Here is a 288,358-nt window from a genome sequence, read left to right on the forward strand (position 1 = left end):
GCGGCAGCGAAGCCCTGCTCCTCCCCAGAAGGGGACGATTGCGGGCGTGAGCGCGATGCTCAAGTGTTTGTTGGTTGCGAGGTCTTCAGTCACAGTAACTGTGCCCGCAGAGCCCGGGCGCCAAACGCCGACCTCGATACCCAGCACCTCGACCCGCGAAAGTCGCCGCCGGCTGCGCGAGCGCCTCTGCGCCTGCGCGTCCATGGAAGCCCCGCCCCCTCCGGGCCGCCGGCGCGCGGGGCCGCGCCTCCTCATGGCGGCCGCCGCAGTGTGTGGTATTTAGCGGGAGCGCGCGGCGGGCTCGAGGACGCGCGAAACGGCGGCGGCGGCGGCGGCCAGGGGGGAGCCGGGGCGGCCGTTGCGGGGCGCACTCTCGAGCGGCAGCGGAGGCCCAGAGTGTCCCGTCGGTGTTGGCACGAGGAGGAAGCGGTGGCGCTGCCCGCGGTGGAGGGGGTTGGCGGCGGCGACAGAGCGCGTTTGAGCCAGGACCGGGGTCCGAGGCGCGCTCTCCGCCCACAGGTAAGTGGGGCCCGGCCTGGAGGGAGGAGCCGGTCGCCAGGGGCTCCGCGGGAGGAGGACTTCCAGGCCCGGTCACGGCGGCGGGCGGGAAGGTCGGCCGGGCCGGGTCGCGTCGCCGGGGAGGGGGTGCGGGCAGCCCCCGGAGCTGGGCGCCTTTGTCTCGGCCCGAGCCCGGCCGCCCGGCCGAGCGCCGCCCCCCGCCCCTCCCCTCCCCTGCCCGGCCCTGCCCGCCGAGGCGAGCCGGCTCGCCCCCGCCCCCGGCGCCCGGGGCCCGGCAGGCCCGCGCCGGGGGTCGGCCCCTCGCGGCCGGGCGAGGGCGGGGAAGGGCCTCCTCGCCGACCGGCCCGGCCCCCGCGCGCCTGGGAGGCGGGCCTGGCCGGGGGAGGCGCCCGGCGCTCCCTGCGCCCGGGTGCTTGCCTTTGTTGTGAAGGGTCCCGGGGTTTGCGGCCAACATGGCGGAGGTCAGCTGAGTGCGGGCCGTGGCCGGCCCTTCCCTCCGGCCCCTCCCCGCACCGGCCCGGGGGCAGGACGGGGCGACTCAGCCGTCCTTGGCCTCCCCTGCCTGCCCCCGACCCCAGGAGCGGTCGTCCCCGGTTGCGCTGCGTTCTTTCCCGCTCCGGCCTGCGCTTTCATTGTGCGGTGGGAAGAATGCAGCCTCCTCCCTTGTTTATGTCGTTAGAGAGGAGATCGCGTGAACGATTTGCCAGGGAATCTCCAGCTTTTTATTGCAAACCTTGGTTTTCCTAGGCTTCGTTTGTCGGGTAGTTTGGGGGGCCTTTCTGGACGCTCCCAGATTTATTATTTAGGAATGTGGATAATCTGGGCCACAGCGTTGCGTAGGTTTTTCATTTCCCGTTCCTGGAAAGATTCAGAATTTGCTGTGACATCCAGAGAAGTCCAGTTTGTGTGTTCGGAAAATCAGATGGTGTAGCTGATTTGTCAAAGTCGTAGAAGCCGTGAGCACGGATATAGGACAGGGATCGGACTGTTGAACATTTACCATTTCTTGATAAGGGGCTGTCAAGGGTAAATTGTTAACTCTTTGCAGCAGTTGAACGTTGGGAGCCCGGACTCTGAAGTCAGACTACCTGCTTTGGTTCCAGTCCTGCCCCACCGGTTTGTGACCTTGGGCAAGATACTTAACCTCTCTGTGCCTCTTTCTCTTTATCTGCCAAATACGGGTAATAACAGTACCTACCTCGTAGGATTGTTGGGAGAATTGATGAGATAGTAGGTGAAGGGCATAAGGCTTAGAGCAGTGGCAGGCCTATGATAAGTGCTCAGTAAATCTTTGCTGCCAAGGCTGTTGTTGTTTAATAACTAAATTTATGAGATTATTTTGGCATGTTGGCTATGTTGGAACTGCGTAGGTTTTCTTTTAGTGCATTTTGTTAGTTCCTAAAAATGAAAACAAGAGGTTTAAATGATAGATGTCCAGGCATTTGAAGATGATGGCGTTGGAAAATTTCTGTAGTAAGACATCTGGGTAAGTCTTGTGTGATGTAGAATTTAATCAAATTCATGGGTCAGTTTGCTTTTGAGGTCTTAACTTGGGAAGTGGAACAGTGAGTTTTTGATTATTAGGTGTCTGTGGTGTCACCATCTCATTTGGACATTACTGAAGAGCAGAGTGTAGTGTGGTGATAAATGTAATGGTCTGGTAATTTTGTTCGGGAGATACTGGCTTAAATTGCGGAGGAGAGGATTTTGGTTAGCTGTTAGAAGTTCATGACAAGTAGATTTTGACCTCAGATGGAGCGTACAAATTGTGTAATTTTTTGTTCTGGAAATTAAAATATACAAGAGACATATGTGATCTGGAATAATTAGTTGCAACCCTAAAGTTGGCTTTGCCAAAATATTTTCTTCAGCTCTGTTACAGAATTGCTTTGCATGACCCCTCTTGACACTTTGCAGCGTAATTGAACATTTAATAATATTTTAAGCTGAAGTACAGTAAATGATAGATGAGGAACTTTTCAGGATAACTGTTACACAAGCTACAAATTCAGAAATTTAATTCGATTTAGTGTAATGTGTTCTCTCTAAGCTTTGGGAAATTTTTACAAAATTGTTGTAGAGCAATATACTTTAATATCTATAATTAAAAAGAATGTTAGGCTACGATTAATCGAAGTTACAAAGGAAACATCTAGCTATGGCAACAATGACGTAATATGGAGAATAGGATTTTATTTTCAGCTTATACAGTGTTTAGAAAACAGGTCTTACATAAGGAGGGAAAACAAAGTGCAGTAACGTTGCAGAGCAACCACTTAAAATTGTATTTTGAGGGAATGGATTTACTTGGTTTCTAGAGATTGAAGTTTTTCTTGGCATAGATCTGTTTTACAGACTTCAGTTATAATTATGAAGTGTACGTCTTATGTTTTAAGTTTTGGTTATTTTTGCTCTAGACCTCACTACAAACAAAATCAATATATGAAAACCTCAGACTTCCTACCCACCCCTAAAGAAAAACCTAGGTATAAACTTTTCCTCCCTAAAAAAAAATCCTTAATGGTTTCTTTAAAAAAGATTTTTCTAATACATTTTGAGTCATTTGGTTTTCCATTGCTAGAGTTCCTAGAGTTTCTGCTGCAAAAGGGCAGGGATTGTGGTCTTTTATTCCTATATCCTCAGTGGCTGACACCCAGTACAGACTTGTTTCCTGACCTACTACTTCTATTAATATATTCTTATGACACTCAGATTTCTTTGCTTGTGAAACCTAGACCCGTGTATTCTCTTGCTCATAGGTCTCTCTTTTTTTTTTTTATGACTTCTTTTTAGAACAGCTTTAGGTTCACAGCAGAATTGAACAGAAAGTTCAGAGATTTCCCTTATACTCTGCCCTACTCTTGCATAACCTCCTCCATTATCAACATCTTTCACTACAGTGATACATTTGTTACAATTGATGTACCTACACCTTATCACTCAAAGGTTATGGTTTACATTATGGTTCACTCTTGGTGTTATGTATTACAAGTTTTGACAAATGATATGTATCCACCGTTAATAGTATCACAGAAAAAGTTTCACTGCTCTAAAAATCCTATGTGGTCTACCTGTTCATCCCTCCCTCTTCCATAACCTCTGGCAAGCACTGATCTTTTTACTGTTTCCATAGTTTTCCTTTACAGAGTGTTACATAATTGGAATCATAGAGTATGTACCTCTTTCACATTGGCTGCTAGTCATGTGCATTTAAATTTCCTTCATGTCTTTTTGTAGCTTGATAGCTTGGTTCTTTTTTCACGCTGAGTATTATTCCATTGTCTGAGTGTACCAGTTTATTTCTCTACTCACCTACCAGAAGACATCTTAGTTGCTGCCATGTCTTAGGAATTATGAATAAAACTGCTGTCAACATCTGTGTGCAGGTTTTTGTATGGACATAAGTTTTCAACTCCTTTGGGTATATAAATACCAGGGAGCATGATTTGCTGGATATGGTAAGAATATGTTTAGTTTCTTTTTTTCTTTGTCTATGCTGGGTCTTAGTTGCACCACGTGGGATCTTTAGTTGCAGCATGTGAACTCTTAGTTGCAGCCTGTGGGATCTAATTCTCTGACCAGGGATCGAACTCAGGCCCCCTGCATTGGGAGCTCAGCATTTTAGCCACTGGAACACTAGGGAAGTCCCTGTTTAGTTTTGTAGTAACTGCCAGAGTGCCTTTGAGGTGGCTGTACCATTTTGCATTCCCCCAGCAATGAATGAGAGTTCCTGTTGTACCAAGTGCCCGCTAGCATTTGGTGTTTTCAGTGTCCTGGATTTTGCCATTCTAAAAGATGTGTGGTAGTTTCTTATTTTTGTTTTAATTTGCATCTCCCTGATGACAAATGATGTGGAGCACCTTTTCATATGCTCCTTTACCATCTGTATATCTGATGAGGTGTCTGTTAAGGTCTTTTACCCATTTTTTTAATTGACATGTTTGTTTTCTTGTTGAGTTTGAAGAGTTGGGCTTTATTTTGGTTAACAGTCCTTTATCAGATATGTCTTTTGCAAATGTTTTCTCCCAATCTGCGGTTTATCTTCTCATTCTTTTAACCATGTCTTTCCCTGCATATAATTTTCCACTTCCACATACTAAGATGCTTCCATTTTATGTATCCTAAACTAAAATCTTTGTTTCCAACCATCCAAGGCTCTCATCTTCTGTATCATTTAGTCATAGAGCCCTGATTTTTCTACCTCTGGTTAATGCCAGAGATCTGGCATTGCTTCTCTCCCTCGTTTTCACGTGTGCATTCAGTCCTCTTCTGCTTTGTAAATATCTATTTGCTTTTGGTCTCTGCCTCGTCCCTTCAGCTTTCCTACTGCCATTTGAGGGAGCTTTCTAACATAGGTGACTTAAAGCCTTCAGTTTAAAGTCCCAAGTTCCTTGACACTATATAGATAGTAAGTCGACAGTCCCTCCTAAAGCTGGCTTTTGTTACTTTCCTGCCGTTTTCAACTACGTACTTGCAAGTGCCTCTGCACACCACATATTCTCTTCCAACTAACCTCTGTAATCTCAGCTTGGACATCACTTAACTGATGTGCTCTTCCTGGATGCCCCACCTTGAATTGGATGTCATCTCTCAGTGTTCCCATAGCACTTTCTGCTTGGCCCTACTACAAGATACATTCCCCTGAACTGTAATTTTTCTCTTCTACTTTGTCTTCCCAGATATAGACTGCAGTCTCTATGAGGACTTTGCCTTGATCACCCCTGTCTAGAGTTTATTACTGTTGCTGGCATGTAGTTGGTGCTCAGTGGATATTTATTGAATGGCTAATTCCTTCACACTGTTTTATTACGCTCTTCTGGCCTTATCCTCCAGCATTTCTAATTTGCCATACATGATGAAACTGTATTCTTTTTTGTTTCTTGAACATTCTCCATACTTAAACATATCTGTGCCTTTGCTCATGATTGTACTTAATTCCTCAGATAATCTGTCTGTGCTACTTTGGGCAGATGACTTAACCTCTCCAAGCCTTAGTTTCCATTAGCATGTGAACATCTACTAAGCATATTGCTGCCCCTTGATCCAATGTCCTACAGCTAGAGAGGCAGTGTAGCTGAGTGGTTAAGAGCCAGATCTGGATGTGTGTCTATCATCTGTTACTTACTGTTGTTTGTGACCTTAAGCTCTGCAAGAGCAGGGACAGTGCTTACTGTTGCATTTAAAAGCACGTTACTTAACAGAGAAAGTACTTAAATAATTTAAAAAATTAGTTGTTGAATAAGTTACTTAATTTCTCTATTACTACTTACATTCTGATAAGGGAAGAAAGGAGAATTATTGTGATATATACTATAAAGGAGTAGAGTAATGGTGGGAGGGAGTCTTGCTGTGAGAAATGGTGATATTTGCTGTTTAGTTTCTAAGTTGTGTCCAACTCTTGTGACCTCATGGATTGTAGCCTGAGAGGCTCCTCTATCCATGGGGTTTCACAGGCGAGAATAGTGGAGTGGGTTGCCATTTCCTTCTCCAGGGGATCTTCCTGACCCAGGGATCAAATCCGTGATTCCTGCATTGGCAGGTGGATTCTTGACTACTGAGCTACCTGGGAAGCCCTGCGTTGCTATTTAAGCTATGTTAAAAGGATAAGGAGTTCTTTGAAGGAGAGGAGGGAGAATATGAGGTTGAAGGAGCAGCAGAAGTAAAGACCTTGAGGCAAAAATGAACATGGACTGTTCCAGGAATTGAGAAAAGAAAGTATTGCTGGAACAAATGGATGAGGGGGAGAGATAGGCAAGGATCAGATCCTGCAGAATCAAAGTAAGGAATGTGAATTTTAAGGATACTGAGAAGCTATCAAAAGGTTTTAATTAAAGGAGTAATAATCTTCTTTTAAGATTGCTTTAGCTCTTTGGGGAGGGGGGGCTTCCCTGGTGGCTCAGGTGGTAAAGAATTTGCCTGCCAATGCAGGAGATGCAAGAGACGTGAGTTAGGTCCCTGGGTCAGAAAGGTTACTTGGAGAAGGAAATGGCAACCCACTCCAGTATTCTTGCCTGGAAAATTCCATGGATAGAGTAGCCTGTCTTAACTACAGTCCCTGCGGTTGCAAAGAGTTGAACACGACTGAGCACAAATGCCTAGCTCTTTGGAGAAGAGAAGGCCATTTCTTTGATCAGGCTTCCCTGGTGGTTCAGTAAAGAAATCTGCCTGCACTGCTGGAGACCCGGGTCAGATCCCTGGGTTGGGAAGATCCCCTGGAGAAGTAAGTGGCAACCCACTCCTGTATTCTTGCCTGGGAAATCCCATGGACAGGGGAGCCTGGTGGGCTGCAGTCCATGGGGTTGCAAAGAGTTGGACATGACTGCACAACTAACACATGTACTTTGATCAGGAAGCACAGTGGTTGATTATGACCTGGATTAAGGCGGTGGTGGCTGTGAATATGAAGAGAAGTGGATGGATTCGAGATGTATTTTGGGGACAGAATTAACAGGGCTTACTGATGGATTAGATATGAGAGGTGAGGGAAGGAAAGAATTAGGTGGTTTCTGGCTTGAGCAACTGTGAATCATAGTGCTATTTACAAAGAATGAAAGAACTAGGAGGGGGTTTGCAGATAACAATAAAACTCAAAAAACAGAAGGACAGCAAATAAACTCGAAGTTCTGTTATGTTGGATTTAAGGGATCTATGAGACATCCAGAGTGATCCAGTGAGGTAGAAGGAACATCACAGAAGCCAGATGGGAGATAATAGAGCGTGTTCAGGTGTTAGGGAATGGTCCAGTAGAAAGAGACAGATGCGGGAGAGAGGGGGAATAGAAGTGTGAAGTCTGAGGAGGTGAGAGGACATTGCCCAAAGGCCTGGGTCACTTCTTCCATTCCAAGAGGAGGGAAGGAAGTGGTAAGTCAGCTTTTGATGGCTTCTATTGTATGTTCTAAAGGAGGTATGAGTGAAGCCATCAGTTGAGTGTTTATATAGTTAGTGATTACTGCACGATGGCCGGTTGAAGACATTGTAGAGAGGGAGAAACTGAGCAGAGGGCAGGAGAGAAGATTCTGTGATATGTCACCAGCTATGATGCCTGGTACTTACTCTTCTCAGGAAATTGTAGAATACCTGGAGCCACAGTATTACTTTTTTCCCCACAATGTAAACTTTTTTGAAGATGTATAGGATAACTACATATAGAAATGTACTCAAGATTCTAAGGATACAGCTTAATGCATTTTGCACACCATTGTGACCAGCTCCCATGTATCCCGTTACTTTTATTTTTGTTGGGAGGGGGAATAAGTCTTCCAGAACTCTAGGCTGAAAGATACAGGTAATACAGTTCATTAGGATTCTCCAGGTTTGAACCACAGTGACCCAAATGATATTGGCAAAGACCTTTTATTAGGTTTGAGGTTGCCCAGTCATGTTGAACTTACTTGTGGCTTTTGTTTTTGCTTATTTTGAATAGCAGGGGAGTTGGGAGCACATGAAAGTAGAAAAAGAAATGGAGGAAAAATCTTTGGCAAATGAATCTATATTTATAAAGCTGGTATTACCAGTGAGAAATATTTTCTTAGAAAATGAAAAGAATTCAATGCCAGTCTTGAATTTTATAGGAAGTATTGTACTTGTTATATAGTTATTATTGTCATAATTGACAGGCTTACCTAGTAATGGTTGCTACAGTGAAATTAAGTGTGCTCTAAACTAACTTTTTTACTTCAGTTTTTGGTTTGACTAAATGAAATAATCTAATTGTTAAAAACTTGCTTTTTCCTGCCTTTGTGTTTTACCCTTTAGCTCTTTTGAGCTCAGCTAAAGTTGAGTTGTGGTTTTTTTTTGTTTTGTCAGGGTCCCTAATTTAGTTTTGTTGGGAACAGCTTTGGATATTTTGTTAATACAGATAGTTTCTGAGTTAATTTCTACAGACATTCTTTTGGTTTTGCTTGGAGAGGTGATCAGATAAATTTTGTCTTTTAGAATTAACTTTTAAAGTGCTAAGTTTAAGGTTTTGTGTGTTTTTTTTTTTATAAATACAAAGTAAAATATATGTACATGTATTTGAAATATGTAGGGTTTTTAAAATGTGAAGAGGCTGTTTTTTAAATAATTTTTCCCTATAAGGAAGTATTCATCTATTTGAGGCATTTTAAGAAAAAGAGAAAGCAGTGGGCAAAATCAACTCTTGATCTCTTAATATTTAAATTTCTGTATGAAATTACTAGCAGTTCGTTAGCAGGAAGGTGTGGGGACACAACATAGGCACTAAAATTTAATCCTTTTAAATCCCCAAAGTAATATATGTATGTTTTATGGAGCATTTGAGAAATATATACAGAAATGCAACTCCCACCTTCCTCATGATCATTCATAATGTGGTAATTGGAAAGTGTAACCATTGTAGACATTTTAGTGTAGTTTCTAGTCTGTGTGTGTTACACATTCTTTTAAGATAGCCATAGACATTTTAAAGTCAGTTTCTTTGATCTGACTTAATCATTGTAGATATTTTCCCTTTAAATGGTTACTACTTGTCAGTAACTATACATGTTTGAGGGGCTTCCTTGAACTGCATAATTCCAAATGATGAAATTGGTGTTTATACTCTGTGGTCTGTATGCTCTTCCATCTTGATATTTTGTGTATGTCTTTGTAGTTCAGTGGTCCCAGCTCTAGTCTTTGTGATTTCTGGTTCTGAACTTGACCTCCTTTCCCCCCTTCCTAATTCCTTACCTTAACTCTTTAAACCACGTTTGGCAATTTGAATGCCCTTCTAGTTTTCTGTCCCATTACATGGTATGTATGTTTTTTTTTTCTTCAGTCGCTCAGTCATGTCCGACTCTTTGCGACCCCATGAATTGCAGCATGCCAGGCCTCTCTGTCCATCACCAACTCCCGGAGTCTACCCAAACCTATGTTCATCGAGTCGGTGATGCCATCCAACCATCTCATCCTCTGTCGTCCCTTTCTCCTCCCGCCCCCAATCCTACCCAGCATTAGGGTCTTTTCCAATGAGTCAACCCTTCGCATGAGGTGCCCAAAGTATTGGAGTTTCAGCTTCAACATCAGACTTTCCAATGAACACCCAAGATTGATCTCTTTTAGGATGGATTGATTGGATCTCCTTGCAGTCCAAGGGACTCTCAAGAGTCTTCTCCAGCACCACAGTTCAAAAGCATCAATTCTTTGGCGCTCAGCTTTCTTCACCGTCCAACTCTCACATCCATACATGACCACTGGAAAAACCATAGCCTTGACTAGACGGACCTTTGTTGGCAAAGTAATGTCTCTGCTTTTAAATATGCTATCTAGGTTGGCCATAGCCTTCCTTCCAAGGAGTAAGCGTCTTTTAATTTCATGGCTGCAATCACCATCAGCATGCATACATATATAAAAAGACAGCTATCTCAATATTATTTTTTCTCTTAACATAAATGGGATTGTAACATAGTCTGTGGGCTTTTTTTTCTCTACCTGTTTAAACAATTTGATTCTTATATGTTAGTAGGTATGAATCTGTTTATTTAAAAGAAAAAAGGCAGCATGGTATTCTGTTGTATGGACCATCATTTAGTCACTTTCTTCATCTAGAGCAGTTTTCAGTTTATTTGCTCTTACAAATAGGGTTGCTGTAGGCATCCATATATATACACCTTTGCCAATGTGTAAGTCATAGGATAGACTCTTGAAAGAAAAACTACTGGGTCAGAGAGTATACAAACTTTAAATTTTGAAACAAACTGCCAGGTCTTCTTAGAAACCTTCATAGTGGACATTTCCAACAGTGTAGGGAAAGTATGTTTCCGCAGATCTTAGCCAATACTTGGAATCAAATCTTTGAAAACAAATTTATATTTTTAATTTCTTAAGTAATGCATGATGTTTGTGACAATTCATATCAAGTTTTTGAACTTCTTTTTCTGTAAGTCTAGAGTTTTACATGCCAAATAATTCAAAATGAAATATTCTGCTAGGCTTTTTTTTTTTTTAAAGAAAAACTACCTGCCATTCTTCTCCAGATGTCTTTTTCCAGAGGCAACTACTTTAACCTCTTTGACGTGATTATATTTTATTTACCTTCATTGTCTCTAGATAACATGCTTATGTTGTTACTTCAGGATTTCAGTTTTAGGCCTTACTCCTGTTGTGTATTTAACTACCTTTCCTGCCCCTATCACATGTACAGACCCTTACCATTCCTATACTCGCCTTATTTAGTAACATCATAATCTTCTGATTGCATTATTATGACTGTAAAAGTTACACAGTTTGAGCCATATAGTAAATGGTTACTTTTTCTTGGAACTATTTGTATAATTTTCCTTGTAGTTAATACTTGTCTTTTCTGCTCTGTTTTCTCTGTGCTTAATCATTTTCTTGTGGATTTGAGGCAGAGACCCAAAGGAGCAGCCTACCCTTAGGGAACGAGGAGACCAGTCAGCCAGTGAGGAAGAAAGAGGTGGAAATGAAGTCAAACAGTAATGGGGACATATCATTCTGCAGGGTCTTGTAGACTGTTGTAGGATTTCTTTTTCCTGGATATGGGAGATTTTAATGGATTTTTTTTTTTCTTATTGCTGTGCTCTGAATTGGTGGGTGGGGTGGAAGACAAGGATGGAAGCAGGAAGACTGGTTAGAAGGGTATTGCAGTAATCCAGTTGAAAGATAATGATATGGTAGTAGTAGAGGTGATGAGGAGTGGTTGGATTCTGGATTCATTTCTCGGGGATGTACAAGATTTCCTGGTGGTTTTACATGTGTAATATGTGGAGAAGAATCAAGGATGACTTCAAGACTTTTGGAACAAGTATCTGGAAGGATGAAGTTTCCATGAAGAGAGAGGAAGGCTATTGGTTGAGTATTCTGGGAGAAGATAAGGAGATCAGTTTTGACCACCCTCCTGTAGAAATGTCTGGAGCTTCCCTGGTGGCTTAGATGGTAAAGAATCCACCTGCAATGCAGGAGACCCAGGTTCAGCCCCTGGGTTGCGAAGATCCCCTGCAGGAGCGAATGGCAACCCACTCCAGTATTCTTGCCTGGAGAATCCCGTGAACTGAGGAGTCTGGCAGGCTACAGTCTGTGCGCTTGCGAAGAGTTGCACGTGACTGAGTGGCTATGCACGCAAGCTGTGGGAATGTCTAGGAGACAGCTGGGTGTACGCATCCGTAGTTTAAGACAAATCTGGGAGATTTTGTTTGTTTGTTTTTTAATCTGGACATAAAAATGTTGAGGTCCATAGCAATATCAGTGAAATTTTAAAAACACAAAAGTGAATGAGATTACCAAAGTGAAGAAAAGTGGACCATAGACAACTTCCAATATCAAGAGTTTGGGGAGAAGAGCAGGTATCAGTAAAGGAGACTGAGGAGCACCTGGTGAGACAGGAAAACTAAGAGTGTGTAGAGTCAGGGACAGTTTACACAGCGGGAACCAGTGATCTGATCAACTCCGTCTGATGTTGGTGACAGTTCAAAACTTGCAAATGAAATACAAACAAGACTGCAAAACCAGTAAAACTCAAATTACACTAATTTATGAAAGTATTGAATACTGCCTGCAAAATTGAAGTCTTGAAACAACATGAGTTATGGAATTGACTTAGGCTGTAGGTTCTTTTTGAGTTGAGCACACCAAAGTTATCCCGTATGTGTGGTCACCACATGATGTGTTTTCTTACCAATGTGTTAGTGCTTCAGTGAAAACCATGATGTCATCTGGGCTTCACTTCACACAAATGCATCACTTATATATTAGGTCCCCCTCTATTTTTCTCTTTAACTTCCCATAATTAGAGTACTGTAGTACCAGCTTGGAGCCAGTGTGACCATAACTGTAAACAGGAGCATTCAGTTACATGGCTAACAGGTGGATTCAGATGATTGAGAATGTGCTAATGCTGTTTTTAAAATAACTAAACCCAAGAGAATAAAACAGAAAAGTTTTTGTAGAGAAATGTGGTACCTACCCAGAGAATGGAATCTTAGTTTGATGAAATTTAGAGTCTAAGTTAATTCATGTGTTATATTCTTATTCAAAATAACAAATGATTTGGCTAGAGTTTGAGATGTGATGCTTGTGTGACCCCATGGACTGTAGCTCGCCAGGCTCCTCTGTCCATCCTTGTCTCCAGGAAAGAATACTGGAGTGGGTAGCCATTCCCTTCTCCAGGGGATCTTCCTGACCTATGGCTCAAACCCAGGTGCCCCACATTGCAGCCAGATTCTTACCATCTGAGCCACCAGGAAAGCCTCTTTAACTATTTCAAAGGAGTGTAATTTAGTTTGAATGAGGCTCCATGAATTTTTTAATATGGCATTTTCCTCTATATATTCCATTGTTTTATAAAAGTAGTAAAGAACTGTCAATCATATAACGTATTAAGACTCTACAGTGTGACTTTTTATCTCATTTAATTTCTTCATCTCTCAAGCTGTGTGTTCTTTTCTATTTAGATTAGTATCACCAACTCTTTGTAGGTTACTGCCAGTGTTGATCTGCTTTAAAGTTCTTGTTCTCTGTGTATTTACCTACCATTACTTGTCAAGAAGAAAGGGAAGGTGGATGGGTTGTATGTTACAGTGTAAAACTGGGTACAAGATACAGGGAAGAATTTTAAAAACATAGTTTAACATCAAGATGGAACAAAAGAGCAAAGATCTACTGGAATGTGTGACAGTTTTACATCCTGAGAGAATATGAAGCCCAATCAGATTGTTGTATTCAAACTTAGGTAACTAAATGATGAGAATTTGGCTGCTTTTATCTAGACACTGTGAGTCTTGGTGATATTGCAGAAGTGGTTGTGTTGTAATTATGACTGGTATGGTTTCAATAATTTCAAGTGAGTTCCCCAAAATTCTCTTTAGTGATATGTGGTATGACTTAAAAAGGTCGAGAGCCTATTTAATCTCTTCCCGCTTCTTTTATTCTTGCTATGCAGCGTGTGGAATCTTAGTTTGGTCTAGTTTCCTGACCAGGGACTGGCCCAAGATCCTTGTAGTGGAAGCTCGGAGTCTTAACCACTGGACTTCCAGAGAAGTACCCTGCTTCTTTAACTCTTATTTTTCTCCTCTTCTCTTCCTGATTCTTTGGTTTGACTTAATATCTAATGGCTTAATGACTGTTAGGTTATTCCACTTTAATACAAAAAATTTCAAAAACAGCTACTTGCTATGACTACAGGTTTAATTTAAAGAATTTAGGTGCGGGTTTTTTTTTTGGTCCGTTTTTATGAATATTGAAGATTAGTTGGATGTGAAGTTGAATATTCTGTGTACGAGTGAGAAGATCATACATATTTTTCTTAGGATTATTTGAAAGAAAATAAGATTCAGGGACAAAGCAGACAGTGTGGCTCTGTTCTTATTACTACTGAATTTTTCTGATCTTCAGTTTCCTCATGTACAAGATGGAGATACAGCCTTTATGAGTATAGACTGTATGAAGCTCCTGACATGATGCTTTACAGGTTGGTAGGTGGTCAGTTGGAAGCTTCTATCATAGCAGACTTTGTTATCTTTATCACATTTCAGACACAGTCCCAGGCTGAGGTTATGAAAATGATTACAATAGGCTGAAACAACAGTTTTCAGTAAAATCTCGGGTAATTTGGGTCTTTTTAATTTGGTGATTTGTTGCATAAGTGTGTTGTTGGTAATGTACCAAATGTTTCCATATACTTGATCTTAGTTAATGTTCAGAAGTCTGTTTTTGTTGTTTTTGTTTTAATATTTTTAAAAATTTATTTGTCTGTGCTGGGGCTTAGTTGCAGCATGTGAGATCTTTGATCTTCATGGCAGCATGAAGGTCTTCCGTTGCGACATGTGGCATCTAGTTTGACCCAAAGTCCATGGTTTACATTAATGGTTCACCCAGTGCTGTGGGCTTCCCTTATGACTCAATGGTAAAGAATCCACCTGGCAATGCAGAAGACTCCAGTACAGTCCCTGGGTTGGGAAGATCCCCTGGAGGAGGAAATGGCAACCCACTCCATTATTCTTGCCTCGGAAATCCCATGGACAGAGGAGCCTGGTGGGCTATTTAGTTCATGGAGTCACAAAAGAGTTGGACACGACTTAGTGGCTACACAAACAACTTAGTGCTATATGAGTTTTGACAAATGTACCCACAACTGGAGCATACAGGATCATTTCACTGCCCTCAAAATCCTTTGTGATCCACCTATTCATCCCCTCTCGCCCAGTCTCTGGCAAATACTGATTTTTTTTACTGCCTCCATACCTTTGCCTTTTCCAGCATGTTGTATAGTTGGAATCATACAACATGTAGCTTTTTCAGATTGGCTTTTTTCACTTAGCAGTACATATTTAGGGTTCCTTCATATCTTTTCGTGGCTTGATAGCTCATTTTCTAAAATTTCTGAGTTATATTCCATTGTATGAATGTACCACAGTTTATCCATTCACTATAGAAAGACATCTTAGTTGCTGCCGCATCTTGGGAATTATGAATAAAGCTGTTATAAACATCTGTTGATGAAGGTGAAAGAGGAGAGTGAAAAAGTTGGCTTAAAGCTCAACGTTCAGAAAACCTAAGATCATGGCATCTGGTCCCATCACTTCATGGGAAATAGATGGGGAAACAGTGTCAGACTTTATTTTTTTGGGCTCCAAAATCACTGCTGATGGTGATTGCAGCCATGAAATTAAAAGACGCTTACTCCTTGGAAGGAAGGTTATGGCCAACCTAGATAGCATGTTTAAAAGCAGAGACATTACTTTGCCAACAAAAGTCCGTCTAGTCAAGGCTATGGTTTTTCCAGTGGTCATGTATGGATGTGAGAGTTGGACGGTGAAGAAAGCTGAGCGCTGAAGAATTGATGCTTTTGAAGTGTGGTGTTGGAGAAGACTCTTGAGAGTCCCTTGGACTGCAAGGAGATCCAATCAATCCATCCTAAAAGAGATCAATCCTGGGTGTTCATTGGAAGGTCTGATGTTGAAGCTGAAACTCCAATACTTGGGGCACCTCATGCGAAGGGTTGACTCATTGGAAAAGACCCTAATGCTGGGTAGGATCGGGGGCAGGAGGAGAAGGGGACAACAGAGGATGAGATGGTTGGATGGCATCACTGACTCGATGAACATGGGTTTGGGTAGACTCCGGGAGTTGTTGATGGACAGAGAGGCCTGGCGTGCTGCAATTCATGGGGTCGCAAAGAGTCGGACACGACTGAGCGACTGAACTGAACTGAAACATCTGTGTGCAGGTTTTTGTGTGGACATAAGTTTTCAACTACTTTGGATAAATTTTGGGGATCATGATTGCTGAAGCGTATGGTATACGTGTAGTTTTGAATAAACTGCTAAACTGCCTTCCAAGTGGCTGTACCATTTTGCGTTCCCACCAGCAATGAATGTTGCTCCACATGCCCATCATCATTTGGTGTTATCAGTGTCCTGGATTTTGCCATTCTAAAAGGTGTGTGGTAGTATCTTATTTGTGTTTTAATTTGCATTTCCCTGGTGACAAATGATGTGGAGCACCTTTTCATATGCTTCTTTGCTATCTGTATATCTGATGAGGTGTCTGTTAAGGTCTTTTGCCCACTTTTTCTCCTTTTTCTTTTTTTAATTCATTTTTGGCTGTGCTGGATTTTCATTGCTTTGTGCGGGCTTTCTCTCATTGGGCTGAGTGGTGGCTGGTCTTTGCATGGCCTTCTCACTGGTGGCTGCTTTTGTTGCGGAGCTTGGGCTCTAGGCCCGGGGGCTTCAGTAGTTGCAGCACACCATTTCATTGGCATATTCGTTTTCTTGTTGAGTTCTGTGCAATATTTTGGATAACAGTCCTTTATCAGATATGTCTTTTGCAAACATTTTCTCCCAGTCAGTGGTTTGTCTTCTCATTCTCTTGACCATTATCGCAGAGCAGACATTTTTATTTTTTAAGTCCAGCTGATGAATCGATTCTTTCCGGGTTCATGCCTTTGATTTTTCTGGAAAGTCATTGCCAGACCCAAGGTCTTCCAGATTTTCTCCTGTGTTATCTTCTAGAATTTTTATAGTTTTATATTTTACTAGGTCTGTGATTCAAGTTAATTTGTGAAAGGTGTAAGATTTGTGTCTAAATTTCTTTTTTTGTTTCGCCTATGGATACCCAGCTGTTCCAACACCATTTGTTGAAATCTTCTCTTTTCTTCATTGTGTTGTTGCCTTTTGCTCCTTTGTCAAAGATAAGCATAGTGTTGTTGTAAAATATTGTTATTTAAAGTGAATTTTAAGACTCAATTGTGAATTCACGCTCTTTAAGGTTATTTCAAGCAACAGATATATTTTACCGAGGAGTCATTAGGGATGAGTGAGCTCTGGTTATACATGTGCTAATCCTTCATACTGTTGTACTTGATTTATTTATTCCTTCAGAAATATTTGAGTACCTGGTCTGGACTGGGTACTGTCCTAGGTGCTGGAGAGCTTCTGAATGAGAAGTTAATGGTCAGGGAACCTGGGAGTTCTCAAGACCCTTCGAGGGTCAAAGCTGTTTTTCATAATAATGAGACATGAAAGTAAAGTGAGGTTCCCAGAGGCTTCATGACATGTGGTGTCTTCACAGATTAATTGCAGAAAGTGAAAGTCACTCAGTCGTGTCCAACTCTTTGCGACCACATGGACTTTACAGTCCATGGAATTCTCCAGGCCAGAATACTAGAGTGGGTAGCCTTTCCCTTCTCTAGGGATCTTCCCAACCCAGGAATTGAACCCAGGTCTCCTGCATTGCAGGTGGATTCTTTACCAGCTGAGCCACAAGGGAAGCCCAAGAATACTGGAGTGGGTAGCCTATCCCTTCTCCAGCGATCTCCCCTACCCAGGAATCGAACTGGGGTCTCCTGCATTGCAACTGAGCAGATATGAAATATCCAACTTTGATTTTTCTTATTGTATCATATTAAAAAGATTTGCAAAAAACATAAAACATAGATGCTCTTCTCCCTATTATGGAAGATATTTTTCATAAACATTTAACATGTAGATTTTTACATGTTATATAAAAAAATGTGATGGTAATTTTAACATATATTTAAAGTTCTTAACTTGAATTTCTAATATTGTAAAAATTAATGCATATAAACCACATTGACAAAATGCTCTTTTGGGGGCCTCAATTTTTTAAAACTTTAAGACAGTAAAGACAAATTTTTTCTTATATGGCCAGATAGGTTTAAAGGGTTTTCAGTTCAGTTCAGTCGCTCAGTCGTGTCCAACTCTTTGCGACCCCATGAATTGCAGCATGCCAGGCCTCCCTGTCCATTACCAACTCCCGGAGTCTACCCAAACCTATGTCCATCAACTCAGTGATGCCATCCAACCATCTCATCCTCTGTTGTCCCCTTCTCCTCCTGCCCCCGATCCTACCCAGCATTAGGGTCTTTTCCAATGAGTCAACTCTTCGCATGAGGTGGCCAAAGTATTGGATGGAGTTTCAGCTTCAACATCAGTCCTTCCAGTGAACACCCAGGATTGATCTCGGTTAGGATGGATTGATTGGATCTGGTTGCAGTCCAAGGGACTCTCAAGAGTCTTCTCCAACACCACAGTTCAAAAGCATCAATTCTTCGGCGCTCAGCTTTCTTTATAGTCCAACTCTCACATCCATACATGACCACTGGAAAAACCATAGCCTTGACTAGACGGACCTTTGTTGGCAAAGTAATGTCTCTGCTTTTTAATATGCTGTCTAGGTTGGTCATAACTTTCCTTCCAAGGAGTAAGCGTCTTTTAGTTTCATAGCTGCAGTCAAATAGATGGGGAAACAGTGGAAACAGTTGAACCTTACTAAACTTAAATTCAGAAAAGGTTATTTTTTCAAGTTGAATTAGAAAATGTCCAAAGAATATCTGCTTTACAGGAATCTAGGAAATTATAACATTGCCCAGATTAGAACATTGACCTACTTTATATGACATTTAGCAAGTTCTTCTGTGTCATTTTTCTCTTCTGAAAATGAGAGAGTTGGTTAAGATCTTTTCCAAGTCTAAAATTTTTTCATAATGTCTGTTTGCCTAGTATGCCATTTACCACCCCTCCTAAGTCTTCCTTAGTCACATAACTCTTCAACTTCCTTTTTTTTTAAACTAGTTCTGTGATCTGAAATTTATTTTGAAATCCATTTTCTTTTCTATAACATGGGAGATAAATGCTTAACCTGGAAGCTCCTTGAGGACAATACCTGGTACATACGTATGCTTGTTAATGAACATCTGGGGCAGCTGTTTTACTGAGAATAGAAGAAAGTCCCTTTTCTGCCTCCTTATTTATTTAGTTTGCTGACCCTGGAACCATTTAGGTTATAGCAGTGAGAACAAAACCTCTAACCAAGAGTGAAGCTTCAATGAGGGACATGAAAATTAAACATGGAAACTTTAATAGAAAGGTTAAGGAAGTACAGTTCAGTTCAGTCGCTCAGTCGTGTCCGACTCTTTGTGACCCCATGGACTGCAGCACGCCAGGCCTCCCTGTCCATCACCAACTCCCGGAGTTTACCCAAACCCATGTCCATCGAGTCAGTGATGCCATCCAACCATCTCATCCTCTGTCGTCCCCTTCTCCTCCTGCCCCCAATCCTTCCCAGCATTAGGGTCTTTTCCATTGAGTCAACTCTTCGCATGAGGTGGCCAAAGTATTGGAGTTTCAGCTTCAACAGTACAAGAGCAGTGCGATCTGAATTTCTGTGGCCATTCCAACTTCAGGGAAAGGAAAGGGAAGCAGCTGTTCCTTCCATCATTCTCTGCTCCCTTGTTGGAGGTTGAGGGTATCTATATAATTAAATGCTTTGGCACATCAGAAGATAAGTAAGCTTAGCAAAACCAAATTTATGAATTAGAACTTGAGTTCTCTTGGAATGCAGTACAAGCAAGGATTGGAATGATGAGAAAAAATATATGACTTTTGAAGATAGATCCAGAAGAGTCAGTATAAGTATTATGTGAAGAAAAGAACTGAGTAATGGTAAGAGTTAAAAAAGAACAATTAGAGGAAAGGTCCACAAAGGTAAAAGGTTTGTCTTGAGATTGAAAATACTTGCTGTTTGGCTAGTGCTGATGACATATATCTAGATGTTCTGATGAAAATTTCTTCCAAAGATAGAGTCCTAGAAGCCACCTGTCAGGGTAGAAAAGTTTACCTGCAGAGGAATGAGAATAAAAGTGATGTTAGATTTTTGATCTGTGTAGTTACTTATCAGAAGACAGCAGGATTTATGTAATTCTTAGGGGTAAATGGTATGACTAAAATTCTAAGCTTGTGCAATTTATGCAAGAGCTTCAGATTGTTAAGATTGAGGTTTGACCTGCCTTGTTTGGGGAGATGTTTATAATTTCATTTTTGAGGTTAATGTAGATTCAGTGTGAAATAAAAATAATAAGGATAATAGTGAAGTAAAATTAGGATATAGAATCATGCTGTCCAGTGGGACTTTCTGCAGTGACGAGGATATGGTGATAACTATTTTGCATTCCCGTCAGCAGAGTTTAAGAGTTCCATCTCTTAGATATCTCACAGGCATCTCAGTTCTACTTTGCATTTCATCTCTTACCACAGTTTGGTATTTCGCATGGTGCCTAATGGGTTCTGATTAAGTACTTTTGTTTGTTTTGTTTGTTTTTTTACTAAGTATAGAAGCCTCAAAATACAGTGATTTAGGGAGTAAAAAGCAAATATACTTTGCTTTATACATTTAAGTTATGGTTTGCATTTTCCCCTACATTTACTGTCATCACCTTTGTTCAGACTTCTGGTTTTGCATCTTCTATCAGATCTTTTGTCCTGGACTTCCCCCACTTCAGATCGTTACTCTTACTGGATATATAACTCTTATTCTGTGGTGACAGCGTTTTCTGAATTATCAGAGCTTTTAGGAAAATACTATATACACTTTTTTAAAATTACCATTAGTTTGGTACAGTTCTGGAAACTAAAAATAGATTGCTTGATTTTTTTTTTTCCCCTTGGCATTATTGTGTTATAATGAAGTTTGGTTTTTAACTGAGTGTTCACAGCTGTTGAATTTTTCAGGAGCCTTGCCACAGTGTAATTGTGTGGTGGGCTCCATGAGGGGGCCTTATTTGCAGGTCATGGCAACCTTTGTCAACTGCAAGAAAGTGAAAAGCACAGCATTGTTGTGTGTTCATTAAAATGCCCAGGCACAAGGCTACAATTGATCAGAGAAATTTGTTCATTAGTCATTTATAATTTATAATAGGAAAAAAAGGTTCCCACATGAAATTGAGACTACAAGTTTGAATCTGTTTACTTCAGTCATAAGTTTGTTAATGTGGCATAGCAATGGTTAAATGCTCTAAAATTACAAAGGCAACATTAAAGGCTGATTCTAAAATGTTTTTATTTAAATTAAAGTCTATTTAAACTTTATACCAAACGGGGCCTGAGATGTAAGCTTTATTTTAGAAAGGGTAAGTAATAGTGGACTCTTGATAAATTTTGGAATTTTGCTAACTTTGGATTCTGTGGGCTTGTCTTAGTGTAATGTAGTTTTTGTAAAAATTTATCTCATAAAACCAATTTAAATAAATGTTCTACCTAGTCAAGAAATTCTACTATATTGTGCTAAAAATTAGTTAAAATGGTAGTTGCTCTTTGGTAGACATATTTGATAAACTTATTAAAGCTAAAGGCATCTTTTGGAGTGTACATCTGGAACCCACAAGTTCTAGGTCTCTAACTAGTTGATGACTTTAGGCCAGACAAGTTAACTTTTGGAGTTGTGTAAGTGAGCACTTACGTATTTTGGAATATGTACCACCTGTGATATATATAACTTACCCATCTTCCTGAATCCAGACAAAAGCCATGCAAGGCTAGTGTTGTCCCAGTTTTACAGCTGAGCAGGTGGTGAAGACTGAGTTTGAATTCAAGTGTAGATGACTCCAGAACACTTCCATTTTTACTGTCCGGACTCACTTATTCAGAGGTTTGTCCGCAGATTAATGATTTTTAGATGGTGTTGTAAGGATCTGGGTATAGGTTCTTTGTATATAGGTTCTTTTTGCATAGGTTCTTTGGAAGTTTGGGAAAACATTTTTTTGCTTGAGAAATATGTCATCCCATTTACTTGTTTTTACATTTTTGGACTCTGTCCTAAATCTATCTGAAGTTTTTCTACTCTAAAACATTTGAAGTCTCCAGCTCTAGAAACCTGAAACCTATCTAGAATGAATATGTATTAGAAAATTAAAAGATAGATTATTGTAATTTATATTTTCCAGTGAACAGACTATTTTCAATTATATTTCTGTTCCTAATGATGTTTTCTGTAGCCTAATACCAAAATGACATTGAAGTAATTGAACACACTATTAATAAGGTGAGAAGTGATTCGAGTTAAAATTTTATGCTGAAATGGCCAATTTACAGCACAGGGTTCGCGCCCCACTACCAGGTCTCGGTGCCTTTAAAGGCTGCACTAAGTATGATGTAATGACAGGTTAAACCTCTGAATGCCTGAGCTGACGCAATGCAGATTTGAGGCCCTGTACTTTATTGGGGCAAGGGTAATGCTTATTTAAAAACAAAACAAGCTACTCTGTTTAATGAGGCCGTTTAAGATGGTTTTCCTATAGTGGGAAGAGAATAAAATCTAAATTTGGAGGTTAAAGCAGGAGTTAAATATGGTTATGTGTGCTTACTACTCGCACTACAAAACCTTCTAGAAGGGAGAAGGAGTTTAAGGTGCTGATGGCGGTAAAAATGGAGAAGTGAGTTACAGTTGAGGAAATAAGGTAGTTAACGCCCGTTAAATAGTTACTGAACGTAGTAGGGAGAATGCTTTTACTTTATAAAAATCTAGCTTCCGCAGTGTTAACTGGCAGAGTATAGTGCAGAGATGTGTGCTTGTCTGGTCGCGTATTTCCCATATATTCTATGTAGACTTTGGGTTGAAACCATGCAAAATTGCCGATATCCGACTGGGCCTACAGAAATGGAGTGTTTAAGCCTTCTAGTAAGCTGATGGAAGTGCTGAGGCGTGCGCAGTATCGCCGGGGATTGAGGATCGCGGGGTTTTACGCCGGGTTTTAACGCCGGGTTTTACTTGGCTGGGTGCCTGGGTGGGAGTTGCGCGCTCCTTGCCCAGGAGCCGCTTGGGAGCTGCCCCAGACAGAGTGGGGCGGAGCCTTAAGCCCCGCCCCCGTACGCCGCCCCGCCTCTCGCCAGCCGCGGCAGCCGCCGCCCTGTGCAGAGAGAGCCTGCAGCCGCCTGGCACTGCGTTGGCGCAGGCTCTCCAGCTGCAGGCCGGATCCTGCAGTAGTAGCTTGAGCTGGCACCGAGAGCGCACGTAGTCGACCAGTCGCCTCTACGCACCCTTCAGCCCTGTTCTTCACCGAGCTGGCAGAAGCCTAGCTGATGAATTTGGGGAAGACAGACTTCCGAGACAGACGAAGGTTTAGGGCCCAGCAGAGGACAGCTCAGCAATGGCTCCCATTTTTGGAGACGCAGGCGAATTTGAGCTCATGGGGAGGTGTGGTCGACTCCTCTTGGAACAGGAAGGGGCATCAGTTCTCTTCTTCAGTAGCCGGTGCTTCTGAGGAGTGAATGGACTGTATGGAGTAGGGCATGTGCCTTCTTTTGAAAACTAGACCCGGGACATGTTTAGGAACAGAAGGTATCCAGGAGAGCCCTCTATTGCAGGTTGTCTTTGCTTCTGGGGGAAAGGCTATGAGCTATCCGACTTCTCATGACCGGGAAGTCTCCCTTACCTTTTCTGTACTCCTGGAGAGGCGTCTTGCTCACTTGTTTACCAGCATCTGGGACAAGGAAGAGAAAAGGTATTGCCATTAAGAGACTGTGTTGCTTAAACTGTGAAACGGGAGAGTTGTTTTGAGCCTCTGAAATGGATCAGGGAATTGCTGCAACAAAATTGAGCTGGCAGTGATGTTCTCAGTTTAAACCAAACTTCAGGTTATGTCATGACTGCAGAGCTATCCAGACACTTCAGTCCTTGGTTCCTACTGCACAGCTACTGTGGTGTGTTGGGATTCTTTTTCTGTGTGAAGATGTCCTGAGTTTCACCTTCCGAGCTTTGGAAAGTTTTAGCAGCTACTGTCCTGTAATACTTAAATTCACCAGAAATAGAAGCCATATTTTACTTGTTTTCACACTTTGAATAGGAATATTAAGTTGTGCTTTGTACGTTTGGAAAAGTAATAATGTATATTGAAATGTGAGTCTGGACTATTAATGATAAATGAATAACTTTTGCTAGGTCAAAAAATTAAACAGTAATATTTTTCTTGCTTAGTAGTTATATTATGTTGGATACAAACTGAGTTTAGTGACCAGCTGTTTTTGGTCCAGTGATTTGAAAGGCATCAGCTTAGATTTTGTGCCCAGGGAATCACTTCTCAGTTACTATGTTGCTGTCTTAAATGAGCCGCATGAAATGGACCACGAAGTAAGCATACATACTGGACACTTTGGCAGTGCTAAGCCATTGTTTTACTAGTGACCTAAAATAAAATGCATGGATCATCATATGCAGAAAAAAATCTCAGGGGTAAACTGAATTTCATGAGAGTTCCTTTGTAGTGTTTTTGTTGGGCCGAACACTTTGGTTATACAGGGCTTCAGTAATGAGAGTTGATTCCTGTTGTCTTAAATCCATGTGATGAGCCACGTTATGATAGAATTCTTGTGATACTTTTGTTTCCCCTTGAACTCTGGAATATTCCTTTGGTGACAGTGGAATTGATGTGTTTTGGGGTTTCCTGGGGGAGAGGTTTCACTCTCAGTCCTCATTGAAGGTGTCTGTCCCTGAGGGATCTGTATGTGCTTGTGCTCGGTCGATCAGTACATGGGGTCTGGCTCTTTGTGACTCCATGGACTGTAGCCCACCAGGCTCCTTGGTCCATGGGGATTTCCCAGGTAAGAATACTGGAGTGAGTTGCCATTTCCTCCTCCAGGGGATCTTTCCGACCCAGGAATCAAACCTGTGTCTTCTGCCTTGGCTGGCGGATTCTTTACCACCGGGCCACCTGGGACGCCGTATCTATGAGTAATAGAACCCAAATTGCATTTATGTGGTCTCATTGATAACCAGCATTATTTTTTTCAATGTTAAATTCTTTCTAACAGAATAACAATTATAATTTAGGAAACATTAACTTTTAGGAGTTGTTAAATTTTGATTTTGTGGAAATATGGCTTGTGGTTATTGAGTATATATTCTTAAGACATTAATGGACTGATTTTTTGTCATCCCCAAGAAAGCAGCCCACTATATGCTGGGGAAAAGTGCTTGTTTTATCTTGACAAGTTAGTTAAAACATTGTTGATCATTTCTTCCAGATGGCATTTATTTCTTAAATATTGTTTAGTACTGTGCTGATGAATGCTTCAGCAACACTGGTGAACTCTGAGTATAAGGAATTCTTTATCTGTTGACTCTGTCCCTCACCCCTAATGTTGTGTGAGTCTCTCTGATGCTTTTTATCTTCTTTATTTTTCCTGACTCTCCTTCCTCTTTGCAAATTATACCTGATTTATATTGTAGAATGGAAGTAGAACAGAATGATTTACTTCCAAATACCAGACTCACATCTTTTAGAGGGTGGCCCTCTATTTCTCCTGTATACTTCCTCACTTTTGAAGGGGGTCACAGATCAGTAGGAAACAAGATTAAGGTCTAGCTGGTGTTAACATTCCATGGAGATGGATGATGGGATGGCAGGAGACCTTCCCTTCCCCAAATAGATCTCTTGAGCAGATAATATTCACCATTAGGAAGAGTAATCAAAAGTCAGTACCCTGGTGATCCTTTGGATCATGTGTAACTCCCTGAGGCTGTCAACAGTGACTTAAGCATGGGGAAGAAACAGAATGAGTAGGGCGGTTGAACACAGAGAGGCAGGGGAAATTCCAGGCAAAACTGATTCCATTGAACTTAAACTGTTTATACAGTGGTCCTTAGTTGTTTAGGATCCAAGTTTCTATTTTAGCATTTATTCCATCTAGTCCATCCAAGGATGATTTTTTTAACAATTTTTTAGAAAAAGGGAATGTGCTCTGGAACATTGTGAAAACCGATTTTATCCAATGTACAGTGCACATATTTCGTGTGATCTGTGTTGTTTTAAACCCTGTTTGTTTTCCTTTATTTTGCTTGCAGTAAATTTTGCACTAAAGTATTTTTGGCAAGTAAATGTTATTTATATAAAACATGTTATAGTTGTAATTATTTTTCTCCTGCCTCCTTATACTTTTATTTGTGTTTTTTATTACAGAAATGAGCCGTCAGACTGCAACAGCATTACCTACCGGAACCTCAAAGTGTGCGCCGTCCCAGCGGGTGCCTGCCCTGACGGGCACAACTGCCTCCAACAATGACTTGGCGAGTCTCTTTGAGTGTCCGGTCTGCTTCGACTATGTGTTACCACCCATTCTTCAGTGCCAGAGCGGCCATCTTGTGTGTAGCAACTGTCGCCCAAAGCTCACATGTTGTCCAACTTGCCGGGGCCCATTGGGATCCATTCGCAACTTGGCTATGGAGAAAGTGGCCAATTCAGTACTTTTCCCTTGTAAATATGCCTCTTCTGGATGTGAAATAACTCTGCCACACACAGAAAAAGCAGACCACGAAGAGCTCTGTGAGTTTAGGCCTTATTCCTGTCCGTGCCCTGGTGCTTCCTGTAAATGGCAAGGCTCTCTGGATGCTGTCATGCCACATCTGATGCATCAGCATAAGTCCATCACAACCCTGCAGGGAGAGGACATAGTTTTCCTTGCTACAGACATTAATCTTCCTGGTGCTGTTGACTGGGTGATGATGCAGTCCTGTTTTGGCTTTCACTTCATGTTAGTCTTGGAGAAACAGGAAAAATACGATGGTCACCAGCAATTCTTTGCAATTGTACAGCTGATAGGAACACGCAAGCAAGCTGAAAATTTTGCTTATCGACTTGAGCTAAATGGTCATAGGCGGCGATTGACTTGGGAAGCCACTCCTCGATCTATTCATGAGGGAATTGCAACAGCCATTATGAATAGTGACTGCCTAGTCTTTGACACCAGCATTGCACAGCTCTTTGCAGAAAACGGCAATTTAGGCATCAATGTAACTATTTCCATGTGTTGAAATGGCAATCAAACATTTTCTGGCCAGTGTTTAAAACCATTGCATTCAATTTCACAGAGAATAAGGCACCTGTCTGCCTACCAACCAAAAACTTCTGGTAGGTGGAAGCTAGACATATGAAGGTAAATAAAAGGAAAGGCTGTTAAATACAGGAAACAGTTGCATGTAATAACACTAATATATTTAAAAATAAGTCAACAGTAAACCACTGAAAAATAAATATATATATATATATATATACACCCAAGATGGGCATCTTTTGTATTAAGAAAGGAAGCATTGTAAAATAATTCTGAATTTGTGTTTGTTGTAGATTGAGTGTACCGTTGAAAAATGCTGGGTTCTTGTTTTGTTTTTTGTGTGCCTGTGAGCGTGTGTGCGTGCGTGTGTGTGCGCGCGTGAGTGTGTTTGGATTTTTTTTTTCCCTTTAACTGACAAGCCATGTTGAGTGGTCTTGGACCACTGCTTTTCCCCTATGTGAGTCAATACATAGTGCTGCTGTGTGTGTATATTTTTTTTGTGTGTGTATTTGCTAATTTTTATTAATTCTAGTTTTTCATTAAATAAATTTGACTTTCTTTTCTGTAATTCAGGTTTTTCCTCACTTTTTTTTGTACCTTTTAAAGTTAGTGTCTTTTTGATATGCATAATTGTTGATGGTAAAATTTATACATGTGTTCAATACATATTTTCTTTTCCCCCTTTAATCAGTTCATTAGAAATATTTTAAATTCAACTATTTTGTGAAGATATGAGTTTCAGAAAGGAAAGATAACATCGGAAGAATTATCAGAAGCTATTTAAAGCAGCTATAAAATGGTCCCCCTCTCTTCTCCAGTTGAGTCATACCTTCAAACTTATTCTTTGTAAGGTTAGGGAGTACTGATTTTTTTTTTTTTAATACTGGGGAAAAAAAATCAGGCTCCCCTTCCCCCCACATATCTTGGACAAATCACATATGTTTAAAATTTGTTCTTGTATTTATTGGTTTTGCAAAAGAAGGCATCGTCTCACACAGTATTTGTAATTAAAAGCAAATCATTTGTTTAAAAAAAAGGCAGTTTGCAGAAAAATGTTTTTGGTCTTTTATAATTCTCATTAAAAGAATATCTGGCAAATTAAAAACTCTTATGTGTCTGCTTTAGCTCTTAAGTTTGAAGATACAGCAAAAGAATGGGTTATGGCCTCTGTTCGGCCTACAGTCTTGTTTTCTTCCTTTCTCTAGCTTTCATTTTGATTCTCATAACTCTGTTAGGAGGCCAATTAGTTAAAATACTGATCACTCCCACCCCCAACCCCCCACACCCCTTTAACCACGAAAAAACGAGTTACTGTTTTACAGCCTAGTGGTTAGAGCCTGGCTTCTGCAGCCAGACTTCAGGGACCTTCTATGCTACCTTTACTCACTAATCAGCTGTGTGATATTGGGCTCCCGTTTACTAGTGTGTAAAAAGGAAGAGAAGGGGACGACAGAGGATGAGATGGTTGAATGGCATCACTGACTTGGTGGACATGGGTTTGGGTAGACTCCGGGAGTTGGTGATGGACAAGGGAGGCCTGGCGTGCTGCAATTCATGGAGTCGCAGAGAGTCGGACCGACTGAGTGACTGAACTGAACTGAACTGAAAATGGGGTTAATTATGGTAGCTACCTTCAAGGGTTAAATGGGATGGATACAAGTTAGCAAGGACAGTGCTCTGCACATAATAAGCACCCAACAAATGTTAGATGCTATTATTATACCTGTAACTAGTACCATATAGTTAACTGTTGCTAGTTACCCTGAAGCACCTAGAAAGATTCTGAAATTGCCCTCTGGTTGGCTAGAGGTCATTTTATTTTGTGTGGGTTTTCTACCCTAAAGGTAGAAAGTCAATTAAAAAATAATTTGGACTCCCCCTCCCCCCACCCCTTACCCTACCACCAAAATTCTGGGTGTAACAGTTTACTTCTGTTAACCATTTTCAGGAAAGAAGTTTGTGTAGTTTCTTCCCTACATTAGCATTATTTTTTGAACTGATTGTAATGTGTGCTTGTAATAGCCGTTTTTGTTGTGAAAGGGAGCAGATCAACCACCAGTGTATACCCATCCAGGTCTATTCCTATTGGTATGAATGCTAGAAAAACAACTTTTCCTCCTCATTTAATATATTTTTGTGGCAGTATATCATTTTATATTTAAAATATTTTAAAATATTTTTATTGTAAAAGCAGTATATGTTTAATATATAGACTTTGGTACACACAAGAGTCTGTAGTTTTATCCATTCAGAGATGATTACAAACATTTTTATTTTCCTAGTTCTTTGTGTATTTACATGTCTACACATTTATTTTGAAATCATATAATTTGGGATCATGTAATTATGCAACTCTCTCACCCTCACACACATCCCATGATCATCTAAGCATTTCCTCACTTTAATAATCTTGGAAATACACCATTTTGGGTAACTTTTGTGAAGATTGACTATAATTTTAGCCAGGTCCCCAGCATTGGATATTTGCTTTGTCCAGTTTGTCCAGGTAATTTTTCTGGCTAATTCTAAATAGCCTGTGAACATTTCTAATATATTTTCTGGTTATGTTCTTTGGGGTTCTTTTTCTTAAATTTAAGGTCATGATACTGTTTTCATTGCTTTCGGAGAAGTTTCAGTGGAAACTTACGGTAGTAAAATGAAGGATTTTGCATCTCATTATAACCTCATGTTTTGCCTATTTATGCCTAAGGTAAATTGTGTGTCTGCTGGTAATAAGGTTATATTTGTTAACTGTATTTCTTCTTAGTAGTCTTTATATTCTTGGCCTATAGGGATAATGAGATCTAGAGCTGTATTTCTTGGTTCGAGATTTGATTTATGAGGTCTAACTCTTGTTCTTAAATCGTCTATATTATAATCAGTATCCTACTTCTACTGATGCCCCTACTCCTGGAATCTTGATGTTTTCTTTCAGGGGACTATATAGATTGAAGTGAAGTGAAGTGAAAGTCACTCAGTTGTGTCCGACTCTTTGCGACCCCATGGACTATGTATAGTCCATGGAATTTTCTAGGCCAGAATACTGGAGTGGGTGGCCTTTCCTTTCTCCAGGGGAACTTCCCAACCCAGGGATCGAACCCAGGTCTCCTGCGTTGCATGCGGATTCTTTCTTTACCAGCTGAGCCACCAGGGAAGCCCAGTAGAGTTAAGGGGAGGTGATATTCTTTGTTATTTTATATTCTTAAATATTCTTAAACATGAATTTATCCTGTTGAGTTGAATCATGGACTAGTTTAACATGTTAATGATTGTTGGAGAATTTTTTCTTCTGCTCTGATTTTTTTTTTTTAATCATATGCACAATACTACAAACTTTAAACTTAAGCTAATGGCTATAAATGTTTTGGCTCGCCGAAAATCTTAGTTGTGCCCGCCTTCCCTGCAGCTCAAGAGCTCTTTATATCCAGGAACATCTGCAAATGATTCTAGTAATGGTGGAATTTTATTTCATTCAGATTCTTGAGTAAAAGAACTGGTAAGTAACCCAACTGAAAAAACAAAACACTGAATCAAAACTTAAACATTCTGGGGGCCAGCCCGTGATCGGTGCCTTAGATCTAGACTAAGATCAGAACACACAGGGTGAAAGTGAGTGTGTGACTCACCAGCTAGTACTACAGTCATGTGGTCACACAAGGAAGGAACAGATAGAATGTTCCAAACATCGATAGATTGAACGCACTGCTAGGACCTTAGTCATTCTCTTCCCCACCTACCAGTGTGCATGTTCTCAACATAAAGGATGATTTGGTGGCTCACTGCTTACAATTTTAAGCTAGTTGCGTCGTTTACCAAAAGAAACTCAGTTTTATCTAAAAACAGGCATCCTCCAAATTCACCCACTAAAATGTAAACTGTGGGCTCTAGGTTCTAACTGCCTGGGTTTCAATCCTGACCTACTCCCTACTTACTGGCGTAACTTTGCTCCTAGTTCCACCTCTAGGTGTAATAAAAGGTGTAATGATGTCAGCCTCCTAGGAAAATGAGGATGGTTAAGTGTGCCGTAAAGTGCTTATCCTTATGTCTGGCATTATAGCCTCATTGTCTGCTAAAACAGACATTTTCCTTAACCTTGTACAGACTTAAGAATTTTCTTTGAAAATTACTTCTCAGGCTTTTCTAAATTTTGAAAAGAAGAAACAATGGTATGAAAGAATACTTGGTTTTATAATAAAGACACCTTTTGATAAATTTTGGTAAGTACTGTCATATCAAGATTAGGGTTTAGCCTAAAGGGTTTTATTTCCTATAGCCTAGAAATGTACTATGTTAGAATTCAATTTAATTAAAAAATTATGATTTTTTTATTACATTCAAGAATGTTATACACATTTTTTAGCTCATTGATAGTACAAATCATACCTAATGTGTTCCAAATAAGTGAATTTTCATATCAAATAAAGGTTTTCCTAGATTAAAAAACTTTTGATACAGCTGTTTTATAACATTTCAATAGTCATTAAATACATTTGCCTGTTTGTGTCTCCTCAGATCCGTTTAATACTTCTGGTTCTGTAAAATTTATTTTTTAGTAACAGTCTAGTTGTCATTGCTGTATCAACTAAGTGTTATTAAAGCAAAAAAGCATAGGATTGGATCATAAATCATCAAATTGGAATATGACTGTAAAACTTTGTAGCCTTGACATTTTAAGCGGCTGGATAAAATTTTCATGAAGATGGGCACTCAAATACAACTCATTTTTGCCAAAATAATTTTAGCTTGAACAAGTTAACACTTAATTAAAAAACAAAAATTCTTGACTTTTTTTACACCTAATAGTCCCAGATAAACTACAGATTTGGAAGAATTGGCAAAATTAACATTCTTCGTGGCTTAGTGTCAAGTCCCTTAATTATAGGAAGGTTTTTCTCATTTCAGTGGTCAGTGAAAAAAAAATAGCCCACTCTACCCTCAGCAGTTGGTTACCTCACAACATGGTAGACTTTGATAAGGTTTCTATGTGGGCCAGTCACCTAGACCAGGGAGCTCCTGATGGTAGACATCACTAGGGCACTGTTCAGATGACAGGAAGCAGAAAACCCCTGCATTTCAAGCAGCCTCTACAACTCAGATGGCACTGGAAATGGAAGTGAATTTACAACTCCATTCTTCTTGTGAAGATGATCTGTACTTTGACTAGAAAGCAAATCTTGACTAATGTCAAGGGAAGAAAAGGAAAGAAACCTTAATTTTTTTACCTCCCCTTATTTAGAAAAATTCAGATATGTTTAATGTCCTTTAAATACCACTCACATAGTCAGAAGACCTTAATTATGGTCCAAGATGAGTGTTGTTCAGTTGCCAACTTGTGTCCAACTCTTCATGACCCTGTGGACTGAAGCACACCAGGCTTCCCTGTCCCTCACCATCTCCCAGAGTTTGCCCAAGTTCATGTCCATTGAATCGGTGATGCCATCCAACCATCTGATCCTCTGTCGCCCTCTTCTCCTTCCGCCTTCAATCTTTCCCGGCATCAGAGTCTTCCAATGATGTGTAAATAGACGTTAAAAAGGATCACTCACTGTGATGGCATCTTCCACTGTATCTGCATATAGGTGATTAAAAGCTCTAAAGATGTCTGACATGGTTTGCAGTAAGGTTCAAAACAGAAGAGGCAGAGCAAAGTAAAAAACGTGTGCCTCAAGCAGTATAAAATTTATTGGTTTTCAAGGCACTTAAAAGTTTTATATAGTTTTAATACTTGAAAATTTTAAAAGCCCATGCATAAAAAGCATGAGAGCAATGGATAAGTACATTGATTAACAAGCCCTTGCCTGTAGGCCTGCTGAACTGGAATTTAAGTTAGTTAGCAGTTCTCAAAAAACCCAGCTGACATAAGGGGTCTCTGGGAAACACAAACATTGCTAGAAAGAAAATATCATTAGTCACTAAGGAAATGTAAATGAAAACCATGAGATGCTTCTTCATACCCTCAGGATGGTCATTACCAATAATGAAAACAGGACTTCCCTGGTAGTACAACAGATAAGAATCTGCCTGCCAATGCAGGGTTCGATCCCTGGTCTGAGACGATTCCACATGCTGCGGAGCATCTAAGCCTGTGCTGTAACTACTGAAGCCTGTGCGCGTAGAGCCTGTGCTTCACGTGAGAAGCCAGCACACTGCAACTAGACAAAGCCTGAGCACAGTGAAGATGACCCAGTGCAACCAAAAATAATTCTTAAAAAATAATGAAAATAAGTGCTGGCAAGATGTGGAGAAATAAGAACCTTTGTGTATTGCTGGTGGGGATGTCAAATGATGCAGCTGTGGTGGCAAATATGAGTTGGGGTTCCTCAAGCATAATTTCCAAAAGAATGTAAAACAGACTCAAAGAGACAAGTGCTGTGTACACTCGTTCAGAGCACAATAGCCTAGAGGCAGAAAAAAGATGAATGAATAAAATGTGGTATGTCCAACAATGGAATATTATTCAGTCTTAAAGATATGAAATTCTGATACATGCTACAACATGGATAATCTGATAATATGCTAAGTGAAATATGCCAGACACAAAAGGGTAGATATTTATCATATGATTCCACTTACATTAGGTACTTAGAATAGGCAAATTCAGAGACAAAATAGTGGTTACCAGGGCCTGGGGAATGAAGAGATGTGAAGTTACTTTTTTAATGGACACAGTTTCAGTTTAAGATGATGAAAAAGTTTTGGATGACAGTAGTGATGGTTGTACATTAGTGTAATTAACAACCAAGAATTATAGACTTTTAAGTTAAAATGGTAAATTATTCTGGCATAATTTTTAAAACGTAAAAGAGCTTAGATTTAAAACAAACCGAAAACAATGCTAGAGAAATGGAAGGTCATACTGTTAACTTTCATACACATACAGATTTTCTTGGTCAGCTCCTTTAGTAAGGAAAGGCATGCTCAAAGTCAGAGGGCGTGGAAGATGCCCTGCTGCTGTTAAAGGAGCAACACGAAGTTGCCTGCTCAGAACTTTTGAGGAAGAATACAGAGAACTCCCACTTTGTAAAGTATGCTATGTTGCACTGCTGGGTGGGACAAGGCAGAGTAATGTGGGTATGGATTAGCTCCCTCTGGTTGCTGAAAACAAATTAACATCATAGTTTCTTTTCCTGCCTTATAAGATGATTGAGCAGAAATAATACATTCATAGTAGTGATAAGATAGTCAATGAAATGTTTTCAAAATTCCTGATGCTTGAGACCACTGGCCATAGTCCCAGATCTGGACTTGTCTTCCCAGAACACCTTCAGATTTTTATTACCAGGTCTGAGCACAGTATTTGGGTAATTTGTATACCTTATTCTTATCCAGGGCTTCCCTAGTGGCTCAGATGGTAAAGAATCTGCCTCCAATGCAGGAGAAAGGAGTTCGATTCCTGAGTCAGGAGGATCCCCTGGAGAAGGGAATGGCAACTCACTCTAGTATTCTTGCCTGGAGCATCCCATGGACAGAGGAACCTGGCAGGCTAGTCCATGGGGTTGCAAAGAGTCAGACATGCTGAGCAACTAATACATTCTTATCCAAGAAATTTCAAAGTATCTTTACAAGTCTGTTGTCATATTTTGTAATAATAAGATTCTAAAATCCATTACTGGCTGAATGATTAGAAATTGCTCAACATTATTTTATGTTGCATTCTAGCTATCTTTACACTAAGACTGATGAGTACAATTATTTGCATTTTAAAGGTAAGGAAAACTAAGATACAGAAAGTTCAAATGCTAGTACGTAGAAGTTACCCATATCCTCAGTTCAGTTCAGTCGCTCAGTCTTGTCCAACTCTTTGAGACCCCCGTGGACTGCAGCACGCCAGGCTTCCCTGTCCATCACCAAATCCGGGACCTTGCTCTAACTCCTGTCCATCATGTCCGTGATGCCATCCAACCGTCTCATCCTCTGTCGTCCCCTTCTCCTCCTGCCTTCAGTCCTTCCCAGCATCAGGGTCTTTTCCACTATCTCCTGCCTGTCTTTTCCTGACTCCTGCCACCTCCCCTTCTGTTCCTTGTTTGCCTGTGCCAGTGCCCAATCCTGGTAGACTTCCTCTACTAGACTTGTCTTCTCCTATGACTCAGTCCAAGACCCGTATCTCAAAAGACCCACATCCTGGACTGAGTCACAGGAGAAGACAAGTCTACCAGGAGAAGTCTACCAGGACTGGGCACTGGCACAGGCAAACAAGGAACAGAAGGGGAGGTAGCAGGAGTTAGGACACCAAGCATAGGGACCATCCCCAGATGGACGGCTTCTGGATCTTTTTCCTAAGATCACAGACATTCCGAGTCGGTGTGTTTGTCATGTGAGCCAACACAGGCCACTCTGTTACTCCCCTTAGCAAGGAAGGGGCCTATATAGGGATGTGTAGACCTCATCACAGACTTTGCTTCACTTGAATACATTCCACGAGGACCAATAGTTGGCTATAGTTTCACTTTTGCTCAGTTCCCGTTCTGATTGCTTTGAGGGTCCAATAAAGTCCATAGGTGCATCTGCTAAGGTAATGGTCTATCCCAATGGTTCCTGACCTTGACTACACGCCAGAATCACCTGATGGCTTAGTACAGATTGGCTCCCATCCCCCAAGTTTGATTAAGAAGGTCTGCTGATGGGTTTTGTGAGTTCACATTTCTAACAAGTTCTCAGGTAATACAGTGGCTTCTGTTTCGAACCAGAAGAAAACCACTGTTCTGTAACTTGCCTGGGACAGTAATGAGCCCATTCAAGACAAGAGTTCAATTCCAATTTAATCAATTTATTAAATTAACATTTCTGTAATAAACACTAGCCACCACTTGAGTGAGGCTTGTTACTGCTGTGATTATGTTCACAAATTAGGGACATTTTGTTTTACCCCTATTGGTGCAAATAAAATCATGTCAGTACCTTTTGGCAATTTGTAACTTAGAATTCTGTTGTGATCTGGGCTACAATTTGCTATTTAGGAGACCAGGTCTGGTCTTGACAGTAAAGCCACCGTCAAAAGCTGCATTAAGAACTTCATCCAGGCAGCTTGCTGTGATGAAACTTAAATCCTGCCGGACATTGGCTGGGATTTCTTCAAGGTCTTTCTCATTCCTCTGGGGAATAATGACACGCTTCAGTCCCGCTCTGTGTGCTGCCAGCACTTTGTCTTTAATTCCACCCACCTGTAAGGAGAGAAGAACGTTAGTAAGGTTTATTTATGATCATCCTCGGGCCTTGAGATAAACCCTGACCCACCTTTCTTTCATTGCTATTTTAAAACATGCAAATCATCTTCCATTTCGTTAGAGCTTGAGCTGAGAAAGCCACTAAAAAGGTTAATAGTATACTCTTTACATTTCAATTAGCACCATACTAAATCCTATTAATGGAAAATTCTAAACTTTTTTTTTTGAAAATTCTAAATTTTTGACAGGTATGAGCACCTCTTCTGTCCATGATTCCCTTTTATATTTCTATTCCTTTCTCTACTCACATCAGTCTTGCTTATAGGTAGCTCAGGTATCTGAGGTCACCCCAGCTGTCTAGGGAGAGGCTCTAAAGTGAGGACCCAGGGCCTCCTGCCAACCAGGACCAATCTGCAGTCATGAGTGAACCGTGACGGAAGCAGATCCCCCTGCACCAGTCAACTTTCAGATGACAGACCGGGCTGGTATAGTGACCACATAGTGAGTCCCTGGACCACAAGAGCCCAACTAAGCCTCTCCTGAATTCCTGCCCCACAGAAACCAAGAGTAACTACTGTTTTGGGGTGGTGTGTATGCAGCAATAGATAGCACATATAGATAATCCCTGGAGGCAGCCCTTGGAAGCCGTCTCCCACCTGCTGCACTTCTGCCATCCTATCGCACTGTCCCTCTCTTTCCAGACTTTTTCTTTATGCTGCTGAACTACACTTTCAAGGTACCTTCGTCAGAAAGAGTGTGAGATGAAAAGATTCCCTGAATGTATGGCGATGTCTATTCTGTGTTTACATTTAACTGACAGTAAGGCTGTGTATGTAAGACTTGATTAAAAATTATTTTCTCTCAGGGTCTTGAAGGTGCTATATATCTAGTGTCATCAATGAGTAAGCTTTGTCCTTGGTGATCTGGAAAGTCATGAGGATGCAATCCTTTTTCTGAGTTGGTCCTTTCAAACTAAACACAGCCTTCAATTCTAGGAAATGCCCGGTTATTTCCTTGACAATTTGTTCTACTCCATTTTCTCAGTTTAGTTAGATGCTAGATCTGTCAAATTGTTTTTTTCTATTTTTTTCTGAATAGTTCTTTGAGCAATTCCTAAAACCGTCATTTTAAATTTAAGACCTTTGTCTTATCCTCTGTTCTTGAATTATGTTTTCTCTAGCCTTAGCAGGTCTTTTTCTTAAATGCTGCTGCTTTTCTCCATGTCTCACGTAATAGTTTAAAACTGAAGACCTCCTCAGAGTTGCTGTGGCTGTCCTCCCCTGGGGGTGGGAAAGCCTTTACCTGGGTGCATGTGCTCTGACTGCAGGGGACCTAGCAGAAGAGCCATTTGTTCTGCGGAGATTTCAATGAATGCCCTGGTTTTTGTTTCCCATCTCCTTCCTGTTCTCCTGGTCTGAACCTTATGGGTCTGAGCCAGCGCTTTTCACCAGGTTCCTGATGGGAAAAATGTCTCTACCTCCAATCCTGTTACATCAGTTGGGACACTTCTATCTTCTAGAAGTTGGCTGAACTATCAGCTGATGGCTCCCCACTTGTGTTTGACCATTAAAATTTATTCCTTCACTTAGCTTACCGTTTTGAACTAGGAAACTAAAGAGTTTATGGTTAGTAAAGCTCATTTCCTTTTAGTAGTATAGCTAGTGTTAACCACTAAGTCACTAGAAATGCAATAGTTCCAGGGCAATATGAAGAAAAGAGATCAACATTCCTTTTGAGTATAGAACATAAATACAGTTTAGGATATGACTTCCTGCTTGAATTAAATTTAAAAACCCAGAGAATTGAGAGCATTTTTAGTGATCTTAATTGGTGAGTCTATGACCTACTTTCACCATTACTTCATTAAAACAGAAGTGTTCTCAGAATAAAGAACATTTCTTTTTTTCTCAGTTTGCTATCAAACCTGCCAAAACTTTAATGTAGACTGGTACTGCTACCTAACGACTTAAAACTCTAAATGATCTCACAAGTTTTATGCATTTTTCAGTGTTTTTATAAGTAGCTACCATATAAGCTGGAGCCCCAAAGCCTCATATGTACAGAACTTTTTCAATATTTAGAAATTAAGAATGGTTAGTCTTTACTACAAACTTCCATTTTGTACTACTTCTTTTCTATAAATTTTTCTACCAATCTATCAATTACAGTAATCTAAGTTATCTATAGGAGGATGGGAGGTCTCACAGGAATTTCAAAGGCGAGAATTGGGCTTAAAGTTTAAAAACAGTTACCGTCCAGGACTGCCCTGATGGTCTAGTGGTTAAGAATCAGCCTTCCAATGCAGGGGACACAGGTTTGATCCTTGGTCAGGGAACTGAAATCCCACATGCCACACAGGGTGACTAAGCTTGCCACCACAACTACCAAGCCCATGCACTCCCCATGCTCCAAAAGAGCAGCCCGGGCGCTGCAGTGAAGACTCATGCAGCCAAAATAAAATACACAGCCACCATCCTATTTCACACATATGCTGTATATTTAACAATTCATTAACTAGAATAAAGCCTCAAATTTTCATCTGAACAGCTAATATTTCTGGTGACCAGACTGGCATTTTTTCCTGTCGGCAAGTTTTCTTTTTTAGCGGAAGGGAAAACATGGGGAAAATCGTCAGTTTTTCCTTTATTTGATCAAAATGTTAAAATCTGAATTGCAGATATAAAAAATATGTATTTAAAACTAAGCCATTCATAGGAAGAAGGCAAACTACTATTAATTTAGATTTTAAAATACTATTAATAAAAATTTTAAGTTAAAAAAATTAAAAACCATATAAATAGGCTTTTTCATACTTACTGGAAGAACAAGACCTCGTAGTGTGATTTCACCAGTCATGGCTACATCTGAACGCACCAGCCGCCCACTGAAAAGTGAGGCCAGACACGTTGCTATGGTGACTCCAGCAGATGGTCCATCTTTTGTGACAGCTCCAGCTGGGAAGTGCAGATGGATGTCTGTGTTCTCAAGAAGATCAAAACTTCCAGAAGCTTTAAGAAAGGAAAAAAAGATTTTGATGTAGAAAAATTAAACCTGTTTTCTCTTTCTCTGAAAAAAGAAAATCAAAGAGATAAAAATGAATGTTTGGGGGGTAAATAAATCCTTCAAAATATTAGTGGGCAGTGTAAAGTGGGGGTGTGGAAGAACAGCTTCATTCTATTCCAAGTAGAAGGAGAAACAAAACAAACTCTTGGAATCAGTTTCCAGCTCAGGTTCCAGTCAAACAGTCCTCAACTGGGAACTAGAATTTCCACCGCAGTTCAAAAGCAAAGGTCTGGGCTTTACGGTGTAAGTGATCACTGAAAGCTCTTCTTTATCTCTGTTTCAGAGCTGCGGGATGCCTCCTGGGTCATCATCCCAAGGCTCTTCTTTGCCCACTGCTTTGAGCACGCCCCCCACCCCCGCCCCCACCCCGGGGCAGGCCCCTCACTATTGGTCAGGTGGTATTTCTTGGCGTTGCTGCGGAGCCAGCTGATAGCGAGGTGGGCAGACTCTTTCATGACGTTCCCCAGTTGGCCGGTCAGAGTTAACTGGCCTTCGCCATCCATCCGACTTGCCTCCACGAACATGATTTCCCCGCCTAAGGGAGTCCAAGCCAAACCGATCGCCACTCCTGGTTGACTCAAACGCTCAGACACCTTGGGAGAAAGAAGGAAAATGAACAGTAGGTCAACAAGAGCCAAATGCTTTTCAGGCTGACCTAGTCACAGAGGCTGGCTCCCCCTCAGAGGACCTGAGCATACGCTGCACCTCAAAGAACTTATCGCTGCGCTCAATTTGGAGTCACACAGGCTTTCTACCAAGTCAGGAGGTTTGGCATTTATCAGAAACAGTTTTACCTTCAAGTATGTATGAATGACTTCGATGCTTAAGCACCACATGCCCTAATTTTCAAGGAACAAACACAATCGTTTTATTTACCTCAGTATTTTTATTAGGCTGCATATTTAAAAACACTCCAGTGCCAAACTTCATTTCAGGCAATCATGAAATTGCTACCGTCGTTTTAAACATGCTGTTGAGAAGTGTTAGCTCCAGAGGCCAAGCGTGAAGGTATTTATTAAAACTCCTGGACCGCACTTCTCCGCTACTCATCTTTACTTTTTCTTTATTGCTGCAGAGATGCTGTAAACTGCTGCTTCAGGATGTCCTGGATCCTCTCTGTGTGCTCGGAGGCCCACCATGCTGCCTCACTGCCTTCTTTTTTTTTTTTATCCCCAGAAGCTGTCCATATAAGTCTGAACAAACCCACGACATCGCAATCTATATTAGATCAACAAATTCGCTCAGTCCCCTCGCTAGTGTTAACAATAAGCCCTCACAGCCATCTTAAACTGATTGTGTCACTCACCAGAGATTACCAGCCAGACACATCCAAGTTATGAAAACATACACAAAGTAACAGCTGAAAAACAGTCATGTTAACTTTTACTGCACATGCTGAGCCTCCAAATTTCTTTTCCTATAGAAGCTATGCATGTTAGAGGAACTGGGCACAATGTATCAGCCCAGCACTAATGCAAACATGAGATTTTTCCACTGCGAGGTAACCTTCCCTCTAAGGTGCATCAGAGTCTATAGGATGAGTTTCCGGTTAAAGGGCTGGTTGGGGGATGCTCCCTCCTTTTCCAAGGGGCTTAGATGCCGAAAATCCTGATTTTAAATGGATGTGTGAAATCCTTTGAAGCTATCGGGCACTTTTTTTTAATAGTGAACATAAAAGCCTATTTTTAAAGTTGGTTTTAGGTTTAAAATTTTAATTTTCTATTTAATGGTAAGTTAGACACTGGGAAGGCCAGGCTGCAGTGACGGTTAAGTTGACGCTGCGCACCATGCATTTCACCTTTGCATCTGCCCTGTTCTGCACCTACTCAAGCAGAAAGATGCAAAAGAACAACGTGCAGAAGATCAGTACTATTTAAGGAAAACACAGAAACAACTATTTATAAAAGTGTTCACAAGGCCTGTTCTTGCTAATATAAAAGCAATTCTCTATACCTGAACGACATCTAGTAGGTGGGAACTTGCCAGGAGTTTCTGTTTTTACCGCATGGTTCTTTTCTAGGGCTGAGTGACGCGAACCAGCCCTAAACAATTATCCTCAATATACTTAATCCTGTGCTAATTTAACAGAAAAAGCCATACGGCACAACTGTTAGCTATTAACAAGAACAATCCCCCCTTTTTAAAATACCTAAATCCTCAAAACTCATTTTGTCAAAATAATGTACCCAAAGAATCAAGAGTAAGATTCATGCTGATTATCACATTGCTTCAAGAAACCAAGCCAGTTGCCAACACTCTCCATTTACTGGGGAGTCGTGCTGCTCTGGCTAGAAGTAACTGGAGCACAGTTCACCAAAAGGCAGGAGGGTAGATAAGTGCACGTGGCCAAACCAAAACCATCCAGGCTCATAATCACTTTATTCTAACTTGATGGCAAGTGTTCTAATACTAACCTGAAAATGGGACTAGTGACAAATCTGTGTAACTCAACAACAAACAGGGGTGGGAGAGCTGAGGGCAGGAGTTGCTATCAAACCTAGAATCTCGTGATCAGGCTAATAACAGTCATCTAAGACAGCCAAGAATCCAGGGGCTTCCCTGGTGGTCCAGTGGTTAAGAATCAGCCCTCCAATGCAGGGGACACAGGTTCGATCCCTGGCTGGGGAATCCCACATGCCGCAGTGCCACTGGGCCCTCGCGCCTAAACTAGAGAGAAGCCCAGGCACCACAATGAAGAGTGTAGCAATTAAAACTCCATGAAGCCCAAACCATATATATATAGTATTATATATTAAAAAAAAAAAGAGAGAGAATCTGTAACTCAAGAACTTGGAGTCATACTCTTCAAAGTCATTTGTTCTGAAATAAACAATTCTCTAACTACCAAGCATCCAATTTCTATGTATTTTTCCCTTAGAAATAGTGAGTACAAGTAAATATGAATTTAAAAGATGAGATATATGCTCTTTCTTGTTTCTGAATGCAGTTTCCCAGCCATCTTAAACTGTGTATAGAACAATTTGTATTTTATAGAATTCCCTAACGAGATTCAACAAAATAATTTCAAAACTATATCTATTGGTGCTTTGCTACCAGTTTCTAACTCCATTACAGGTCTGTGGAATCATCAATTATATTAGGTAAGACAGGCCTCAGCTTGATGCTTAAAACATTTTTCCCTCTAAATGTAAAAGCAGAACATGAGTATCTCAAGTTCATTTGTCATTCAATTTCCCTTCAAACTGGTGCTTCAGTTTCCTTTATCTGTTAACTAAAGCTTGTTCAAAGAAACAGTTTCTTCTGTAATAATTCTATCAATCATGTAAATATGCAAATTGAGGAAATGTTTAAAATATTTAATAAAGTTAATGATAGGATATGTCTTATAAAGTATGGTTGCATTCCTAACACTTCAGTGATAGCAGGGTTTAAGGAGCATTTGAGCATCTAATCACTGCCAATTTCACTGTTCTGTACTCTTGATTAACTGAATAGTGATATTTATTGATATCTGGCTGAAATAGTAAATACACACAACTCTTTGCGACCCTTCCAAGCCCAGACCAACACCTGCAGTTTTAATACCTCGTTAGTTACTACTGTGACCATTGGAGGGATGAAGTTTTTCCTTCATCCATCAGGGCTGTACTAGCATCTGGCGCCAGGCTCCATCACAGATCACAGGGATAGCAAGTCAAAACCTCAGGGCCGCGACAGACTACCTGCCACCACAACACATAAGGGGCCGCTACTGCCCCAGCACGGGGGATGCAACAAGAGGATCTAGCCAGCGTTTGTCTACAGAGAGCCCTGCAGAGGCGAGGGCCCGTCTCCGCGGAGCTGGGACAGAAAAAGGCCAGGATGCCTTTTCACAGCAGAGAGGCCAGCATGTACCAAGGACTCAAGACAGGATAATATCGTGGGCCTTCTCTCCAAAGACAAGCACGGTGCCTCACTAAATGCAAAACCTGTGCTGTCAGACGGCTGTGGTATGTGCGCAGGTTTGCCCCATGGTGATGGTTACACCACACGATGGGTTTCTTTTATAGCTCATGCGGCATATTTTATGCTCCTGCCAGGGCTGTCACCACAGCAGCTCTCCATCTGCCAACTTCTGTAAAGTCTTTGGAGGAATATCTGATTTTTCTAGTTGTAAATGTGTTTCAGCAACGTTTCGCTTGGAGGGGCCCTGGGGTCAGCCCCTGGAAGCAGTGTGACACAGCCCTGTCTGGCCCGACAACAGTGCTGCCCAGAGCCAGCGCTTTCAGATGCTTCCAGTAAGGCCTTTCCTGGGCACAACTGACTGGTGGCGGGCCAGGCAAGTGTAGTTAACAGGGGTGTGGGGCATGACAGGTCTGAATCAGAGGGATGGAGGAGGAATTTACTACCATGACTCTTTGGGCATTTCCTTAATGTTTACACACCCTGGTTATTCCTGGCTGCTGATTGTGTCTGTCAGCAAGGGAAGCACACGGATGGAATCTCCTGGAATTCACCTGTGGATGCATTCTATTCAGGATGCTTTTTTAAAATCTCCATGTCTAGTCTCTTCTTCTCTTTATTACTGCTTTTTCTAAGGGTAGTGACGTCTGGATAAGGGCTTTTCATACACCACAGAGGCTTTCATACTCATTATGAATGGAGTCACAAATACTCAGATGACAGATTGTCAGGATTAGTAGACTGGACAAAACACACTCGTGGCTTGGATGACTGGTTTTCTGAGGCTGAAAATCAAATGCATCCTGTAAACCCTAGAATTTATGTGTGCTTCTGACTGAGTCACCATATTTGCAATCTGTGGGATTAAGACTGCGATCCCCAGAGGTATATAGGAACTCTTCATATGTTGGGTTTTTTTTGGGGGGGAGGGGAGTATGAACTGCAGGATTGTATAATATTTATATAATGTATCTAATCTGTATGTATATCCAATATGCAGATATATACATATATGTGTGTGTGTGTGTGTGTGTATCTAATCATGTGGAGGCTTCTCTTGGCTTCACTGGGATGATAATGAAAGTAAGATTCTCATCTCACCCCAAAGAGGTTCACATAATCAATAAAAGTAATCATAACCAAGTTTACCAGTATTGATAGTAATCTCATAACTGACTAGCTCAGTAAGATTCAACAGCTGGGCCCCTTCTAAATCCTCCATATCTGGATCCAGGCCTGCCATGAGGAGGTGATCTGAGAAGCAGTCAGGGAGAAGGAAGCCTAGACTTCCTCGGGCGCCCGCACCTGCTTCACTCTCTCCCATTTTTAAAATCTCATAACACAGGGAGATCTTTTATTTTTTTTTAAGTGGATTTAACTGATCTTGTTATTGTATCTGAAAAAGTGACTAATGATACTGTTCCTAAATTTGAAATCTAGACGAAGTTTCTCATTTGTCCAGGAACTCCTTTTTCAACCTGCTAAGAGAATTCTAAAGGAATGTAACACAAGCAGAAGTGTGCCTTCCTGTCGTTCCTCCTCACTGTTAGTTTGCTAGGTCAGGAAAGTTTTTTGGTACTAACATATTTTTGCAGACTCATCTTCAATAAAAGTAAAGCACAGTAGCCATGAAATTAAAAGACGCTTGCTCCTTGGAAGAAAAGTTATGACCAACCTAGACAGCATATTAAAAAGCAGAGACATTACTTTGCCAACAAAGGTCCACCTAGTCAAGGCTATGGTTTTTCCAGTAGTCATGTATGGACCTGAGAGTTGGACTATAAAGAAAGCTGAGTGCCGAAGAATTGATGCTTTTGAACTGTGGTGTTGGAGAAGACTCTTGAGAGTCCCTTGGACTGCAAGGAGATCCAACCAGTCCATCCTAAAGGAGATCAGTCCTGAATATTCTTTGGAAGGACTGATGTTGAAGCTGAAACTCCCAATACGTTGGCCACCTGATGCACAGAACTGACTCACTGGAAAGGACCCTGATGCCGGGAAAGATTGAAGGCAGGAGAAGAAGGGGATGACAGTGAATGAGATGGTTGGATGGCATCACCAACTCGATGGACATGAGTTTGAGTAAACTCCGGGAGTTGGTGATGGACAGGGAGGTTTGGTGTGCTGCAGTCCATGGGGTCGCAAAGAGTCGGACACGACTGAGCAACTGAACTGAACTGAAAGCACAGTAAGGGATAGTCATGTTATTAAAGCAAATAATAATGAGGCTTACAATAAAAGTCACAGGAACTTTTAGTTTTGTGACTAGACATGGGTCTATGTGTTTTTAGGGTGCATGGTAGTTGCACAAACTAGCATTTGTTCATTTTTTTAGCATGTACTAGGCACTATGGTGGGCTTCCCAGGTGGCACAGTGGTAAAGAACCTGCCTGCCAATGCAGGAGACCCAGGCTCAATCCCTGGGTTGGGAAGATCCCCTGGAGAAGGAAATGGCAACCCATTCCAGTATTCTTGTCTGGGAAATCCCATGGACAGAGGAGCCTGATGGGCTACAGTCCATAGAGTCACAAAGAGTCGAACATGACAGCACAAATGCATCCACACAGGTACTATGGTGGGTACTTTATATACACTAACTCACCAACTTCTAAAAACCTACACATAATTACTCCCATGCATCAGATGACGCCAGCATAGTCCAGGGGGAGGGGTTCATCCCTGTGAGTGACAGGCCTCTTCCTCCTCCTAAGTCCTGTTTATGGTGGCTGGATTTCCCATCTTCATCTTCTGCTCACTTCCTTCTATACTCAAAACCACTCTTCTCCCCCCTGACCACCCTGAGCCCCGCCATCATCCTGGGTGTCTTCAGCAAGTACCTGAGACTCATGCAACCTGGTTTCTCTGTCTCTAAACACCCCCTTGCCCCCCCAAACATACTCCTCAACCTAACCCAGCCACCCTGTTCCCGGTTCTGACTGCCAACAGAAGCCATACAACCTCTGAAATCTGACTTCTACCACTCCCTTCCCTGACCACTCACTTTCTTAACCTTCCAGCTCACCTGTATTCAAGACCACCAACACTACCATCCTCACGTTATACACCAGCTCTGTCTCAGCTTCACCGCTCTCCTTGGGCACCTTTGTTCCAGCATTATCCTCTCTTCCTTGGCCCTTTCTCCATCATCCCTTGCACAGTGGATCTTCATCACAGATACTTCCTCCCATAGCACTTTCCCAGAGACTCTGCTCCCAGGGTACCACCTCTCTCTCCAGCAAACTCAGTCCAACTCTACGGAATTATTCTGATTAGCAAACAGGCTGCCATGTGTAACCCCCTCCCTCTGACCTCCATTGTCCCTTCCAGCCACCTCACTTGTGTGCGGTCCATCACAGTCAAACTGCAGAAAGAGTTCCCGGCAACCTCCTTCTACTCCCCCACCGTCCAGACCCTCTTCACACACTCCACCACTCCCTGTGAGCCTGCTCTGTCAAGGTCGCCCACACCCTCCACGCTGGCAGATCCAGGACACAGACAGCAAACACATCTGCACGTTCCCCCTTCCTCAGACAGTTTCCTTTTCAGTTTTCGTGGCAGCACGGCATCCTTGTCCTGCTCTTACCCAATGGCCTGCTCCTTCTGTTTCTGCTGTGAAGGTTCCTCTTCTCCTACGTGACCCTAACTGTTTAGGGCCTCTTCCCAGGCTCCCTGCTCTTCATGCCGTATCCTTTTCCTGGGACTTTAAAACTCCTCTCTTTTCTAACAACTCTGTAAAATTATACCTCCCAGTCCACAACAGAGCACTATAGTTGGTAAGAATAGAAGTGAAACTCTGAGGGAGAGCAGGTATGCCTTTATGTTACATTGCTGTACTTCAAGCAATTCTTTTGCAGCAGAGAGGAAGGGGCAGGAATCAACTTGGCTGCAGGGTGTTGTAGGCGAGTGGAAAGAATACTGGATTTGAGCTGGCTGACTGGCTTCACTAACTGCACCTTCTGTGACTTTGCATGATTCATTTAAGCTTTTTCCTGTGTGTAAAATGGACGACCCCGAGCACAAAGAAGGCCCTTGTGGATAATGAAGAAATGTTCCATAAATCTTTACTTCATAGATGCAAAAGTTGAGGCAGAGGGTGATGGTCATCAGACTATTAGAGGTAGAGAAAGAATCCCCCTGCACCAGCGTAAATTCTCTCAGCTGTGGAAAATGAACAAAATGTTCCAAACTCCCAGACACCGGACCTTCTATTCTAAGATGCTATTTATAGATGGGAAAATGGCTACAGGATTCATGTTGGTAAAAGTGTTCATATGTAATAGCTCAGATGCGACAAGAAAAATAAAATCATTTTTGTAATGATATCAAACAGAGCTGTTAAGCGGTGTTTATAAAATTTCTCTTTTCTGTCCTTTGGCTCTTTCTCTGCTAAAGCTCCAAGAATGTCAGCAATGCTTCCAAACCTAACAGGAGCAGATGTGGCTGGGAAAGAAGGGTCTATGCAACAGAAACAAGGATCTATCTTTTGTTTTTATTAACTGCTTTGGTGTAAATTCCCAAAGGATGACTGATACATACTGTCCTGAAAGCCAAGAGCAAAAAGGCCGCTGGACACACAGGAGCAGAACCTGTCTCCATTGTCACTCACAAAATCACTGGGTTCACTCGGAACAGGAAACAGCTTTCTCAACCAAGATAAGTTTTGCTCGAATTCTTTCAACACTTCAAAATTTAAATCCACAGTATCTTAAGAATTCAAATAAGCAAAACAATGTTTCTGATTCTACTGTTCAGGACCACATTTACTGCCAAGAGTAAATGTGTTGTATTCTTGTAGCTGATCACTTTGTAGAGGCTCATTAGCTAAATGACCAGCTCAGAGTTTAAACAAATCAACAAGATGGCTTTGGGAACTATTTCCCCTCAGTTTTAAGATTTGAGGAAAATCATATTTACTGGTAGTGGTTTTAAATGCTGAATGGGAGACTGTCTTCTGCTTAACTTACCAGATATACAGTCTGAAATTTTTTTCTCCTTTATACAGAAAATGTGATGGGAAAGCTTCTGAAGAAAGATGCTAATAAGTTCAGTAGTAACATACATATTTTTCTATTAACTACTTCATGAAAGCTTATATAAGCATCCTATGAAATACATCACAATACCTCAGTAATCACAGCTTCAAATACCTATTCCCACCCATCCTGCTCCCAGGCCTTTACGGCTTGGCATCCCGCTATGAGGGATGGTTAGGGGAGAGAAAACAACACAGAACTGGACTTGCATGTGGGTTTAACCTGAAAAGAACTAGTAATAACAATGGAAAAATAGATCCTGAAAGATGTCATCTGGTCTGCAATAGCGCAACCTGAAGCTAAAGCCAGGCTCATGTCCTTAGGTATTATGTACTAGGCTGTTGGCCTACTGCCTTCTGCCAAGCCTTTGATAGCAGAGAGGCTGCTGCTGCTGCTGCTAAGTCGCGTCAGCCGTATCCGACTCTGTGTGACCCCACAGACAGCAGCCTACCAGGCTCCGCCGTCCATGGGATTCTCCAGGCAGGAACACTGGAGTGGGTTGCCATTTCCTTCTCCAATGCATGAAGGTGAAAGTGAAGTCGCCCAGTCGTGTCTAACTCTTTGCAACACCATGGACTACAGCTCACCAGGCTCCTCCGTCCACAGGATTCTCCCAGCAAAAGTACTAGATTGGGTTGCCATTGCCTCCTCCAAGCACAGAGGAAGAATTCTTAATTAAAACACATAAATAGGAATACAGAATTTCTAAGGAAGAAAGTCAGAGACACTGTTCTTCAAATGGAACTGAATGGAAAGAATAAGATCAGACTGGGGTTTCTAAAGAGCACCCAGGCAAGGTCTCTGGGGCTCTGCAAAAGCCATATGTATTATCACGTTGTGTTGTGCTAAGTAGCTTCAGTCATGTCTGACTCTTTGCAACCCCACGGACTATAGCCTGCCAGGCTCCTCTGTCCATGGGATTCTCCAGGCAAGAATACTCGAGTGGGTTGCCACGCCCTCCTCCAGGAGATCTTCCCAACCCAGGGATCAAACCCACATCTCTTAGGTCTCCTGCACTGGTAGGCAAGTTCTTTACCACTAGTGCCACCTGGGCAGCCCTATCATCACATTAAGTACCAACATTTAATACTAGAGAGAAAACAAGTTTCCAATCTGAAGACGAAATTCAGCCTTACCAAATAGCCAAACCTATTTCTCCACCAATCTATTAGGGAAACCAACAGAGTAAACAGGTGGGTATCAATGAAGAAACGAGAATGCTCACCTCCATTTCATACATCGGGGGCCCGAGGATGTCTTTCAGAGCATGGAAGTCAATCAAAATTGGCATTTCAGGTGGGAGGGCCAAGTCAGAAGTATCACTGACAGGGTCGGATTTTGCATCTTCTAAGATGTGTTCTTTGCAACCTAAGGGAGAAAAATTTACTCAAGAACACTCAGAGATGTGCAGGATGAAAATTCATTATCAGTAAACATCAAACAGAAGCTCAGTGGATTTCTAGTAGTTCAGTCACCTTTATATATGTATTAAGGCACAAAAGTCCACCTTGTGTATCTGTGGAACACAATAGAAGAATTAGTCTTTCAAGAGCCCCCGAGGCTGACACAGTGCATTGCTCTGTTCACTTACTTTTACTTGTTTGTCCTCATCTCCCCCTGTTAAAGACTACGCCCCAGAAGAGCAGCAACCTTGCCTGTCTTCTTTTCAACCATTATATTAAGCTAAGAGCAATGCCTGGTACTACTCAACTGATGGCCTTTAGAGGCCAGATACTCAAGGGTCAGATGCATAGATCAATGTGTACAATTCTCTGTGAAATCCACACAATTTAAACTGTTCAAGTTCCTCTTCAGGGGAGTTCCATCAGGTGTCCCATTTCTATTGGGCAACAAGAACTTGGAAATGACAGAACCCATAAAGCAATGCCTCTTGCGTAAACATACAGCTCAACTCCAAGGTTATTATTTTCCAATAAAAACAAACATAATTGTCAGTGCCTGGTAAGAGAACATGAAGCCTGGCTTGAAACCCCTATAATAATGGACCATTTCCTTTACCTGCCTAAGAGCCCTGGCTGCTGACATCTTGTCAAAGGACTGACTCACTGTGGTTGGGATTAGACATCCAGGCGACAGGGGCCAGCTGCTCTAGCACTCCTTTTCTATTGGTCTTTGTAATTTCAATCTGAGTAAAGAAAAATGTTACTTACATCTATAGCCAGAAACCAGAAATGAGAAGGGGTTTAAAAGTGCAGGAAATATGCGGCTCCAGTCAGCTTCGTTCCCTGCTTTTCTTTTCCTTTAGTTCTGTCATAACCCTTCTAGCTCTTATTCTATCTCACACAGTGTTTTAAAACACCCTTCCTTCTGGAGATGATTACTGTATATGTTAACATACAATACATGATAATTATAGTCACCTAAACATTGTGTATTCATATGTATTTATTCTAGTTTTGCTATGATCCTTCTATTCTGATACCTCATGAATTTAAAAGTATTATTTTCCACTAACTCTTTTCTTTGCAAAAGTGATTACTGAATATGTTTAATAATATTAGACCTTAATTTTAGACTCCAGTGATAACTGGACACATCCTGGAGTGTCCCCAAAAGATCCCCATGTCTGTGTCTCTTATTCTGTCTCGCATATAGGGTTATCGTTACCATCTTTCAAATTCCATATATATGCATTAGTATACTGTATTGGTGTTTTTCTTTCTGGCTTACTTCACTCTGTATAATGGGCTCCAGTTTCATCCATCTCAATAGAACCGATTCAAATGTATTTTTTTTAATGGCTGAGTAATATTCCATTGTGTATATGTACCACACATGTATATTATCATATGTGAAACAGAACACCATTCCATGTTCGATGCATGAGACAAATGCTCAGGGCCGGGGCAATGGGATGACCCAGAGGGATGGGATGAGGAGGGAGGTGGGTGGGGGGTCCAGGAAGGGGAACACATGTAAACCCATGGCTGATTCATGTCAATGTATGGCAAAAACTATTACAATATTGTAAAGTAATTAGCCCCCAACTAAAATAAATAAATTTATTTAAAAAACAAAACAAAACAAACAAAAAAAAGATCCCCATGTCTCGCGGCCTTGTAACGTCAGGGTGAAGGCCTCTGTTGGCTTACTCTCCTGCTGGACCCTACAGGGCTCCTCTTCAGGACTGAATCATGAGTGAAAACAGACAACAGCTCAGACTTTTTCCTACTTGCTGGCTACTTGACTTTATGCAAAGAATTAAACCTCTCACTATCTATCTCTACAGGATTCTTGTGAGAATTAAAGGGAAAACTCTGTAGACCGCAAAGTGCAATGCACACACTGTATCCCAAGTGTGGGTCTCAACTTAGATAATCTCACAGTACTACTTCTGTAATGTCACTTGATCTTTGGCTCAATCAGATTCTGAGAATTCTTCCCTGATCTTTCCAACTTCTTACAGTGCTTACTTATCAGTTTCACAAAATCGAGCAATTCCTGGGTTACTCGGTGGCACGTGGGAGATTTTCTGCCTGCTGCTCTGTCTGCAGCAATGTCAATGATCGAGGGTGGGAAGGCACTTAAATCAACAGTTTAGCTACACATAGATCTCAGAGTGGAACAGAAAGCAGGTGTCATTGCTTAATTAAAATTAATAGACAGAAAAAAAAAGCACTACTGTCTAAGGTTACTGTACACTAAAAATGAAGGGCTCTGAAACTCTAGCTGATGCCCAGAAGAGGTTGCAAGTTTCTTTAGCCTGTTGTGTTTTGTGTCGGGCTTTCCTGAGATCTAATTACAGTTGCCAGCCTGGAATTCACTATCACAGGAGGAAGGAAAACTGGATGGGTGAAAGCCAATCCACATTTATGTAATCAATGCTTTGGGACATCCCATAGCTTTCCGAGTGGAGTAGTGAATTCAGTGCTTTGAGCACAGAGAGGGTAGGGGTGGGGAGAGCTACTTCTAATGTGACTAGACCTTACAATGCAAAGGATGGCCATTCACTCCAGGCTCTAGGCACAGCAGCTGGGTGATGAAAAAGCAATAAACTTAGAACTAATCTTTGCTTTGAAATGTTCCATCATAGAACACAAGCCTAGAGAACTAAAGCTTCATGTTAAGCAAATGGTACCAGCTAATCAGGAAAGATAGGCTGGCACTGAATTTCAAGAACCATCTACTGCACCTTTGTTGTTGTTCAGTTGCTAAGTCATGTCTGACTCTTTTGTGACCCCATGGACCATTGCCCACCAGGCTCTTCTCTGTCCATGGAATTTTCCAGGCAAGAGTATTGGAGTGGGTTGCCATTTCCTCCTTCTTCAGATTCCTCCTCAGGAATCTTCCTGACCCAGGGATTGAACCCGTGTCTCCTGCATTGGCAGGCGGATTCTTTACCACTGAGCCACCAGGGAAGCCCCTACTGCACCTTGGGTAACACAAAGCAAGAATAATGAAATGGATTTTCACAGAGTGTACACTTTGATTACTCATTAAACATCATCTCACCAACATGCCATTCCAGGAATGAGGCCCAGGTGAGAGCTGAACCCTGAGTCCTCAAATAAGCTTTAAGTACTCAACTCAAATGCCCTGTTCTCCCTTGTCAGAAGGGATCAGCACCAAGAGAAGACAGTGGCAGAGTCCCTGGGACTCATAAATGGCCTTGCCCCAGATCATAACATTCATGCCAGATGGACTTTCTAAGGCACAGCAAACAACAACAGACCGAGGACCCTGTCCTACAGACCCTTCCTGCTGGAACTGCACAGTTAATTTTCTCCTATGCCCTTATCTTCGGGTAAAACAGTGGTTCTTAACAAATGGGTAACAGTCACATGAAATCATAAATGATTATTTCACCAAGAAGCTTTTTTTTTTTTTAAATAATATTTATTTATTTATGTGGCTGCACTGGGTCTTAGTTGCAGTGAGGCATGTGGGATCTAGTTCCCTGACCACGGATTGAACCCAGGTCCCCAGCACTGGGGTCTTAGCCACTGGACCACCAGGGGAACCCAAGAAGTTTAAATTATAAAAGCCAAGTTACATCTTCTGGTTATCAAATTAAAGTAACCAATAAAGTTTAAGAAATGACAAAGATCAGCATTAAAGAGAATGGAGAGATCTCAAGTACTACTGCTTATGGAAATATAAATTGATTCAATCTTTCTGGAAAGCCATTTGTCAATATATTGAAAGTTTCCTAAATATTCATAATCTCACACCCAGTGATTCTATTTCTCAAAAACCTATCTTTAACTTTAGACAAATGCTTAGATAACAAATCTACTCACTGTAGCACTATTTTTAACAGCAAAAATTAGATCCAATATAAAGATGCAACATTAGGAGCATGATTAAGTAAACTGTGGTACAACCATGGATCTAATAAAATACTATACAGTCACTACAACTGCTTTCTAAGTGTTCTTTTTTAATAATTTTTTTCTAAGTGTTTTTAAGAGATGCAAGAAAAGCCTTTTGAAACAACATCAAATGGAGGAAAGAGGGGAGTAAAATTTCTCATGCCATGAATCTTACTAATATAAATGTATATAAGAATGAAGTTATATAATCCAAAATGTTAATACAAGCTGTGCCCTGAGTTATGAGGTTAAGATTACATGATGAGATAGTCAATAAATAAAAGTCTCCAATCTCGGCTCTGGCTTCCTAGTTGGCCTTGAAAAAAGCTACTTTACCTCTCCATATCTGGTTTTCCAATCAGTAAAACCATAACAATTATAGTAACCCTTAGAGAGTTGCTGGGAGAATTTGATAATGCTAAAAACCTTATTATGCATAAATGAAAAACTGAATTATATAGAGCAGTATTTAATACAGACTTCTAAAACCCACATGTCTTACCCCATAGCCCATTTCACTGGAAGAAAACAAAATGCTTTCTGCACCCCAACCCCACCCAGGGCCCCACAGACAGGGCTTTGACCACACATGACGGTAGGGGATGACATCAATTATTTTTTCTATTCTATGTAAGAAAACAGAAAAAGATACCAAGACTCAAGACTCTGCCCCATGTTTCTCATCAGTATTATCAGCCCGTCCTGAGTCTAATTCAGGATATAGCCAGGGTGGTCAGGGCATAACCAAGGGGCTGAATGGCATGAAGGGGGCAGGTAAGCAGATGGCCCCAGAGGTTGAACCTGCAAGGCACTTGCTCTGCTGGCACAGCAAATGTGGACCTTGGTACAGCAAGGGTGAAACTCGATGTCACCACAGCTACTACCAAAGGGTATTCTAGAGCTGAGAACTTCTGGGGTGGGGCGGGTAGAGGAGGGGTGTCAGCCTTCCAAAGCGGCTGTCACCAGGACACGATCATGTGATATTTCCCAACCACTTTTCCCCGTCAGAGGAACATGATTTACATAAACAAGCCCTAGAGCCAAAGAATCACTGTGGGAAGGAGGGAGAAAGGAAGGTCCTAAGAGAGGAGGAGGGCAGGAGGAAGAACAGAGGGGTGTAATAGCTCAGCAAAGTCCAGTAGCTTTCTTGTTTGTTTAAAAAAAAGTTTCTTACCTTTTGAACAAATCTTACAGCAAATGGTGACTCTGAGCAAGTGATCCAACTAAGGGAAAGTAGCAGAGGAACAGGTACCAACACCAACAGCTACTCCCCCCGAACGTGGCAGAAACAAAAATCCACCCCACCACACACAGCCCCAGGTTATCTACAATTATCTTTACTCAAGACAGAACCTTGTAGGTATCACTTATTATTCTCTATATTCTGCTTAACTTGAAGCATATGCTACACTCTCTAGCCCACGCTCATGAGTTCAAAAGCTACATTTTGTGGTACAGACATAAAACAAACCCCTTCTTCTAGATTATGAGAGAAGAAGTGTTCATTTTCATGAATAACAGGTTTTTGTTTCTTTTTTTAACTCCTTTGGGGTAGGGATGGAAGAGAGGATGGGGTGCACAATACTGTTGACTGCAACCAGCAGTCAAGTAACAGGGGTAACTCAGACACAGAGGGTTAATTCTCCAAAGGAACAAATTCTACCTGTTGCTGTCATACGATGTCCCCAAGAACGTCCAGATCTCATTCTGAGGCTTAGCAGAATTCAGGAAGTGTCAGGAAATTCAAGTACAGAAGGGAACCATGATCCATTAAAATTTAAGAACTAGGCAGAAAGTATAAAAGTCTGGTCCAATCCTTCATTTTATCCTCAAGGAAACTGAAGGAAGACTGAGCAAATCTCCTGACATCCACAGTAAATCACAGACAGCCTCGGGATTCTGGATGTCCGGTCAAGGGCACGTTTTGTTCTACCTGAAGTCGGGTTTAGGAAAGCTGCCTGTAGCTCAGGAGTTCCTTGACAAGTAGCCTGGTGGTAAATTTAGAGGTTAGATTATTTTTTTTCCCGACTGAAAATAATCAACTCATCTGCCATCACATACAGATTCCCTTCTATGACTGTTGTCAGAAAAAACTGTGAAAGACTTGGAAAAGAGCAAAACACAGGTTACTGGGCGAGCTGTCCAGGGTGTCCTTCCAGGCTGTGTCTTGGTGCCTTTCAGCTCTTTTCCTGTAAGCTGTAGGAAACTAACAGTAACACAGATGATTCCTGTCCGTAGAAATGAAAAAAGCATATTGTCCTCTCCCTTTCCCAAGAAGCTGGTTTTGCAAATTAATTTCAGCATTCCTGATCACCTCTATAGATGTCTATGTTTTGAATTCTCCATGGAACCAGATCTTACTAAGATCGATCTTACTGGTTCTCTCATTAATAAATGAGTTCATTCAAATCTTTAACACGTGTTCATTTTATATCTGTATAACAGTGATCATTTTGCCATTAAAACTTATTATCCTTTAATACTGAACAAAAACAAATATTTCTAAAAAGTGACAAATTCCCCCAGGAGTCAACCCTTAAGCTGAAATGTTTACATTTTAAAACTTTGGGGCCTCAGACAGATACACCAAATTGCTTTAGATACAAAAACATGATCTTCCCATTTTCAGTATTCCTGATTTTGGGTAGATCCTCAGAAACATCCAGGAGAGGCACAACTGATCCTCTTTATTTCCAAGAGGCCTTGGAGTCAGACAGCTTGGATTTGTACTCCATTTCTTACAAGTTGGTATGATTTTGGGAAATTTCCTTTTTCTGGGGGTAACTCTCTTTATTATGATAATATGTATGTAACATACTATCGATCATTTTAGCCAGTCGAACTGTACAATTTGGTGGCATTAAATACATTTACAATGTTGTTGCAACCTTCACCACTATCTACACCTGAAACTTTATCATCTGCATATAAACTCTGAACCCATTAAATTGTAACTTCCTGTTCTTTCACTCCCACATCCAACTGCAACCTCTATTCTACTTTTCTGTCTCAATGAATTTGCCTATCCTAGCAACTGCATATTATGTGGACTTATATTTGTCCTTCAGGGTCTGGTTTGTTTCACTTAAGCATAATATTTTCTAAGTCTAGTCATGTTGTGGAATATATATCAAAATTTTCCTTTTCGTGGCTGAATAATATTCCATTATATGCAGACACCGCATTTTGTTTATCTATTCATCTGCTAGCGGACACTTGAGGTGTTTTCATCTTTTGGCTACAGTGAATAATGCTGCCATGAACACTGCTATCATTCCTGCTTTGAACTCTTTTGGATATAAACCTAAAAGTGGAATTGCTTGGCTACAAGGCAGTTCTATGTTTAACTTCCTGAAGAACTGATGGACTGTTTTCCACAGCAGCTGCACCACTTTATATTCCCATTAGCACTGCAAAAATGTTTCAATTTCTCCACAACCTCACCAATGTGAGGCTTTTTACTTTCCATTTTATTTTATTACAGTCATCATACTGAATATGAAGTAATGGCTCACTGTAGTTTTCATTTGCATTTATCTAATGACTAACAACGGTAGGCATCTTTCCATGTGCTTACAGGCCATTTGACCATCTTCTTTGGAAAAAGTGTCTACTCAAGTCCTTTGACTATTTTTGAACTGGGTTGTTTTTTTGTTGGTTGAGTTGTAGGAGTTCTTTATACATTCTGGATATCAATCTCTTATCAGTCACATAATTTACAAATATTTCCTCCCATTCTGTAGGGTTTTTTTTCTTACTTTCTTGTCTTTTAATCCACTAAAGTTTTTAATTTTGATGAAGCTCAATTTATTTATTTACTTTTGTTACCTGTGCTTTTGGTTTATATCCATGAAGTCATTGCCGAATCTAATGTCATGAAGATTTTCCCCATATTCTGGGTGCTTAATAATTTTAGCTCTTAAGTTTAGGTTATTGATCAATTTTTAGTCAGCTTTTATATATATTATAAGGTAAAGGTCCAAATTCATCCTTTTGCATGTGAATATTCAGTATTCTCAGCAACAGTTTGCTGAAAACACTTTGCTTTCCCCACTGATCTAGGCACCCTTATTAAAAATCAACTGACCACATATGTGAGCCTTTCTTTCTGTTCTATTTGTCCCACTGGCTTATATATGTCTGTCTTTATGCCAGTACCATACCACCTAATTACTGTAGCTTTGTAGAAAGTTCAAAGTCAGGAAACCTGAGTCCTCCATTTTGTTCTTCTTTTTTAAAGACTGTTTTGGCTATCTGGGGCCCAGTGAAATTTCACATGAATTTGAAGACTGGCTTTTCCATTTCTCTGAGAAAGGATGTTGAAGTTTTGGAAGAGACTGCATTGGATCTATAGATCTCAACAATGTTAAGTCTTCCTATTCATGAACACAGGATATCCTTCCATTTACTTGGGTCTTAAAAAATTTCTTTCCATCAATGTTTTGTAGTTTCTATAGCACAGAAGTCTTTTGCCTCCTTGGTGAGATTTATTCTTTAGTATTTAAGCTTTTTAGATGTTATTGTAAGTGGAACTGCCTTTTTAATTTCATTTTCAGATTGTTAATTTCCCTAAGCCCTTTAAGCTCCATTTCCTCATCTGAAAAGAGAGAAATGGTCCGTACACTTCAAATAGTTGTTATAGGGATAATGGTTACAGGATAAATAGGAATAATGAAATCATAGTATAGCTTCTAAGGTTAGGCTTGGAGCTGTTCAGCCTAAATTAAAATCTGACATTTACTAGCTGTGAACCTTAGGGACTTTATTTATTCTGTGCCTTAGTCTTCTCATCTGTAAAATGGGCCTAAAAATAATATCTATCTTATAGGATCATTAGAGGATTAAATGAGTAAATACATGTAAAGTGCTTAGGAAGGAGTCTAGCAAACAGCAGGAACATTATAAATGACAATTAGCCTTCTTGCCTGAATTATCACAGAGCCTTCTAATTTGGTTTCTCTTCCTAGTTTCCTATTATCCATTTTATTCATTCTTTGTAAATGAATCTTTCAAATCACTACTCTAATTACATTATTTCCAGACTTAACATCTTTACTAGGTTTTCATTACAAATTAAGCAAATTAACTTCCAAGAGTTGCATTTAAGATCTACCACCATATAGTGCCAAAATACCTTTCTAATCATAGCTTCCACTGGAATGCCTTTTAAACTGAAAGAGTACATAACCACCACCCATAACTCGACTAACATTTAAGGAACACAATCCATGGTAAGAAACTTCACCCTAGTGCCCCTATTTGCAAAATGTCAGACTACAGGAACTCTAACCTTACCACACCAATTCATCACAAGTGCTTCATACAAAATAGGTATTCAGTTATGGTTTGCTGAATTAAGTTGAATTTGTCTAGTGCATTCTTTTTTTGAAAATGTTATCGGAGTACAGTTGATTTACAATGTTGTATTAGTTTTAGGTGTATAGCATAGTGACTGCCTATTGCATTCTTAAATCTTAGTAACATGTGTGGACAAATGACAAACCACCAAAACACTTAATCATTACTTGATTTGCCAAGAAATTACCAGATTTTTAATGCTCACTTTGTCAAGTAAATATAAAGATTTTTAATAAATGAAAATTAAGGTTGTAACAAAATTATTACTGAATGATTAAAATTTTTTCTTGAAAGTTCAATCCAATCACATTAGGCTCCTGAATCCTGAAGCAGCAGCAAAATGAAACTTACAGACTGGCTCAGCTGTATTCGTGTGCAGAGTGTAGGATGTGTGCTACTAGGTGTATTTACAGGAAGTTGGCAGAGAGGTTGTGCATGAACCAATGAATGGGAATACTGTTTACATCTCAACTCCTTAGCATACATGGGAATGTAAACATGGATCCAGACCCCATTTAGCCATAAAGGAAAAGATTTGTATGGCTGTAGTTATAAAACTACTCTAAAAAAAACAACACAAAACTGAGTAGTCTACTTTAAAAATTGAGATGTGATGCTGAGATTGTAAGTGGCTTTGTTATTTCTTACAAGACAGCAGAAGTATGTGCCTCAAAGCTAAACTGACCATAGATAAAAAGCATCTGAGAGCCTTCTCTTAGGGAGGCAGAAAGGGGAGAACAAAATATCTAAAAACAATTCAGACAAACCTGAATATCTTCAACTATATAATTTGTCTGTCAGTTTCAGGTTAATCTTTTCCAGAAAACCATCTTCGCAGCCAGAGGAAGTGTGCTGAATGCAACTGAGATTCAAGTTACTGACCCTGGCTGCCAAGGCATTTGTGCCTGCATATTTTCAATCTGTTTTTCTTTCTTTCTTTTTTTTTTTTTTTAAAGGAACTAGTCATAATGGAGAAATCTGTGGATCAAATGCCCAGAAAAACCTTCATGCTAGCAATAAAATCTTTCAAGCCCTTTCTGCCAATACTTTCTTCATTATTTTGGAGATCTACTAAACAATTCTACATAATAACTGTTGCGATAAAGATGGACATCATGATTGTGAACCATTTCTCATCTATTCATGAAAATAAACAACATCAAAAAAGGTATCTGGAAACCCCCCCCCATCTATTTCAATGAATTTTGAGATGTAAATAAATGACTATTTTGTCTCAATTTACTAAAACCAAATTTTAAAAGCTACAATATTTATAATAAATCAAATGAAGCTTTCAATGATCAATTCAATGCCTCTACAGCACTTTAAAAACCAGCATTTATCCCACACCTAAATATTATTTGTTTATATCTACCTCCCCCAATGGACTACCTGTTACCAGTTTTCTTTCATCTCCTGCCCAGAATCCAATCTAGAACCCAGCATATCGTAAGTGTTCAGTGACTGCTGGCTGACTCACTGAATAAATCAGCGTTATACAATGGTCCAAAACATACGACCCTAACTTTGTACCAGACAAGAGAGCTTGTATCCTGTCTCCCAGGGTTTTGTTCTTTTTTTGCATTAATAGATCTCATTTCCTGTGTCAGAGATTCAGAAAATAATCCTGGGGAATTACCTGGATTAGCAGTTAAGAAGCAGAGACCTTCTGTAGCTTTTTTTAAAGTAGGTATTATTTTACTACCTTGTAACTTAAGGCTGGTTTTGATAATATATGTCAATGCCACCCAAAAGCCACTGCATCTTCCTACCTGATCCATTAAGTGGAACAATGACTTTTTAATTTTTTGACAGTATTTGATTTTCCTGTTTCCAAATACAGTTTAAATAACAAACATTTGTCTCCTATCATAGGTAAGCAGGATTTTTCCTTTATTACAGCTTCCTGCCAGTCTACATAGTCAAACAAATCTCTCTTAAACCAGGCCACTACTGAAGAGGGAATAATCAGTAAATCAGCATAAACATCAGAACAGAATATCTTCATGATACAGGAGTACATGCCAACATGACATTTTCATCTCAACATTAGAACACCACTTGGTTTTGGATGTTTGGATACAACATACTGCCTAATATCCCTACAAATGTGAAGGATTTAGCATAGAAAGTCTTAATCTCTAAATTTAATTGGATCTTGGTTTGCAAAATCCAATTAGCTGTAATAGAAGCCTACAAACTCCCAAGGCTTCAGAACCACCAGCAAGCCAGGCAGGTGTCCTGGGACTGAAACTCTCTCTTAAATCCATATTCCTTAACAGTTAACCTTAGCTGTTTGACTATTAGAAAACCTTATTTGTCCTGAGTCACTTATACAATCAAAGGAAAGATAAGCATGAACAGACGAAGAAAGACTTTAAAATACTAAAAATGCAAAAATGAACAAAAACTTCTTGGCCGTATCTGTGCAACCCGGGTCTTTAGTAAGAAACCAGCTCAAGTCTGATGGATGGATATTCAACAGTACAAACTTAAATGCTGGCTTAGAAAAACCCTTCTGATAATAAAATGTCTTAGACTGTAATGATTATTGAACTGCTACAGCCTTTTAAGACAGTAAATTTTGTAAGGATGAGAAGAAATCCTCAAAGCTGTGCTGCTTAAAAATTAGGAAAATGTAGACCAATTTAAATTCAGCCCCATAGCAACACTAAAACTGTGGCCTGTCACAGTCTGTTCAAAGACTTCTTAACATCAGATGGAGGGATTTCTTCAGAAACTGAAAATCGGACTTCTGAGTATTATTTTAACAATCTAAAATAAACAGCTCAAGTATCTGGTCTGTGGTTTTGGGTTCAGAGGCAAGCACACAAATTACTCTCTCTTTTTTGCTCTAACACTAGCCACAAAGGAAGATAGAGGATTTAGGTTAAAATGTTTGAGGATTTTTATACGTAACTGGAACCAAGCAATAAGAAATGACTCAATTACCCTCACTTCATTAAAAACAGCTAGCAAAGTTTTTATGTGCTAAAACAAAACAAACAGGAACAGAATCAATAAAATCCATCCACATTAAAAGCTGACTAAATAAAGGCTGTTTCAGTTGTTACTAAAGAATCATTCATTTGCTTGTGGGTCTCATTAAGCTTTTCTCCCTTCAAGGCCTACCCAATTGTGCTTAACTGTTTTTGCCACACAGAAATTTCCAACCCAAACCACAGGTTTCCTTTAAAACTCTAAACAAACTATTTTAATCTTCAGGAATGGGGGTTGTATCGTCAGAAATGAAATGTATAATAACTTTCTTTAAAATAAGTAAAAAAACAAAAAGTCTGTGAGAGCCAGCTTTCAAGACGGTCCCCAATGGCCCTCCCCCGTGAAGTGCCCTCTCTCACGGTACGAGGATTGGTCAGTGTGACCAATGGAACGCGGCAGAGTGAGGATTACAAAAGCCTGCGGCTTCTGTCGTGAGCTCTCTGTTCCTTCCCTCGCACAGTTCTCTCACTAAGGGAAGCCAACAGCCATGTCCTAAGCCTAGTGAGAGGCCAAAGTAGCGAGAAGCTGAACACCTGGCCATCAGTCAGCAAGGAACCCAGCTTGTCACGTGATACTGTGATTTTTAAGAAGTATTTCTCATCTTGATCTGACCACCACTGCGGCTCACAACCCCCAAGGCCTTTAGAATATCCTAAGTATTGACAGTGATAAAGGTATCTTTCGTTATGTGAATGAGGTGACTTCCAGGAGTACCTAGGACAGTGCTGGTGGCCAGAAGACTGGAGGGCTGGAACTTTCTTTCCCACTCCCTGATTTCTGGGGAGAGGGGCAGGGCTTGAGGTTGAAGAAGTCACCACTGGCCAATGATCTAGTTAATCACAACTAAGCAATGAAGCCTCCATAAAACCCCAAAGCAGAGCTTTTTGGTCCATTTTTGGAGAGATTCCCTGTGCCCGTCTGTTGGGCCCCAGGCTCCGTGAGGACAAGAGGCTCCTTTGTTCTGGCGCTGGCCCTATGTAGTTGACTTGTATTCTTTAATATCCTTTCATAATAAACCGGTAATCTACTGGGTCAAAGGGGTCTCCTGAGTCTGGTGAGCCGTTCCAGCAAATTAATCAAGGCTGAGGAGGGGGTCGTGGGAACCTCCAATTTGAGCCAGTTGGTCAGAAGTCCAGGTAATATAAGCTGGGCTTGTGACTTGTCTCTGAGTGAAGGGCAGTCTAGTGAGGCTGAGCTCTTTGTCTCCAGGTAGGTAGTGTCAGAACTGAGTTGAGCTCGTGGACCCAGCTGGCGTCAGTGTAGGGAAGCATCCACACATGCGCTGGAATCGGGGCTTGGAACCCTTTTCAGCTCACAGCCACATCAGTGAGCCTGGAGGCAGATCCGCCCCGAGCTGAACTTCCAGCTGGCTACAGCTTGATGAGAACCTCACAAGAGGTCTCAAGCCACAACTATCCAGCTAAACTGCTCCTGGGTTCCAGACTCACAGATAAAGTGAGATGACAAACGTTTGCTAGCTTCTGGGGCACTAAATACAACTTTTGCTTTACCAAGTTTTGGAGTAATCTGTCACACAGCACTGAACAATGTAAAAATCCAAAAGATAAAGGGACAGATCCCGTTTGGACAGAAGACTGTTCCAAGAAGTCAAAGACAAAAGAACTTAGCGCAAAGTTTCACAAAGCTGAGAGGTTACTTCCTGAAGACATTAAGTGTTTTCATAAATAAAAGAAACCCATGACATTAGACAAGAGAATGGATATGCTTCAGATTTGGAGATGACAAGTAGTGAGGGGAAAAGAGCTGAGGAAGAATCAAAAGCACTTGTTTCTCCTGCAGGAACAGCTTCCTGTTTTGGTTACAAAGGAGCCACGCTTAAAATAACCACTGTGAAGTATGCTGAGGGCTTGAGAAGTCAACGCCAGGAAGCCACAACAAAGAGCTGAAAGCAGCTAGACAGAAGATGATTCCTTCGGAGGAAAGGACCCAAGAAAGGCTAAGGGAAAAGCTACCCTAGCAAATGAGTGGGATGTGCGGCGAGGAAGGCCCGTCGGAATGACGCTCTTCCCCAGCATCTCCCCCCGCCCCCGCCTGCCCCGGCCCTGAGCAGACCTGCTGCTGCAGGCAGGGTGACACCTCTCCCTCAGCCAGCACACTCCTGCCCACGGCCGAGAATGCAGACACCTAGGAGAATTAAAGCTAAGGAAGGCAGAGAATAGTGCCGTAAACTTTGACTATTTTATTTTGATGCATTTTTAAATGTGAAGTCGCCTAGAAAGGGTATCAAAAATTAAGGATATTTTATCTGCCTGCTTCCACTATATTCCGTTGATTTCACTGTCCTACATATGGCAAACGTATCAGAGAACCAATACATGTTGAAATGCAACTCAGTCAAACTGCAATCCAGAATGAACTAGAGAAACTGTCCTAGAGTTAGATCTGTGGTCTAGCCAGCCCAATGTTTTGTGGTCAGCAAGGGGCCCAGGGCATCTAACAAGGGGGGATAGACATGTTTTCACTGACATTAAATCCTATTGCTTATGACTCATACCACCCAACCACTTAACCCTTTTTCCAAACTACAGCTTCTGTTTTCCTATGGATTGGGAAGTAGATGGCTAAGCTTATAAAGATGTGTCTGTTAACAGTTAAATAGGCAAGGCTTAGTGTTTACTGGGGAATTTTGTGAAGGGACTTACAAATTCAATCAGAGTCAAATGAGACAGCTTACTGAGAATCCTACTCAACTGAGATTTTACAGCAGTCAATCAAGTGGCCCAAATGTACAAAACAAAAGCTAGAGACTGGCAATTCTTCACAGGCTTTTTTTCCTGATTCCTTTTGTCTATCACTACTGCACCCATGAAATTAAAAGACGCTTACTCCTTGGAAGGAAGGTTATGGCCAACCTAGATAGCATATTTAAAAGCAGAGACATTACTTTGCCAACAAAAGTCCGTCTAGTCAAGACTATGGTTTTTCTAGTGGTAATGTATGGATGTGAGAGTTGGACGGTGAAGAAAGCTGAGCACCGAAGAATTGATGCTTTTGAACTGTAGTGTTGGAGAAGACTCTTGAGAGTCCCTTGGGCTGCAAGGAGATCCAATCAATCCATCCTAAAAGAGATCAATCCTGGGTATTCATTGGAAGGTCTGATGTTGAAGCTGAAACTCCAATACTTTGGCCACCTCATGCGAAGGGTTGACTCACTGGAAAAGACCCTAATGCTGGGCAGGATTGGGGGCGGGAGGAGAAGGGGACGACAGAGGATGAGATGGTTGGATGGCATCACCGACTTGATGAACATGGGTTTGGGTAGACTCCAGGAGCTGGTGATGGACAGAGAGGCCTGGCGTGCTGCAATTCATGGGGTCGCAGAGAGTCGGACACGACTGAGCGACTGAACTGAACTATTTCTATTCAACGTTCTCCTAGAGGTGCCTGCTAGTTCATTAGGAAAGAACTGAAATAATAGCTATAATGATCAGAAAAGAAAAAGTAAAAACTGACATCATTTGCATTTGTGATAACTGATGGTATATGTAGGGCTTCCCTGGTGGCTCAGATGGTTAAGAATCTGCCTGCATTGCGGGATACCTGGGTTCGATCCCCGAATTGGGAAGGTCCCCTGGAGGAGGCATGGCAACCCACTCCAGTATCCTTGCCTGGAGAATCCCCATGGACAGAGGAGCCTGGTGAGCTACAGTCCATGGGGTTGCAAAGAGTTGGACACGACTGAGTGAAAATTCAAAAAAATCAGTGTTTCAATTTGGCAAGTCTGCTGGATACAAGTCAATATAGTATTCTCATAGAGTAGCAACCAAAAGAATTAGGAAATTAAAAATATTATTTACAATAATACACACATATAACACATACATAAAAGATCAATTAACTAGGAATATATCTAAAGAAAAAATATGCAAAAGCTCACCACTACAACTATTAAAACACTTAAAAACATTTATTAAGACTTAAATAAATGAAGCTAATCATGAAATAGAAGACTTGCTGATATCTAATTATCACTTCTCTCCAAACTGATTTATAGATGCAATCACAATCAAAATATCAGAAGGTGTTATCTATTTAGTGATTTACTGGTACAGAGTCACCAAGCTGATTCTAAAATTAATACAGATATTTGATGAACCTACATACAATAGCCAAAGCAATTTTGAAGAAAAACAAAGCTAGAGGATTTACACTACTAGGCATCAAGACCAACTGAGATATAGTCATTCTTGAAACCAAGTATGATGCTAACACTGGAAATTTCATCCCAGGCCCACAGTACCCATCTACTTAACCGTAAGTCAGCTGGTTTAATTCATTTTCCCTTTAAGTGTTTATCTGAGATCTCCATAACATAACCACACACATACTGCCTGAAGTGACATTTTTAAAGTTTATCCATGACAACATCTAACACACCTCATGTTAAATCTGTTCATTTCATCTGTCTTTTTTTTCATCTAATCAATTTTTCAGATGACTTCTATGAGGATAGTTAAGAAACTAACATCTTGAGGCACATTAAGTTTAATGTAGCTTCTCTAATAAATACATTTTCCAAAAATAATTTAGAATGCTCCATATTTTGAGAAACTTCATAAGCATTGTTTATAACTTGAATCCTTGGCTGGAGATAATTTTTGAGGAAGAAAATCTTACTAGGTATTAAATGAACATATATGGTAAAAGAGTATTTGAACAAATGGCCCTAGCTAACTCTTTACAGAGAAACCTCCAAACTGCAAAACTGAATACACGGGATATCTGTGTCCTAGGCTAAAAGGCAGGCAAAAGTAGAATAAAACTGTAACCGCAAACTTTTATCTTTCGATCCAACTAATATCACAGAAAGGAAAAGGGCAATTTAGAATACACTAATAACACACAAAAAAAACACAGGCAGTGCTGCTTTCATGAAATAATTCCCATACTTCATAGGTAAGTGAACGACACCATAAATATTCCTCTACTAACACAAATCAATTAGGAATCTCACTTGCCTTTTAAATTCTGTTATTTGTTCTGTTTAACTGCCAGTTAAGACCTCACAAATACAAAGACAACTGTTCACAGACCAGTATTTCTGGGCCTACTCCAGAAAGTTTGTTCGATATGCTGGAGGTTTCTGCCTGTTTTTAAAGCTTGTGGCCTGAAATTACTTTTCTTCCTGGCAGTAACTCTAAGACCAGCAATATTTTTAACATTAAAAATAACTCCCTCACTGAATTACTCGAAATTTCTAAAACAACTTTATACTCTAATTTTATATAAAACAATTTATACTCTAATTTTAAATAATTCAATTTCTTAATGAGAAACTTTCAGTTACTAAGCTAGCTCCATTTGAACTTTGTGGCATGAAAACCTGGAAGAGATTTTTTTCGACAGAAAATTTTCTTTTGGCTTGGTTGAGGTCATAAACATCAATTCAGAATATCTTATAATTATTTGACTAAAATCTGGAGGAGAGTCACTTACAGGTAACTCAGGGGTATCTCACAATAAAAGACCCAGCTTGGAGTCCCGTATCTCCTAATAAGAAATACAATCAAAATCACTGTCTCAAGAGACAAGTCCTTATCCTAATTATTCAGCCGGAGACGACTGAGCAACTTTCACTTTCACACTATGGGTGTCCTTGGTAGTATCTTAACCCAGATCTACTTAACTATGTATCATTTAGGATTTGTTCTGTCAGTGAATCATTGATTAAAAAAAAATAACCAAAAAAATGTTACCATGAAACACTGTATGTTCTCACATGGTTCACAAGCAGTTTGAATAAGTTCTTGAATATTTCTGTTATCTTTAAAAAGCTAATATGATCACAGACACTATTAGAAATATGCTAACAGATATAATAAGCATTGTGTAACTATGAAAAGCTTCTTAAACATCAAGTTCCTGATGTTGTACAGCAAAAACCAACACAATGTGTCAAGCAAGTATCCTCCAATTAAAAATATATTTAAAAAATTAAAATTTAAAAGATCAATACATACCTCTGAATGTATTATTATAAGTTCCAAGAGAAACCATTAAAATCCTAAACACAATTTTCAAATTGTGTCAAGTAGATAAACTCACTTAACTCTCTGCCTTTCTATTATATCACAGACAAGAATAAAAGGACATAGGTTCGGGTGCTGGAGGCCACAGGAAAAGGGAATGTTCTAAGAATTAAAAAGGGAAACTCATGAGGACTTAGGCGTTACATTCAGAAAGGGAAAAAAGAGAAAACTATCTCAGTTCTCCACTGTCACTGTCAGCTGCACCAGTGATGCCATTCTTGATAGGCTATCAATCACCTAGAGTACGTTTCAAAAATTCAGATTCCTGAGAATCTTCTGAACATGTGTTTATCTTTAAACTCCCCCCCCAATCCTATTAAAATGACAAGGGATAAAAAAAAAAAAAGATAAACCCACAAAAAGAAAAAGAAAGAAGACAAGAGATGCTGACAACATTTTGGGTAACAGCAAGTATATGGGCAAGAAGTAATAAACATCTAGCAGGTTAGAAAAAGTAGAAACTTGAATGTCTGTGAAGGAGGTAGGTGGGAGCGGGGGGTGGTTATCCACAAAATCCTACAAAGCCTCAGGAATTTGAGGTATCCCTGAAAATATGGGTGAGATGTGGGACTAAAGACAAAACATTTTTAAAACTGTGTAAGAAATAATTGACTTTCCAGGTGGCTCAGTGGTCTCAGTGGTAAAGACTGCCTTCAATGCAGATGTGGGTTTGATCCCTGGGTTGGGAAGAATCCCTGGAGAAGGAGATGGATCCCCACTCTAGCATTGTTGCCTGGGAAATCCCATGAGCAGAGGAGCCTGGCAGGCTACAGTCCATGGCATCACAAAAGAGTTGGACACGACTTAGTAACTAAACAACAAGAAACAATTACAGGTTTAAGATCCCTATCCCTACTCTATATAACAAGGGCACTATCCCTTCCCAACAAGAGGTGACAGGTTCACTTTTGGGAGAAATAAACCAGCAAGGTTCTAGGCACAGTGCGAGCTAGGATGAAGCACATATGAGGAAGAGGAGGATTTGGGAAAGTCTACTTGTTGGATGGCATCACCTACTCAATGGACATGAGTTTGAGCAAACTCCAGGAGACAGTAAAGGACAGAGAAGTCTGGCGTGCTGCAGTTCATGGGGTCACAGAGTCAGACATGACTTAGCAACTGAACAACTCTTTGGATGATACTGCTGTTAAAGGCACTGTGTTTAGCAACAGAAGAAAAAGCAGGAATGATGCTTTACTGCCTCTATTCCACTGAGCTTATCACAAATTATGGTTCTTCAGCCATATTCATCAAACTTCTGTCTAGAAAGAGCTATGGAAATGGTAGAACATCTAATAAATCTCTTTACTATGAAAGAATGAAGAGATTCTCTATTCAAGTCATGTTTGTTAAAGCAAATTTTGGCATCCATGCAGCAGCACGGTCTGCAGTAAGAAGTTAAAACATTTTAACTTAAATATCCATATTTCATTAATTCAAGGAATAGACCTCTTCCCTTTTTTTCCTTGTCACCACCTCCACAATTATTTGTCTAAGAAAAAATAATTTAAATTATATCTTAATTGTGTACCTAACAAAGAAAATGTGTGAGAAAAACAAATGATTACACATGAAGCCATTCCAGAGAATAAATATCTGCCCTTGCAGTACTTGGACAACTACAATTTTTTTTTCTTAACTGCTATAGCAACTTTCTATGCTGTAAATACTGAAAGACTTAACAATCTGGATCAGAAAGAAACAAGTGAACACCAGAAGCCAAACATAAAGTGTACCATCATTACAAGCTGGAGAAATATATCCCTAAAGCATTAATACTAAGTTATTATTCCTGCCACAACTCTGTATTCTTTGTAGAAAAGAATCCTCTTGATACATCAACCGTTAAGTTTTACTTACACACTGGATGCCTTTACCAGTGGAGGAATACGTGCCATTGCTCCAAGGACCACCCCACACCATCCCTCCACATCCAGCTTTGTTTGCACTCACTTCCAGCCACCAAGCCTGTGGGCACCAGATCAAGGTCACCAACCTTCTCCCTCAGCCACATCAGGACGGTCCAACTTGGCTTCTCTGTGCTGTCCCTCTGCCACCTTCACAGCAACAGCTCGGCAAATGGCCCCCAGCTTCCTGTCCAAAGAGCGAACCCCGGCCTCTCTGGTGTACCTGTTATCAAAGAAAAAATATTTTAATTTTGGCCAAACATCACCTGTAAAAGCAGAATTAATGTGATTAACAACTATACTAAAGGAAGTGTACATTTAAAAGTTTATTACAGTTTCTTGAGTATTAACAGCCTCATCTTTAAAAATTCCTCAGTATTCTTATTTCTTGAAATATTCAGAAGTAATTCCAGCTACAACTTTTCCTTTTATATGGAGTATCTTGAACTCTTACCCTATACTTAAAAATGAATTATTGGCTCTTCAATTTATAGCGCCAAAGTAAATTTTGCAGCACATAAAATATCATTTACTCTTTGATATGTATAAAAGCTTTCTTACAATTTGTTGATTTAAGAAAATTCTGACAAATTTATTACATGTGAAATACTGCTGAAAGAATCAGAAAAATAGAATTTTTTCATAACTAAAGCAAAAAATAATTTGAGACAGAGAATGGAGTCTTTACCTAGAACTGTCCTAATTACCCCATTCAGTGTATTTTCATTGTAGAGACCTTCTAAAGAAAGAAATATGCTAATGATGCAAGCAGTGTGATTCAGTGGAAAAGGTTCTAGATGTGGTTAAGCAGAGCTGTCTTAAAAAACTTCCACGTTAGACTCAAATTCCATAAGCCACTTCATAATCCTTTATACAGTACAATCAATTTTGGCACCCACCTTTGGGTGAGTTTGAACACACAATATCAGCTAGAGAATGTAGTTTTATCTGAAAAACTGCAGTTTTATCCGAAAAACTGCATCTGATTAGGCAGCCAAACATACAGTCAAGGCTCTGGGAAAGCAGACTTTTTAAGTTCTGAGAAAAGACAAAATTCTTGGCTAAACACTCAATAAAGTAAAAAGTTTATTTCAATCAAAGGAATAGAAGGATATAGGAATAAAGTCCATATTATACACATGCATGTAATTTCAGTAAGAAAGAAAATAGGGAAGCACCTTAAAAATAAACCAACATGTAAAAACAAAAACCCAGTGTAGCTTCCTAGACAGCTATTTGATGAGCTCAGACAAAAAGGTCTGGACGAAAGATAAAAGAGAAAGGCCTGAGGATGCTTTCAGAAGGATGGCGTGAACATGCAGAAATGGTACCAGGAAGTTCAGAATGAACTGGACTTTGCCCAAAATAATAAGGACATCACCAACGATGAGATATTTTTTTTAGGTGTTTAGAACAATAACAGGCTAGGAACTAAGGCAGACAGTATAATATTAACCTTGACTAGAGGAAAGTAGACATATCAACCACTGGTTTGGTTTAGCATTTTTAAACCAAAAGAGGAAGAATCACCAGTGTCAAGTAAGAATTGGTTAATGTTTCCTACCCGCAACTAGATGATTGTGAAGCTGCTAATTTTCAGAGGACATAAAACTAATGCATTGGATGATAATCAAGATGAAAAAAAAATCAATTTGCTGCAATGGTAGCTGAAACTAACATGGATATTAAAATATATATAATTGTAAACTTCTACATTTGGGCTTTAAAAAATTCAACTCTATAAATATGGGATGAGACAGACCAAGTGAATAAGAAATTCATATGAAAAAGAACTAAAGTGTCAGTAACTACATTTACAAGAGGCAAGAGGATAACCTAAAAAAGCTAAGACTCTGGAAATACAGTTATAAAATAATAATAGAATAAGACTAGTGGCCTTATTTTTTTTTTTTAATTCCTTATTGCTGTTTAGTTGCTAAGTCATGTCTGATTCTTTGTGACCCCATGACCTGCCAGGCTCCTCTTGTCCATGGGATTTCCCAGGCAAGAATACTGGAGTGGGTTGCCATTTCCTTCCCCACAGTGGTCTTCTTATACTATGAACTGTTTAGGCTACGAGAGAAATACTGAGTTCTACTCTGGGTGTTTATTTTAAAAGAAACACTGACATCAGAGGAATCATTCAGAAGAAGACTAATCGGGAAGGTGAAAAGTCTTCAAAGTGGGTCAAGAGGAATGGTAAGGAGAATGGGAATATTTAGCCTGAAGAAGAAAACTAGATGACTTCTAAGACTCCTTCCTCTCCTCCTAAACATTATGGGTCTATGACTACAACACAGGAAAAAATGAAAAACTGTCTTAATTTGGGTAACTCACCACATACCCAAAACTTACCCGGAGTAGCAAATACCTGTGCTATATCTATGAATAATAAAATTGCTCAGAGAAATTTCCTAATGTTCACAGCTTTTAACAGCTGATGTTTTGAGCTAACAAGTATATAAAAAAGAAATAGTTCTCCAGGCAACAACTGGCAAATACAAATAGCGATTACTCTTTGAGTCATTAGTATTTATATCCAGATAAGCTATGAATGGATATTTTTCTCTATATTCATATTTTACAGATGGGGAAGCGATCAAAAAAGGTTAAGTAAGTTACTTGTTGAAAAGTTACCCAGAAACATCAGGCGTATTATCTGGAATAATGATATTTTTGGAAGACTCTGGCCCAGAAATCACCTACTTTATTTCCCCTGGCATTATCCACATAGTAAATCACAAGTTAAGAAAAGGAACTCCCAAGTCAGATTGAGTCTTACTGTTTCATAAGTAAATTTAAACAGACTTTCAAATAGACTTCCATAAGAAGGCTAGAAGGCTGGATTAGATCAAAAAGCAGTCTGACTAGCCAAGTTCTAAGTCAAAGTTCAAAACAGAGGAAGGAAAAAAAAAAAACAGAGGGACTTCACTTCTCTTGAAAAAACTGCGGTTACTGGGATGGGGCTGCATGAGGAGTCCTGGCAGCCTGACACTATTTGCCAGATGATGCAACAGACCTGCAATGCTGAGCCAGGAAAACTGTGAGAGGCTATTGTAGATAGAAATTCTCAACAGGATATATTTTCCATTCAAACATGCAATCCATAAATTAGACTCAGTAGTACTCAACTCAGATTAATATATGTGCTGCTTGCTACAGGCTTAACCACTTGGTAGCTAACTTGGGAAAATACCTTCTCTGTTGTTCTGGCATTGATTCCAAAGATAAAAACACTCTCAAAGAAAGGAAAAGAAAATCTGAACAATTTATAATAGATGCCTGAAAGGACCATCTCACTTCTTAGGAGACTTCAACTTCCAAGGTTCTGGGATATAAAAAGGTGTCTTGGTATTTTCCATGTATTTGGTTGTTAATTTATCAAATTAGTAATCCCTTGCATTGCTACTGTAGAAAAGCTGAGATTCTGTTCCACTAAAGTCCTTAGTTAGCTATGAAGATACTCTAAATGCTTTCCCTGTGAATTGCTGCCTAATACAGAGCCCTGTGTAAATCAACAGTTACGGAAATGCTCGCTGGGCATCTGCTGGAGAGGGAAATGGATGCTGTGAGTTGCCAGTGAAACAGGAATCTCCCTTTTCAGATCTGAACATTACTGAAGCCCCGTGATGGCTGACTAACCTGGTGATGATGTCAAGAGTAGTAACCTGAGGGATCTGAATCTGCTGAGGAGTCAGCCCATGCTGTTCCAGCTGCTTAGGGATCAAGTGCCTATGGGCAATCTCTATCTTCTCCTCTTGTGTATATCCTGGAAAACAAGTGATCGTGCTTTATGATTATTCACATGGCTTCCACAGTGCCAGGCTTCATTAATAAATCCAGCACAGGTGCAATGGATCTTGGATTTAGAATGGATTTAAGTATGACTTTGACTAAGATTAGAATAAATTAATCTAACTTCCAATCAATAACTGCTAAAATTTCCAACTTTTTCACAAACAAAACAAGCACTTACTAAAGAAGCACAGTGTTTGAAAGTCTTTTGATTAAAATGATATCTCTCTTAAAGAAGAGGAAAAAAATCTCACTTTCATTAAGATAAAGATAATTACCTCCTTAATTCAAATGCAAGTTTTATTTTATTATTTAAAAGGAAAATAAAGGCATCCTTTTTCTTTAGCATAATTTGTTGCATAATGGAAAAAAACTTATAACAGTAACAACAGAGGCTTCTATTAAGACTTTGAAGAGCTGCAAAGGGGCTATTTCCAGAAGTCCAATTATAAATTTTAGCAACAAACAAAACAGAAACTAAGATGTCCCTATAAGAGTTTTTTCCTTACATGTTGGAATTACATAGATAATTTATATATTTAAAATACTTCATGGTCTTACCTACTTAAAAGCCTCAATAAGTATAAATTCACTTTCTCTTTAAGTCCTGTAAGATGAGTGTCCCCTATGATGATTGCCCCCTTTCCATTTAACAAGCAAAAATTAAAAAGATGAATGGACAAGGAATCTATCTTTTTAGTATAAAAAGGAGATTAAAGAAGAGCTAAAAGATAAGATAACCAAACCTGCAGAAGAAGGTGGCATCAATGTTCACCTCTGCAGCAGCTGTCCTGATTTTTCACTTAAAGTTAATATATCTTATGGATTTTTGCCTTAATTTGGAGTTTCCAGGCAACTGGGTCTCATTACTTATTTATTTTAGTCTTATAAATAAGCACAAAGCAATTTTAAAATACTCCACCATATTTTAAAACTACAGGATCCTACAGGGTTCACAGATAACTAAGAAATCAAATTATCATTTACTTGAGGGTAAAAATATATTCCAGTTTAATATGAAATATATATTCAGATTATATTTATTTTTATCTGTTTTTATTTTAAAAGATACCCACTGACATTTGATCTCTTATAGGGAGAAGTAATTCTGAACAATTTAAATAAGGTGAAAACACTGGGATTTATTTAGTGTTAGTAACTAAAAGGGGCTTCCCAGGTGGCAATAGTGGAAAAGAATCCACCTGCCAAAGTAGGAAACACAAGAGACACGGGTTCTACCCCTGGGTCAGGAAGATCCTCTGGAGTAGGAAATGGCACTCCACTCCAGTACTCTTGCCCGGAAAGTTTCATGGGCAGAGGAGCCTGGTGGGCTACAGTCCATGGGGCTGCAAAAAGTGACATGACTGAGTGACTGAACACACACACAACTAAAGAACTTTTTTAAAAACACAGTCCCATGAAGGAGAAGACATGGTTTAAAAAAAAAAAAAAAGTATATAAATACTTGACAGATTCAACTAAAAAGAAGAATTTGAAAGCACCGTGTAATTTTATATAAAAATGAGGCCAGATGTAATAAAGAGAAAGTTTTAGGATCTACTTTCTAACAAGAATAAATGATCAGATTTTCTAAGAGAGAGTAAAAACTTCCAAATCTGATAGACAGGAAGCTACATTGGCAATGAGAAGATCTATTTTTGGTTTTTAGATACGTACTTTGAAAAAGTAAATTATTTTATCTATAATTTTAGAAATTGCTTCAAAAAAGAATATCTTATTTTCCATAAAAATAATCATTTTTTAACGCTAAGTTGAATCTGAAAGTGTCACAGAACATACAATGTATATTATATAGAACATAAACACACTCTTATCTGTCATGGTTATTTTATAGATGTTGAATCTACATAAAAGCTGGTTTATATGCCAGATTCAGAACTTCTGATCAGCACTGGCAAATCAACTTTTTACTCAAAATTCCATAGCTTGACCAGTTTTAAAAATTCTGCTCAGAAAAGCAACAAATAGCCTTTTATTTAACAAAGTAATAACTTTTGTTTACAAATCAAGTACCTGGCACCTGAATGATCTCCATTCTGTCCAACAAGGCAGGTGGAATAGTAGCAGTGGTATTGGCAGTAGCAATAAAAAGAACTTGGGAAAGGTCAAAGGCCACATTTAGATAATGATCTGTGAAGTTATGGTTTTGTTCAGGATCCAACACCTGTGGGAGAACAATAAACACTGAAACGGATGCAGTAGTTCCAACAGAAAACCATATAAATTAAAACACACACGATGATATTTCTGCTCAATACAGTTAGTTTGGGAAATACGGGGATAATATTAAATAGAGAAACATGTTCAATGTTAAAATTCTTTTAAACATATAAAAGCACAAAGAAGCAAAAATTAACCATTCAAACTTTGTTCTTAAATCTATTAATGACTCACTATGTGGCCACAAATAAGTTACCAATCCCACAGAACCAGTTTACCTCCTGATAACACACCCTTCTCTTAACTGCTATGAGAATATAAAGTAAATGTGCATGGTATTTTGAAATTCTAAGGTAATAGGTAAAATAATAATTAGTATATTCCTCCTCAAACATTATCAGAAAGTCTTTAACAGGTTTTTTTTTTTTTTTTTGGCTCATCATGGTAAGTAGGATCTAGTTCCCTCATCAGGAATTGAACCCATGCCCTCTGCAGTTGGAAATACAGAGTCCTAAAGAGTGAACCGCCAGGGAATTTTCCTGATGGTTTTTTAAAAAGCAAAATCTTTCCGGTTATAATGAGCAAAATTACTATCCCTTGAAAATATTTTAATTGAATAAATTAGATATTTACTAATTAGATTCTTAAAATGTTGAACAACTGTATATTGAGGAGACTGTATCTTCTCAGATCACTGCTCAAATGCTCCAAGTTGTAGGCACGCACAGGGGAGAGGCCTACACTGGACTTTAAAGAAGGCAACACATGGCTTCCATGTTCTAACCTTCAACATCTTAACACTTTCACTTAGACTGGATTAGTACAGATATAAATAGGGTTAACATGCACACAGTCAAAAAGGAAGTAAAATGACTTAAACACTTAATCAACCACAATTTTACTATTTAACCAGGTTTTCCTTGCTTCTGATTCCCTTTCTAAAGTTTTACTTATTTTTAAACATATTCACAAGTTAGTCTTAATTCGAAGCCCTTTTCTTGACGACTCTTGAATTTTGTTACATATTCATTGTTACTGGTAACTCAGTGTGTATCTAGAATATAATTCCCAGAAAGTTCTACTGTTTATATTTTCAGGGGACTTAAAATAATGTTTAATGTTATAAAAATGTTACTTACAAGTCAAAGACATTTCTAATTATGTTCAGTATGAACTGGCTAAGTGTAATATCACTGTCTACCAATGTATAATAGCAATCTTAGTTAAACTGATTGTCTAGTTAAGTAAAAATCTCTCATTTAATGTCTGTAATTAAATTTAATACATACATGTTGGATATGTTGCCATCCAAGAGAAATAATTTTTTTCCCTTAAAATTTTAAGACACTGAGTTTTTTAAAAAGTAGGAAAATTAATAAAGCAATGTTTTCTGGATTATGAATGAGGTCTTTTTAAAGTGTATTACTGGACACCTAGGTTAGGAGGAGAGAAAATCAGTGATGCTCAATTTGCATACCTCCATCTTTTATTTAGGAAAATACACACACAAAAAAAACTTAAGAGTTTGAGCAACATCAAAAATAATAATGATCATTAGAATGCCAGATAAGAAGCGTTTCTAGGAACCATTACTCAGATGAAACCTTGAGGTAAAGTATTGAATCCAGGGAGTGACACATTTTACAGTGAGAATTGTTCAGCTATCAAACCTCTGCTTCTTCCCCAAGCCTTAGAGTGAGGGCTTCCATGGCCCAACTCACTCACATAAAGGAGCAGACTTCAGGAATGAGCAGAGCTATTTTTTCTCTCTTCTCGTTCAAAGTTTTCCCTATGTAAACCCCAAACTGTAATTCCTACCTATGCAGAATGACAGGGAATGGAAACAGCTGTGATATGACATTTTATTCTCAGGGATGTGAAGTCAGCACAGGGATTAAACTATGGGAAGTGGTGTATGCCGAGAACTGTTCTTCAATAACTGTTTCTGGCAAGAGAAGAACTACAGATACTTGTAGGTAACCCAGGAATATACTCCACATATTATACATGATGAGGCAACTATCATCTCTAAGTATGATATTAATAGTATGGTGATACTTTTTAAAAGTCTGTATCTTTTAGGGGTAGATGCTAAAGTATTTATGAAAAGATATGACGTCTGGAATTTGATTCAAAATAAGTAAGAATGCGATGAAGGAGAATGGGTAGGAACAGACAAAACAAGATTGACCATGAGGGACTTCCCCAGCAATCCAGTGGTTAAGAGTCTGCCATCCAATGCAGGGGTCACAGGTTCAATCCCTGGTAGGGGAAAAGACCCCACATGCTGTGGGGCAACTAAGCGATGCAACTACTGAGCCTGCACACTCTAGAGCCCAAGTGAGCCTGAGTGCCACAACTAGAGAGCCTTCATGCCACATCAAAGACCCAGCACAGTCAAAAAAACCAACACTGGCCATGAGATGGCAATTGTTAAAGCAAGTGACAAATTTTATGGTTAATTATACTATTTTCTCAACTTTTGTTAGTTATATTTTTTTCACAACAAAAGTAAAAAATAAAGTACAATAAAATAACTAAAATCAACTCTGGAAGCCATACACAGATACTACAGAAAATCAGTGATAATGACAAAGTTGAGAAAAATGTCCAGAACATAGAAGACGAAGGCAGTAAGGCTATGTAGAGGAAAGACATGGAAAAAAATAACAATATCCAATTCATACCTAATTGAGGGAACTAAAGAAGAGGTCTCAGCAAATGTAATTAAAGAAATAACCAAGAAAATATTCCAGAAGACTCAACACTACAGACTGAAAAGTCTTAGACTCCTCTTGTGCAATAATAAATAACAGAATGTTATTAGGATAACACATGCAGAACTTTCAAGCATAATTATGACTTCTTTAAAAGGTTTTAAAAGTATTTTATTACACAGGATACATGTATCAACACATAGGATACAATGGGTAACAAAGTGAATACCTGCAAACCCACTATCCAATTGTGACTACATCTGTATTTTGTGTCTAGATCAGGGGTCACCAAGTGGAATGTTTAGAAAAGCCCTCTGAAGTCCAAGTAGAAAATATGAGTACATATATTCATCTTTATGTATCTATAAATACCAGAAAGAAATTAGTTTTTAAAATATTTACTACAAGAAGTAATGCCCTCACTTGAAATACACATCACATACATAGGAGATACTCTAAGAGAAGAGTAGAAATCCCATAACATAATGGGCTAATGTGGGGTCCTCAGTCATCTGCTTTAATTGTGATGATAGTACAACTGCAGTCCATGTTTTCCCGATTCAGTATTTTTATAGAATACAAACAGATGAATGGAGTGTTTATAAAGATTTCTGTAACATATCATTAAAGACAACAGAGGCAAAAATGTGAACAGTAAGACACTTATTTCTGGAATAAGCTTTGATAGCCACAGTGCAAAATAAAATAAAAACAATTACCTAATTAAAATACATCGTTTTCACCAAAAATAACTGCTTAACCTTTAAAAATGTATTCTCTTTGGGCTGCACGCATAAATACCTAACATTAGTACAATGGCACATATATGTTATGTTTATGTTGCATATTTATCTTTAGTTATAGATTGACTTGTGTCCCTTCAATGTATAGTTGGAAAAAGGGTCTTTAAGGAGGCAATTAAGGTTAGAAAAGGCCATTAAGGGTGGGTCTCTTATCCAATATAGACTGGTGTCTTTGTAAGAGAGAAAGAGACGAGGGATGCAGGAGCACAGAGAAAAGGTCATCTGAGAACACAGTGAGAAGGCGGCATCTTCTCAAGGCGGCACAAGTCAGAGATCTCAGGAAAAACCAAACCTGCCAACATCTTGATTTTAGACTTCAAGCTTTCAGAACTGTGAGAAAATACATATGTTTGCTTTTTTTTTTTTTAAAGAAATCCAATCAATCCAGTCTGTGGTATTTTGTTATGGCAGCTTTAGCACACTTTGTTGTTGTTCAGTAGTGAAGTTGTGCCTGACTCTTTGTGAAACCATGGACTGCAGCATGCCAGCATTCCCTGTCCTTCACTATCTCCCTGAGTTTGCTCAAACTCTTTGTTCATTGAGTTGGTGATGCCATCCAAACATCTCATTCTCTGTCATCCCCTTCTCTTTCGGCCTTCAATCTTTCCCACCATCTGGGTCTTTTCCAATGAGTTGGCTCTTCATGAAAGTATTGGAGCTTCAGTTTCAGCACCAGTCCTTCCAATGAATATTCAGGGTTGATTTCCTTTAGGATTGACTGGTTTGATCTCCTTGCTGTCCAAGGGACTCTCAAGTCTTATGCAGAATCAATATTTGAAAACATCAGTTCTTTGGCACTTGGCCTTCTTTATGTTCCAGCTCTCACATCTGTACATGACTACCAGAAAAACCATAGCTTTGACTACATGGACCTTTGTTGGTAAAGTGATATCTCTGCTTTTTAATAAGCTGTCTAGGTTTGTCACAGCTTTTCTTCCAAAGCAAGCATCTTTTAATTTAATGGCTGCAGTCAACATCTGCAGTCATTTTGGAGCCCAGAAAATAAAATCTGTCACTGCTTCCACTTTTTCCCCTTCTATTTGCCATGAAGTGATGGGACTGGATGCCATAATCTTAGTTTTTGAATGCTGAGTTTTAAGCCACATTTTTAACTCTCCTCTTTCACCCTCATCAAGAGGCTCTTTAGCTCCTCTTCACTTTCTGCCATTAGAGGGGTATCATCTGCATATCTGAGGTTCTTGATATTTCTCCTGACAATCTTGATTCCAGCTTGAGATTCACCCAGCCCAGCATTTCTCACGATGTACCGTGCATGTAAGCTATATAAGCAGGGTAACAACATACAGCCTTATTGTACTACTTTCCCAATTTTGAATTAGTCAGTTGTTCCACGTCCAGTTCTGTTGCTTCTTGACTTGCATACAGGTTTTTCAGGAAACAGTTAAGATGGTCTGATACTTCCACCTCTTTAAGAATTTCCCATAGTTTGTTGTGATACACATAGTCAAAGGATTTCGCGTAGACAATGAAGCAGATTGATTACATTCTTTGCAGCCAAAGATGGAGAAGCTCTATACAGTCAGCAAAAACAAGACATGGAGCTGACTGTGGCTCAGATCATGAGCTCCTCATGGTAAAATTCAGGCTTAAGTTGAAGAAAGTAAGGAAAACCACTCGGTCATTCAGTTATGACCTAAATCAAATCTGTTATGATTATACAGTGGAAGTGATAAATAGATTCAAGGGATTTGGTCGGATAGAATGACTGAAGAAGTATGGACAGAAGTTTGTAACCTTGTACAGGAGACAGTGACCAAAACCATCCCAAAGAAAAAGAAATCCAAGAAGGCAAAGTGATGGTCTGAGGAAGTTTTACAAACAGCTGAGGAAAATAGAGAAGTGAAAGGCAAGGGAGAAAGGAAAAGATAAACCTAACTGAATGCAGAGTCCCACAGAATAGCAAAGAGAGATAAGAAGGTCCTCTTAAATGAACAATGCAAAGAAATAGCGGAAAACAACAGAATGGGAAAGACTAGAGATCTCTTCAAGAAAATTCTAGATATTAAGGGAACATTTCATGCAAGGATGGACATGATAAAGGACAGGAACAGTAAGGATCTAATAAAAGCAAAAGAGATTGAGAAAAGGTGGCAAGAATACACCAAAGAATTATACAAAGAAGGTCTTAATGACCCAGATAACCACAATGGTGTGGTCACTCATCTAGAGCCAGACATCCTGGAGTGTAAAGTCAACTGGGCATTAAGAAGCATTTCTATGAACATTTAGTGGAGGTGACAGAATTCCAGCTGAGCTATTTCAAATCCTAAAAGTTGATGTAGTTAAAGTGCTGCACTAAATATGCCAGCAAATTTGGAAAACTCAGCAGTGGCCACAGGACTGGAAAGATCAGTTTTTATTCCAATCCCAAAGAAGGGCAATGCTAAAGAATGTTCAAACTACCATACAATGGTGCTCATTTGGCATGCTAGCAAGGTTATGCTCAAAATCCTTCAAGCTGGGCTTCAGTAGTATATGAACCAAGAACTTCCAGATGTATAAGCTGGGTTTAGAAAAGACAAAGGAACCAGAGATCACATTGCCAACACCTGGATCATGGAGAAGGTAAGGGAATTCCAAAAAAACATCTACTTCTGCTTTACAAAGTGTTTTTACATGTATTCTTCTTGCTTTAATATGCTGTTAGGCATGAGAAATTCTTACCCAGGATTTGGGCAGGTGGGGAGGAGGATGTCAGGGACCAAGACCCTTGGTTCTTCCGTATCTGCATCTTGCTTCACTCTACAGCACCACAGTCAATAAGCAACTGATGCTATTAGTCACTAAACCTCAGAGATAAGCATGCAACACAGGGTGGCACTTAAAGGTATCATTTGAGGTTTTTGTACTTTTAGTTTAGAACATTAACAAATCAACTGCCAAAAGAGTGACTATCAAGTTCTATGTCAGAAAATATCAATATGTCAGCTACGTGTCATCAAACATCAATTCAACAAACATCACTGAATCGTCACAAAGCACTAGGTGAACACTTAAAATATACAGTCAAACAAACATACGGGGGCTTATTCCTCTCCTCCTACTACTTGTGAAGCTGTCTTGGTGGACTTGTTTCACAACTCCTACAGACAGTCTGTTGGGAAATCTAACTATCAGGGAATCCCCCTTAAATTCTTTTCAACAAGGTAACAGTAAGTGTCTAATGAGACACTTAATAATAAGTGTCTAACGAGAGAATCTGTTATATTATCTGAAAAATGCCCCAATTAAAGTCTTCAAGTCTAAAGTCAGCATCTAAGAAACAACTAAAATCTTAAATAATGTTCATTATTCTATCATTCATAGTATTGATTAGTAAACTAGTTACTGAGACAAGGGAGAACTGTCTTTGAATAAAAACAAGCAAAACCAAACCAAACAAAACTCTTATCTCCAAACCCTGGGGCTTTTAAAGTGAGATAACTATGGTTTTTATTGTCCAAAGAGGCCCCACTTCTAAGACTTAAAGAGAATGCAATTAAGAATTAGGCATAACCAGGAGTGTCCCATACAAAACAGAATGTATGGTCTGCCTGCTTGTAAGACAGTCCATCCTGTCCTCAGGAGATTACAACAACAGAAAAGAATCAGGAAGCCAGAGGGAACTCAAAGCAAGGAAATAAACAAGAAGAAAAAAAAAAACCTTCCATAAAGCAAGTTTTCCCTCAGTTTTAAAAACCAATTTTAATATTAATATTATTTTAGATAAACCAGGGTAAAGAGTGGGGCAGACGTGGTAAAATACGGAGGACTGGTTAAAGTAAACTTATGAAGTAGTCAGATGCCAGATCCCTTCCCCTACCCCAGCAAAGTACTGGGATTTCCTTAAGAACATAAATCAGCAGGTCCCTGCGCAGGTGACATGGCACAGCCGAGCAGAGTATGTATTCTACTGAAAACAACAGCTCAGGTGAGTGCATACATCTGGGATGCTGAATGCTTCCCCTACTTGGCTCCCAGAGGTTGGCAGCTGGGCCTTCATTCTCAAGCCAAGAGACTTGAAGAGTCTTCCCTAAGAAATCTGACCAGCCTCAAAAAAAGACCTAAAGTTATTGACACATGAGGTTCCCCAATCAAATATATTAGTCAGATGACCTACCCTGAAAATTGTAATCAATAAACCCTCTCTCACATGCTTATAGCTTCCAATCAGCTTTTTAAAATCTGATTAAATATGAATGGGGCTTCCTTGCTGGCTCAGTGGTAAAGAATCCATCTGCCAAGCAGCAGACGCAGGTTCAATCCCTCGGTTGGGATGATCCCCTGGAGAAGGAAATGGCAACCAATTCCAATCTTCTTGCCTGGAAAATCCCAAGGACAGAGGAGCATGGTGGGCTACAGTCCACGGGGTTGCCAAAAGTTGGACAGGACTTAGCAACCAACCAATCAACCAATTATATATGAACAGACAAAACTGTCAGACATCTAATGAAAGACTCTAATATAAAAGACAGAGACCAGAAAAAATATATACAATGAATTGACAAATGTAGCTTTAGAGCAAAGAAAGAAAAAAATTTTCTCAGTCTATTAATATTTTTCTCACAGAGATAAAAGGACATTTTACAACTATGTAACAAGAGCAAGATACTACAAAAAGAGCATGCAGAGAAGTTAAAACAAAGGGGGGGTTCTCTGAAACGACAAACTCAGAGAAGGATTAAAAGATAAAGCTGAGGAAGTCTTCAGAGGAAGTAGAGCTAAACATAAAAAAGGTGAGTAATAGAAGAGATAAGAAAATTAAAGATCTAACATCAAATTAATAGGAGTTCCCCCAAAATGAAGAAGAATCATCAAGAAAAAGACTCAAGAAAATTTTATAGAAATAAAAAGAGAGGATTTTCCAATACAAAGAGTCTTCAAAGCATCAGCAAAAATGGAAACAAAGAGACTCATGCCACGGCAGATTAGTTAATCTTCAGAACCCTGGGATAAAGTGGAGATCTGAAAAGTTTTCAGAGAGTAAAACAAGTCACAAAAGACAGAACCGCGACAGCTTTGTTTCATCAACAGCAACAATGAAAACTGGAAAACAAAGGAGAAATGTCTTTAAAAGTTTGCAGGAAAATTATTTCCACCTGGAATTCTATACCCAGTCAAACTACCAATCAAGTATGAGAGAACCATGAAGACATTTTCTGATATTCAAAGCTGAAAAATGTTTACATTCAGGCTTTCTCAGGAAGCTACTGGGGGACTAGAACCAGGACAATGAGAGAATAAATCAAAAAAGAGGAAGACATGGACTACAGGAATCAGGAAACCCAACGTGGGGGAGGTGAAGAGTGACCCTCGGACCACAGCTCTGTGCTCAGGATGGGAACAACCAGTTTAGACTGGAAGCTTATGGAAGATAAAATCGATAAAACACAAAGTGTTTGAAAGTCTCCTAACAAGAATTAGATAGTTGGTGAAAGTAAACAAAAGAAACAAGACAATCATTAACTTCAAAAAGATTTTTAAAAACACAGAAAAACACAAAGGACAGAAAAAGAAAAGGGATCACGGTTCACATAGTTCAACTGTGAAAAGCACTTACATAACTGTAACAGCATAACACTCAACAGTGACTTAACAAAATCAGGATACAATTTATATTGGGAGATTGGAAGTATAAAAATGATATAGTAGGGGCAAAAGGAAACAAGCAAGCAAACTCATCTCCTATAGAAAGGAATCCACAGATTATGCCCAAACCTCTAAAATCAAGAAAACAATGCAGCCATACTATCTCAAGAACGAACTAAAAGTCAGAGGGTCAAAGTGCAGAAAAGGAAATAAGGAACCCCAGGGATGAGACTTGCTTGCTGTTTTTTGTAACAATCTTATAGAATTACTATTCTCTAAACAATAAGAATGCAGAAAATTTTATTAAACTATACTGATAAAAACAAAAAAGGAAAAAAAGAAATGAGGAATTATTAGAAAAAGAACAAAGAAAATCCCTAAGACATTTTAAATTATCAAATGGCTTCAGATTTTAGTTTGTATCAAAGTATTTTCCCACGTGCAATGCATTGCACGCAAGTGTGCTCAGTCACTTCAGCCACGTCTGACTCTGCAACCCTATGGGCTGTAGCCCGTCAGGCTCCTCTGTTCATGGGATTGTCCAGGTAAGAGTATGGGTGTAGGCTGCCCTCCTCCAGAGGTTCTTTCCAATTCAGGGATCGAACCTGAGTTTCTTATGTCTCCTGCATTGGCAGGTGGTTTCCTTACCATCACCACATGAAAGTATATGTTCCCTAAATATGATTATCTACTCTTAGCCATACTCTTCCAGTGTGAATAAAGATAGAGATCTTCTAAATCTTACCTCAAGCAGAGCTGCTGCAGGATCACCCTGCAGACTTTTTCCTAGTTTGTCCACTTCATCTAACAGGAACACTGGATTGTTTACCCCGACAGTCTTCAAGCCATTGATTATCCGGCCAGGCATGCTGCCAACATAGGTGCGCCTGCAGAAGGCAAGCCATAGATTAGCAACAGAGACATGGCCGGAGGCAGGCATAGTATCGCTTAGAAATCAAAATTCTGGATCAGGAAAAAGTCATTTAGTTATCACAAGAATATAGTAAAGAGATACTATAAATTTTTAAAGCCCTGTGACACATCAAAGACTTACTAGATTCAATTCTTATTTTCTATTTAATTCTGGCTGTAAATTACCCACAATATTGGAAGCACTGCATCTAATTTTTACCACTTAGTGAAACTGAAAAAAATTACACTTTAGTCACATAGTTACAGTTCTTACACTTCCAAGATTCCAAAACATCCAGAGAGCCCTATGAATTTAATTCCCATATTTTTCATAGCTTTTCCGGGCACCGTTCTGGCACTTCCAAAACCCCAACATAACTGCCTTTTTACAGTCTGAAAAGGCTGACTAAAACACTATCACCATATTCATGAAGGAAATTAGAATTCGTTCAAAGGGCCACTCAAAATACTTGCAGACCCCACCCCCAAAAAAAGAAAAATTCCAACTTTTTAATTTTCATAGACAATAATTTGTTACACATAGTAGTAGGAGGATCTGGGACCAACTGTATTTATAGAAAAATTAATTAATTCTGGCCTTTTGAATAAAACTGTGTTCACCCTATATACACCAACTGGCATAACCAAGCTCAGCCAGACATTTGGTTGTGCATTCAAATGTTAGAGGCTGCTTTAACATATCTGAACAAAAATCATCTACATAACTGACAGATTCAGAGCATGACACGAAATAAAAATGTTTGTCAAACTAAAAACAGTTCCTTTTTTACAAAGCCAGCAAAACTTTATTTTAAGCAGCAATTTCCTGATTTTAATTATAACCCTACGGCCTAAGCCATGAGAAATCAAATGCTGTCTGTGAAGAGGCATGAAAGGGTGAGTGCCTGCAAGAAACAAACCAAGGACAAGTGGAACAGCGGCCGTATCTCATGATCTGCACAAAGCCAGCTCACGGAGCAATCCTGCCACATGACTTGTATAAAGTAGGACAGAGTAAATAGTGACCTTTGAAAAGACAAGAAAGCCTCAAGAATATCATAGGAATGCTTTTCATCTGGGGGAGTGCTTGAGGCCCTGGAACCAGATACAATAAACACTGTCCGGTTATAATGAGGAGTTAGCACATTCAAGACTTCAGAACAGGATATAGGAATGACAAGACTCATAAGTAATAAGTTCTCTGAAATTCTCTCTCTGGAGAACTGACAGATTTGTCAGCCTTCTGTGAATAAGCAGGGAAGGGAAATTAAAAAAAAAACAACCTCAAAGCTCTAAGAGTCATTTCTTGCTGCATTAATTTCTTTTCCTTTCCTTACTGTTTTTGATAGGCAGATTTCAAAACCACGTCCTGACAATTCTAGACCTACAGTCATGGAGAGAAAATAATATTCTAGACAGCTACCCTTTCTAAAGAAGCAGCACAAACCTAAGTACTAGTCACAGTATACAAACAACTCCTCCTAGGCTTTCCACTGCTTCCCAGAACCTAGAAGATAAGGTCCACACTCTTCAGTCTGGAATTCAAGCTTCTTCACAATCCAGTCCCCACCACCAGGTTTCCAACCACAATTGAGTTTCTATTAATACCCCTTACACTTTTTTCTACCTTTGTTAATATGGTGAGTTCCTGCTCTTAATACCCTCCCCGCCTATGTAAATCCCAGAGATCCTACTAAACTCTTCCTGACCACCTCTCACAAAGGGATCTTTCCAATAATGCAATGTCTGTACAGCATGTACTGGCCCTATAGTTCTGATTCATACTTAAGACCTAGGTTTCATCCATGGGTACCAAGCATATGGCCTCCTCTAAAGAGCCAGCGAGCACTCTGATAACAGAAAGTGGGTCTTAATACAGATTAGATGCTGCATATAGAGTTGTAAGATCGTTCCCCAAATAGAAGCCCCTATTTGCTTAAAGACACCAGATCAATGATGCCAGGACCCAAAATATCTATGACCACTGTTAAGGTCATATAAGTCTCTGAGTACTGCTTTGCATAAATAATACAACCCAAACCTCAGTTTCCTCATCTGCTAAAATGGGGATAATGGCAGTGCCAACCTGATAGATTATATGAGATCACAAGAGACTATTATAGGTAAAGCACACAGCACAGTGCCTGGCACACAGTAAGCTTTCAAAAGATGTTAATTGTAACTGCTATTAGTAATAGCTACTTTAAGTCCACTTGTAATTTCCTGGAAAAAGATACAAAGGCAGGTGTCAGTACAGCTAAATTTGGGTCCCATTTCAATGTCTGTCTCACAGAAGCAATTTTTATAATTGTCTTTTCATAGTGAAACAGAGCCTCCCAGACCAAGTTCCCTTACTGAGTTAATGATTAATCTATCCAAAACTTTATTCCTTTTCTTGTCCCCTCTGACCTCAATCCTGCACTATGCAACACTGACCAACCAGTCAGATGACAGACTGGTGTCGATAACATCGCCAGTGCACTGGAATAGCTGTTATAAATCTCATTGTTTAACATACAACTCAGGTTGCTTCTCCAGGGCAAGGAGCCCCAAGCCATAGACCACCTGGCCAGAGAATCATAAACCAGAGACATTCAGACTCTTGAAACTACAATTAAGAAATGTCACAGAAATGTCACACAATGATAATTAACCTCAGCCTCTTTGTTCCTCGCCTTTAGAAAAACCCCTCGCTCAAAGATCAAGGGGAACTGTATCTGAGGTTTGTCTCCCACAGGATTGCTGGGCAACCTGCAATGAGCCCTTCGTTTGCTACAAACCTGCTGTCAGAGTTCGGCTCTCTGAGCCATGGGCATATGAGCCTTTTGCTCAGTTACAACAGCCCCAAGCACATTCAATGCCCTTAGAGCTCCTCCATCACAGGTGACATCCCCAAATGCGTACCACTAATCTAGATGTCAAACCAAGACAACTGTGATCAGAGCCTGTGAGCTATGTAAAGCATCTGTAATGTGCTTGTGTTTTGTTAGAAGGTATGGGTAGCATGCAATTCACTGACTGAAGTTACAGAATATACTACAACTAAACCTTTGGAATATGAATAAGATGACGAAAAATGTAGCTGTAAGTGCTACACACTTACAAATACACACAAAAATGTTCTTTTTCAACAAATAAACACAAACATTTTTTAAAACAAATAAGCATCCTGAGAAACTACAGAGGTAGGAAATAAATGATTTTACAAGTTATAACTTTTTTAAGGGCAAAATACTGTCTTTTGAAGGCAAAATACTTCTTCCTCATGATACAATACAGGAAAGTTTGAGGACTTTTTCCTTTTATTTTTCTAAGAATGTACAGCTCCAATTACTTATTATTCAGCCTGAATACGTGACTAGCTTGGAGTTTTTCTCAAAATTAAACCATACAAGTGAACTTGAAAATATATAGATCCATAGTTGTAATTGTTACATAGGTATATTGTTGTAATTGTTCATAGGCTTATCAGGACAATTCAACCAGTGTATGAGATACAAAAACAAAAATGCCTACATAGTTCAAAATTTTAAGTTACAAGATTAGCATTCTTAATTTTCCAAAAAGCAATCTGTATTATACTTGAAAAAAAAACTATATAAAATTACAATATCATCTACTTACAGCTGCATGGTAATCAACTATTTTACTATATTGCATCATCTCTAGATATATTCAAATCAAATCCAATGTAGTCCAAGAGGCTGGTCATTCTGTCACTGCCAAGGATATCTAAATGTCAGGAATAAAGGGTGTCTTTCCTTACTTCTTTTCCAGTATGTAGAGAGGGAGAAAAAACAGCATTTTACCATCAATTTTTTCATGCCTATCCAATTAAGGAGAACTTATGGGCTACAAGACAAACTATTAAAGTGATATTCACAAACAATTTAAAGTAATATGAAAAGTTTATGTTACAATGTTAAATTGAAAGGGTAGGATGATAATTCTGTTGCTTTAAAAAAGGGCAAAAGCTGCCTGATGAAAATCTGGCAGGAAATAAAATGTTAAATGATTACTTTTATATGGTAAGTAAAAAGTAAAGTCGCTCAGTCGTGTCCGGCTCTTTGTGACCCCATGGACTGCAGCCCACCAGTCTCCTCCGTCCACGGGATTTTCCAGGCAAGAGCACTGGAGTGGGTTGTATATAAAACATAAGGATTTTTTTCCTTTTATTTTTCAAGTTTTCTACCCAAGGGGTGTGTGTGTGTGTGTGTGTGTGTGTGTGTGTGTTTATATGTGTGTGTGTATCTCAAGTGTGTGTGTGTGTGTATCTCAAGTGTGTGTGTGTATCTCAAGAGTGTGTGTGCGTGTGTGTGTGCGTGTGTGTGCATGTGCGTGTGTGTATCTCAAGTTGGATCAAGTAATAAACCTAAAAGAAATCCTAATGAGCTCTTTTGAAAACAGAAAAACAGTCTTTAAGGAATTAAAAATAGTCTTTAATATAGCATGTCTAAACAAATCAAACTGTTCTGTAGCAGTCATTCCTAAATCTTCTTGGACAGTCATTTGCATGGATGTGCTCGTCCAAAGGACTGCCTGATTTCCAAAGTGTTTTAATCTTACTTGAACTCACACGGCACTTAGAGAGCACTTACCATGCTTGGCACTGTGCTCGGCAGTACAGAATGTACAGAGGATTAGAGAATACAAAATAATCTCTACCCTACAGAGCTCCTACTTTTACTACATTTACATTTTACTTCCACAGGAACGCATTAGAAATGCCACAGGACTGTATTATTTAATCATTAAGGAGCACAATAGTTCGGAGGAGAGCAGGATCATCACTGACTGCACCTATTTTAGTGGAGGAAGTCTTGGGTTGCGGCCTCAAGACAAATCTGGAAGCTTTTTGGAGGCAAAGAAGACCTATATGCAAATATACGTTATAAAGCAGGCTGATGAGCAAACAGTAACATGTCTGGCGTACTATGCTAAAAATATTTTAAAACCTTGCTGCTTCAGTTATTTTTCCCTTGTAGAGACTAATAATGAAACAGCTAATTTAGTTAAAATTTCACTATTTCAGGTTACATATGAAAATTTATCAATGTGGAAAGCAAAAGTTCATTTTTCTTCTCATCTTGGTTAAGAATTGAGCTGAGGATTCCTTACAATGCTATAACTTTATCATCTGAACAAACAGCTGGTAAGTGACTTTCAACGAGTTACTCTCATCAACAACCTGAGAAATATCACAACATATATTTCACTGAGGAAACAGCTAATGAATAAAGATCATTATACAAACATGATTTTATAAAACCTCACCCCAAAAGAAGTCACTTTATCTTTAATGTCGATGAACTGATTTAAATTATTTATATTTAATTAAATTATTTAAATTATTAAAATATAAGTCATAAAAACTGATAGATGGGAACAGAGATTCTGTGACTTATAAAAATAGACAAAAATCTCAATGGAGATAATGAGAAATATTAAATTGAAAAAATGCAGTAGTTAATATGGAGCATAAACATGACTATTCTTCCTCTAATCCACCAAAATAACATGAACCTAAACAATGGGACAATGTTCACTCAGATCACTGGTATTTTCTCAGTCTAGGATTTACATGTAAACCAAGTCTTCTTCTTCCCATCTCCTACCTCATTGTCATTTTCACTCTAAAAGATAATATCTTAGGTTGTTTTTAAAATCAATTTCTAACTTATTAGCACCTTCCTCCACATAAACAGGCACTTCTACCAAAAGGCTGACGCTCCATGCGTGGGAACCTGGGGAATGTGAGCGGCAGAATCAAGAGAACAAGCAAGGAAGATAAGAGAACGCAGCTCTGTTTTCCCTTGACTATTTTAAGGCTGCTGAACAGTGCTGCCTACTCACAGGCTGAAGAAAAACAAACTCCGCGTGAACTCTGCTTGTGAGCATGTGACCAGGACTAAAATGTCAAGACCTGGGTGTTCCCCAAATGCCTCAACTGTGACATGGAGCCACTTGTTCCCACAAACCCCACCCCACGGTGGTGCTATAATCCTCTGTTTCCTCTCCCCTCATCACCTCCTCCAACCAGTAACTCTCCACCGGCCTTCCTGTTATCCATCACACCCGGCTCTCCACCAGCTTCTCAACAGGTTTTCAAACAGACATTTTCTCCAGGCTTTGGTCATGTAGGGGGTGGGTGGTAATAAGTCCCCAATACCGCAAGCACAGATTGCTATAGTGCTCAGCGAAACATCTGGTACAGTGATGGCTAGGAAGTACATGTTTACCAGCAAGGTGTATCGAAAATCAGGCTTAATAGAATGATTCACAGACAAACCCACATACTTTTTATTTGGCAGTGATCATAACCTCAACATGCACCATAAAAAAGCTTATATTTACACATATTTTAGGCAAATACACACGCTTCTTGCACGAAAGATCCATAAAGAAAATAAATCTTCATTTTCTTTAGGTTCAATTCTCTTAACAACAGTCACACACACAAAAGTATACTCGCTTGAAAAAAGAAAACAAATTTTCTATCTATCAGTTTCAGTAAAGATTTAAAACAGGGATCTGTTTAAACCCAACAATGCTCATAATAAGTGGTGAGGGTTATGACCTTACATACTGCCCACCAAACAGGTTTCCCAGGTGGCGCTAGTGGTAAAGAACCCGCTTGCCAATGCCCAAGACGTAAAACATGCAGGTTTGATCCCTGGGTTGGGAAGATCACGATCCCTGGGTCGTGAAGGGCATGGCAACCCACTCCAGTATTTTTGCCTGGAGTATCCCATGGACAGAGGAGCCTGGCGGGCTACAGTCCACAGAGTTGCAAAGAGTTGGACACGACTGAAGGGACTCAGCACGCATATATGCACCAACGGGCATCATAAAGATACATTTTCCACAATTCTGCCACACAAATTAAATAATGTCCCAAACAGGATATTTTAGGTACAATTGAAGAACCAGATTGAATTTTATAAAAAGTCATACTGAAGCTTATAAATCTAAACATGTCCTCTTGAGAACTGAGAATTAAAATAATAATGAAAGGTAATTTTTATTGAATGTTCAGTGTGTGCTGAGCACCAAGCCTTACTAAATAATTAACACCACTGTAGGAAGAAATAAGGACAAATACCTACATGTCATGTGCTCAAGACATTAATTTCACATAACAATAACTCTACAAACTTACTCTCTAAATTTCATCCAATACTCACACAATAATATGCCACAGTTAAAAGGAAGAAATAAATGAAGACAACTCGGAGTGCAGGAATCAAGTCTCTTGCATGGAGAACACCTCCCTAAAGCTCTGTACGTAAAATCTGAAGACTCGGGCCACTGATCTAGCTTCTCTAAGATTGGTCCACTACGCCAATTTCTTTACAAAAGCGAACTACAGCCTCTAGTGGCACATATGAGAATAAGAAAGTCTAGGCAACAAAAACATGATTTGAAATTGCCAGAAAGACCAACCCCAATCAATTCCTTGACCTAATCTGCAGTCCCTATTGCTTGTTTATGAAAATCTTGAAATGATTTTTCTTCAATGCATAAGAATTGCAAATAAGCAAGTAAAAGAAAATAAAAAGAACCATAGTTTCCCATCCCTGCTCAAGGATCCCACGAATAAGGCAAATGAAAAATAAAGTGTTATGAAAGCATCATATTCTTTTTTCTCCCACAATTCAAGTTTAAACCATATTCACCAAACTGTAAACACACATTTAAATTATCCTTGGCTATTGGTAATTGCTCAATGCTTGCATTGGCAGGCCTGCCAAAGCCCCTACTTATAATGTGCAATGCTTTTGCAATTTCAAGATCAAGGGTATGATCTTGAGGACAGAGTTTATTTTGAGTTTAATTACTTTCTATTCAAAGTTACATGCCCTCTTTTAAAAAAAATTGTTTTAATTGAGATATAACTGACATATTACATTATATTAATAGTATGTCAACATCATATTCTTTTAAGTATACAGCATCATATTCTTTTAAGCAGTTCATAATTTCTACATTCTTAAATGTTCTACATTTTTAAATGTACCTTAACACATACACCATAGGTATGTTTTCTCACAACCTGTAACTATGAAACAGAGGTTCATGCTTTCCGAAAGCATCTTCCAATCTGAGCCACAGAGAATAAAACAATGAACATAACATGAAAATCTCATTTTAATAATGTCAGATTAATCAGAGACACAATTCTTATAGTTTAATGTATTTTTACGGAAAGGGTGTCAAAAATGCAAGGATAGGGCTTAATTATTTTTTCTCCTTATTACTCATTCTCACACTACAAACCAGCCTCCTTGAAAGAAAGTTTACACTGCAAACATAATAAATTTGTTATCAAAGATTTCTTACATCCTCCTATTTGCCTGCTACTTGCACTTACTTCTTAAATTCTAAAAGTTATAGGTCATTATTTATGAAATGTTATAGGGCCAAAATGAATATAAAGATATAATATTTAATAACTGATTTATAATTGCATTATAATGAGATTCCAGGAAAGCTGAGGCATAGACTCCCCATCCACCATCGCACAGACATCAAGGTTAGTTTGGGTATACCTTGACGGCACAGGCCTTAGGCTAGCAAGTAAGTACCGTAAATGTCCTTTGCATTCAAGGTACCACAAAGAGCCATTTTAAGGAAAAGATCTATATTATGCATTGACTCATGAGGGGGCTCTAGACAAATGAAAAGGGAGGAGAATCAGAGATTAAATTGAGAGAGGTCCTCTACCTGTGTCCTCGAATGTCAGACTGATCACACACGCCTCCAAGTGCAATCCTGTGGAACTCTCGGCCCAGGGTCTTGGCCACTGATCTGCCCACACTTGTTTTACCAACCCCAGGAGGGCCGACAAAGCACAGGATAGGGCCCTTCAGGTTGTTTTTCAGCTGCCTGACAGCCAGGTATTCCAGCACTCTTTTCTTCAATTTTTCCATGGCGTAATGATCGTTATCCAGCAGAACTCGGGCTGCTCGAATGTCCAGGCGATCTGTCAAGCAGCCCAACAGAAACAATCTGAGCACACGGACCTACGCAACGGAAGAACTCCTTTTCAGACTGGCAAGAGCCAGAACAGCTTTTTGGAAAAAGCAGTGATAAGAACAGGCTTGGTTTCTTCTAAATGAGTCTTCAGGGGGACCTAGACTTGGTTTTCTTGCTTAAGAAGATTTGGTATTTATAGAAATAATAGATATTACATAATTAAAAACTCAAGGAGTTAGTACTCATTCCATTTGGAATGATTTTCTATATAGACATTATTTCTATGGAGACAAGCAGAATATTTCTACATATTCTACTTGTGCTTGTATTTGTTCTTTTCCTTTTTAAGTGGTTTTTTATTATTATTATGTTAGTTATATATGCTCATTCCAGAAAATCTGATGACACTAATAAAAAAGGAAGAAAATACTCACCTGTAATCTCATTTCCCCACAGAGAGCATCACTACCTTCACTTCAGTACACATTATTCCACATTCTGTGTCTGTGTGTGTATACGTGCACACACACTTATATATCTATTTTTCAAACTAAGATTAGATGAGGTCTTCAAATTTTGGAAAAGTAAGTTTTTTTCACTTAATTAATATGGACATCTTTCAGTGTCAAATGTATTCTTCAGTAACAGTTTAGTGGCTACATAATATTCCTTTATTTAACTATCCACACTCATTCCCTATTGCTGGGCATTTAGGTTACCTACAAATCTTTACAGCTATAAAGTATGCTTCACTGTACATCTCTGTAACTAAATCTCCACATATCTCTGTAATTACTTCCTTTAGCTAATCTTCTAAATCAGAAGAGCTGGGTTGAAAAAAAAAATTAAGACATGAAGAACTGTCTAAGTTCTATCTATTAAAATCTCACCAGAAATGTATGAATTAGGCCCCGTTTCCAGAGCCAAGCTTTCATCAGGTTTACTGGTGCTTTAGGATCTAAAATAATCACAGATTAAATGATAGGTCAAGCCAAAATGAATTTATCAGCTGGGTGGCAGCCAGAGGATAATCCACAATCACAAAATTGACAGTGAAAAGAAAATGGGAGAGAGAAAAACACAGAAGTCCACTCTTTAACTCCGTTATTTGGAACATGCTATGCATTTTTCCTACAAGAAAAAAAAAATGGCCTGGTTTTCAAGCTAGTCTACAAAAATCCAGCTAAGCAATAATGTATGTAAATTAATTACAATACTACTGAATTTAGTCAGAGTCCTGGCTGAGCGATTTGGAAAAGGAAGAAAAAAATTTCTTCCCCTTGCCTGGCTTCAGAAGCCAACCAATGAATATATGAATAAATGAAAGAAAGTCTCCTATTTCATGATGCTAACCCTGACACCAAAACCTACCACAGTGAAGAAAAAACCCACTTCAGACCAATTCCACTTTGCATAGCTCTAATTATTCAAATGCTGGTAAATCAAATCTATTCAAAGAGTAATTTACAGAGTCCCAGTGGGATTTTAGTTATACAAAGATGGTTCAATACTTAGTTATCAATATATTTATATCATGTCGAAGGGTACTTTCCAAGAAAATGTCATTTTGTATCTAAAAAGGCATTTGCTATAATGCAACATTCACTTCTGATGAACATTTAGTAAATATTTAGTAACTAGCTGGGCTGGATGAAGCACATGCTGGAATCAAGATTGCCAAGAGAAATATCAATAACCTCAGATACGCAGATGACACCAACCTAATGGCAGAAAACAACAAGGAATTAAAGAGCCTCTTGATGAAGGTGAAAGAGGAGAGTGAAAAAGCTGGCTTAAAACTCAACATTAAAAAAACTAAGATCATGGCATCCGGTCCCATCACTTCATAGCATATAGATGGGGAAAAAGTAGAAACCGTGACAGACTTTATTTTCTTGGGCTCCAAAATCACTGCAGACAGTGACTACAGCCACAAAATTAAAAGACACATGCTCCTTGGAAGAAAAGCTATGATGAACCTAGACAGCATATTAAAAAGCAGAGACATCACTTTGCAAATAAAGGTCTGTATAATCAAAGCTATGGTTTTTCCAGTAGCCATTTACAGATGTGAGAGTTGGACCATAAAGAAGGCTGAGCGTTCAAGAGGGAGGGAACACGTGTATACCTATGGCTGATTCATGTTGATATTTGGCAGAAACCAACACAATTCTGTAAAGTAACTATCCTTCAATTAAAAAATATATAAATTAAAAAAAAAAAAGGCCGAGAGCTGAAGAATTGATGCTTTTTAACTGTGGTGCTGGAGAACACTCTTCAGAGTCCCTGAATAGCAAGGAGATCAAACCAGTCAGTGCTAAAGGAAATCAACCCTGAATATTCACTGGAAGGACTGATGCTGAAGCTGAAACTCCAATATTATGGCCACCTGATGTGAAAAGCTGACTCACTGGAAAATATTCTGATGCTGGGAAAAATTGAGGGCAAGAGAAAAGGGACAACAGAGGATGAGATGGTTGGATGGCATCACCAACTCAATGGACATGAGTTTGAGCAAACTCTGGGAGATAGTGAAGGACAGGGAAGCCTGGCAAGCTGCAGTCCATGGGGTCGCAAAGAACCAGACATGACTGAGCGACTGAACAACAACAAAACTAAGAACAGAATCCATGTACGTTAGAAAATAAATGAAAACACTGAAGGAATTTCTTCTAATATGCCAAGTAAAGATAATTTTAAAAGTCGAGTCTTTCAAACTTTTAAGGAAAGAAAATTTCCACGCTACTTACTGTTGTTATCTTTTCTATATACGATGCATCTTTTCTGATTATTCTTTTTAATTATTCAGAATGTACGCTTCCTATTATGAATAAGACTTACAGTTAAACATAAAAAATGTAAAACCTACTTCAACATTTATTTCTCTATTTACAATTAGAAGACTGAAATGGTATCTACTGGCTCCCTCCATTCAACATGGAAAATCAACAAACTTATTTCCTCCAACTCACTCCTCTTTGCTTAGGTAACTGTCTCTACTTAGGTAAGCTTCTCTTTTTAAGAATTATGAAAGACATTTTTCACGGTTTTATGATTTTACTTGTAACAACTATTTAGGCCTAAAGTACTAGTTTAGAGCTCAACATGACTACTTTTACACCACAAATTATCCATCTTCAGTTCTTCACTGAGATGGTGAACAATGAGAAGTGTTTTTGTGATGGGTACATGAGTGCCGTGCATCTCTAATGCTGACACACGTCCAACAGAAACTCTGAGTTGTAAAAAAAAAAAAAAAAAATAGCTTTGCTTTGCTTTTATATTTTCTTGGTTATTTCAGTAAAGAATGGGAGCTAGCACTCTGCATTCAAGTAAACATTTTGCCTTCAATTCTCTACAAGTGACATTGTATAAACCTGACAAAAATTCCTAGTTAGTCATTAATTTCACTTTACAAATAGGACCAGTGCGGGAGGGGAGGAAGCTGAGGGCAACTTACTAGGTTACTAATAGCAAACAGTAAAACCTGCAATTTTGTATCTTCAGGTCATTATACTACATGCACCCTGCGTGTCTCATAAGTCATTAAAGATAAATCTTAGAGGACAGAAAAACATTACCAAGAGAACACCAACATTTCAAAACAAGACCCTTGGTGTTACCAGGTTATCTAGATGTGCTTCACATCATATACTAGCCCTACTGTCAAGAGAAAATAACAGGGCTTGGAAATTATCACGACTCCATTAATGACACAAATACCTGTCAAAAACACACCAAAATGTAAGGCGTTTCATTTTACGCAGATGAAATGAAAGCAATAAAACTGCAACGTCACTTTCTTTCCCAGGTCTATACTAACAGTGCACAGGGCCTTCTCCAAATCTCACAGAATAGGGCCACTTCGTTTCAAAGCAGGTGCTGAAGAGCTAGGAGTTAAGAGAAGACCATCTGAACCAAAATGGTATTTTCTAATAGCCCAGCTAGATCCAGATGGACATCAGAACTCAAACTGGTCAGGTGACAGCCAGGGGCTAATTCAGTGGGAACGCTGCTCCCTGCAGTCGTCTTTCTATGGCGTCTCCAGAAAATTTTGAATGAAGAATTAAACCAAGAAGTTCAGCTTCAGTTTGTTTCGTAAAACATTGTCAACTGGAAGGCAATGGACTGTCATGAATGTAAACATGAAGTAAATTAAGAAATAAATTTACCAACATAGCTTTATATACAGTTGCTCAAAACCTGGAAACAACCCAAATGTCCAACAACTGTTAAATGGATAAACCAATTACTGATAGATGCAGTAACAAAGATGAGCTTTAAAGTAATTATGCTAAGTGAAAGAATCAAAAAAAAAAGGGAGCACATACTAAATCATTCCATTTATATAAAATTTTAGCCATACACATTAATAAATCCGCTAAGTGAGTCTATCAAAAAAATTAATTAAAATAGGGTTGTTTTAACCTTAATACTGCCCTAGCATAGTTAATATAACACAAATATGCTTCATTCTGGGCCCTCTTTGAGACAAAAATGCTTTTTTTGAATTCTCAGGACCAGAGAGTATGCTCCTCTGTAGATTAACAGAAAAGTATTTTTTAAGAAAAACATTTTTTAGTATTAAAAATTCAGCATTCTGAAATCTAGTATGTATAGCATACCTTATATGGGGCATAAACATGTGTTTTGGGGCTAGCACTTCTTAAAATTTCTAGCACTGCTTTAAATGTAAGAGTTTTACTAGCCAGGAAAATATACCTGTTCAATTCTCAAGACTCAACAATTCTTATGCCAAAAATAGTTCAGAGAATCAACCCACTGCTGAACTTAATAAACCTTGTATGTAAATTTAACAATAGAGTCCAATAACAGAAACAAATGCAAATAAAATGATTCTGAAAATTCTGAAATACAACTGAGTATATTTCTTACCCCAAGAACAAGTACATAACAATCCTCCTGGTATATAGAAAAACTTTACTCAAAGATAGGAGAGATAAAAAGAAATTAAACTCTTTAAATAGTTTTAGTGGGAAAAAAACAAACTTTCAATGGTAAAACTGTTTTACTGTTATCCTGTCATTATACATAATTATTTCCTTTCAGTTCAGTTCAGTTCAGTCACTCAGTCGTTTCTGACTCTTTGCGACCCCATGAGCTGCAGCACGCCAGCCCTCCCTTTCCAACACTAACTCCCAGAGCCCACCCAAACTCATGTCCATTGAGTCGGTGATGCCATCCAACCATCTCATCCTCTGTCGTCCCCTTCTCCTCCTGCTCTCAATCTTTCCCAGCATCAGGGTCTTTTCCAATGAGTCAGCTCTTCGCATCAGGTGGCCAAAGTATTGGAGTTTCAGCTTCAACATCAGTTCTTCCAATGAACACCCAGGACTGATCTCCTTTAGGATGGACTGGTTGGATCTCTTTGCTGTCCAAGGGACTCTCAAGAGTCTTCTCCAACACCACAGTTCAAAAGCATCAATTCTTCGGCGCTCAGCTTTCTTTATAGTCCAACTCTCACATCTATACAAGACCACTGGAAAAACCATAGCCTTGACTAGACGGACCTCTGTCGGCAAAGTAATGTCTCTGCTTTTTAATATGCTGTCTAGGTTGGTCATAATCTTCCTTCCAAGGAGTAAGCGTCTTTTAATTTCACGGCTGCAATCACCATCAGATGCAGTGATTTTGGAGCCCAAAAAAATAAAGTCTCTCACTGTTTCCACTGTTTCCCCATCTATTTCCCATGAAGTGATGGGACCAGATGCCATGATCTTAGTTTTCTGAATGTTGAGCTTTAAGCCAACTTCTTCACTCTCCTCTTTCACTTTCATCAAGAGGCTCTTTAGTTCTTCTTCACTTTCTGCCATAAGGGTGGTGTCATCTGCATATCTGAGGTTATTGATATTTCTCCCGGCAATCTTGATTCCAGCTTGTGCTTCCTCCAGCCCAGCGTTTCTCATGATGTACTCTGCATATAAGTTAAATAAGCAGGGTGACAATATACAGCCTTGACATACTCCTTTTCCTATTTGGAACCAGTCTGTTGTTCCATGTCCAGTTCTAACTGTTGCTTCCTGACCTGCATACAGATTTCTCAAGAGGCAGGTCAGGTGGTCAAGTATTCCCATCTCTTTCAGAATTTTCCACAGTTTATTGTGATCCCACAGTCAAAGGCTTTGACATAGTCAATAAAGTAGAAATAGATGTTTTTCTGGAACTCTCTGCTTTTCTGATGATCCAGCGGGTGTTGGCAATTTAATCTCTGGTTTCTCTGCCTTTTCTAAAACCAGCTTGAACAGATGGAAGTTCACAGTACATGTATTGCAGAAGCCTGGCTTGGAGAATTTAGAGCATTCCTTTACTAGCGTGTGAGATGAGTGCAATTGTGCGGTAGTTTGAGCATTCTTTGGCGTTGCCTTTCTTTGGGATTGGAATGAAAACTGACCTTTTCCAGTCCTGTGGCCACTGCTGTTTTCCAAATTTGCTGACATATTGAGTGCAGCACTTTCACAGTATCATCTTTTAGGATTTGAAATAGTTCAACTGGAATTCCATCACCTCCACTAGCTTTGTTCGTAGTGATGCTTCCTAAGGCCCACTTGACTTCACATTCCAGGATGTCTGGCTCTAGGTGAGTGATCACACCATTGTGATTATCTGAGTCATGAAGATCTTTTTTGTACAGTTATTCTGTGTATTCTTGCCACCTCTTCTTAATATCTTCTGCTTCTGTCAGGTCCATACCATTTCTGTCCTTTATTGAGCCCATCTTTGCATGAAATGTTCCCTTGGTATCTTTAATTTTCTTGAAGAGATCTCTAGTCTTTCCCATTCTGTTGTTTTCCTCTATTTCTTTGCATTGATCGCTGAGAAAGGCAGCTACTGCTCGCCAAATTACTTCCTTTAGAAAACATAAAAGAGTTGCTGTCTCTAGTACTTATTTGGCACTTATTGCCAACTACCTCAAAACTGTTTTGTTTTCCTATGCTCCTGGCAAAGAGTACATAAATACAAAGCTTATTGTCTGACTGACTATTGGTATTGAGAAACACATATTCACCAATTACAGAAAATCCTACTTTCTCCAGAATTAGGCAAACGCACTTTTACACAGCACCTTCTTTTCCTTTACTTCCTAAAATCTATGATACAAGTTCAGTCTCTATAAATAGTTTACATCATGAACTGCTGTAACAGAAAGATAATCAATGGGAAATATTTCACCAGAATTTGCTCGAGCTTTCTGAGAGACAATTAGACTGCAAGAAAAAGTGTTATTTGTGCACTCACCAGTTGTACTTTTGTTCCAGGGAAGCTCCACCATAAGTTCTAAATAATTTCTAGTCAGAGCATATTCTGGCATTGACTGAGGCATTTTTTTGAGCCTGTGGGGAAAGAATACATAGCAAACCTGTTCAGGAACACAGAAAAACCAAGCATATCTCCCTTTCTTGGTCAGATATATCATTCATTTTTGGCTAAACAAATCTGAAAACGTTTTTATTAGGCTGGTGCTAATGTAACTGTTAGCTTCCGTAACTTAGCTAAAGTAACTGGGGCTTCCCTGGTGGCTCAGACGGTAGAGAATCTGCCTTCAATGCAGGAGCTCTGGGTTCAATCCCTGGGTTGGGAAGATCCCCTGGAGAAGGAATCGCTACTCAATCTAGCGTTCTTGCCTAGAGAATTCCATGGGCACAGGATCCTGGCAGGCTACAGTCCATGGGGTTACATGGAGTTGAACAAGACTGAGCAAATTTCACTTGCACTTTTCAACATAACTGTGGTTTTTGCATTGTTGAACTCGGCCATTTGATATTGGAATACATTCTTAATAAATGTGGTTATGCTATACATCATTTTAATGTGCATTTCTATGTTTTTTGCTAATGACTTATTACTTGCTGTTTATTTTAGACTGGGGAAATGATGTTAGACAAAAAACAAATTCTATGATATTCTTATTCAGGTTCAAAATGGGTTGTAAAGCAGAGACAAGTCACAAGTCACAGATACTTGCAAACTAGCACTCTGATTCTATCCTTAAAATACGTAAGGCCTTATCAATATCTGTACCTCATAGGGAGAGTCTCAAGTCAATTACCCAGTGATTTATTTAGGTGCCTAATCATGTATAATACGATAATTACATATTGTCTTGTAACAGAGAGAAAGTCAGCTCATGAGATATTTAATTAAAATAATGCAACTTTCATAATACATGCAATGCTTAATAAAGTGTTGTGTACACAACAGATGTTCTGCATTTGTTAACTAACGTCAGAGTCACTGTCAAATATCTCAATGACATTTACTTATGTTCTTAACTGTGCATCTCAGAAGTCAAATCTTCAGTTCCTGAGCATACATTTAGGTTGATTACAATCTACTACTAAAAAAAATGCAATACAGTCAGAATGTTTTAAGTATGGAAAGGAAAAATTGGTTTTAATCCTGAGATTATCCAGAAAATGTGATCAACTCATGTACCCTATTCTGTCAGCAAGGTTCCCCTGTACTTTATCTTGTAGGAAGGCAAAACTGATTGTCCCTGCCTCCTAAAGTTTATCATCTAAGGACGAAAACAGTGATGTGCGAAGAACACAATAACTGAATGAACATTATTTCTAAGTAAAGTATGGCCTTAAGACTATGAAAAGGCAGTGGCAATAGTGACTGTGCTTGACAGCATACAGTAGATGGAAAAGTTATATCACTTACATTCAGCATTCAAGAAAAAGAAAATGGTGCTGATTCAGGAGTATTAAGAATCAGATTCTGATGGAGGAATAAAGAAGAGAAAGCACTTCACAGATCACCACTACAACCTGAGAATTAGGAAAGCCATAAACATAAAAAATATACGAGATAAGGGATAACAGTGGAATGGTAAGATGAACAGAGTGGTCCGTGACTATACTAAGTATAAGGGAAAGGAGAAAGATAAAAGAATATGAAAGGAGAGATCAGCTTTGTAACACAAAGTAGCAGATTCACTTCCATGAGCAACAGTTTTTAACATTAGTAAGCAAATGAAATCCTAATGAACGAACAGCTTCTACAGCTTACCTTTTTATCTCTTTGACACAGACTTTGTGGGCCTGCTCTGGCATGCTGGATGTCCGTATCTTTTTCTCCAGCATGACAATGTCATCGTTATCTTCATCCTCATCCTCGTCCACTAGAGTTCCTGGGACGTGTGTAATCCTTCTCATAGGGCGTATTGCGATGACCTACAAGATAAAGCAGGAGTGAAAACCTGCGTGCCCAAATAAACCGGGGACGAAGCACAGAGCGACAGTAAACCTTTCTACGAGCAGAGTCTAAACCTTTAGGAACTAAAGTTCAGAATGGTGAGGAGGAGGCACATGCGCATATGGAGGGAGCAGAATTTAAAAAGCAGATGAAGGTGGGATGGACGCGATTCTTCCACACATGCTGACAGTACCAGCATAAGAAGAAAAAATTCAAGAAAGTGGCTACTAGTAATAATGAAAACATCTAAGAATTGTCTCTTCTTGAGCTACTACTGCAGCCACTATTTTCTTGATACACTTAATGACTACTCATCATTTGGCAACTGAATAAATTCCATTTTTCTCCCTACAACACAAAGTTTCTCTTTAACATCTTTAACCTTTCTACTACTGTCTCTATTCTCTTCATCTGCAACAAGCAGAAAAGTCTTCCGCCTTTCAAAATGTTTTAACATATCTATGGTTTTTTCCAATTAATTATACACTATTTACTTCCCTTGTGATGTTCTGCTTTTCCAACAAGAGGCATTAACCACCACTTCCCCTTCCTTACCGGTTACTTAATAGCTTGTACTTTGTACTTTGACTTTTGTCTCCAATGTGCTGAAACTGTTCCCTGAAACTCAACAACAGTCCCCTCTGCCAAGTCAAATGGTCTTATTTAAGTTCTCCTTCTCTGTGACTCTCTACCATGTTTTAAAAACCACCTACTCAAAAAAAAAAAAAAAAAAAAAAAACCACCTACTCTTTTGAAATTCTCAACTCATTAATATCATGAATCAACTTGAGCTGTTCCTGGAGCAAAATGATATACTGGCATTTAACTTAAAGGCCTTAGAATTTATTTAACTTATGAAATTACCTATTTAATACAATCAAATATAAAAGTTAAAAACATAAAACAGCAAAAATATAATTTTATAAAAACAGAAATATTAAACTAAGACTAACAGTTTGTACAAACAAAAATTGAAACATTTATAAATTAAAACAAAAAAAGTCAAGTCAAAAACTTAAAACAGTACAAAATAATTTTTAAAAAGCCAAAGTATGGCACAACACACTCAGTCAGTCCTTTTAGGAAATAATTTTGTGGTATGTTCTTAATAAATACTGTATGCAGTAGGAAAAAAAAAATCATACTCAAAGATAGTCATCATGGTTATTTGTTAATTTTTAATATACTGAAAACATCACACAATGGCAGAAAAAGAAATGGCTTAGTAAACTATCCTTTTCAATGATTATCAAAACAAAACATGAGAAAATGTCTACATGCTTAAAAGAAAAAAAAAAAATCTAAACATGGAGAAGGGGCAAGAGGGAAACAAACTAGAATTCAAAATTTTATCAGTAACTTGGGTGAAAGAGATAACGAACTTGTTTCTTCTTTGTTCCTTTCTTTATTCCCTCAATTTTTTTCTTTAAAAAAAAAAAAGAAAACAACTGAACCTTACATCACACAAAAACAACTAAGGAACCTAAAGAAATGGATTAAAAGGAGGATTTACCCGCTTATCATCATCTTGCTTGGGTTTTCTGGTTTTCTGAAGCAATTTCAGGCCTTCGATTTGTCTGACAAGCAGCGGTATGGTCATCTTGAACCGTTCCTCAAGACTCACAGCATCTAAAATCTGAAACGTACAGCATCTCTCTCTCAGAAACACATGTTCCAGAAACAAGGCAGTCAAGACTCATGACTTAAACTGCTAAGTAAAAAAGATAACTCCTCTCAATATTCACAGCTACACTATGGCTAACACAACCAAATTATCAGCAAGGTCATCTGACACAAATATCAGAATCCTAAAAAAAAAAAAAAGATAATAATAGTATCTTGAGTTTCTATTTAAAAGATGAAGCCAAGATATTGTTCCAAGAGCAAGGATTATGTCAACTCTTTCCCGGGAATTATCCTCTGAAAGCCCACATGTGTCTACGTAGTAGGTCTAAACAAATTATAGGTTCAAAAAATTTAACATTTTACATACACAAGCATCTAGGAACATTTTAACCAATCTCCACGAATGATTTGAGTGAGTAACGCTCTCTGGTCTCTCAGTAAAATGCCCTTGCTAATCCCACGCTAGGTCAGTCGGTAGAACTTCTGCCTTCTCTGCTCCTACCAGCTAAACCGAATTCTTGTGTTTAAACACAACCTATCTGCATTAGTTGCACTGGCTAGAATAATTGCTAGACTTAAGCATTAAATAAACTGATGAGATAAGGAAGGTAGTTTAATATTCTAGGAAGATTCAATAAAACAGATCGCTCAAAAATAAGTGTACAGGAAAACTTTTATAGCTTGGAGAAAGACATTCAAGTCTAAGAATCCACACTTGGATTATTTTTCAAGTGTCTTTTAAACTCATTTCACTTTAAAGAAACAGAAGTTGAAAACCATAAAAAAAATCATAGATAACACATCATAGCTGTGGTTTCTGTAAGAAACATGAAGAATTCTAACAATGCAGGCTTATTATATTCAAGGGAAAGGTCACAGCTCCACACTTTTAAAAAGTCATTCTCACTTAAACTTTTTCCATAAGTTAACAAACTACCAGTACTGATAATGCAAATGAAAGAACTGTCTGGGTACACAAAAATGTAAAGCAATCACTTTAAAAGTCAATTTAAGTGTAAACGTATCTTAACTACTTCGGTGGGTCTCCAGTATCTCTTACCTGAGAGTCAAAACGTACTACCTAGATCAAACCAGTGTGGCATTCCAGAGGGGAACACTGACCTGGAGCTTCTCTTTGTTGCTTGTTCGGATAATTGATGTCAGAATGTCTGGTAAAGCTTCCCTTGGAAGACTGTCTAAAAGACGTCTCAATTTAGCAACTGCAGGGACAGACATATCCAACATTTCAACCAACTACAAAGGGAGAAAAAAAAGTCTTTTTAATAAAATTGGGCATTATTTGTGAATTTAAAAAATCAAATTGTCACACAGGTTTAAGTTTGGGTCACAAAGAAAGTCTTTACTTCCGAACAATCACTGATTATTAGAGTCTAGGCATTTTTACAGGACTCAAAGGAAAAGAGAAGTACTGTTAGAATGTCAATCGAAATGAAAAGCAAAAATGGCTCAAAAGCGGGTAATAATAATGTTTATAAAAGGTTTTATAAATCAGTGATTTTAGTATTTTATTTAAAAAAAATTTATAGAAAAGTCGCAGTAGCATAAAGAAACTCCTTCCCCTAATAAACTTCCCCTACATTCATCATCAGTTAACCTTTTGCCACATCTGCTTTCTCTCTCCCCCACTCTATACACACACACAACACACAAATATTGCTAAACATGGCAGAATCAACTGCGGACATTATGACCTTGTTCTTAAGAATCAGGATACGTATTCTCTTACAGAGTGTAATTATCAAATTCTGGAAATGTAACATGGCTGATTATGTTAACCAGTCACTAGTTGAAATACCGTTTTTAGTAGAACACAGGATTAATTAAAATCTGAGCAGCGACTAAATGATTTTTTAAAAAAAAAAAACAAGTTCCAGGACATAGCCTGGAGTTAAGACAGAGTAAAGACAGATCAAGCTCCAGGCAAGCTCTCAGCAGCTGGGACAGTCCGTGGGGCTGATGATCAAGTCCCCCTTCGCTTTTGCAGGATGGCGGTGTAACTGTGGTGATGTCATAAAAATGCCTTGCATGTCATTATAAAATCTTTACATATTTAAAACTTTCTGTTGATTCAAAGTGGGGAGAAGTAAAGCATAAAAGAAAGAAGCTATGAAGCTATGTCCAAGGGAGGACCTGAGACTCCGGGACGCTCACGCAGGAAAAGGAAGGTGAATTCTACTTTCCCCTCAATCGTCTTCATTCCTAAATAGCATATTCACTTACTCTGGTTCTCAAACTGAAGCTTCTCTCTTTAAGTAGGTTTTTCCTTTCAGTCCTGACAGTGGTTGTAGTTCGAAATTCTATTTTCCTGTTGTTCACCACACTAGAAATGTGTCCCTTCAAATGCCACATCAAGTACAAATACCACAGGCTATGAACACCTGCCTACACACTTTTCAACAGTCAACAGAGTTTATAATCAAGGCCTTTAGACACTGCCTGTCCCACAGAGATCCAGTTTAGTCACTGGGTTACATCAATACAACATACAAGACTACATTTTGTAATAGACTTCAGTAAGATCTGAAGTGAATAAAAACATAAAAGCATATGCTTTTGGGGTGAGGGGAGGAAGCTTTCTGTTCAATCGAGAATTAACCAAAAAAACTCAAACCTAGAATGAAGGAGTCCAATGTTTAATGTACACCTAACATGTGCATCCCTCCCAGAATTCTACAGGATCGAGGTTTCAACCACATGTGAAACCACGGGCTTAATATTCCACACTAGGCACAGTGTGATCCTGACTTCTGAACCAACATAACATATAGTGTGATGCCTAGATCTTCTAGTGACAAACAGCTTCTGTTCAGTATTTTAATTTTTAAGATTATTTAGGTTTAATAACTATCTGGTTTGGGGACAGTGAAAGTGTCTCCAAGGAAAGCTCCAGAAACACTCCTTGGAAAAGTTTTAGAAAGGGTTGGCTAGCATGTCCTAGAAAGACTGAGATACAAGCCCAGACAAAAGCAATTTGAAATCAATATATTATATCACTAAATCTTCTAAGCACATACTGCCTGAACACTTCACCACTCAACAAATCTATCACATCTTACAGTAACAAAGAAACTGAAGACAAGAGAATTTTAAGGAAACACTAAAAGCAACTCACTTGTACCGCGTATTTGTAAAACTGTTCTGATAGCTCTCCAAGCTCCTCCCTAGTCTTACAGGTATTGGGGAACTCTTCCAGCCGGTCCAACTGTTCCACCTCGGCAACAGGATACGGCTTCTCTTTCACAACCTGTACGATCTGGAAGCGGCACAGGCCTGTTATCAGCAAAGTATAGTGGGGCTTGGGCCAGTTACTGCCCACAACCTGGACTGCCAGTGCAGCTGTCCCAATCCTGAAAAACACACAGAACATCAGCATTACAAATGCTCAGTATAGTAGGACAGAAACTCACTTCAAAAGGGTTGCCTTTTCTGAGAAATTCACTAAAAAGCAAAGAACATGTAAAGTTCAAATGAATTATTTCTCCATTTAATTTAGCATCTGGTGCACCGTCTGTCGGGCTTTCCTGGTGGCTCAGCTGGTAAAGATTATGCCTGCAATGCGGGAGACATGGGGTCGATCCCTGGGTTGGGAAGATCCCTGGAGAAGGGAAAGGCTACCCACTCCAGTATTGTGGCCTGGAGAATTCCATGGACTGTATAGTCCATGGGGTCGCAAAGAGTCAGACATGACTGAGCGACTATCACTTCATTTCTCCAATGAAGGAGATCCGGGTTCAATCCTTGGGTCTAGAAGATCCACTGAAAAAGGAAATGGCAACCCACTCCAGTATTCTTGCCTGGGAAATCCCATGGACAGAGGAGCCTGGCAGGGCTACAGTACATGGTGTCGAAAAAAGTCAGACGTGACTAAACAGTAACAAACACGGTCTGTTAAGTCCCTACAAGCTGCTATGGGGCCATCTCATTCTGATTAGATGTTTTAAGAATTAGATAGAAATTCCTAAGCATTTGGATTATTTAAACATAAAAACGTAAAAGCAGTTGAGATTTACATAGTTTAAATTAATTTTGCCAGCTGGGAATGAGGTAATCTTTCACCAGAATATACACTAGCATTATGGAATCACAAAGTTGGACGTTACTGAGCACACATACACGTGCATTCTAAATAGATTTAAATACAAAGAGTATGATGTAAACCAACCTGAGTAATCCCTGTTTCAACCAGTTTTTCTACTAACACCATACCAGGTTTTTTACATAATCAATCTATAAAACTGCCATCAAATCTGGGAATTAACATGTATGCCCTTGAATTCTGAATTTCTAAACATGGGGCTAAATATCAGAGGTCACACTTATTCGTGGTCTGAGGAGACTTAGTCAAAGACCTATACCTCAGGAAAGTGTAAACCTAGTTCTAAGTGGTAACCACCACACCTAATACTTGATAGAAAGTTATACTTCATTTAAGCCTCAGCTCCTTATCATTCAATCCTGACCAAGTTGCATATAAACCAATTCACAGGAAGAAAGCCTCATCCAAACTAAGCTGAAGTAATACAAAATAGATCAACATTCAGAGGTGACTTCCAGATGCCAATCTACACGTAGATTTTCTCCCCTGAGCCACAGGCTAGGCTGTAACTTCAGAAGAGAAACTAAAACCCAAGTGCTCAGCGCTTTCAACCCTCTGGACAATGGTGACACAGGAATATTGCACTTGCCCATCTCAAACATACTGATGGCACAGATAGTGTGCATGCTTTAGTGAGCTCGCTCACTTCCAGTTGCAGTTCATTCTTGATTCCTTCCTTGTAAATGATGCATTCTGTACCTGTAACCTTTGGCTTCCCACCACCACTCCATTCAGTTTATTCTGAGTTATGCACATATTTCCTTGTGGGCATACCACGTGGACAGGGGATAAAACCTGATTTAAATAATAAGTGAAACAAAAAAATCAGGAAAATAATTTGGTGGGGAGAAAAAAATATCATGTACTTCAAAAACCTGATCTTGTGTTGTGGCTGCTTTTCTTCAGTCACTAATCAAACAGTAGGTTCTATCTCCCATTTGCTGAAAACCTGCCTAACTGCCTGAGCTAGTTAGCTGGACCTAAACTAATTAGAGACTAATGAAGACTGTAGTTCACTGCAGATGACAAACACCAGAGCTTATACAATGCAGAATGTTTACAGTTCTCTTTATAAGAAACACTGAGATAAGATTCCTGGCCTCAGGGGTTTACAAACTAGAAACTAAAGAGAAACCTGAAGGAGATGAGACAAATCCAAACCTCCAGATTAAGAAATAAATTTAATTGTTTGGGCTATGTCACTGATTAAAGGTGACACTAAAAATGAGTCTTGTCACAAAGCAAATAAAAGTTTTGCTAACTGTGAAAGGGGATGTTGTAAACAGTAAAGAGATTAAGTTGTATTTATACTATGTTTGTCCTCCTAATAAGAAAAAATAGAAGTCTTCAATGTGAATTATTTCTTACTTTAAATCACCTGTAGTTGGAACAGACCTAAAAAAAACCCAAAAGGGTACACATAAAGAAAGTACCCTTTTTAAAGAAGAAACATGATGTGTGAAATAATTAGATGGCTAGAAACAGACTATTCAGTGAAAGACATTTGGGGTAAAAGCTCTGGGAAGAAGGATGGTATTTATGTTACTTTTCTTTAAGATCTTTTTTTTAAAAATGTGGACCATTTTTAAAGTCTTTATTGAATTTGTTACAATAGTGCTTCTGTTGTTTATGTTCCAGTTTTTTTTGGCCAGGAGGCATGTGGGAGCTTAGCTCCCTGAGGACCAGAGATCCAACCACCAGAGATCCAACCGGATCCTCCTCTAGGCTTTGAAAAGCAAAGTCTTAACCACTTGACTGCCAGGGAGGCCCCTAATGCTATTTTAGACAAGCTGTATTGTATGTTGGGCTCTAGGTTTTACATATAAAAATAGGTATTAAGTAAACAAAATGTTCAATTAATACTTTCCTTCTAACTATGATCGAACTATGATACATAGGGTTTATATCAACTTTCTAAATAATCTACTTCTTCTATTACTATGAGCTTTATTGTTGTTTAGATGCAAAGTCATGTTCAACTCTTTTGCGACCCCATGAACTATAGCCGGACACAACTGAGCGACTGAACTGAACTGAACTAAACTGAACTATAGCCTGCCAGGCTCCTCTGCCCATGGGATTTCCCAGGCAAAAATACTGGAGTGGGTTGCCATTTCCTTCTCCAGGGAATCTTCCTGACCCAGGGACTGAGCCCACCTCTCTGGCATCGGCAGGTGGATTCTTTACCACTGAGCCACCTGGGAAGCCCAAGCACTTTATTTGTTGTTGTTCAGTCGCCAAGTTGTGCCCAACTCTGCGACCACACGGACTGCAGCACACCAGCTTTCCCTGTTCTTCACCATCTCCCAGAGTTTGCTCAAACTCATGTCCACTGAGTTGGCGATGCTATCTAGCCATCTCATCTTCAGCAGTCCCCTTCTCCTGCCTTCAACTTTTCCCGGCATCAGGATCTTTTCCGAAGAGTTGTTTCTTTGCATCAGGTGGCCAAAGTATGGGAGTTTCAGCTTCAGCATCAGTCCTTCCAATGAACATTCAGGGTTGATTTCCTTTAGGATTGACTGATTTGATCTCCTTGTTGTCCAAAAGAGTCTCAAGAATCTTCTCCAGCACCACAATTAAAAAGCATTAGTTCTCTGGTACTCAGCCTTCTTTATGGTCCAACTCTTACATCTGTAAGGACTACTGGGAAAAAACATAGCTTCGACTATACAGACCTTTGTTGACAAAGTGATGTCTCTGCTTTTTAATACACTGTCTAGGTTTGTCATAGCTTTCCTTCCAAGGAGCAAGCGTCTTTTAATTTCATGGCTGTAGTCACCATTCTGGAGTGATTCTGGAGCCCAAGAAAATGAAATTCGTTGCTGTTTCCACTTTATCCGCTTCTATTTGTTGTGAAGTGATATGACCAGATGCCAAGATCTTCATTTTTTTTACTGCTGAGTTTTAAGCCAGCTTTTTCACTCTCCTCTATCACCTTTAAGAGGCCTTTTAGTTACTCTTTGCCTTCTGCCATTAGAGTGGTATAATCTACATATCTGAGGTCGTTGATATTTCTCCTGGCAATCTTGATTTCAGCTTGTGAGTCATCCAGCCCAACATTTTACACGATGTACTCTGCATAGAAGTTAAATAAGCAGGGTGACAATATACAGCCTTGAGACACTCCTTTCCCAATTTGGAAACAAGTCCACTGTTTGATGTCCGGTTCTGTTATTTCTTGACCTGCATATAGGTTTCTCAGGAAACAAGTAAGGTGGTCTGATACTCCGATCTCTTTAAGAATTTATCACAGTTTGTTGTGATCCACACAGTCAAAACCGTTAGCATAACCAATGAAGCAGTAGATGTTTTTCTGAAATTCCCTTGCTTTGTCTATGATCCAATGGATGTTAGCAATTTGATCTCTGGTTCCTCTGCCTTTTCTAAACCCAGTTTGTACACCTGGAAGTTCTCAGTTCACATAGTACTGAAGCCTAGCTTGAAGGATTTTGAGCATAATCTTGCTAGAATACGACGATAAGAAGAGCTGTGGTCTATTTGCCAACCACTTGCTTTTTTCTTTTCTTTCACTTTTTTTTTTAAAAATTTTATTTATTTGGTCAGGCCTCTTGGCTTGCGGGATTTTAGTTCTCCAACCAGAGACTGAACTCAGGCCCTCAGCAGTGAAAGCTCAGAGGCCTAACCCCTGGACCACCAGGGAACTCCCTACTTTTTCTTTACTTTAAAGCCCTCCATTTTCTTGGAATCCTTAATTCTAAATCTATTTTTGTAATAATGCTACTGCAGTTCTGCACATACTGAAAGAAATGCCCGCTCCTTCCCCCAACCTCCATTTGTGAAATCTACAGTTAAAACTACTCATTTGGACAATGATCATATCACTAACATTCAGGGTTACTGCTCTGAAGTTTACAAAAGGCTTTCATAGGTCGTTACTTCATTACCACCACTTTTCACCCCTATGAGGAAGGTAGCACTATCTCATTATTACAATGAGTAACCGAGATTCAAAAAGGGTAAAGAGTTTAGTTATCCATGATTATAAGGATATTAAATAGCTACAGGGGAGATGAATTAGATTCTATGACAAATTTTACTCTTTTCTTGCCACATGGACGATATGAATTTGTACTTATAAGAAGTATAAAAATAAACACTATAGCATAGCTTCTAAATAGCTGAGATACTACAAAGCATAGCCATTATTGAATATTTACATCTTAACAACACTTAAGGCAGAGAAGCAGTTCTACCAAAGCGCTGGAAGCAAAAGTTACACATTTCTGGGAAAGAACCATGAAAATATCTTTTGTTTTGATGCGATGTCACTCTACTTATCTTCTTGAATATCTGATGATTTTTGAGCAAAATTTATCATCATCATTAATAAAGATTCAGAAACAAGGAAAACAGACTATTAAGATAGCTCCAAGTTCTACCACAGATGAGGCTTCTGTGGCTATTTGATTTTCTCTCCTTTCCTGAAAGTTCATGTCTAGATTTAAGAAACACCACTTGTAGACAGATCTTCCTTAAAAAGAGTAAATGCAGATTTAGGAAAATCTAAGTAGAGTTATTCATTACATACTTGCTAATATAAAATATTAAATTTTAAAATCCATATTATTAGGTTTCTTGATGCTTAAAAGTGCTGATGGATACAAATAAAGAGTAACCCAAGTCAATGGATAAACACAAATCATGAAACTGTGTATCTGCTCTATTATAATGCATTTTTTTGGTCAGACAAATGAAGCTAATTTGGGAGTCCTAGAGATGAAGTGGGCTTCCCTGACAGCTCAGTTGGTAAAGAATCCACCTGCAATGCAGGAGACCCTGGTTCAATTCCTGGGTTGGGAAGATCTCCTGGAGAAGGGATAGGCTACCCACTCTAGTATTCTTGGACTTCCCTTGTGGCTCAACTGGTAAAGAATCCGCCTGCAATGCGGGAGACCTGGGTTCAATCCCTGGGTTGGGAAGATCCCCTGGAGAAGGGAAAGGCTACCCACTCCAGTATTCTGGCCTGGAGAATTCCATGGACTGTATAGTCCTTGAGGTCACGGAGAGTCGGACATGACTGAGTGACTTTCACTTCACTTCACTTCACTTCAGAGATGAAATATCCCCAAATGAAGAGGGACTGAGCAATCAGTACTATGAAGAAAGGAAGGCAGGTACGCTGAAGAATGGAAGACTGGGAGACGATTGCAGGGCCATCTCGAAATGTCTGAAGACACTGTGCAGGGAATGTTAACTTATTGCCCATTTTCATTAAGAAAACAATGAGGTTCTGAGGAGTCACTCAAAAGACAGTCCAATGAAGCAGGGTTGGCCTGTGTTGGCATGAGAGCCAAGTTCTCCACTGGGGATAATCAAAAGCGGGCAACGTGCCTGCACACCAACATGCAGAAAAGGGACTGTACTGTTCAATATGGGAAAGGAAGTGGTTCAGGTAAGTCAACATCCGACCCTGCCACTTTATGACAAAGAGTCTCGGGAAACAAATGATCACTGCTGTTCCTTGAAGACTGAGGCACTGTCACCTGGATGGTCTCAAGGAAACAAAGGACAGAAGCAGAGTCCGCGCTGTGCCTCTGGGGTCCTACTACAACCGGAAACAGCAGGTAACTGGGCAAGGGCAGATCTGTGCGCTGAAACAGAACAACGCTGTAAGTAACTCAATACTTGTACTATTAAAGCTCTTCTAATTTTTCAAAATAAGAGCATTTCAAGCTCAATTGGAAAAAAAGACATTGGAACCTAATATGAACGAACACAGTCTACATAGATTTTTCAAGTAGCAAATAATATTTCTAGGATAACGAGATGGTCTGGTGGGTCTCTGTAATGCTGAAATTTCATGAAGAATTTTCAATGTTGGTTTTCTAACTTAAATGATTAAATTTTAACATTGCTACTCATTTAAAACAAAGGCCGCAATAAGAACAGCAAGAACCACGTTACACCTCATCTGATTATTAGTGGATTACTTCCAAGGAGGATAATTCAGACAGAATCATACCAACAAATAGTCACTCAAAACTGAAACACGACTAACTCTACTTTCAAAATTCACAGTGTAACCACGAGTAATCAAAAATATCTTACCATGAGCACACTTGCCTCAACTAGCAACTAAGGGTCTGTGCACAGAAAGCAAAAAATTATGGGAATACACAGAGGCTTAAGGAGTGGGGTCATGTGTAGGAAAACCAGAATCCAACACAGTTTATCACAGTTTACTGAAACTTGAAAACTGTCAGGGGACTTCCCTGGTCAAGACTCTGCCCTTCCAGCGCACGGAGTCTGGGTTTGATCCCCGGCCAGGGAACTAAGATCCAACATGCAGCCAATAAATACATAAATAAATAGAACTGTGAGAAAACAAATCTCTGTTTTAAAAAAAGTATCCAATTTTACTCAAGCAAAGCAAAGCAGATCAGATGGAAACCAAAATGTTTTCCATGCTTGAGAAAGGCGAGGCTTAACGTGGACCAACAAAGGATTGCTATGTTTTTGTTCTGTTTTGTTTTAGGAGGGGAGGGGAGCTGAGGGGAGGGGAACCAAATCTCTGAGAATTTGAGTAAAGCCATGGTCTCCTTTAAAATATGTATATAATGAAAAGAATTTGGACAAAAACAAGACATTCCTAACCCTCTCAAAATCCATTAAGAGTTAAGTACATCTAATTTTAAAAAAGGTAACTGTAGGTGAAAGAGGGAAGGGCTCTAAACTGAAAACATCTCAAGAAGAGTTAAGGACAGGAGGCAAGGGCTTGGCAGGTTTGATGATAACAGCATTTGTTGAGAGCACAGTATATACAAGCACTGTCCAGTAGAAATATAATGCCAACCACCTATGCAATTTTAGTAGCCACATTAGAAAGAAGAAACAGATGAAATGCTAATCTTCTGCTTAACTCCTAATATCCAAAATACTACCATTCCAACACTTAATCTCTATAAAATTTACTAACCAACAAAACACTTTCCATACTAAATTTTCAAAATTCAGTGTGTGGTGTACACTTATGGTACATTTAGGATGACCAACCACCCTGGTTTGTCTGAACCAAGGGGTTTCCTGGGACACAAAAATTTCAGCGCTAAAACCAGGACGGTCCCCGGCAACCTGGACAACTGGTCACTCTAGTATCTCAATTTGGACAAGCCACATTTCAAGCTATGCAGCTAGCCACAGACAGTACTGGACGGTGTAAGCATTTATCTAGGCCAGCACAAAAACGACCACATGTGTGATCTCACTTCTTCTTCATCACACACCTAAGAGGCGGATGCTGTTAGTTTCCAAATTACAGATAAAGAAAGAAATAAGCACAGGTTCCATCTGCCACCCAAAGTCACACAACTAGGGTCACGGTGTAGGGCAATCGGTGAGCTTGGGGTGTAGGCGGTGAGCTTGGGGTGTAGGTGGTGAGCTTGGGATGTAGGCGGTGAGCTTGGGGCCTAAGAGATGTTGAGGTATGAGAACAGAAAGGGAGACAACGGAAAACGTGAACAGGAAAGGCCCTTGAGGAAGGAAAACAGAAGAACTGAGGGGAGGAGAAGGCGGGGGTTGGAGGGTGGGGGGAAGACAAGGAGTGTGGAAGAACGAATGGCTTCCTCAATAAAGAAACGGTGCAATACAGGCTGGGACGGGGGGAGAGAAAACGTGACGGAGCAACTATCTCAGTCAAGAGGACAAAAGAAGCGGGAAGGAAGGAACAGAAAGAAGGCGGTAGGGACAGGGAAGAGAGGAAAGAAAAGAGCCGGGCGGGGAAGGTTAGGAGCACCGGCTTAGGAGCCTGAAGATCCGGGGGGCGGGAGGGAAATTCACAACAGATGGTGAGCCGCTAACTGTGCAGTTTTCACGACCCCGTGGGTCAAACCATTTAATGGTCACGAGGCACTCCTGTCACCCGCTGTCTGGCACGGGAGTCGTCTGAAGAGGCGGGGGCCCCCTGCGCCCCGCGCCCCGAGGCCGGGCCGGTCCCGGAAGGAGGCCGCGCCGCCGCCGCCGCCGGGCCGTCCGGCCTACCTGTGCAGCGGCGGCAGGTCCTGCGCGTCGCTGGCCGGGTCGGGCGTGTTGGGGATGACGCCCAAGATGGTGCTCTGCAGCGACGTGCCCTTGAGCAGGCGGCTCCGCACCAGCTGCAGGTTGCGGGCCGAGTCCACGCTAGTGCGCATGGTGGAACCGGGCAGCAACACGCCCTCGTGCGTGAGCAGCAGCGGGAGGCGGCTGGGGATCTGGATGGGGCTCACGGACGACATGGCGACACCCCTCCGCGCCGGGAGAGTCCCCGGGAGCCCGATGCCTGGCTGCGCGCGGCCTCCTCAGCGGCGACCCAGCCTCCGACCCGGGCGCGCTGCCGCTTCCGGTCCCGCGCGCCCGCGCACCCGCCCCCAGGCTCCGCCGCCGCCGCCCGGCGCCGTACACACGCGAAGAGAAGCGCACTCCGCCCGCCGAGGACCCCCGCCTCCCCGCCCTCTGTTTTCTCTGGAGTTTCATTCATAGCTGAGCTGTGCGCCCAACGATGGTTCCCTGTGAATTATGTCCACTTGAAATGTTTGTACCTTTCTATCAGAATTGATTTTAGATGTACAAAAATATGCTAGGGAGTTTCCATGTACCCCAGCTTACACAATCATGATTCGACTCTAAAAACCAGGAAACTAATATTACTGTTATCTAATTTATAGATTTCCACAAATTTTGCCAGTTTTATCACAAGTGTCCTTTTTTCTGGTCTGGGATCCCACTTTTTATTTAGATACAATGTCACCTCAATCTTTTTTTCTTTTTTCCTTCAAAGCTTTGGTCTCTTATTTTGTAGAATGTCCCTCTCTTTGGGTTTATCTGATGTTTTCTCAAGATCACATTATACATTTTTGGCAGGAAGACCACAGAAGCAATGTGCTTTAGTGATACATTAACGGTGAAATGTCTTACCAATGATGATTTCAACAGTGATTAGGTTCCCCACTTTAAGGTACTATTTATCTCATTATAAGTAAGAGTCTGTAGGGAGTTAAGTCTACATTTATCAATTGGAATCTCTAAGAAAAAACTGCCCCATCTCCCTCATTTATTTACTTATTCTATCCTTTTTTATGTTAATATGGACTTGAATATTCAATGTTTTATGGGTTATCATGCAATGATATCCTGTATTTCGTTGCTCGAATTTTTTCACATTTGGCCTTGAGGAGCTCCTTCACCCCTGTGAGGAAGGTAGCACTATCTCCTTTTTATAAATGAGTAATTGAGATTCAAAAAGGGTAAACAGGTTAGTTATTCATGATTACAAGGCTATTAAATAGCAATAGGGGAATTGAATTTGTCTTGGTTTTGGCTGTAGATTGAAGAGGGAAATTTTCCCCCAAATAAGAAGTTCAGCACGGTTCTCAGAATCCAGGAGGGAATTGAAAGTCAAGTCAACATGCATTTCTTGAGGGCCTGCTAAGTACAAGTTCCTCAAGCATCACTTGGCCAGAGGGACAGACCCACAGGTGGCTGAGTCTGATACAGGAATTGTGTGTTTCTGTATGTGAAGCAGGTAAGAGAAAGGAGAAGACAGGTGTCCTAGCCGCTGTGCTGGAGACAGAAATTCAGGAACTCAGTCTCCTGCCTAAAGCTCTTTCTCTGTCATGATCCCACCTTTTATTCATTCACTAAACAACTATTTTTTGAATGCCTACTATGTAACGGATGTTACTTTAGATGCTGGGGCTACATCAGTGAACACAACAGACAAGGTTCCTGCTTTCATGGAGCTAACATTCTGGGAGGAGAAACAGAAACTAAACAAGGAAAATCCTTTCGGATGGTGATATGCCCTTCAGATGGCCAGAGCAGGCCTCGCTGAAGAGCTGAGCTTTGCTTGAATGGAGCCTTGTACTGCAGCCACGCAGAGGTTGTGGGGTGGCTGCCAAGGGAGGGCCATTCCAGGCAGAAGGAGTGGAGTTGGCAAAGGCTTTCTGACCGGGATGAATTTAGAATATTTGTGGAGCCCGCTCCTGTGATTTGCTGAGGTGGGGCCTGGTGAGGGAAGCAAGAGAGAAGTGAGTGGGGTGGGGGTATAGAGAGCTCAGTAAGGAGTAAGGAGTGGGGGTCAGGAGTCTGCTGAGGAATTTGGGTCTTACTCTAAGCTCAGGACAAGCCATTGGCATTTCAAATTGTGGAATACTTTTTCAGACTTAACATTTTCAAAAGGTCGTGTTAACTGCTGTGTGGAGAATGGAACACAAGGGTTTAAGGTCAGATGCGCAGAGCCAGTTAGGAGCTGGTTGAAGTTGCCCAGGCAAGAGGTGATGCGGACTCAGACCAGAAGCAGTATATTCAAGCCATGTTTGAGTGTAGCTTCAACACAGCACACTGATGGGACTTCCCTGGTGGTCTGGTGGCTAAGTATCCACCTGCCAGTGCAGGGGATATGGGTTCCATCCCTGGTCTGGAAAGATTCCATGAAATGGGCAACTAAGCCCATTCACCACAACTACTGAGCCAGAACTCTAGAGCCTGAGCTCTGCAATAGGAAAGCCACCTCAATGAGAAGCCTGCACACCACAGAAAGTAGCCTGCCCTCAGCAGCAAAGACCCAGAACAACCATAACTAACTAACTAACTAAAAACAAAAACAGAGCATGCTGATGGATTGCACATGACAAGTGAAGGAGAAACAGTCAGGACCTGAACCTCTAGGGCCTCCAGAGCGGTTGTGCTGGTAGCAGAAGATCCTGGATCCAACCAGCATGCTCTGGATTGCTCTCCAATGGGACTGGGTACCTGATGCTGTGATAGACTCTGGCAGTGAAGCAAAGATAAAAACATGCAGGGCCTAGCTCCCAAAGAGCTTAGCTTTCCACCAAGTCTTCTGCAAGGGCAAGGGGGAATGTCTCCATTTTTTCAGAACTTCAAAAACCATCTTATAAACCTTGCAGTATATTTTCTAAACACACGTTTAATGCTTTTAACATACACTCTCCCCAACAACAACAAGCAATATGAGTGTCTAGTTACATAATAGGAGAAGGCAATGGCACCCCACTCCAGTACTCTTGCCTGGAAAATCCCATGGACGGAGGAGCCTGGTAGGCTGCAGTCCATGGGGGACTGAGCAACTTCACTTTCACTTTTCACTTTCAAGCATTGGAGAAGGAAATGGCAACCCACTCCAGTGTTCTTGCCTGGAGAATCCCAGGAATGGGGGAGCCTGGTGGGCTGCCGTCTATGGGGTCGCACACAGTCGGACACGACTGAAGAGACTTAGCAGCAGCAGCAGCAGCAGTCACATAATAATAGCTGGATTTATTTTAAAATACAAATGCATCCTGTGCCATGGAAGGTGCGGTTTAAGGTTCACGTTTAAGTTGCTTGCTTGATGAACACCTTCTTTCTGTCCTATCAGTCTATCTCTGTGATGGGGTGCCCTTGGGAAAGCAGCAAGAATCTAAGTGTGAGGTCTCAAGCAACCGAGTTTCTCTCCTGGTTCCTTCTTTAACAATTCTGCGTCTACTTTCTTCATTTATCGGCTGCTGCTGCTGCTGCTGCTAAATCGATTCAGTCGTGTCCAACTCTGTGCGACCCCACAGATGGCAGCCCACCAGGCTCCCCCGTCCCTGGGATTCTCCAGGCAAGAACACTGGAGTGGGTTGCCATTTCCTTCTCCAATGCATGAAAGTGAAAAGCGAAAGTGAAGTCGCTCAGTCGTGTCTGACTCTTAGCGACCCCCTGGACTGCAGCCCACCAGGCCCCTCTGTCCATGGGATTTTCCAGGCAAGAGTACTGGAGTGGGGTGCCATTGCCTTCTCCGCTTCATTTATCTACCAAATATTTATTCCACCCTGGTGTGAAAGGGCTTACATTCTAGTGAGGTAGGCAGTAAATAAATAAGCCCCCAAAGATATGGCAATTTCAGAAAGTGATAAGTAAAGGAAATCTAATAGGAAAATGTGTAGAAGGTGCTAGAGAGAGGAGGACAAGATCAGGGAGGGAGATCTGGGAAGGTTACCCAGTGAAGGTGGTGTTTAAGCTGAAACCCACGTGATGAGGAAGGCCAGGCTCTGCTGGGAGCTGGGAAGAGAACGCTCTCGACAGAGAGTAGACAAAGGCCAAGATGGAAAGGAGCTTCCCAGTTTCTGGAACAGAGATGATCAGGCACTGGGCTGGAGGGATTCAGCAGTTGAGCAGATGGCCAGGGCCAGCAAGGGGCTCCAGGAGCTCTGAGAGCTCCCCCGAGGAAAGCTTTCTCCAACTCCCCAGGGAAGGGAAGGGAGAGGAACAGGAGAAATAAGGTCTAATCCTCTCAGCTTCTTCAGGCCTGGCTTGTCGGTGCCTCTGCCCCTTGCCCTGAGCATCTCCCCTACCCTCTGCTACCCTTCTGGCCTTGGACACTAGACCATGCTGGGAAAGTGTTCAGAACAATGAGGAAAGAAACCAGTTCTTCCAGAAAGATCACCTCCCTCCAACCGCCCTCTCCTGTTCACAGGCTGTTTCACCATGTGCAAATGGCCGTGAACTAATCCTGAGTCTAAACTAATCCTGATGTTGCCTGACCCCAGGAATGGGGGAACACAGAGCTGGAAGCATCTGCCTCTTTCTTGGATTATTCCCAGTCCTGACCTGGACCCCAGCCTGACCACAGTGATGGGCTTGCCACTAACTAGACTGAATAAACTTCAGCTCTGTCTTCTTCTTGAAAGGAAGTTGGGAAGCCAGGGAACTTTTCTCTTTTCTGGGATACCAAAGGAAACCCTGGAGGGAATTCTTCTGTCCAGTCAAGGAAGCAGGGGTGGGCCTCATAGATACGGAAGGGGGCCCAAGCCAATGTATGACTCAGTTCCAGTTATGCTGAGATGAGCAGTTCACATCCTATAAGCATATCCATTATACACATTTGCATTCCCTTCATTTGCATTTCAGAGAAGGCAATGGCACCCCACTCAAGTGCTCTTGCCTGGAAAATCCCATGGATGGAGGAGACTGGTAGGCTGCAGTCCATGGGGTCGCTAAGAGTCAGACACGACTGAGCGACTTCACTTTCACTTTTCACTTTTATGCATTGGAGAAGGAAATTGGAGAAGCGACTTAGCAGCAGCAGCATTTGCATTTGCTTTACTTTTCCCTGTTACTAGTTTCCTGGATAACATCTATATTGCTGTATGGAGTTACATCTTTGAAACCATCATGTATCTCTTTGCAGGTGTATACAAATAAACCAGGTTGGCAAATCATACTATAACTGAAAAGTGAGAAAAAAAAATCTAATTTCTGTATTTGTGCTCCAAGAATCTGGTCTTCAGGAGTCCCTACTTGCCGGTTAACCAGGAGAACATAAATGTTTAGGCTTACCATTTTAAGATATTGGTTTATGAGGACTAATTGTCAAATTTTCAGGAATTTTGAGAGCCCAGTTGTTAAATACAAATAGTATTTAAATTATTAAACTTACAATTAATTATATCAAAGACAAAGATAATGCTCAAAAATCTATCACTTCCTAATTATTTCATTATATTTATTTTTTATACTTTTAAGTTTATTTACATCTACTGTAAATAGGGGCTTCCCAGGTGTTACTAGCAGTAAAGAACAAACCTGCCACTGCAGGAGACGTAAGAGACACAGGTTCCATCCCTGAGTTGGGAAGATCCCCTGGAGGAGGGCTTGGCAACCGACTCCACTGTTCTTGCCTGGAGAATCCCCATGGAGAGAGAAGCCTGGCGGGCTGCAGTCCATAGGGTTGCAAAGAGTCAGACACCTCTACTTAGCATGCACACCTACTATAGCTGTACAAAGAAATACGGTACTGTGATTTCTTAATGCGCCTCTCTTCCCAACATGTCGGTAGCTTGAAATCATCTTTGGTGGGAATACTTAAACCACAAAAATCCGCAAAGGCTACAAATCTGGATTTGTTGTTATTATTTTATTGATTGTCTAGGCTTAAGAAATAAACGCAGGAAATGTTAATAATTCAGATTAACAAGTGTGGTGCCTGTAGCCATTACATTGTGAAGAACACAAAAAATGAGAAAATCCTCTTTCAGTATTTGAAAACTCTTCAGCAGTTACATGGGTCATTGGCAAATGAGTGAAGATCCAACCAACATATGTCTTTGATGCTTCAGTTTCCTCTTACTTGTTAACATAAAGCACAATGTCAAGTTACAGTTGTGTTGGAACTACATTCACTCACCAGTTGCAACCACAGGTTAGATATAGATGCACACCAGTTTACCAGCACACCATTGACAACTCTAAGACGTCCCTTGCCAGGGTGCATGACTTGCAAACTAGAATTTACTTCCTCCCCCTCCCCCACCCCAGTCCCTCCACTGAGCACCTTTGTGTCTTAGTAAATAAACTGCAAGCCAGAATACCATGGTTCTACCCCCAGGGCTTCCTTCCATTGAATCATGCCAATTTTACTTTAGGCTGGTTCTGACAGACAGAAACTGGACTCTTCCCACAGTCTTAAATAAGAACTACCTGACAGCCTCTCTTACCTGACATATCTCTTTTATTCTAAAGTTTTCCATCATCCCTGAAAGGTCCACTTCTATCATCACATGCAAGTACAGTTGCCCCTCAGTTCAGAGCTGGGATTGGTTCCAGTCCCCCTGTGGATTTGAAAATCCAAGGATGCTCAAGCCCCTTATGTAAAATAGTGTAGTATTTACATATAATCTAAGCACATCCTACCATATACTTTAAGTCATTACTTATAGCTGTAAATTCAATGTAATGCTATGTAAACAGTTTCCTTTGCCAACTGAAGCTTTCCTTTTTGGAATACTGGGATTTTTTTTTTTCCTGAATATTATCTATAGTCAGTTGGTTGAATCCTGATTGTGGAATCTATGGGTACAGAGCGCTAACTATATACTTGTGGCCTGGTGCCAAGGCTGGGGAATCTGTCTTGTAGGCTCTATGGGAGAATTCCAGGAACTGAGTCCACCAGATTTGGATGTGATTTGCTAAAAGGAAGTGAGGTGAGAAGGAATGGGATAAAGGAATTTAGAGAATCTTCTCCCAAGACAATAGGCTAGTCTTCAAGTCTGTTTACTTGAAACACAACCCAGTATTTGAATGTCAAAAGCTATATCTGAGCTTGAGGACTGACTACATAATTTGTGGGACCCAGTGCAAAATGAAAATGTGGGACTCCTTGTTCAGTATGAAGAATTTCAAGATGGTGGTGGCAGAGCATCTATAAGTCCATCACAAGCTGGGGCCCTGTGAGACACCCATCATGCCCCATGATGCCAGCCCTGTTGTACATTTTCTTTCTCTTTCCATTCCTTCAGAAACATTACTGATTACCATCCCCTCTCCTGCCCCAGGCACATGAATGTTCTGAGGGTGAATCATATATTCACAAAGGCAAAATGAAAAGCAAATTAATATATTTTTTAGTTATTTACATTTCCTAAATCAGGGACTTCCCTGGTGGTCCAGTGGCTATGACTTGGAGCTTCCATTACAGGGGGCCCAAGTTCCATGCTTGGTCGGAAAACTAGATTCTAAATCCTCAGGTAAGCTTTTGCATGCCTCAACTAAAGAAGCCACATACTACAGCTAAGTCCCAATGTGGCCAAATAGATAAATAAATATTTTAATAAATAAGTAAATGTCCTAAATCATACCCAGATCCACTTCCCTGAGTCTGAGAATGGCAAAATCACATTTCTTTCATTTATTTATTCATTCATTCACCGTTGATTTACCGAATATCTGCCCTCCTCCTAGCGGATCCCTAGGCCCGAGGAATTTAATAGTAAGCAAAGTAGACCTGTCTTTGTCTTTGTGAGGATCTCTGTTTAGTGCAAGAAATGAGCTCTAAAAAATCAATGATTCACCTAAATAGACAATTACAGACTGGAATAAAAGAAGAAGCATGGTTAAAGAAGCATGGTTTTAAGAGCAAGCCTTGAATATATTAAAGAAGATTGACCTGCAAGGATGTTGGTTGGGAATGGGTGGTTTGGGGTTTCCCTGGGTGATCTGAGGCTGAGCCCCAAGTAGAAGTTTAAAGACAGGGAGTCAAGCCCATTCCTAACAGAGGGAAGAGCAGATGCTGCAACGATGGCCCCCAGCACACTCCTTGTTGGGCGATGTCCCCCTCTCCTGGTTGCTTGGGATTCCATCTAAGCTGCACTTACCTGTTGCCTTTTCAGATTCTCTGATTCTGGGGAAAAAAGAATTGGCAGTACACCTGAAAATGACCAGAAGGAGGATATACTGGGTCCCCAGGTCTTCTGGTGGCCTTGTGAATCTCGGCTTGGATATAGATGATGATGTGGTTTCGGGACTTAGCTATGTAAGTAGATCTCCTTTGCATCAAAACACCAGGAAACTGAGTTCACAGGGTATTTCCAGTGGTCATAAACTGAATCAAATTTTTTTGCCCCCTATTTATTCAATTTTGATTTTTTTTAACGGAGCTCTGGCTTCCACAATTAGATGAATCATAATCCTTGGTCATCATGCATGTTCATGGCTCATACAGTTCTCTCCCACTACCCTCCACTCCCCACCCCATCTCTGTCTCTCTCACCTATTTATGTATTTACTTATAATAATATGATAAGCACCAATAAATCTACCACCAACTCACCAGCTCGGACCTTGACCCCATTACATTCCCACACTCTCCCTGCCTGAAGGAACCACTATTCTGAACCTTTACCCATAGATTCCTTACTGTGTTTTCAAGACAGTATTATTTATTCTATATGAAGTCCTAGAAATAATATATCTTTTTCATTTCAGTGGTTTCCTACTTTATCAAAAGGGTAACATGTAATGTCTTATGATTTATTTTTTACTTCTTGATTTCTTTTTAATAGTTTTATCCTTAGAGAGTGACTTGGTTCTGCATTCTGTGGGTGGCTGAACATAACACCCTTTCTTCTTGTCTACAGTGTTTATGGACAGAGAAAAGCCCAGAGAAGTTGAGGGAACTGCCCAGAGTAGGAGCAGAGCCAGAGCTGGGAGCTGGTTATTCTGACATGTGACTCATTCCCTACCTGGCAGTCTTTCCTTTATTTATTTTTATTGAGACATAAGTGGCATAAAACATCATATGACTTTCAGATGTATGATATAATGATTCATTATTTGTATAAATTATGAGAGGATCACCACAATATCCATCACCACCCATAATTCAAATATTGTTTTTCTTGTGAGAAATTTTAAGACCTATTCTCTTAACAACTTTCAGATATACAGTGTGATATTATCAATTATAGTCACCATGTTGTACATTATATCCCTATGACTTACTCATTTTATAATTGCATGTCTGTACCTTTTGACCACTTTCACCCATTTTGCCTATCCTCACCTCTGGCAATTACGAGTCAGGTTTTTGCTTGCTTGTTAGTTGGGTGGGTATTTTTTATTCTATTCAGTTCAGTTCAGTTGCTCAGTTGTGTCCAACTCTATGCGACCCCAGGGACTGTAGCACGCCAGGCCTCCCTGTCCATCACCAACTCCCGGAGTTTACTCAAATTCATGTCCATCGAGTCGGTGATGCCATCCAACCATCTCATCCTCTGTCACCCCTTTCTCTTCCTGCCTTCAATCTTTCCCAGCATCAGGGTCTTTTCCAATGAGTCAGTTCTTCACATCAGGTGGCCAAAATATTGCAGCTTCAGTTTCAGCATCAGTCCTTCCAATGAATATTCAGGACTGATTTCCTTTAGGCTGGACTGGTTGGATCTCCTTGCTGTCCAAGGGACTCTCAAGAGTCTTCTCCAACACCACAGTTCAAAAGCATCAATTCGTCGGCACACAGCTTTCTTTATAGTCCAACTCTCACATCCATACGTGACTACTGGAAAAACCATAGCCGTGACTAGACGGACCTTTGTTGGCTCTGTGGTGTTGGAGAAGACTCTTGAGAGTCCCTTGGACTGCAAGGAGATCCAACCAGTCCATCTTTTTCACTCTCATCAAGAGGCTCTTTAGTTCTTCTTCGCTTTCTGCCATAAGGGTGGTGTCATCTGCATATCTGAGGTTATTGATATTTCTTCCAGCAATCTTGATTCCAGCTTGCGCTTCATCTAGCCTGTCATTTCACATGATGTACTCTGCATATAAGTTAAATAAGCAGGGTGACAATATGCAGTCTTGACATAATCCTTTCCCAATTTGGAACCAGTCTATTGTTCCATGTCCAGTTCTAACTGTTGTTTCTTGACCTGCATACAGATTTCTCAGGAGGCAGATGGTTTCCATCTTCCCATCTTAGAAATTCTCATCTCTTTAAGAATTTTCCACAGTTTATTGTGATCCACAGTCAGAGGCTTTGATGCAGTCAATAAAGCAGAGTAGATGTTTTGTAGCTCTCTTGCTTTATACTATGGGGGTGGCCAAAAAGTTCCTTGGGGTTTTTCCATAACATCTTATGGATGTTATATTACAGATATATATAAGTGAGATCATGGAGTATTTGTCTTTTTCTCTCTGACTGTGGTGTCCTTTATCTAGGAGGCTGAATGTGGAAAGATCCATCCTCCTTGGGTGAGGTCTGAAACTGATGCTCTTTTGTTTTTTCTCTCCCAAGAAAACAATCACTGTTGAAGACAGCCCCTGGAGACAGATGGTGAGGGAACCTGAGGCACCAGGGAGAGGGAAGTATGATGCTACCTGGAAAACCATGATTCCCTTCCGACCGAAGCCAAAGTGAGTCCTGAGTGGGAGCCAAGGGTCAGTACCCTCCAGGGCAGTGATCCTCAGGCCCTCACACCTGGACCCCTCCTAAAGGCTGCACAACCCTGTCCCAACACTATCCTGTCACCCTCCACAGCCAAACACCTCCCAAGAAACCTGAGACACATCAGGGCAGCACAGCCAGCATCTTCACTCATTCATTCAGCCAGTCAACAGGACTCACTGAGCACTTATAGACACTGTGCTAGACTGTGGGGGGTAACAGTGAGCCAGCCAGACAGGACCCTTGCCCATCACCAGCCTCACATGGGGGAGAATGACAGTAAACTTATAGCATGCCAACCAAGTCCCATCTAGTCAAAGCTAGGGTTTTTCCAGTAGTCATGTATGGATGTGAGAGTTGGACTATAGAGAAAGCTGAGTGCCAAAGAATTGATGCCTTTGAAATGTGGTGTTGGAGAAGACTTTTGAGAGTCCCTTGGACTGCAAGGAGATCCAACCAGTTCATCCTAAAGGAGATCAGTCCTGAATATTCATTGGAAGGACTGATACTGATGCTGAAACTCCAATTCTTTGGCTTCATGATGCGAAAGGCTGACTCATTGGAAAAGACCCTGATGCTGGGAAAGGTTGAAGGTGGGAGGAGAAGGGGACAACAGAGGATGAAATGGTTGGATGGCATCACCGACTCGATGGACATGAGTTTGAGTAAGCTCCGGGAGTTGGTGATGGACAGGGAAGCCTGGCATGCTGCAGTCCATGGGGTCGCAAAGGGTCAGATAGGACTGAGTAACTGAACTGAAACATATGATTACTGCTGTTTGAGGAAGGTGCTGTAAAGAAATGTGGGGGTGTGAGGGACGATAGAACAGCGCCAACACGATAGGTTCTGAGTGGCACGGAAACTGAGGCCTGGAGGATGAACAGGAGGATGATGTGGGCAGCATGTGCAAAGGCCTGGCCTTGCAGTGGAAGAACACAGGGATGTGCATGTCCAGGAACTGAGAAGGAGGCCAATGCCTCTGCAGAATCCTAGCCATAGTGGATGTGGCAAGGCGACACCGCCAGAGTGTCTCCACAGACCACATTAAGTACGTCGGTCTTCACTCAGAGAAAAATGGGCAGCCATTGAAAGGGCCAAATGCCCTGCGATGTTACCTTAAACTTAAGAGTTTAAGAGCCTTCTCTACTAAACCATAGTTTCAAGTAACCATCCCCACATGACTTTCTGGTTTATACACCTGGAGCTTCAGGGGCCTCCACAGATTCACGCACACACTCATTTTTGCAGCATTTGTTGACAGGAGCTTAACACTTCTGGTCTGATCCCTCAGTGTTTCATCACTGGGAAAAATTTTCTATTTAGGAATCCCTCTTCTCTCCAGTGTTTTTCTAACAAACAAACAGCAGTGGTTTTCCTATTTTTTAAATTTGAGCTTCTATCAATACCAGTTACATTGTTACCCAGCAAATCGATTGTATCTTGACCCGGAACAAAGAACCTTGGTACTTGAGTTCACCTGGACAGCCTTATCTCAGAGAAACAATGTTTCTGCTGGGCCCTTGGAATATCAGCCCCAGGGCATCAGTTCTGGCCCAATCCTTGCTATCACAGATGGCCCCACACATCTCCTACAATGTCTCATCTTCCCTCAGTTCTCTCCCAAGGTATCCCACCAAGGCCCGGCCAGCATTGTCCAGAACGTACAACCATGGTTGCTGGTGGGCTAGGAGGATGTAAAGGGCCCGAATGTGGAGAAAAGAGCTGTAAGCCCAAACAAGAGAACATCCTGCAAGTTTGGCATTTTTGTCTTCACATCTGTCTCCCCAAATCTTTTTTAAAGTTGAATTTTCCTCATATTGAACCATATAGCATTTGAGACAATGTTGAAAAAAAAGTGAAATTACACACAATCTCAATACCTTAATGAAATCATTATTTGTCTTTTGTGAACGACTCACAAAGATATGACCTTCTCATTCTTAGTTATTTACTTTTTTTATTTTTACAGTTTTTATGGAAGTTACAGAAGCAGAACATAAAAATTTAAAGTGATAAGAATCTAGTTTTGTTCCTTTGCAATTTCTAACCCCTACTTCAAAGTCAATCTATGAATGATTTGATATAAATTGTTATATAATTTGATGTTTATTATATATAATATAGATATGTGTATATTGTTCTCTGTCTGACCTCCCTTATTTCTTCCTTTTTTATATAAGTAAAAATATTCTAAATTTCTTGATCTTCAAGTGACCTTTTTTTCAGTATGCTTAGAGCCCGTTCCATGTTCTACATGTAGATCATCCCTATTTTTAGACCCTTCTGCATTGCTTTCTACAACATGGTGCAGGATGTGCCATATTTGTCTTCTTTCTTTTTAAATCATTCCTCTGTTGCTAGGTGTTTTTGTTGCTTCTGGTTTTTAACTATGAGAACTGGGGAAAAACCACAGTGTGGTCCTCTGGAGGTAGGAAAAAACTATTTTTTCTTGACTATTATTTGTGATGTTAATAACCGTCATAAAAAATACTTTTTTCTCCATGTAGACGATGTAGAAACCACAGTGGTTTCTCCCCAGTTCCCATTCATCTCTTCCAAGTTTTGCCTGTGACTTAGTTGTCCACCTCCGGAGCCCACAGCCCAGTGTCACCATGATGCCTGTGACTTTTCTGCTAGGTTTCCTGAGCTCCACCCCCTGGATGATGCTGGCCTGTTCTCCCACCTCACGCTGTCATGGCTCAGCCCGTTCATGGTTCGAGGTTTACGGAGACGCTTAGATGAGAACATCCCCCAGCTGTCAGTACAAGATGCCGCAGACAAAAATGGCAAAAGGTAAAGTCATGCTGGGCAAGCCAGCGGGGTTAAAGACCCTGTCTTGGCAGTTGGTGACCAGAGATGCTTAAATGTGTGTTTTAAGGGGAGGGGGATAGTGGTTCATCTTCAGACAACCAAAATATATCAGTTCTCCCTTTGCAGCAGGAACCTTCCTTCTATTGGAGGTTCTTAATCTGGAGTTAATAATAATTGACATATTTCGTATGTAAATATTTACATATTTACATACAGGCTAGAGAACTTTTTCTGGAACAAGAATTCACATCTTTTATTGGGTCTGTCTGAGGTCCCAGGACCCTGAGAAAGAAAGTACTGCTTCGTGTCCCTTTTGCCTTTTTTGGTGTGTAGATAAAGCATTTTCTGTGTCACAGATCATTAAATTTTGGCTAGTTGCCCAGGCTCTTAAGCCACCTCAAGCCACCACTAATTGTTGTGGGATGAAATTTCCTGTACCATCTACCTCACAGGTGAAGCTAGCTCACATGGGGGAGGGGGGCGAGTGACCTGGAATGTCCTGTATCAATGTTACTACCTCTAGGTGCTTCATGAGAGACCCCAGGTGTAGATGGCATTTTCCAAATGTATCCCAGACATGGTGGCACTCTAAGAGCCCTCCTGAAAAGAATATTCGGTGGTCAGGGAGTTTGTGAACCATCACACGCTATCCCCAGGTCTCAGAGATTTATAAAGAAAATCAGTGTAGTGAAGGCACTGAGAAAACAGAAACTGGTTGAATTTTGACCCATTGCTTCTTAGACTCAGGAAAAAAAATAGAGGTTCCAGGGAGCACCCCTTGGCTAATGCCAGATATTGGTATTATCTGGCACCTCTTACCAGCTATGATGTCAGAGGAGTTACTTACGTATGTTTTTATGCATAAAATAGTAATTATAAAAAATATCTCTCATTGTCCTTCATTGGTTCCTTGTAAGAATCAAAAGAGGTAATAGATTTGATGTAAAGCACCTGGGAAAATGCCAGACGCATCACAGGCCATCAGTTAAATGTCAGCTTGCTTGTTTTTCCCTAACCACTGCAAAGACCAGCTCTCCTAGTTTACTTCTGTTCACTTTCCTCTCACTGGTGCTGCCTTTTTTATTCTGTAACTCACAACGCCTCACCAGCAACATTTTTGCAATCACTCCATCTTTACATGTTTCTTTGAAATGGTAATTTTCCATGCATCCACACTTTTAGAGGGATTTCTTTCTACATGTTCACCATTTAACAGGGCTTTCCAGGTGGCACTAGTGGTAAAGAACTCACCTGACAAAGCAAGAGACTCAGGAGACATGGGTTCGATTCTTGTTTCAGAAAGATCCCCTGGAGGAGGGCCTGGCAACGCATTCCAGTATTCTTGCCTGGAGAATCCCATGGTCAGAGGAGCCTGATGGGCTACGGTCCATTGGGTCACAAAGAGTCAGATATGACTGAAGCAACTTAGCACGCCTTTTAACGGGCAGTGTTCTGGGTTGTGTCTTCCCTAATCTTTCAAAAGAGCTGCTTTGTTTTCTATGAGGATGGGCTGACAAAGTGCCAACCATCATCCTCACCACCACTCTTGGCAGGATTACCATTGTCACCACCATCATCTTCATCCTAAGATCACCATAATTCTTCACATGTTAACTATTCTTAATTATAGAGCCTCTCCCCACCCATTGTCTCCTTTGACCATCACAAAAGGATTATGAAATAAACAAGGCAGATGTTGTTTCCTCCATCTTACAGATGAAGAACCAAAATTAAGAGAAGTATGTTCCTTGAATCATATAGTGAATGAATGGAGGAGGTAAAATTTGAAACCAAGTCTCTTGAATCTGAATCTAATAATCACGGCCAGAAATGGATAGAGTTGCCCAGAGAGCTGTGGGTAGGCTGTGGAAAACTTGGATTTGTTTAGTCAAAGTAGAACCGACTCTAGAGCTTGTTGTTCCTGTGGATTGTGTCATGTGTGGAGGTAGGGCTAGAATGAGGAGAGGCAGCCCCGTGGTTTGACCTGAGTAATATCATCCACAAACAATAAAATCCTCCAACACAGACAGGTGTCATGGGGACATTTTTGCTTTGTCGAGCTAGGGTCCAGGCCCCTCAGGTTATCTGGTCCGTATAGGTGGGCCTGGATGGAACAGGGTAGTTTTTAATAACTCAGAAAGGAAGAAGAAGCCTGGAGTTTTGATTGCAGGAGAGGGAAAGTAGGACAGAAAGGTCTCATGATTATGGTTCCCTGCTGGTTTAGGCTGGGCAGGAGTATCCATGGCTGGAGGAGTAAAGAGTTGAAAGGGCCAGCACCGCTTTGTCATGAGAGACTTGGTGAGATTCTGTGCAGAGGATGAGAATCAAATGCTGACAGAGCTGTTGGAGAACAGGCACACTAGTGCTGCTGTCGGGCCCTGGGAGCAAAGGGCAGCCCAACAAGGGAGTCCGTTTTGTCCACTGTGCTCTTGCTGTCTAAGGACCAGCAGCTTTGGTGAGTGCCTGGAGTCCCTTGGCCTGATCCACGATGCTGTCATCATTGCTGTTGTTCAGTTGCTAAGTCATGTCCAGCTCTTTGCAACCCCCTGGACTGCAGCATGCTAGGTTTCCCTGTCCTTCGCTAACTCCCGGAGTTTGCTTAAAATCATGTCCATTGAGTCGGTGATGCCATCCAACCATCTCATCCTCTGTCACCCCTTTCTCCTCCTGCCCTTAATCTTTCCCAGCATCAGGGTCTTTTCCAATGAGTTGGCTCTTTGTGAGGTGGCCAAAGTATTGGAGCTTCAGCATCAGTCCTTCCAATTAATATTTAAAGCTGACTTCCTTTAGGATTGACTGGTTTGATCTCCTTGCTGTCCAAGGGACTCTTAAAGAGTCTTCTCTAGCACCACAGTTCAAAAGCATCAATTCTTCAGCATTCACCCTTCTTGATTGTCCAAATGTCATATCCATACATTACCACTGGAAAAACCATAGCTTTGACTAGACAGATCTTTGTTGGCAAAGTGATGTCTGTGCTGTCATCATGGGCAGTGCTAACTGCTTTTCAAATAGTGGAACCAGACATTAGGGAAGCAGGAGCCAGGATGTCCAAGTAGAGCCAGCATGGTGCCTGCAGCTGATAGACGGACTGTGGATGCGTGGTGAGGGGGGAGGCATCCAGAGTGAGATTAAGAGTCCGGAAGCCTTGAACATCGTAATGACTATTGTCCAGTCACTTGTTCCTGCCTCAGGTATAGCTCAAAAGAAAAGAGAAGTGTAGTAAAGTCAACACAATTTTAAATCTTTTCATGAAAACTTCTTGGATGCTTTTTAAAAAAAGGTAATATACAAATTGTATATCAATTTTCCCCCCAAATGTTTTAGATGTTCTTATTTTGCTGGTGTAGCACAAATCTCCCAGGCATCATTAGCTTGGAATGTCAAAATTAGGATATATTTTTGGTTGCATGATCCAACACTGGGGCACCCTTTTGGGAATTTTGAAATAAATAAGGGTACTTTTTGGAGATCAGAGTTCTATGTTTTATAAATCTTAATTTGTGTATAAAAAGGAAGGGTGATGTTTTTCAGAGCCTTAGGCTGTTTCTTCAACTAATTGTATTTCAGGGTAACAAAACAGTTGATGAGGGAATTTTCTTTTTTTAATATTTACTTGTTTATTTTTATTTGGCTGTGCTGGGTCTTAGTTGTGGCATGCAGAATCTTTAGTTGTGGCATTTGGGATCTAGTTCCCTGACCAGGAATTGAACCCAGGCCTCCTGCATTGGGAACTTGGAGTCTTAGCCACTGGACCACCAGGAAAGTTCTGGGAATATTATTTTTTTTACAGAAAATTCAAGCTGCTAACTATAAGTGGAATGATAGAATTAGACAAATCACCATTTTGCCAGTCCTGTCAGAGGTGGATATAGACAATGATCATCAGCGATGGGCAACTTGGCAATGGATGAGTCAGGCTAACACACCTTCTTAACTTAGTGATCCAGTTTAAGATAACCGAAAGTGGGACAGCACACTTTGTACATCTTCTGATGTGATGAAAAGAACACGTACTACATCTTCTATTAAGTATTTTTGCCAGCTGACTTGAATTCTGAATTTTATTATGCCTCTAGATCTAGCTAACAGTTTAATAGGAAGTACATGGCATAGAAACTTATTCTAGCCCCACAGGGATGCAATCAGTCAAACCCAGAATGTGGAAAACTCAACAGGATAAATCATTCAGATTCTTTAGCAAGTAAATGGCAGAAAATGCAGAGGAAGGGAAATTGTTACAGATAAAATGAGATGCAAGAGGCCTGTCAGATTTGTCTTTTAAGTGCAATGAGTGGGACCTGTTTGGATCTTGATTTAGGCAAACTAACTGTAAGAATATATTTCTGAAATAATTAGAGAAAGTTGAATTAAATGCCATTCTTACTATGCTATTAATATATGGCTATTATTAGTAGTTATTAATAATGAATAATCATTAATTCATAACCATTTTTATGGTTACTATGTGGCTTTTTAGGGCTTTATCTGGAAGAGATGCATGCTGAAGCATTTACAGATGAAACAGTATCTTTGGGATTTGCTTCAAATATTCTTGCAAAAAGAAAAATAATGGAAGGGGAGGAGAGATTAACCAAAAATGTCAAATGTTGATAATTCTTGGAGCTGGGGCATGCATATCTGCGACATGCATGCAGTATAAATGTCCTCTACTGTTCTCTCTGCTTGTGTTATCTTTGACAATTCCTGTAACCCAGTTCCTAGACCAGCAAGAACTGGGATAGTTGGGTGACACAATCGAAGAGATTTCATTTGCCTCCATTTTCTTCTTTTCTAGGCTTCATCTTCTTTGGGAAGAAGAAGTCTCAAGGCGTGGAATTGACAAAGCTTCAGTGCTTCGAGTGATGTTGAGATTCCAAAGAACAAGGCTTATTTTTGATACAATTATGAGCTGCTGCTTCTGCCTTGCAAGTGTTCTGGGGCCTGTAAGTAGCAGACTTGACAAGGAGTCCAGACTTCAGGCCGTGGTGATTAGCATGTTTAGATCTGTGCCAAGAACTGGAGATGTCTTGAGACTTCCCTGGTGGGTCAGTGGTTAGGACTCCACACCTCCAGATGGGGGGAGGTGCGTGTGTAGATTCGATCCCTGGTTGGGGAACTAGGATCCACTGTGCCATCCAGGGTGGCCAAAGAAAATAACAATAATTTTTTAAAACCCCAAAACATAAACAAACAAACAAAAAGATTTGAGGATGTTGGTCTCTCAACTGCTGCTCAGAAAATGAAGGCTTTCTGGGGGCAGTGGAGCTAGTAGTAGTTGCAAATGAAGGCTTTCTGGGGGCAGTGGAGCTAGTAGTAGTTGCAAACTGCGAATTCTGCAGCCGGTGCTTAGGTTCTAACCTTGGTTCTGCCACTTAATTTCTGGGTGACTTTGGGCAATTTGTTCACCCCTTCTGTGCCTTGGTTCCCTCATGGAACCCCATGATGCTCTCAACCATAGTCCTCATGGAAACTCTCATGTGTGAAATGGAGAGCCTGACATTATCTGCCTCATAGGGTGACATTAAATAGGTTCAGTATAGAAAACATTTAGAACTCAGCCTGGCTCAGGACACGGAAGCTGCTTTGAGAAATGGCTGAACAGCTCAGGGCATGCAGGAGACTCCACGTACCACGGTTAGGATGAATGGGCTCGCTATTTCCTATCAGTTCCTCAACTGCAGACAGTGAACCTAGCTGTCCCAGCTGGGGTCATGTGCTCACTTGGTTGGTCAGCAGTGGAACACTTTGATTGATGATCCAGCCTAGATTGTGTGCATTGGAGCAGGTGACTGTCTCCCCAGAAGAAAATAGAGGTGCTGTTACCAGCTCGGGGGAGAGGGGTTGCAGGTCAGGAGGAAGCACAGCTGATGACACCACAGAGATAGGTGACTTGGGTGACAGCATGTTCTCCATTCGTCCCTCCAGATCCACTCTCCACCTTTGTCCACACCACCCTATGCCATGGCCCTAGTGTGTGACCTCTATGGATCACATCTGTGGGGTACCTCTGCCTCTGGCTTCTGGTTGAGTTTGACCAGTGGGAGACTCCTCTGGAGGCTAGAGGAAAGGAGAAGGTGAGGGCAAAATATGTATCACTCTGACTTCTTCCCTCCCTGTCACTGAATGTTGGTGACCAGATCCTAAAATGAAGGGCCCTTTTTGTATGACTTTCTCCTTCTAGGTTTCAGTAAACTCATCCTCCCCTCGCCATTTAGTTCCCTGTGGTTGCTAGGTCCAAGGTGCTTCTCCATCCCTGTTAAACGGCCTCAGTTCTGCCCACATCTTTATAAATAGTCAGATTATTAACTCCTGGATTACTCCGTGTGTGTGTGTCCTCTGTTTCCCATTGGGACTGATGCAGAAATGTGGTCTCCGTACTCTGGTGCCAAATCAAATCTCAGAGACAGAGCTTTGGTGAAGGGCTTCCCAGGTGAAACTAGTGGTAAAAAAAATATCCCCCTGCCAATGCAGGAGATGCAAGAGACACGGGTTTAGTCCCTGAGTTGGGAAGAGCCCCTGGAGTAGGAAATGGAAACCCAGTCCAATATTCTTGCCTGGAAAATTCTATGGACAGAGGAACCTGGTGGGCTACAGTCCATGAGGTCACAAAGAGTTGGACACAACTGTGACTAAGCACCCACACACTCACACAGGAAAGAATAGCTTTATTGCTTTGCCAGGCAAATGGGGACACAATGGGCTAATGACCTCAAAACAGTGTGTCCCAATTCAGGGGGATTTGGTGAGGAATTTTATAGCAATCCTCATGACTCAGACGGTAAAGAATTTGCCTGCAATGATGGAGACCCAGGTTCGATCCCTGGGTTGGGTAGATCTCCTGGAGTAGAAAATGGCAATCCACTCCAGTATTCTTGCCTGGAGAATTCCACGGACAGAGGAGCTTGGTGGGCTACAGTTCACGGAGTCACAAAGAGTCAGACATAACTGAATGACTAACATTTTCACTTTGTAGCAATGGTTCAACGGTGAGGTTTGCTGATGAGATCAGGGTGTGTGTAGGGGCTGCCCTCCTTTAATCTGGCCTCAGGAGGTTTTCTAATGAGCTTCTGTGGTTCTTGAGGTTATCAAATGTGACTTTCTCTCTGGAGTAGAGTATTTCATCAAGTAGTTAGCAGCTTCCATTTGTTGGGTGTTTTAATTCTGCAGAAGAGCTCAAAGATATTGCTATGTGTATCCCTTGAGGAGGAACCAGGACCCTGCCCCAAGAATGCACTATTGTTTCTTGGCTGCTCCTTCCTTGTCTCCACATCCCCTCTCTTCCCTTAGGAATGCAGGGAAGGTCATGGAGGCTGGAGTCTATTCCCTACAGACAAGAAATAGGGGGCATAGAATAGGCCTCTGCGTCCAGGAGCACCAGAGCGTCCTGCTTGGTTTCAGGACCAGTATGAGGTGGTGGAGCTGGGCTTCAGATCTGGGTCAGTTGAACTCCTAAGTGTCCTGCACCTGGACTGTGACCTTCTGAGTGCAGAATTGTGCCTGAGTCAGTTGTGATCATCTAGTAAGCCCCCTATCTTGACCTGAGGACTTCACACCCAGTGCACTTTGGTTAGGTGTTGCCTGAAAGCAGGATTGGGAAGTCACAGTGATCCAAACTCCTGTTTCCTTTCAGATGTTGGTTATACCAAAGATCCTGGAATACGCCGAAAACCCATCAGGGAACATTGCCTATGGAGTTGGGCTTTGCCTTGCCCTATTTTTCACTGAATGTCTGAAGTCTCTGAGCATGTGCTCAGTCTGGGTCATCAACCAGCGCACAAGCATCAGGTTTCGTGCAGCTGTCTTCTCCTTTGCCTTTGAGAAGCTGATGCAATTTAAGTCTCTAACACACATCACCATGGGAGAGGTAAGTGACGAGGTTGCACATTGAGGGGATACTTTCCTCCTCCTCCTCCATACCCCTTTACCCTGGAGACCAAAGGAGGGAGAAGAGGCTGAAGACAGGAAGAAAGAGAAAGGAAATCATTTCCAGAGTGAATGTGTATAATTGCCTCTGGGATCATAAGAGCAGGTCAACAGTAAATGAGATTCCAGCTGTATTCAGAGCCTTAGAGAGGATTTATCCATCTATTCCATAAATTGTTACTGAGGTATGCTTTGGGCCAAGCCCTGTTTTAGGCCTTAGGGGTACGTGCAAAGTCACTTCAGTCATGTCTGACTTTTTGTGACCCCATAGACTGTAGCCCACCAGACTCCTCCTTTCATGAGATCCTCCAGGCAAGAATACTGGAGTGGTTTGCTATTTCCTTCTTCACCTAGCGGTACAGTTCAGTTCAGTCTCTCAGATATGTCCAACTCTGCAACCCCATGGACTGCAGCATGCCAGGCCTCCCTGTTCATCACCAACTCCCGGACCTTGCTCAAACTCATGTCCATTGAGTTGGTGATGCCATCCAACCATTTCATCCTCTGTTGTCCCCTTCTCCTTCTGCCCGCAATCTTTCCCAGCACCAGGGTCTTTTCCAATGAGTCAGCTCTTTGCATCAGGTGGCCAGAGTATTGGAGTTTCAGCTTCAGCATCAGTCCTTCCAATGAATATTCAGGACTGATTTCCTTTAGGATTGACTGGTTTGATCTTCTTACAGTCCAAGGGACTCTCAAGAGTCTTATCCAACATCATAGTTCAAAAGCATCAGTTCTTTGGTACTCAGCTTTCTTTATAGTCCAATTCTCATACTCATAGATGACTACTGGAAAAACCATAGCTTTAACTAAATGGACTTTTGTTGGCAAAGTAATGTCTCTGCTTTTTAATATGCTGTCTAATTTGGTCATAGATTTTCTTCCAAGGAGTAAGCATCTTTTAATTTCATGGCTGCAGTCACCATTTGCAGTGATTTTGGAGCCCAAGAAAATAAAGTCTCTCACTGTTTCCATTGTTTCCCCATGTATTTGCCATGAAGTGATGGGACCAGATACCATGATCTTTGTTTTTTGAAAGGAGTTTTAAGCCACCTTTTTCACTCTCCTCTTTCACTTTCATCAAAAGGCTCTTTAGTTCTTCTTCACTTTCTGCCATAAGGGTGGTGTCATCTACATATCTGAGGTTATAGATATATCTCCCAGCAATCTTGATTCCAGCTTGTGGTTCATTTAGCCTGGCATTTCACATGATGTACTCTGCATATAAGTTAGATAAGCAGGGTGACAATATACAGCCTTGATGTACTCCTTTCCCAATTTGGAACCAGTCTATTGTTCCATGTCCAGTTCTAACTGTTGTTTCTTGTCCTGCATACAGATTTCTCAGGAGGCAGGTAAGGTGGTCTGGTATTCCCATCTCTGAGAATTTTCCACAGTTTGTTGTGATGCACATAGTCATAGGCTTTGGCGTAGTCAATAAGCAGAAGTAGATGTTTTTCTGGAACTCTCTTGCTTTTTCGACGAGCCAATGGATGCTGACAATTTGATATCTTGAACTACCAATCCTCCCATGCTTTTCTTCCCAAGTCATCTGAGGGGATCGGTCCGACTCTTTGTGACCCCATGGGCTATATAGTCCATGGAATTCTCCAGGCCAGAATACTGGAGTGGGTAGCCTTTCCTTTCTCCAGGGGATCTTCCCAATCCAGGGATCAAACCCAGGTCTCCTGCATTGCAGGCAGATTCTTTATCAGCTGAGCCACAAAGGAAGCCCAAGAACACTGGAGTGGGTAGCCTATCCCTTCTCCAGTGGATCTTCCTGACCCAGGCATCTTCCCAGGTGGCGTTAGTTGTAAAGAACCCGCCTGCCAATGTAGGAGACATGAGAGACATGGTTTTGATCCCCAGGTCAGGAAGATCCCCTGGAGGAGGGCATGGCAACCCACTCCAGTATTCTTGCCTGGAGAATCCCATGGACAGAGGAGCCTGGTGGGCTACAGTCCATAGGGTCGCAAAGAGTCGGACGTGACTGAAGTGATTTAGCACGCACGCATGCATACAGCATAATAATTTGATGTGTGCATATATTGCAAAGTGATCGCCACAATAAGTTTAGTTAACAGCCAGCACCACACATAGTTACAGACTTTTCTTGTGATGAGGATTTTTAAGATCTATTTTCTCAGCGACTTCTAGGTATACAATACAGTTTTGTTAACTATAGTTACCATGCTTACCTTACATTCCCAGGACTTATTTATCTTATAACTGGAAGCTTTTACCTTTTGATCACTTTCGTCCAGTTCTATCACCACCATATAGACTTCTCAATGTGTGAAAATATTTTATATGCTCTACCTCATTCAGTTATCACATCAACACTATAAAGTAGGTTGTTTTATTATTCCCATTTTACTGATGAGTCAACAGAGGCACAGAGTGACTGAGTCACACATCTGTGGTTCCATAAATGACAAGCCTGAGACATCAACACTGACAGTGTGTTCCAGGATCCAATATTAACTAATACTTCTTAAGTGAGTGCTTTAACCTTCCCCCACCAGTGGACATTTAGGATGTTTCTGGGTTTACTGCTATAGGCAGTGCTGTAATCAGCATCCTTATATATGTGCTTCCTCCAGCACATCAGAGTGTTTCTCAATGGAGAAATGAAAGTGACAGTCATAGGGTTTGTGTAATTATTAGTTTTTAAAAGATACTGTTAACTTGTCCTCTAAACTGGCTGTACAAAGTTATGTTCACCCAACACAAAAAATTTTTACAGACTCAGCCTGGGGCACATTCTGGGTACTGGAAGGAGATTGGGTTAAAATGAAAAGAAAACCACTTCTTAGGGATTCAGGTTGGTAATTCCAAAAGACATTAACGAATTGATTCCTTAAATATTTTGTGACTTGGAATGTCAGCTTTTATACAATGCACTAGGCAGTGTATATTGGAGAGGAAGGGAGTGGGCAGAAGAGTCTATAGCAAAAAAGAGAAAGGAGAAGGAGAAGAAGACTCAGCTCCTGCCAAAAAATGCAGGTATTATTATTAGAATGAATGGAATGGAATAGAATAGAATAAAATACTAGAAGCAACTCTGTGGAATCTGGCTATTAGTAGTAGCAGCAATATTAGTAGTAGTAGCAATAGTAGTAGCTAATTAGTAGTAGTAGCAATAGTAGTAGTAGCAATAGTAGTAGTAGTAGCAATAGTACAAAAATATAACTTTTGTTGGATGCAGTCTATGTGTGCAGGTATTTATCTCATTGACATTCTTACAATAACCATGTAGAGTAGGTGTAATCATTCCAGCTTTATAGGTGGAGAAGCTGAGGCTCAGAGTGGCAAAGCAACTTGTTCAGGGTCACACAGCTGGTGGCATGAGACCTGTGAACCTGGTGTGTCTCTCCACTCTACCACCCTGCCTCTCAAGCTTGCCTGCCCGTAGAAGGCATGGCGAAGCCACCTGTCACATGCACATGCAGCCTCTTCTGGGAACTTGGAGAGGTGACATCTGTGTCCACGGGCTTATTGTCTTGCAGGCCATTAGCTTCTTCACCAGCGACGTAAACTACCTGTTCGAGGGAGTGTACTATGGGCCCCTGGCTGTGCTCACCTGCTTACTGTTGTTAATCTGCAGCATCGCCTCTTGCCTCATTCTCGGACCCACAGCGCTCATTGCCACACTGTGCTATCTTCTGATTTTGCCGCTGCAGGTAATGTCTTTCTTTGCCACCCATTTGATGTTGGACATTCCCCAGAACTCCTAGGGCTGTGAAATTGGGGGTGCTTCTGAGTGGGAATGCTGACCCTTGTTGACTGCTCATTCTATTGGAGGTGAGATTTGGCGTCAATTCCTACCTCAAATGGTTTTCTGGCCACCATGCTGGGGCCTCATAAATATTAATAAGAGGTGAATCTGATGGGTGAGGTCCACCTCATGGGTTTCTGTGAGCGATTATCTGCTTCATGGACTTTCCTCAGTAGCTATCCTCTGTGTAAGATTTTGGTTCCTTCTCTTTTACCCAGAATGTGCTGGTATAATAGAGCATAGAACATTGGCACAGTTTAATGGGGCAAGGGAAGCAAATTTGCTGCCAAAGATTCAGCTGCAAAAAAAAATGGGCAAAACAGGAAGTGACTCTTGGATTTGTGTGCTCTGAATTATTGAAATGGAGTGTTTTCCTTTGTCAGTTCAGGTACTCTAATCAAAAGGTGATTGTAGCCCTACTGCATAGCACAGGACCATATTCAATGTCCTGTGACAAACCATAATGGAAAATTATTTATATATATATAGATGTATGTGTAACTGAGTCATTTTGCTGTACTGAGAAATTAATACAGCACTATAAATTAACTATATTTCAATAAAACTTTTTAAAGAAGGTGATGTAGTTGGTAGAGGGTTTAGGGTTCCCAGAGGCAGAGGAGTCATATTTCTGTTTAGATAGCCAAGGCCTGGCTTGGAACCCAGAAGAGAAAGCCCCCCAGGATGTGTGAGGCGGGTGTCTTGAGGCATGATGGCCCAGAGAGGCTTCCAAACCTTCACCGGGGACCAGGAACCTAGAGTATAAGATTAGACCCAGGAATTCAGTCCACATGCGGAGCTGACTTTGGAAGTACGCTCAGTTGCCACACTAATGCCAGACTGCACTTTCCTGCCCTTATAAAAGATGCTCTTGCTGCATCCTCACTGCAGACATTCCTGACCAGAAAGCTTGTGGAGTCACAGAATCATACATCGGAGGTCAGTGACCAGCGCATCCGTGTGACCAGCGAAGTTCTCACCAGCATTAAATTGATTAAAATGTACACCTGGGAGAAGCCACTTACAAAAGTCATTAAAGGTACAGAATACCTGGCTTTCTGCTCTGAGCCTGGGATGTCATGGTGGACTGAGCCTTTCACCTTCTGGGGATTCTTTCATGTTCTGGGGCTTGATCTATGCTCCTGGGAGAATGTTCTTGTGATTCATTTCAGACATTTTGAATTTTCCAGATCTCAGAAAAAAGGAAACAAAGCTCTTGGAGAAGTGTGGGTTTATCCAGAGCCTGACCACAGTCATCTTGTTCCTAGCCCCCTCCTTATCTGTAGTAGCACTGTTCCTCACCCACACAGGCTTACGATTGAAACTCACAACTTCAGTAGTAAGTGCTGGGGTACTTTGTTTCCTCCCTCATACTGATAGGGAGTTTTCTCATATGTTCTTTTCCAGTCCATGCCCCCTGAAAGGTCTAGGGGTTTTGTAAATGAATAATACAAATGAATCTTGATTTTCCAGACTGTTAGGGTCTTGAGCTTTCTTCCATTTCAGTCCATACGTGGAGCTGATATCCCCTGCATAGCAGCTGTGGGGGCAGGGGTGGGGTGGGGAATGACCATCATCTGGGGGTGCAGTGGAGGTGAAATGTGTAGTTAAAACCCAGACGATGCTGAGGTTGAAAATACTGAAGTGGGGAGCACCTCTGATCTCAAGATAGGGCCCTGAAAATGCATTTTAAATGCAAAGGTCTGGCTTCTTCTGTCTTTTCTTTTGTGGTCTGACCCTGGTCTTGGGGAGCAGCAGCTGCCTTTCAAGGTTAGGAATTCGATCATTTGAGAATAAGACAGAGTGCTGCTTTAGAGGCTTCCCAGGTGCTCAGTGGGAAAGAATCCATGGGTTTGATCCCTGGGTTGGGAGGATCCCCTGGAGAAGGAAATGGCAACCCACTCCAATGTTCTTGCCTGGAGAATCCCGGGGGTGGGGGAGCCTGGTGGGCTGCTGTCTATAGGGTTGCACAGAGTTGGACACAACTGAAGCGACTTAGCAGCAGCAGTAGCAGCAAGGTACCTCCAGGAGGTCATTCTCTGGGATCCTGAGAACCAAGGGTGGTTTGCTACAGTCAGGAAAGGTCTCTGGACAGGGGGAGGTGAGGCATGGATTAAGCTTGATGCATAGGGAGTTTTTTTTTTCTCTAAATTTTTATTGGATTGTAGCTGATTTACAATGTTGTGTTAGCAAAGTAAATCAGATATATCGGTTCTTTTTCAGATTTTTTTCCTATATAGCTCATTACAGAATATTGAATAGAGTTCCCTGTGCTATATAGTCGGTCCTTGTTAGTTATCTATTTTATATATAGTAGTGTGTACATGTTAATCCCAATTTCCTAATTTATCTCTTCCCCGCACATTTCCCCTTTGAAAACCGTAAGTTTAATTTTGAGATCAGTGAGTCTGTTTCTGTTTTGTGAATAAGTACATCTGTATCATTTTAAATTAGATTCCACATATAAATGATATCATATGCTGTTTGTCTTTCTCTGTCTGACTTACTTCACTTAGTATGACGATCTCTAGATTCATCCATGTTGAGGCTAATGGTCTTATTTCACTCTGTTTTATGGCTGAATCATATTCCATTGAATGTATGTACCGTGTCTTTATTCACCTGTCATTGGACGTTTAGGTTGCTTCCATGTCTTGGCTATTGTGAATAGTGCTTCCATGAACATTGTGGTGTACGTATCTTTTCAAATTATGGTTTTCTCTGAATATATGCCCAGGAATAGGATTGCTGGGTAATATGGTAGCTTTATATATATATATTTAAGGAACCTCCATATTGTTCTCCATAGTGGTTGTACCAATTTACATTCCCACCAACAGTGTAGAAGGATTCCCTTTTCTCTACACCCTCTCCAACATTATTATTTATAGATTTTTTGATTTATTTATCTTTAATTGAAGGATAATTGCTTTACAGTATTACATTTGTTTCTACCAAACATCAACATGAATCAGCCATAGGTTTATCCATGTCCCTTCTCACTTGAACATCCCTCCAGCATCCCTCCCTGTCCCACCCCTCTAGGTTGTTACAGAGCCCCAGTTTGAGTTCCCTGAGTCATACAACAAATTCCCATTGGTATCTATTTTGCATTTGGTAACGTATGTTTCCATGTTACTCTCTTCATACCTCCCACCCTCTCCTTCCCTCTCCATCTGGGTCCATAAGTCTGTTCTCAACGCATCTCCACTGCTGCTCTGCAAATAGGTCCATCAGTACCATCTTTCTAGATTCCGTATATATGCATTAGTACACCATAATTGTTTTTCCCTTTCTGACTTACTTCACTCTCTATACTAGGTTTTAGGTTCATTCACCTCATTAGGACTGAGTCTCAAATGTGTTCTTTTTTATGGCTAAGTAACATTCCACTGTAAATATGTACCACAGCTTCTTTATCCATTCATCTGTTGATGGACATCTAGGTTGCTTCCATGTCCTAGCTATTATAAACAGAGCTGCAATGAACATTGGGTTACATACATCACTTTCAATTTTGGTTTCCTCAGGGTATGTGCCTAGTAGTAGGATTGCTGGGTCATATGGTAGTTTTATTCTTTGTTTTTTTAAGGAATCTCCATGCTGTTCTCCATAGCGGCTGTATCAATTTTCATTCCAACCAACACCGCAAGAGGGTTCCCTCTTCTCTACACCCTCTCCAGCATTTATTGTTGGTAGATTTTTTGATTATGGCCATTGTGACCAGTGTGAGGTGATATCTCATTGTAGTTTTGATTTGCATTTCTCTAATAATTAATGGTGTTGAACATATTTTCATGTTTTTTTTTGTTTGTTTTTTGGTCTTCAATCTGTGTTCTTTGGAGAAATGTCTATTTAGATCTTCTGCCTATTTTTTGATTTTTTTTATTGAGCTGCATGAGCTGTTTATACATTTTGGAGATTAATCCCTTTTAACAACAGTAATAGTTCAAAGCTATATCACTGGTAGCTCTCTGGGTAATTTTTCAGTGCTTCCCAACTATTCCTGTACCACCGTTAGGATTTGGGGCATTTTGCCAATGGGGAAACTGAACTTGTGGTGGGAGTGACCTGTCTGAGTTAAGGAATTACCCAGTAGCTAAGCTATAAACGCAACCAGGCCTTCACTCAGTGACTTTAAGATGAGTGCTCTTTCCCACTTTTCCTCGTCTTCCTGAAATACCACCTGAAGGACCTGCTTGCTGGAAGCTGCAGGTCTGGCTTTGCAGCTTGAAGCTCTGGGATGGGGTCTTCCTTGGGATGGGGGAGCAGGACAGTGTTGAGACACTCACCACCTCCTCTCTGCCTCATCCAGGCCTTCACCGTTGTGGCCACCTTGAGTCCCATGCGGCTGTCAGTGTTCTTAGCACCCTTTGCCGTCAAAGGCCTCACAAACTCCAGGTCTGCCGCGGACAGGTTCAAGGTGAGTGGTCAGAGATCTGACCATACAACCCTTTACTCCATGTTCTCATTTGCCTTCAGCCCTGTGACGTTCCTCCTGAGTGTGACCCCAGGCCAGGCAGAGTCCAGCCTAGATGGAGAGGGACCATCTAACTCGGTGACCTCCTGTGCCCAGGCTGGTATGGGGCTGGGAAGACAGATAAGTCAGGCTAGTTCCCAGGCCCTAAGGACATTCTTGGACATGGATCCAAACCACGTCACAGACAGGTGAACTGCAGATCCTGTTCAGGTGTGGGTAGAGTCACCATAATGGTTTTGGTTTTTTAAAAGTTGTATCTGTTGCTGGCATGTAAAAAATCGGAAATTGTATATTAAAAACTCAGATTTCTGGATTTTCTTGAATAATCAGAAGATCTGGCAATAGTGGACCCACATTATTCTGTGGCCACAGCAGCTCTAGCCGAGGTGATAGCTGCCCCTCATTTTGTCAGGGAATTCAGGTGGAGTTTGTTGCAGCCTCCACTATGCCATAGCACACCTCCAGGCCTGGGGCTTACTTTCCATTCATCATCTCAGCAATGGTTTACTTCACTTCTTTACATTTCTGGTCTAGTCCCTATAGGCATTGAAGTTGAAAAACTCTAATCTAAACCAATTTCTAAAAGCATTTTATAGTCATCTCTCTTAAATGTGTTCAGTCCTCAATCTATATCATCCAGTCACTCATACATTTATTAAAAAAAAAATTACCAAGATGTTTCCTGGCAGTCCAGCGGTTAAGACTCTACACTTTCACTGCTGTTACTCTGATTCAATCCCTGGCAGGGAACTTAGATCCTACAAGTCACACGATGTGGCTTAAAAGAAAGAAGAAAAAAAAATTAATGATCACTAAGCATGGAGAACACCACAGTGAGAATGACCAGTGTGGTTCCTGCTCTCAGAGGGTTATAATTGTTACCGAGTCCAGGCTCACTCTGCTCATCACCACGAAAGGTCAATTAATCAAGAGACGAGGTGTTGAGGCAAGGAATACAACTTTATTTGGAAAGTTGGCAGACTGAGAAGATGTCAGAATAATGTCTCAAAATAACTATTCTATTGGGGTCTGGATGCCAGGTTCTTTTATAGAACAGAGATGGGGGAGGTAAGGAAGTAAAAAACATCATTGGTTTTACAAATATCTCCTGGAATGGCCAGCCTTGGGGAGGAGATGTGTTAATTTCTTCCTCCCTGTAACCATCCACAAAGGGACAGGGTCCTGAACAAAGGCATTCTGTTTAACATTCAAGCAGAAGGGCAGGGTTCCCTGAGGCAGGCCATTATGTATGGGCAGTATCCTTTTTTGGGGGGGGGCAGTATCCTTTTAGTGGACAAAAGCAACGGGAAGCAAAGGCTAAAGTAAAAGAAGCAGATCCAATATGGAGTCAGTTCTTTTCTATAACATAATCTGGTATTGGAAACAGGCAATGTACAAGTGAATTAACCATCAAAGAAGATAACATTAGCTCATGTGAAGGGCTGTGGTGCCAATAAAGCAGAGTGATGTTCTGGAGTGCATGCTGGGGAGGGCTCGGGCCCCAGAGGTCAGGGACGTATCTCTCCCAAGGAGGGGTTTGAGATGAGTCATAATGACAAAGCAGAGAGGACAGCAAGTACAAAAGCCCTGAGGCTGGAATGAACTTGGCTTATCTGAGTAACAGCAGTTCTTGATTTATCAACAGCTTCAGCAGCTCCCTAACTTCTTAGCCTCAGCTGTTGGGGCCCCTGCTGCCTCCTCCTCCCCACTGGAGTAGTTCTCCTGCCCTCCCCTTCCATGCCTGTTTCTACCCGCAGGAGATGAGGAGGCTACAGCCTGGGCTCAGAAGGGTAGGTAGGGATGCTGGCAGAAGGGATGACCAAGGAGACAGCTACAGGGAAGGGAATGGGGTGGGATGGATGCAGGAGGAGAGGAGGAGGCTGGAAGGGGAGGGTCAGGGCAAAGCTACGGTTTTTCCAGTAGCCATGTATGAATGTGAGAGTTGGACCACCGAAGAACTGATGCTTTCAAATTGTGGTGCTGGAGAAGACTCTTGAGAATCCCTTGGACTACAAGAAGATCAAACCAGTGAATCCTAAAGGAAATCAACCCTGAATATTCATTAGAAGGACTGATGCTGAAGCTGAAGCTCCCGTACTTCATCCACCTGATGCGAAGAGCCAGCTCATTGGAAAAGACTCTGATGCTAGGAAAGACTGAGGGCAGGAGGAGAAGGGGACAACAGGGAGGAGACAGTTGGATGGCATCACTGACTCAATGAACATGAGTTTGAGCAAACTCCAGGAGATAGTGAAACACAGGGAAGCCTGGCGTGCTGCAGTCCATGGGGTCGCAAAGAGTTAGACACGACTTAGCGACTAAACACCAGCAAGAAGGCAAAGATCTCAGCCCCTGGGCTGCACTTCCTCATGGCCTCAAGGGGCTGGGGCTGGTACGCTGGACAGGTACTAACCCTTCAAGTCCCTTCATTTCAAGACCTCTTTTCAGTCACCTGCGTTTTCTGTCTGATGCATAGGCATTCGTCTTTGAGATCCTCAGGCTGGAAGCGGGAGGAGAGATCTCTAAGGCCAGACTCTTTGTTTCTCCTCTGTTCCCCTCAGGGCTGTACTGAGGAGTCACCTGGGGAGTGGGGCAGGGAGAAGAAAGCTGCAGGCCTCAGGAAGGCTGCCTCCATGCAGGTGGCCACCGGTAGGAGGCAAGCTGGCTGCTGGGTGCTGCCAAGGCTGCACACTGGGCCTCCGGACAAGGCCCTGTGGTGGGCAACACTCCAGACCACCTTTTCCTTCGCACTGGTTATTTAAAAAAAAAAAAAAAAAAAGAGTGAAAAGCCACTGAATGGCATCACTAAAGTTACAGATTGAGAATTTGCTTAGATTTGGGGGTCACCCCCATAACCCAGTTTATTGGTGTCGGTTCATGTCCAGATGCGTGTTTGTTACACTGACACATTAAGGCTGTGTGTTCTTTTTTTTTTTAAAGCAAGGGAATGAAAACCACAAATCTGGGGACAGTGGTTGCCCAAGGGGAGGGCTTGGAAGGAGGGGGTTGAGATGAGGATGAGATGGGGAAGGACCCCATTGATCGGTAAAAGTCATGGCTCCTGGGTCCGCTGGTGGGCTCACAGATATTCAGTATGTTATTAAAAAATTGCTAAACAAGTAAATGCCCATCTAGTTAAATGAAATAAAGTGGGTGATGCAGTTCCTGCTGATGACTATATGCCTTGACCCAAATATTATAGTTAATTCATTTCAATGTACCTGAGGTTCAATTTTAAAAAATAAACAAACTAACTCTTTTTCTTTTTTAAAATTTTATTCATGTAAGAGTATAGTTGATTTACTATGTTGTATTAGTTTCATGGATACAGCAAAGTGGTTTTTTTTTAATATATATATATGTATCTATATATATATATACATACATATACATTCTTTTTCAGATTCTTTTCCTGTATAGGTTATTACAGAATATTGAGTAGAGTTCCCTGTGCTATACAATAGGTCCTTGTTGATTATTTTAACTGCAGTAGTATGTATCTGTTAATTCCAAACTCCTAATTTATCCCTCCCTCTACCTTTCTCCTATGGTGACGATACATTTGTTTTCCAAGTCTGTGAGTCAGTTTCTGTTTTGTAAATAAATTCATTTGTATCATTTTTTTAAGATTCTGGATTTACTTCACTTAGTATGATAATCTCTAGGTCCATCCATATTGCTGCATGTGGCATTATTTCTTTTATTCTTCTGAAAATAGCTTTTTGTTGTGTTTTTGTGAAATGCTATATACTCATTGCAAAGGTTCAGACAAGGCAAAAAGATACAGAGAATAAAGATTGCTCAGCATTTACTACCAAGAGATAAAATCAATTGTCCAAAATGTTCGCAAGTGTCTTTCTAGATCTCTTTCTGAGCATGTCCTGGTGGAGACATGCAAACGTAATTTGATCAGTGAGATCATGCTTCCCACCCACCTTTTTTTGGTGCTAGAAATCTTGCAGTTCAACTCTCATTTTTTGCAGACAGTGAGATGGAGGTGTGGAGAAAAGTGACCTGAAATATATGATCCAAACAGCATTTTGCACAGAGTGGTGCCTGGACAGACCTTTTTACCCCTGGAGGTCCTCCAACTGGCTACACAGGAAATCCTCTTACTTGCCCTCCTGAATCCACTGCCTTTTAAGTTATAGGTCTCATCAACCTCTCTGATGCCTATTGGAGCCTGTGGCAAAATCACACAGCCACACATCAGAGGTGCCCACTTGGCTTTTGGACCCCAATCTCCTGTTGCTGACTAAAAGTGTAGCATCCATTGGAAAAACTGCTAAGTAGTTACCAGGCCTTGGTGGACACCCAGTGCAAAGTCTCTCTACGATGGAGTCTTATAACAATAAATAGCAACCAAATGTTAAACGGTTAAAAAAAAAAAAAAAAGAAATGAAAGTTAATAAGAAAAACCACACATCAGTATTATGTTTCAACAGCTCTCACCACCTAAGACGAGGCTAATGTAGGTTATGCCACTAGTTAATGTAAATCAAAACGGAAAAGAACTCATAGTACAGGAAGGATACAAACATGAAAGAATGGCTCAATAGTCTGAGATTTGGAAAACCCTGATGTGGAATTTTCACCAGCACACACTAGCCTCTTCTAATTGATGGTGGTTCTTCAGGCTTCTTGGTTTATTAAAAGTTCATAGATCAGACCAGTTGGCAAGCCAGTAAAATGGGTATGTGTTCCTACTGGACTAAAGAACTAAATTCTTCCCCGCTTCGTTTCCTTTTTTTTTTTCTGTACAGAAATTTTTCCTCCAAGAGAACCCTGTCTTATATGTTAAGGCATTGGAAGACCCCAGCAAACCAGTGGTTTTAGAGGAGGCCACATTGTCATGGAGAAAGACTTGCCCTGGGATCATCAATGGAGCCTTGGAGCTAGAGAAGAACAGATACACCCCTGAGGGGGTGACTGGAGCTCAGCCACCTCTGGGTGGCCTTGGGCCAGAGGACCAAGGGGACACCCGGGGCCCAGAGTTGCACAAGATAAGCCTGGTGGTGTCAAAGGTAGCCTCATCTGGTCCATGCAGGTGGGCTGGTGGCCAGACTTTTAGGGCCTAAGACTGGGAGATGGGCCTCACGCACCATTTCCTTGGCTAAAAACTGACCTCTCCAAGATCTCCCTTTAAAATATAAAATTTCCATAGAAAGACAAAGAGAGATAGAGAGAAAATTTCCATGGAGAGCAAACAGGAAGTCTTTCATACTTAAGTGCAAATCAGTTGATCATCTAAACTGTTTTGTAATAGTCTGACCTAGAATAGCAAGCTGTATGTTCACTGGTCTTTGGAGGGACCAAGGATAAAGAGAGAAGACTAAACTAATGTTTATTAAGTTCCTAGTGTGTGCCAAGCACTGTGCTATATCTTTCAATTTGGTTATTCTGTGAACTGACATCATTTGGCTTCTTCTCTGACTAATCTTTGAAACATTTGGCTCCTCTGCTCAGTCCAAATCTCTTCTCTATTATCTATTTATATCTGTTAAAGTATAATAGATATTAATATCTAATAATCATATAGATATAGAATATAGACATTGATCTATATCTGATGATAGGTATATCTAAAATAGATATAAATATCTAATAGTAACCAATATTGACATCTAGTAATAATAAATGTTAATATCTAATACTAGTGATATATCTATATTTTCCCCCTTGGTGGTCACCTGCAGTCCCACGGCTCTAGGTTCCATCTCTATGCCTTATCTCTAGCCTTGAAGTTTCTTCTGAGTTCCAGACTCAACTCTCTGTTTACTACCTCCTGTTCAATGCCTACCAGATATTTCAAACAAACAAGACCAAAAAAGAACTTGGTTTTCACCCTCTCTGACCCATTTCCCAGGTCTTCTCCATCTCTGGAGGTGGCATCACCATCTTTCCAGTGGTTAAGGTCCTAGAAGTCAAACTTGATTCCTTTCCTTTCCTCCCACCCATCCAGTCTCCATCAGCGAGGCCTGGCAGCTCTCCATCAGCATCTCTCCTGGACCAGACTCATCTCACCACGGTCCCCTCCACTGCCCTAGCCCCAGCCACCAGTATGCCATGCCCAGCTCCTCTTAGAGCCTCCTTAGTAGCCTCTCTGCTTCCACTTTTGCCCTCTTACAATCCATCCCATGTGGGGGACAGAAGGAGCTTTCTAAAACAAACCAATTCAAGTCACTCTTCTGGTTAAGTCCTTCAGTGACTTTTCACTGCACTTAGGATAGAGTCCAGGTTTCTCTGAGCACCTGCCCACGTCTCCAACCTTGTCTCTCATTCATTCCCTCCACGCTAGCCTCTCACCGCTTTTGGTCAGTCACCTTGTTCCTGTCTCAGGACCTTTGCCCCTCATGTTCCCATGCTGTGAAACCTTCAGGTCTTCTTATATCTCACTCCTTCTTGTCATTCAAGTCTCAGCTGCAATGGCACATGCTCTTATGAAACCTTCCCTGGCCAGCCCATCTAACACTGCTTTAACCTCCAACTGTCTGTCATGGTAGCCAATTTATTTAATTTATACCACTTACCACCATCTGTTTTCTTTGTTTTGTTATTTATTTCATGGTTCGTCTCTTCCCACTAGTTGTAACAAATGGGAGTTCTTTTCTTCATTGCTTGGTACACAGAAGAAATGCACATGACTATTCGATGGATGAATGAATGAATAAATGAAGGAATATATGTTGAATTGGCTTCATTATCCCCATTTTACAGATGAGGAAACTGAGGCATTGAGAGTCTAAGTGACTTGCCCAGGATCATTGAGTAGAATAGATGTAGAGCTGGAATTTGGGTTTCGTGCCTGACAAGACCATCTATGCATAATTCCTTTCTGCTTCCCTCATGCAATTTCCTTCCTCTGAGGTTGCCCCATCCCACCTGTATAGACTGGCCTCTCAGGTCCTCTTGAGCTTTGTTTGAGGGTCCTTGGGGTGTGTGTGGCTGTTTTCTGTTTGTCATTTTGCATAAAAGACAATAGCCCTGTCCCTGGGCAAGTCACCTGTCCCAACGCCTGTCTGTCCTCCTTGGCTTTGCAGGGTACCATGCTAGGGGTCTGTGGCAACACGGGAAGTGGCAAGAGCAGCCTGCTGTCAGCCATCCTAGGGCAGGTGAGTGTCTTGTGGCCCATGCATGCCCCCCTGCCCCACCCACCCCCCCCACCAGCCGAGGGCCAGGAACTCCCAGGTTCCAGTTCCCCCAGCAAGTCACACCACCACTTTTTTTCCACAAAGGGGTCTAAGCCAACAGAATTTTTATAAATTCAAAACAGTTGAGCATGTGCCGTGGGGGAAGTGAGTTATGAATGTGCTTCCATTTCACCTTCTAGCTGGGAGAACCACTTCTTAGGACAGCTGGAGATCCATCCTCATCTGTTCTCTGTGCTTTCCCCACCCTTTGCTGTAATCAAGCAGCTACCAAGGTGATGATACAGGGCATCTCGATGCTTAATATGATAACACAAATCATCTCATGAAGCCAAACTGAGAGGGGGACATGTGCCCCTAAGGAGACAGCATCAGGCCCTTGAAATCTGAACCATCTAATCACATTGCCTTGGGACATTCTTGAGATCTGCTTCATCTGCAGCTATGCAAGCATGTGACTCAGCCCACTCTTTCTCCATTTTCCGAAAAGACCAACCCCTTCCCCCCAAACACTGAGGTCATGTTGCACGCCTCCTAGTGAACAACAAAAAACAGCCATAACACCTTGTGTATGTCTATGGCCCCCTTCCCACAGGGGATCTCTCCAGCCCTTCCACGCTCAGCCTCAGCCTCACTGCATCCTAGGGCTTCTCTCTTACCCCCTCCCAACTTTGCCCATTGTCCTCCTTCCCACATGGTTGGGAGAACTAGCTGGTATCCCTCCTTTACTGTGCTCCTTCCTTAGCTCCTCCTCCTGAAAGCACATGGTCAAACTCATCACCTCCTAGGAAAGTGGTCACCTTGTCAATAGCAATTCTCTCTTAATACATCAGTCTGATGGCTCATTTTTTTTGTGCACCACAGGTGTTGCAACTTCTTTCCCCAACTTCTTACAACTAAGGAGAAGAAAACTTCCACTTTTTAGAAAAAAGTTCATTCATTCATTTATACATTTGGCTGTGTTGTGTCTTAGTTGCGGCACGAGGCATCTTCGTTGCATTATGTGGAATCTTTCATTATGGCTCACGGATGCTCTAGTTATGTTGTGAGGGCTTAGTTGCTCCCACACATGTAGAATCTTGGTTCCCTGACCAGGGATCGAACCCACATCCCTTGCATTGCAAGGCGGATTCTTAACCACTGGGCCATCAGGGAAGTCCCCACATTTTGTTTTGTTTTGTTTTTTAAATAAAAACAGTTTGAATGGTACTTGAATGCCAGGCCCTGTGTTCAGATCTTCCCGTTTTTTCCCTTGGCCCCCAACCCGAAAACAACTCCACGAGGAAGGCACAGATATTGAGGTCAGTTTACAGATGAGTAAATGAGGCTGAGAGAGGTGACTTGCCCACAGTTGCCAGCAGGTGAGGGATGGAGCCAGGGAGGACACCAGTTCAGCTGATGTCAGAGCTTTGCTTCTCATCAGAGCTATGTTTCCCGGCAGTTTCCATTCAGGGCCACCTTTCTATGTGGCTGGGGACTCGTCGCTTTGAATGAACCAATCACTTAGCTTCCCATAAAGGAAAACAAAAAGATGTCATTTAAAGGTTTAGTTCTTATTAAAGCCTGTCTTCAATTCAGAAGTAGGAAGTACAGGATAAGAAGAGAAAGAAGCATAGGATGATGAGGTCCTCTGCTTTGGTCATGGGCATGAGGGTTGTGGCCTTGATTCTTTTTAAATGTGTGCTTTTAAATTTACCCTGTGGAAAAGCAGGAAGAACACTACGGTAAAGATCTGTATACACACTACTGAGATTCAGGAGTTGATAGCATTTGTATTTTTGCCACATCTATGTAGAAATATATTTTGTAGATCCATCTTATTTATTTTTTGGTAGATCTATTTTACAAGGAAACTTTTATTTTCAGTTTTCATCAAGAAATCTGCTGTGGTTTTTTGTGTTTTTTTTTTTTTATGCTTTTGGTTCTTTTCCTTTTTTTTTTTCCACTTTATTTCATTCTAGCTGCTCAGAGGCTGGAGCCTCTGGGTTCCTGGTATTAAAAAGATGCCAACAGAGGTAGCTGTGTCTCGCCCAGGGGCCCGGCCCACTGTGAATACCCCCCCAAAAGTAGATCTATTTTAAATTGCAAAGATTATGACACTTTTCCCACTAATGCTTCACCATGATGTCCAAAAAGTAAAGGCATTTCCTCATCTAACTATGATGACATTATCACACCCACAAATCAGTAATAATTCTGTGATACTCAGGGATGGACAGAGGTGGCCTGGAGCTTTCCATCTCACAGCAAAGAGCAGGGAGGCACTGCTTGCTAGGGATTGGGGCTGGGGAAATAAGAGAAAAAAGTATGAGTGACTTCAATGCAAACCTTGCCTTCAGTCACAGTGGGAACAGATCTGCCTTTTTCCAACTACTGTCCACATTCTAAGGCCTTCACCAGTGGGCCTGGCAGGATCTTGTTAAGATTTCATTTACACAGGAGAGCCTCGGGGCTCCTGGGGCACAGTGGAGCTCTGGGCACTGTGGCTGATGAGCCCCGGGGGGATCTGTTCCCTGGTTGCCACGGTCCTAAGGCTGGACTCACTCTGCCGCAGATGCATTTGCTGGAGGGTTCAGTGGGGGTGCACGGAAGCCTGGCCTATGTCCCCCAGCAGGCCTGGATCATCGAGGGGAGTGTCCGGGAGAACATTCTCATGGGAAACAAATACGACAAGGCCTGGTGAGCTTCTGGGAGGTGCAGGGCGGGACGTGGGGATGTGGGGCTGGTTTGGAGAGGGGCCTCTCGCTGCTAATAATGACTTGCTGTGTGCTCATTTACATGCATCACTGTATTTCCTTCTTACTGTGAAGGAAAGATTCTCATCATATCCATTTTCTAGCAAATCGGCTCAGGCCCCAAGAGACTGAATAATTTGCCCAAAGTCGTTGAGCTGCTAGGATATGGTAGAGTCAGAAACTGAATCCAGTTGCTTTCAGAAACTTCACGCTAAGTCACTTCAGTCGTGTCCTACTCTGTACAACCCTATGGACTGCAGCCCACCAGGCTCCTCTGTCCGTGGGATTCTCCAGGCAAGAATATTGGAGTGGATTGCCATGCCCTCCTCCAGGGGGTCTTCTCAACCCAGGGAATGAACCCGTGTCGCACACCTCCTGCAATGGCAGGCAGGTTCTTTACCACTAGTGCCACCAAACTTAACTATTATGCTCCTTTGGCTCAAAATAACCCTCCCCTTCCTAAAGTATTATTTTGAAACTTCATTTGTGTTAATTAATTCCTGACCTAAGAAGGTAAAGTCAAAAGCTAAAACACTTGGGTGATGTGCAACAGTAGAGGAAGGAGTTTAGATTCCCAGGCGGGTGGGCTGCCCACGTCGGCCCACACCCTCCTTGCCCTTTGCAGCCTCTCCCTCCGGAGTCCTGGGTGGACCTGCTTGAGACATGTGCTTGGAAATTATGAGCCAAGTCTGGTCAGTGGAGGAGCAAGGAAAACTGCTCTGATTGCTGTAGCTATGCTTCCAATTCTGGTGGACTCTGGCCCCTTCGGACTCTTTGCCTGATTTTGCAATCTGCCTGTTGTGACCTTGCTGAAAGGCACAGATATGTGGGTGTACAAACCAGCCATCTCCAGCTGGTTGTCCTGTGAGCTCCTCAACATCAGGTCCAATGCACCCAGCCCCCACCCCACCTGCTTTTCCTTCCAAATTCCCGATTAGGCTTAATGGCATCACTGAACTGCGCACCCCAGGGAGCCTGACCCCGCCTCCTCCGAGAACCACCTCCTCTTTCCACATCTAATTGGTCAGCAACCCTGGAAGATTCAACCTCCTAAATAGCTCTGGTATAATATTTCCCTTCTCCATCTCCACTGCCAGCTCTGGTCTGTGACCTCCTGCTTGAATGACGCCCACTGCTCCGTTCTTGGCTCCCTGTCGCCAGCCTCCTCCCACTCTGTTCAACTCTGTGCTCTACCTCCAGGGCAGTCATCCTAAAAGCCCAGTCTCATCCTGTCACTGCTCAGCTTTCAGACTGACATGACTCATAGAGCAGTTTGTCAAAAATGAAAACACTATCTTTTGATTCTGAAAATTCACCGCTAGGTAGTTAATGCATATAGTGTCACCCATGAATGCCAAGATCCATGTATAAGAATGTTCACATCGAATGATTCAGGACAGCCAAAAATTAGCAACAACCCAAATGTCCAGCGTTAGCGCACTGGTTAAACAGTGAATGGTGCTTCCCTCTACTGGAGTACTGTAGTGCCATTAAAACAATATAAATCTATATCTGCTGCAATACACATACATCACTAGATTATTTCTGAATACGTGTAGAGGAAACTCTATTAGTGACTGATTCAGAGGAAAGCAGCTGAGGGTCAACGATGTGAAGGAGACTCACTTTTCACCTTTTCTTCTTTTTGCTCTGTTTAAACACTTACCAAGTACACATGCTAGATTAAAAAAAAATGAAGGGAGGAAACAAAAAAAGCCTCCTGTGATTTACCATTAAATGCAGGATCAAGGCCAAATTTTTCAGCATGGATTGCGAGACCTTCCCTTCCAAACTTGCGAAGGCTGGAGGGCCTACGGCCACCTGTCCCTTTAGCTCCCTGTCCTTCGCAGGTATCTCCAGGTGCTCCACTGCTGCTCCCTGAGCCACGACCTGGAAATTCTGCCCTTCGGAGACATGACGGAGGTGAGTGGGGCCCCAGTTCTGTTGTGATGTGCCTTTGTCATGGTGTTCTGGGGTCCCCAGCCTGCCTCCCTGGGCAGGTAGACGAGAGACCCAGCTCTTCCTTCCCAAAGCAACTGGAGCTGCTTCTGCAGGCTCAGAGTCTTCCCTACCGAGGGAGGGTAGTTGGGGCTCACCTGACCTTGGAAGCTGACAAAGAGGCTACCTTGCCCCACCAGAATGGGAGTTGATCTCAGACTTCTTCTGAATCAAGAGCAGAGACCCTGTGAGGATGAGAAGCAACCCCCCACCCCCACCCCGTCATCCACCTTTGCCCCTCCCACCACGCTGCTCCTCTCTAGAGCACTTCCTTTGACAGTGGGGATGGCAGCTGTAGCCCTGCTGTGGCAATGCCAGTTCTGACTGCTAGGTGTTCCTGATAATTCTCCATCTTTCACAAGAGTAGCTACCTTTACTCTACATAGACCTTTGTCAAATAAAAGCAGTATGGTTGCCTTGATTTTATTATCTAATAATAGCTCAGTTGGCGGAGCACTTACTACATTCAAAGTACTGTTCTAGCAACTCTAGTATATTAGGTGAGCCTCAGATAACCTATGAGGTCAGTTCTTTTATTATCCTTCCTTTAATGATCAGCAGTGTACCCTGGAGGGCAGAGAGCTTGGATGTTTAGTTCAGGGTCTCCCCTTCAGTGGAAGAACCAGCTCTGGTCTGTAAAATGCATCAGTAATAGTTCTGACCTCATCAGGATGATTTGAGGTTTAGATGAGTTGATACATACTTGCTTTGAATAGTGCTTGGCATAGGGTAAGTGTTCGGCTGTCATTAGAGGGACACAGTAGGCATTTAAGTCTGCTGAGTGAGTAAGGAAACTGAGCTTCGCCCAGCATCTTATCTATGGTCACATGTGAACTGGAGGCAGAGCAGTGACAAGAGGTCACCCCACTGCTCTTTAAACTCTGCTTCACCTCTACGGTGTCACCAGAGTTCAGGGTCGAGCAGGGATAGAACTTATACCCTGGCTGTCATGTCCTCAGAACCTGACTTAGGGATGGGCCAGCCAGCAGCTGCCTGAAGTACTAGTCTGCTAGGGGACTCCAGACCCACTGCCCAGTGATTCTGGTTAGCACCCTCAACTCCTGACATGACAAACTCTCCTACCACCTCAGCTATAATACAGTCTTGGTCTTGGGCAATACCCCTAACCCAGGCCAGTGATCCCACCAGTTGACAGTTACAGTCAACAGAAATTTAAAACCATAGTAAGATGTGAGAAGGTGCTGTTTCTTGGGAATAAGTGATTTATTTGTATGAGCTAAACTGTTAAAAGTTTAATATGCTTCTTGACAAGCCAACCAATTTAGAAAAATTATATCTTATCACGAATGACAAATTTCAGTTAACTGAGCATCAGTTTTTTCGTCCCTTACTAGGCATATTGTGAAAAATATTTTTATGTTCTTATTGATTAATTATTAATTTTTGTCTGACTGTGCTGGGTCTTCGTTGCTGCACCTTTCTCTAGTTGCAGCAGGCAGGGGCTGCTCTCTAGTTGTGGTGCTCGGGCTTCTCATTGTGGTGGCTTCTTTTGTCACTGAACACAGGCTCTAAGGGCTCCCAGAGTTCAATAGTTGCAGCATGTGGGCTCTAGAACACAGGACCAGTAGTTGCGGCACATAGGTTTACTTGCCTGGTGGCACGTGGAATCTTTCCGGACCGGGGATTGAACTCACATGCCCTGTATTGGCAGGTGGACTGTTAACCACTGGGAAGTCAAGATTGTGAAAAATATTTTAAGTGCCAGGGGTGTCAAATCGTTAGGTGTCCAGGAGTGTGCACCGAGGGGGGTTAGTCTGTCCACCTGCCCACCTGGCTGGGTCACCCTCCAGACACGGTGCCTTTGGCTGCCTGTCCACAGGTTGGGGAGCGGGGCCTCAACCTCTCAGGGGGGCAGAAACAGAGGATCAGCCTGGCCCGTGCCGTCTACTCTGACCGTGAGCTCTACCTGCTGGACGACCCACTCTCGGCCGTGGATGCCCATGTGGGGAAGCATATCTTTGAGGAGTGTGTTAAGAAGGTGCTCAGGAGGAAGACCGTCATCCTGGTGACCCACTATCTGCAGGTGACCATCCTCCCAGTGCTCTGGCCATGATTGACAGATAGTGTAGCTCCTCAAGCCTCTGCCATCTCAGCATGATCAATAACAGCCTCCCAGCAGATACCTGTTTGTATCTCAGACAGACCCCGAAGTCAGAGAGGAATGCAAAGAACTTGATGTCCTCTGCTTTCCATGTGGAGAAGATAAGTGGGTAAAAATAGAAACTAAATTTTAAAAAATTGCTTTTTAGTGAAGGATAGTTGCTTTACAGAATTTTTTTTTAATTAGTTTTTTTGAAACTAAATTTTAAGGTCTCCTTTATCTTCAAAATTGTGTGGGAAGACCCCTGCTTTTGAAGTTACAAAAAACTCCCTCGCAGAAGAATTTGCCAAGTCTCACATTCTTCCGTTAAGTGCACTGGCTGTGCCAGGTGCTGCCTCTCATGGGTCGTTTCCCCTGGATATGTTCATACCAGACCCTGTTATTATTTATCCTTCTCCTATTTTGGCTTTAGTATTTTTGGTATAAAATATGTAAGACATAAAAACAGCTTAGAAAATAACCTGATGAAAGCCCACGTAACTGCCACCCAGATGACACATCACAGTCCAGTGTTGATGGCCCTCGGATCACAGCCCCTTCCCTCCTTCCTGCCCCTCACTCACTATTCACTGTTCCCGTGTGCGTCTTCACACTTTTACAACATGTGTATGAATCCAGACAGAGCAAGTGTCCTTTTGCATATTTAAAAACTTATAATTGCTATTTTACTTTCTGAGTCCTTAGGTAATTTGCTTTCCTGCTCAACATTATATTTTTAAGATCCTCCATGTGGATACACGGAATTTTATTTCTTTCTTACTAGTATTGTATTACAATATCTGAATATTCCAGAATTTATTTCTCCAGGCTGGATATTTAGGTTGTTTCCCATTTTTCACTTTTACGAAAAAATGCTTCAGTATATTGATATATTCTTCTACATGTTTTTATGCATGTGTTTGAGAGGGCTTTTTTTAGGGAAGTGTTTTAGGAGTAGAATTATTGGTTCATAATTCTTCAAAAATCTTTAATTTCACTAGATATTATCAAATTGTTTTTCAAAGTAGATGTACCAATCTATGCAGGCCTCCCCACCCCCTCCCCCCACCCCCAGTTTTGTAAGAGTCTCTTTACCCCTAGTCATTACCAATACTTGGGATTGTCCAGTGTTTAAGATTTTGCCAAACTGGTGATATAAAATATTTTCTCAGGATTTAAATTTTTCCTTTTGAATAGTGAGGTTGAGCATCTTTTAGTACGTTTATTGAAGATCTTATTTCTTCTGACTCTTCAGTATTTAGAGTTTTGTGACCAGATCATTTTATTTGAAGATGGGAAAATCTGTGAAAAAGGAATTCACAGTGAGCTCATACAGAAAAGGGGACGATACGCCCAGCTCATCCAGAAGATGCACGGGAAAGCCACACAGGTGATTTCCCCCTACCCCGCCCTCACTTCTGATCTAACCATTCCATGCATCCACGGCTTGTGGTTTCTCCCCAGGGTGTGTTGCAGGGAGTAGCAAAGACAGAAGAGGAGCTACAGCTGGAAGGTCAGGCCCAGACCATTGGCCAGGAAGAGCTTCTCAATGAAAATGCTGGTAATAGTGCCGAATGAAGTAGTGCTTTCACCTGGGAGCAGGGTGAAACCCTCCGCCTGCCTGTCTGCATCTTCCACAGGCTCTGGCATTTCCTCCTGAATGTGAGACCAGGCCTGGTCACTCACTGAATGGGGTGCCAGACGTTACTCATATAGGGTACAGATCCAAGCATTGGAGGGCTGTGGGGTAAGGACTGTGCTGGTCAGGAGGCCTGAAGCAACCAGGAAGTGAGTATTGTTGGGGGAACAGCTAAGGGTGTGCAGAGGCAGAATGAGGGTTGACCTCGAGTGAGTCAAATTTAAACTTTGCAAGATTTCTGGGCCGTTAACTCATTATACGTTTTTTGAGAACAATGCCGTTGAAAGTCAGAAATAAATTAGGCCCAGTCCTGGGCATTCAAAAGGTGAAGCTGAACATCTTTTAGTGTGCTTATTGAAGATCTTGCTCTTTTCTGAGACAAGGTAGCAGATGAGTAAGACTTTCATTTTTAAAGTAAGACAGGATCTGGATTAGAATTCCAGGTCTACTGCTCTCAAAGCTGTGTGACCTTGGCCAAACAGGTTAAACTCTGAACCCTCACTGGCAAAAGTGGAGATAATTGTTCTTATATTACAACACCATAGTGGAGATTAGAAGAGGCCAAGCACTGTCCTAACCCTCAGGACAGGGCCTGGCACATCTGTCACAAATAGAGTCTTCAGCTGCAAAGATCAGAAGCCAATTTGGGCAGAAAAATAATGTGTTGGCAGAAAAGGGTGTAGATCACAGAGTGAAAAAGAAGTTGGGGAGCCAGACCTCATTAACTTTGTGGTCTAAAATAGCAAGAACAGGTATAGAATCCTTTTGAAGAAAACCTAGTGGAAAAGAAAACCTTTTCCATCCTAGTCTAATTTCCCTCAAGATTAAAATTCCACAAAGAGAGCTGTTTTCTCCTGGGAAAACTGTGGTGTTGCTGTTAGAAGCAGAGAGAGCGACAGGCAGAAACAACAGGTATCCCCCACAGTGCTGTCCCTGTTACTGTTGGTGTGGTTGTCATTGACAACACTGACAACATCTACTGATGTTTCCAGATACTGATCTCACTGCCCTGCTGTAGGCCAAGTGTCTGCTTGGGCTGGTGTCACACCTGTTTTGAGGAGCTGTTTCAGAAGCGTATTACTACACAGCACCTTAGTAATTATCTGTAGGCCTGCCAGTTGTCAGATGAGGAAACAGAGAGGTTAAGTGATTTGCTTCTTGAAGCTGTACAGTATCATGATGACAATTCTGGTGCCAGGTCACTGCTTTCTTTCTTCTCTCCCGCTCTCTCTCTCAACCCATCCAGCCCTTGGGAACCTCAGGCCCTCCTGGCTCTATTGAATGGCTGGCGATGGACCCTCTTTTCAGAGTCCAGGCAGACCTGCAAACTCTGCTGGTTAGAGTTAGACTTGGGTGGGGGACTGGAGGCAGCCAGGGCAGAAGGCTTCGCAGGGACTCTTCTTGACCAGGATGGAGATATAGGAGGTCTGGAGGCATACTGTTTCCTTCTTCTTTTCCCAGATCCAGTGCCGGAAAATCAGCTCACACAGAAGGAGAAGATGGAAGAAGGGTCCTTGAAGTGGGGAGTCTACCACTGCTACATCCAGGCAGGCGGAGGTATGGGCTGTGAGCTGCCCCAGGCCAGGCCTACTCATGAAGCTGAATTAGACTGGAAGGTGCAAGGTCATGGGAGGTGCAGGGACACAAAGGGTCATGCCATTCATGAGTTTAATTTGCACAATTCCAGCCATACTCAACTATATAACTCTACCACTGTAGTCAGTGCTAGAAATTATGTTTCCATGCGTATTTGTTAATATACCTGGCATTTAAAAAATCAAATGTGTCAAAGCATGTAGACATGTAAATTATTTTCACGAAGGGAAAAGTTTATACTGTTTTGCCTAGAAATAGGCATGGCATGTCCTGAAGGACCACATGAGGAAGCACGAGGGTTGGTCAGGAGGCTGAGGAGTGGTAACAGAAAGCCGGGCCCAGAGCCTTTATTGGGGTTTCTGTGGGAAGAAGAGGGTGAGGCAGGGTAGCCACACTGAGTAAGCTTGGGATTGGACAGCTTGAACAATTCTGGAGGGCTTGTTGCTATAGTGGTGGTCCTAGTTGTCTGATACCTGGTCTTAGGGTGATTTAGGGGAGGGCGGATATTGGCTTGGTGGGTGAGAGTTTGATAAAAGAGGTTATTAGGAGGGTGGGCTGTGGATTGGTTCATTTGTATATCAAAGGTGTACTTGCAAGGAGTTACTTGCTGTCTCTAGGAATTAGCTAGCCTTGGGACTAGCAGTCTGTTAGGATTAAGGCCCCAAATAACACAGTATTAGGAATATAGAAAATAAGAAATATAAGCAAATATCATTAATATTTTTAGTGAAATAAAGAATGCCACAGTACTCTTTATCTCAGTGTTTTTCATACTGCAGGTCCTAGCCCACTAGTGGGTTGTGAAATCAACTGAGTGGGTCGTAAGTAGCAATGAGAATAGAAATGTGACTAGAGTAGAGTAGAAGTGATGTTGGTGAAGCTTTCATTTTATTATGTATTAGACTGTACATCTGAAGGTGGATGGCAATAAAAAGTTTCAAAGCTTCTGCTTTATTTAATGGTGTATGTCACCAAATTCACACATATATAACTGTACAACATTGTAGACATGAAACCAAGTATACGCTACTGTGGTTTTGAGTAACTTAATTTTTGAGAGTAATTTTGACTCCATGCCAACTTTTTATTCTTTGTTGATTTTGGAATCTAACCCTGCACAAAGTATGTCTTCTGTCTACCTGTCTAGGGAGGAAGAGGTAGGCTGTGCATAGGAGATTACCATCCTCACCCCTTCCACTGTGAGCATCCTTAAAAGATGTAACACAGGGTCTGACCAGAGCAGGGGAGCAGCAAATACTTGTGAAATGCAATGAATGAACCAAAAAACCAATTGATCTGTATTTAGGAAGTACCTATTATGAACCAGGCTCTTGCTGAGTTCTGGAGGGGAGGGTGTATAAAGTTGCCTGAGAACCTACCCTGTAATCTAACTGGAGAATTAAAACATTCATCCACCGGTAGCAAGACAGATGGATCTCTGGGACCAAGCATGGTCTCAGATGTCATCAAAGAGAGCTGGCCCTTGCGTAGAGCTTAAGGAAGAATTCAAGAAAAAGAGTATGGGCATGGGGCACAGACTGAATAGGTGGGCAGAGTGCCAGGGCAAGAGGTAGATGGGAAAGGAAGGCATGTACCCTAGGTTTTCCCATCCTTGGCTTCACCACTCACCAGCTCTATGACTTTGGGCAAGTTACTTCCTCCCTTGGAGACTTGGCGATTAGCATTCTGAATTCAAAAATAATTCATATATTTAGTACTCTACCTGGCACTTGGTATATAATAGTGAAAGGTAGCTATTGTTATTTTGAATGTTGAACCCTCAGGACTTACACTGCTCACATAACCAGGCACTGGGCTGGATACTTGACACATTTTACCTCATAGCATCTTTAGAGCAGCGCCTTGAGGCTGGCAGGACTACCATCACCATCTTGTATGTAAGGAAGTGGAATGTCACTGACATTTGGTCCCTCACCCAGGCTCACAAAGCTTGTAAGTAGTTTGAGCCAGGATTTGAACCCAGGGCTTTCTAATCTTGGAACCTAGCTCTTTCTAGTCTTCTAGGGCCTGGTGTGGCCATGCACCTTCTTTTGGCACCTGTGTGTCATGTTCCTCTCTCTCCCCAGGTTACTTGGTCTGCGGCATGGTTTTCCTTCTCATGATGCTGATGGTCTTCTTCATGGTGTTCAACTTCTGGTGGCTGAGCTATTGGCTGGGGCAGGGCTCAGGGGTGAGTGCCATGTGGGGGTGGGGTGCATTTCTGTGGACCTGGGTGGAATGGGGGACCTCCTTATTCCTTGGGGCCCAATGGGCATGGGTTAGAGAAGCCCATGGAAAGCCCAGTACCTGCCCTTGCCACGCTGATGAAAGGGGCCTTAGAGGGAACCGTTGGGAGCCAAAACTCTGGAGCTCCCTCCCAGCTGGGCATCCTGTGTTCACAGAGCAAGAGGTCACCTGTACAGTCTCCTAGGAACAAAACCAAGAGGTTTCTGTCCCCAAACAGCTCTTTACACCAAGAATGCTTTACAGTCTGCTCTAATATGAGTTAGAGAAGGGAAAAGAAGTTTTATCCATCACTCCTGACAACAGGGAAAGAGCTGAGCTCCAGTATGACTTGCACAGAAGTGATCTGGGCTTTTGAAAGGGAGAATGAGAGAGGAGGGAAAGCAGGGGCTCTGCTGGGTCAGAGAATGAAAAAGTACAAAAGGCTGGTGAGTGTCAGTACAGTTAAGCCATCAGTGTCTGCAGCCAGCTTTCTCCTCCCGCAGAGAGTGGGGGACAGAGGCTCTGTCCTTTCTGAGGGTTATATTTTAAAGGAATCATTCTCAGGTCTTTAAGAAAGTTACTTCTGAGTTGCAAGAGATACACAGTCACAGCTGTGAGTGCTTCTTAGTAAGTGCTTCGAGGAAGAGAGATCAGGGGCCTGTTCAGGTGCAGGCTGGAACAAACAGTAAGTTTTCCTGGCAGAGGCACTTTAATGAAGGTGGGATGAGCTGGGGTCCTCCAAGGGACATGCCTTAGCCTCTAGGAGCCACACTAGAGTTTAGTCAAGTCTTTTAGTGCAGGAGTTTGGACAGGGTTGTTCGTGTTGAGGGTATTGGAGCTCTCAGCCATTATGTGCCAGGTTAATTCATTAATCTTCCCAACCTCATTCTGAGGTAGGTATCACTGTCCCCATTTTATATTTGCAGAAATTATTCTTAGAGAGGAGAAGGAGCCTGCCCTGAGACGTCAATGTGCCTTGAACTCTGTGCTCTGAATCTAGGCCGTGTTTTTCAAACACTCTATTTGGTTAACTTTCGAGTCATGTTTCAGACGGAGTTTGGTCAGGAAAGCAGGAGCCACTTGAAATATTTACAGCTTCCACAGACTTAATACACAAGTTAGAGGCTACACAGCCACTGGAAGGGCTGGAGGAGAGAGGGAAAGCAGGCTCCAGGAATTTTAGCAGCTGGTGGCACTAAATGGGCTGATCCTTGGAAGGATGCCTGCTAACCACTGGCCAAACTCCACACTTCATGCACCTGTCCACAATTGCCACCAAAGTATAATGGCTTCTCTTTCAGCCTTTAGATTTCCTGTGAGTGCCTCTCTTTGGTAGAATCTAACCTAAGACCATGCTGGCAAGGAGTCTGAGAAACAGTTCTCAAGCTCTTCCCTGAATCACGATGGAGAGTGTGGATAGAGGCAGAGGTGATGTTAGATGAACATCTAGTGCAGATTTCTAACAGCATAGAGTGAAGCAATTTATCAAGCCATTTTCTACCCTGCCAGAAGAGAAGAGGCTTATATCAGACAGCAGGCTGCCCTAGGACAAAGATGCATTGAGGAAGGGATGCATGGAAGTCCTAAGGCAGTGGAGTTGAGTTTGGAACAATCAGGGTAGAACAGGCAATGGAGTGGAGGCAAGAGCTGGATCAAGGAGACAGGCCACTGAGACTGATGCTGTAGTGGTTCAGGGGATCAGCACAGGCAGAGGGGAGGGAGAAGAGAAAAGTGAGAGCACTGAGCAGGAAGGTTTTAACATATAGTTTCAACATCTACTAGCTGCTGAGTCTTCTGTAGCCCCAGGAAGACAGATTTTTCTCCCTGTTGAATTTCACTCTGAACTCAGATGGTCGAACCTCTAAAAAAGAAAACTCACAGTTTTCCTCTCTCCACACATAATGTCTCTGATACCCAAAGTGCAGGGGTTTTTTTTCCCTCTCTATATCAACCAGTTCTCCAACTCCCTGGACACTCGTTGGGTGTACTACAATTCAATTCCATTTTGATACTACCTATCCAGAGTTAGCAACACCTCACAGGTTAAGGGTTCAGTCTCGTAAGACTGCTTATGTGCCAATTACAAGTCTAGACGTTTTGTTCAGTTCAGTCGCTCAGTCATGTCTGACTGTTTGCAACCTCAAGGACTGCAGTACACCAGGCTTCCTTGTCCTTCACCAACTCCCAGAGCTTGCTCAAACTCATGTCCATCGAGTCAGTGATGCCATCCAATCATCTCATCCTCTGTCATCCCCTTCTCCTCCTGCCTTCAATCTTCCCCAACATCAGGGTCTTTTCCAAAGTATTGGAGTTTCAGCTTCAGCATCAGTCCTTCCAATGAATATTCAGGACTGATTTCCTTTAGGATTGACTGGTTTGATCTCCCTGCTGACCAAGGGGCTCTCAAGAGTCTTCTCCAACACCACAGTTCAAATGCATCAATTCTTTAGCACACAGCTTTCTTTGTAGTCCAACTCTCACATCCATCATGACTACTGGAAAAACCATAGCTTTGATTAGACAGACCTTTGTTGGCAAAGTAATGTCTCTGCTTTTTAATATGCTGTTTAAGTTGGTCATAGCTTTTCTTCCAAGAAGCAAGCATCTTAATTAATTTCATGGCTGCAGTCACCATCTGCAGTGATTTTGGAGCCCAAGAAAGTAAAGTTTCTCACTGTTTCCATTGTTTCCCCATCTATTTGTCATGAAGTGATGGGACCAGATGCCATGATCTTTGTTTTTTGAATGTTGAGTTTTAAGCTAGCTTTTTCACTCTCCTCTTTCACTTTCATCAAGAGGTTCTTTAGTTCTTCTTCCCTTTCTGCCATAAAGGTGATGTCATCTGCATATCTGAGGTTATTGATATATCTCCCAGCAATCTTGATTCCAGATTGTGCTTCATCTAGCCTGGCATTTTGCATGATGTACTCTGCATATACATTAAATAAGCAGGGTGACAATATACAGCCTTAATGTACTCCTTTCCCAATTTGGAACCAGTCTGTTGTTCCATGTCCAGTTCTAACTGTTGCCTCTTAACCTACATACAGATTTCTCAGGAGGCAGGTAAGGTGGTCTGGTATTCTCATCTCTTTAAGAATTTTCCAGTTTCTTGTAATGCACACAGTCAAAGGCTTTAGCGTAGTCAATAAAGCAGATGTTTTTCTGGAATTCTCTTGCTTTTTCTGTGATCCAACAGATGTTGGCAGTTTGATCTCTGATTCCTCTGCCTTTTCTATATCGAGCTTGAACATCTGGAAGTTCACGGTTCGTGTACTGTTGAAGCCTGGCTTGGAGAATTTTGAGAATTACTTTGCTAGTGCATGTGATGAGTACAGTTGTGCAGTAGTTTGAACATCCTTTGGCATTGCATTTCTTTGGGATTGGAATGAAAACTGACCATTTCCAGTCCTGTGGCCACTGCTGAGTTTTCCAAATTTGCTGGCATATTGAGTGCAGCACTTTCACAGCATCATCTCTTAGGATTTGAAATAGCTCAACTGGAATTCCATCGCCTCCACTAGCTTTGTTCATAGTGATGCTTCCTAAGGCCCACTTGACTTCATATTCCAGGATGTCTGGCTCTAGGTGAGTGATCACACCATTGTGGTTATCTGAGTCATTAAGATCTTTTTTGTACATTCTTCTATGTATTCTTACCACCTCTTCTTAATATCTTCTGCTTCTGTTAGGTCCATACCATTTATTGTGACCATTTTATCTGTCCTTTATTGTGCCCATCTTTACATGAAATGTTCAGTGGGTATCTCTAATTTTCTTGAAGAGATCTCTAGTTTTTCCCATTCTATTGTTTTCCTCTATTTCTTTGCACTGATCGCTGAAGAAGGCTTTCTTATCTCTCCTTGCTCTTCTTAGGAACTCTGCATTCTGATGGGTATATCTTTTCTTTTCTCCTTTGCCTTTAGCTTCTCTTCTTTTCTCAGCTATTTGTAAGTCTTCCTCAGACAACTATTTTGCCTTTTTATATTTCTTTTTCTTGGGGATGATCTTAATGACTGCCTCCTGTACAATGTCATGAACCTCTGTCCGTAGTTCTTCAGGCACTCTATCAGATCTAATCCCTTGAATTTATTTGTCACTTCCACTGTATAATCACAAAAGATTTGATTTAGGTCATACCTGAATGGTCTAGTGGTTTTCCCTACTTTCTTCAATTTAAGTCTGAATTTGGCAATAAAGAGTTCGTGATCTGAGCCACAGTCAGCTCCCGGTCTTGTTTTTGCTGACTGTGTAGAGCTTCTCCATCTTTGGCTGCAAAGAATATAATCAATCTGATTTTGGTGCTGACCATCTGGTGATGTCCATGTGTAGAGTCTTCTCTTGTGTTGTTGGTAGAGGGTGTTTGCTATGATGAGTGTGTTCTCTTGGCGAAACTCTATTAGCCTTTGCCCTGCTTCATTTTGTACTCCAAGGCCAAATTTGCCTGTTAGTCCAGGAAGTCTTGACTTCCTACTTTTGCATTCCAGTCCCCTATGATGAAAAGGACATCTTTTTTGGGTGTTAGTTCTAGAAGGTCTTATAGGTCTTCATATAACTGTTGCAACTTCAGCTTCTTCTGCATTAGTGGTTGGGGCATAAACTTGGATTACTGTCCTAATTGAATGGTTTGCCTTGGAAATGAAGAGATCATTCTGTTGTTTTTGTAGTTCTGATGAATCAGCTATAAATTGGGGATCCCCATGACTCCCTCTTTGGGTTTGATAATTTTCTATAATGGCTCACAGAACTTAGGGAAATACTTTTATCAGTTTTTAAATAAGGGATATAGTAAATGATGCAGATGCAGAGCCAGAGGAAAACATATATATAGGGTGAGGTACAGAAGGGTCCAAAGTGCAGGAGCTTCTGTTTCCATGGAGTTGGGGTACACCACCCTTCTAGCACATGGATGTGTTCACCAACCTGGAAGCTCTCTGAAGGCCATGCTTTAGGGATTTTTATGGTGGCTTCAACATGCGGCTCAGTTTTAAAGAATCGGCCTGCAAAATAGGAGATCCCGGTTTGATTCCTGGTTTGCGAAGATCCACTGGAGAAGGGATAGGCCACCTACTCCAGTATTCTTGGGCTTCTCTTGTGGCCCAGCTGGTAAAGAATCTGCTTGCAATGTGGGAGACTCTGGTTTGATCCCTGGGTTGGGAAGATCCCTTGGAGAAGGGAAAGGCTACCCACTCCACTATTCTGGCCTGGAGAATTCCATGGACTGTATTGTCCATGGGGTTGCAAAGAGTCAGACACGACTGAGCGACTTTCACTTCAACATGTAGACATGATGGATCATAAACTAAAATTCCAGCTTCTTTCCATTTCCAGAAGATGGGACTAGGGCTGAAAGTTCCAAGCTTGGACTCATGACTTGGTCTTTCTGGTGACCAGCCCCAATCCTGAAGCTATTTAGGAGTTCCCAGCCCCTAGTCATCTCATTAGCTACAAAAGACTCTCTCATTGTTCCAGAGGCCCCAAAGATCTTAGAAGCACTCGTGTCAGAAACCAGAGTCAAAGGCCAAATATTACCACAAATTACGCCCCAAGCACCCCCATCACCTAGGAAACTGCAAGGATTTTAGGACTTGTGTGTCAAGAATTGGGGACAAAGATGAAGCATATTTCTTATCATACCATACTCCCTGTCCTTTCTTGAAGACTAATAGCAGTCAAGAGAGCAACTGGACCGTGGCAGACCCAGGTAACATACTGGACAATCCTCAGCTGCCTTTTTACCAACTGACGTTTGGCCTCAGCAGCCTGTTTACAATCTTCCTGGGCATCTGCCTCTCAGTGGTTTTCACCAAGGTGATTGGGAAGGCACCCACAGCATTGCACGACAAGCTCTTCAACAAGGTATGGGCCTGGGCACTGGGCATGGCCACAGGCTGAGCCTTGACCTTGCTCAACTCTTTTTTCTAATTATTAGACTTTATTTTTTGAGTAGTTTTTGGTTAAGAGAAAAATTGAGCAGAAAATATAGGCTTCACTTTTACCCTTCACCACAACCTCAGTTTCTCCTATTATTAATAGCTTGCATTACTGGGGGACATCTGTTACAGTTGATGAGTCAACATTGATACATTATTATTATCGATCAAAGTCCATAGTTTGCATTAAGGTTCACTCCTTGTGTTGTACCTTCTATGGGTTTTGACAAACGTATACTGGCATGCATCTACCATCAAGTATCATACAGAATAGTCACACTGCCCTAAAAATCCCCTTTGTTCAGCCTATATATATCCCTCCCCTAGACCTCTGAAAACTACTGATCTTTTTTGCCGTTTCCATGGTTTGGAGGATATAATGTCATATAGTTGTAAGTTTCGGAGAAAGCAATGGCACCCCACTCCAGTACTCTTGCCTGGAAAATCCCATGGACGGAGGAGCCTAGTAGGCTGCAGTCTATGGGGTCGCTAGGGGTCGGACACGACTGAGCGGCTTCACTTTCACTTTTCACTTTCATGCATTGGAGAAGGAAATGGCAGCCCACTCCAGTATTCTTGCCTGGAGAATCCCAGGGACGGGGGAGCCCGGTGGGCTGCCGTCTATGGGGTCGCACAGAGTTGGACACGACTGAAGCGACTTAGCAGCAGCAGCAGCAGCAGTTGTAAGTTTACATTGGGTCACTAACTGGGTGGGAGCAGGCCAGAGAATGAGATAGGTTCATTGAAACTCTCCCACGACTAGAAGCATGATACTAAATGTTTAATGCCCCTTCCTAGAGGGTCAACCCTCAGCTATCAATGCTGGCCTCTGTTGGCTGAGCACAGTCACATAAAGAGTTGCTTCTGATTTCCTTAAGTTCCTTTTGAAGTAGGTATTTTATCCTTATCTTACATATGAGAAAACTGAAACCCCATATGTGTTATGGTTAGAATGTATGTTATGGCTAGAATGCCAAGTTATCTATAGTATCACACTACCTCTTGGAAATGTCCTTTCTGTCTTTCACTTATCGAATATTGCTGGGTGCCAGGCTCTGGGGTAGGCACTGGGTTCACAGTGGTAAGTGAACAATGCAGATGTGGTTTGGGTCATCTTAGCCTATAGCCTAAGGAGGGAGATGGACAGGAAAATAATCTGTTGTAATATGATGTGCAGAGTTAACCGTGGGGTGGGGGCACACAGGACCATAAGAACAAGACACACCTGACCCAAGCATGGGGCTGGTGGAAGGAAGGTGGGAGTCCAAGAAGGCTTCTTGGAGGAAGTGACCTTTATGCTAAGATCTGAGGATGAATGAGATCTCACCAGTTCAAGATTAAGAGGTGAGCAGAAGCTGAACATTTGCAGGGAGCTTCATGGAGCTCAGGAAGACTGGAGCTGAGAACCATAGAGAGGGGCTTCTCAGAGGGATTCTCGGGAGGCAATGAGGGCACCCACCATTCCTTGTAGATTCAATGAAATTTTTTAAAATATTTTTTTGATGTGGGCCATAGTTTTAAATATCTTTATTGAATTTGTTACAGTATGTTTTGTTTTTTTGGCCGCGAGGCATATGGGATCTTAGTTCCCTGACCAGGGATCAAACCAGCGCCCCCTGCAATGGAAGGCAAAATCTCAACCACTAGATCATCAGGGAAGTCCCACAAATTGTGTTTTAATTTAGGAGGGTGAGGCCAAGGCATTTCCCAATATCTCAGATAAAGCAACTGGTTTGATGAGCCAGAAGGCAGGAGAGGGAAACTTTACCCCAAGGCCTGGCAGTCCTTACCACCTAATCTGTGGTGGTGGCACCAGCTAGCTGGTCTCTAAGTTTCTGACTCCACATTCCCAGATTCTAGAAATACCTAGTGCCCAGGCCTTCTCAAAGTTATATTCTATATTTTAACTTTGAGAAATGTTTGAGTTTTTTTCATTAGAAAATACATTTTATATTTTAAACATTTTCCTTTTGCTCACCCTTTTATGGCTTTATTGATCTTATATTTGCCATGTAGTTTTGAGTAATCACAAGTAAAGGAAAAAATCTCTGAAAAAATTGGCTCAGCTATAAAATCAACAAATATAAAAACAAAACTAGAACCAGATTATTTTGCTACTTAAGGAGGCAACCAGAGATCCTGACCCTGTGTCCCCACCATATACTTTGAATCCCTAGTGAGCATGGGCTCTCACAAAGACCCCTTTCATGCCACAGCTGAGCTGAGTCCTGCCCCTCTAGCCCCTCACCCCCCAAAAGTGCTCAGTGTCCTAAGAGGGTGATTGCTTTAGTCTTTTATTTGTCAGTGATTGTGACTATTCTTTTTGCTCCAGCTCGTGTATTTAACAAAAGATTCTGGAGATAAAATTAAAGACAATTTAGAAGCAGAAGAAGAAAGCAAGGATCTCACAGTCTGCCCCTCTGATGTTTGCTTCTCCCCACCTCCTACCTTGGGCTTCCCTGGTGGCTCAGATGGTAAAGAATCTGCCTGCAATGAGAGAGACCTGGGTTCAGTCCCTGGGTCGGGAAGATCCCCTGGAGAAGGAACTGGCAACCCACTCCAGTATTCTTGCCTGGAGAATTCCATGGACAGAGGAACCTGGCAGACCATGGGGTTGCAAAGAGTCAGACACAACCGAGCGATTGCTTGATGATGATGACCTCCTACCTTAGACAGCAAGCAAACTATATTTATCAGCAAGATCCAGACATTTGCCATGAGGGCTACTGTAAGAGCCACTTCATGACTCAAATAATTATATTAATGTATTGGTTGCTCAGTTGTGTCTGACTCTCTGCAACTGCATGGACTCTAGCCCACCAGGCTTTTCTATTCATGGGATTTTCCAGGCAAAAATACTGGAGTGGGTTGCCATTCCCTTCTCCAGGGGATCTTCCTGACCCAGGGATCGAACCTGCATATACCCTTTATAATTTTATTTATTTACTTATTTCTGTGCAGGTTTTCTTCAGTTCCAGTGACCGGGGGCAACTCTTTGTTGTGGTGTACAAGCTTCTCATTGCAGTGAATTTGCTTGTTGCAGAGCACTGGCTCTAGAGTGGGGGCTTAGTAGTAGTGGTGTATGGGCTTAGTTGCTCTGAGGTGTGTGGCATCTTTCCAGACCCAGTATTGAACCCGTGTCCCCTACATTGACAGGCAGATTGTTAACCACTGGACCACCAGGGAGGTCCCAATATACCCTTTTAAATGGTATATTTTAGTATATTTGCAGAGTTGTACAATCCTCATCACAATTCTGAAGCATCATTATCATCCGCATTTTACAGATGAGGACCCTGAGACTCAGAGAGTTTATATGTAACTTGCCTGCAGTCCCAGAGCAGTAGGTGGAAGACTGGGGCAGCCCTAAAGTCCAGGCAAATTGACTCTGGAGCCTCTGCCTTTAAGCAGTGCTCCACGTTGCCTTCCCTCGATATCCTTTAGTCTGCATTCTGTACATCTTGCAGAGCTTGAGGATACCTGGCATCTTCATCAAGCCCCCACCAAGGCGTGCAGACAGCCTTGTGATCTGGGTTGCTTTTGTTCTCATAGGTGTCCCGCTGCCCCATGCAGTTCTTTGACACAACACCAACCGGCCGCCTCCTGAACTGCTTTGCAGGGGACATGGATGAATTGGATCAGTTCTTGCCCATCATGGCTGAACAGTCTCTGCTCCTGTCTTTGGTGGTGATCATCATCCTCTTGACAATCAGTTTCCTAACTCCCTATATCCTGCTGGTGGGAGTCATCGTCTTCTCTGTTTGCCTCGTTTATTTTAGGTGAGTGGGTTCTTTTTGCTTGTGAATGAGGTTTGTGACTTGAGATATGAGTCTAGGACCGACATAGAGCTGGAGGGTGTCATAGGTGGATGGCCCAGGTCACTCACTTCCGTTCTCAATGCAGGATGTTCAAGAGGGCCATCAATGTGTTCAAGAGACTGAAGAATTACAGCTGCTCGCCTTTGTTTTCCCACATCCTCACCACGCTGCAGGGCCTGAGCTCCATCCATGTCTATGGAAAAACTGAACACTTCATCAATGAGTGAGTCCTTCTGCTCTCTGAGGGAGATGGGGAATGTGGCAATGGTGGGGAACAGGAAGGTAGCAAACAGAGCACCTGGAAATAGCATCATCTTCAGAAGAATCAGAGAGAACATTGTTTTATTCCATTTATTTCACTGCACCTCCAGAACCCCATCTGGAAGATGGTACTTATAAGAATAAAAAATGTAAGTGATATGAAAAATGTCTGTCAGTCTTAAAGACCTGTGCTGTTATATACATATATTAATACAATGAATGGTAAGAACCGTGAACTTCCAGATATTCAAGCTGGTTTTAGAAAAGGCAGAGGAACCAGAGATCAAATTGCCAACATCCGATGGATCATCGAAAAAGCAAGAGAATACCAGAAAAACATCTATTTCTGCTTTATTGACTATGCCAAAGCCGTTGACTGTGTGGGTCACAATAAACTGTGGAAAATTCTTCAAGAGATGGGAATACCATACCACCTGACCTGCCTCCTGAGAAATCTGTACACAGGTCAGGAAGCAACAGTTAGAACTGGACATGGAACAACAGACTGGTTCCAAATAGGAAAAGGAGTACGTCAAGGCTGTATATTGTCACCCTGCTTATTTAACTTATGTGCAGAGTACATCATGAGAAACGCTGGGCTGGAGGAAGCACAAGCTGGAATCAAGATTGCCGGGAGAAATATCAATAACCTCAGATATGCAGGTGATACCACCCTTATGGCAGAAAGTGAAGAAGAACTAAAGAGCCTCTTGATGAAAGTGAAAGAGGAGAGTGAAAAAGTTGGCTTAAAGCTCAACATTCAGAAAACTAAGATCATGGCATTTGGTCCCATCACTTCATGGCAAACAGATGGGGAAACAGTGGAAACAGTGGCTGACATTATTTTTCAGGGCTCCAAAATCACTGCAGATGGTGATTGCAGCAATGAAATTAAAAGACGCTTACTCCTTGGAAGGAAAGTTATGACTTAGACAGCATATTAAAAAGCAGAGACTTTACTTTGCCAACAAAGTTCCGTCTAGTCAAGGCTATGGTTTTTCCAGTGGTCATGTATGGATGTGAGAGTTGGACTATAAAGACAGCTGAGTGCCAAAGAATTGATGTTTTTGAACTGTGGTGTTGGAGAAGACTCTTGAGAGTTCCTTGGACTGCAAGGAGATCCAACCAGTCCATCCTAAAGGAGATCAGCCCTGGGTATTCATTGAAAGGGCTGATGTTGAAACTGAAACTCCAATACTTTGGCCACCTGATGCGAAGAGCTGACTCACTGGAAAAGACCCTGATGCTGGGAAAGATTGAGAGCAGGAGGAGAAGGGGACGACAGAGGATGAGATGGTTAGATGGCATCACTGACTCGATGGACATGGGTTTGGGTGGACTCAGGGAGTTGGTGATGGACAGGGAGGCGTGGTGTGCTGCGGTTCACGGGGTGGCAAAGAGTCGGACACGACTGAGCGACTGAACTGAACTGAACTGAAGATGTATTGCCATATTAATACTTATTGCATTTGTTTTTTTCTTTCACTTGCAAACAGATATCTAAACATAATAAAATAATAAGGAACAATAGCTTTCTAAATAAAAGAATTTTCTTCACTATTGACACCCATAGATTTGCCTTCTAAATGTTTGTTGAAACAAACAATCAAATCCTATGATTGTTGCTGAGGTTTAATCATGTAACATAAGCTTACCTACTTGTAAGCATCAGTCAAACATGGTCTGCACTGAACTACAAGAAGTTTGCAGTCTACTGGAAGACAGGGGACACAGATGTATATTTTTTGTGATAAGACAAGTGTTGAATACAATGCAATAGGAGAAACGCAGATAGAATAACTTGGCGTTTCAGAGGAGAAAGTGATAACCCGCAGCTGGGGATCAGGGAAGGCTTTGGGGAGGAGGCAGCATCTGAGGTGGCCTTGAAGCCAGGGAAGATTTGGGCATGGGAGATGGTATGTGCTCTATTAACTGAAATATTGGATGAACCATGGTGACAACTCTCCCAATGGCACTGGAGAGACCTAAGGACTGTGCAGAGACTAGGACTAATGGATTATTCAGTCAACACTGAGAACCTCCCAGGTGCTCAGCACCCAATGGGGATAGAGCTGTGAACAAGGTGGACAGATACTAAGAAAGGATTGCTTTCCTTCACTCACTCACAAATCTGGGCTTTTATTCATTCTTGTTGGCCCAATAGAGTAACTTACCCATCCTGAGTCATTCTTCGAGGCCAGGGGCAGAGAACTGCTAATAGGCCTAAATCGGTCTGAGCTCACTCCTAGATCTGGGATCAGGTGAACTCCATGGCTGAGAAAGGAGTAGGAAGGAATCCTCTCCAATTTTCTTTGTTGGTTCTTTGGTGAGACTGGGGAGCTGGATGCTGGAGAAAGCAACCAGTGTTAGGAAACCCTGGGTTAGACAAACACATGTGACTTTCATGTTGTCCTTTCTTTGTCAGGTTTAAAAAGCTGACCGATGTACAGAATAACTACCTGCTGATGTTTCTGTCTTCCACGCGATGGGTGGCCTTGAGGCTGGAGCTCATAACCAACCTGGTGGCCTTGGTGGTAGCCCTGTTTTTGGTTTTCGGCTTTTCTTCTGTCTCCTATCCCTACAAAGCCATGGCTATCAGCCTTGTCCTGCAGGTGAGGGATGGACTATCAGATAGCGGGGTGGGGGGGGGGCGGCGGGAGGAAGGAGGCTGGTGGTGGTCTGTGGGACTTTGATCACACTTTGGGTTTTGGCCATTTGTGACTTGTGAACAGGATGCTTGGCTTTCTGCATCTGCAGCTTCGCTCTGTTTCCTTGTCACTTCCAAACTGGGAAGCCTGTATTGAAATGTATTTAACAGAATCATAGACTATTGGGATTGAAGAGGAGCCCAGAGGCAGCAGAGTCCAACCTTCCTATTGTGTAAATGGGGAAACTGAGGCCCAGAGAGGGGAAGGAGTTGTCTGAACACACCGAGCTTTAGAAGTAGAGCCAGGGCAAGACTCTTGACCTCTTGGTTTCCTATGGTGTCTTTTTCACTTTACTATACATACCCTGAGTCAGTTGTCACTTTTCTGAGGTATCTGGGGAGGCTATTTAAAATGTAGGTTTCCCAATTCTCCTCTGGGGCAGGCCTGTGAGGCTTCAAAGTGCATAGACTTGAACCTAAGTGCTCAGCCCAGCCTCGTAGGCTGATTCAGCTGGGCCCTTGGAGCTGACGGGAGGGCCATGCTCCAGAGCGCAGGGGAGTGATTCATAGTCAGGTCCTGGTTGGGTGGGGTCTTAGAATCTAATTTTTAAAATGGGTTCTTGAGGGGCCCCTCAAGAAGCTTTGCATGTCTCATGGCCTGAATTCTTCCATGCCCAGAATCAGGGCCAAGGCTTATGTCCACAAAGTTCTGGGGAAGGGCTCTCCATGGAGGGCTGTGAGGCTAGTGAGGAAACTCAGGAAACCATGGGTGCACAGTTCCATTGGCACCCTCTCCCACAGGGGTAGTCATTAACCATCCTCTCTCATTCTTTCTCTCTAACTGGACTTGGGTCTTGTGTGCCCCATGCTGAGGCATCCTTTTGGGTGCAGAGAGGCTCCTTCCTGCTCCTTGTTGAGCCCTGTGGCAGACACTCATGCGTGCTGTGCCCACATGTCCATGCCCGTGTGCAGACTCTTCTGAGGATGCACAGGCCATGCAGGTGGCTGTGTGGTGCTCATGCCCACAGACAGCCACCCCAGGCCATAAGTGGGCAGCTGAGGAGCTTGCACTGAGCCCATGCCCTGCTGGACACTTGCTGTGCTTCTTCCATTGAACTGTCACCACATTCCATGAGATGCGGCCAAGTGGTTAAGAACATGTGGTTTGGAAGGTGCAGGTTCTCAACAGGCTCTGTCCATTATCAGCTATGTGACTTTGGGGAAGTCTGTTACCCTCCTTATTCCTTTTATAAAAGGGAGATAATAAAAGTTCTGGAATCATAGACTTGTGAGGAATATATGTAAACTCAAGGGTTCACACATGTTAAAAACCTTGGCCCAGAATAAATAAATGCTGGATAAGCATTCCCTATTATGGTTCCCAGCTTACAGATAGGAAGCTAGAGTTTCCAGTTAATTTGCCTCTGTTCCCACAGCTGCTGAGAGACAGGTTTGTCCATGGTGGGACACACCCTTTTCTCTCTTTCTCGATTTCTCTGACACACAAATACATAAACACACACTTGCACACACACAAGCGCATGCGCATGTGGCCCACTGCAGAATTACCCCGAGCCTTCCAGAACTCTGGGGAGAGGCCCCACACTGGAGTCCAGGGGACATCACTAAGGACAGAGATGCCCCTGCCTGCTGAACCCTGTGCCTAGGTTATCTGGTGCTGGAGCAAAAAGTGGGTGGAGGCTTAGCTTTCCCAGGCACACCATGTATATGGGTGTTTGCTCAAGGTTGATCAGTTGTCCCACCACCGGACACCAAGGAGGAGCTCTGCCCGGGGGCCTAAGGACTTAAGAATGGCCCCAGGTTCATCCTTTCTTCTCAATGTCTGGTGTTCTGTTTGAGTGTATAATTTCTATCCTGGGTAACAACTTCTCAGCCCCGCTGCCTTGCCCATCCCTGAGCCCCTTCCCATCCACTCTCTTCAGTTTAGCTGCTCAGTCATGTCTGACTCTTTGAGACCCCATGGACTATAGCCTGCCAGGCTCCTCTATCCATGGAGGTTCTCCAGGCAAGAATACTGGAGTGGGTTGTCATGCCCTCCTCCAGGGGATCTTCCCAACCCAGGGATCAAACCCCGGTCTCCAGCATTGCAGAAGGATTCTTCACCATCTGAGCCACAAGGGAAGCCCAAGAATACTGGAGTGGGTAGCCTCTCCCTTCTCCAGGGGAACTTCCTGACCCAGAAATCGAACTGAGATCTCCTGCATTGAAGGTGGATTCTTTACTAGCTGAGCTACTGGGAAGCCCCCACTCCAGAGTGATCTTTAATTCTGGTTTCCTCATGTCATCACCTTGGTTAGACCCTCTAGAGACTCCTTGTCTCTTTATGCACTAGACCTAAGCCATCGACCTACATTCCAGGCCCTTAAATCTGGGCCTAGACCCCACATGCACCCTCTCCTCTGGTCAGACTTGGACTTCTGCATGTACTCTGGAGGAAATTCAGGCTTTGGGAGGCAGGTATCACACACAATGTTGCTTTGTAGCCCTAAGAGATTTCTTAGTAAATATTAGAGATACTTTTGGTTACAAGCCAAAACAAGTCATATAACCAATTCAAAATGGCCTTAGCAATCTGGGAACTTATTATCTGATGTGACCAGAAGGCTGAGGTAGGGCTGTCCTCTGTTGGCTAATTTACTGGCTTATCATAAACCCATGATCTTTGATTTTTCTGCTCTGGCATCCGCAGTCTGACTTTATCCCCAGGATTGTCTACTCAAGTTCACAGAATGACTGTGCAGCCCCAAACAACTCATCCTCATCTAGAAACTGCTAAAGGTTGGAGAGGAGATAACTTTTTGCATGTGCCCCCTTGTAAGAACAAGGAGTCGTTCCCTAGAATACTCACATCTGAGTTTTCCTTGTGCTTCATTGGCCGGAATTGTGTCATAGCTCACTGCTAAACCAGTCATTGGCGAGAGGATAGGGGTTAATATGATTGGTTTGAAGTAACCAAGCCTCCCTGGACTTCCAGGCTGCCAGATACCTGAACATAACAGAAGGTGTGTCAGCAAGGAAGGAAGATGGCATCGGCTGTTGACAGGCAATCAGCTGTGTCTGGCATCCTTTCCCAGCTCAGTGTCATTTCATGATGGTGGCCTCTTCTCTGACTTATACAGGTTTTCCCTCCCTGGCCTCCCTAGCCCACACATACCCTTTGCTTTATCCACACTCACATGGCCTGAGGAGCCCTGAATGGATGATGCCATTTTACTACTGTCAAAGCTGTACTTCTACTAGGAACACTTGTCTCCACCCATGTTTAGCTGGCTAAATCCCACCTCTCCTTAAAAACATACCTCCAGTGCCACCCCCTCCAGGAAGCCTACCCAGTGGCCCTCGTCTGGTGACTGTCCTGTGGCCATGACGGAGCTGTGTGCTGACTCCATCATGCCACCTTCTCTATTGACTGGTCTTTCTCCCCATTCTACTGGGTGCTCCTTGAGGGCAGGGCCTGGGTCTGCTGCACTTTAAGCACGGAGCCTGGCCCAACACCTCCATCAGAGTTTGTTGACTGACTGTATAAGGGAGTTGTTGCCTGGCACCTTCTGCAGGGCCTGAGGGGTGCAGAGCATCAAAACTGGGGCCCCCATCCTAGCTCTGCCTCTGGCTTCTGGGTGATTCTGTGTGTACCACTTTCTCTCTCTGGGCCTCTGTGTCCTCATCTGTGGTGCCTCCAATTCCTAAGAATTCCCGAGACTCCTCTTAGTCTGGGTTTCCCTGAAGGCAGAGCCTGAGACAAGGACTCGGATGCAGGTAGATTATTTGTGAGATGCTCCCTAGGAAGGACCAAGGAGCAGGAACATGTGACAGGGAAGGAGGAATTGCACTGCAGGAGCGTGTCATTGAGAGTCACTGCTCTATGACCAACTAACAGGATCGCTCAACTAACAGGATAGTCCCTGAAGGCCGAGAGATGGGAGACTTTACCTACTGGCTCCTTTCCCCGCTAGGAGAAGGTTGCTCCTAAGGGCCGTAACGCCCATGTTTCTGGGCTGCGCTTGGGCAGAATGGGCTCCTGTGGTATGGACAAAGGTTTTGAACAGAAAGCCGAGGGCACCTGAGGTGAAACAGGCTTGGTGGGATTCTCTCCTACAACTGCCCACCACAGCTGCAGCCACACTCAGAAGTAGCTCAGCGGGGCACCAGAGGTGCCTGCTCCTTTCCTGTAAGGGAAGTTGTCTTGGTTTGAGGAGCTGCTCAGGAGGAATGGCAATTTCCCACCTTTGGAAGCAGTGAGAACCTGAGCTCACCCCTACAGCCTACTACTCAGATGTTTCTCCTTTGTTCCAGGTGGCGTCCAATTTCCAGGCCACTGTCCGGATTAGTTCAGAGGCAGAGGCATACTTGACAGCTGCAGAGAGGATCCTGCAGTACATGAAGGTGGGACACAGGTCTGGGCTTTGTGCAGGGAGATGTGGAAGTCTCACATCCAGCCTCTGCAAGCCCTAGCACCTCAGGAGCCCTGAGATTTTCCCAGGAGGCAACTGATTTCTGGTCCTTCCCCCTCAAGTCCCCCAGAACAGTATACATCACCTCTCAGAAGCTCTTCCACACCCATCAGCTCATTTTGACCACACCCCTCATGGCACTCTTGGATGCAGATGGAATGATCTGCCCTTTTTAGAAGAGAGAGGTTTGCTCGAATATAATAATGATGATAACAATAATAATTGTTATTAATATTGCTTCTATTTATGTCATAGTACTTAAGAATCCAGATTGCGGAAACAGATCACCTGGGTTCAGGTGTAAGCTTTGCTCCTTGAGTCAGCTGTGTAACCTTGTGACTTATTCAGCCTCTCAGCTCCTCATCAATGAAATGAGACAGATTGCAGTATCTGTGTCATTGGGTTATTACAAAGATTAAATCACATCCTATGTAAATCATGTAACACAGTGCCTGGCCCATAGTAAAGGCTCAGTATAATGATATCTAGATATTTCAAGGAATCACAAAACAACTTAATATGGTTCAGTTCAGTCGCTCAGTCGTGTCCAACTCTTTGCAACCCCATGAACCGCAACACACCAGGCCTCCCTGTCCATCACCAACTCCTGCAGTCCACCCAAACCCATGTCCATTGAGTTGGTGATGTCATCCAACCATCTCATCCTCTGTTGTCCCCTTCTTTTCCTGCCCTCAGTCTTTCCCAGCATCAGGGTCTTTTCTAATGAGTCAGCTCTTCGCATCAGGTGGCCAAAGTATTGGAGTTTCAGCTTCAACATCAGTCCTTCCAATGAACACCCAGGACTGATCTCCTTTAGGATGGACTGGTTGGATCTCCTTGTAGTCCATGGGACTCTCAAGAGTCTTCTCCAACACCACAGTTCAAAGGCATCAATTCTTCAGTGCTCAGCTTTCTTTATAGTCCAACTCTCACATCCATACATGACCACTGGAAAAACCATGTTTTTATGGTTAATATGGTTAGTTGTATTATTATTCCAATATGCAGAGGAGGAATCTTTCCTCCCAATCCAGCCACCTTGCTCAATGCAAAGTTGTAGGCTTAGAGTCAGGCAGCCCTGGGTTTGAGTTCCTGGTCATCCACCCATCAGCTGTGTGATCTTAACATGTCATCCAACCTGTGTGAGCCTCTGCTTCCTTGCCTGTGAAATCATTTAAAATTGCCTACCTCCTAGGATAGGAATAGAGAGAAATTGTCCGCCCAAGGGCTCTGAGCTCTAAAACACAACCCACAGGAGTGAGCTAACCCTGTTGTCCTGATTATCATTATTCTGGATTCTGTGTCTTTAGAGCCTCACACAATAAAGTAGAGTTTTCTGTGTTAATAATATGGGAACTACCAGTATAGTTTCTCACTCTTTGGGGATAAAATCATGTGCATTTCAGGTGATTGGGGGTGGGATGCTCTTCTGATCACATGGCAGTGGCTCAACCCTGGTTCAAGGGCAGGCTGGGGTGGTTCACACACCCAACAGCTAGAGGCCAGTGGGTCAGCAGGGAATGGGCAGAGATGGATAATCATTGATTTCTTTTTCTCTCTTTGAAAACAAGTTGTGCGTCTCTGAGGCTCCTTTACACATAGAAGGCGCGAACTGCCCTCATGGGTGGCCACAGCATGGGGAAATCACATTCCAGGATTACCAGATGAAATACAGAGACAACACGCCTACTGTCCTCCACGGCCTCAACCTGACGATTCACGGCCAGGAAGTGGTGGGCATCGTGGGAAGGACGGGCTCTGGTGAGCTCAGCGTCCAGGGCATGCCCTGTCTTCAATGTTGGATTTGGGTGTCGGACTTGTCTTCAGACATATGTTGACTCAGTGACCCTACAAATAGTTACTGGGGCCTCATTTTGTGCTAGAAGAGCAAAACCCATAGTCACCGCTGTCATGGGATTCTAGTGGCGGTGACAGATGTTGACAGGTCATCAAATAAGGGATGAGGAAGATGATTGCCTTGGTGGTGAAGGCCCTGGGGAAGGAGAGGGGTGACGTTAACAGAGCCACGGAGTTGTTGGGCCCTTGGACTACAGTGGCCTGGACTTGGAGGCCAATGTTTGAAGACAGATGGAAGGGTGAACGGGGTGCAGGAACGAGTGCTTCCTGCAGGGGGCGTGCAGGGCTCTACAAGACCTGCTTGCGCGGGCTTCCCTGGTGGCTCAGATGGTAAAGAATCTGCCTGCAATGCAGGAGACCCAGGTCCAATCCCTGCATCTGGAAGATCCCCTGGAGAAGGAAATGGCAACCCACTCCAGTATTCTTGCCCAGAGAATCTCATGGACATAGGAGAATCTCATGGACAGAGGAGCTTTGTGGGCTACAGTCCATGGGATCACAAAGAGTTGGACAAGACTGAATGACTAATACTTTGGTCTTCCTTTCCTTCTCCCCTCCCTCTCTAGACCACCTCTTTCTCCACCTGCTTCTCCCCACTTCCTTTCTTCTAGCTGACCTCTTCCCTCTCTTCCTCTCATCACTTTTGGGAGATCTGACCCAAGGGTATTCACCCCCTTCCACTTTTTGCCTTGTTCAGACCTCAGCCTTGGGCTCCAGGGGCTGCCTCCTCCAGGTAGCCCCCAAGGATGACTGGAGCCTCCCAAGTCTTTGTCTCTTTAGGCCCCTGCAAGCCTTGTACTACTGCAAAGTGAAGAGCTCCCAGCTGTATTCTTTCATGTGCTTTTCCCTTTCTGTTTCTCACCTGCAGCTGGGCTGAGAGGACTGGGTCTGACATAGAGCCATTCTCAAGTAGAGATGGTCCAATTGACTGAATTCATCCAGTAGGTATTTAGTGAGCATCTACTATATGCCAGGCCTGGAAACACAAAGGTGAACAAGACACATGGCTGCCCCTCACAATGACCTTACCTTTTATTTATTTATTTATTTTTTTAATAAATTTATTTATTTTAGTTGGGGGCTAATTACTTTACAATATTGTAATAGTTTTTGCCATACATTGACATGAATCAGCCATGACCTTACCTTTTAGAGCAGAGGTTGAAAACTCAAATGTACGTGATGGGCCTGGGGTGTGAGGAAAGGAGGGTGGGGAGGGCAGCGCATTGAACTTGAATACTGTTTTCTCTCGAGGAAGCCGCTACGCTTGGCTCCAGCTGCCTGCTGTCTGAGGGGATATGGGCCCAGTGTGGCCCATTTTACTGACTCTCAAGAGAATCTTGCAATTTCAGCTTTTGTATACTGAGTCTTTGGATTTTTTTTTTTTTTTTTAATGCTGGCAAAGAATTTAAAAAGCAGCAATAACACTGTGTGTATGAAACAAAACTTAGGTGTGGGCTGGATTTACCCAGGGGCTCCATTCACGGCCTCTGATTGAGGCAGTAAGAGCTGCTCGTGGTTTCAGGCACCCCTTGGGGTGGAGACTGGAGACTCCAAGCCTCTCTGCCTTCTCTGGTTCATGATGACAAGGAGTGGGTCACGGGGAGGGGAGTCTGGGGTTGACACAGGTCTAATCTGTGCTGCCCCTCCTGCAGACTCAAGAGACAGAGCCCCACTTATTCTTGTCCTGCAGGGAAGTCCTCCTTGGGGGTGGCTCTTTTCCGCCTGGTGGAACCAGCCGGTGGCCACATCTTCATCGACGGCGTGGACATCTGCAGCCTCGGCCTAGAGGACCTGCGGTCCAAGTTCTCGGTTATCCCTCAAGATCCAGTCCTGCTGTCAGGGACCATCAGGTGAGCGCTGGGCTGAGGAAACCTGTGTGGAGGACAGTCTCCCAGCAGGAGTCACTGGGCGGATCACTAGGGCTGGTCTGCTCTCATCATTTGTGGCCAGAGTCCCAGTTTCTGGGCCTCTGCTCTCTCCTTGGTGGGAGAAGAGATGTCCCTGAGGAATGAATGAGGCCTGGATACACCCAAGAACACTTTGTAATCAATAGGCCTAAACAAAAGGCCTAATTTTAATTTTTAAAAACCCTGATGGGATTGGTCAGATTTCAGATCACTATCAGTGTTTGCTCTGTGGTTGACCATATCTTTCCATGTGTGGATGTGGTTTTTTCTCTTCTCTCTCCCACTGGATAAGGCCAACGGGGGTGTTTAAGCTGGATGTTTGCAATTCAGGCGGTCCCATCAGTGAGGCAGATAGAACTGGGTCTCTGACCTCCTCTCCACACTTCCTATTTCCTCTGAAGGCAACTTGGGGATTAAGCATCATCCAGGTTAGTGCTGCTGCTTGATAGTGCTCCTTAGCCATGTGGGAGTCCAAGATATGGAGTCTGTGGAAGGATGAGGCATGAAAATGAAGCTGGATGCCTCACATACAGGGATATCTAAGGGCATTTATCTTCTTAGAGGCAAGAGGATAGACTAACTACAGACCTTCAGTCATCCATTTATTTATTTACCAATCATTCATTCATTTATCCTTTCATCTACTTAGCCTGCCTTTTCTGAGCCTCTGCCAGGTCCTGACATTGTGCTAGGGACTGGGGACACTTGGATGAATGATCAGTGCCCTTACTCCCCTCAGAAGTTCACATTCAAGGGTGAGGGGGAGTTATAGAGATGTAAGACCTGTCAAGTTATAATATTAATACAAGGATGTAGTTTGCTAGATCAGAGATATGAATCAAGTGTAAGGGAACCTAGAAGTAGGACAAATAACTCTGCTTGGGGGAATTCAGAAAGCCTTCCCAGAGAAGCAGGGCAGGCCTTTGAGTAGGGTCTTGAAGGTTACGTAGAAGACTACATGGCAGAAAAAGGGAGGAAAGTTTTTCCAAGGAGAGCGCATACTATGTGCACAGAGAATTTTGTACCGATTGTGTTGTTTTAGAGAAATGAGATAAAATTTAGTGATAGATTTCTGTGTTAAGGTAGAAGTTGGCCAAAATCTATCATGCCTTGATATAGGAGTAGTAGAAATATGAATTAACATTTGTTGAGCATTTAAATGTGCCAGCCCTGTGCTTTAATATTCTGCATCATTGGACTGTCAGAGCAACTCTATGAGGTGGGCACTATTATTTTCTCCAAACTGACCTCAGGAAAGTGACTTATTGAAGGAGACACACACGTAAATGGCAAAGATGAGATACAACTCCAGGTAGTTCAACCCCCTAACTAGTGAGAGTACCTCTCCTCCCCCCACCACTGCTTGCAGTAGAAAGTGTGGACCGGCGTACAGGAGACCTGGGTTCCCTACCTTTTGAAGTTCTGTCTAACTCTAAGTATCTTGATTCCAGCCTGTCTCTCTGACTTGTGGTATGAGTTTGAACAAGCCACTTAACACTGATAAGCCATAATTTTCTCATCAATAAAAGAGATATATATCTGTCTCATGAGGAAGAGGATGTCAATGAATCCATCTGTGGAAATGCTTTGGAAACTATCAAATATCATGCAAATAGGGCATTCTACCTTCTGCTTCTTCAATCTAGCCGTACACACAAAATGTATGTAGAACTGGGGAAAGATAAAGCAGAGGTTAATTAAGACAGGCTTCAATTGGGACTGAGTGGTTGTATAACAAGGATGTGTTTATAATGTTTCCTATGCCAAATGCCAGGGCAAACCTTAATAGGTATACAATCCAATTTGATTCAAATATGATGTTAGTTGCCTGGATGATCAGTTAGGATTCCTTCTCTGCAAGAGACAGAAAAAAAAACAACCTTACCACAATGAGATACCACCTTATACCTACTAGATTAGCAATAATAAGAAAAGAAAAAGCAACATAACAAGTGTTGGTAAGAATGTTGAGAAATTGGAACCCTCATGAACCCTCATTTGGTGGGAATGTAAAATAGCACAGCCACTGCAGAAAACAATTTGGCAGTTCCTCAAAGAGTTAAATATAGAATTATCATATGATCCACCAAATCTGGTTCTATAGGTTTGAAAGAATTAAATTTCAAGACTCAAATCTACAGATTTGAAAGAATTACCACAGAATTGAAATCAGGGCTTAACAGATATTTGTATACCAGTGCTTATGAACTTATTCACAATAGCCAAAAGATAGAAACAACCCAAGTGTTCATTGACAAATGAATGAGTAAACAAAATGTGATCTACACAAACTATGGTATATTATTCAATCAGAAACAAATGAAAAATTGATATATGATACAACATGGATGGATCTTAAAAGCGTTATGCTAAGTGAAGTAAGCCAGATGTAGGGTGCTTCAGTTACGTCCTGCTCTTTGTGATCCTATGGACTGTAGCCCGCCAGGCTCCTTTGTCCATGGGACCCTCCAGGCAAGAATACTGGAGTGGGTTGCCATGCCCTCCTCCAGGGGATCTTTCCCAACCCATGGGATTGAACTGAGTCTATGATGTCTACCTATATTGGCAGGCGGGTTCTTTACCACTAATGTCACCTGGGAAGCTCCAAATAGTGTATATTTCCACTTAAATGAGATACCAGGAATAGGCAAATTTGTAGAAACAAAAAGTAGAAAAGAGATTACCAGGGACTAAGGGAGGAAGGGGAGGGAGAACGTTTAATTGGCAGAGTTATTGGTGTTGATGAGTTTTAGTGGATTGTCACATGACACTGTAAATGTATTGAACACCACTAAATTGTACAATTACAGTTAAAATGATAAATATTACGTTATGTATATGCTAACACACACAGAGACACACACACACACACCCCAGATGGCTTAAGCTAAAAGAACCTCTTGGATCACAAAACAGGAAGGCCAAGGTTGATTCAAAGGACCAATATCCCCTTCACTCTGCCTTGGCTTCATCCTTGGGTTCCACTGTGGGCCCTGGGGGCCCCGTATCTCCCCTTTCTGAGGCAAGATGGTTGTAGCCTCACTTGTTCAGTTGGTGAGAAAGTAAGTACAAGCCCCTTTTCTGGGGACTGTTGTCTAAGTCCTGAGAGACACTCTGATTGGTCACCTTCCCCACCCCTCAGCCAATCGCGGTGGCCAGGGGTTACCAAGGTCTGGTTTGCTTACACCCGAGTCTTTGCTCCACCCTGAGCTGATGGTCGGAGAAGGCAATGGCACCCCACTCCAGTACTCTTGCCTGGAAAATCCCATGGACAGAGGAGCCTGGTAGGCTGCAGTCCCTGGGGTCGCTAAGAGTCGGACATGACTGAGTGACTTCACTTTCACTTTTCACTTTCATGCATTGGAGAAGGAAATGGCAACCCACTCCAGTGTTCTTGCCTTGAGAATCCCAGGGACCGTGGACCCTGGTGGGCTGCCGTCTATGGGGTCGCACAGAGTCGGACACGACTGACGTGACTCAGCAGCAGCAGAGCTGATGGTAGAGCCCCACCTGGACCACACAGGCTTGATGGCTAGGAAGGAGGTGGCCCTCAAACAAGACTTGGGAGCTGCTGCCTGCAGAAGGAAGGGGTACTGGGAAGGCACGAGGAAGACCACTTGTGGGAGTTTGATCAGTTTCTCTGGACCCAATAATCCACCTCTAACCATCCTGACTACCCTGGTGGTTCAGATGGCAAAGAGTCCGCCTGCAATGCAGTACACCTGGGTTCAATCCCTGGGTCCAGAAGGTCCCCTGAAGAAGGAAATGGCAACCCGTTCCAGTATTCTTGCCTGGGAAATTCCATGGACAGAGGAGCCTGGTGGGCTACAGTCCATGGGGTCCCAAAGAGTCGGACACAACTGAGCGAATTTCACTCACTCCACCATCCTCGGTCACATGCTCTGCGGGGTGCAGACCACTCAATGGGCAAGTGTGCTTCTTGAACACTTCTATTCCTCTCCCGAGGCAGATTCAACCTGGACCCCTTTGACCGCTGCACAGATGAGCAGATCTGGGATGCCTTGGAGAGGACCTTTGTGAGCAAGACGGTGAGTAACTGCCAAGGCTGAATTCTTGGTCCTGCTGGTCCTCAGGGCTCCTCTGGTGTGGTATGCCAGATGCTGCGTGGATTAAATCATCTCACGGGGATGAGATGGTTTGAGATCCCTAGATAAAGGCTGATGACGCCAGTAGTAAGCCAGGCATGTACCAGCTCAGGACAGCTTTGTCTTTCTGGTGCTTACAGTCAGAAGAGACTCAGATGGAACAAGCGGTGCATAGGTAGTGATGAGAATTGCAGAGAATTACAGTGGGTGGCCAGCCAGGGCCTCTGTAGAGACGCACATTTGACAGGCCAAATGCTGAGGGGGCAGCTGGGCACCGATCTTTGAGAGAACATTCCAGGTATAAAAACTAGCAGGTGCAAAGACCTTGTGAGAGGAATCGGATGGGTAGAGCTGGGGATGAGAAAGGCCAGTGTCTGGAGTGTGGAGACAGGGGCGGGGAGGGAGTGTCACAGACATGACAGGACAGGAGAGGGACGAGGGGGTCAGTTTTAGAACTCATCCCACAGTGGCCCATGGGTGTCTTCCTCGATATCACAGATCTCAAAGTTGCCACAAGGCCTGCAAGCAGAAGTTGTGGAAAATGGCTCGAACTTCTCCGTGGGGGAGCGGCAGCTGCTCTGCATTGCCCGGGCCCTCCTCCGCAGCTCCAAGGTGAGAGCTGGGGGCACATGAGAGGTCTGGGGGATGCCCGGCTTGGGAAACACACCGCTGTTTCTCTCTCAGGCACCTGGGACTCTGGGCTCTGCACCGGGTTCTGTCTGCAAATCCACAAAGAGCTTAATGGTCACTTTCTGCCATTCTGGGCAACCCTGCCTTTGGAAGGGGGGCCTCTCTGCCTAGGTGCTCTGCACCCTGGCACCCCAACCAAGACTTGAAACATCCCTGCCACAACCAAGCCCCAATGCACTTTGCCTGCCCAAAGCCACAAGGCTAGAGACACATTCACTCAAAGTCACCTACTGTGCTTTCCTTTTAAAACTTGAGTGCAGGACATTCCCTCATCTTGATTAGATTTGAGAATCAGATGACACCTGTTCTGGAGCAAAATAACATTTTTTTTAAAGTTTCATCTAACAGTGTTAAAATTTTCCAAATATTTCAGGTACTACAGGGGCTACTTAGGAGCCAACTTTCCCTCACAAGTGAGGCAATGTACACACATACATACACACACCTCCACACTCACACATGTATACATATTATGTGCACACATATAATGAGCAGTGAAAAAAATGTTGGTGTGACAGTCAGAGCTGTGGGGAAGAGCAGACAGGGCTCGGTGGGGCCTGGAGCAGGGAGGATTCAGAAGCAGAAGGACTTTCCCTTGTTAAGAGAGAGGGGTGACAGGACTGGCAATGTGTAGGTAGCATTTTCTTAACCTCTCGGTTCCGTATTTCAGTTACTTAGCCACTTGGCGTGAAAGCTGCTTTCTCTAGATTGTTTTCCAAGTTTGTGTCATCACTTTATGATGTTTGTCATATCTGTGTACCACCTATCCTGTGATTTACTGGTGATGCCTTGTCTTGTGCAGGAGCAAAAATCACACTTTCTGTGTCAATTAAATTCTTCTAATGCATATTTTTTTTAACTTTTTTATTTTGTGTTGGGGTGTAGCCGATTAACAATGTTATAATAGTTTCAGGTGAGCAGCAAAGGGACTCAGGCATACATATACATGTATCCATTCTCCCCCAAACTCCCCTCCCATCCAGGCTGCCACATAACATTGAGCAGAGGTCCCTGTGCTATACAATAGGACCTTGTCGTTTATCCGTTTTAAATATAGCCGTGTGTACATGTCTATCCCCAACCCTCTAGCTATCCCTTCTCCCCTTCCTTCCTCCCCCTGAAAGTTTGTTCTCTAAGTCTGCTAGTCTCTTTCTGTTTTGTAAGTTCATTTGTGTCATTTCTTTTTAGATTCCACATATAAGGGATGTCATATTTCTTCTTCTCTGTCTTATTTCGCTTAGTATGACAATCTCTAGGGCCATCCATGTTGCTGCAAATGGCATCTGATGCATATTGTTAATGAAAGAAATACAAACATGTTAAGGTAAAAAGTGCATTTATCCATATACTGGCTACACCATCTCTTCTGCCACCCAGGATGTGTGCTTGGTTGCTCTGAGAGGAACATTGCTCTACATTAATTCGGACAAATAGGGAGGCAGTTCATAAAACACGAAGTTGCCACTGGCACATTTTCGCTTTCAAGAACTTAAATTTTTGGTCACTAAAGAAGGCACCCCTGGTAGTTCAGATTGTAAAGAATCTGCCTGCAATGCAGGAGACCTGGGTTCTATCCCTGGGTTGGGAAGATCCCCTGGAAAAGGAATGGTAACCGACTCCAGTATTCTTGCCTGGAGAATTCCATGGACAGAGGAGCCTGGTGGTCTACAGTCCATGGAGTCGCAAAGAGTCAGACACAACTAAGCTACTGCTGCTGCTGCTGCTGCTGCTAAGTCGCTTCGGTCGTGTCTGACTCTGTGCGACCCCATAGACGGCAGCCCACCAGGCTCCCCCGTCCCTGGGATTCTCGAGGCAAAAACACTGGAGTGGGTTACCATTTCCTTCTCCAATGCATGAAAGTGAAAAGTGAAAGTGAAGTCCCTCAGTTGTGTCTGACTTTTTGCGACCCCATGGACTGTAGCCTACCAGGCTCCTCTGTCCATGGGATTTTCCAGGCAAGAGTACTGGAGTGGGGTGCCATTGCCTTCTCCAACTAAGCTACTAACAGACACAAAGTATAGTTAGCTCTTGGTTGAGATTTAGCATTCTTTTCATAATGTGATGGATAACTTAGAGCTCCAAAATCTTAGGTTTCAAACTTAGATTTCAAACCTAGTCTAAAGATCTCATTTTCCAGCTGAGGTACTAGGAGGACTAGCGATCACCCCAGGACTAGACGCAGGGTTGAGTCTGAGGCGGCTGCCTTCACCCCTGTTTCTTATCTACCAGATCATCCTTATTGATGAGGCCACGGCCTCCCTCGACTTGGAGACGGACATCCTCATCCAACACACAATCCGTGAAAGTTTCCGGGGCTGCACAGTGCTGATCATCGCACACCGTGTCACCACCATCCTCAACTGCGACCGCATCCTGGTCATGAGCAATGGGAAGGTGAGGGGACACCCCCAGGCCGCTGGGAGGATGGCGCCCAGGCCTTCGGATCCCTCAGGACCAAGCTCAGCTGCACCTCGCTTCCCTTCCCTTCTCTCTCCGCCTCCCAGGTGGTGGAGTTTGACAAGCCTGAGGTCCTGCGGAAGAAGCCTGGGTCCATATTCGCAGCCCTGCTGGCAACAGCCAGTACTTCGATGAGCTGAGGAGGAGGGGCTGTGTGGAGGCCGGTGTGGCTGAGCCGGTCATGGTGCAGCAGTCGTAGCTGGCGGGGAGACTGCAGCCTGCAGCCTCCTCGGCAGGGAAGACTGCTTCTCCGCAAAGCAGGGCTGGAACGTGCTCGAAGTGCTGGTGATGGGTGGGAAAAGCACACTGAGAGAGCACAGCCTGCAGTAGGGCACTGGCTGGCTCCCCTGGAGACCATGGAGGGATTTCATAATAATGGTAAAGTTTATTACAATTTTCTGATTGGTGTTAAAAGTGTTGCAAGTGGTATACTGATTTTGTAAAAAAGAAAAAAAAAAAAGAAAAAGTCACACTCTCAGTTCTGTTTTCTCTGTTAGTACTCATTCAGCTACAGGGAACAGAAATGTTCTTAAGCTTTCTGGTAAAAGGGACGTTATTAGCTCATGTGATGGAAAGTTCCAGAAAAAGCTCTGGGTTGATTGCCAGTATCAAAAGGACGTCTGCTGTGTGGGTTCTGCCTTTCTTCACTCTGCCTCACTTTCCTTTGTTTGACTTCACTCTCTGGCCTTCTCTCCTCATGGTACAGCATGGCTGCCAGCAGCTCGAGGCTCACATTCCACCGGCTCCATACTCCCAGTCCTCTTTCTCCAGGGATTCCAGCAAAACTCCGGGGCTAAATCTCACTGGGCCGACTTGAGTCATGTGTTCATCCCTGAACTAGTTACATGTTAGGCTGCTGGAATGCAGTGAGGGGCCAGGCCCAAATTGTATGCCTGTACCCGGGCCTGGGGATGGGATCAGCTACCCTGAATCACATAAACGGAGAATGGAGAGGGTTGTTTCCCCAAAATAAAATTGGGGTGTTATTACTACGTTAGGAAAGAGTGGGCAGCCCCCAAACAGTAGCTGGCTACCATGTGCTTGTTTACTAATTGGAGCATAGATGGGTGAAATAAAGAGTTAACTTATTATTAATACATACGCCAACTGGAAATAAGATCATTTGTGGTCCCTTACCCCTAATGGTTATAGACGTATATAAATAGAAAAGGTAATTATTTTCAATTTACTTCTAGGGAGACCTCATTGTTCGAGGAGAATATATTTCAAAACACTTTCCTTTTTTTTCAGATTAGTGTCTGATTTTGCCCTAAGAAAGATCAATTTAGTAAACGAGTATTTCTTACTCTGTTGCACCAACCAGGGTGGATGCTGGGGATGAAATGATGTCCCCACACTCATGGAATTTGTCCTCCAGAGAATAGGTAGTGAGTGAAAGTCGCTCAGTGGTGTCTGACTCTTTGTGACCCCATGGACTATACAGTCCATGGAATTCTCCAGGCTGGAATACTGGAGTGGGGTAGCAGTTCCCTTCTTCAGGGGAATCTTCCTAACCCAAGAATCGAACCGAGGGCTCCTGCAATGCAGGCGGATTCTTTACCAGCTGAGCCACCAGGGAAGCCCTCCCAGAGATTAAGTAGTAAACAAGTAAACAGGAGGTTCTAAAACCAAGTGACGGGAGGCAGGGGCGGGTTCAGGTGATGGAGGCAGTCAGAGCAAGCCTCTTGGTGGAAACAATGTGGTTGTTTACTGAGACCAGAAAAATGGACAAAGTTTACTCAGATAAAGGGGACTGGGGTGAGAAAGACTGTCCCAGGCAGAGTGAAAAGCAAACAAACCCCCGTGGGAATGCGCTGTGGCAGGGCTGATGCAGTCGCTGGACCTGGAGCTAGTGTGCCACGTGTGCATCGCCTCTGCGCCCTTCCTGGTTCTTAGGCAGCACCCGCTTCTCCCCTTGGAGTGCTTCCCAGGTGAATGTCTTCTCTCTCTTAAAAATCCTTTTGTTCAGTGGGATCCTGTTCCCCTCCATCCTTGCTTTTTCCTCCTGGCACCCTGAAGAGCAGCTGCTCCTGCTCCCAGCCTGGCACAACTCTGCAGGGCCGCAGAGCTGCTCATCGGCCAGTAGACGATCACTCTCCTCGCCCGGCCCTGCCCTCTCCCAGAGCCGCTGTGGGGCAGCTGCCTGTGTCACGTGTGGGAGAGCGCTCCTCATTCTCAGCGCTGCTGCACCATGCTTGACTCCCAGGTCCTTCCCCAGGTCAAAGTTAGCTGCCTGTTTTCCTTCAGTTGGCCAGCAGATGGCAGGCTCTTCCCAGAAATGAGGGGAAGGTCCCCGGGGTTCCAGGTCTCGATCCACTGAGAACTACCGTTGACCCCTTAGTCAGAGGACAAGAACTAGAGCCCGTTTCCACTTGGCCTTCAAGGCCTCATTTCACCTCTCTTCGCAGCAGCTTCTCTTCAGGGCGGGTTCTCAGCCTTCCCAGCACTCAAGGTGCTTAAAATTTCCCAATGGAGGTCCACCCCAGGTGTTTTGATTTCATTGGTTTGAGGTAGAGAGTGTACATTGGGATTTTTAAAGCGGTAAGTGAATCTAATATGCAGTGGAAATTGAGAACCATTGGCTCCAAACAACAATAAAGCAAAACTGTTTGAAAAAATAATATATGATGTTTTTTGTGTTTTTTTAAACAGCATTGGTAATATTTTATTCCTGAAGTTGAATGATGAATATATGAGTTTGTTTTCTTTAATTCTTTATATATTTGGGGGCTATCTGAACTATATTGTAATACAATTTTAAAAATTGAATTTATTTATTTTTTTAATTTTGGCTGTGTTGGGTCTTTGTTGCAGCACACAGGCTTCTCTAGTTGCAATTCATGGACTTAGTTTTCCCCATGGCATGTGGGATTTTAGTTCTCTGACCAAGAATCAAACCCACATCATCTGCATTGAAAGATGAATTCTTAATCATTGGACCACCAGGGAAGTCCCCCCAAAAACTGATATTTCAAAAATAACCTAAAAATAATTATAATGAGAGAAGGTAACTCTACTTCCTTATATTTACTTAGTGCTGTGCTTAGTCACTCAGTCATGTCCGACTCTCTGTGACTCCATGGACTGTAGCCCTCCAGGCTCCTCGGTCTGTGGGATTCTCCAGGCAAGAGTACTGGAGTAGATTGCCATGCCCTCCTCCAGAGGATCTTCCCAACGCAGGGATCTAACCCAGGTCTCCCACACTGCAGGCAGATTCTTTACCAGCTGAGTCACTAGGGAAGCCCATATTTACTTAGTGGTTTGCCATTATTGTATTTTCAATTACATCCATGCAGGGATAGGGGAGTATTTTTAGTGTTCAGGGATCTAAAGGCCTCCATCTGCCCTCAGGGCCTAGTCCCCCTCCTGGTTGAGTGCTGTGGACAAACTTCAACACAAGCTATGTGATGTGGATGTGGTCACAGAATTAACAAGCAGATGTACAGATCAAAGGAGACAGTGGTCCCCCTGGCCCTGCCCTGCCCTCTGTCTCTAGCTCTGGACACTATTTCAAGAGAAACACAGCTCTTCGAAGGGCGACCACTAGGTGGCCTGAGCTATGTTGTAGAGGGACCGGGAAGGAAGAAGGAGTCTTCACTTTCCTGAAGGGCTTTCTCTAGAAACAGCTCCAGGGGGCAGCCCCATGTCCCCAGGAACAAGCACTCTTCCATCGGAAAGGTTGGGCTAGGAGCTCCCCCTGGCTGGAAGCCTATTCTGATTTGGACAGTTCTCCCTGGTGTAGGGCAAGGGGCACTGCTGGTATTTCCAGGCTCGGAGAGGGTTCCTACAAGACTGAGTGCTGGCAGGGACTCTGTGTGCATGGGAAATCAGACTGGATAACTTCTAGGGGATATATGACTCCGGGATGCAATGGTGAACATGATAATGCCAATGGCAGAGTTCTTTAGTCTGGAGGGCTAAAGCAAACCTTGCCAGGGACCCCACCCCGATACACTTTCTGATTCAGGAGGTCTGGAGTGGGGCTCGAGAATTTGCCTTTCTAACAAGTTCCCAGGTGTTGCTGATGCCAGACCCAGCACCACACTCTCAGAATCCAGGGGTTAGCAAGATGACTCTATCATGTATGGGCTAGACTGCAAAGGTTCAAACCTTTGTTCTAATGTGTTCTCCAAAATTTCCCCAAAGTCCATTTCTGGGGCACTTTTATTCTTATGACCTCTTTTGGTTCAGACTCCAGAGCCACCCACTTGGACCATACAGACACTCGTTTCCTCCATCACATCGACTCAGAAGAACTCAGCACTTTCTCTTAATTTCCTTATTCCCTTTGTAAGTATGAAAGTGAGAGTGATAGTCACTCAGTGATACAGAGGACTTCAGTAAAGTCTGGGCCAAGGGGGAGTTTCTGTGCTAGTCTGCTTCATACTGCTCATTGCACCCTCTGAGTTCTCTCTGCCTCCACTTCCCAAGCCCTGACCCGTGCTACTCAGAACTGTTCAGTTCTCTCTGTTGATGAATTTTCCTGCCGAGCAAGTCATCAGGGCCGTATAGTTTACCTCAAGAGACCGATCAAGGCAGTTCTTTAAACAAACAAGCCAACAAAAACCAGTTTCCATCCTATGATAGGTGCCAGCTGTTAAGATAGTAACGTTTCACCCTCATTAACCTAAATGTTGTAGTCTAGCCAACTCTGTGGAATCCAACTATGTCAGAGTCAGAAGCAACTTCAGACATTGTCAGTTCAGATGTTCTTAGCCTGTAGTCGCATGGACTCCTTAGCTAGATTCGGGGAGCTATTAATTTGAGTGGAAAAAAATTGCTTTGTTTTTACTAACAGAAATTTCCATTGATTATGAATGAGACAAACTATAATTGTATTAGCACGACCTGTGACTTTGTCCTCAATAGAAATCATCAGTTTTCTCAAATCTCACTTCAGTTGTTTTAGATGCCTCAAAATATCATTTATTTTATTTTATTATGTATTCATTTAGCTGTGCTGGGTCTTAGTCTCGGCACATGGGAACTTAGTTGCAGCATGTGGGATCTCATTCCCTGACCAGGGATTGAACCCAGGCCCCCTGCACTGGGAGTGTGGAGTCTGAGCCGTGGGACCACCAGGGAGGTCTCACAAAATATCATTTATATGCATCACTGCTTTGAAATTATAGTAGTGATTTACTGTATCAGTAGAGAAGCACTCATATGACAATATCTGATTTTACTTTTTACATATTGTTTTGCTAACTATGTATCAGTATAATTGGTTTTCTTCCCACTCCTGTGTAGTTTATTTTATGCATTAGAAACTCTATTCTGAATGTCAAAGAGATCCATGGCACAAAAAGGGTTAAGAACCCTCATTTATTTCCATTCTTGATTTTACAGAGGAAAGCTGAGTCCCAGACAGAGGCTTCTTGCCCACAACTATACCACTGGCTTTTAAATGGCTGGCTTGGGATTTGACTCTAAAACAGGGAGGGAAAGAAGGGGCAGGAGAGAGGACTTCCCTGGTGGTCTAGTGGTCAAGACTCCGGGCTCCCAATGCAGGGGGTGTGGTTTCAAGCCCTGCTAAGAGAACTAAAATCCTGCGTGCTCTGCAATGTGGCCAAAAATTAAAAATAAAACAAACAAAATAAAACTAGATTATATAAAAAAAGAAAGGACAAGAGGGTAGCAAGGGCTGGGGAGAAAGGCCTCTCCCAATACAGTGCTTGGGCATGGTTTGGTCAGAGCAGGGAGTGACCCCCTCACACAAACTCTAGTGTTGCTGCCTGGCTGACCCTTCCCTAGTTCCTACAGCCATTGTAAGAGCTCTAAGCAGTAACAGGGCAAAACCATTTCTCATTACAGCAAAGAGGAGTACAATTTTCCCACTTAATAATGATGCTTCCTGGCCAGTCCTTGGTTCCCAAATGCTTTGTCATCTGTGCTGTACTCTAGCAACAACTGACTGATTCAGAACCTTCTATTCCAACAGGACAGTCCCAGCCCCATTTGGCATTTACTGGGATGCTCCCCATCCCTTTTCCCACACTCATCAATACACTTCACAGTTCTGGGCTTATACCTGATTCATGATTTAGAGCTTACAGAGCAGGTCTACACAAAACACTTGCTATAAGATTGTGCACCATAGCTAGAAAGGGTTAAGAGTTTTCACTCTGAGTTCCTTAAAAGATAGCATGAAGAAAGAAGAAGGATGTATTGCAAGAACTTCATGACCCAACCATTTTAAACAAATATAGTTGTTGACAGCAAGCATTGTTTTCCTGGTCCTGAGAATGGAGGGTCATCTTTCCTACATGTGGAATATTACTCAGCCATAAAAAAGAACGCATTTGAGTCCACTCTAATGAGCTGGATGAACCTAGAGCCTATCATACAGAGTGAAGTAAGTCAGAAAGAGAAAAACAAATATTATGTATTAACACATATATATGGACTCTAGAAAGATGGTACTGATGAACCTATATGCGGGGCAGCAATGGAAATGCAGACATGAACAGTGGACACAGTGAAGGAAGGAGAGGATGGGATGAACTGGGAGAGTAGCATGGAAACATATACATTATGGCATGTAAAATAGACAGCCAGTGGGAATTTGCTGTATGATGCAGGGGGCTCAAATCTGGCATTCTGTGACAATGTAGAGGGGTGGAATAGGGAGGGAGGTTCAGGAGGGAGGGAACATGTGTGTACCTACGGCTGATTCATGTTGTATGGCAGAAACCAACACGATGTAGACAATTATCCTCCAATTAAAAATAAATAAATTTAAAAGACCATTGTCTTCCAAAGATGTGCTCAGGTCTTTAAACTCTAAGTGGCAGAGCTGAGTCAGAACACAAGTTTTCTGCCCAAGAACATGTTTTGTGTTTTCCAAGAGGCTTGCTTTCTGATCGCTGTATGCACACATCTGGTTCACTCATTTATGTTTCTTCCACTTCCTGTTTTAAAAGCCCATTTGAATTCCAAGTTACTTTGCAAAATCATTTGACATCAACTTTGATTTTCCCTCTGTATCTCTCTCCTGATTTCACAGGCAAACAAACAAAAATGAAAACCCCAAACCTCTTCCTTTAGCAGATACTTTGTGTCCTTCCAACAGCAGCCCAGAAGGTAGAATTCCTATTTCCCTGTGAGATCTTGCTAATTAAAAAATTATTTACAAATAATAGCTACCATTTACTGAGTGTTTACTGTGTCTAAGACACTGTGTTAAACACTTACATTATCTAATCCCCAATTAATTTACAATGCTTGGAAGTTAGTATTCTCATTTTGTAGCTGGAGAAATTGAAATTTAGATACTTTGAGCTCAGATCTAATTCCAGAGTTCCTATTCCTAACGCTACACGTTGCTGATTCTGTGTGACTCCATATGCCGATCTCTGTGTGCTTCCTGGGGTGGTCCAGCCAGGTCTCCCTGTCTGTCTCCCTGTCTGTCTCTTTCTCCCCTTATTATTTCTCCCCTCTTTTTTTCTTCCTTCCCTACCTCCCCCACCTCCCAGCTTCCTCCCTCCCGCCTTCTCTTCCTTCCTTCCTTCACCTCTCTCCTTCATACATACATACATTTTTTTAAATATTAAGCAATTTTGGGGGGTTGGTTGAGTTCATGCCTTTTATGCTTTGTTGGTGAAGGCAGAAATAGGGAGGATTTCAGACAGAGAGTGACTTTGGAATAAAGCCCACGTAGAACTTCAGAGCTGGAAAATCCTCCAGAGGAGTGGTCCTGAAACTTTGCACTGAGAACAGCATCACAGAGGCCTGATACAGGCATGGACACTTATTTACTGTGATGTACTGCATATACGAGTAGGTTGTGTAAAAACATATTTGTACACACAAAAAATAGAATTTTTATAAGGAGGAGGACAATTCAGAAAGGATTTCTAGAACTTTTATTTTCTTCTTGTACTCCAGTGTACTCTGCAACCCCCTCCATAGGAGTGTATACTCCCTGCCTGGGCCTCAGTGCCCAGAGCTTCTGTGAGTGTTCTCACCACCTGGACAGGAGCTTGTCTATCCTTCTCCTAGGGACTCCCTGGGATGGAGACTGCATGGGCCCTCTCCGTGATTCATGCCACAACCTGCTGCGTGATTAGCCAAATGATCTTCTTGATGTGGCACCTCAAACTGTATCTTGGTAGAACCCAGTTTCTATAGACCTTCTATAGACATGGAGGAAAATTGCCTGTTCTTCTCCTTCCATAAACCTGAAAGCATTTGAATCTGTTTGGAAATTGTGAAAGTGAGTCTGTGCTGGGTTTCTGAGACCTCCTGGGGTTGTTGTGAAGATCAAGTGATGAAAGGAGGCAGAACTTTGTGATACACAAAGGTCCTACAATGTCAAGTTATATTTATTAGCTGTGATGTGCTTTTATGGAGGAAGGAGTGGAGGCAAATAAAATGAGACCACTTAGACTTGCAGAGAGAGCCTCTGCGGGCCCAGCACCCCCCTGAGTTCAGGGAAACTTCTTCCTGGGAAGGTTTTCCTATATTGTCTGCAGTTCAGTTCAGTTCAGTCACTCTGTCGTGTCCGACTCTTTGTGACCCCATGGACTGAAGCACACCAGGCCTCCCTGTCCATCACCAACTCCCAGAGCTTACTCAAACTCATGTCCATCGAGTCAGTGATGCCATCCAGCCATCTCATCCTCTGTCGTCCCCTTCTCCTCCTGCCTTCAATCTTTCCCAGCATCAGAGTCTTTTCCAATGAGTCATTTCTTCACATCAGGTGGCCAAAGTATTGGAGTTTCAGCTTCAGCTGTCTGCAGACCTTCTCCATTTCCCACCTCCCTTTCAGGCACAAAGAGAGGGCGGCCTCCCCTGTGAATTTTAAAAAATTTATTTTATTGAAGTACAGTTGATTTACAATGTTGTGTTAATTTCTGCTGTACAGAAAAGTGATTCAGTTATATATATATCTATATCTATATCCTGATACATATATTTATTGTTGCTTGTTGTTTACTCACTAAGTCGTGACCTTGCAACTTAGTGGACTGTAGCCTGCCAGGCTCCTCTGTCCATCAGATTTTCCAGGCAAGAATACTGGAGTAGTTGCTATTTCCTTCTCCAGGGGATCTTCCCAAAGCAGGGATCGAACCCATGTCTCTTGACGGATTCTTTACCACTGAGCCACCTGGGAAGCCCAATATTCTTTTTCATATTCTTTTCCATTATGGTTTATGACAGAATATCAAATATAGTTCCCTGTGCTATACAGTAGGACCTTGTTGTTTATCCATCCTATATATGATAGTTTGCCTCTGCTAACCTCAAACTCCCACTCCACCCCCTACCCTCAACCCCTTGGCAACCACAGATCCACTCTCTGTCTGTGTCTCCTCTGTGAATTACACCCCTAGGATATGAAGGAGTCAGGAACAGCCAGCAGGGGGAGAAATTGATCAGGAGAAGAGTAGGAAGAGGCCTCGGCAGGCTTGAAATGCTACAGAAAAATTTGTTGTAAAATCCATGTGAATCAGATGAAGAAGGCCTTCTAAGGTGGTAAATAGTACTTAAAAATGAATCAAGATTTGCTATTTCTGGATTTATAGACATCGCTCCTTCCCAACCATACACTGACAACTGTGGAATCCTCCAGCCACCACTGAACTGGGCATGTGTTCTGAGGAAGGCACCGAGGCCGGCCACTCACAGGGACTCAAGAAATTGGGAAAGACCTGTGTTACTTGTGTTGTGTTACAGAGTCTGCAAGCTTGAAGTGAGATAAACAGAAAACTTTTATATGCAAGAGTGCCAGTTCCGGACTTACTTTTCATTTAATTCAAGAAAACAAAATTAAGCTCAAGTTGCATTTTATTTTTGGTTAAATGAAAGGGGAATGAATGAATGAAGTCTTCTGTTTTGAAGATTGGATTTCCCCATCCCACCTCAGAGTTGCTTCACCTCTGCAGGAACACAGAGGGAGAAATGCTTATCTTCTGGGAGTGGGGAGACTTGGCTACAGTCTGAGCCTTGCCCCAAGTCAGTCATGGAAAGCCCTCTGTTCTTTGGTCTCCTGACTGTAGGGAAGACCAGCTGGGGAAGGAATTTCTTCTCTTATACAAGGCCATGATGTGACAGGCTGGCTGGGTAAGCAAATGACATGAGCTTGGACTGTCACTGAAGGAGCGGGACCCTGCCCAAGGTCCATCCTGCGAGGAGGGCAGTGCCCTTTAATGTGGGCAGAGGGAATGTTGGTCCCCCAGGGTTCCCTTCACAGGCGTGGTGGGAGCGGCAGTTGAATGGGACAGTTGGAGAGGAGGGCTCCAGGCAGGAGGGGCAAGGAAGCTGAACCCGAGGTCCGAGGAGAGAAGGCGACCTGGCAGCAACGGCAGGCACCACCCTCGGAGCCCCATGACTTCTGACCCTGCCTCCTCTCCTGCCCATCCTCAGGACCAGAGCGTTTCCTGCCCAGGTAAAGCTCCTCTCTGTAGCACTCAGCCCCCAGTTGGTCTTCGGGGCCCTTGTCTCTCTTTCCCAGGACGGCTGTGACGGGCAGCCTGTGTGGGAGGAGGCAGCGACCTGGGCCCGCAGAACACAAGGGGAGCCCGAGCACTGCCATTAGGGAAGCCCCCCAGTGTCGTTAAAAAGAAGCGGAAATGCCAAGGCAGGATTTCCAAATCTGACATACAAAAACCTACATGAATAAATGAAGTCCTTCACACACACAACTGTCCATGATTTAATCAAAGGATTTATTAAAAAGACACTCTACTTCGTGGTACTCGCCCATGTGCTTTTGGTGTAAATGGAAGTCTTCCTCTTTCTCCAATCTTGTGAGAGCGTCTCTGTAACTGAGAGACTGCCTCACCTGGAAACCCCTTCACAGATCGCCATCTGGGGCTCTCTGGGGACAAGAGGACTTGAGCAAACCTCTGTCTCCTTTCTGCACTCTAGTCCACGTGTGCTCTCACCTGCGCATGATCCCTTCTGCCCTCTCTCCCCCTCTTTTCTCGCTCCAACACCAGTCCCGGGACTGGCTGTCCACCTGGGTGCCAGGGACAGCTAGACTGGACAGACGGGAGCGGGGAGGGGAAGGGCCTGAGGGAAGCTTCCCAGAGCTTTCCCCTGAGCTGGATGCTGGTTAGACTCTCAAGGAAGGGGCTGCAGGATTTGCGGGGGAGGGCATAAGACCATCAGGCATTGGTAATTTTGATAACTTTAAATTAAGAATAGATTGGTTAAGAGAGGAACGATGACCATAATCTCTTACCTGGGAAGCATTTTATTTTTATCCATTTGACTGATGCAAGAGAGTCCTAAGGAAGGATTTCCAATATGGGCACCAGGGGAGTCTGAGAATCCAATTCTCAAACAAGACATTGTTAATTGTTAATTTTCTGGGTTAGAGAGGCAGAAATGGATCATGATGGAACAAAGTGGGTAGGTGTGGAAAATGTTTCTTCTTGAAATGCTCTTGAGGTATCTTTTGTCTTCCATCTTTGGAGAGAGACAAGGTTAGAGAAAAATGAACCCACTGTAAGGAAAATAGCAAATGTGATGATAAATGCTAAGTCACCCAGACCCCACAGTCCAGGAGACATTAAGGAGTGGTGGGGACTGTGGCAAACTAAAGCCCTTGTGCCCTACCTAAAAAGGGTTGACGCTGCTCTTTATGAGTTGATACAGAGCTCCTGATACAGAGCATAGAGAACTCCCGATTTCTTGACAAAAGGCAGAAGAAGTCTTTTTTCTTTTTAATGAGATTATCTTCTGATTTTTAAATGTTTCCTACAGGTTCAGAAAATTTGAAAAACTATACAGGCTAAATAAAATGGACTTGCAGGTATAATGTGGTCTATGATCTGTGAGTTTGTGTTCTCTGCTCTAAAAAGAGAACTTCCTGCTTCTGCCTTTTCTAGTCTATTGAGGTCAGCTTAGGGAATACCCTGCCAGCAAGCAGAGGGATGAACCAGGGACTTTATTCCATCTCATATCATCTCTCAGATTCTCTGAGTGGAAAACAGCAAGGTGGGAACAGAGTCATGACGATTGCAGGGGCCCTGGCCTGTTGGGTCCTCGCCTTTCCCAGCTCTCATCAGCGGCCCCCACCCCCACCCACCCCATGACTGCCAGCAAGCAGATTTCTCGCTCCAGGCAGCTCCTCACTCCTGGCAGAGGATGGCACGACAGACGGGGTAGAGACGTTAGCCAAAGCAGACTTCCTGATTTAAAAAGCCTCATTTCCCCCTGGGGCTGCCAAATTCAGCAAAGTACCATTCCAGCTGCAATGCTTCCAAGTGGTCTTAGGTAATCACAACTCTGCATTCCCTGTGGAGTGCTCAAGGAAATTACCTCCCAGCCCCAATTTCCTATGCACTCTGATTACCCGAACCTGACCAGGGAGACCTGCTGTCCTGTGTATGGCATCTTGGAGTCCAGACCCCTTAAGACAAGCTGACGACAGCTCTCTGCCAGGACTCTTTGCTATCAGAGAAGTGAGGAAAATAATAGAAATCATAGGAGGGTTCTCCACGGATGGGGAGGCTCAACCTCTCAGAAGGAGAGTCAGGATCAGAGGCACTGGGGGACGTTCAACCTGGACAAGGGAAGAATAGCAAATGGGTTGCTGGGGTGAGCAGAGGGACACAGCAATTGTCTTCATGTATGTGAGGGCACATAAAGAGGGCTTAAATGTGATCTGCATGGCCCCGGCGAGCAGAGCAACTGTGGCAGGAAATCGCTTTCAGTTCCACAGAAGGAAAACAATTTGTTCCCTGTAGGGCTATTTCTTTAAAAAGAAGTTTAGCTTTTTACTTTGAAATGACTTCAAACTTATGAAAACTAACACGAATGATGCTATGAAATTCTAACTACTCTTCACTCTGATTTGCAAATTAACATTTTGCCACACTTGCTTTAACATTTTCTCTCTATGCATAATTATTATTTTTCTGACAAGTTTGAGAGTAAATTGCAGACATTTTGCTCTATTACCTCTAAATACTTCAGTATGTATTTCCTAAGGATAAGGATGTTCTCTTACATAGTCATAATTATCAAAATGATCAATTATCAAATTGCACAATTATCAAAATCAGGATATACTTTGATATATTAATAATAACCTTACATAACCTACAGTCCACATTCAAATTTCAATTGTCCCAGTAGCATCCTTATTTTTTTCCTGATCCAGGATTTAATACAGGATTGTATGGGCTTCCCAGGTGGCGCTAGTGGTAAAGAACACACCTGCCAATGTGGGAGACGTAAGATACACGGGTTCCATCCCTGGGTTGGGAAGATCCCCTGGAAGAGGGCATGGCAACCCACTCCAGCATTTTTTCCTGGAGAATCCTATGGACAGAGGAGCCTGGCAGGCTACAGTCCATGGGGTCAGAGAGAGTTGGACATGACTAAAGCGACTTAGCATGCATGCACTCCTATTGCTTTTAGCTAGCATGTCTGTTAAACTGTCTTTAACCTAGAATGTCTCCTTGCCTTTCTCTGTCTTCTATTATACTAGCAGTTTTGAAAAGCACAGCCAGTGGTTTTGCAGAATGTTCCTTTAGGTTTATCTGATATTTCCTCGTGACTAGATCCAGGTTATCCATTATTTGCAGAAATACTGCATGAGGGTTGTCTTGAAAAGAATGACTGGGGTCTGTTGCCAAGCTTGTTGCATCACAGTGTGGTTGACCAGAAGGAAATTCTTACTCAAGACACTGAGTTTACCATGTCTGATATCTTCTTGGATTCTTTTAATTCTTGGATTCTGTGATTCTCACTCCTCAAAATAGTTTCAGAACTTGTACTGAGCTCTTTCATCAGCTAATCTGCTTTCCCACCTCTGCTGTGCTCACTCGAAACTTCCGGGCAGCCCCTTAGGGCACCACAGGCAGGGGGGTGGCCCAGAGGCCATGGGAAGCTTGGGCATCTGGTCAGGGACCACAGAGTGGCTGTTCATAAAACACGGCAGTAACAGGGAGGATGGGGAGGCTGTCGAGAGACTGTGTACAAGGCTGTGCCTCTGACCAGATTTCCTTCCTCCTGCCTCTCTGCCCAGAGCTGGATTGCATATATTCGGGGAGCCAGCGTCCCATCCAAGGGTGACAGTCCAGTTTCTTTACTTTTCTAAGCTTGAGCATCCCTACAGTAGCTGTCAACCCCCCTCACACACACACTTCTCCCCTGCATATTCCTGCATCAGCAAAGCCCGAGAAACCAGGAGGGCATGGTGTTTTGGGTAAAGGAAGCTGTGAAGAGCTTTCTGGTAAACAGACAATGGAAGTCTTGTGGGAGAGGCTCAGGGTTGGACCTATGCAGGGCCTGCAGGCTGCTGTCCGCAGAAGCAGGAGCAGATCTAAAGCCCTCACTGGCGTTTCCAGTCTTGTCGCTCTTGACGCTTGCCTAAGCCTCATGCGTGTGGTTCCCTTAGGAGCCTCACTACACAGACACTACACACCCAATCTCAGCGAACGTCCCACCTGGGCTTCCCCTCAAACTCTCCTTCTCTCCTCTCGTCTGCTCTAGTCACCCACCTCTAGCCTCACTTCCTATTAGAAATCCTGAAAGCCATCCTCTTCTCAGACCATCCTTATCTGTCCTTCCGCAGAACTTGGATAGCACAGGGGGCCTGCATTCCTCTGTGATACTCAGCACAGTCAGCCCAGTCCCAGGGTTTGCATTCTTAAATACATGGTTAAATATTTCAATGTCATGGGTCAAACCCTGTATGACCTCCATTTCTCTACCTTGAAGGTAATAACCATCATCTTAAAATTGGTGTATATCTTTTCAAATCCATTTTTTTAAATACACTTAAAAAAAACACAGTATGACGTTTACAGAAAAATTGAGGAATAGTACAAAGGATTTCCCCTCTTATTAACAGATTAGTATGGTGTATGTGTTATGACTCCATATATATTGCTATTCAACAGTAAAAATTAATGAAATAAAGCCACACATCAACCTGTGTGAATATTGTAAATCAAAAGAGGAAAAAAAACAGGTCGTAGGAAAATTTATTCACTGTGATAACCATATGTGAAAGTTCACATACTAAAACACTAATATATTCATTTACTGATAAATATGTTTGTGGTAAAATCCCATTTCTCCAAGTAGCTTGGATTCCTTTTATTGGGGAATGGTGTTAGAAACCAAGATTTGGCACTGAGTGTGTTATTTGTTGCTGGGATATATACATCTTGCTTTTCTCGCTTCTGAATAAATTGTAGAAACTAAAAAAAAATTGAGATTAAGAAGAGAAGTGACATGCTGGTATAAATATGATTCATTTAACTATAAAGAATTAATATACAGAACTTATAAAGAATGTGCAATAAATCATAACAAGTACAATTAATTATCAATTGTATTGATAATTAATTCACAGGTGAACCAAATTAACACATATAAAAATGCTTAACCTTTGAGTATCAGGGAAGTGTGAATTAAAACCACAATCACAAAAGAGCAATTTATCATTCTTCAGATTGTCAGTGTTAAAAAGTCTGGAAATTGTAAGTCTTGGTATATATATGGAGCAGAGCAGCTCTTAAACCCTGCCCATGCGAGTAAAATTTGTCCAAAGCAATTTGGTGCTACCTGGTCAAGTTGAAGAGTATCTTACTAACATTGCCAGCAATTCTCCCTTTTAGGTGCTTATGTGCTCTGAACAGATTCTGCTTGCTGAAGGAGTCACCTACAGAGTGGCCATCAACTTTGTATGCTTCCTCCCACTGTCCTCACAAATTCCCTCCACCTCTGCTAGCCTTGTTGTGGTTCAGTCACTCAGTCGTGTCTGACTCTTTGCGACCCCATGAACTGCAGCACTCCAGGCCTCCCTGTCTCTCACTATCTCCTGGAGTTTGCCCAAGTTCGTGTCCATTGAATCGGTGATGCCATCCAACCATCTCATCCTCTGCCGCTCTCTTCTCCTTTTGCATTCAATCTTTCCCACAGGGTCTTTTCCAATGAGTTGGGTGTTCACATCAGGGGGCCAAAGTATTGGAGCTTCAGCATCAGTCATACTGGAGAGTTCTGACAAAACATGGTCCACTGAAGGAGAGAATGGCAAACCACTCCAGTATTCTTGCCGTATGAACCTCATGAACAGTATAAAAAGACAAAAAGATATGACACCGAAAGATGAGCCCCCTAGTTTGGAAGGTGTGCGATATGCTACTGGGGAAGAGCAAGGACAGTTACCTCTGCTAGCCTCTCTCCTCTCATACTCACTGATGTCAACACAAGTTCAATTTAAAAAATGCAAGCAAACAAATCCACAGAAAATAGATGCATGCACAAAATATCCTTGTGGCTCTCTACAGGAACATTTGTAGCAACTCTAGCAATTTTAAACATTCATCAACAGGAAAATGGATGGATCGTGTAGGATAGATATAGAATGTTACTCCATAACTCGTTTATTTTGTGACTAAGAGTTTTTTTACCTCTTAATCTCCCTCACTGTTTCATTCACCATTGCCTCCCTCTGGCAACTACCTGTTTGTTTTCTTTATCTGTGAGTCTGCTTCTGCTTTGTTATGTTTGTTCATTTGTCCTTTTAGATCCCACATAAAAGTGAAATCATATGGTATTTGCCTTTCTCTGTCAACTTATTTCACTTAACATAATACCCTCTGGATCCACGCATGTTGTCACAAATGCCAAGATTTCATTGAGTGTCATCACTGGATTGTATGGTAGTTCTATGTTTAATTTTTAGAGGACTCTCCATACTGTTTTTTTTTATAGTGGCTGCACCAATTTACATTCTTTCCAACACTGCACGAGGGTTCCCTTTTCTCCATATCCTCCTCAACATTTGTTATTTGTTGCCTTTTGATGGTAGCCATTCTGACAGGTGTGAGGTGATATCTCATTGTGATTTTGATTTGCATTTCCCTGATGATTAGTGATATCGAACATCTTTTCAGGTGCCTGTTGGCCATCTGTATGTCGTCTTTGGAAAAATGTCTGTCAGGTTCTCTGCCCATTTTTTAATTGGGTTGTTGGAATTTTTGATGTTGAATCGTAAGACTTCTATGTTTATTTTGAATATAAACCCCTTATCAGATGTATCATTTGCAAATATCTTCTCCCATTTAGTAGGTGGCCTTTTCATTTTGTTGATAGCTTCTTTTGCTGTGAAAAAGCTTTAGTTTGATGTAGTCCCACTTGTTTATTTTTTATTTTATTTCTCTTGCTTGAGAAGACATAACCAAAAAATATTTCTAAGGGCAGTGTCAAAGAGTGTACACTGCCTTTGTTTTCATCTAGGAATTTTATGGTTTTAGGTCTTTAAGTCTTTAATACATTCTGAGTTTATTTTTTTATATAGTGTGAGGAAATAGTCCTGTTTGATTCATTTGCATGTTGCAGACCAGTTTTCCCAACACTATTGAAAAGTCTGTCTTTCCCCCATTATATATTCTTGCCTCCTTTGTGTGGATTAACTGACCATACCACTGTGGGTTTATTACTTGTCTCTTGATTCTGTTGCACTGACGTATACATCTGTTTTGTGCTGGTGTCATACTATTTTGATTCCTGTTACTTTGTAGTATAGTATGCAATCTGGCTTTGTTCTTTCTTTCTTTTGCCCACTTGGGGTCTTTTGTGTTTCCATACAAATTTTAGAATTCTTTATTCTAATACTGTGAAAAATGCCTGTGGTATTTTGATATGGATTCTGTTGAATCTGTAGATTGCCTTGGATAGTATGGTCATTTTAATAATGCTAATTCTTCCAATCCATGAGCATAGTGTATCTTTCCATTTGTGTCATCTTTCATTTCTTTCATTAACCTTGTAGTTTTCTGAGTACAGGTCTTTTAACCCCTGGTTTGATTTATTCCTAGGTATTTTATTCTTTTTGATACAATTGTGAATGGGATTGTTTTCTTAATTTCACTTTCCGATAGTTCATTGTTAGTATAGAGAAGTGCAACAGATTCTGTATATTAATTTTGTATTCTACAACTTTACTAAATTCATTGATGAATTTTAATAGATTTTTAGTGGCATCTTGAGGACTGTGTACATAGTATTATGTTATCCACAAACTGACAGTTTTACTTCCTTTCTAACTTCTTTTTTTTTCTTATTTTTAAAGTATGAAAGTATGATAACACATTTATAGGAGACAGAAAATACAGAACAAAGTTACATATAATTCTACTACATATTCCAATTATTTTTTAAGTAGATAAATTAACATTTTTTGCTTTCGAACTGTGGTGCTGGAGAAGACTCTTGAGAGTCCCTTGGACTACAAGGAGATCAAACCAGTCAGTCCTAAAGGAAGTCAATCCCGAATATTCATTGGAAGGACTGATGCTAAAGCTGAAGCTCCAATACTTTGGCCACCTGATGCGAAGAGGCAACTCATTGGAAAATACCCTTATGCTGGGAAAGATTGAAGGCCAAAGAAGAATGAGGGAGGCAGAGGATGAGATGGTTGGAATGCATCATCGACTCAATGGACATGAGTTTGAGAAACTCCGCGAGATAATGAAGGGGAGTCTGGTGTTGCAGAGTTGGACATGATTTAGTGACTGAACAACCACAACAAAATTAAGATTTTTAGTTGGAGTTTCAATATCAAACTCTCAAAAAACAATAAAATGAATATACAGAAAAGTAGGATATAGTAGACCTAAAAAGCACTGTGAACCAATTCAACATATTTATGCAATTTTCACACATCAGTAGGATACAAATTCTATTCAAGTCCCCACAGACTATAAACTAGGAAATACTGGAACATATACAGGGACATAATACAAGGTGCAAAAATTTCATGGTCTTGTAGTAGTCTCATGATCTTTTTTATTTCTGTGGTGTCCATTGTAACTTCTCCTTTTTCATTTTGAATTTATTTATTTGGCCACTTTTTCTTTTTTTCTTGATGAATTTGGCTCAAGGTTTATCAATTTTATCTTTTCAAAGAAACAACTCTTACTTTCATTGATCTTTTCTATTGGTTTTAATCTCTATTTCATTTATTTCTGAGGATCTGTTCTGATCCCCATTATTTCTTTCCCTTTACTAACTTTGGGTTCATTTGTTCTTCATTTTCTAGTCCCTTTAGTGTAAGGCTAGGTTGTTTATTTGTGATTTTTTTATTTCCTAATGTGGGATTTTATTGTTATAGAATTCCTTTTTAGAGCTCTTTTGCTGTGTACCATACATTTTGGATCATTTTGGTTTCATTTGTTTCCAGATATTTTTAAATTTCCTCTTTGATTTCTTCAGTGATCTATTGGTTGTTTAGTAGTATATTGCTTAGCCTCCAAGGGTTTGTGTTTTTTGCAGTTTTTTTCTTGTATCTGATATCTAACCTCAAACCTTTGTAGTCAGAAGAGATGCCTGATATGACTTCAATCTACTAAATTTATTTGGACTTGTTTTGAGGCCTAAAATTTGGTCTATCCTAGAGAATGTTCTGGGCTTCCCTGGTGGCTCAGTGGTAAAGAATACTCCTGCAATGCAAGAGCCCCAGGAGATGAGGGTTCAATCCCTGGGTTGGGAAAATCCTCTGGAGGAGGGCATGAAAACCCACTCCAGTATTTTTGCCTGGAGAATCTCATGGATAGAGGAGCCTGGTGGACTACAGTCCCTAGGCATGCAAAGAGTTGGACATGACTGAAGTGACTTAGCATTCACATAGAGAATATTCTACAAGCACTTGAAAAATTTTCAGGCCAGAATACTGGAGTGGGTAGCCATTCCCTTCTCCAGGGGATCTTTCCAACTGAGGGATTGAACCCAGGTCTCCTGCACTGCAGGTGGATTCTTTACCAGCTGAGCCACCAGGGAAGCCAGAAGAATGTGTATTCTGCTGCCTTTGAATGAAATGTTCTTTATGTATACCTATTAAGTCCCTCTGCTGTAATGTTTTATTTAAGGCCAGTGTTTCCTTGTTGATTTTATGTCTGTATGATCTGGCCATTGTTGTAGGTGGAGTGTTAAAGTCCTCTAAAATCATTGTGTTACTGTCAATTTTCCCCTTTTTGTTTGTTAATATTTGCTCTGTGTATTTACCTGCTCCCATGTTGTGTGCATATATATCTACAATTTTTATATTTTCTTGTTGGATTGATCCTTTGATTTCATGTAATGTCTTTATCTCTTGTTACAGTCTTCGTTTTAAAGTCTACTTTTCTGATGTATGTATTGCTACTCCAGTTTTCTTTTTATTTCCAGCTATGTGGAATACATTGCTCCCACTTACCTTTAGTCTCTCTGTGTGTGCAGATCTGAAGTAAATCTCTTGTAGGCAGCATCTATATAGGTCTTATTTATGTATCCACACTCTATGTCTTTTGAGTGGAACATTTAGCCCATTTATATGTAAAGTAATTATGGATAGGTATGTACTTACTGCCATTTTGTTAACTGTTTGGAGGTTGTTTTTGTAGTTCATTTTTGTTCCTTTTTTCCTTTGCTTTTTTCCCTTGTGATTTGATCTCTGTTTTAGCATTAAGTTTGGATTCCTTTCTCTTTTTTGTGTGTATATCTATCACAAGTTTTTGGTCTGTGTTCCCATAAGGTTTACATATTAACAGGCTGTATATGGTTGGCTGGTGGTTTAGTCACTAAGTTGTGCTCAATTCTGGGAACCCCATGGACTGTAGCCTGCCAGGTTCCTCTGTCCATGGGATTTCCAAGGCAAGAATACTGGAATGGGTTGCTGTTTCCTTCTCTAGAGGATCTTCCTGACCTAAGGATTGAACCCAGGTCTCCTACATTACAGGTGGAATCTTTATTGAATGAGCCACCAGGGATAGCCTGTATATATAGGTAATTATTTAAGTTGATGATCTCTTAAGTTTGATCACATTTTGACCCTGCATTTTTTACTCCCCGCATCTCTCCTGTTTAATGCTTTTGATATCACATTTTACATTTTTTTTTTGCTTATCTCTTAAATGCTTATTGTGCATATAGATGATTTTACCACTTTTGTCTTTTAATCTTCCTTTTATCCTTGTAAGTGATTGATATGTTACCTTTACTGTATATTTGCTTTACCAATAATTTTTTTTGGTCATTCTTATATTTCTAGTTACAGTCTTCTTCTCCCTTTAGAAAAGTCTCTTTAACATTTCTTGTAATGCTAGTTTAGTGATGCTGAACTCTTCTATCTTTTGCTTGTCTGTAAAACTCTACCCTCTACACAAAATCTGAATAATAGCTCTGTTTAGTAGAATATTCTTGGCTTTGGGCTTTTTCCTTCCATTGCTCTAAATACATTGTGACACTCTTTTAGCCTGCAAAGCTTTTGCTGAAAAGTAATCTGACAGTCTTACGGAAGTTCTCTTGAATGTAACTGGTTACTTTTTCCATGCTGCTATTAAGATTGTCTCTTTATCTTATTTTTTTGCCATTTTAATTACATGGTGGATCTCTGTGGTTTGATCTTGTTTAGGACTCTGTGGTTCCTAGACATGGATGTCTATTTCCTTTCCCAGGTTAGGGAAGTTTCAGCTAGTATGTCTTTAGATATGTTGTTTGCAATTTCTCTTGCTCTCCTTCTGGGACCTCTATAATGTGAATGTTAATATTCTTGATGTCATTCCAGAAGTCTTGAAAACTGTCCTTGTATTTTAAAAATTCTCTTTTTTTGGGTTTAGTTTGGGTTTTTTCACTACTCTGTCACTTCCCTGACCTGTTCCTGTCATCTAATCTACCGTTGATTTTTCTAGACTCTTTAATTCAGTTATCATACTCTTCAGCTCTGTTTGGTTCTTCTTTCTATATTCTAACTGTTTGTTAAAGTTATCACTGTGTTCATCCATTCTTCTCCTGAGTTCATTGAGCATATCTATAATCATTACTTTGAACTCTTTATTGGGGTATATTACCTCCACTTCATTTTGTCCTTTTGGGGGATTTATCTTGTTCCTTCATTTGGAACATATTTCTCTGTCGCTTCTTTTTGTCTGATTTTCTGTTTTTATTTGTATATATAGGTAGATGGGCTAGTTTTTTGATCTTGAAGAAGTAGGCTTGTGTAGGAGATGTCCTGTGGGGCCAGCAGGACACTGTCTTCTGGCCACCATATCTATACTTTCTAAGGGTACACCCTATGCAGGCTGCATGCTCCCTTCTGTGTGGTAGGGCCAGCTACTGTGGGTGTGTTGGTGGTTGGGCATGTCTCCAGCCCTGTTGGTTTCTAGGCTCTGCCTCATATGTGATCTCACTGGTGGGCACATTCAGGTCTCAAAGCAGCTGGCTGTGGGTCCCAGAAGGTCCTAAGGCTGGTGCTGGCCCACTGATGGTGGGGCCCAGAAGGTCCCTGGGCTGGTGCTAGCCTGCTGGTTGGTTAGAAAGATCCTAGGGTGACAGGAGTGGGGTTTGGGTGGGCCTAGCTGGAATCTTAATTTATTTTAATTTACATTTTTTAAAAGGTATCTTTTGATTAATGACATATTTTCCCTTTTCATATTTACTGTACTCTTGAAAGCACTTTATTCCACTTAATTAAGCTGTTTATCAAAATGCTTTGGGTTTGACAATTCTGATACTGTTAGCATGGTCTTTTGCATCCTTTTATTTTTCAACCCATTTGTGTCTTTATATTGAATGGATCTCTCATAAACAGCATATCACTGGGTATTACTTTCATATGCAATCTGACAATCTCTGCTTTTTAATTGAAGTATTAACTTCATTTATATTTAATGTAATTATTGATTTATCTGTGTTTCTGTCAGCTTGATATTATCTTCTATTTGCTTTTCCTCTGTTCCTCTTTGCCTATATTTTTTGGGGGTTAATCTACAACTTAGTGCTCCATTTTATTTCCTTGATTGACTTCTTATCTTTAAGTCCTTATTTGTGTGTGCATGTGTGTGTGTGTGTGTTCTCTAGGGCTAACACTATGCTTCTCTGGTGGCTCCGAAAGCAAAGACTCTGTCTGCAACGTGGGAGACCTGGGTTTGATTCCTGGGTCAGGAAGATCCCCTGGAGAAGGAAATGGCAACCCATTCCAGTATTCTTCCCTGGAGAATCCCCATGGATAGAGGAGCCTGATGGGCTACAGTCCATGGGGTGGCAAAGAGTTGGACATGACTGAGCGACTAAAGACACACAAGACTATGCTATGGTTTTATATTTTCATGTGTGTTATTGTGTGATCATTTCTCCCTTTTTGAGGAAAGGAATTTTGTCTTAGACTTCTCTCATATCATCATTATTCTTTCATTCAATTAATTTATTCATTCAACATATTGTTATCAAGCATCTGCTATGTACCAAGGACTTCTAAGTATTAGAAATATAACTGTGATCCATACAGATATGAAGCCAACAGTCTGCTTGGAAATAGATAAGTAGGAAAGTTTTCCCAAAGGAGGAAACATCTGAACTAAGCCTTGAAGGCTCAACAGTGAAGTTCAATTTTCTTCAAGTGAAGGTAGTAATGTTAGATTGTTTCAGGTTGTGGCAATGGTGATTTCAAAGACCCAGAAACAGGAGAAACTGGTAATTTGCTCAGGGAGTGGTAAGATATGCAACATGGCTGGAGCACAGTGTTAGACGGAGCAAATGGGGTGGAATGTGGAGTATGTATAGGTTGGAAAGAAGTTTAAGGAGTCCTTATTGATAACTTCTAATTTTTTCAGGACTGTAGAGCTATACCCATGATATTCACGCTATTAATGTTCACTAATTGAATGACTGAAGAGATTTTGAACAGAATTGTTGCCTATAAACCATGTGCCTCGTCCAGTTGTCTGTAATGCCTGTTTTCACTTTGGGAGATTTGTCTTTTGGAGGTGAAGACATTTTGATTTTCAAATCCTATTACAAAAAAAGAATATATTATTCCAGAGGAGTGCTTTTTGTAACATAACGTAAGCAAGGGATTTTCCAAGGTTATTGGAGAAGAGAGTGTGCATCAGTTTACCTGTACCTAGATTGCCTCAGATGAGAAAGTGCTCCTCATTTTACATATATTCTTCCCCTGCCCAGCTTTATTGAGATATAATTGCTCTGTAACATTGTGTAATTTTTAGGTGTACAATGTATTATTTTTCTGTTTTTTAATTTATTTTTAATTGGACGATAATTGCTTTACAATACTGTGTTTGTTTCTGCCATACAGCAGCGTAAATCAGTAAATCAGCCGTATGTCCCTTCCCTCTTCAACTTCCCTCCCACCTCCCCCCATCCCACCCCTCTAGGCCGTCAGAGAGCACCAGGCAATGTGCCAACTTGATACATGTATATATTACAAAGTGATTACCACAGTAGCATTAGTTAAGTCCTCTATCTATTCGCATAAATACTATTTCTTTTTAATGGTGAGAACACTTAACATTCACTCTTAGCAACTTTGAAGTGTATAATACAGTATTGTAAACTATAATCACCATAATGTACATTAGATTCCCAAAACTTATTCATCTTATCACTGGAGGTTTTTTATACTTTGACCAATATCTCTCTATTTCTCCTGACATCCCAACCCTAACCCCTGACAATCGCTATTTTATCTCTGTTCCTATGAGTTTCTGTGAGTTAGGCATTAAATATATATATTTACTTGGCTGCATCAGATCTTAATTGCAGCCCGTGGGATCTTTATCACATCATGTGAGGTCTTTCATTGCGGTGCATTGGACTTGATAGTTGCGGTGCGACAGCTCCAAGGGCACGGCCTTTAGCAGTTGTGTCACGTGGGCTCTGGAATGCACACATTCAGTTGTTGCAGTGCATAGGCTTAGTTGCTCCACAGCATGTGGGATCTTAGTTCCCTGATAAAGGGGATAGAACCTTTATCCCCTGCATTGCAAGGTGGATTCTTAACCATTGGACCACTAGGCAAGTCCTGAGTTAGGTATTTTTGGCTTTCACACATGGGTGATATCATACAGTATTTGTCTTTCTCTTTCTGACTTATTTCACTTGGCATAATGTCCTCAAGGTCTGTCTATGTTGTCACAAATGGCAGAGTTTCCTTCTTTCTCATGGATGAATAATATTCTACTGTCTATACAATTGCTGCTGCTGCTGCTGCTAAGTCGCTTCAGTCGTATACGACTCTGTGCGACCCCATAGACGGTAGCCCACCAGGCTCCCCCGTCCCTGGGATTCTCCAGGCAAGAATACTGGAGTGGGTTGCCATTTCCTTCTCCAATGCCTGAAAGTGAAAAGTGAAAGTGAAGTCGCTAAGTCGTGTCCAACTCTTCGCGACCCCATGGACCGCAGCCTACCAGGCTCCTCTGTCCATGGAATTTTCCAGGCAAGAGTACTGGAGTGGGGTGCCATTGCTATACAATTGACCCTTGAACAAAGCAGAGGTTATTGCCACTAACTCCCCAGTGCAGTGTAAACTCGTGTACAGATACCAATGGACAACTGTAAACTTGGATACCAATGGTATCCAAGGAGAACTGGTTCTAGGACCTGGCACAGATATTCAAATCTGAAGACGCCCAAATCCCATAGTCAGCCCTCTGCATTTGTGGTTCTGCATCAGTGGATTCAACAACCCTGGATCATATAGTACTGCAGTTATTGAAACGAACTGTGTATAAGTAGACCCACACAGTTCAAACTGGTTTTATCCAATGGTAAATCATATATACACTTCATCTTCTTTATCCATTACTTAGATTGTTTCCATATCTTGAAAGTGTTAGTCACTCAGTTGTGTCCGACTCTTTGTGACCTCATGGACTGTGGCCCGCTAGGCTCCTCTGTCCATGGAATTCTCCAGACAAGAATACTGGATAGCCTTTTCCTTCTCCAGGGGATCTTTCTGACCCAGGGATCGAATCTGCATCTCTTATGTCTCCTGCATTGGCAGACAGGTTCATTACCACTAGCGCCACCTGGGAAACCCAAGATTGCTTTATCATGCTTTATTTTACTTTCATTCTCAAAGGATAATTTCACTGAACAAAGAATTCTTGACCCTTTTCTTTCACCACTTTCAGCCACCAGGCAGCCCTCACATATCTTGGTTATTGTAAAGAAAGCTGCCATGTACATGGGGGTGCAGATATTTCTTTGAGATACTGATTTCATTTCCCTAGGATATGTACCCAGAAATGGGATTGTTGGATCATATGGTAGTCCTAATGTTAATTTATTGAGGAACCTTCATACTGTTTCTATAGTGGCTGTACCACTTTATATTTCTACTAACCATGTTTTATGTATCTTTGTCAACTCTTGGTTCCCTGGTGAATCAGATGGTAAAGAGTCTGCCTGCAATGCAGGAGACCTGGGTTTGACCCTTGGGTCAGGAAGATCCCCTGGAGAAGGGAATGGCTGTCCACTCCAATATTCTTCCCTGGAGAATCCCATAGACAGGGGAGCCTGGTGGGCTACAGTTCATGAGGTCGCAAGAACTGGATTTGACTGAGCAACTAACACTTTCACTTCACTTTCAACACTTGGTATGTCTTGTCTTTTTGATCACATTCTCAAAGGTGAGAGATGTTATGTCCTTGTGATTTTGATTTTAATTTTTATGGTAATTAGTAATGCTAGCACCTTTTCATGTACTTATGACTATTTGTGTGCCTTGTATTCAGTTCCTCTACCCATTTTTAAATTGAATTGTTTTTTGTTTTGTTACTGAGTTCCTTATATATTTTGGATATTAACCACCTATCAGACACATGATTTTCAATTTTTTCTCCTCTTTCATAGGTTACCTTTTCATTTTATTGATTGTTTATTTTGCTGTACAGATGTTTTTTAGTTTGATGTAACCCTACTTAATTGTTTTTACTTTTTATTTTGCTTGTGCTTTTGATGTCATATTAAAAAAAATACCTGCTGAGACTATTTCCCTATGTTTTCTTCTAGGATTTTTATGGTTTCATGTCCTGTGTTTTAAGTCTTTGATTTAAAAGTGTGGGTTGTGTACAATAGGAGTGCAATTTTATTTGGTATGTGATTATGTGGTTTTTCCCAATACCTTTTGTTGAAGAGTTTATCCTTTCTTCATTGAGTGTTCTTGACTCTGTTGTCAAATATTGGTTGACTGTGTATGTGAGGGTTTGTTTCTGGCCCTTAACTATGTTTTATTGGTCTATGAATCTTTTCTTAGGCCAATGTCATACTGTTTTGATTAATAAATCTTTGCACCATACTTTGAAATTAGGAAGTGTTATGCCTCCAATTTTCTTAGTCTTTCTCAGGATCACTTTGGCTATTCAGGGTCTTTTTCAGTTTCATACAAATTTTAAGATTGTTTTTTCTATTTCTGTGAAAAATGCCATTGGAATTTTGATAAGGATTGCATTGAATCTATAGGTAGTTTTGGGTAGCATGGGCATTTTAACAGTATTGATTTTTCTGATCCATGAACACAAGATATCTTTCCATTTGTTTGCATCTCTTCAATTTCTTTCCTCCAAGCCTTGTAGTTTTCAGTGTACTTGGTTAAATTTATTCACAAGTATTTATTGTTTTTGATGCTACTGTGAATGGGATTATTTTCTTTATTTCTTTTTCAGATATTTTATTTTAGTGTATGGAAACACAACTGGTTTGTATATGCTGATATTTTATCCTACAACATTATTAAATTTGTTGATTAGTGATAATGGTTCTTTTGGTGGAGCCTTCAAAATTTTCTATATATAAGGTCAAATCATCTATAGAAAAAATTTTACTTATTTCTTTCCAATTTGGATGCCTTTTATCTCCTTTTCTTGTCAACTGTTGTGGTTTTGACTTCCAATACTGTGTTGAATAGAAGTAGTGAGAGTAGGCATCATTGTCTTTTTGAACTTAGATGAAAAGCTTTCAACCTTTCACCACTGAGTGTGATATTATGCATGGGTTTGTCAAATATGGCCTTTATTATTTTCACATACTTCTCTTCTATACCTAAGATTTTTCTTTTTATTTTCATGAATGGATGTTGTATTTTTTAAAATGTTTTTCTACATCTGTTGAGATGATCACATGATTTTGCGGAGTATTTATTTAGTGATTTATGTTGTTGAACCGTCCTTGCATCTCAGGGATAAGTCCCACTTGATCATGGCATATACTCCGTTTAATGTGTCATTGAATTAAACTTGATAATATTTTGTTAATATTATTACATTGATATTTATCAATTAAGGGAAATTGGCCTGTAGTTTTCTTTTTTTTTCCTTATAGTTCCTTATCTGGCATTGGTATCAGGTAATGCTGGCCTCATAAAATGAATTTAGGAGTATTTCCTCCTCTTTAATTTTTTGGAAGAGTTTGAGAAAGACTGTCATTTAACTCTTCTTTACTTATTTGCTAGAATTCACTACTGAAACCATCTGGTTCTGGGCTTTTCTTTGTTAAGAGATTTCTGATTAATGATTAAATCTCCTTACTTATAATTGGTTTAAGATTTTCTGTTTCTTCATGATTCAATCGTAATAAACTGTATATTTCAATGAATTTCTCCATGTTCTCTGTTACAGAATTTGTCGGTATATAATTGTTCATAGTCTCTTACTATTTTTTGAATTTCTGCCTACTCTTTCTTTCATTTCTTTTTGTCCCCTTAGACTAGTTAAATGCTTGTCAGTTTTATCTTTAATATCTCGCTCCACAGCCTTTTGTCTCCTTGGTCCTCTCAGTTGGTTTTAAATATCGCATTTCACGTGTCTCTTCTCTGATATTATTTCCTTCATTCTGCTTCGGTGGACTTCGTTTGTTCCTTCAAGTGTAAAGTTATTGTTTATTTGAGATCTCTTTTTTTCCTTAATGTAGGCATTTATCACTATAAACTTTTATCCTGGAACTATTTTTGCTGCATCCCATAGGTTTGGGTATGTTTTATTTTCATTTGTTTCAAAATTATTTTTATCTCCCTGTTGATTTTTTTCTTTGACTCCTTGGTTGCTCAGAAGTGTGTTGTTTATTTCCACATACTTGTGATTTTTTTTCAGCTTTCCTTCTACTATTGATTTCTAGTTTCATACCACTGTGGTAAGAAAAGATACTTGATATGATGTTAACCTTCTCAGATTTGTTAAGTCTTGTTTTGTGACATATCATCCTCTATCCTGGAGAATATTCCATGTGAACTTGAGAAGAATGTGAATTCTACTCAGTCGGATGGAATGTTCTGTATATGTTTATTAGGTTCATTTGATCTAAAGGATATTTCAAGCCCAACATTTCCTTATTGATGATCTGGATGATCTATTTATCTGGATGATCTGTTTAATGTTGAAAGTGAGGTATTGGATTCCCTTATAATATTTTATTATTATCTATTTCTCTCTTTCTCATCTGTTAGTTGGAGAAGAAAATGGCAACCCACTCCAGTATTCTTGCCTGGAGAATCCCAGGGATGGAGGAGCCTGATGGGCTGCAGTCTATGGGCTTGCACAGAGTCGGACACGACTGAAGCGACTTAGCAGTAGAAGCAGCAGCATCTGTTAGTATTAACTTAATATATTTAGATGCTCTAATATTAGGGATATGTATATCCCTAATGTAATTATCATATCTTCTTAATAAAATGACACCTTTACCATTATGTAATAACTTTTGTCTCTTCATACAGTTTTTGGCTAAAGGTATGTTTTCTCTGATATAAGTGTAACTACCTTGCTCTTTTGGTCTCCACTGTCATGGAATATCATTTTACCTTCCTTCACTTTGAGCCTTTGTGTGTTCTTAGAGCTGAAATTAGTCTCTTGTAGGTACATAGAGTTGTGTCTTGTTTTTTCAAATCCATTCAGACACTCTATGCTTTTTGATTGGAGAATTTAATTAATTTACATTTAGAGTACCTGTTGATACATATGGACTTTCTAGTGACATCTTATTGCCTTCTGACTGTTTTGTAGTTCCCTTGTTTCTTTCTTCCTCTCTTTCTGTCTTCCTTTGTGAATTGATGATTTTCTGTAGTGTTATGATTTGATTCCCTTCTCTTTATCTTTTGCAAATCTATTGTAGAATTTTGCTTTGTGGTTACCATGAGCTTACACAAAACATCTTATAGGTATCAGTTCAGTTCAGTTCAGTTGCTCAGTCATGTCTGACTCTTTGTGAGCCCATGGACTGCAACACGCCAGGCCTCCCTGTCCATCACCAATGACCGGAGTTTACTCAAACTCATGTCCATTGAGTCAGTGATGCCATCCAATCATCTCATCCTCTGTCAACCCCCTCTCTTTCTGTCTTCAATCTTTCCCAGCATCAGGGTCTTTTCAAATGCGTTAGTTCTTCACATCAGGTGGCCAAAGTATTGGAGTTTCAGCTTCAACATCAGTCCTACCAGTGAACACCCAGGACTGATCTCCCTTAGGATAGACTGGTTGGATCTCCTTGCTGTCCAAGGAACTCTCAAGAGTCTTCTCCAACACCACAGTTCAAAAGTATCAATTCTTCAACGCTCAGCTTTCTTTATAGTCCAACTCCCACATCCATACATGACCACTGGAAAAACCATAGCCTTGACTAGATGGACCTTGTTGGCAAAGTAATGTCTCTACGTTTTAATATGCTGTCTAGGTTGGTCATAACTTTCCTTCCAAGGAGTAAGCGTCTTTTAATTTCATGGCTGCAATCACCATCTGCATCTTCCTCTCTTTTTCTGGAACTCCAATAGTTTGCATATTGTTTCCTTTGGTTGTATTCCATAGATTATATAGGCTTTCTTCACTTTTTTTCCTTTGTTGTTCTCTGTCTGGATAATTTCAAAGTTCTTATCTTTCAACTTTTATGTTTTTCTTGCTGTTGATACTCTCTATTACAATTTTCATTTTATTTGTTGCATTTTTCAGATCCAGCATGCTCTTTTGGTTCTTTTTTTAATGATTTCATCTCTTTGCTAAATTTCTCATTTGCATTTAAAGTAGTAGTCATCTCTTCTAGTCTTTACTAACTGCCTTTGGGAGAGAAACACCTTCTATTAGTCCTGCTAGGGACTCTGAGATTTTCTCAGACATTCTGTGGATTCACCTACAAATTGCTTTTGTTGGACAGGAGGCAGAGAAGCATAAACAAGGTATATCTTAGCCATGAATCTGAGGTCACTACTACATATACTCTTGAGTAAATCCTTTCTCTTCTCTGGACCTCTGTTTTCTTTTCTGAACAATGAGGATCTTGTAAAGATTGCATTTGAGGATACTTCCAACTCTGAAATGCCATAGGTTTATTAGCCACTAAAACCTCAATGGGAATTGATTAATTTTATGTTTCTAGTCATGAAAAATTCCATAGTGAATTCATAGGATTCATGTATTTACAATGGCGAGGCTTCTGGTTGCTAGTGACAGAAACTAACTTGGGATAATTTAGGTTAAAAAAGAGAATTTATTGATAGGATACAAGGAGCAGAATGTCACGGAACTTTAGGACAAGAATAGAGCTATGTACCAGGAAAGAGTTTGAACTAGGCATAGAAAACCTTTGGGAATTGTTCTCTATTAATTAGGATTAGGTGATTGGTGAATGGGGTGGTTGGTTTGTGGACTGGACAGGCACTCCCCAAAGTGTCCTCTGAACCTAGATTTTTGATTTCTGTTTGGGACAGCTGTCACAGAAGTGGGGGGAAGGAAGCGGACTTGATCAGATGTGCCTGGTCCTGAGAGGTGGTCTCTTTGAAGTTCTCTGATCCTTGGGTATGGAGACATAGGAATGTGGGTATCTGAAAGAATTAGGGAGAGGGTTTGTATGTGTGATAAACTTCAATCTGGGTCACATTAAGGCAACAAACACACCTTATTGGGTTCTTTTGCTGGGTTGGTACTTAGGCTTGGTCATGGGCTGGCTCCTAGTAGAAAACCTGCAATAGGTTTTTCCCCTGGTCAAACCAAAATGGGAAAAAAGAGGGACAGAATGTCTTTGCTAATAAGGAAGGTTCTTAGTGGAGTTAAGGGAATTATGGGCCATCTGGCTACCCTCCCCCATGATGTGAAAGGTTGGTTGGTGAAACCAGATTGGAGCTGATCTGGGTAGAGTAGGGACTGCCTAACCCCACTCCAGAGTGTCTTCATCTCCTCATCTTTCTGCTGCAGAGTGAAGGTCGCTGGACTAGGACCCCAGGGCTCTAGACTGCCATCAAGATGGTGGGTGATGGCCCCTACCTTATCTCTGATCTGGACCGGCGAGGCCAGCGGAGATCATTTTCAGAGAGATATGACCCCAGCCTGAAGACCATGATCCCAGTGAGACCCTATGCAAGGTAAGTCAGGAGGAGGATTGAAGGGAAGTTTGGGCAGAACTCCCAGGAATCATTTCCAACTCATCAGGACAGTGAACATTGCCCCTGCTCCCCATGTTGCTGCTCTGTATGCTTGTACTTTTGGCCTTCCAACCATCCATCCATCCATTTTTAAAATTTATTGACCATTCAATTCAAGAATCCTCCTTTCCTTTGGTGAAAAGGAGGCAACAGCAAATGTTTCAGGAGAGCTTTCCAGGTGCCAGGACCTGTTTGGGTGCTTTACAAACATCTTCTCATTCACTCCTTACAACCATCCTGGAGGTGTTGTGATTATATTTATCTGATGTGTGAATAAGTGAGGCACAGAAAAGTTAAATAACATGCACAAAGTTAATCACGTAGGTATTACTTTGCAACAAACTGCCTCTGGACTTAGTAGCCTAAAACAATCACCATTTCTTTAGCTTAAAATTTTATAAGTGGTTCAGCAACTTGAGCTAAATAAACGGTGATTGTTTTAGGTTTGACTTGATTTTCTTATGCGTTGCTGGTCAGCAAGATGGCTGTTCTTCTGGGGGTGATAGGCTAGGGGAAGGTGGGCCCCATGGACTATGAACTTCCAGCAAGCTAGCCTGCACCAGGTTCACCATTTCTTTCACTGCATTCTATTGGCCAAATCAAGTCACATGTAAGCCCAGATTCAAGGTGTGGAGAAACAGATCTGACGTCTTGAAGGAAGAAGCTGCAAGGGTCTGGGACACAGATGGAGAGAGAGAATTGGGTTGAATTGCAGAATAGGAACTTGGGAAGTCTGATTTCCAAGCTCACATGCTTAACTATAATGTGATATTATATTACTATATGTGTATTCTTAAATTACATTAACTATAATATTTTAAAAAGCTGCTTTTTCTCAGTGGTAAAGAATCTGCCTGCTAATGCAGGAGCACAGGAGATGAGGATTTGAATCCCATGGACAGAGGAGCCCGGGAGGCTAAAGTCTATGGGGTCACAAAGAGTCGGACATGACTGAGTGACTAAAAAACACATGCGTGCAAGCACACACACCTTTTCTACATGAGAAGTGCCCTATAACCTGTCCTCTGAGCAGCAGAAGGCCAAGTGGCATCTCTATGATGAGATGACATAGCACTGCTCTCGTTCTAGAATATGTAGACGAAAGACAAAGCTGTGAACCCTCTAAGGTGAGAGGTGAAGGTTGAAGAAGGGTCAGGGCACGGGCTACCATCTTTAGCTCCAGGCAGGAGAGCTGTGATTACCTACTGTTTTGGCTCTGTTCACAATTGTTTTGTGGAGAGGTAGTGTGATATAGTGTTTAAGAGAAAGATGGGAGTCAGCAAGTGTTGGTCTTGATTTCCTGCTTCACCACTGACTAGCTATAAGACTTTAGGCAAGTACTATAACCTCTTTTTGCCTTGATGTTCTTGTCTATGAAATGGGATCATAATATCACCCAAATACTTGGGCTGTTGTTAGGATTATATGATGCAATGCATCAAAGTTATCCTTTGGGAAATGTTTACTATGTACCAGGCACATAGTATTAATACCTTATTAATATTATCTTAGCTGGGGTTCTCCCAAAAGCAGAGCATGAATCAAAACTTGGATGCAAGTAGCTTATTTGGGAGGTGATATCAAGAAGCAGGAGGAAAGATTTAGGGAGAGTGAAGCAGGGAAGGAGAACACGTGGTATATTTTCCGTGTCACTGCTTGTAGACGTGGGGACTGGATTCTACTAGGCCCCCTCCAGAAGTATACAATTTTCTACCCATAGGATGGGAGGTGGGGGCATTTGTCTGTGGGCTCTTTTACTCCATTAGTTAGGTTTTCTTCTTGGGGGCGTTGAATGTGAAAGTGAAGTCGCTCAGTCATGTCCGACTCTCCTGCGACCCCATGGACTGTAGCCTATCACAATCCTCCATCCATGGGATTTTCCAGGCAAGAGTACTGGAGTGGGTTGCCATTTCCTTCTCCAGAGGATCTTCCCAACCCAGGGATTGAACCCGGGTCTCCTGCATTGTAGGCAGACACTTTACCGTCTGAGCCATCATTAGCCCCCTGCAATTCTGGACTATACTTATGCTCTGAGAAGACCCTGAAGGTAGTGAAAAGAGCCACAGCACACCTGTGAGATGGGACGCTGTCTGCAGAGCCCAAGCTGCAGAGTGTTGTCCTCCACAGCTGAGATTGGAGGTGAATGTGACAAAGTCTACACAAAGTCTGTGACTCAGAGCATCTTGACAGCATCTGCTACAAGTACAAAGCTCTTCCAGGGCCTGGAATATAGCAAACACTCAGCAATTAGTAGATAACACCCTGTGTCTCTGACTCTTATTCCATCTTATATGGTTAATTCCTCAAGGGCAGAAACACATCTCTTCCTCCTCCCTTATTGCTTTTCTTTTTCCCTTCCTTCTACCTCCCCTGTCCTCCTTCTTTATCTGCTAGCTAATATTTATATCATAGTTGTTGTTTAGTAGCTAAGTTGTGTCCAGCTCTTGCGACTCATGGACTCTAGCCCACCAGGCTCCTCTGTCCATGGGATTTCCCAGGCAAGAGTACTGGAGTGGGGGGCCATTTCCTCCTCCAGGGATCTTCTCGACCCAGGGACTGAACCTGCGTCTCCCGCACTGGTAGGCAGATTCTTTACCAGTAGCTCCACCAGGGGAGCCTGGTATTGTGTAGTAGCTTACATACATTAATCCATTCAATCCCCACTATAAACCATGAGTTTGACTTTAGCTCTTGCCTCCTTGGGCAGGCTCACCCCCACACCCTGCTCTGACTCTCCCCATCCTCCCAAGAGCAAAAGTCAGGCACCCAACTCCTCTGATGATCAGCTACCTGGTCTCCATTTCCTCATGCCAAATGAAGCAGGTACCCTCTTTCCCCTGGGGTGGTCATGGCTGAATGTTTAACAGTTGGCCCACTAAAAGAATTCCCTTGTTTGTGGCACTTCTCATTTTTTATGGTGTAAATTCTGCCACCATGGCTGATTTCAACATGCTGTCACTGATTGCAAAGTTGAGAAGGAATACATGGTAACAGAGTCCTATTACGTGTGCTGTTTCCGCCACAGAGGTCATAGACTTACATAATCTAAAGAACAGATATGAGTAAAATCCAGTAAAATAATCTAGGAAGCTATGAGTTTTGCATATTGATTGCATTTATCTTTAAGATACTTACATTTATGTAATTTAGTTTTTAATACTGGCTATGTTTAAGAACTGACTTGCAAAATTCCTAACAATAGAACAATCAGCTCTTACCAGCTAGTAGGAGCTGGCCCAGCACACCGCTGCTCACAGGGCTGTGATGTGAGTCACAACCTGAGAGTGGCTATGGTTATCACTGTAGTTAAGAATTCTAGCCAGGGACTCAAGGCAAGGACCCCAACATCCTGGGACGCTGAGCGTTTTGCCTGTTTTAGGTTGGCACCCAACCCTGTGGATGACGCAGGGCTCCTCTCGTTTGCGACCTTCTCCTGGCTCACACCAGTGATGGTGCGAGGCTACCAGCACACGCTGACTGTGGACACCCTGCCCCCCCTGTCGCTGTATGACTCATCTGACACCAATGCCAAAAGGTACGAGGATTTGTTTGGTCTGTTTCGTCTAGCGAGGAGCCCACCTTGGAAAGGGATCTGCGAGCCCTTTTATGTGCTCCCGTTTCCCCACGTGGAAATCTACACCCACCAGTCTTGGTGGCCATTCTCCCTGGCTCATCTCTGAGATGTGGGCTGGGCTGACTGGGCTAATATTCCACAGTTTTGACTGGCAAAATCATACTTTTCATTTGTTCCTGGCCTAGTCTCCGGGGAGGTGAATACTGGGGAGAGATGGAGGGGAGAAAGAGCTTCTTGAGAGCTTGAGGCTCCAGGACCACCCTGGCACAGCTGTCAGCTGGTTTGTAGGATCACCGCATCAGGACAGGAGTGGCTGGAATCTCACTTTGCTCTGTGCTGGCTGGACTCCACCCGGACTGCTGTCTGCCGTGTCAGGCATGGTGTTTTATTCACTTTAAAAATTGTCATTGGACTTTAAAAAATTTTTTATTTTATATTGAAGTATAGCTGATTACCAGCGCTGTATTAGTTTCAGGTGTTACCACGAAGTGATTCAGTTATACACATACATGTATCTATTGTTTTTCAAATTCTTTTCCCATTTAGGTTATTACAGAACACTGTGGACTTTCATATTACAAAATATGTTTCGGTTGAACCAAATGAGATACCTGATAATTTTGACTTGCCAAAACATACATTTCAGTGGTTCAACCTAATTCAGATTCATTACAGAAATGTTAAAGTAACAGAAGTTTAAGCAGTGGAAGTACCCCCACCATACGCCCACCCTACTCCCCAGAGGTCAACACTGTTAAATGCTGGTTTGCATCTGTCTGGAATTTTTTTTACTCTGATTAAACACACCCTGTGCTACCATCTTCTGCAGATCAATACCTCTTCTTCTTTCCTACTCACAGGTCATCGTTTTTCCTTTGAAGAAAAAATGATGCGTACTATTTCATGGTTAACCATTTTGCTATTTTCAGTTAAGAGTTTATAAAGATTTTCCCACTGGACAAAAACCTCCTGCTGTGCAGCCCAGTTCCTTCATTCTAATGGCTGCATTGTTTTAAGCAATGGGGAAGCTCTCGAAGTCATTTCTCTGCATTTGTTTCTTCTGGAATTCTCCTTCTTTTTGGTCTATATGCTTGAAGGGCTGTGAGTTCCAATCATGCTCCTACAATTGTGCCTTCGCATCCCCTTATCCATGTCCTGAAGAAAACTCAGTCAGAGGTAGTTTCCAAAATCTATAGTCCAGGGAGCACAGAGAGAAATGGGCTGGACCAGTGTCTGTGGAGTACCAGGATTTCCTTCTATCTCTCTCTCGCTGCCTTCCATCTACCCAACGTCAGCTTAGATCCTTTTCCAAACACATGCTTGACAACCTTAATAACATGTGATCTTCAGTCCATGCCTCTCTTCCAGAGTTCATACACCCTTTCTTCTGAGTTCATACATCCACCATCCAACAGGACTTGGATGATTCACAAGTATCCTACATCAAAAGCTATGTTCTTGATCCTCAGCCCCACCTGATGATATTCCCTTTTCCCATCTCTGTCAACTCCATTCCCACTGTTCTCCTTCTCTCCCATATCTAATCATCAGTAAGTCCTAATGTCTCCACTGTCTACCTTTCTATAAATTCACAGCTACCTCCCACCTGGATGCCCATGGTCTTCCACGGTGGTCTCCCTGCTCCCCACCCACTCCCTGCTCACCCACTATTCTCACAGCAGCCAGATGTTCCTTTAGATATGTAAAGAAATCTTGTCACATCAGCTTAAAAACCTGCAGTGGCTTCCTTTGCACTTGGAATGAAATCTAATCTCCTTCCTGAGAACTGTGAGGTCCCATGAGATCTGGCCCAGCTTTGCCTCCCCATGTCCCTACATGCCTGGCACACTGGCCTCTTTCTGATCTTTGACATGGACAAACTCCTCCTTGCCCTGGATATTTTCCTCTTGATTTCTCTGTCGCCTCTGTGTTTCTGTCACAACTGGTATTGCACCAGGGACAGGCAGGAGGAGGAAATAAGGGCCTGGAAAGAGCCCAAATGCCAGGGCTCTAGCCACTGCCACTCCCAAGTCCCATCCATCCTATAAAACAGTGGTCCCCAGTTATTTTGGCATCAAGGACCAGTTTTGTGGAAGACAGTTTTTCCATGGATCAGGGATGAGGGGATTGGTTTCATATTACATATTATTGGTTTCATATTACATATTACATATAATAAGCATATTACATTTATTGTGAACTTTATTTGTATTATTATTACATTGTGGTATATAATTAGATAATTATAGAACTCACCTTAATGCAGAATCAGTAGGAGCTCACCAGTTCAGTTCAGTTCAGTCTCTCAGTCGTGTCCAACTCTTTGCGACCCCAGGAGCCCACCAGATGCAGCTTAATTTTCCTTTGCCACTCGCTGATAGGGTTTTGATATGAGTCTGGAAGCAATTGATTTATTGTGGTCTCTGCAGTCAAATCTCTCTGCTCTGATAATCTATATTTGCAGCCACTCCCCAGCACTAGCATCACCACCTCAGCTCCACCTCAGATCATCAGGCATTAGAGTCTCATAAGGAGCGTGTAACCTAGATTCCTTGCATGTCCAGTTCACAGTAGGGTTCATGCTCCTATGAGAATCTAATGCCATCACTGATCTGACAGGAGGCAAAGTTCAGGCAGTAATGTGAGCGATGGGGAACAGCTGTAAATACAGATGAAACCAGCTGCTCACCTCCTGCTGTGCAGCCCAGTTCCTAGCAGGCCACAGACTGGTATCGGTTTGCGGCCCAGGGGTTGGGGACCCCTGCTGTCAAAGAAGAGAGAACTAATACTGTTCTGAAGCTGCCACTGCCAGGGAGGTGGGTTGTGGATTCTTGCAATGTTTTATCCATCAGCATAGCTTTCAACAGCAAGTGGGAATATAAGCCCCTTTCCTTCTTCCTGTTCTTTTGTCACAGATTTCGAATCCTTTGGGATGAAGAGGTAGAAAGGATGGGTCCTGAGAAAGCCTCTCTAGGCCGAGTGGTCTGGAAATTCCAGAGGACGCGTGTTTTGATGGATATCGTGGTCAACATTCTGTGCATTATCATGGCAGCCATAGGGCCGGTGAGTGCAGTGGCCCTTCTTTGGCCTTGTCTCCCAGGTTCCCAGACTGGCAAAGAATGTTATTAGTTACTCTCTCTATAAGCTGGTGGGTTTAGTTCATTGTCGTTATCTTTGCGCTCCTTGGGGGAGAATTTTCATAAAGCTAATCCTTGTCAAGCACGGCAGCTACCACTGAAATTAATTAAAACGTTTGCCTCATAAAGTCTGCTTGCTGACATTATCTGAAGCCTCCTGTACCTACCTCAAACCCCAGCGGCATTCTCCTCTCCCCACCGCACTGTTTTACAGACAGTTCTCATTCACCAAATCCTCCAGCAGACCGTAAGCATCTCCAGGAAGGTCTGGATTGGCATTGGCCTGTGCACAGCCCTTTTCACTACTGAGTTTACCAAAGTCCTCTTTTGGGCCCTCGCCTGGGCCATAAATTACCGCACGGCAATCCGACTGAAGGTGGCCATCTCCACCTTGGTTTTCGAAAACCTGGTGTCCTTCAAGACGCTGACACACATCTCTGTTGGTGAGGTAAGCTGGTCCAGAAGGAGTCTAACTTTAGGAAACTGCTTTCTGAGTTTTCTGAATATGTGTGAGGTGTGCTTCCTGGATGGAATATCTGCCCCTCTTTTGGTTGTCTATGTCCTGTACATCATTCCCCATCTTCCTGCTAAGTGAAGTGGCGGACACTCAAAACGCCAGAAGAATTCAGAGAAAGGAGGACTCCATTCGAGCTGGAGAATTTGGAAAGGCTTCCCTGTTCCAGTTGGAACAGGGCTTAGGGGTGACCTCATTCAGTCCCTTTGATTGTCAGTGAGACCATCAAAGCGGTACAGAGCATGCTACGGCATTTAATAAAACCGATTGACTAATGGATCTGATGATTCCAGCTATGTAGTATTTTGGATGCCAAGTCACAACAAAGACCATGCCTGTTGGACTTCAGAGTTGACATTTCTTTAAGCCCTTAATCCTTAGCAATGAAACCTTCACCTTTTATATGAGAATATTTCCCTGGCCAAGGGAACCCTAGGTAGTGTGAGATAAGGGAAGAGACTGTCTCTTTCTTACAGTTGCTCTTTCAGTTTGTTTAAAGCATCCGGTATCAATTATGATTCAATTCACTTGCATAAAACCAAAACCCCCAAATAACAGTGGATTAAACAGGATGAATTTATTTCACTCTATGTAAAAGGAGTCTGGAAGAGGGTGATCCAGGGCTGGAATGGGGACTTCCAGGCTCTTCTATCTTTCTTTATCACTACCTTAGTACGTGGTTTCCATAACTGTTCAGGATGAAAACTGCAGGTCCAGACATCCCAGTCATGTCTCAGAGAACTGGTAGGAGGAAGCAGAGAAGAGAAAGGGATATGTCTTCCAAGTCGAGTTGGCTCTCTGTCGGAATTCATCCCCAAAGCTCCACGGGATACCTTGGCTTGTGTCTCATCGCCCTTAGCATAGCCACACGGTCACAATGCTGCCACAAAACAGGCTTGGAAATGTGGTCTTTTTCCTGGGCCCATGGATGCCCTGATTAAGCAGGGTTGTGCTAACAAGGAAGGAGAGAGAGCTGTCAGGTAGACAGCGGGCCTTGCCGATGTACTCCTAGGTGGTATTTATGCCTTTCTTCATTGGGATTCTCAGTCCTAAAAGACTGGCTTCTCCAGAGTCAGACTAGAACGAAACTCACAAAACTCACTGGGTTGGTTCTCTGATGACCTCCAACTCCTTTAAGGTAGTTTTCCCTCTCCTTCCACAGATCCCCCAGCCATTCCAAGAGTCGTCCATTGAGGAAATGTTCAGGTGGCCCTTCCAAAGCCTGAACCCGTGTGCTTTCTTTCCAGGTGCTCAATATACTATCAAGTGATAGTTATTCCTTGTTTGAAGCTGCCTTGTTTTGTCCCTTGCCAGCCACCATCCCTATCCTAATGGCTGTCTGTGCAGTGTACGCCTTTTTCATTCTGGGGCCCACAGCTCTCATCGGGATATCAGTGTATGTGCTATTCATCCCCATCCAGGTAATGGCAGGTCTTTGCAGTCGTATTTCACGCACACTCTCACTGAAGTGGGTAGAAGGCTTTGCTTCCAGGGCCTGTCCCTGAAACCTGAGCCCATGGGCAGTATAGTTTTTAAAGAACTTGAATTTGAATACCCTTGGGGAGCGGGACATGCTTCTTCAGTTTGTCAAAGTCCCCAGTACTTCCCTTGTATCCTGGTGATTTGTGCATATGTATCACCTGGCCAGACTCAGGTTGTGTCCCCAGAGAACATTGACCACAACTCAGTGGAAGGATTCAGTTGAGAATCTCTCCCTTAGAGCTTTTCCTGGCACTTACACTCTGATCCCTGGATTTTCAGGCAACTAAGCAATTCTCTCTGAACACAGTTTGTACCTTGATTTCAGATGTTTATGGCTAAGCTCAATTCAGCTTTCCGACGATCAGCAATTTCAGTGACAGACAAGCGAGTTCAGACAATGAATGAGTTTCTGACCTGCATCAAGCTGATTAAAATGTATGCCTGGGAGAAATCTTTTACCAACACCATCCAAGGTAGGATGAGCAACTGCTGAAAGAACCACTTACCCTGTAGAGTGTGCTTTTCCAGTGGGTTCTTAAGATTCTGGGTCTGGGAATTCTGGAAACGGACTAAGGGGACCTCCAAGCTGGTCTGCAGGCTTTTCAAAAGAGTATAGCGATTTTGGAATAGACCCAGGCATCTCTTCTAGGGAACCCAAAGCTTAGTAGGCGAGTGGCATATGGTTTAGCCATACTGAGGCCGGTGAGTGCTTGGACTGGCCAGCTACCCTTCACAAAAATAATCCACTAAAGCATTATGAGCAGAAGAGCTGGCTCAGGCTATTTCATTGACTTGGAAACTATCCATATGAGCACATGTACACACTCACACTTATACATGTGTCCCCTCCTTGCTGGCAGCAGCCTCATCAGGATTGGATGTCCCACTGACTTGACATGCTTTAGGCAGATAGGAGAATGCATATATAGCTGTTTTGTTTTAAAGATGATATTAAAAACTTTCAAATAAAAATGCAAATCTAATTGCAGGAACATTTACATAATTGCTGACATAGACTCAGGTGGTTGACCGGTTAATGATCTGAACCACTGTTACAACTGACTCTCTGGATCTACAATTACACTTGTAGACCAGCCTATAATTGGACCCAAAGTTGTGTATCCACAGTTCAGAAAGTGGCTTTAGAAAATCTGCTTTTGAGCTTGCCAAAGGAAGGGTCCCAGGTTGGGACACTGGCAGCCTATGCACCCTCTTTCAAGAGCCAGAAATACTTCCGTGTACATTGAACTCACTTTAATACAATTTATTTGATGTGATTATATTTGATTCCATTTTATGTAATTCAGTGTATCTCAATTTAATTCAATAAATATGTACCAAGTTTCTACTATGTGCAAGGCCATGGGAGTCACACAAAATAATTAGAAAGGATCTCTATTTTTAAAATGGAGGAAGGATGAGCTAACTAAGTTCAAAAATAGCTATTAGTTTGTTGGCTCTACTTCTAGAATATATCCAGAATCTGTCTACTTCTCTTCATTCCACTGCCACCCCAGTCCAAGCCAATGTCCTCTCCCTTCCCATTTATGGGAAGAACTTCTAGATGCAATGCCTGCTTTCTGCCTGCCCTGTAAAATCCATGATGCACTCAACAGCCAGAATGACCTTTTAAAAATGTCGATCAGATCCTGTGTCTCCCCTGCTGAAAAATCTTTAGTGACTTCTTATCACACTTAAATGTTTTCAAACTTAGGACTTCTGAATGAAGTCCAGATTCCTTCCAATTGCATGTTAGATCTAGCACCATCTGACCCCTGACCTTATCACATCTTATCCCAGACCTTGATAACTCTGCATGAGCCACGTGAACCTTCTGTTTTTAGAACAGCATCCACATCCATTCATGCCTCAGGAGCTCTGCAGTTGCTGTTCCCTCTGCCCCGAATGTCTTCTGCTAGATGTTCGTGCTGACTTTATCTTAATTGTGGGTCTCCTAAAGTAATGTCAGTGACTCAAGAGGCCTTCTTGACCACCGTCCCAAGCAGGTCCACTCCCTCTTTAGCTCTTAGTCTTGTCACCCTGTTCATTTTTCTTTCATGTCACCCAACACAGTTTGTAACGATCTTATTTACTTGTTTATTTCCTACTGGAAAAGCTGAGACCCTCTTTACCCTCATATTCCCCAGAACCAGGCACAACCCCTGACATATAGTAACCATCAGATTAAAATTTGTTGAATAAGCAAACACGTGAATTAATTATAGAATAAAATGGGTAAAAGGCCACAAAAGAAATTGAGAGGAGATCCATGGGCATGAGAGATGAGGAAAAGCCTCCTGGCAGAGGTGGCATTTTAAAAAGGCCCTGAAGGACAGGAAGGATGTGGACACTGCAGGAGCTGGGGAATATCCACTGAGCAGGAGCAAAGGCCTAGAGGCTGTGCTTGGAGAGGAGGTGGCTGCTATTCTCGAGGGGAAGGGTGTGTGGACAGCAAGTGTTGAATCCCAGGAGAACCGGATTCTAATTCTGCCCTGACCTCTTAAGAAGCAAGTCACTTAACCCAGGAAGACTTTCCTCTACTGTCAGGAGGGCATAGTGATGGCTTCTCCTTTGTCACGTGGTGGGGAGACTGGCTTAATGAGAGCCTGCCTGCGTCGGGCTCGGTCCAGCACCTGGTCCATAGACAGCACTCCCCGAGCAGGGCTGTGGCACCATGTTGCTAAAGTGGAAGGGTTTTTGTGGAGGAGGCTGGTGTTGCTGTTGAGGACTTTAAACACCAGGGGAGGGACGCTTGAATTCTATCTGTAAGTGGTACAGAGTCTTGGTGTCATCTGGACTATTGGAAGGCAGACATGTTCTTGGGGTTTTGTAGCTGTTCCCGAGACCCAGGGCAGGGGCCTCAATCTGGCAGTCGTCAGGCTGGCATATGTGTTTTGTTTGGCTCCTACTGTACTTTAACTTTTTCTATTAGTTCTCAAGATTTAAACATAGGGCGATGTCTTACAAAATTCCAGATCTCAGACTTCAGAACAGTCTAGTGAGCCTGGGACATGCTCGCTTTGGTCTTGCTCTCTGCCCACTCCCTTCATTTATATTACTTACCTGTAGGCATCTGAGCGTATGATCCCTGACACACAGGGAATCAGATCGGAAAGGACCTTGGAAACCATCCAGCAGTGGCAGCTGACAAGCACTGAGCCCCCAGTACATGCCGGCATTGTGTTCAGGGCTGTCGGTGCTTCCTCTCATTTAAACTTTTCAGCAGGCACCCTTAACACTAATTTGCAGGAGGATCCAGCAGAAGTTATGCTTTTTTTTTAAATTAAAGCAGGTGGCTCTAGTGGTAAAGAACATGCCTGCCAATGCAGAGATGTAAGATGCCAGTTGAATCACTGGGTCGGGAGAAGGGCACGGCAACCCATTCTAGTATTCTTGCCTGGGGAATCTCATGGACATAGAAGCCTGGTGGGCTACAGTCCATAGCATTGCGAAGAGTTGGGCATGACTGAAGTGATTTAGCATGCACACACATAGTTGATTTACAATGTTGTGTTAGTTTTGGGTATACAGCAAAGTGATTCAGTTATATATATGTATATGGGCTTCCCAGGTGGCTCAGTGGTAAAGAACCTACCTGCCAATGCAGGAGACAAGAGATGTGGGTTTGATCCCTGAGTTGGGAAGATCCCCTGGAGGAGGGCATGGCAACCCACTCCAGTATTCATGCTTGAAGAATTCCATGGAAAGAGGAGCCTAGTGGGCTACAGTCCACAGGGTCACAAAGACTCAAACATGGCTGAAGTGACTCAGCACACATGCATATGTATATATTCATGTATAGATGACATGGAAAAGAATCTGAAAAAGAATATTTTTCAGATTCTTTTCCAGTATGGTTTGTGGTGGTTTAGTGATTAAGTCACGTCTGACACTTGTGTTTAGTTGCTAAGTCGTGTCTGACTAAGTCGTGTCTGACTAAGTCATGTCTGTCTGATCTCCCAGGTAATAATACTGGAGTGGGTTGCTGTGCCTTTACCAGGGGATCTTCCCAACTCAGGGATCCAACCATCACCTAAAGGAACCAGGTAGATCCTTTACCAGTGAGCCACCTGGAAAACCCAAAAATCTATTAAGCCCAAGCTCCCAATGTATCCATCTCCCTACCTCTTCCTCTTTGGTAATCATAACTTTGTTTTATATGTCTGTAAGTCTGTTTCTAGTTTATAAATAAATTCATTTGTATTATTTTTTAAGATTCCACATGTATGTGATGTCATATATTTGTCTTTTCTGACTTCACTTAAAATTTGATATATATGATAATCATCCATGTTGTTGCAAATGGCAATGTTTCATTCTTTTTATGGCTGAGTAATATTCTATTGGACTTCCCTGGTGGCTCAGATGATGAAGAATCTGCTTGCAATGCAGTAGACCCGATTTGATCCCTGGGTTAGGAAGATCCCTTGGAGAAGGGAAAGGTTACCCTCTCCAGTATGCTTGCCTGGAGAATTTGATGGACAGAGGAGCCTGGCAGGCAATAGTCTATGGAGTTACAAAAAGTTGGACACTACTGGGTGATTAACACTTTCAATATTCCATTGAGTAATATGTTTCTTAATGCTGGTGCTTGACATGCAAATTAAGACCACTATGGACTGTTTCTATTTACTAGGTATAAGGAAGAAGGAAAGGAAGTTACTGGAAAAAGCTGGATTTGTCCAGAGTGGAAACTCAGCATTGGCCCCCATTGCATCCACCATTGCCATTGTACTGACATTCACCTGCCACATCCTCCTGGGACGCAAGCTCACTGCTCCTGTGGTAAGTGCCTCTCTAGAACTGGCCTCTTCTGAACCAAACTCTGCCAAGTGCCAGATGGGTGGCTCCTCCCCACCTTTGCCCAGCCCTGGCACCAGAACACCTTATCACGGTGAGCCAGGTGACACCAGAATTCCATCCCAACTTCTAAAACCAGTACTTGGGCTGACAGGGAGCAGAGGAGAGCTTAGTAGCAATTCTTATTTAGTCTACCACAGGATAGGGATAGTAGTTAATGCTGGAACACAGTTTTACATTTGGAAAACAAAACTGAAGCCAAAGGAGCCCTTTGTTCATATGTATACATATATACGACAGGAGTAGAGTTTATGGAAGATTGCTGGGTGGGAGGCGTTATTGGTGTTGGGAGAAGCAGTGTGGTGTCTAGATCAGAGACCCCCTTGTTTGAATCCCCACTCCACTCTTTGCTGTGACTTACAGCAGTTCATGGAGCCTCTCTTGGCTCAGCTTTATCATCTGTAAATTGGGTGATGACACTCTCTATGATTGTGAGGACAGAAGTTCTTTTACACAAAGCACATGGGCCAGCTCCTGGAATGCAGTAAATTCTGCAGAAGTGTTTGCTCTTCTTATTAGCCTGATGCTCACCCAGGCCAGGCATAACTGAGTTGAAATCCTCAGAGGGAGAATTGGATTGAAGTGTGTGTGTGTGAGGGGCTCGAATTACAAGGGGGCTGCGTATTCAAAGGTAAACCTGAGCTTGAGGGGGAATGGCTCCTAACTGAAATAAACAAACAGATATTAAACAAGTGTCTGAAGGGCAAGTGGTTGGAGGAAAAAACACAAAGGCAAGAAAGAAAGAGAGAGACAAATAAATAAAAAGTATGCTCACAGGGGAAGAATTGCACCAAAATCAGGGATCTGGAGGGAAGGGTGGGGGGACATTTGAGAAGGCAGGATGCCCTTCTGGTGCATCCATTGTAAGGCTGTCAGTCCCATTACTGCCCATGTTTCTTCAGAAGGTAATTTTTTGCACCGTTTTCTGTCACACACACACTCTAGGAGCTTGAACCTAGCCACAAACCCAAAGCCGGTATGAATGCCAATGATGGATGTACTGGAGCCTGAATGAATGCTACCTGATTCTTGCAACTGCTGTCTATAATCCCAAGCCAAAAAAAAAATTTTTTTTTTTTCCCCAGAACACACCAAGCAAATTAATTTGAAGCCAAATTGAGTGCCTGTAGTTAATATTTTCTAAAACAATGATTTAGAAGAAATCTAGATCCAGAACAATTTGCCTGAATGTGAGGCTTGTATTTCTTTAGATTAATAATCCTTGCAGTCTGCTTCTCTGCCAGAGTCACATCAGTAGGAGGTCAGCCCTGAGGTGCTGTCACATCAGGCAGCCTGGGGGCTCTGGGTTTCCTGAGCCAAGAGGTACTTTGGGATCTGGAAAAGCTGAGTTCTTTGGGGGGATATATTTAGGACCAGATGTGATGAAGGGGGGGCGGGCTTCCCTGGTGGCTCAGTGGTGAAGAATCTGCCTGCAATGCAGGAGCCACAGGAGATGCGGGTGTGAACCCTGGGTCAGGAAGATCCCCTGGAGTAGGGCATGGCAACCGACTCCAGTATTCTTGCCTGGAGAATCCCATGAACAGAGGAGCCTGGTGGGCTACAGTCCATGGGGTGGCAAAGAGTCTGACACAACTGAAGCAACTGAACTCGCCCATGATGAAGGGAGCATCCTTCACCACGCTCTTAATGAACTAAGTAGGATTAGCTGACACCTGGGAGCCCCGTCCACAGGGCCCGTTCAGCCGCAGGAAGGATCACTCCAGATTTGTTGAAGGAAGTTGTGTTTTTAATTTCTTAGATGGGTGGTTAGGGAGAGGCTGCTAATTACAAGTCGGACAGATGAGAAGATGAAATCTGAGAGATGAGATCATGTCCCCCCTGGGGCACTCACAGAGCAAGGAAACTTGTCTTCATTGAGGCTGTATGATATTAGCCACCCACTAGGCAGGGCTCAGTGGGGAAGGCCCTAGTGAAGAGAAGGACGATTATTTTGGAAATGGCAGTGGAACAAAGGCTCTCAAATCAGTCCCTTATGAGTGTGTGGAGGTAGAACAAGGAGGCCAGCCCCTGAGGGCAGGAGAACGAGCAACCAGCCTAGGCCAAGCACATCATTGCAGGGAGCTTCCACCTTCAACGCTGGCTTGTGTGGTGTGTAAAAGGATGCTCTATCGCTGAAGGGTCAGATGCCTGTGAGAGAAGGGGACAATTTAGGAAAACCTGCATAAGGTTTTCAGTAAATTGTCTAGGCCAAATAAGGATGTGGGATGGATGGGACTTTCCAAATGCACTCAATTAGAGGCCCTTCTTGGACTTTATCCTCTGGACTGACAGAGATAAGGGGATAAGTTTCCCACCATGTTGATGAAAATCCAAAAACAAAATAGATAAAGATGTTGATATCTTTAATTTGCCAACCCATGATTTCTGAGCCATGAAATGAGAAAATTGTTCCTCTGAGAATCCCAACTGTGCTACTGTTTCTCATTTCAGCAAGTTTAATCCCCATGGACTTAATGGTTCAAAGGCAAGGCAACATCCCATCTTAAACTCTATACCTCTCTTTTGTTCTTCAGGCATTTAGTGTGATTGCCATGTTTAATGTAATGAAGTTTTCAATTGCAATCTTACCTTTCTCGGTCAAAGCAGCGGCTGAAGCTGATGTCTCTCTAAGGAGAATGAAGGTATAACTAACAGTGGGTGAGTAGGGATGAGAGATCTCATTTTTGGGTGGGAAAATTCTCGGAGAAGGGGAGGCTGGGGCTTCCCAGGTGGTGCTAGTGGTAAAGAACCCGTCTGCCAATACAGGAGAGACAGGAGAGGCTGGTTCAATCCCTGGGTCAGGAAGATTCCCTGGAGGAGGACATGGCAACCTACTCCAGTATTCTTGCCTGGAGAATCCCATGGATAGAGGACAGAGGACTGTAGCCCATGGTGGGCTGCAGTCCAAGGGGTCTCAAAGAGTCAGACATGACTGAAGCAATTTAGCATGCATGCACGTGTCAACCCTTTGGAAGGCTGGGTCACTGGTTTGGTGGATATTGAGAGAAGACCCTCCATTCAGTGTTGCATACACAAATATGCGTTAAGCAGGATAGAGGCAGAATATTACAGGTGGCCTGTTCTTTTAGTAAAAGTAAGATGGAGTCTCCACTCAGGGAGATGATGTTCCTGACCCTCTACTTTTTCCAAGCTATAAATCTTAAGTTGTTCCAGGAGTGGAGTTCAGTCTGCACTGAGCCATCTCCCCTTGCCTATCTAGTTTGTCCTATGATGGTGACAGAAGTGGTGACAGTGTGGGGGCACCATATTTATACACTCATTTAGCCACTTTATTTTTTAACTTATCCATTCACCAAAGATTTATTGTATGAGTCCCAGAAAAGAGGACCACACCAAGACACTTTGCAATTAAAGTGGTAAAAGGCAGCAGGGACTTCACAAGTGGAGCACTGGTAAAGAATTCACTTGCCAATGCAGGATATGCAAGAGACGCAGGTTCAATCCCTGGGTTGGGAAGATCCCCTGGAGTAGGAAATGGCAACCAACTCTAGTATTCTTGCTTGGAGAATTTACATGGAGAGAGGAGCCTGGCGGACTACAGTCCACGGGGTCGCAAAGAGTCAGACACAACTGAGCAACTCAGCATCACATTAAAAGCAGCAAGGGGAAAGCAACAAGTTATATACAAGGGAACTCCCATAAGGCTAACAGCTGACTTCAGCAGAAACTGTGCAGGCCAGAAGGGAGTGGCACAATATATCTAAAGTGATGAAAGGGAAAAGTCTACAACCAAGAATAATCTACACAGCGAGGTTCTCATTCAGATTTGTTGGAGAGATCAAAAGCTTTACAGACAAGCAAAACTAAAAGAGTTCAGAACCATAAAACCAGATTTACAAGAAATGTTAAAGGGACTTTTCTAAGCTAGAAAGAAAAGGCTACAACTAGAAACATGAAAATTACAAAAGGAAAAAGCTCATCAATAAAGGCAAACATACAGTAAAGGTAGTAAGTCAACAATGTACAAAGTTACTAGGAAGGTTAACAGACAAAAGTATTAAACTAATCTAAATCCACAATAAACAGTTAAGGGATAAGAAAACAAAAAGATGTAAAAATGCAAAACAGCACTCATGAGGGGAGAAGAATAAAAACATAAGGTTGTTAAACTGCATTTGAAATGAAGAGATGTGTAACTTAAAATAATCATGTATTCATATACAGATTGCTATATATAAACCTTATAGTAATCACAAATCAAACATCTATAAGAGATATACATGCAAGAGAAAGGAATCCAAACGTAACAAAGATAGTTGTCAAATCACAAAGGAAGAGAACAAAAGAAGAGAGAAAATTTTTTTCCTCAAAAAATTAAAAATAGAACTGTCATATGACCAGGAAGTCTGGAGTATGTATCTGAAGGAAACAAAAACATTAATTTGAAAAGATATATGCACATGTACCCCACTGTTCATAGCAGTATTATTTATAAAAGCCAAGATATGGAAGGAACCTAAGTGTCCATTTATAGATGAGTGGATAAAGAAGATTGTGGTACATATATACAATGGAATACCACTCAGCCATAAAAAGAATGGAATGTTGACATTCACATCAACATGGATGGACTTGGAGGGGATTATGGTAAGTGAAATGAGTCAAAGAAATACAAATACTGAATGATATCACTTACATATGAAATCTAAAACAACCCCCACAAAACCCTGAATATAACAAAAAAGAAACAGACTCACAGATATAGAGAAAAAATTAGTGGTTATCAGTGGGAAGATGGAAGGGGGAAGGAGCAAGGTAGGGGTAAGGGATTAAGAGGTACAAACTACTATGTATGAAATAGATAAGGTACAAGGATATATTGTGCAACACAGAGAACAGCGAATATAACCAATATTTTATAATAAATTTAAATGGCATATAATCTATAAAAATTTGCAATCACTATATTGTACATGTGAGACTAATATAATATTGTAAATCAATACAATATTGTAATTAATCATACTTTTAAAAAAGTATATGTTTTAAAAAAAGATTTACTGTGTGCTTCCATATGCACAGCATTGTGGAAAATTCAAATACAAAGAGAGTCTTTACTCGGAAAAGCTTCCAGTCTAGTATAGGACCAGGTACCCCAGTAACTGCTATATGCAGTAAGGATGTGATGTGCAGGAAGGGCAGATTAAGTGGCTTTGAAGTTGAGGCAAGAAAAGGAAAGAAGGAGGGAATTTCAGTCAAGAGAGCAACATGTTCAGATGTCTGTGAATCGATGGGAAGATCTTATTCACTCAAGCCTGAAATGTGGATGTCGTTTTAAATGTTTTAAACGTCTTAGGGTGACACTAGTGGTAAAGAACCTGCCTACCAATGCAGGAGATGTAAGACACATGAGTTCCATCCCTGGGTCGGGAAGATCCCCTGGAGGAGGGCCTGGCAGCCCACTCCAGTATTCTTGCTTGGGAAATCCCATGGACGGAGCAGCCTGATGGGCAACAGTCCATTAGGCTGGAAAGAGTCGGACATGACTGAGCACATGCACGTGGGTGCCTGTATCCCTCTTCTTCCATTCCGTCTATATCCAACCAGTCATGAATCTTGTTGACTCACCTCCTGATTACTGAATTCCTTCAAGTTTAAGAGGTGCCATTTGTAAGACTGGATTGGAAGATTGCATTGTTATTACTTTTTGAATAAGACATGAGTCAATCTCATCACATTATTAGTATAATGATATCCAATGTCTTAGACTAGAGGAAAAATGCTATTTCTTGACTCCTCAACCTCCACTCTGTCCCTAGTACCATCACCTCCATTTAAGGCCTCATAGTCTCTTACCTGAACTATCACAGAGACTTAAGAACCAATTATCTTTTTCCAGAGTTGTCCTTTTCCAATTCATGTTGCACTGTTAATTGAGCTGTTAAATTATTTGTCTGATCACTGATATTAACCTGCTTGAAATCCTTTCCTTCACCCTCCAGGGCTGAGCCCTTGATCAGCGGGTCCTCAGTTATGTCTCCACCTCGTTTCCTTTCTATCTTGGGTTCTGGGCCTGGGGATCCTGAATTTCTTGCTTCATAACCCTTCTCCCTGAAAACCACACTGTTGCATGTTTCCTTACATTTGCTCATGCTGTGCCCTCTACTATAAGGTAAAGCTCTCCTCTCCTCTCCCCTCCCTCATCACTGCCTATATGACACTGTAAGGACTCACTCAGGCATCAGTTACATGGGTCTCCGGGGTGGGGATCAAGGATCCCATCTCTGACAATTATAGGGCGCAGTCCCTATCACATTTCACTTAAATGACCCATGCGTGTTCCCGTCTCCTCTGAGACTGCAATCTCAAGGACAGGAAGTGTGCTTTATTAATACTTACATTTCTGTTGTTTACCCCAGAATTTAGCATATAATAAGCACTTGGCAGGTGTTTTGTTGAACTGAGCTGAGTGGGGACTTAGGAAGGAGACACAGCAGAGATTGAACATGTGACCTTAGTTTCATAAGCATTAGTGCCAAGCAATAAAGCCCACTGCCCAAAGACTGGCATAAGCTGGCCCTCATGGGCATGAGGGTAAAAATGTAGCTGGAATCAGCATTCTCCAATGTGGGTGACCCAGATAGGCCTTGTAGTTAAAAAGAGTCATCTGTCCTGGATAGTATGAGCTAGTGGACTATTTTTGTTGCAGCTTCTCCTGAGGGAATATCTTCAGAATACCTTTCCTGGATGTCCCAGGTAGAATTGCCAAGATTGTGATTTGGGGTCATTAGAGGATATATTGGGATGATTCTTGCAAATGGATGACATCTGCCAAGTTAATTTTGTTTCTTTAATCTTAGAAAATTCTCATAGCTAAAAGCCCCCCATCTTACGTCACCCACTCAGAAGACCCAGATACTGTCTTGCTTTTAGCAAATGCCACCTTGACATGGGAACAAGAAACCAGCAGGAAAAGTGGCCTAAAGAATGTGCAGAACCAGAAAAAGCATTTTCTCAAGAAACAGAGGCCAGAGGCATACAATTTGAGTCCATCAGCTCAGGGAGTCCCTGCCGGGGAGGAGCAACATGACAGCCCCAAATCAGTTCTACACAATATAAGCTTTGTGGTGAGAAAGGTGGGTATGTGTTCCAAAGGTGTGGCCTGAATCTGAATATGATTCAGTTTGAGCAGGAGGTGGTGGTGGGATGTCTCCATTTCTCCCCAAAATTTAAAGCTAGTAAGTCAACCATGGAGTTATCCCTCCAAGCTGAGAGAATACTGTTGTCTTAGTGGTTATGTGTGCTGATCTTCAAATTTCAGAGGAATGGACAACCAGTTCCAGTGTTGAACGGACAGTCCATTTTGGGTGGCTAGACTCAAACTGACTAGCCTTCATAAATCTCTTCGGATTTGTTCTTAATTTCACATTGGAGTCCTGTGATAGATTATAATAGATGACAATTATGAGAAATTTCTATTTACCAGGCACGAAATGAACTCATTTAACCACTCCAGTGACCCTATGAGATGGGTGTATAGCTACCCCACTTGATGGCTGAGGAACTGGAGGCACAGCACGTTAAATAACTTGTTCAACTCACACAGCTCGAAAGTGGCAGAAGAGGGCTTCACACCCTGGATGCCTGGCCCCACAGTCTGCACTTAACCATTATGAGACACTGCTCTTGTAAAAAAATGAAATGAGAGCAATAAGCAGCCCAGCAACAGAAGCCAGACCGAGTCTGCTGGCTGCTCCCCTCGGGATTGCGGGGAGTGGGGGGCAGAGTGTTTAGAGAAGCTCTGCATTTGGGGAATGTCTGACCTTCTCTTGCGTGTGGTTTTCTTGCCCTGGGAACTCAGCACCCGTGCTCCCCAGATGGCAGTGTTGATTTTGTTGCAAAGGGCTCAGCATTAATCTTGTGCCTAATATTTTAATCTCCCGTCTTGTTGACTCACCTTTTCCCCATGTGAGCACTGTAGAGGGAGAGGTTCTTATGTATTATGTGACGATAAGCTCAATAGCTGGTGTAGAGTGGATACTTCTTGTAGTTAACAAGGCTGTCTGCACGCATTCACTGGAAATGCTATTTGGTTGGCTGAGTGCAGTCGAGCTTGGCTCTCAGTTAAGTCCTGCTGTGTGCAGCCCACTTGCTTGCTCATCACTTGCCCCCCACCTATGACGTGCAGCACCCAGAATACTTCAACCATGCCTTTGGAGTTGCTCCCAAGAGGCCTCAGTGAACTGCTCTAGTGGACCTGGGCTCCAGTCCCTGCCACTGTTCAGCTGCCCTGAATATACTCCCTAACCTCTTGAAGTCAGCTTCTTTACCTGCTCCATGGGTATTTTAACAATAGTACTGGCTTCCCAAGGTGAGTGTGAGAACAGAAAACATCACACACAAATGCTAAGTCCCCGTGGAGGTGAGCTATGGTTGTTGCCTTTTTCCTCCAAAGATCATGTCCAGCTTAAGTGCTGCCCTTAAATGTCCTAAATTCAAGACATCCATGTTTTCCCAAATTTAGTTCCAAGATTCTATTAGACTGTAGCTTCTTTGAGGTCAGGGCCCATATTTTCTACACAGCTGTGACCTTACACTGGGCCCAGCACCTGGCACAGAATAGATTTCAATAATGTTTTCTGAATGAACAAATGAATAATCAGAAACTCAGAGGTGAGGCCTCATGGATTTCTTGCTGAAAACACGGATGAATCTAGGCTGAAACAAGGCTCAGACCTGGCTGCAAGTAGTAGACAGGACTCAATGAAAAGCCAAACGCCTAGGCTGGTTGGATCCATCCTTGTGTTTCTTTGTCTGAAAGTCTCCATAATGCCCCCTTTCCTTGTAGTTCTTTTAGTGGAATTAAAATGATCAGTTTTACTTATGTGCAGCTCTGGTGACTACAAGGCCTCTGCCCTGATCACTGTTTTATCGCTAGTACCTACTGCTGTGCCTGGTGTTCCGTGAAGACTTACCCAAGGGATGAGTGATGACAGGCAGCAACTCTCATGTGCTGGGGGGAGAGGCCCTTCTGATCTAGCTCACGTAGAAAAGGAGTCATATTTGGTCCCATGCTGGGCATCTTTGCTCCGAGGGATTGCTGCAGGTCTTTTTTTTTTTTTTTTTTAATAATTTTATTTATTTATTTTTATGGCTGTGCTGGGTCTTTGATGCTGTGCAGGCTTTTCTGTAGTTCAGGAGAACAGGGGCTACTCTTCATTGCAGTGTGAAGTCTTCTCATTGCAGTGGCTTCTCTTGATGCAGAGCATGGGCATTAGGCTGTGCAGGCTTTAGTAGTTGCAGCACGTTGTCTCAGTAGCTGCAGTTCCTGGGCTCTCGAGCACAGGCTCAATAGTTGTGGCCTATGGGCTTAGTTGTGCATGTGGGATCTTCCTGTATCATTGGCAGACAGATTCTTTACCACTGAGCTACCAGGGAAGCCCTGGGAGCAGGTCTTAACGAGAATGTTCCAGATGTTGCAACCACAGCATTGCAATAGCTGCTTGAACTCCAGAGTGGGTCTGTGCCAACCTCAGAGTCTCCACATGGACTCCTCTTCTGCCAGCAGGGGCTCCCTGCTGATAGCTACACAGCTCACCCCCTCACTTCCCTCGGGTCTTACTCAGACATCACCGCTGGCAGGTACTATCACTGACCCTGGCAGGTACTATCACTGACCCATCCGTGTGTCCTGGTCACCTCCCAATGGCCAGATCAGCATCTGCGTGCCTGGGCGCCCTCCCCAGCACACTCAATGAGCCAAGACATCAACAGTCGAGGGAGTAGCTCTCAAACACTGGCTGTGGGGTATTTACCCCAATTCCTTCAACCATTGGGAGGAGAAAGACTCAGTTTCTGCAATTCCTTGAGTTTCCCAGCAGAACTGAGCTTCATTTGTCTCCTGCGGGAGCTGACCCAACAGCACACCCTTGATGGGCCACCTTGCTTCTGCACCATCTCGCTCCTCCCCAACACCAAACAAAGCTGGTGTTTCCTGGACCTCCCCAACAAGCTACTGTCACTCAACTCCTTGCTTTGGGTCCTCTTTCTGGGAGAACTCAAGCTAAGATGTCCACCTTCCCAGTAAGTCTCCCGGCCCCATTTCCTGCCTGCTTTATTTGTTTCCACAGTATGCATCTGTCATACTTCATATTTTATTTAATTATCTTGTTTACTGTCTGCCCAACTAAAGCATAAGCTCCATTAGGGTAGACCCAGACTTGACTGTTGTGTTCTTTGCTATTCTGTGCTGTTGCTGGGGTTCAGAAAAGCAGCTGGCACAAAGTGGGCTTTAACAGTGATTTACTAGTTGATTAATAAATCTGCAGCCATAGAAAAATCCATGAACCCAACATGCTGGAACAACATAACTGCTCAGTAATTTCGGACTGAGACGTTATGGTGGGAGGATGCTTTAAGAGGACTTTTAGAAATCTCCCAGGCCTCTGCACTTCAAGGCTGCCCCTGTCCGTCTGGGCTGTGCAGCCTTTAGCTTCCACTGAATTTGCTTTCCTGGAGTCTGGGCACAGGACAACTTTCATATTCAGGGCCTGTGAGTCCCAGACCAACATAGGCTGTTTCACATCAGTGCTTATACATGATTTCTAGAAGTCCTCCGGGCACTCTGCTGGGCTGTGCAGGGGAGGCACTCAATTAGGGCTGAGGTTCCTGTACCCTCCCAGACTGTGTATCAGGGTTGGGATGTGAAGCTGCGGCTGCCACCTCACAGAGCCAGCAGTGACCCATTGGTCCCTGCCTGGCCTGGCCAGCACAATTTGGGGGTGACCCTCTAAGAGCTGGGAGAGTGACTGTCTTTTTTCTGCTTCTCTGATAGGGGAAGATCTTGGGCATCTGCGGGAATGTTGGAAGTGGAAAGAGCTCCCTTATCGCCGCTCTGCTAGGACAGGTAAGCTGAGTGCTGAGCGCTGTGGTGGTGGAGTGGTTCCCCGCCTGCCTTGTCCAGGGCCCTGGCCTCGGCCACACTCAGAGTTAACAGTGAGTCCCAGGTGGTCGATGCACTTGGCAGCTCCAGGCCTGCGGGGCCAGACCTGCCACACTCTCTCTGCTTTGCCCGCTGAGTTAAGCAGTGAGAGCTTTCTTGCCTGGAGCTCCATCTTGGTCAAAGGGAGAGACGGGTCATTAAACCCACAGTTTTCTCATGACATGCTTGACCCGTGCCGATTAGAAAGGCCAGCCAGGCGTCTTGGCGGGGAAGCACCCGAGAACCCTGTGCAAATCACGGGGACTTTACATCCACCTCCATTTCCCCAGCGTCTGCCCAGAGTAGGTGCTGGTCCTTGGAGAAGGGGCTGAATAAATGCGTGAAACGGAGCACACCTCGTGGTAAGGATGAGGGGGACCCTTGACCCTTGTCTGCTATTTCTAGCTGCGTGACCCCAGGGAAACGGCCAAGCTGTTTACTATATCCACAGTAAATGAACCATTCAGTTACCAAGGCTTCTTCCCAAGTGAATGAGAAACATTCAGGGAAAAATATTAAGTCCCCTTTCCCCTCTGTGCTCCAAAAGGTTGGGACCTGGGACTACCTTTGCCTGCAGTCGAGACAGGGGAATGCAGGCTCAGAAGAGCCTCTCCAGACAGGGTGACTTCTACTGGCCTCAGCTGGCTCATTTGTAGGAAGAATGACATCTCCTTCCCTGCTTGAAGGCGGCGGTGGGGACTGAGGCAGGCGAGCTGCTCAGCCCCTCGTGCCCTGGGATTTGTCGTGTGTTTCTGTGACAACCCTAGAGTCGGCAGGTGCACGACAGGCGACCCAACCCAATTCTCCACCTGATAATATGAATCCTTTCCACAGAATCCTGTAAGAGATGAGCCAGCCTCTACTCAGATACCTCCAGGGATGGGGGACTCATGACCTCACCCTGGTCCCTCTTTGGAGAGTTTTGAGGTGTATGGAGGTGAAATTTACCTCCTTCTAACTTCTACCCGTGGTCTGCTCCTTTGGAACGTCCCAGAGAAAACAGAATCCAGCTCCCAGGTGACAGGCGCATGTGTGTCCACAGCAGCCCCGCAGCCTGTGTTCTCCAGCATGCAGGGCTTACCTCTGCCCCTTCTGGAACATTCCCACTTGGCCTCTCAAAGAGGTTTGAGTGGCTCAGTCGGCACAGCTGGGCTTTATGTGTGGCGAGACATCCTGTCATCCTCCATGCCTTCAGGATTTGTGCTCATGGAATAGCGTGTGGCAAAGGCCCAATGGGGGCTTCCCCGGTGGCTCAGTGGCAAAGAATCCACTTGCAATGCAGGAGCCACAGGAGATGTGGGTTCGATCCCTGGGTAGGGAAGGTCCTACCTAGGCATCGAGGTGGGCATGGTGACCCACTCCAGGATTCTTGCCTGGAGAATCCCATGGACAGAGGAGCCTGGTGGGTTACAGTCCATAGGGTCGCAAAGACTAGGACATGACTGAAACGACTTAGCACACCCTCATGCACCCACGCAAAAGTGCAACAGGGCCCCGAGGAGAAGGCAGTGAGGCCTGGCTCCTGAAGGATCTCTGGTGTTGTTGCTTCAGATGCAGTTACAACAAGGGATCGTGGCCGTCAATGGGACTCTGGCCTATGTTTCCCAGCAAGCATGGATCTTTCATGGAAATGTGAGAGAAAACATATTATTTGGAGAAAAGTATGATCACCGAAGGTAATATTAACTTTGAAAGTGTGAAGTACTTTTGTGTTTGGTACACTCTGCTACAGAGGCTGATGTCATTGGTAATGATTGCTAGGTGGGTTTCTTTAATGAGTTCTGATTAAACATTCATCATATGTGGATTGGTGTTGGTTTTTCTCTTCCTGATCCCAGAGTTCAGGGGAGGTGCCTTCTGCAGACCTGAGATCACACTCCCAGAAATGAATGGAATCAGCACTCCATCCCAATGCCGAGTAGCATATGTTCTGAGGTTTTCTGTAACAGTGCATATGGTGTCTGACTGCAGAAAGAGGAATCTGACAATTTTGCTTTAGGCCAAGTAACAGGAACTTTCCTTGAAACTGTGTGCAGCAGGTTTGCAATTAATCAACCTGAAACTATTAACTGACACTAGAGCTATCGGGATATGTTGCTGTTGATATCCTCAACATGAAGGGAATGAAAACAAAATTCATAATTTTTGAATCCACGTATAGGGTCATTATATTTAAGCTCTGGAAATACATTCTTAAGGTTCTTGCCAAGTTTGATGTGTTGCCATGTACATTATCTTATTAGAGTCCCACAACCAACCATTTAGGGGGACTCTGGCAATCATATCCGCATTTTACAGAATAAGAGATTAAGGCCCAGAGAGGAGAGTTGACCTGCCAAAGGTCAAACTCATTCTTACTGGTTGGCATTGGCCAGTATGTGGGTTCTCAGCAAGAGGTATGTTACCTCCCCTCCTCGTCCCTGGTCATGACATCCTGCTGTCAAGAGGCTCAGTCAGGGAGTCCTTAGCGCTGGCCAAACTGTTCTTCCCAGCATCTCCTGGCCTGCCTTTTCCTCTGCCTCCTCCCAGCCTTGTCTGGAATGGCTTCTCTTTGCAGTGGCAGATTAGAGGGAGGGATTCTTGTCTGTCTCTTAGGGCATCAGAATGCAAGTATTTACAAAATACCTGCAAGACACAGGACTGTGCATGACCATGGGGGCCACTGGGGTGGCTCAGATGTATCTTTGGCCTTCAAGTGCTCAAGTCTGGAATAGGTGGTAGGAGATGCACAGAAATGACAATGGACCAAGGAGGAATATGCCAAGGGCAGGAGACTATGCCAGACTGTTCAGAGGCAGCAGAGATCACAAGAGGGAAGAGAGAGTGGCACTTGAATTGGGCCTGGAAGGATGGACTGAGGACCCTTTGTATGTGGCATCTCTAGCAGAGGTTTTGCTGTTGGGATGGATGATGAGACTCTCAGGACCACAGGAAGCAGGAGGGTGGGAGGAAGTTTAAGATGGGAGTGGAGGTGGCAAGAAGATGAAGATGTCCTAAGCAGCCTGAGTCTCATAGTCAAAGACTGGCCAAGGTGATAACATTAGTTGTAACTACTGCTGATAGAGAATTTGAGCACCAGACAGTATTCCCACTTCTCCCAACCCAATGAGTTATTAACCTAATGTACAGAGCGGAGAGTGAGGATCAGGGAGGTATAGTCATTTGTTTGAGGTTACCCAGCTGGATTCAAACCCAGGTTGTTCTGATTCCAAAGCTACTGGTCTCAGCCACCAGGCATAGCAGCCCTGAAGCTGACACATGGGTGCAATGCTCAGGGCGTCAAGTGTCTCCAGAACGTGGTGCAGACATGTGATCTGTCTGCTCACTCTCTGCTGGTGCGACCCACATGCATCTTCTTGTCCTTTAGCGGTCTTGCATCCTCTGGGAGATCCCCTCCAGTGACCTCAGGCTTCACTGGTGACTCCCTGCTCTGACCCCCATGAGTAATTTTCCCTTCAGAGGTCTCACGTGCACTGATTTAATCTTTCTCAAATGATGGGGGTGTGAGTGGAGGGACCTTCCCGAGTCAACTCTGCATCAGATAGGCAGGCAGAGGTCAAGAAGAAGTCGCCCTTGTACATCAAAGACCAAGCAACCAGCCACCTCCTTGCTTGCCCATGACACCAGTGTGCCTTTGAGCCACCCTGGGTTTCATGGACATGGGGTCTTTCTCACCGTGCTGACCTCAAGCTTTGCTCCCACAGGTATCAGCATGCAGTTCGTGTCTGTGCCCTCCAGGAGGACCTGAGCAGCCTTCCTTATGGAGACCTGACTGAGGTGAGTGGGACCCAGAGCTCAGCCCCACAGCAGTGCACAGCAGCCCAAATGCCAGGTCCACTGGGCTGAAGCTCTGCAGGCTCTGGCTCCATCATATCCAGGTGCCCCAGAGGACCAAAGGGTCCCAGGAGATGTGGGGAAAGTCAGGCTCTACCATCCTGTATTCTCCACCTGGATCCTTTCCCGGGAGATATCACAATGGATGTGACACCAGCTCCACTTGGGTTGGGCTCCGCCTGGTCACTCCTGGGGTCACTTCCAGTTTGTCTGTCATCTCCAGGATGGTTTCTGGCAAAAGCTGCTTCCCCACCTCCCAGGCTGGCTTGTCCTCCAAAGACAGACGTAGGGGGTACAGCATTGTGGCTGGATGCTCATGGGCCCCTTCTTGCTTTGCTGGTCCCACCCGCCCAGGATTGTAAGGGTCATCTCCAAATATCTCTCCCGAAGGGTGTTCATTTAAAGGGTGGGGGCTGAGTCTGCCAACTCAGGTGACTGAGGGGAGTCACCAGGCCACCTTCTGTCTCCCCATCCCAGTGGGCCCTCTGCACAGTCTTCCCAATCTGCCAGGAGCCCAGAGAAGGAAGGCATCCTGACGAAAGCCCAGTTCAGAGCACACTGTCATTCTCTGCTGGTGTCGCAATGTGCCTGCGTTAAGGGAATGGCCACCACAACCACTGAAGCCCTGGCCACCTGCCCGTGTTTGCTTCCACCCACCCCTACGTGCTTACCTAGCTGCGCACTCACCTTCTAGGCTCTAGACCTCTGCTTCTGCCAATTACCACCATTCGAGTTCCCACTCCAGCTCCATCCCCTTGAGGAAGACTTTCCTGAGTCCCAGAGTCTAAAGTAATATGCCCCAAAGTACTTAGTTTATGCTTCTCAGTTGGCACTTGTTAAAATCTCCTTTGTGCCATTACTATGTGTATAACTAAAACTACCCACCCCTGCTAAGATGTGAGCTCCCTGTAGAGAGGGGACTTTTCTTGTCTGACTTCATGTGTCCTGCCCTAGTGCCCAGTCCAACGCCTGGCTGAACTCCTGGAGGCTTGCTTTGGGGTCAGTTGGATAGAATCACCTCAAGTAGGCAGCCTAGGCTTTTCACCTTTTCAACAAATGTTTGCTCAGCGCCTGTTCTGGGACAGGCGTGGTGCCAGGCCTTAAGAATGTAATGATGAACAAGGCAAACACATCTCTTGTCTTCATAGAGCTTAGAGCTGCCTAGTGGGAGTGAAAAGTTGATCCACAAGTGGACAAATAGAGATACCCCCTCCTTAACCCTCTGCTCCCTGCCGCTTCTCCCTTCTGTTCACTTGTCCGATGGCTTTCCTGCTCCGCAATGGGAGATTCCTACTTAACAATGCCCTCTGGAGCTACTTGTCAAGATGAAACCCTCCCTACGGGGTTGCACTGGGATCGTGGTATTGTGAGCCAGGTACCCCTCTCTCAACACTGGAAAGAGCACTTCCCTAGTTGCCACTGCCCACCAGGCTTCCTGCAGAAGTGGAGCCTCCCATTTCCCAGGGTACCTGGTGTGGCCAGGGCGTTCCTGGAAGGGGTGGAGGAATTGGACTATGGTGATGAGCGATCTGCTGAAGAGTCTCCAGGAAGCTCCTAGTCCCCAAGGACTGTGGGGTGGGAGATGGGGCCTGATGATGGACCCTAGCATTGTCCTTGTCCACAGATCGGGGAGCGGGGCCTCAACCTCTCTGGAGGGCAGAGGCAGAGGATCAGCCTGGCCCGTGCCATCTACTCGAATCATGAGATCTACCTGCTGGACGACCCGCTGTCAGCTGTGGATGCCCACGTAGGGAAGCACGTCTTTGAGGAGTGCATTAAGAAGGCGCTCAGGGGGAAGACTGTTGTCCTGGTGACCCACCAGCTGCAGGTGACTGGGACCAGCAGGATCCATGAGGTCATGAAATGGGTGTGGAATCCAATGCTTGCAAAGACTCCTCTTCTGCCTAAACCTGCAGTCCTCACCTGGATCAGGTCAGGGAAGGGGCAGGTGACACTGTGATGGTCCCCCACCATCCAGGCTTGTGTGGAGCCCTGCCCAGTCCTCTCTGTGCTTGGCCTCCATTACCCTACCTTTGGATTCAGTAGAGACAAGACTATCCATCAGAGGGAAATTCTCCAGGAACACCTGACCCTTACCTGTGGGGCTGACACGGGGCACCTCCTCCAGCTCTGGATCACTGATGGTGGGGAGGTGGGAAGCCAGGTAGGAACATTTAGACCAACCTCTCCTCCATCAAGGGCTGGGCAGGCCTGAGGCCAGGGATAGGGTGTGACAGGAGGTGATGAACGCTTGATTGGGGTTCAGATGCCCCTCGTATCACTCCCCAGGGGAAAGAGGCTGGAGACTAGGACTTCAGAGCTGAGGCAAGAAGCTTCTTCCTGCTCAGAGCCACTCTCAGGCTTAGAAATATAAATATTGCCCAGGAAAGGGGCTGACTGAACTCCCTGAATAAGCTTGGGAATTTGGCTGGGTGGGGAGAGTACTTACTGTGGCAGCCCCACAGAAAGGGTTCAGGACTCCTCTCCACCCTGAGATAAGTCAGGTTGGTCCTGACTATCTACAGTGAGTAGGTAAGTGAGTCCCCAGAGCTGTGCTCTGTGCGTCTGTGTGTATGTGTGTGTGTGTGTGTTGCCGGAGGAGAGAGTCCCCAGCATCGGACTGTAGTGAGAAGTCAGTTGGAGGAGAGGCAGGAGAAGTCCTATCTTCTGACTCTTCTGCCACCCGGGGGGAAATGTTAAACTAGGAGTAAGGGATGGGTTTCCCGGCCTTTGCAAGGGTAAGACAAGCTGGGGGAGGGCTCAGAGCTGACAGCATGTGAAGTTGCCATGGTTACAGGATGCAGTAGCCAGCATCTTTAGGCTCTTCTGTCAGTGGCCAGAAGGTCCAGCCAAAGAGGGCCAGGTTTTCAAGGACCAGGAAAACCAGAACTTCCTATACCTGTGGCTTTGCCCCAACCTCTGCCTCTCTGTGCTGAGGGTTAGAGGTCTCAGAAGAAGCACCAAGCATCTGAATTTAGCATATGGGGTTTACCTGAGTGGTGTCCGTCACCTCCAGGAAGAATCTTAGCTGGGCGGGTGAGATAAGAGCTCCTTGTTCCTTTGCTAGGCAGGGGCAGGGTGTGGAGAAGGCTGGGTTTCTTCTGGACCCCTGTGAGGTGACTCAGAATGGGCTCTCGCCCAGCCCAGGAGCTAAATGTGGTGACCACAGCTCTGCCTGGGAACCAGCCAGTCCCTGGAGACCACAGGCAGCGGGAAGTGCTGTCCTCCTGGAGGGCCCAACGGGTGTGGGTCAGAGCTGTCTTTGCAGGAGTCCTCAAGGGGCACAACGTGACCTGGCCCAGTTTCTGAACCTTGCTCAGCAGCAGAATGACCTCAGACTAGATCCCAGGAGGCTCAGTCTCCTCAGAGACTATTTTTCACCAAGGTCATTTCATCTTACTTTTTGCGTGTTGAAAATACGGGCAGCCACTAGATGGCACTGGAGTTTCAATCCAGTCATCCATTATGGGAAGGAGGGGCTCAGAGGCGGACCTGAAGCCCCTGGACTTTTCCAGAACATTTCTCTGGCTACTTTCACTCGGCGGTCCACAGGCAATCTGGATGCTTTCGGGTGCTCAGACTGGACGATTGCTCTTCTGTCACTTGAGGAAACAAATGAAATGAGGCCAGCTGCCGACCACTGACATCCAACCCAGGGCCAGATTTTGTGTTTGCAAAACAAAGCTGCACAGATCACCCTCCGTCTCACTGGAGAGAACTGGGAGCTCACTGGCTAGAGGGGCTTCACCAGGGGCGTCAGGGGCTGGGATGTGTGCTCCCACATCTGTGCCTTAGTTTCCCCATCTGGGAAATGGGCTGATAATCATGCTGCCTGCTTTCTTGATTGGATTGAGGGAGACAAAGAGGAGATGAGATCAGGCTTTGAAAGTTAGAAGATGCTGTGCAAAGGTGAGAGGAGACTTTCTGTCAGAAAGTGTCTCAACTGCATATTAAGACCCAGCTATTCCTCCTTGGGCTATCTGGGAAAGTGGACGTGGAACCATGCAGTTAGTCCAAAGGAAGCAGAAAGGCTGGAGCTATCCAAGGCCAAGAAAAATGTTGTCCTTTGGCTTCTTCCCCACAAACCCCAACACATGCACAGTGACCAAATGTAGCTACTTCTTTCAGGGTTTCAATCAAGACCACCAAGGTAGATTTGACCTGTGTGAACCCCAAAGTACAAGGGAAGACTTCTTATCTGAATTGCAAAGCCCTGTTCAGGCTGAACTGTCTTAGATCTCATAGCATCTTGTCTACCTCTAGGAGGGTCTTCCTGCCCCTAGACAGGCTGATCCTATGGGGAGAGCTTAGTCTCATTCCAAAATGAAAGGAAACTCTGCTTAGCAGCTCTTTGATCTCAGACATGATATAGAAATGAAAGGAACTCAAATTAGAAAAACAGAAGTGCTTTGGACAAAATGGAGGATGCTATCCTTTAAGGTACAGATAAGGCTGGTTTAAACTCCTCAAGCCAGGTAATGTGGCCTGGAGTCCAGGGACTGTACCATGGGCTGCATCTCCTGGGCTGGATAAGGATGGTGAGGTGGGATTGTAATGTTGCAACAGAAGGGCGCCATCGCTGAGGTCATACTTCCCTTCTCCACCAAATCATGGCTTCAGTGACCTTGTTAATTTCATACTCCAAGTTCCTGTGATCAGATTTCTTAGCAAGGAGGCTCATGCAGGGAGCAATAGCAGAGGAAGATTCAACGTGCTTCACAGTGACAACCAAAGGCCCCCTTTGCTCTCATGAGACACATAGGCACTAAGTCAGTGTTTCTCAACTGGGGGCCATTTTGCCTCCTAGTGGGCATCGGGCAATGTCTGGAAACACTTTTACTTGTCACAACCCGGGAGTGGGGGTGCTCCTAACATCTAGTGGATAGAAGCTAGAGAGGCTGCTAAATATCCTGCAGTGCACAGGTCAGTCCCCACCTCACCCCCAACTAAGACTTATTTGGCCCTCAATATCAGTGTTGCCAAGATCGGGAACCCCTGGATCACATGGGCCCAGGACGCCACTGGATGGGAGTCCAGCATGCTCTTTCCTCTCTTCCAAGGCAGAAGCTCACTGTAGATTGCTTTAAAATCCCTGCAGTTCTTAGAGTCTTGTGATGAGGTCATCTTGTTGGAAGATGGGGAGATTTGTGAAAAGGGAACCCACAAGGAGTTAATGGAGGAGAGAGGACGCTATGCAAAACTGATTCACAATCTCTGTGGGTTGCAATTCAAGGTAAGTCTCTCCCTACTTGGGTGCAAGAGACTGGGTGCCTCCCTTCATAATTTCTGGCCTAGAGAAGTTCTGTCATTTCATTTTCAGAGGGATTTCGTTTTGTCTCTAGGATCCTGAGCACATGTATGATGCAGCCGCAGTGGAAGCCCTTAAGGAGAGCCCTGCTGAGAGAAATGAAGACACTGGTACAATCAGAGTTCCCATCACACCTCTCTTATCACTCATGGCTCATGAGTGGACACAGATATTTCTTTATTTCTCACCCTAGTTTTGGCTCCAGGAGATGAGAAATGTGAAGGAAAAGAATCTGAAACAGAATCAGAATTTGTAGACATAAAAGGTATTTACTGTTCATTCCCTCAGTTACATACTCTTAAATGTTTGTTGGGCATCTACCATTTGGGATAGAGAAGTATAGGCATGCTGTCCTTTGTGGGAAGCTGGAATGGTATGGTTTACTGCACTGTGAGCCTTGGGGTTCAACAGCCTGAGTTTGAATTCTGGCTCAACCACTTATTAGTTTTAGGACTTCGAAGCAAGTCCTATAGATTTAAGAAACTAAGGTTCACCATGGCCTGTAGATTGCTTTAATCTCCCAAGTAGGGAGAGACTTGCCTCGAATTGCAACCCATGGAGATTGTGAATCAGTTTTGCATAGCATCCTCTCTCCTCCATTAACTCCTTGTGGGTTCCCTTTTCACAAATCTCCCCATCTTCCAACAAGATGACCTCATCACAAGACTCTAAGAACTGCAGGGATATTAAAGCAATCTACAGTCCATGCTGAACCTTAGTTTCTTAATCCATAAAATGGGGGAAATAAGAGTACTAACTTCACAGGTTCTTGCAAAGATTACAAGAGAAACTCTATATAGAATGACTAGCACAGTGCCTGACATAGAGTTGTTGTTGTTATTTGGAAAGATCAAAACAATGCACAGAGATTAATTACAGGCAAAAGCACACACAGGAGATGAGATGTTTCCCATACTGAGTGTTGAGAAAGAATTGTATAGCAGAGAAGAGATCAAGGTGGAATAAGGATATTCATTCTTCCCACAAATAAGGACTCAGCATTCTACTATATGCCAATCACTAAGCTAGATTGCCTCTGTCTTCAGGATCTTTTGGTCTGGTGGGGGCCATAGGCAAGAGGATAATCATGGGCAGCTGAGATAAGAGTAATGGGGAGCTGAAGTGGGAGTAAGAAATCAGGAAGGGCGTCACAGAAGAAGTGACCTTTGGACTGATCCTTTAAGCATAGGTAGGAGTTTGCCCAGGACACTCTGGTGAAAAGGTGGGGAAAGCGAGGGGATTTGGGGTTGAGGGTAACAGGTAATTCCATGAATGCAGACAGAAGAGATGTGGGAGATAAACCTGGCAAGGACCAGGCTTATCAAACTCCTTCTCCTGCTTAGACTCTGTTGCCTTTCATCCCTTCATCCATTCAACATTTGTTGAGCACCTGCTCTGTTCCCTGCCCCTCAGTGGGCACAGAGAAGACAGGAATCAAAATGCACCTTCCTAAAAATGCCCACAGCAAGGTCCCTCAATAATGTGTGGCTGAAAAAAAACCTTAGTATATTTCATCACATTTAAGATGCCATCTATTTTAAGAGCAGTGTCATTTTATGTACCACTAAGAAAAGTCTCTGCCAATTAAATGATATGGCATACTACCGAATGGGGCACATCCTGATTTCAGAGATGTTAAAATGTGGGAAAAAATGTGAGTCTTCACATCGAATGGAAGTTGGCACCATTAATGGTGCTTGTGACAAACGCATGCCCATTTGGACAATATATTTTTATCGCTCTGGAGGCGGCCAAGGCTGAAGTGGGGCCCTTGTAGTCTCTTCCATGCTTTCCTAGGAAAGCTCCAGGCTACTAAGGACTTGGGGTCTTGTGGGGAGAGTAAACCCTGCCCCTCTCCTCCTCCTTACTCCCCTCCCCCTTCTCTGGAGAGGAAAAGGAAGGTGTGAAGCTAAATGCTCTGAGAGCTGTAGGAATGGAAGGGTTGAAAGTGGCACAGCCCGCAAAGGTACACGGTGTCAGCAGCAGAGCTGACTGTGTTGGGACTGCAAGGGGGTCCGACAGGTCCTTTAATGCCCCAGGATGCTGTTCATTAGGCTCTGCTGACCCGTCAGGGGGACCTCCACATGCTGCAGCCCCAGAGGGAGACACGATGATGAGTGAAAGTCAGGCTGAACATTTCAAAGAAGCTCAAGCGAGTGTTCCCAGGCAGAGGGGATAATGGCAGCTCTGTTCACAGAAGCACCTTTGAGATGCGAGTTTTCCTTGCTGGGGCAGGGTACCAAGAGTCCTGCGCAGGGGGACCCCCTTGTCAGGCTCCAATCATCTCAGTTTACAAGAGCCAGGAACAAGCATAGGTTGCTGCTTCGGAGCCGACATTCTCGTGCCTCTCATGGTGGAGAGGGGAGAGACGTGCATTCCCTCCTGGCTGCTGGGAGCTCATATCCCTGCATCTTTGGATGTTGCCCCAGTGAGAGCTTGGTGGTCCTTTGCCCTTACACTTTGGAAAATGGAGAGGACTTGGGGGAGCCAAGTGGCGGGATCCAGGGACCCACCTGGGAGGATGCCCTGGTTTCTTCTCATGGTGTGATCTCCGTGGTGGAGGCCTTCTTGTTGGCCCTGTAGTACACAGCGTGGGTACTCTCAGCACTTCTGCACCACACAGCCCAACTCCCAGCTGGCATTTCACACCTGCAACCCTTTGCCCGGAGCTCTCTGGGAGCTGCCAGCCACAGGTCAAGCCTGAAGTGTGGAGGGATTAACCCCCTGGGGGTAGCCCTCACCCGATGCCAATGGGAGTTGGTGTAGAAACATCCCAGGTCTCACTGATCATGCGAAAAACCTCTGAGGTGTAGTGGTCCCCCAGTCTGAGAGTTCTCTGTGCTGAGGTAAGCTACCATTGCCCATGGAGGTGGGTGGGGAGGGGGAGCGGGGAGTGCTGCCTTGATGAGACACCTTTTACTGCTGACTTCCTTTCCCTGCACCCTTTAGCTCTGGAGTAAACTGCATGTGTTCCCACCCTCTTCTAAGGATCTGCTTCTGTAGAGCTAGACAAAGACAATCCTTTTCTCCCCAGAGCTGAACACATCAGTTCAATTGCTCAGTAGTGTCTGACTCTTTGCGACCCCATGGACTGCAGCACACTGAGCACATAGTAGTTGCTTAATAAATATGTCTCAGAAGACTGAAAGCCACCCGCCTCACTAGGCTGTCATGAGGGCCAAACAGAATAAAACGAGCAAAAGTGTTTTGGGAATTTTGAAGCACAGGGCGAGTGGAAGGAAGGATGACAGCTGGCCTTAGTGGTGGGGGTGGAGAGGTGGGCGGGAGGGGGCCGCCCCGTTGGGGGTGTCGCAGGACTTGTGTTTGTCTCCACAGTTCCTCTGCACCAGCTCATCCAGACTGAGTCCCCCCGGGAAGGAACTGTGACCTGGAAAACGTATCACACGTACATTAAGGCTTCTGGAGGTTTGGTAGAAAACAACGAGTTTCTTGGTTTAATTTGCCTTAAAAATTCTTTCGTAAACTGTTGGGTTCATGTTTTATGATTTCTTTAACAATTGCTCTCTTTATGCTGGGGTCGTTGATCGGTGCTTTTATTTTTTTCCCCTTATAATCCAAAGTTTGATAAAGCAGCCTTTTAAATGGAATCATCCTTTATCTCCATTAAAGCTGCCAGACACTATTTACTGAAACTGAATGAGCAGCAGCGTGACCTGGCTGTGGTGCTTGTGTAACCTCACACTCTAATCTCTGAGTGCAGCGCCATCCGCTCGTTGCCTGCCTTCAGGGCAAGAACCACTGCCATGTGCAAAAGATAATAGTTCCATTTCTTGTCATTCTCCAGCAAGACCGGGTTTTTTAATTTGTTTGTTTTAAAAACACTGAGTCACTTCTATTACAGTGAATAGTGGTGTTTTTTGCTTTTAAATATGTTGACATTTGGATCCATCTTCCAACCAGGTGGAATAGATGTCCCCATTGGGGTTTCTGGGACCTAATGCTCAGACTTGTCACGTCAGCCTAGAAAGTGGTTCCTGGGGTGGAAGCCCTTTCCCTATAGGCTTCGATTTTCCCCGCCAGGGTTGGACCCCGAGGAAGAGGAGCCCACTGCTGCCCCGTGGCCTCTGTAACCCCTGGCTCCCTCTCTTCCCCTGCAGGGTACTTGTCCTCTTTCTTCGTGGTGTCCCTCTTCCTCTTGATGATTGGCAGCTCTGCCTTCAGCAACTGGTGGCTGGGGGTCTGGTTAGACAAGGGCTCACAGGTGAGCTCCCCTTTGGCTCTGGCAAATGTTGAGTCAGTTGCTGACAGAGAGTCTGAACACAATGAGCCTCCCACAGCCCCCGCCACAAGACCGAGGTCAGCGGCTTAACAGCTACGCAACGTGACTCCCGCAATCCCCTTTGATCTTTCAAGACAAGCAGGGCATCTGAATTTGTATGTGCCACTTTCGAATTTTAAAGGTTTGGCTAAAAAGCTTGTGCCAGGCAAATGTAGCCTGTCTGGAGTCACGCACAGGCAGGATAGGGTGAGTTTTTTGTAGCCTCTGTTGTAAGGGACCTCCGAGGAGTGTCTGGGAGGGACTGGGGAAGCCTAACGCAGATTTTCATCTTCTTGCCTCTGAAGAGAAACTGACATCTCATCACGGACACTGTCTGATGTCAGTGGGTTCCACTTGGCTTGGCTCCCCAAAGTCCCTTTAAAGGAAGTGGACATGCGAAAGTCAGCCTGGACCTGCTGCAGGGCCCCTGCGGGCCTCTCCCTGCCTCTCAAGCTCTCATCCAGGCTAGGTCCCTCTTGAGGACTGATAAGTCTACTCTCCCTCAGGCCTGGAAACTCTCCCAGCTTTTGGCCTATGGTTTCAAAGCTTTCCTGGAGCCCCCGGGAAATGCTGTGAGGTTGCCTCCCCATCCTCCAAGATTACATTTTGGTATAGTTCTGTTGTTATGACAACCAACGTGAGGAGGCCCTGGGAAGACCCGGGCAGAGGAGAGGATGGGGTTGCCATGCTGGAGTTTAGCACAGCTCCCTGAGATCAGTCTCAGGGGGGTGGCCTGCACTTTGCAGAAAGAGAGGCACCTCTGGAACATTCCCCCAGATCGTTGCTTGCTCCTGAAGAGCCCTTTCCTTGGAGAGCCCAGGGTGTTAGTCAGAGTGAAGCCTCCCCATTAGGCCAGTGCTATGCTAACTGGGCAGCAGCCATGACAGCCTACCCATGTGTTGGCTCCACCCCCAGACACCATGGGCACAGCCCACAGCACAGTGGAGCCTCCTCTTCAAGCTGGTCCTTTGGTCGATTAGCTCCCCAGGGATGCTCTTGCTTTTATGGATGTGCATCCATCAGCCACCACCTCCAGTTTACATTTCCGCTAGGGCTGTAATCAGCAAAATGGCATTTAGAGGGAAGATGCTTGTTTGCTCCCCAAAGGCAGTCTTGACTTTTAGCACACGGCTCAGAGAAAAATGAAACTGCCAATTTCTCAGGAAGAGGAGGTGGCCTCTTCCCAGAAATGGAGGCAAAAACGTGTTCTCCTGGGGCAGGATGGAGCCAAGTGGGGTCACTTTGGATCCTCCCAGAGTCTTTGGTTCATCAGACTCCCTCCTACCCTCTGGGGACTCCAGGGCAGTGAACCAGTGCCCTCCTAGGTGCACCCCCAGAAAAGGAAAAAAAGAGGGCCCTGTGGCTGACTCCTCCTACAGAGATGCTCCTAAGTCTCCCCAAAGGCTGGGTGGCTTCTGCCTTCGGGTCCCTGATTCCCCAACCTATCTGGGCCGCCTGAGGGTTGCACAGTCAGATGTTGTTGCTTCTGTGACTTTTCTGGCCCAGCATCACCTCTGGTCCCCTGAGGCACTGTTGGTTTCTAAGACGACTGCCCTGTACAGGTCTGGTCTGTCTGTTGTGCTTTTTCCTCTGACTGTGCTGAGCCTCTTCAGCCAGGGGCCCTTGGCATCCCAGAGACCCAGCAGGAGAACCCACACAAAGTTCAAGAGCCCCACAGAGAACTGAATTGACTTTACCACCTGATTCATTCTTAACATTTATGCTCTTCCTTTTAGTTTCTTTTCCCTAGGAACATTCCCTGGAAAATTCCCATTCTTTTGACAGTTGATCAGTTCTTGGTGCTTCTTGTTTTCCTCCCAAGATAATGTGTGGGCCTCACAGCAACATGAGCACGTGCGAGGTGGGCACCGTGCTGGCAGACTCCGGGCCGAGGGTGTACCAGTGGGTGTACACAGGGAACATGGTGTCCATGCTGCTGTTTGGCATCACCAAAGGCTTCACGTTCACCAAGACCACGCTGATGGCCTCCTCCTCACTGCATGACCGAGTGTTTGACAAGGTACAGTCCCCCTGCCCCTAGCCCTGGGGGCTGCATTCATATCCTGGAACATCAGTCAGTGGGGTTTATACCGATCACCTGTGATGCACCAGACGGTGTGCTGGTCTCTGGGGTGGACACAGCTGCCCACCGAGCTTACCGTTGAGTCTCCCATATCTAATTATCAACCACAAAGGCAAACTCCGGGGAGCTGCAGGCGTGCCACGGGCCCGGCAGGGCTAGGGGTGAAGGTGAGGGTGGTCAGGAAGTTCTTCCTGAGGACACCGCCATGGAGTCAGCGAGCGCAGGCCCAAAGAGCCTCTTCTGAGTACATAGGACCCCCTCATTCCCCAGCGGCCGGGGAGGTCCCTGGCTGGAGCACACAGGGGTGGCCCGCATAGAGACAGTGGAACTTGACTTTTTATTGCCCTGGGGCACAAAATCCCTCCGTCCTTCATGGAGGCTGAATCTTTCCCCACGTCACGCTCCTCCACGGTGGCAGCAGCCTGTTTCCCAGGATGGCCTGGCATACGGTGTCGGGCCCCGGAGGGAAACTCAGGCCTGGTTCATGATCCCAGGCAGCGGGCAGGCCTCCCGGGGTGTTGGGGGGGGCACCAAACGCACACCTTGACCCTGACTCTCCGTGGTCGCCGGCAGATTCTGGAGAGCCCCATGAGCTTCTTTGACAGGACGCCCACTGGCAGGCTGATGAACCGCTTCTCCAAGGATATGGACGAGCTGGATGTGAGGCTGCCATTTCACGCTGAGAACTTTCTGCAGCAGGTTTTTATGGTGCTGTTTATTCTCGTGATACTGGCCGCTGTGTTTCCTGCTGTCCTTTTAGTCCTGGCCGTCCTGGCTGTAGGCTTCTTCATTCTGTTACGGTAGGTCGATGCACTGTTTACAGCGGAGCACGCAAAACTTGTACAGGGACTGGGTGGTATCCGGTGGTGCTGAGTCCTTGCTGTCTTCTCTGAATGCCGGAGCATGTTGACTTGGGTGCTGTGCTAAGTGCTTGGCGTACATCAGGCATTTGAGCCTCAGAGCCATGCTGAGAGGTGGATACGGTTGGGAGATTAAGTCACTGGTCCCAGGTCAGGAAAGTAGCAACAATGGTTGCTCTCTGACTGATATGTTCTTAACCATGGGGCTCTGCGGTTTCTGCTGCTGGAGGAGAGAGGAGACCAGTACTCAGTCTCTTTGAGCTTTGAAAAGTAGCCCCACCTGACCACTGAGGTGGTCAGCTGTTTGGCACTGGGGGGTCCCTGTGCCCACCTTCTCACTCACCCTGGGGGAAAGCAGGAGGGTAGCGTCTGTCCCAGCCTCCCAGGAAACCCAGCTCCGCCCTGTCCTGGATGAGCTGGAGTTCTCAGCCGGCAGCTGGTGGTATTGTGTGAGGGCTAAGGATTGGAGATCAGATGAAATTTGCGCCAGAGTCCCGGCTCTGCTGCACAACTAGCTGAAGGACTTTGGAGAAGTCAGAGGAATGCTGCAAGCCTCAGTCTCCTCATCTCTAAAATGGTAGTCATCGAAACACGCGCCTGCCCTCTTCCAAAGGGGTTCTCGCAAGGATCAGATGAGACTAGGATGCCTAAATGTTATACAGACCTTGAGTTTCAATAAAACTCAACAAAATTGCCTTGGACTGGACACACAGCATCTTGAAGAGGGTCCCCCAGATTGCAAAGGATTCAACCCACAAATCCTGGACCCACATTCACCCGTAAACAGGGACACCACACTCAGAGTTGAGCTTGCAAAATATTGCTTTGGCCACAGTGTGGAGGGTGAATGACGTTTCAGAAAGATCGGAGAAGGGCTATAGGATTGGAGATTCTTGCAGGGTAGAGTCCGACTGAGAGATGAGACATAGGCAGCAGCATTCCGGGCAGAAAACAGGTGGATCCTAAAGCCATTTCCGAGATAGTCCACTGAGGTTAGGGGATGGGAGAGGCCAAGGATGCTTCCAAGATGGGTAGCGATGTGAAGACAGATATGAGTGACACAGGAGGAGACACAGTTGAGGGTGATCAAGAATACGGGTTTGGTTTTGGGTATTTCAAGACTGTGGATCAAGTCCACGAATGAGCCAGCCGACAGTGGGAAATGTGAGCGCAGGGACGCATGGGTGGAGAGGCAGACTCTGCATCCTTGGCTGAAGCTGGCATCACCATGGGAACTAGCACGTGCGCCCTGGGAGTTGGGGGAGCTGGGCTCTCACTTCAGTCTCCACTGCCCCCTCGATGACTCTGAGAGAGGACACATGGGCCTCCGTGTCTGGCCTCAAGGGTTTATTGTGATGATCTAATAAAAATGATGTCTGCAGGTCTTTTTACAAATATAACCTGTCCTAGGTGTGTGCCTGCTCAGTCGCTCAGTGTCTGACTCTGTGACCCCATGGACTGTAGCCTGCCAGGCTCCTCAGTCCGTGGGATTTTCCAGGCAAGAATACTGGAGTGGATTGCCATTTCCTCCTCCAGGGGATCTTCCCAATCCAGGGATCAAACCCAGGTCTCCTACAGCTACATTGGCAGGCAGATTCTTTACCACTGAGCCACCGGAGAATCCCCCACGTCGTGGGTGCCACGTCTTATTAAGAAAAATGATTCCTTGGGCTAGTGTTAGTTTTTACAATCCACGTGTTTGTCACATGTTTGTCTGACCTTAGTTCCTGTCTATTCTCCTCTCTATGTTTTTGATTTACTTTGCAAAAGGTTTTTCTCGGCACTGCATTCTTATATGCTGTAAGACAGGCCAGATCAGGCCGATCCAGACTGAATTATTTGATGTTTCTAACTAACTCACTGGAACTCTGAACAAATGAGGCTTCCGTTCCTCTGCCCTGGGTCAGATTCACTGTCATGGATCAGCTCCCACTGTGCGTGCTGAGGGCAGTGGTCTCGCACTCACTGGGGCCCAGGGGGAGTTACATACTGTAAAGAGTCTGGTTTTAAAGTCAGTTCCTGAGGAGATGATGTTCATATATTGCTCAAAATTACCTTTGAAACCGCCTTTAGAAGACCACACACTGGCAGTTGATATGCCAGATTCAGATTTTCCTCCAGAATTGGAAGATATCCCTTTTTATTTGATCGCATGTGTAGTCACTCAGGTGTGTCCGACTCTTTGCGACCCTTTGGACTGTGGCTGGCCAGGCTCCTCAATCCATGGGATTTCCCAGGCAAGAATACTGGAGTGGGTTGCCATGCCCTTCTCCAGGGGATCTTCCCAACCCAGGAATCTCGTCTCCTGTGTCTCCTGCATTGCAGGTGAATTCTTTACCCATTGAGCCATCGGGGAAGCCCTTTTTATTTGGTTGGGCACCTCAAAGTGGTTGGCTTGTATTTAGGAGCTGCACTGTGCGAAAATCTCTAGTCTTTGCAAAGACTAGAGTCACAGCGCGTGCAGTGAGACCCTCATGCCACAGGAAGCCTTCAGAACTGAGAACGCAGGAAGGAGAGGCTCGAATTTCTGAGACCCTCCCTCCCTGACACAGAGGGATGGCTGCTCCCAGAGGAGAACGGCAGGCCAACCCCTCCTCCGTCGTTCAGGGGCACCGGCCATCTTAAGGTTGTCTTGAGCACCCAGTTGGGTTTGTGTGAGCCAAGGGGAGCCCTGGGAAACCCTATCTGGGGCTCTCTTGGTTTCCCTGCAGCGTCTTCCACAGAGGAATCCAGGAACTGAAGAAGGTGGAGAACATCAGCCGGTCGCCCTGGTTCTCCCACGTCACCTCATCCATGCAGGGCCTGGGAACCATCCACGCCTACAACAAGAGGGAAGACTGTGTTAACAAGTGAGTCCTGGGCTGGGGCAGCCCCCGGGCTTCTGCTGCCTGCTGGCCTGGCTCTGAGGAGGGAAGTCAGAGGGGTGGGCACTGACCGGATGGAGAGCAGGTAGAATGGAGCGGGAGCCCCTCATGCACTAAGCCTTTTCCCCCAGTGTCCGAGGCCCCCAAAGAGTCGAGTTCATCCAATGACAAGCTTACCATGGCGTTTTACATGTTTTATTTTTCCTCTCTAAAAGTAGAATGTTTTCAGTTCAGGAAAATAGGAGAAAACAACAACAAAAATCACCCATAGGCCTGCAACCCAAATCCTATTAACATTTTTGTGTATTTCCTTCCAATCTTTTCTGTTTTTCTATTTCTGGAGTATTTATAGTCATTTTTGTCTTGTTTTATTTTTAATTAGCAGTTTTTTCATGTTATTACATATTCCTTGTAAAGCTCATTCTGAAAGTGAAAGTCGCTCAGTCGTGCCCGACTCTTTGTGACCCCATGGACTATACAGTCCACGAAATTCTCCAGGCCAGAATACTAGAGTGGGTAGCCTTTCCCTTCTCCAGGGGATCTTCCCAACCCAGGGATCGAACCCAGTCTCCCACATTGCAGGCAGATTCTTTACCAGCTGAGCCACAAGGGAAGCCCAAAAGACCACATTACATCTCATTAATAGATGGACCAGTTTTCTTCTTTTTAAGATGCAGGGACTAGGTTAATAAATTTCTCTGGAATCCTCCAGCTCCAAACTTCTAAAACACCATATGTTATCACATGTTATCACTGTGTATCAGTCACAGTAGGCTCACTATGGTAACAAACAACTCCAAATTTTAGGGGCTAACCCAATACATGTCTATTCTTCCTCAAGTCGTAAGTGAACAAGGGTCCGTGGGGCAGGGGTTGGTGATTCTGCTCCATACTCGGGCACACAGCCTCTCACCATCTCACCGCTCCTCTGGTCTGATTGGAAGGTAAGAGCAGAGATGTGAGTGGAGGACCCCAATGAAGGTTCTCATCATTTATGTACATTCATGGGCCAGATTTCAGTCCCATGGGTGCAGCCAACTGCAAAGGAGGCTGGGAAATGTTGTCCAGCTGTAAAAATGGAACTTGGTGAATCTATAGTGTCTCTGCCACACAGATGTTCTTATTCCACCCCCATCCTTTCCTTTTTTAGAAGCTTAATGTACACTTCAAAGGTTGCACCTCCTTCTCCCTGCCACTCACAATCTCATTGTAGACCTGGCATTCCAGTCTGTCTTTACTTCAGTCAGCAGCTGGCCTTGTTACTGGTTTGACCTGAACATCATCTGTCAAGGGCCCTGCAACCCCCCTTCCAGTGTCTTGTTCATGGGCCATTCATCAACTCTCAACAAACTGAGCAGCTTCAAGCCTTGTCTTCCAGCAGATTGTCCTCCAAGGTTTCCAAAACGATCCTATGGGCGAGCTGAACCCCCACAGTATTGATGGGCTCTGCCGTCTTTATCCATTCTTTCCAGTCATGGACTTTCCAGAGGGCTTGGGCTTCTGACTTGTGTTGCTTTTGCAACCAGACAAACACGCTGCAGCACTAAAAAAAGGTTTGAGGTCAAATTCCAATTTGATTCCAGCCAGTGATTCTGTTTCTGCACAACCTAACCATGCACACAGATAAGACCACAGATGACTCCTAAGTCACTCAAGCTGTCAGTTGAATTTGTAGGCTTTACAGCGACATGGTAAAAACATCATGGTGTTTGGAAGAATATTTTAACTGAGAAAAGTAAGTGAGAGTGGAAACAGAGAGGGCCAGCCTGGGTGGTCAGAGGTGTTTCAGGCCAGAATCCTTGGAGGAGGTTTAGAACAGGATGGAGCAGCAGTGCCCGAGCGTGTCATGACTGTGCCAGCGGAGGATTCTCAACTCTTAGGGGTTTAAACATAGAATGGTTTTCAATTTTACCAATAATTTTTTTTTTTTTTTTTACCAGTTGTTCTGAAGAAGCCCCTTTCCCAGGAGGTCCGGGGAACCTTTAGTGGCAATTGTGATTGATGTCCCTTCTGGTCTGTTTAGCTCAGTTCAGTTAAAATTACATTCTTAAATGTACACAAGTCATAGCACACCCCCCCGCCCCCCAGGCATCTGCTCAGAGAATTGGAGCAGTCTTGCTGTGTTGCCATATGTTTCGGACAAGGGGGCAGGGTAGTTGCTAGGAAGCACCTGGTCTGTTGTATTAAACACTCCCTCCCTTTTCTCTGAGCCTGGTTATCTGAGGCTGGGGTGGGGGAGTAGGGGAAGGACACACCTTCAGGTGACCACTGTGTCTATTTCTGCCGCTCATTTCTGCTGATCCAGCTCCTCATGCAGATGTGGCAGGGGAGAGCCCCCGCCAGGAAGCAGGTCCCCAGCCACTCTGCTGGACACTGCCCATGGGGTCTGCTTTGTTCTTCCGTGAGCTCCGCCTGACAGCCTCACTGCTTTTCTTTGATGTGAGGCCTCTTGCTTCATGCTGATCAGTGTGGCATCAGGATTGCAGCCCCACATGCCATCTTTCCTCTGCACCCCAACTCTAGGTACTGCAGGAATGGGCAGGACCATTTTCCATACATCTGGGGAATGAGTAACTCTGGGGGCGGGTCTTGCCCATCCCCTGGCCACGTCATTGCTCTGTCGTCTGCCCTGTGCCCCCTCTCCTCTTTGGCTCAGGGGACATGCAGCAGGGGTGCAAGATGTCTGCTTACTCTTTTTCCCTCCAGTGTTATAAGCAATTGCCTTGAATCTTCTTTCCCTGAACTGGGGAGAAGAACCAGTCCAGCACCTTCTCTTCCTTTCCCTACCATCACAAACACTGAGATCTCCTCCACCTCCCACCCTTTATAGATCAAAGGGGTCAACAGTCATTTCCACTGGGCCTTTGGGGGACAGCGTCCCTGAAGATAGTGGTCCTTTGAACGTTGAAAATGAGGTTCTCAGCTATGGGTTCCAGCTGCCAGTTCTGGGAAAGACAGAAAGAGCCCACTCAGCACCATGCTCTATCGCCACCTGGGATTTCTCAAAATATGTGCAAATCAAAGATGCTTATGGTGGCAGATTTTAGAGTCTGGATCTATGCTCATCTTTGTAAGAGATGCCTATGTATTGCTGCGTTGGCCTTTGATTAAAAATTCCTCTTGCCCTATTTCCCTGGTAGCCCTAACCCCAAGTCTATGGAAGTACAACCTGACCTCCTGTTTTGTCTCATCTCTTGATTCTAGGTTTAAGATGCTAAATGATGAGAACTGCAGCCATCTCCTGTACTTTAACTGTGCTCTCAGGTGGTTTGCTCTAAGGATAGATGTCCTCATGAACATCGTCACCTTCATCGTGGCCTTGTTGGTGACCCTGAGTTTCTCCTCAATCAGTGCTTCATCCAAAGGCTTGTCGTTGTCTTACATTATCCAGGTAACACCTAGTGTAAGGCTGGGCTTGGCCTGGAGGCTCTGGCATAGAGTGTATCAGAGAGGGTGGACATAACAGAAAACCTAATTCGAATGGGTTTAAATAATAAAGAAGCCTTGCGGCGGCTCACATGGTTAAAAGGTCTGGCAGCTGTATGGGCTTCAGGCACAGTTGGATCATGGCCCCCGGCTTTATCCTCCTATAATGATTTCTTTCATGGTTGTGCAATGGTGGCTGGCAGTCTCTAGGGGCTTTAGCAGGAAGAAAGCAGGAGGAAAGCCTTTCCTGCTCCAGCCACTGAACAAAAGCCTGTGCTTTACTCTTACTGGATTAAGTTAGGCATCCCAGAACTATTGATAATTCGTGAACTAATGGGATTGAGATGATTGGCTTAGGCCAAAGGAGGGAGTCACACTCCATCCCGCCCCAAGTCACACAGCTGCTCCACAATGGGGAGAGGGAAAGGAATACTGGAGAGGCAGCCACGATGTCCAGGACAAATAATTACTGACCTCTCTTTTGAGTTGCTTTGGTGTTTTTCTTTTGAAAAATAACAACAATATGGAAATAATAGTAATAGGGAATGATAATGATAATAGGGAAACACACGCTATTTTAGGCACTGTTTTAAATCCTTTACATAAATTAACTCATTTATCTCCACAATAACCCATGAGGTAGGCAAGCCATAATCCCCATTTTACAGGTGAGGAGACTGAGGCCCAGAAAGACCTTCCAGGATCACACACTTGCATGTGTGAGAGCCGGGATTTGAACCCAGGCCATCTGGGTCTGATACCCATCTGAGTCTGCATAGAGTGGACACAAGCGTGTGTCTGCTCCTTGATACAGGCTTTACGTTTCTCCCTTTGGAAGCTGTTCCAATGCAGTCCTTATCCCCAGTGCTCTGACATTCTAGGACGGAATCCGAGTGGTGGTCTGTTTCCACTGATTCTGTTCAAGGCTGGGAAGAGAAAAAAGCCAAGTCTCTCTTCAAGTGGAAAAATTTCTCCTTTTCCTCCTTTACTCTTTTTCCTCCTGTTGATAATGCCTTTGTCTCCTTTTTGTTTTCTCTCCCTGTGACTCATGTTGCTCGAATATTGGATTTCTTGCATCAGTGCTCTATATTTTCTTTCTTTCATCTCAAAGTCTCTCTGTTCTTGTCTTTTTATTTTTATTCTGGGAATTTTCCTTTGCTTTGTCATTCAGCCATTCTTTGCATACTTAATTTTCACATACTCTTTCTTACCCTCTGAGTTTTTCAAGAATCATCTTTAAACATGTACTTTATATCTCTCTGAGGATATTAATCAGATTAAACTCTAAACTCTGCCTTTCTTAAACTCTTCTCTCTTCTTTGACTGATATCTGCTTTTTTCCAGGGTCAGGCTTTTTGTTTGTTTGTTTATCCGGTTCTGTTTGTTATCTGGTTCTTGCTCTTTCCTGCATTGGTTTTGTTCATATGTCGCTTCATCCTTTTGTGTTTAAGGATGAGAATCTATGTTGGGTTTTCAGGGTTTCCTCTGTCTTTGTATATGCTTCACTGGGTCTGTCCTGATGGGAGGTTTTATGACTGTATATGGGTGGGTTGGACTTGTCCACAGGCTGCTTCACTTCAGGAAAGCAGCCAGGGAGCAGGCCTCCAGGCACACAAAAGCTAGTTTTAAAGGGGCTTTATCTAGGAGCCCCATTTATCCCAAAATAATTTATTCAATTTCTTTAAAGAAGCCTGTGTGTGTGTGTGTGTGTGTGTGTGTGTGTGTGTGTGTGTGTGTGTGTGTGTTGGCCTAGGGGTAGTGTCCAGCTGGGAGGAAGATGAGGAAGGGGAGGAAATGGGTCCACCAGGAGTTTTGTCAAGGCGCCATCTCTCAGTCAGTCTTTGAGGGTCCCTCCTCATACCCGGAATCTGTCTGAGTTTTGCTACGTAGAACACTCTGGAAGCCCCTGCAGTGCACTCTGCCTCTATCCTATCAAAAGGCTTTCATCCTCTTTCCATCTTCCAGAAACTTATAATTCTCATTCAGTACCTCTTCCCAAGCCCCTTGCTGTTCATGGTCTATTCCGTTTTGAAATCTCTCTACCATCATTTTAATAATACTTTGGAAAAGAGAAGGAACAAACATATATGCTCAGGACACTATGTTAAGCGAGAAGAATGGATTTTCCTTGGGTAGGCAGTTTCCCTCATTGATGGCTGATCTTATTTGTTGTTGCCTAGTAAAGTATTAAACAGATGATGTTGACTAGATTCCTGTACTTGTTTCAGCTTTCCTCAACTGAGGTCATGCTCTTGGGAGATATCACCAGCTTTCTGTGAGATTGTTTTCAAACGTGCCTGTAAGGCTGGAGAACTTGCACACATCAAGATCTAAGGGACATGTTTCTTGCAACTGGCTTTCTTGAGCATTAGCCCCCTTTTCGAGAATCCAAAAAATCCAGTTGACAGAGCTTCCCTTGGGAACAGAGGAGACTCCTAGATGGGTGAGAAATTATTGTGAAGTCCCACAGAGCAGAAAGCAAGTGCAAAGTAATATCGCATAACATCATGGAGAGAACAAACACTTCCTGGGGCCAGCACTGTGCTGACAAGGGGATTCTAACCCTGTGGAGGGCTGCCTGGGGCCTTGAAGAGCTGATACCCTTGAATTTTTTTTTTAACTGTCTATTTTGTATTGGAGTATAGACAGTTAACAATGTTGTGATCTTTACAAATGAACAGCCAAGGGATTTAGCCATATATATGCATGCATCCATTCTTCCCCAAACTCACCTCCCATCCAGGTTGCCACGTACATTGAGCAGAGTTCCATGTGCTACACAGTGGATCCTTGTTGACTGTCCATTTTGAATATAGCAGTGTGTACATGTCCATTTCCAACTCTCTAACTATCCCTTCCAACCTCCTCCCTCGGCAACCATAAGTTCGTCTCTTTCTGTTGTAAGTAGGTTCATTTGCTGATACCCTTAAATTTAACAACAACAACAAAAATGTATGTGCCTTTCTCAAGAGCAAGATTCATTCACTCACTCACCAGATGTCCACTGAGCACCTGGCAGGAGCTGGAACCATGCCGGCTGCTGTGGGTTCAGCTGTGGACAAGCTGGGCAAGTCCATACACTCATGAGCTTACATTCTAGTGGGATGGGATAAATAAGTGTGCAAGTAAATAAATAAGACTTCAGAAACTGTTGAACTGTTATGAAGATAATGAAGCAGGGTAACTGGCTGTCAGTGGGGAAGCTGCATGAGACCCCATAGAGTCAAGGGTGGTCTCTGCCGGGAGGTGACTTGCAGGCTGATACCTGAACTTGACAAAGAAGGAGCCAAGGAAGATGGAGGGAAGAGAGCTTCAGGCTGAAGGACCAGGGATTTGGGTGTGGCGTATCTGTGGGGGACCACCATCCAACCTGCCCAGTACACTCCTGCCCTCAAATCTCAGGATTGGCTTCTGGGAGAGCCTGGCCTAAGGTGGGTGACCTCAGCAGGCCATGGTCTAAGCCTAGATTCTCTCATGTCTGAAGCATGTCTGAAGCATGTCTGAAGGCTGATGGGCTTGATGGTTTTCTTCCTCTTCTGCCATCTGTGGTGATCGGGGCTTTCCGGAGGCAGGCGGGGTAATCGGGGAGGGCACAGAGGTGCAGGACCCCACAAGGTGGCTTCAAGGGTTGGGCACCTGGCAGTGCAGAGGCCCCCTGGAGAACTCCTGCTTATAGGAATTCCCCACCGCTCCAACCAACAGATCTGTGCCGCAGCGATGCTGTGGTGGGTTGACTCTGACCATCTGGAGTGCCAGGGAGGATGTAATTACCATTTGTTTCTACATACAAAGGAAGTGTTTAAGGCGAAACACCCCAACAGGAGTGTCTTTACATCTGGACCCTTGGCTGGGAGTGGAGGCCTCTTTCTGTGTGGTCCTGAGTGAGACTGGAGGCTGACTCACAGCGGCCCCTGAAGGCGGAAAGGGCTCTGACGCGCCTGCTTGTTCCCCCTCCATAGCTAAGCGGGCTGCTCCAAGTGTGCGTGCGAACGGGGACCGAGACCCAGGCCAAGTTCACCTCCGTGGAGCTGCTCAGGGAGTACATTTCGGTAAGAAATCGGGGCCAGAGGAGGAGCCAGTTAACTCTGGCAGAACTTAGGCGTTTTCTCCTTTTTCACGTGTGGATTTTCTTAAAATCCATATTTATATGGTCTAAAGTCCTTAATGCTGAGGGAGAGGTTCTTTTCAAAAATATTTCCTCAAGGGGTTTCTGTACCCAGAAAAGAGAATTCGGTGGCTTACTTTAGTTTCTAAAAACTAATATTTGACTGACTAAAACTGTAAATTAAAACAAACTAGTCTAACTCTTTTTCTGTTCCCCTTACAAATCCTGCTGTTCTTTGAAAAGCAGTCTCGCCAATTCAAGCAATCACTTTTAAGGGCCTTTGAACAGCATTTGGCCCCATTTGCAAACTTAATTAAGCACTTTAAAACATTTTAAACTGCATTTTAAAATTTAATGCATTCCATTTCCTTTTTAAGTACCTCGATAATCTGATTCAACAAACAAACCTTCCTGAGGTTATATAAATCTAATAAATTAAACTTATAAATATGGTGAGCTTTAAGTTCTCATAACAATCCCAATGCAGGATATAAATAGTAAGTTTTTAAACCTAAAACCATGTTGAAATAAGTTATTCAGTTATACATTTTAATTTAGAATCACAGTCTGAATGTTATTAACATTATGAATAGTTAAAACACCAAGTATGCAGAGTTCATAAACTAAAAATATTACCATTATAATTTTGCTCCTCTTAAATACTACTATTACTAATTCTAAATCTTCTAGGGGTTAAATACTCACTGTCTAGGAATACTATTATTTTCTCAGCTAATTGTGGTTGCCCATCGACCAGCGATTTGAGCTGGTCAGCCACCCTAATGGGGATCATGGGAGCCCTATTTCTCCTAGTTAACAGGGACTTTATAATTCAGAGGAGGGGTTAGTCTTGTAATGTAGTCACGTTGCTTCACTGCTTAATTAGACTTTGCATTTCTTGGGCTCTTAGGAAACTTTAATTCCTTTTCCATGTAACTCTGAACTTGACATGCTGTGCTTCCTACTTATAACACCACAGTGACTCTTGCAGATAATGAAATTGTGTCTGACTGAATTCTGCAAATCTCTCAAGGCTTGGTCTGGATTGGTCACGATGCTGACACTTGCCGAGGCTCACAAGGACCAGTATGCACTGCTCCTTATATTTATTCATCCCTCTATTCACTAAGCCCTGGCCATACAACTTTTCTTTCTATTTCTCAAAGTCCTCAAGCTTGTTCTGGCCTCAGGGCCTTTGCACTAGCAGCTCTCTGTCTGGAATGAATCTTCTCATAGTTGGCATTGTCTCAGCATTCCAGGTCTCAGTTTGAATGTCATATCCTCACAGATGCCTTCCTCAACACTGTTACTTTCACTTCTTCTACCCCTTTCACCACACATATTCTGTATTCTACTATAATAGTCTGTTTAATTGTCTTCATTTCTCACTTCTTTTCTTGTTTTATTATCTGAATTCCCCATTGCAAGGTGAGTTTCTGCAGTGCAGTATCCTTATTGGCCTAGTTCACCATCATGAATACCAGTACCTAGAACTGTGTGAATGAATACATGAATGAATGAGTGAAATGAATGGAAAAGCAAATGACTATTAACCTGCCATTTGTTATTCTGTTTTCAGACCTGTGTTCCTGAATGCACTCACCCCCTGAAGGTGGAGACCTGTCCCCACGACTGGCCTAGCCACGGGGAGATAACATTCAGAGACTATCAGATGAGATACAGAGACAATACTCCTCTTGTTCTCGACGGGCTGAACTTGAACATCCAAAGTGGGCAGACAGTTGGGATCGTTGGAAGAACAGGTTCTGGTGAGGACAAGCTCTGATTGTGTCTTTTGCAGGTTGTTTTCTTTGCATTTCCACCGGGTGTGCTAAGTTATATCCACCAGAGTGTGATGTGTATGTGTGGCGGACTGGCTGTTTTTTCCCTGAAATGTCTTTATTGTAAATTGGGATTTCAGGTTGAATGGATGTGTATGGAGTTGGGAGTAAACACACATCAGTTTTTGAATTAATTAAGTGAGAATCATTCTGGTGAGATGAGGCCCAGAGGATGAGTCACGCGCTAACAGCCCTGCAGGGATGGGCAGGGTAATAGTGTTAGGGCAGCCAATCACCCCTGCAGAGTGGGACTTCTGTCTGTACACTCATCTGCACAGAGCTGTTTTCATTGCATTAAAAATTCACTTGATTAGACAGATACTCAGATATGATGCAATGCAAACTTATGTGATATTTGCTGCTTTTACATTTATTGTTCCCAGGCAAGTCATCCTTAGGAATGGCTTTGTTTCGTCTGGTGGAGCCCGCTGGTGGCACAATCCTCATTGATGGCGTGGATATCTGCACTGTTGATTTGGAAGACCTCAGAACCAAGCTGACTGTGATCCCCCAGGATCCTGTCCTGTTTGTAGGTACAGTAAGGTAGCTGTTTTTGATCGCTGTGCATCCCTATTTTTGGATAGTGAAATGAGAGTAACAAGAGCTTTGTGAAGTTGCCACACGGTGGCTGGCCTGGGGTTGTTCTATCTGAGGGAAGTTATGTCCTGAGATGTTCACAAGCTTTGGCGGAGCTGAGGACCAAGGCCCTGAAACCTGTGTTTTATAAACTGCGTTACAAATAAGCAAGATGCTATGTGCAGGGTGAGCAGACATCCCAGTTGACTCTGGAGAGCCTTGGTTTATGCCTGTCTGGCATCCTATCAGGTTTAGTTACCCCAGTTTACACAATACAATAAATGGTTATTCTACAGATACAGCCATCCTTTGGAAGCACGTCAATTCATTCTCACTAAGAAGTAAACAGAGGCACTTACCTGGTGGTCCAGCAGTTAAGACTCTGCCTTGCAATGCAGGGTACTCAGGTTACATCCCCACCTGGGGAACTAAGTTCCCACATGCCGCAGAGCAGCTAAGCCCACTTGCTCTGGGGCCTGTGAGCCACAACTAGAGAGAAGACCTGACACAGCCAAATGAACAAATAAATATTAAAAGAGAGAGAGAGAAGTGAACAGAAGCTGCTCAAGCACAAGAAAAGTAGGGTCATTGCAACAAGGTTCAAGATCCGTTGGCAAGGCACAAGGGGAAAAGCACAGTTTCTCACTTAGTCCAGTGCAGCGGCTGCCCCTCTAACAAGAGGGACCTTTCCCCGACTGAGCACCAGCTGAAGTAGGGGGCTATATTGAGAGTTGTGTGAACAGAAGGACATTCCGTGTCTTGAAACACTAGACTCACACCCTGCATGTGAGACGCTCACCTTCTGCAAGGCCCTGAAGCTGCTGATAAAGCTTTGCCTCTCAAGGCAGAGTGAATGCACCAGCAAGTGGAATTGCTTGCTCCCTCTCTCTCTGCCAAGACTTTGCACAAGGTCAGGCCTGCTGTTCTGCACACAGCCACCGAGAGGACTGAATGTGTCTCCTTGGTGCCTCGCTTGGTGGTGGTCTCCCCACCTTGGTGTGGTCTCTGCTCCATCCCAGAGTCATGGGTCTGCGGTCTCTCGGCCTGAGGTTTGTATTTCATGGACCACCGTCCCAGGCTAAGCACTGTTCTTTTTTGCCATGACGTCATCACTTACCACCTCCGCTCTTCCCCTCGTGCTGTGGAAAACATGTTCTTCCATCCGCTCATCCTCAGAGATTCAGCTTCCTCTCCTTTCCTTCGCTGCAGGTACAACTTGGATCCATTTGAGAGTCACAGTGATGAGATGCTCTGGCAGGTTCTGGAGAGAACATTCATGAGAGACACAGTAGGTCACTGGGGCTGTCTGGGATGCGTCCGTTGCCTAGCCCCACTGCCCCAAATATCTGGTCCGGGTTTAAACTTGGCCCGTTCTTTGCTGGCACCACATATATGTTGATCCTTATTGCTCCTTGTTAAAAGTTGCACTAGACTGTTTATTAGGCCAGTGCAGTGGCCTAATAGAGTCAAGAGCTCTACATGCAGTATCTCAGTTGGTCCTGATTTCAACCCTCTGAGGTTGGTACTCCTACCCTCACTTTTAGAGATGCAGCAGGGTAGTAGGGTATGAGTGGCAGAATGGAAACTTGACCTTAAGGCCATCTGACTCCAGAGCAGAGGAAGTGCCAGCAGCCTCATTTGCTTATTGAAACAGATAAGCTCTGGGATGGTGAGGGGTATGGTATGGAATGTACCATCTGTGAGACAGGGCCCTGTCCTGTATGAGCTGTTGCTGGGTCAGCAGGTGAGCGTGGGCACCTCTGCAGCCCAGAGGGAATTTTTCCCCAGGACTTGGGACCAAGGTGAGCATCTCCCAAAAATGCTTTGACTTAAAATGCTAAACAAATCAGACCTTGTCTTACCTTGCCTTGATGACCAGAAAACGCCCATCCCATCTCTATTTTATCTGTGGAGATAGGGACGCTGAAAGCCATTTACTGTTGCTTGTGTTTCTCCGGAGCTGTCTGTGCATCATTTGTACTCTTTTGGCAAGGTGTCTACGGGGTTCTATGAATCACGCTGTGATTTTAAATTATTAATGTCTGCCTACTCCTTGGTCTCTCCCTGGTGCCTGTTACAATATTGAAATGATTGTTGTTTTGCGCTTTCTTTTCTGCAGTAAAATAAAGCCAGCTGATAAATGCAAGAGAAGGGGGCCATCAATATAGCGGATGCAGGACAATTTTATAGATCATCAGCACAGATATGGCATTCTCTGTGTTTTATAGATAATGAAACTCCCGGAAAAATTACAGGCAGAAGTCACAGAAAATGGAGAAAACTTCTCAGTAGGGGAACGTCAGCTGCTTTGTATGGCCCGAGCGCTTCTCCGTGATTCAAAAGTAAGGAAACAGCACGGAAAATGGATCGGTCAAATTTTTGATACTCCCTGCAGCGCCGCTCAATCCAGGGGATAGAGCCACATGTTTGTCTTTCAGCAAAGAGAGAGGAATTGGTCCATTTAAAAACCGATCACTTTTTCTTAAGACAAAGTTGTGAAGGGTAAAAATTGAAAAATAACAGCTATTTACAGCAATAGCACCTGCTTCCCCTGGGCCTTTCCCCGGGAGGTCTCGCTTAGGTATTCTTTCTGTCCTCCTAAGTGGTTTGGGTTTGAGAAATCAGCCTCTCAACATTTCCCCTTTGTCCCTGAACAATTCTGAGGCCTGATAAACAGTACTCAGGATACTGAAAAAGGGCTTCAGTATGCCACTCTATGAGGACTATAAAATTATTCTCATTTTTCTTAGTGACTTAGTCATCTTTGCTTACTGATTTCAAGGAAAGGATTGCTGCTGCTTTAGAAATCCCATTCTCTAATCAACCAGACTTTAAAAAATACCATGAAAACAAATAAGTGGTTACCTGTTTTGTCCACTCTTAAGATATTTAAACATTAGGTAGATAATTGTAAGCATATTCTGTGTGTTTAAGTGTAAGTTTGTTACAATCTTTCAGTTAAATTCAGTGACCCAGAGAAAATTCTGCCATAAGAAATTCAGGCTATTCCATAATGTTAAGTTGTATTTGGGCTTCCCTGGTGGCTCAGTGGTAAAGAATCTGCCTGCAATGCAGAAGACCTGGGTTTGACCCCTGGGTCTGGAAGATCCTCTGAAGAAGGAAATGGCAACCCACTCCAGTATTCTTGCCTGGGAAATCCCATGGACGGAGGAGCCTGGTGGGCTCATGAGGTAGCAAGAGTCAGACACTACTTAAGTGACTAAACCATCACCACCAAGTTGTATTTTATAATATACTACACAACTGTGATAGGTATAGGTGAACCATCTTAGAAATGGTAATTGACATGGTTTTTATTTACTATATTAAAGAAAAGAATATTTTGATAGAATTTTAACTTGATAATAAAATCAATAATTTGAAGTGAAAAAAAAGAAATCGTGTCCTCTGAACCCTGATCAAAGGGTAACCCATCACATGGGGTCTCTAGCATGCTAACGGCAGGGAAAGGGGCCAATATACATTCACTGCTGACTGTGGCCCTACACGGAGCTGAGTGGTTGATGGGTTGTCCTTGCATTTTATGTACATAAGAAGGTGTAACCCCTTTTCACAGACAAGGAAATAGAGGCTTGGGGAAGTTATATAATTTAGCCAAAGTCAAGCAGAGTTAGAGCTGAGCTGATCAAGTCCTCTGATTTGCAAACAAGCATTGTGGCAGGCATAATAATGGCCCCCTCCTCTCCAAAGATGCTCATGTCCTGGTAACTCAGAATCTGTGAACATGTTACCTTACCTGGGGAGAAGGGCTTTGCAAATGTGATTAAGTCAAGGACCTTGAGATGGGGAGATTGCGCTGGCTTACCTTGGTGGGCCCAGTGTAATTACACAAGTCTTTGTAAGAGAGGGGCAAGAGAGTCAGAAAGTGATGATGGAAGTAGAGGTTAGAGTGAAACCTGGAGGGGTCACGAGCTAAGGAATGCAGGCAACCTCTAGAAGCTGTAAAAGGCAAGAAAATGTTTCTCCTTTTGAGGCTGCAGAAGGAATGCAGTGCTGACACTACCTTGGCTTTAGGACTTCTGACCTCCAGAAGTAAGTGTAAGATAGTGGGCGTGTGTTGTTTTGAGCCTCTGATTTTATGACTCTGTTACAGCAGAAACCGGAAACTAATACAAGTGCTGTTATTATGCCTCACACTGACTCATTAGCACAGTAGATAAAGATCATGGGGTGTTTCTTTCTACTAGTTCGTGGGATTAGAATAAACCATTCATAAAAAGGTAAGTAAAGAATGTACAGTCTTGTTTCTCCAGCAAGTCAATTCCCTCTGAGAAAGATAAAGATTGTGTGATAGGACTTTTTTCTCTTGCTCTTTTTCTAACTTTCTGAGATGTATACGTAGTTCCTTCCTTTTCAGCCCTTCTTCTTCTTCTTCTTTTTTCAGAGCTAAGACTGTAAGTTTCCGTCTAGGTACAGCTTTGGCTTGGTGTGACTTTCACAACATTCCTTCCTCAACAGATCATTCTCCTGGATGAAGCCACCGCCTCCATGGACTCTAAGACTGACAGTCTTGTTCAGAACACCATCAAAGATGCCTTCAAAGACTGCACTGTGTTGACCATTGCCCACCGGCTCAACACAGTCCTCAACTGTGACCGTGTCCTGGTCATGGAAAATGGGAAGGTACAGAAAGTTGGTGTCACCTCTCCAGAGGTTTCAGTGGTTTGGGCTCTATGGTGGGTAGCTTTTTTCTGACAATTTCAGCTCTTCTTCTTTGACTTTCAGGTAGTCGAGTTTGATAAGCCTGAAGTCCTTGCTGAGAAGCCAGGTTCTGCCTTTGCAATGTTACTAGCTGCAGAAAACAAAGTCCGAGTATAAGGGTTCCCAAGGGCCCCCATCAGCTGATTTTAGAGGAAGAGGAGGCTGTGTGGGATGAGTCAGATGCGCCTATGCGGGGAGGGGCTGTCATCTCAGGGGTTAGATCTGGTCCCCCATCCTGCCCCCACCCCTGCCCTGGCCCCTGGAGCCTGGAACACAGGAAGAGCCGGGGTAGAGGTTGCTTCCCTGCTTTCACCAGCACATGCCTCCTGGAGGGCTTGGGTCTGGCTGTCAGTGATGAGCAGAGGCAGAAGAAGCTCATGGATTAGAAAACTGACCCTCAATTCCTAAATCCCTCATCATCCCTCCTGTGTTCTCATCAGTACACCTCAGTGCCTGGGAATGAAAACATTGTAACTTCCAAAAAAGTTATGAACAGAATGGGAAAATGCCTAAGGATGTACTTTGTAAAGGTTTCCTGCCTGGTTATCAGAAGGAAAAAGAAGAGTTTTCTTCCCACTTCCTATTCACATCTATTTTGAGTGTGTGACAAGAGGTAACTACACAGATCTGTAGCTTGAAAGATTGATTACAGTGTCTGGTGAAAAAATTTTTTAAAAAATCATATTGTATGTCCCATTTGATCTATTAGAACAACCAGGAAAACAAAATGTTGGAGTTTGTCTGTAAACGACATTTTTATATCTTCTATATTGGTCATTAAAATGCAGTAGGAAATTAAACTACCTTGAAATGTTGCCTTGCAATTATTTTGCTGAAGATATTCTAGTCTTTGTACTATTTCCTCTCACAGACTCCCTTTGCTTTCTCCATTGACTCAGTAATAAACCCCCACAGGGTTTCTCAAATAAAAGACCTTTCTTTCCAGCCTTAAGGTTTGCTACGACGGAGGCTGTAAAGACATAGTCCCAGTGGCTCAGGAGTGAGTGCTGCTAATTCACAATAACATTTGATAACAGAAAAAAAGGAAATCCAAAGGGCTCTTCTGCGGTATTTTCCATAGTCTGTCTGCTTCTTCTTCCTTAGGACTGAAGTCCCTGGTGGTGTTTCAGTGAGGTTTCCTGGACTCTCCTCCCAGCCCCCAGGCTGAGCTCTAGATGTGGCATGGGGCAGCCACAGCCCGTGAACTCCCCGCCCCAAACCCTTCTTAGTCTTGGTCCTCTACTTCACCCTACCCTTCCAAACAACGAGGAAGACAAGCCTGGCCCATAGTAGTCAAAATTGAGTGACATGAGTGCTTGACACCATGATGAACTCATCCTGGCAGGCACCCCTCATCTCCCTACTCCTCGGGTATATTTGCATGTTAAGGGTTTAACCTGGAGAGACTTAGATTTAGGGCAAACTATGGCCTAGCATTTCAAAGGCTAGGCTTGTGGGATGTGCCTTCAACAAGTCACTCTCCAGCTCTCCTCTGACCAGGCCTGGGCAGGTATCTGCAGGACAGGAGATGAAGTAAGTACAACCAGCCGCAGGTAGAGCTCCCCATCTGGTGAACATCAAGGCCCTGGCTAAGGTAGTTGGGTGGCAACTCTGCCATCAGCAGAGGGTACACAGCAAAAAGGATGTGGCTGATAAGTCCACGAGTGAGGGGTCTCCTTTCATGGGCAGCTCCATGCCGTTCGGATCTCCCTGTGAAAGGGCACAGTGCATCTTAGAATGCTCTACTGTTCGATCTGATTTTCCCCCCACCATGGTATGTGGCCTTGATCTGGGGTCATTAAACCCACATGGACGGGGCAGCTGCCTCACGCTGAGTGTAGCCTTCACCCTGATGGATGTCCAGTGACTCCCCCAAGTGGCAGGCAGACCAGGCAGTTTGTGCTGGTCATGGGAATCCATGCCAGCTGCAAGACAGGGGGAGGATGCTTTGTTTTCTACCAACTCAGCACTAGCCAGAGAATCAGGCTATGATCTCAGGAAAGCAGAGGGGAGCCAAGGCTACAAAGATCCCTGTGGCTTGTTCAGGTGCATTGAAAGATGAATCACCTCCTACCACTTGCTGCTGCCCATGCTCCCCTTGGCTGGTACCATCTAGAAAAGAATACTAGCCTGACATCTAGTGAGCCCCCGCCATGTGCCAGGCACTATGGTAAGCATTTTTATGTGAATAATTTCATTGAATCTTCACCTCACTCCATGAGATGGACACTTTCATTATTCCCATTTTACAGAGGTGGAAACTGAGGCTCATTCAGGTTACTAACTGAGCTATAGATGTATAAGAAGGGAAAAACAGAGGCAGGACTTGAACCCTAGCCAGTCTGACTCTAGGACCCTGCCTGTAATCCCTCCATAAGAGCCCTTCCTGTCCCTTCCCCTTGTCCTGAGCAGGGAAATGATGGTTGTCAGCATGGCACACACCAGAGACTGACTTCTGGTGGGAAGACTGTTGCTTGCATATGCGATGACATGGAACAGTCTCAGAGAGCCCTCACCTCTCAACCCCTACTGTTGTCGAAATGTCAGCCAGGAGGAAAGTATGTAGAATAATAATAACCAATGTGTAGCCAGTACACACAGACCTCCCAGAAATACTGCAGGTTTGGTTCCAGGTCACAGCAATAAAGCAAATATTGCAAACAAGTGAGTCAGACAGTTTTTTGGAGGGTTGCCCAATGTGCATTAAATTTATATTTGCTATACTCTACTGTAGTCCACCAAGTGTGCAAGAGTATTATGTCTAAAAAACAATGCATGTATCTTAATTTAAAAATACTTTATTGCTAAAAAATGCTAACCATTATCCAAGCCTTCGGTGAATTATTTTTTATTGGCATCATTATTATTCTTTTATTAGCATTAAAGATCACTGATCACAGATCACCATAAGAAATACAACAGTAATGAAAAGATTGAAACATTGTGAGAGTTACCAAAATGTGACAAAGATACAAGAAGAAGGCAGATGCTGTTGGATAAATGGTACCGATACACTTGCTCAATGCAGGGTTGCCACAAACCTTTGGTTTGTAAAACACTCAGTATCTACAAAGTGCAACAAAGCAAAGAGCCATCAAGTGAGGTAGGTTATAGTGCTTACAACATAGATTAGTTCGTTGAATCCTCACCAGATCACTGTAGAGAAGGTACCGATCTTTATGTTACTGATGAGA

The 288,358-nt window shown here is 42.8% G+C and overlaps 4 protein-coding genes across 44 annotated transcripts; 3 read left to right on the plus strand and 1 right to left on the minus strand.

Annotated features, from left to right (window-relative positions):
* The first annotated feature begins 305 nt into the window (after positions 1–305).
* On the plus strand, positions 306–27,699 carry SIAH1 (siah E3 ubiquitin protein ligase 1). Of its 2 annotated transcripts, none has more exons than XM_081507952.1 (2): positions 306–519; positions 25,724–27,699. In XM_081507952.1, exon 2 carries the CDS (start codon positions 25,726–25,728, stop codon positions 26,572–26,574), a length of 849 nt encoding a protein of 282 aa, XP_081364078.1. In that variant the 5' UTR covers positions 306–519; positions 25,724–25,725; the 3' UTR covers positions 26,575–27,699. The 2 variants fall into 2 exon arrangements, with proteins under 2 accessions (XP_081364078.1, XP_081364077.1); XM_081507951.1 differs by lacking the exon at positions 306–519 and adding an exon at positions 19,576–23,269.
* Positions 27,700–35,340: 7,641 nt separating this feature from the next.
* LONP2 (lon peptidase 2, peroxisomal) lies at positions 35,341–117,659 on the minus strand. 2 transcript variants are annotated; one of them, XM_081507940.1, is made up of 15 exons: positions 117,339–117,659; positions 108,357–108,591; positions 106,346–106,477; positions 105,111–105,233; positions 103,412–103,575; positions 101,636–101,730; positions 94,127–94,385; positions 85,236–85,377; positions 75,235–75,385; positions 73,048–73,174; positions 69,495–69,628; positions 48,983–49,125; positions 39,207–39,414; positions 38,576–38,766; positions 35,341–35,755 (listed from the first exon to the last, which is right to left on the minus strand). In XM_081507940.1, the coding sequence occupies exons 1-15, from the start codon at positions 117,569–117,571 to the stop codon at positions 35,534–35,536; spliced, it is 2,559 nt and encodes an 852-aa protein (XP_081364066.1). In that variant the 5' UTR covers positions 117,572–117,659; the 3' UTR covers positions 35,341–35,533. The 2 variants fall into 2 exon arrangements, with proteins under 2 accessions (XP_081364066.1, XP_081364067.1); XM_081507941.1 differs by lacking the exon at positions 106,346–106,477.
* A 7,826-nt stretch (positions 117,660–125,485) lies between these two features.
* On the plus strand, positions 125,486–195,077 carry ABCC11 (ATP binding cassette subfamily C member 11). 2 transcript variants are annotated; one of them, XM_081507925.1, is made up of 29 exons: positions 125,486–125,622; positions 127,876–127,994; positions 130,663–130,818; positions 135,635–135,782; positions 138,470–138,703; positions 142,269–142,442; positions 143,429–143,576; positions 143,728–143,876; positions 146,853–146,960; positions 151,781–152,041; positions 154,058–154,129; positions 156,720–156,844; positions 158,751–158,823; positions 160,739–160,942; positions 162,255–162,389; positions 162,464–162,566; positions 164,106–164,195; positions 166,322–166,425; positions 172,122–172,319; positions 175,946–176,172; positions 176,297–176,434; positions 178,898–179,084; positions 183,434–183,523; positions 185,163–185,352; positions 187,142–187,301; positions 191,329–191,407; positions 191,963–192,076; positions 194,384–194,548; positions 194,659–195,077. In XM_081507925.1, the coding sequence occupies exons 1-29, from the start codon at positions 125,524–125,526 to the stop codon at positions 194,749–194,751; spliced, it is 4,143 nt and encodes a 1,380-aa protein (XP_081364051.1). In that variant the 5' UTR covers positions 125,486–125,523; the 3' UTR covers positions 194,752–195,077. The 2 variants fall into 2 exon arrangements, with proteins under 2 accessions (XP_081364051.1, XP_081364052.1); XM_081507926.1 differs by having other exon boundaries at positions 162,464–162,560.
* A 9,725-nt stretch (positions 195,078–204,802) lies between these two features.
* ABCC12 (ATP binding cassette subfamily C member 12) lies at positions 204,803–285,964 on the plus strand. 38 transcript variants are annotated; one of them, XM_081514179.1, is made up of 31 exons: positions 204,803–205,001; positions 223,797–223,937; positions 226,531–226,697; positions 230,137–230,292; positions 233,247–233,394; positions 233,683–233,916; positions 235,230–235,403; positions 235,790–235,937; positions 240,101–240,249; positions 242,859–242,966; positions 247,146–247,421; positions 251,120–251,191; positions 252,818–252,942; positions 254,971–255,043; positions 256,725–256,928; positions 260,199–260,333; positions 260,443–260,518; positions 260,602–260,673; positions 263,745–263,834; positions 264,527–264,630; positions 266,510–266,707; positions 267,344–267,570; positions 270,342–270,479; positions 273,699–273,885; positions 277,880–277,969; positions 279,605–279,794; positions 280,250–280,409; positions 281,652–281,730; positions 282,671–282,784; positions 284,922–285,086; positions 285,189–285,964. In XM_081514179.1, exons 3-31 carry the CDS (start codon positions 226,579–226,581, stop codon positions 285,279–285,281), a joined length of 4,104 nt encoding a protein of 1,367 aa, XP_081370305.1. In that variant the 5' UTR covers positions 204,803–205,001; positions 223,797–223,937; positions 226,531–226,578; the 3' UTR covers positions 285,282–285,964. The 38 variants fall into 38 exon arrangements, 29 of the variants coding, with proteins under 29 accessions (XP_081370305.1, XP_081370306.1, XP_081370303.1 ...); XR_014060603.1 differs by lacking the exon at positions 223,797–223,937 and having other exon boundaries at positions 280,250–280,399; XR_014060604.1 differs by lacking the exon at positions 223,797–223,937 and having other exon boundaries at positions 280,250–280,395.
* The last annotated feature ends 2,394 nt before the right edge of the window (positions 285,965–288,358 follow it).

This window comes from Giraffa tippelskirchi, chromosome 7, assembly GCF_054371585.1.
Source record: "Giraffa tippelskirchi isolate mGirTip1 chromosome 7, T2T-mGirTip1v1.2.pri, whole genome shotgun sequence".
NCBI lineage: Eukaryota > Metazoa > Chordata > Mammalia > Artiodactyla > Giraffidae > Giraffa > Giraffa tippelskirchi.

What these genes read in the sequence shown, in the direction of transcription:
- SIAH1 (XM_081507951.1), top strand. Translation starts at nt 23,179, where the DNA reads ATGACCGGGAAGTCTCCCTTACCTTTTCTGTACTCCTGGAGAGGCGTC. An exon ending in TGGGACAAGGAAGAGAAAAG is followed by an intron (nt 23,270 to 25,723) that starts GTATTGCCATTA and finishes TTTTTATTACAG; the next exon opens with AAATGAGCCGTCAGACTGCA.
- LONP2 (XM_081507940.1), bottom strand. Translation starts at nt 117,571, where the DNA reads ATGTCGTCCGTGAGCCCCATCCAGATCCCCAGCCGCCTCCCGCTGCTG. An exon ending in TGATGTGGCTGAGGGAGAAG is followed by an intron (nt 49,126 to 69,494) that starts GTTGGTGACCTT and finishes TTTCTCCCTTAG; the next exon opens with GTTGCAAAGAACACATCTTA. An exon ending in GAAATACCACCTGACCAATA is followed by an intron (nt 38,767 to 39,206) that starts GTGAGGGGCCTG and finishes CCTTTCTTAAAG; the next exon opens with CTTCTGGAAGTTTTGATCTT.
- ABCC11 (XM_081507925.1), top strand. Translation starts at nt 125,524, where the DNA reads ATGACCAGAAGGAGGATATACTGGGTCCCCAGGTCTTCTGGTGGCCTT. An exon ending in TGAAACTCACAACTTCAGTA is followed by an intron (nt 143,877 to 146,852) that starts GTAAGTGCTGGG and finishes TGCCTCATCCAG; the next exon opens with GCCTTCACCGTTGTGGCCAC. An exon ending in CCCTCCTCCGCAGCTCCAAG is followed by an intron (nt 192,077 to 194,383) that starts GTGAGAGCTGGG and finishes CTTATCTACCAG; the next exon opens with ATCATCCTTATTGATGAGGC.
- ABCC12 (XM_081514177.1), top strand. Translation starts at nt 226,579, where the DNA reads ATGGTGGGTGATGGCCCCTACCTTATCTCTGATCTGGACCGGCGAGGC. An exon ending in GCAAGCTCACTGCTCCTGTG is followed by an intron (nt 240,250 to 242,858) that starts GTAAGTGCCTCT and finishes TTTGTTCTTCAG; the next exon opens with GCATTTAGTGTGATTGCCAT. An exon ending in GTACATTAAGGCTTCTGGAG is followed by an intron (nt 263,835 to 264,526) that starts GTTTGGTAGAAA and finishes CTTCCCCTGCAG; the next exon opens with GGTACTTGTCCTCTTTCTTC.